General features: G+C 47.1%; 16 protein-coding genes across 23 annotated transcripts; 9 read left to right on the forward strand and 7 right to left on the reverse strand.

Moving 5' to 3' along the window:
* The first annotated feature begins 4,236 nt into the window (after positions 1 to 4,236).
* On the forward strand, positions 4,237 to 6,966 carry LOC120903950 (ornithine decarboxylase 2-like). Its single transcript, XM_040313635.1, has 2 exons — positions 4,237 to 6,295; positions 6,744 to 6,966. The coding sequence occupies exons 1-2, from the start codon at positions 5,055 to 5,057 to the stop codon at positions 6,850 to 6,852; spliced, it is 1,350 nt and encodes a 449-aa protein (XP_040169569.1). The 5' UTR covers positions 4,237 to 5,054; the 3' UTR covers positions 6,853 to 6,966.
* Positions 6,967 to 12,581: 5,615 nt separating this feature from the next.
* LOC120900892 (translation initiation factor IF-3) lies at positions 12,582 to 13,721 on the reverse strand. Its single transcript, XM_040308484.1, has 2 exons — positions 13,316 to 13,721; positions 12,582 to 13,241 (listed from the first exon to the last, which is right to left on the reverse strand). Exons 1-2 carry the CDS (start codon positions 13,642 to 13,644, stop codon positions 12,791 to 12,793), a joined length of 780 nt encoding a protein of 259 aa, XP_040164418.1. The 5' UTR covers positions 13,645 to 13,721; the 3' UTR covers positions 12,582 to 12,790.
* Positions 13,722 to 14,006: 285 nt separating this feature from the next.
* On the forward strand, positions 14,007 to 17,612 carry LOC120899670 (putative uncharacterized protein DDB_G0271606). Of its 2 annotated transcripts, none has more exons than XM_040305768.1 (3): positions 14,007 to 15,317; positions 15,871 to 16,014; positions 16,580 to 17,612. In XM_040305768.1, the coding sequence occupies exons 1-3, from the start codon at positions 14,381 to 14,383 to the stop codon at positions 16,816 to 16,818; spliced, it is 1,320 nt and encodes a 439-aa protein (XP_040161702.1). In that variant the 5' UTR covers positions 14,007 to 14,380; the 3' UTR covers positions 16,819 to 17,612. The 2 variants fall into 2 exon arrangements, with proteins under 2 accessions (XP_040161702.1, XP_040161703.1); XM_040305769.1 differs by having other exon boundaries at positions 16,585 to 16,749.
* Positions 17,613 to 17,723: 111 nt separating this feature from the next.
* On the reverse strand, positions 17,724 to 27,898 carry LOC120899669. Of its 2 annotated transcripts, none has more exons than XM_040305767.1 (8): positions 27,452 to 27,898; positions 26,889 to 27,102; positions 25,498 to 26,186; positions 22,655 to 25,018; positions 21,658 to 22,565; positions 19,913 to 20,956; positions 18,055 to 19,828; positions 17,724 to 17,992 (listed from the first exon to the last, which is right to left on the reverse strand). In XM_040305767.1, the coding sequence occupies exons 1-8, from the start codon at positions 27,590 to 27,592 to the stop codon at positions 17,969 to 17,971; spliced, it is 7,158 nt and encodes a 2,385-aa protein (XP_040161701.1). In that variant the 5' UTR covers positions 27,593 to 27,898; the 3' UTR covers positions 17,724 to 17,968. The 2 variants fall into 2 exon arrangements, with proteins under 2 accessions (XP_040161701.1, XP_040161700.1); XM_040305766.1 differs by having other exon boundaries at positions 25,384 to 26,186.
* Positions 27,899 to 28,677: 779 nt separating this feature from the next.
* LOC120905047 lies at positions 28,678 to 92,547 on the forward strand. Of its 6 annotated transcripts, XM_040315698.1 has the most exons (9): positions 28,678 to 28,980; positions 30,589 to 30,899; positions 31,726 to 32,000; positions 65,164 to 65,954; positions 67,243 to 67,435; positions 85,170 to 85,371; positions 87,145 to 87,509; positions 87,589 to 88,216; positions 88,293 to 92,547. In XM_040315698.1, the coding sequence occupies exons 3-9, from the start codon at positions 31,989 to 31,991 to the stop codon at positions 91,655 to 91,657; spliced, it is 5,556 nt and encodes a 1,851-aa protein (XP_040171632.1). In that variant the 5' UTR covers positions 28,678 to 28,980; positions 30,589 to 30,899; positions 31,726 to 31,988; the 3' UTR covers positions 91,658 to 92,547. The 6 variants fall into 6 exon arrangements, with proteins under 6 accessions (XP_040171632.1, XP_040171628.1, XP_040171630.1 ...); XM_040315694.1 differs by having other exon boundaries at positions 30,589 to 32,000; XM_040315696.1 differs by having other exon boundaries at positions 28,678 to 28,967; positions 30,589 to 32,000.
* Positions 84,919 to 86,773, reverse strand: LOC120905051. The gene is made up of 2 exons (XM_040315703.1): positions 85,866 to 86,773; positions 84,919 to 85,543 (listed from the first exon to the last, which is right to left on the reverse strand). Exons 1-2 carry the CDS (start codon positions 86,156 to 86,158, stop codon positions 85,423 to 85,425), a joined length of 414 nt encoding a protein of 137 aa, XP_040171637.1. The 5' UTR covers positions 86,159 to 86,773; the 3' UTR covers positions 84,919 to 85,422.
* A 681-nt stretch (positions 92,548 to 93,228) lies between the features above and the next one.
* Positions 93,229 to 94,524, forward strand: LOC120905049 (trypsin epsilon-like). The gene is made up of 2 exons (XM_040315700.1): positions 93,229 to 93,311; positions 93,372 to 94,524. Exons 1-2 carry the CDS (start codon positions 93,230 to 93,232, stop codon positions 94,133 to 94,135), a joined length of 846 nt encoding a protein of 281 aa, XP_040171634.1. The 5' UTR covers position 93,229; the 3' UTR covers positions 94,136 to 94,524.
* A 102-nt stretch (positions 94,525 to 94,626) lies between these two features.
* On the reverse strand, positions 94,627 to 104,619 carry LOC120905050. The gene is made up of 3 exons (XM_040315701.1): positions 103,499 to 104,619; positions 95,229 to 95,623; positions 94,627 to 95,093 (listed from the first exon to the last, which is right to left on the reverse strand). Exons 1-3 carry the CDS (start codon positions 103,581 to 103,583, stop codon positions 94,962 to 94,964), a joined length of 612 nt encoding a protein of 203 aa, XP_040171635.1. The 5' UTR covers positions 103,584 to 104,619; the 3' UTR covers positions 94,627 to 94,961.
* Positions 104,620 to 105,844: 1,225 nt separating this feature from the next.
* LOC120903768 (leucine-rich repeat neuronal protein 2) lies at positions 105,845 to 108,182 on the reverse strand. Its single transcript, XM_040313374.1, has one exon. The coding sequence runs from the start codon at positions 107,560 to 107,562 to the stop codon at positions 106,099 to 106,101; it is 1,464 nt and encodes a 487-aa protein (XP_040169308.1). The 5' UTR covers positions 107,563 to 108,182; the 3' UTR covers positions 105,845 to 106,098.
* A 3,691-nt stretch (positions 108,183 to 111,873) lies between these two features.
* LOC120902020 (general odorant-binding protein 69a-like) lies at positions 111,874 to 112,817 on the reverse strand. Its single transcript, XM_040310459.1, has 2 exons — positions 112,383 to 112,817; positions 111,874 to 112,300 (listed from the first exon to the last, which is right to left on the reverse strand). Exons 1-2 carry the CDS (start codon positions 112,434 to 112,436, stop codon positions 111,959 to 111,961), a joined length of 396 nt encoding a protein of 131 aa, XP_040166393.1. The 5' UTR covers positions 112,437 to 112,817; the 3' UTR covers positions 111,874 to 111,958.
* A 1,779-nt stretch (positions 112,818 to 114,596) lies between these two features.
* LOC120901744 (general odorant-binding protein 56d-like) lies at positions 114,597 to 115,469 on the forward strand. Its single transcript, XM_040309914.1, has 3 exons — positions 114,597 to 114,758; positions 114,845 to 114,982; positions 115,067 to 115,469. The coding sequence occupies exons 1-3, from the start codon at positions 114,684 to 114,686 to the stop codon at positions 115,325 to 115,327; spliced, it is 474 nt and encodes a 157-aa protein (XP_040165848.1). The 5' UTR covers positions 114,597 to 114,683; the 3' UTR covers positions 115,328 to 115,469.
* A 37,290-nt stretch (positions 115,470 to 152,759) lies between these two features.
* Positions 152,760 to 157,489, reverse strand: LOC120901255. The gene is made up of 7 exons (XM_040308956.1): positions 157,345 to 157,489; positions 156,918 to 157,261; positions 155,260 to 155,304; positions 153,804 to 153,968; positions 153,253 to 153,328; positions 153,036 to 153,179; positions 152,760 to 152,972 (listed from the first exon to the last, which is right to left on the reverse strand). The coding sequence occupies exons 1-7, from the start codon at positions 157,393 to 157,395 to the stop codon at positions 152,760 to 152,762; spliced, it is 1,038 nt and encodes a 345-aa protein (XP_040164890.1). The 5' UTR covers positions 157,396 to 157,489.
* Positions 157,490 to 160,296: 2,807 nt separating this feature from the next.
* Positions 160,297 to 160,972, forward strand: LOC120901817 (general odorant-binding protein 56d-like). The gene is made up of 2 exons (XM_040310111.1): positions 160,297 to 160,412; positions 160,478 to 160,972. Exons 1-2 carry the CDS (start codon positions 160,359 to 160,361, stop codon positions 160,829 to 160,831), a joined length of 408 nt encoding a protein of 135 aa, XP_040166045.1. The 5' UTR covers positions 160,297 to 160,358; the 3' UTR covers positions 160,832 to 160,972.
* A 202-nt stretch (positions 160,973 to 161,174) lies between these two features.
* LOC120903939 (general odorant-binding protein 56d-like) lies at positions 161,175 to 161,822 on the forward strand. The gene is made up of 3 exons (XM_040313617.1): positions 161,175 to 161,260; positions 161,329 to 161,445; positions 161,515 to 161,822. The coding sequence occupies exons 1-3, from the start codon at positions 161,204 to 161,206 to the stop codon at positions 161,740 to 161,742; spliced, it is 402 nt and encodes a 133-aa protein (XP_040169551.1). The 5' UTR covers positions 161,175 to 161,203; the 3' UTR covers positions 161,743 to 161,822.
* Positions 161,823 to 162,417: 595 nt separating this feature from the next.
* On the forward strand, positions 162,418 to 163,551 carry LOC120902847. The gene is made up of 4 exons (XM_040311888.1): positions 162,418 to 162,686; positions 162,765 to 162,881; positions 162,946 to 163,053; positions 163,133 to 163,551. Exons 1-4 carry the CDS (start codon positions 162,606 to 162,608, stop codon positions 163,253 to 163,255), a joined length of 429 nt encoding a protein of 142 aa, XP_040167822.1. The 5' UTR covers positions 162,418 to 162,605; the 3' UTR covers positions 163,256 to 163,551.
* A 417-nt stretch (positions 163,552 to 163,968) lies between these two features.
* LOC120902107 (general odorant-binding protein 56d-like) lies at positions 163,969 to 164,596 on the forward strand. Its single transcript, XM_040310615.1, has 2 exons — positions 163,969 to 164,045; positions 164,125 to 164,596. The coding sequence occupies exons 1-2, from the start codon at positions 163,995 to 163,997 to the stop codon at positions 164,476 to 164,478; spliced, it is 405 nt and encodes a 134-aa protein (XP_040166549.1). The 5' UTR covers positions 163,969 to 163,994; the 3' UTR covers positions 164,479 to 164,596.
* The last annotated feature ends 55,755 nt before the right edge of the window (positions 164,597 to 220,351 follow it).

A 220,351-nucleotide genomic window follows, 5' to 3' on the forward strand; every position in this document is an offset into this window, starting at 1 on the left:
GCTGGGATTAAAAGGGGCTATTTACTGTGCAAAGGATGCACGCACGACCAGCCGGAGCAAAGGTGAGATGGAATAAATGACACAAATGAAAGGTCAGTTGAAATAATGTAGATGAAACTAGATATTGCGTAGGTGATTACGAATCAAAACCTTTCACATTGCATACTTTTAGGGGAAGCCTTTAGTATTTCGTTCAACTAGTAAATGAGGGCAGCCTAAATGTATGCAATCGGCTTTTCTAAACAGCTTCCTTATGTTTCGTGTCTTTATAAATACGGGATTACAAACGTAATTATTTCCCGTTCCAATGCCGCTAAGCTTTACGAGTACTGTTGGGTGTGATCAAATAGAAATTTTAATGTCACACAAAACGATATTAAATTATGTTCCCAATAAATGGTAATTCAACTTCCCTGATAAACAGTCACCGGGATCGAGTGCCTCCCATTCGAACAGTAAATTGGAATTCAATGATTTGTTTCGCTCGCGTAAGTGAATACACATTACCAACACGACTGTGCCTATAATTAAATTGGCGCTGTAATTGCAATGTGCGTGTGCCTCCGTAATACCACGCAATAAATCGACCACGCCGCACCTAGCGCCAATATACCGATGGCGTCACGCAAATGTGTATGCTCGTTAAAGATTACATTAAATCAAACACTGGCCATCCTGTGAAGGCTGTGAAAATGTGGAGGAATGTGATTCCTGTTATTAGGATTTTCGCTGTAATGGGAATAATTATCGTGGTAATGTGAGAAATATCACATAAAAGCTCGCTCGGGATTTTGTTGAACTCATCAAACTAGCCACCAATCTGATAAACGGGAAGATTTCACTAATTACAGTTCCCTCAACCAAGTTCAACTCTATAGAGCTGATCCATTCTCAACAAACAAAAACGCAAACATGCTCGCAGTCTTCTTGAGCTTTCAAGCTTTTCTTTTACAACGTAAACGCCCGCTTATAGTGTTCCGTTGATTTAACGATTTCAATCACCCCTCACAAACTCTAATTGCTCCACTTTCCGGTGAATTTATTCCACCTTTTGCAAACCGTTTTTGCGAAATTGAATTCAGGCTTATCCTTGGCCCGCGACCGGGGCTGTTTCCGGTCGCGCACTTACAAGCGTCATCCAACCGGCAGCAGCACCAGCAGCAGCGGCAGGCTCGTTAAGCAATCAACCACTTATAAACGCTTCCGTCCCTTCGAGCCTCGGATGCTTTTCTTTGTGCTTTTCTTTTTTTTTCTTCAAGGGATGCTTCCCTCCCGTCGTAAGTCGGGAGTGAGTTTTCATTCCGTGCTTCCACCATTCGGTACATACTTTATTTGCTCGTTCATTTACACACTCACTTACTCACTGGGCGCCTCCTTCTCCATTGTTAATGAACCTGTACCTGTCAGAAGCAACTTCACTTTCATTGCCTTGTTGAGATGCCCCATCCGCTCGATCCGACCTACTTTGTGGAGTGAAAATTGCAATTGGAAGATTTCTGCTCACACAAGAAAAAAGTGTTCCTTGGGGCGTCAACGAACCATAGGCCCTGCAGGTTGAGATCGTTCTCTGCTTTAGTTTCAATTTAGCTGCCCTGATGCTGTCTTCAACCGATCATAACCATCCGTCCTAACCGTCCTGGTAAATCAAAACCACACTGGGCCACTGTGGGTCCGTTTCCCATTATGCACGCAATTTCCGGATGTTCTCCCACTTCCCTACTTGTGGTCGTCCGTTTGCCGTTGCCGGTTGGGATCGGTTCTAAATTGGATACGATGGGGATCGTTGTTGTGCGAAGAATATCATACCGTTCTTTCGCCTATGTCTCTCCCTCGGCGAATGCTTCCTTTATCCATTTATCTCCAAGGCGAACGGTTGGGAGAAGGTTGCTTGCTTGGTGAATCAACTTCAAGCCGTCTTTTCTTCATTTTGCGTTGCCCGACAATGTGTGCACTTGTCCTTCTTTTTCCTCCGGGATAATCCAGGAAACGTTAAACGCTCCTAACGCTCAGAAATCGGTTAAGGTGCACCAGAAAGGGAGATGTTTAAGAAGCGGTGTGTTTGTGCGGGAAAGGGAGAGGAATAAAATGAAAATACCAGCAGAATGGCGTAAGATAAGTAAAATAAATGTTTCGCTGACTTTTCCATTCGCCTTCGGGCGAGTTTGGCGAGTGAAGATGATCCGCGTGTTCCACGTTGGGTGGTGTGTTCCGGGGAGGATTTACTTTTCCATCTCACACTGTCCATTCCATTTCATTGCAACGCTTTCAATTCTGCTTTTTGTGCTGTGCTGTTACCTCGCCAAATGCTTTGGTTAGTGTTTTTATGTTACTGTCATTTTTTGTAGTTTGAATTCTTGCACCGTTTTCCACTCGCGCGCGTGCTGTGATGACAGTGTTGTCCGCCAACATCCAATTGCTGTGCAAATAGATGCAGATACAGAGCACTGTATTGAGGTTTTTTTTTATCAGTCCCCTAGGATGCGTTTGATGTCATTCGCATTCGATGGTTTTATTGAGGGATTTGAATCTTCGCTAGCAGAGGTGCATTGGAGCGCAATGACACGTTCCGTGCTCGTAAAAGCTTCGATTTAGTGACGGAGATTTATTGCAATACATTCAAAACGAGACAAAACTACATCTATTTTACTGAAATTGTGCTTTTGAAAGTACGCCACAAAGAAAAGAAGTAGTCTTTACACAACTTTTAAACCATTGATTTGGTCACTTTTCGCTCCAGTGGGCGAAATCAATCGAAAGTTCAACACCCCACCGGGACTCCCAAAGCTGTCCGAGGTTTTCCATTTTATTTGCCACTTTCTTTTCAACTGTGCACAATGCTTCCAATCTTCTCCTCTCTCCAGCGTTGAAGTCAACTCAATAGCGAGGGCTGGAATCGATCTGTACAACCGCGTGTATATACAACGCTGACCGGCGACCGGGTATAGCATATCGACTACAATTTAACAATTTCACCAAGTGGCACCACAGCAACACCGTGCACATGGTACTTCACTTTATCCGAACGCCAATCTTCTGGAACCCTGGAGCTGAACAGACGCGACTCCCGGTGGACGAAGACGACGACGGCACGCGGGGATGGGCGCATCGAAAAGAAAGCTGACACATTTTTCGACACAACAGCTATTGGCCAACAGGCCAGCGTACCGGTTCGCTTCGACGATGTGTTGACTTTACTCCCACCCTCAGCAGTTCTGGCTGCACCTCAGCACAGCAGGCACGGAACGAAAAGTCGAATGAAACATGACGGAAATAAATATATTCGTAAGAGGGTTGGAGCTGATCGTTCTACCTTCTTCCAGGAAGTTCTGTAACGATGTTCTTTCAAAAAGTGTTTAATGTGAGTGTGAGCAGCAGCGTTCTGTTTGACCGGAAACGGTAATGTACCAATATAAATCGTGTTCGGCGCTGACCGATACTCACAAGCATCAACAGTACATTAGTGTCATTCATTTGTCGTTCCCGGAGCGCAATGTTCTGTTTGAGATTTTTCCTTTGCTTCGCTTCGTTCTTTGAGCAAACAATCGCAGCAAAAGGGCGCAGCAGTAGATCGGTAATGGAATCAGGCCGGGGTTTAGTGGATCGTAATCTCTCGTAAACTGATAAAAGGGTTATGATTACATTACTCCTTCATATCCCCGTCGATTTCACTCAACGAAGCATGGTCGCTGGCACACATGAAGGTCATCCCCAACGGGAACCGGATGCTCCTTGCGGGAGGTAGCCTACCGCACTAATCGTATTTGTTTTCGACGCCACCCACAACAACAATAACACCATTATCAAACCTTATCCCAACACGGAAGGACTGTCAGAGGTAGATCCCTATCCATGTCTCGCCTTTCAACGCGCGGTGAGCGATGGAACGTGCGCGCGCGCACGCTTCGGATGATAATGTTGATGGTGGTTGATGGTAGACAACCGCGCCGACCCCTGGACTCACCGTGTCAGTTGGTCTGCCAGCGGACGATGTCCAGGGGAAACGATACACCCACTAGCGCACCTCGTGTAGTATTGTTTGTGCAAATGCATATTTTATTTAGTATTTACATTCATAAAGTTAGACAAACACACAACAGTAAGTAAACCAGTTAAGCAAAGACACAGCAGATGGTGTGCCAGACGTTGAAGATACGTGGTAGTAGGCAAAACAGCGGATGATACGACCATAATAACGGGCGGATTAGAAGACCCGGCCAGAGCGGAGCTCCCATTAGCCCCCCCAAGGTATGTGGTCGTCTTATCTCATCGAACCAGACAGTAAGTAGATTGTGCTTAAATGGGATTTAGAGCCGGCAGCGGAAGAGATTGAGCTCCGGCAAAGATTAAACAGCACTTTACGCTGCCGGGAGATGACACAAAGAGAGAATCCATAACAATCCGCTTATTTGTTTTGGTGGCGGGATGTTTTTTTTTTGTGGCTCTCAAGATACTAGGATATTTGTCTATTCTGGAGCGTTCATTCGATGTGCTTGAGTGAGTGTCATTTGCCGGTTCCCTGTGACTGATGAACGGCGACCGAGCTTTGGTAACATCGTTTCAGCGTGAGATCTTCACCAACAAACAGCGGGTGTTATCTCATCATTATCTATGTGGGTAAAATATCGACCCAGAACGCTACCTGCATAGCAACTTCACAACCAACTCCAACGATAACTTCTTTAGACGTGCGACCAGATGTGACAATTTCCAGAAGCATGTCATCAACCGATAGTGCATCCACTTGTCGCACCCAACCAGATTGATACCATTAATTCCCATTGAAGATTATCTTATCAGAGTCACTTTTTTCTCGCAATCCAAAGAACACATTTGTCTACTTGTCGGTGGAACAGCGGCCGAAAAAAAAACAACCGTTTAGCATACGTTCCGGCCGCCTTTCCACTTGATGATTGTTGTCTGCAGCTCCCCATCAAACGCGTGTCTCTTATCAAATCTGTCAACCAAGCCTGACGATTACACGGGAGCATTCTCCCTACATCCCGACTGTCCCATGCTCAGTAGACGACACGCGTTCGAAGTGATCACTGCCCACGATGGACACGCGCCAAGACACTCACCTAGCCAAGCTTAACAATGTGACAATACGCCCAGCCTCGGCGGGATCGCTTGAGGAGGAAATTAGTCGCATAATTGAGGATGAGCCCCGGGAACATCCGCTCCATCTGCTCGATCTCGACGATCTGGTAGGCAAACATCTCGTCTGGCTACGATCGATGGCACGCGTCACTCCTTTCTACGCCGTCAAGTGCAACGATGATCCGGCAATACTGGCCACGCTGGCCGCCCTCGGTACCGGGTTCGACTGTGCATCGCAGGCAGAAATGCGCACCATCCTAGCGCTCGGCGTAACGCCCGACCGTATCATCTTCGCGCATCCGATCAAATCCGTCCAAGCGCTTGCGTTTGCCAAAGCGCACGGCATCCGGCGCATGACGTTCGACAACGAGTGTGAGCTGGAGAAGGTGGCGCGCGAATACCCGGAGGCCGAGCTTGTGTTGCGCATACGGCACGATTCCGACCGGGTGCTGATTGCGCTGGGCAAGAAGTTTGGCTGCGATGCCCGGGGTGATGGACGCGTGCTGCTGGCACGCGCCAAGGCACTCGGCGTGACGGTGATCGGTGTTAGCTTTCACGTCGGTTGTGGCAGCTTAGATGCAGACTGTTTCTATCATGCGATAGCATCGGCTCGATCAGTGTTTGATTATGCGAAGGATGAGCTGGGCATGCGACTGTGGCTGCTGGATGTGGGTGGTGGATTCCCGGGAGACAACGACAAACCGATCGATCAGTACGCGGAAGCGGTATCGCGAGCGTTGCAAGAGTTCTTCCCACCCGAGCAAGACGAAGAGGTGTATGTCTTGGGTGAGCCGGGACGATTCTACGTCGGATCGGCCGCCACACTGCTCACGACGGTGCAGGGGAAAAAGATTGTGCGGGATGACGCTGGCCAGATACAGCAGATGATGTACTACATCAATGACGGCGTGTTTGGCACACTGTTCGATTGGCTGAGTCTGCGCGAGATCAAGGACCTAAAGCGAGCGGTGCCGTTGGTGCGGCGGGAGCGTGAGCACGAGCCTGCCTTTCCGACAACCATCTGGGGCCCCACCTGCGACTCGACGGACATTGTGTGTGAGGATGTGCCGTATCCGGAGCATCACATCGGTGACTACATCGTGTTTGAGAATCTCGGCGCGTACGGCATGACGTTTGCGACCAACTTCAACGGATTCCCCAAGCCGACGGTGCAAGTGTACGTGAAGGAGCACACTTGGTAAGTGGTTGATACGAGTGACAGTCCAACTCCATTAGAATAACGAGCTCCAATCTCTTATCAGAGGCCCACCGAAAGAAGAAAATTAATATTAATCGTGAGGTCATTGGTTGTTAGGAAGAAGTCGTAATTCGTTAGTTACATCGTTTTGTTGACAAGAGGCATGACCTTTTTGTTTGCTTGTTGACAAGATTAACAATTTTACTGCCAAACCCTTGCCGGTTGTTATTCGAAAGCGTGCACTTGTTTATACACAATCCCAAGTATGATTATCAATGTAAGGCTCTATTATTCATCTCCATGTTTTTGCCGCTCCTTCTCTACGAGAGCGGCCTCTTCCTATAGCTTTTGACCACAACGCCATTACATTTCCAGTTTGCTTTGAGTGGCAAAAAAACATTGCATTCCTCGGCACCTACAACATACCTCGCTTTACTCTTCTTTGCAGGAACATGCTGCACTCGATCGCCGGCACCGACTGGAGGCAGAAAACACTCACCTTTTTCGAGAGAGAGTGCCCTAGAAAGGGGCAGGAACAATCCAGCGACCAGCTTTAAATTGTATTGCATTGTGTGTTTGTGTTCTTTGAGCACGGGGTTTTAAATAAAACAACCTCCTAAGTGTACCAGTGCTAGCAAACGCTCCAAAATGGGGATTGCAAAACTAACTAACCTCGGATATTTTGCCATTACCTCGGTTGAGAAATTCCCCGCTGTCCGTACGAAATCGTTGGTTCGCTGGCAGAGTAGATAAATTTCAAGTGGCACTGTGGTGGTACCTTGGCCTCAGAGTGCTTTACAGAGAGAGAGGGCCTTTGAAAGTATGGAATGGTTTCATTTTTATGTTTACACCACAGCAGACCCTCTTGGTGAATCCTTTTTCCTGTCCAATTTTCTATTTCGACTAGCATCAAGTGTTTCGACCCACTACGAGACTCAAAAGACTGGCTCCGGAATGTACTCTTCAAGTGCACTTCTTCCTTTTTTATCATTTTACTTTCGCGCGCGCACCAACACAGCAAAAGGCATCATTTCTTCACTTTCTTTCAGTAACATAAAACCGAAACCTTCCGCTTCTAGCATTTTCCGGCAGAAAGGGGAACCGGTACTGGTACAGGCGGTGCAAAAGATGATCCCACTTTTATTACCCTGTGGGTGCAGCAATAATACAAAAAAGCTGTTGACGGTAAAATAAATTAGATTTGATGGAAATTTTCCGATCTCCTCGTCGGTGCGGATGGGTTGCGGTCTATATAGTATCCTTCCTTACCGGGCGTTGGGTGTCCATGAGCAATGTGCCCGACAGACGGTGTGTGCCCCGAACGAGAAGGTAATGCTTTAACCTGGCAAATCCAGAAGATGCTACACACGACGTGTATCCCCTATCGTGCCGGAAGGTAAATCCTTCCCTGTCCTGCAAGTGGGGGATGTATTTTGCTCACGTCATACCCACTCGCAGGCCGGTGAAACTTCCGGCAGGATCAACACTGCCGCTCCAGACGGCATGGAAGGTGTTTACGCGAATGCTTGCCAGTAAATCAGAGCCACAAATATAAGTGCTCCGAGGAGTGTGGTCGTAAAATATTGCAACCCACTGCCCCTTACACCGATAGCGTGTGAAATTTTCGTCGCCCAAGGATACAGGACAGGCACCATCACCACCACCACCACCAGAAGCGAGCGGACGAAGATGAACCGAACAACCTCAGATGTGCTAAATGAATGTGCTTTGGGGAATGCGAAGGAAGGAAGCAGAGCAGCGGGTGGCGTTTTTCCTCAACATCCTAATTAGATCCAACGGTACGGAAACTTTACCACCAGCAGTGCGTTTAAACAAGATCATCCCAAGCGGTAAGGAACCGCATAAAACGATAAAAAATATCTCGCACTTAGGAACAACTTTTCCGTCGTAAATTAAAAGTCCTCTCGGACCGGATTCCCTTCCCCTTCGCTTCCGAAAATACCTATTTTAACGCAATTTAAACCTATACACACACCCACCTTGTGTGCGCACATTACGCACATCAACCTTCCATCACCAGGGGCAACGCGGCGCGAAACGATGCCAACAGGCGTGGAACGGAAGTAAGCAAACAAAGGAACGTTTTTAAGCACCATGAAGGCTACATTTAGGCGCATCAGCGACGGTGCAGCGTCTCGTGCGCCGGATTTGGGCTACGGGCAGGTAGGCAGGTGCAGATCGTACCCATTATTTACGGCACAACTTGAGTGAAATTATGTGCTAATTAAACGTGATTCATTCCCGGTAGTAACGCGGACGACAGTGGAGTAGCGTACTGTGCGCCCTCGTACTGTGCGAATGCGGTGAAAGTAGCAACAATAGGCAGCGTTTTCTGTTGTGTCTCTATTTCTACTGCTGCTAGCTACAGATTCTGTGGCATTGTTGCCATATTGGATGGGTTTTTTTGGTTGTTCGTAAATGCTCTCGGATGGCGATTCTGGATAAGGCGTACCTTGTGGGGTCTATTCTACGGCCATTTCAGCAACACACAATGACGAGCTTTGTCTATTTGTTACCGAAGAGAATGGGCTTTTGTTGTAAATTCTTTGATGACTCAAACAACCCTCCAGGGAGTTTTAGTATCCGCTACTGTACTTCCAAGATTACATGAGTTAATTCCCTTCTCAACACCGGCTAATGGTGGCGACCTCAACCCAAGCCATCCGATATTTCAACGACATCATCATTCAAACTAAAGTGTGAAATGTCAGTACATAAAACGGAAAATAGCGCGGCCTTAATGTCCTTGTCACCAGACGCACCAGATGGCCATTCCACGATGGCTGTACGACCCATAAACAATCAATACACCCTCTGTCTCACCCACCTTCTTCAGAGAACCGGTAAACGAAGAGAGCAATAAAAAAGTTCAAACAAACTGCCCAAAAATGTTGGGCCACCCATCCATGTTTAGGCGGCGAGGATGTCCACGGAGACACCCCATGACACACTTCATTTACGATTCCGTGTGCGTACCGTTAACGACATGACGATATACGCACTTGTTCTTCTGGTCTGGTATTGACACTGTCAGAATGTTATCATTTAATTTTCATCGCATCCTGCCGCCGCCTTGTTGTTCGCCCTGTAAGTAGGGCGGGAGCTGCCGGGGACGGCAACACGCCGGCAACAAACTGCTCGACTCGAGACGTGTGTTTATTTTGTGTCCCACTAGAAGAACCGGAATCATCTTCAGTTACGACGCATGCCGGAAATATCGCTTGCCAAATAAATACCCAATCCCCAATGCATGCCAATGCCGAAGAATAACTCAATAAAAGTGAATGTTTCCTCGTTGTCTAATGGCCGGAGTAAACGAAGGCTGTTCCCCTTTCTCCCGTGCGCATAAAGTTTGATTTGTTTGACGAGAAGCTATTCCATTTCCAATCTGCACTCTGCCACCCGTTGCCATACAAGATCATTACGTGATGTTACGGGCGGGGCGGTTTTCCTGGAGTCTTAAAGTGTGAAGTGGTGCATAAAACAACGAAATGTGCTCAAGAAAAGTGACGCTACTAAACGGTCCTGACGGTCCTCAAGGTCTTAGAGATGATTCGTTTGACCGTTCAGAAGTGCTCCATCGTTAAAAGATGCCTCGTTCCTTAATAGATGTGGGTCCGAATAACAAACCCCCCAAAAAAAGCTTTCCCTCTCGCAAGGCGTACAATAAATCCGACTACACTGCCAACTGATCTGCCGCTCATAATTAATGTTAACCATCACCATCGAGGCAAAAGCAGAAACAAAAAGAAAGACAGCGGTAATGAAAAACCCACTCCCCGCATGGCGCATGACGTTGGAAATGGAAAAAGTTTATAAAGCGTAAAAGCAACAAATGGATTCTTTCCATTTCTCGGGCGTATTCCTCTATTCGCCACATTAGCATTTCACATTTTCCGGCCCTATTGCTGTGTGTTGCCATCAGGAATCGGAGCGAAGAATCAGAGCGGAACACACACACACGCACACAGTGGGGCATTTCTTTTTTGGCGGGGAAAGTGGGTAAGCAACAAGAACAGAGCGCGTCCTTAGCATTCAGCAACTTTTGCTACACGAAAATACTAAGAACGTCATCATTTTCTGCGCGCCCGTACCAGGAGCGGTGTTCTTCATCGGAACATCAACCATCTGTCGTCGCTGGCTGGTGGCTGGTGGCTGGGGGAGAGGATAAACGTTTCGTATAAAACTGCGTTTAGGTTTTAGATTTCTAAGACATAGTCCTGCCAAGGTTGGTGGTTTTGCAATTGAATATTTTAACTGTTGCCAGCCGTTGCTGGTGAAATTTTGCGCCAGCCAGTCCCAAGACTCCTTCATGCGGCAGAGGGCTAGACTGCTGGCGCTTAAATAAAAGCCGACCACATAAATGATAGCATTTTTTGTTGCAAGACGAGCTCTCTCTCTATGCTTTCAAGTGGAAGTATTTTAATCAAATATGCAGACAGAACTGGGGAAGTGTATTATGCGTGGATTCGCTCTTCCTTCACCCTTCACACTCCTCGGCGCTTGACTCGAAAAGGATGAACCGAGGGAGCAGGAATTAAATTAATTTCCAAGTACTTCCCCCGACTGATCGATTTACGGCTTTGGGAAAGGAATCGTTTAGTCGTTTGCATTATACGGCAAAGCCGACTAAGTCAATCAGCCGACCGTTTGGAGAAACGGATCGGCCTTTCGTATCGAATTAGAGTTCCGCACAAAAGGGGAGAAGAAAACAAAACACAAAAAATAAGCCGTATTAATCATTCCATTGACGAACGTGTGCTTTCACTGATTGTACACTACCAGCGAGAGAGGCTGCCGCGCTTAATCACCACATCCGGCCGTACGGCGGTGTTGGTGGAAAAACGTGACAAGCATCTTCAAACTGTTTCCGATAACACTTCACTTCGAAGCAGAACAATTTTAATGTACGCTGTCGTTCGACGCAAAAGGAAACCGGTCCTCCCACCGGAACAAGATGAATGACTCCGGCCGGACAACGAAAAGTTGCTGAAATGCTGACTGGAGCCCGTTTGGGGGTAATTTAATTTGAGTGTACCGAACAGAGAGTCAACCGGGAAGTCAGCATAAAATGTTTGTATTATTGCACAAACAACCACCACAATGGAAATGTCCTTTCGTTTGAGGGGGGCCGAAGAACCCGAAGATATCCCAGTCCGACACCGGTCAATAGAAGAATGGCCGCCAGCGCCACAATGCACATCCTAGGGCCGGTGCTTTTCGGACTGTTTAATTGACCCATAAAACATAGATTTTCTAATGCATAGAGAATGAACGTGCAGGCTTGCCCCGAACGGCTGTTGGCGTGCACTTCCCGGTACGACACACTCTGTTGCATCACAGCAAAAGGCACCCCGGAAATCCGGTTTTGCATTTTTTATGCTCACCATACACCGGGAGTGGCTTAACCACCATCAAAGTGAGCCGAGTGTGAGTGCACTTGCCGCATACAACTGCCAGGGCAGGCAGTAAAATTGCATCGAACAGCATTCGTGCAAATTCTGGGGTTAAAAAAAAGCCACCACCACCTTCAACCGAATGCATTAGAGTGGCTGTAGCCATTGTACGAATTGTATTGTCCCGATTGCCGGTGGTCCCGGTGGACCTTTTGAACCGTTATTGTGTTTGCAACCGGTTGTTCGTGATTATCCTGACACTCTCCTGCCTTTAGTGGCTTATTCTTGAAACACACACACACTTTAACCGGGCCCCAGTTAGTGTTTAAAACTGCGTCAGCCAACCGTAGTGGAATGCAGTTGATGGGAAAGGGATTAAAACAATCGCCAACATGACTGCATTTGCAACCGCATCAACCGTCATTAGTCGACCGATAGCCAGTGGGGATCGGTGTGTGTGGTGATAAATAATACCATTTGCAAAAATCTCATTCATTCGGTGATAACTGCCTGAGCTGCGGGTGAATGTGTTGCAGTGGTCAATGCGATTTATAGCCAATCCGATCCCCCATTCCCATTCCCCCATTGCATTACGATTGAAGTGCTATTGAATAATTTAATTGCGATGATACACTCTTCCTCGTAATGCGGGGAGCTTCTGTTTCTGATAGTGCGTGGTTTGAGGGCGCGCGTAAGCCAGTTTGATCCTAATTTTATCTCAAACTAATTGACTTTTTGCCGTGTGAGATTGAGTGTTTTTGGGGCAATTCGCAGGCTTATCGGTAACGACAGTAAGTAATCCCTTATTCCAATTCCCATTTTCACCCATCGGATTATTATTCAGCATGCGACGACACCAGTACCACAAGTTCACCTTGGATTTAGTCTATATTTGAGCTAGCTTTATGTCTTACCTTACTTTAAAAACCGTACGACCCGCTTGCCGGCCGGGTCATCGGTCACCCCTGAGTAGATAGGCCCAGAAAGCGTACTTCGCGAACAGTACTACGGCAACGCATCCTGTCACCGTGTACCGTTTCGTGACGGTTTGCGCTTCTCGATCCCTTCGCTGTGATTGTCACGCCGCCGAGCGGGTCTGAGTGTGTAGGCCACGAGCAGCTTGCGGTTCATTCAACCCGTTCGTTGTCTCCTTCACATCCAGCAGGCCTTTTTTACCGCCCACGGCACTACCGCCGGCAGTTGGCAGGATGTTAAACCGTAAGTCGTTGTCCCGCAGCCGTTTCTGCACAATCTTGCCCGTGTCCTTTATGCTCGCCTCGAAGCGCTGCGCAATGTCCTCCTGCTTGGCCTTGTTGCCTGCCCCGTCGCCCGTTACCACGATACGCACTTCGTACGATTTGCTGAGCCACTTCAGCACGTTCTGGATCTTCGAGGCGAGATCGTGCTCGGCGATGCGGGCACTGATCGTCAGCAGCTTGTCGCCCTTAACCGAGGCGTCCTGTTTGGATTTCTTCTTTTCCTCGCGGCGCTTTAGGTCTTCGTTTAGGTATTCCGAACCGGTCATCAGTCTGGGGAAAGGGAACATCATTTCGCTTTAGACAACAAACACAAGGGCGTATGGCTTTTGCGCATTTGCCTGTACCTGTACACCGGACGTTGCGTTTTCGTGTCAAGGTCAGTAATCTTTACCAGCTTCAAATTGCGTCGATTCGCTATCTTTCCGGCCTCATCTAAATTCACAATCGAGATGGATTCGTCCGCAGCGATGAGCGTTACTTTTGGTGATGTTTTTGCCTTTTTGTTGTGGTTCGCAGCACCGGCAACTGCTGGGTCCTGGGGTTTCGATGTTTTCGTTGAATAAAATGGCACATTCCCTGGGGAAACCAACGTGGCACGGTTCCAGCTAGCAGGTGGATGGGCCAAGGGAAGCCGCCGTAGCTGTGGAACCACTAGTCGGGTAATGAAATTCATTTTTTACTCGTTTTTTCGTCGTACAGAAAGAGAAGCGATGGAGATTTTTCGAAAGTGTCACAAAAACAGCTGATTTTGTTGTGATTTTGTACTGCATTTGATAAAGAAAATAACTACGTACGTAGTTTTATCAAGCAAGCAGATTTGATGGCGTCGCTTGATTTGATGGTGATCATTTTGAATATGCAATGAATTTTACAAAAGATCATTGAGTACTGATGGAATAGCTTGCATTTTGGCAATATTTACCATTTTTGCTGTATAAAATTAATGCAATCACATAAAATCATCCCCAAACAGAGGTGAGCAGCTGTCAAACGTGTGATTCCCATTTGACAGCTTACGTCATGTACGAGCCTGGCGTACGCGTACTGCTGGTTGCATTCTCGTTATTTCTCGTGAAGGTGCTAAAAGCATTTCCCGTGTTCGTTCCGCTAATTGTGATCGAAAAGTGAATCAACAGTTCCGAAACCGAGCGATAAGCAGCGGTTTCCGCGAAACGTGCCATTTGTACGAGCGCGTACACGTACTGCACTTCCGCGAGTGCACGCAATCGATCGCGAGTTCAACGAACGCGAAAACATTCATTCGCCCGCCCTCCCCCACTGCACACACGCACACAGCCACACACGCACCTTACTTGCGTGCACGGTGTCGGTGAGGTGAGGTGGGTCTTGCTCGGCTCCGTAAAACCGAGAGAAGGCAACAAAAAGCAAGAGTTTCATACGTAACCAAAATGGTGTTTGCCAGCTACAACAGTGCGTCGTACCTGCTGCCACTGGACAACGATCAGAGTGTGGCGTTCTATCGGAACGAGAACCGGCTCTTCCCGACCCCGATCGGACCAGCGCCGGGGGGTGTTGCACCCCCACCCGGAAGAAATAGCAGCAGCAACGCCGCGAACGACATGAGCATTACCGAAATGCTTACCGCTGCGTACCATCACGAGATGCAGCAGCAGCACCACCAGACCGTTGGCAGCGGTGCCGGCGGCGGCGGCGGTGGCGCTAGCGTTGGAAACATCGCCACGGGTGATTGCCCTTTCGGGCGAGTTCAATCACCAGCCGCGCAACATCAGCAGCCGTACCATCATCGTTTCGGTGGTTCCGTGGCCATGTGCGATGATTTCCAACCGGTCGGCTACCTGAACGGTTCGTCCAACGGTTACTATGGCTTTGTCCCGTCGCTCGCCGCTCCAACAGGTGGTAGCGGCGGTGGTGGTGGAGGTGTTGGTGGAGCGCGTGGACCCGAGCCGTGCAACAATAACAACGTGCTTCCGGATGCCGTCAACAACAATCGGTCGCAGCACCGCCCGGTAACAGCGGCAAATGTCAACGGTCACCTGTCGGCGATGCATTTCCATGACAACCGAAACCATATCAGCTGCAATGATGCCGGCGAGCAGAATAACAACAACAACAGTAATAATAATAACAACAACACCGGGGACGCTGCAGGGATGTTCCACGTGCAGCCCTTCCCGGCGCAACAGCTACTAGTGCGGAAGCGAAAGGAAGCGGCTAGTCAGCAGCATCAACAGCACGAGGACGAAGAAATGGACACCAATGGACAGCTGGCGGCGGGACAGCAGCACCCGAAGCGGCGAAAAACGAGCGACACGGAGCAAGGCTGGATGGAAGCGGTACCATTTCCGGGCAGCAACGGTGGAGGAGGTATGTAAATTGAGTTGTAATTGCAATGAGGTCATAAAGCTAAAATTAACGCACCATGATTCGTGTCCTCATCTTGCGTCCATTTCCAAAGGGAACATTTTTCATTTCCTATTTGAATTTTCACCTCATCATCGTTCTGTACAGTGTGCGCTGTAGGTGTATGTTTGAACTTAGAAGCAAATATCTTCTATTTAGGGTTCCAAAGATAAAGATAGGTCATTTGTAATTCACGTGAAGTGTAATAATCCTTCAATGTGTAACTTCTTCGGCAGATACCTTTGTTGCTAAGGCACATACTGTAACTTGTTCCAAATTTATTTCATCATTAGCGGGGTTGAAGGTATTTCTGACTTCGTTTTCTTTAAATATCTTGCGCCAAAGTGAGTGTGTGTGTGTGTTGCGTGGGTGTCTTTCTTAATCATCGCCAGATCACGGGCGCGTGTTGCTCATTCGCCACCTCGAAAACACATTGAATTGAATGGAAGATTTTAAAATATGGTCTCATCTTCTCCTTTTGCCCCTAAACAAACCACCCCCCGGTGGGTCTCCGTAGTACTGTACCAGCATCGGGCCGAGATCCACGAGCCGGCCATGGACGAGATGGAATGCCAGGATCATCCCCATCTTCCCGCTGCCGTTAATGGACTTCAAGGGGCGACCGCGACCGGACAACAGCACCAACTGCCAACAAGCAAGAGTAAATATTTCGACACTAGTCGCTGCATGATGTCGCACATGATCTAGTAGGCAGGACGACCAGTACGTACACCCGGACGACGGACGGACGCGACGGACGCGCACGGCTGGATGATCTCACATACCTTGCGAGCGAATGTTCACAATGTTGTATTCGATCTTGTTTATGTCAGTGTGTGTGTGCGTGTGTGTGTGTAACTTCTTCAAGGAGAGACAGAGATCAACAGGCACCGCGGACATGTTAATCAGATGACGCTGACCAGACAACACATCTTTACAAGCCCTCCTTTCCCCTCGTGTACCTTTGTTGACGTAACCCAAATCCATCTTTGGCTCACACGCATGCATTGTAGATTCATTTACAATAGCTCCCAATTTTCACTGTACGTTCGACCTCATTTGACATGATCGTTACGTGTAGCATCCTAACATTTCACTTAGTTATCTATCGTTTTTTTTCTTCTCTCTCTCTCTCACTCTCTTTTGTTGCCTGGAAATTCATTCCCATCCATATTGAAACGTCCACACACCGACATGCACACTCACACACAAACGCCAACGTTAAGTTCAGAGGAGGGACGAATTGTCGTTGACCAGCAGCAGCTGCACCGATGCTAGTAGGGACGCTCGTGGCACCATGACGGTACCGCTGCCCGGCCATCCATTTGTGCGGCTGCCGGTAGCTTCCAGTCTGCATCCGCCCACTGTGGGGCGGTTCGAGCATGGCAAGAGCGGCCAGGGCTGCGATCTGGACCTGTTTCACAGCTTGCACGGTACCGGTGGCGGGTTTTCGATAGGAAAGTGACCTTACCTACTACTACTACTACTGGTACTTATCTTGGGACGCGTTTGCACGGGACACGGTTGTTGCTTTTGATAAGGTTTACACACATTTTTAGCTGATTAAAACATGGAGGTAGAAGATTTCAAGTATCATCATCGTTCGTGGGAATTTCACGAGCCTTAGTGGCGCGGTGTGGCGCGGAGAGACCGAACTAATCCTTATCAAATCGTTTCCACTAATTGACTGTACTTTAACGTTTCTACGATGTACCTACAAAACGGAAGGAATGAAAATCCGTCCGTGTGAGTTTGCCTTTTTTTAATTGTAACTTTGATAGAGACTACTTAACGATTCTAGTGTGTAATGAGGGTCACATATGCGCATGCGCGCTTTTGAAAGTGTACTTAACGACTTAGGCTTAGTGGGAGATGGAGAAGGAGTTGGGCGTTGGGAGGAAACGATACTACTAACTCGGAAACGAACAGGAAGAAGGCACTCGGCAGTGCCTGTATTAGTAGTAGGGCCTCCGTGAAGAGGACGAGGAGGGATAGAAGTAAGATATTTTCCTAGTTTGCGTAGTACGTGTTTTAGGTTCACTAACAATTTGAATCAAAAAAAATTAGGGAGAACCAGAGGTTCTTTGCGGTAACTGAATAGCTCCCCAATTTTCGTAGATGAACTTTTGTGTGATATGTCCGGAAAACGAAGCGACTTTATTGCTAACGTGCACGTGTGGAACGTGACACACGCTCTCCCTTCCCTTTAGGCTCTATGTTATTCTTTGTTACAAAGAAAAATAAAGCACAAAACGACAACATCAGGCTTCTGCTTCTTGGGTAGATGAACAAGAATATTTGAGAAAACACGTGAAAGGACGTTTCGGATATTACTTCTCGAATGAAAAATAAACGTTACACCACACACCGTTGTGAGATAGTAGATGTGTGTTACATATATTAGGATTCGAATTAGTTGAATCTTTTCTAATCGGATTATAGACCGTAGTAGCAATACACGTTGCACGGTTCGATTGACGAGTAATGGTTATTAGCCGTATTCTTCATCACATTCAGAGAGATGTTGCTCGGTTACGCAAACCGACAGTCAAGCAGGAACACGATTCCATACAATCTAATCCCGTTTTTAATGCTTATTTTTTAGGAGTATTCTTTCAATAGTAGGATGAACGGTGTTCCTGAAATAAGTTATTTTTTTGTTTAAATACGTTGTTTTCGAATTTTAATTAAATTCTCTTACCTCGGTCTGTTCCAAATGCTCATCGGCAACCTCTTCCGACTGCCAATTGTTGTTGATGTTGTTGCCATTGTTTCCTCCCCCTCCGGGTGGGATGTTTCCATTAGTACTACTAGGCCCACCGTTCATGCCACCGTGTGTCTGTTGCTGCTGCTGCTGCTGCTGCATTCCACCCATCCTTGGTTGTGTTCGTCCCTCATCGCGGCCGTTCGCTCCAACCTGCTGTTCTTCCACTGCCGAAGTAGCCGGCTTCTTTTGCACCACAACGGTCCAGCGATCGTCAAAGTTGGTCCCACCGGTCGGATGCTCGATGGCAGCGGAGGAAGCTCCCCCGCTAGGGCCACCCGCTGCCATACTGTTGCCGGATGGATTTTCCATATCGCACACTTGATCCGCTTCGGCCAGATCGTACGTCGTCGACGAGTACACCACGTTGGACGAGCTCGAGCTGACCACTACGGCCGATTCCAGCGGACGTTGCTCTTCCCCGTTGAACGGGACAATCCCATTCCCATTCCCCCCAACATCACTGCCCGCTGAATTGCCCGCGGTGCCTCCCTCGTAACCGATCGCACCGTCAGGCGGTACCTCGTTCACGTAGGCCGCACTTTGCTGACCTCCCACCGACAGTGGCACGCCCGTGATTGCGTCCTCCTCCTCGTCCCCCTCCTCACCCTCCACGGCGGACGATCGGAGCAGAATGTTGTTCAGAAAGTTCTCCAAATTGGAGATAAACTCGTCCTTGTCCGTGCGATTCCAGCTTTCCAGGTGGCGCAAAAAGTCCTCCCGACTGAACACGTCCCCACCGGCACTGCCAGCACCGGCGGCACCGCTGCTCATGTCACCACCACCCGCTTGTGGATCATCGCCTTGGGCGGAGAGGAATGAGGCAGCGGCCAGCAACGATGCGGCCGGCGACTGTCCCGTCCGCGCATGGTGATGATGGTAATGGTGCTGATGGTGATGATGATGGTGATGTTGCTGGCCGGCGTCGCCACTGGGTTGGCCGTAATCCATCGACGCTCCACCGGTCGCATGGTTGCAGATGACACCCGCGATCTTAAACAGCACCGAATCGTTGATGTAATCGACCGAGTTGATCACGGACACAATGTCGCCCATAATGATGTTGATGATCTCCGAGTTGGCCACCGCCAAGGGGACAAGCTGCTCCTGGTTAAGCGGCCGAACGGCGGAAAGGCGACGGCCAGCCCCGGGCGGTGAGTTTGACGATGTGGAGGGCGCATTCGGTAAGGAGCCGCCTGCTAGTACCTCACCAGCGGACGTGGCCGGAAGGTTTCCTCCCGCCTGATCCGATCCTGCAGCAGGAATGTAATGATATTGCTGCTGTTGTTGTTGCTGCTGCTGCTGCTGCTGTTGACGAAGATTCGTATAGTTTTGGACCACCTCCAGCTCAACGGTAGACTCTTCGCTCCTTTGCTCCCGTGGTGGCGTGTTGCGCGGCTGCTCCGCATTGATGCTTTCCCCACCAACATTTACACCTTCCGGCATGTTGGCCAACCCGGACGAGGCGAGCAAATTGTTGCTTCCCACATTGTTCACGTGGTTTTCCTCCTGCAGCGTCGACTCAATGTAGCGATTGTACAGCTCCTGGATCGATTGCAGCGTGCGCTGGCGCAGCGGATCGGATGAAATGAGCTGCAGCTCCCGGAATAGCTGGATGAGAAAGTGGGGTCGCGATTCGTTGGCCGTAATGAGATTCTTCACCTCCTGGTAAACGTTTTCCTTCAGCGCTTCGAACAGTTTCGAGGTCGACCTGGAATGGGGCAAAAGGGGGAAACATGATTAAAATAAACCATAAAAACATAATCAATTAATCGAGCAATGAATCGCCACTCACTTTGAATCATGCTGATAGGTGCAGGTGGACGCCAGATTCATATCACCACCGCCGGACACGTAGCATCCGCTGCTGCCTTCCCCGCCGGCACCCGCATCCCGACAGGAGCGTAGCGAAAGCGGATACTTCTTGTGTCCGCTCGCTTTCGGGTGCGTTTTGTTCGCCAGCCCCAGATTGATCGGGTTCGTGTGAAACTGCAGCTCGCCGAGATCGAGCGAATTGGACTGGTTCAGGGGTGCATGGTGGGAGTGTGGTTGCTGCTGCTGCTGCTGCTGTTGGGGCGCAATTTGTTGCTGATGTGGAGATGGCTGATGCAGCAAAGCAGACGATGAATGTTGCGACTGGACCGACTGAGGCTGTACGCTCGGTTGGTGTGTGTGACCGTACGGATGCTGCGCTTGAACCGTTCCCACTGGCTGGCCGCGATGCTGCTGACGCCCGGGTAGGATCGGTTGCTGTGACGGGAACGTTTGCTGCGCAGCTCTTGCTCCGTGCATCGGCTGGCCGCCGACATTCGGCAGTGGAGCTTGTTGCTGCACCACCTGCTGCTGCTGCTGCTGATGATGATGGTCAACCATTTGCCCTGCACAGTCATCGGTAATCGAGCCGTCCTGATTCGGATGGTATCCGTGGGACATGGACGAGTCCAGCTCCTGGCACAAACCGGCACTGTTCGCCTGGTTCGCATTGCTCAGCGAGTTGTTGCGCGTGATGTTGAGCGACTGCTGGTACTTGTTGCTCTGGTTGTTCATGTACTGGTTCGACGCATTGCTGTTGTTGCGCTGCAGCTGATTGTTGATCGTATTGCAACCCGTTCCACCGCCAGCACTGCCGCCACTGAATCCAGCTCCTCCTCCTCCTCCACTGACAGTTCCGGACCCGGCACATCCAATCCCATTGCCTGCTCCTGCTCCGACAACAGCACTACTGCCACCGCCGCCACCACCACCACCACTACCACCGCCACCAGCACTGCCACTTTGGGAGCATGATTCCTCATTGCTTTTGCAGCTGTTGCTCGATAGAAGATTTTGTCTTGAGTAGCTGCAAGAAACGGTGGAAAATAAATGGATTAGCAAAGCGCCTTCTAAAGCAACAGAACCAACAAACACATACAAACAAGTGTTAGTACTATAGAAACCAAAACATCAGCTACAACGTGGTGTAAATATTCCAAAAGCTAATTAATCACAATTGACTGCACAAAATGACAAAACTCCACACAGGATTAGGACAGATGCAAAGGGGCACACACTGACAAAGAAGAAAGGACACACTAACTTACCATGGTTCGATTCAAAACAGTGCGTTAGTGGAACTAATTTCCGATTTCGCTAAATCTCTACTCTATCTAAAGCTAACGGCCACAACATTTCGACTGCTCCGAATGTGTTCGCTCGTACCAAGGGCAAAGAGTCATCAACAGCAACGAGTGAAGGAGTGTGTATAAGGATTGGCAGAAAGGAGGATGGCGTGGAGCGTTTGTGTGGGATAATGGACGGCCAGGGGAAAGCGACAGCGACAAAACAGAAAAAAAACCCACCACCCCGTTCGATGCTGCAAATTCAAACTAATATTCTACCTAATTTCCCTAACGACGTAATCTTAGGACAACAATTGCGCTACTCTACGACCTACGACGCTAATGAACAAGACTATACTAACAACATGTAATGGGTAAAAAGGGTAATGGTGGTACAACGAGTGCAAACTGCCGCGCCTTGTGCTTTGGGGGAGGTAGTTACCTTCGGAAGTTATCCCAATAGTTATTGGCCCTCACACCCGGCAGCACCTGGTTGTTGAGGGCTTGCGTTTGCTGCTGGGAGGAGGACTCTGGCTGCTGTTGCTGTTGCTGGCTGTACAGATTGTGATTGTTCTGCATGTTTGCGTTGGACAGGTTGTTGTTAACGGTGTTGTTGAGATTGTTGTAGTTTTGCCCGAAGCGCAACGACGACGACGAGTGCGGCTGATGGTGGTGAGGCTGCTGCTGCTGCTGCTGCTGGCCCATGGCCGGGGTCGGTGTAGCCGGCTGCGAGCTGCTGCTGCACAGATTGTTTATCATGTTCGGTGCGACCGATCCGGTGTTGCCGTACTCGTTCGCCAGCCCGACATCCGTGCTGGCAGCAACGCCTCCACCACCACCGCCGGACTGTTCATCGTACAGCGCGTTGTTAAGCGTGTTAATGTTAAGCGGACGTACACTGGAGCGCAACCGTCCCGCACTGGCACCGCTCGGTGGCAGTCCGGCCTGTCCGGCAAGGGGGTTAGTATTGTTACGCGGCAAGCATTGCGAGGCGTTGGGCACCAGCGGCTGTGGGGACATCATGGCGTGATTGGGCGGCATGGCAGCGTGCGGACTGTAGGGCGGCTGCTGGGTGAAGGGTGGCATGCTCTGCAGCATGGAGGATGGTGTGGGATGGTGAAGGGCATGGGGGTGATGGTAGGGAGAGGATTGCTGGTGGGACATCATCGGCTGTTCGGAGCGGGCCCGCGTGTACATGCTGCTTGCCGTGGTGGCCGCCGCATTCGACGCGTTCAACGAGCTGTTGTTCGGTGGCGTCGACTCGGCCCGAATCAACGTGGCCGCCATCGGTGGGCCGTGGGTTTCGTGCAGCAGCATGCTGCTGTTGGTGCCGAGAATGCGCTCCTGGAGCTGATTGGGAGAAACATTCAACATTAATCGTTGATACAAATAAAAATAAAAAACATTTTATTTAAAAAAGGAACATCTTTCCCACTTACCAACAAGACCGCATTGTTGAGATTGTTGATTTCACGCTGCTGAATCCACAGCAGCTGATTGCACTGCGTGATCGAGTTCATCAGCATCTGCTGCGTCTGCATGATGTGCTGAAAGACGATCGGATCGGGCGGTGTGTTCGGGGTGGCGGCGTGAGGAGGCAGCAAGTTGGCCGCTACCCCGTACGGACCGCCTCCCGTGCTCCAGCTGCTGCCGTACGCACCGACACCTACCCCAACGTACCCAGCGCCGGGCGCATGGTGCGAAAGGTCGTGCATTCCCGGCCCGTACGGATGCCCGTAATGGGGACTGTGGGGGCCCGTGTTCGAGCTGGACAATCCGCCCGCCCCGCCACTCGTCCCAAACACTGGCCACGGTGAAGAGCCACGATGATCTCGTGTTCCGGCGGCACCACCACCACTACCACCAACAGGCGCACCGTCCGCATCCAGCTCGCTGCGCTTCATTCGATACCGATCCGCCGCGGCATTGCGGTTGCAAATGTCCGGCATGGGCGGCGGGAAGCTGCGCGTACTGCTCGACTGGTAGCTGGCCGACTCGAGCTGCGCGTGAGCGAAGATATCCGACGTCACGCCCGAGTCGGCGGAGTTGGTTTTCGAATCGTTCGTCGCATTGCTGCCGGCCGTATTGTTCTGCAGCGAGCCGCTAATGGCCGACGGTGCCGGTGCGGGCGGAATGGTCGTGTGCGTGGACGGTGTGCCGCGGTGATGCGATCCCGCACCACCACTGCACGACTCCACCGAGGACGAAACCACCGACGATGGGCCGGCCGGTTTCGGGTCGTGGGCCGAAGTGGTCGGCTCATGCGCACCAACGCCTTCCGTTGCGGCCGAGCGCGACAGTTCCGTGTTTTTCTTGATGCTCTGCGTCATCTTTTCGATCCGCTCCAGCTCGCGCCTCTTCTGCTCCAGCTCGGCCTTCAGCTCCATCTGCTGGCGTTCCTTCGGGCCGGCCGGCACACGGCCGCTCGGCCCGGCCAGCGACACGAACGAGGCGACGTGGTTCGTCAGCTTCTCGGTCGACTGATGCTGGGCCTGCTGCTGCAGCTCCATCACATTGTTCCGGCGCTTGTGCAGATCGTTCCGGGCGTGCTTCAGGCGATCGCGCTCGGCCGCGATCGATTTCGCCTGCTCGCGCAAATCCTGCGTCATCGCATGCAGCGCTTCGACGCGTTTGTTTAGCTGCTCGCGCTCCTGGTTGGACAGCTCACTGCCGTCCGCCTCGTTCGGGATGGTGGTACCGTCCGGCAGCAGCGTTATCGGCGCCGAGCTCATCGAACGGGAACGACTTCTGCTAGAACGTGCGTGAGGTGGCTGTTGTTGCTGTTGCTGCATTGCAATCGCCGTAGCTCCCTCCTCTTCCTCATCATCGCCCTCTTCCTCGTCCTCGGGTGCATCCTCTTCGTCCTCCTCTTCCTCGTCGATCGACTCGTGGCCCGTTTTCATCTCGATCAGCTTCACCGTGTCCATCATCTCCTTCAATCGCCGCAGCTGCGACTTCATCGCGTTGATTTCATTGATCTTTTCGCTCAACATGTCGGCTGTGCCGTTCAACACCGAAGCTTCCTCTTCGTTCAGCTGTCCTTCGTCGTCTTCCTCGTCCACCGCAGCGGACGACGCCATATGCCCGTTGGCCCGTTGCTCTTCACCCAGCTGCCGGTGCGCTGGCACGGACATGCCCTCGACAGTGGCCACCGGGTTCAATCCACCGCTCGTACCTTCCATCGTGCTGCCGCCTCCGTTGAGGAAGATTTTCGTAGCATTCCTTGCGTCGGACGCCGGGGCCGGAGCGTGCGTCAGCTCGATCGGCACGTTCCGTGGTTCCGCGGGCACAGCGGCAGCCTCACCGTCAAACTGCCGGTTTGCGTCCATGTTCAGATTCTGCAGCTCCGACACGAGATTGTGCATCTGGCTCTTTTTATCGCGCAGTTCGGCAAACTTTTGCTGCAGTATCACCTGGTCCGCCATCACGTCCGCATCGTGCTCGGGTCCGAGCATGTTGCTCAGCTCCTGCTGGTTCTGTATAAAGGTGGAGAGGACGCGCATCCGCTCCATGATGCTGCCGATGCCGTCCTGCACCTGCTCGACCGTTTGGAACGATTCGATCGGTGGCGCTACGCTAGCTGAATGCATATGGCGAATCGATTCCATCTCTTGCAGCTGCTGCCGGGCCGCTTGCTGCAGGCGAAGCAGGTGTGCCTGCTGCTCCTTCAACGCCTGCATGTTTTTCGACTGCGTCTCCATGCGGTAGCGCAACTCGTCGCAGGACGCGGACGGTGGCACGGGCGTTGTCGATTGATTCGTGCTGATGCTTTGCACCGATTGGGGCCGAGGACCACCGTTCAGCTGAAAGGTTTGGCAAAAGAAGGATGCTATTAATGATGAAACTGTGGCTGTGTTATTTAGCGGTGCAACAGCGAACGAGATAAGTAAGGAAGATGAGAATTGTTACAGTAGATTCTCGAATGCAGAGAATACGTTTACCTTACGGGCTATTGCGGGATTAGACAAAGAGCTCATATTGCTTGGTCAAGCAACATAAACGTTGTTAAACAACATGCAAATAATTTTACATCAATTCAATCGTACTTTTGTACGGAACCAACAAAGAGTAGCTCAGTAATTAGTAGTTGCAGCACTCGACACACACGCAAAACAGAAAAACACGGCAGGACAAGCTGGAACAATGGGGGGGCAACAGATAAACGCACCTCCGTATCGGAGTGCTGCACGTCCTCCAGTGTGGCGGAGTTAATCGGCACAAAGTAACAACTCTCGTCTCCCATACTTCTCTGTCTCTGCTGCCGCCGGCCAACGCCACTCACGTTATCAATCTGCACCGATGAGATCAAATTGGTGGTAAGCTTGATGTACTCCTGGATCTGATTTAGCGTCTCCTCGACCGTAGCACCGGCAGTGTTGAATGGCAAGGTGGCGGACCCGTAGCGCGATCCGGAAGAAGTCGATGGCACGGCTGCAGTCGCTAGGTGCGGTTGATTATACTGCTGTTGATGCTGCTGCTGCTGCTGCTGCTGGTGATGGTTAGAATTTTTGTTCAAGTTCAGCTGATTCTGAGAGGCACCATCCGGTACGCGATAGCTTAGCGGCGAAGAAGTGGAGCGTGTCTGTCCGGCTTGTTGCTGCTGCTGATGTAGCTGCTGCTGTTGCTGTTGTTGAAGCAGTAGAAGTGGATTTAGGATGTGCTGCTGCTTCGGTATGACGCCCGTACTGGAAGCGCCACCGGAAGCGGAATGTCCAGCCGATGCGCCACTGTGCAGAAGATTGTTGACGCTGTGTGTGGAACCGATCGGGCCACCGCTACCACTCGCTGAGGCACCCTCGTTCAGGCGGAAGGTTTGCTGTAGCGCCGAGTTGGGAGTCGTTGGAATCACCACACCGACTGCCGTATTGTGCGGTTCGTTCTGTTCGCCGCTGGCACTTTCGTTCAGCAGATTGCGCCGCACGATCGGGCGCACCGGTATGTAGCGGCTGTTATCTTGCAGCGACAGATTATCTGCAACGAGAGCACATGTAACACAGGAGGTATAAATAGTTTTACTTCGAGGTTAAAAAATGGGGTGCGTTTTTACTAATTTATCTCCCAACAGTGATAACCGGGGTGGTGGTTGCGATAAGTGAAACGTTTCTGAATGGGCCGATTCAAATGCCGCGTAGCGGAGATACTAAATCTTTTTAACCACACTTACTCCCATCAGCCCCGTGGGGGCCTGAAGGCCATTGAGCGGGTGTGTTTCACAGTGCGGTGCGTTACTGTTACACACCTTGACGCAAGCAAATGACGCTAAATTTAGATCATAAACGCGGGGTTTTGCAGCGCACATTGAGCGTGTCTTGGACACGTTACGGAAATCCAAACGAAAAAGGGTAACAAGGTTTAGGAAGGGACAATTTCGTTCCACAAACAGCTTCCAGATCGATAAAACACAGACACACATACAGGTAGCATTCCGCAATCGACGATGAAGCTCGTACTCGTGTTTGCCATTCAATTTTGATGAGGATTATTTTTGTCTTGCTGTGACGCAGAGCAAGCGAATAGAATTTCCTCGACCCACTGCTACAAGCTACGATACCAAACATGGAAAAGATGTAGACAAGGTGTTGATGCACGTGGGCTAGAAGAGAGAGTCGGAGGGAAACCAGCAGCAACGGCCGGCCGGATAATTTCACCAAATCCAACGCATCCATTACTCACCGATTTCGTAACAGGTGCCCTCGCCTGGTGTCCGATTGTTGCGCGGTTTCAGCAGAACGTTCTGTCCCTGGGATTGCTGCTGCTGCTGCTGCTGCTGGCCGCTTGTCGGCGGGTGCTGGGCGCCACTGAAGTGCTGCTGTTGTGGCTGTTGTTGCGTATTGTTGTTCTGCACCACCGACGATGCGCCGGAGACGGTCGCCCAGTCGACGAGTACCTTGAGAAGGAAAAACACAGTCACTAAACCGATCCAACAGAGAAGCACGCTGCCGATGATCATCCGGCCGGGTCAAAGTCACGTCGTCGGTTGCGGACGATTTGCTGTAGCAGACTGGCAAGCCCGAGGACCCCGCTGCACGATCGTGCCCGTCGATGTGCTCTCGCGGGGCCATCCTCTCAGCTCAGGTGGGAGTTGCGCGAAAATCTGGCCTTTCCGTGCTATAATTAGCTCGGCGATGCTCTCGCCGAAATCTTTCACGGCACATACACACACACACCCTTGTCTATCAGGTCTGTGCGCACACGTGAAGCGTCTACCAGCCGCACCGAAAGCTGCTGCAACTTACATTCAGCTGCTGCTGGAGCTGGTCTCTCCGGGTCGGGGCGACGATTTCCTGCGGGACCGCATTCTTCTTCGACGCTTTCGATTTCGGTTTCGTGCCCGTCTGCCGGTTGTTGTTCTGATTGTTGCTCGAGCCCGGTGCCATTTTCGCGCAGGAAGTTCAGTCGCTGTGCTGTGGCAACAATTTTCACTCTGTCAGTGCACTCCAGGAGGACATGTTAGGAGCGGCCAGACGAATGCACCGCACGACACGTTGCACCTAGATGTGTTGGGGGTTAAAAGCACACAATGCTGCAGTAAAACACTGAAGCAAACGATACAGTGACAAATTTTCAATGATTTACGAGAGTTAACTTATGCAAAATGTAATAATTTAGAGCATTTCACTGCAGACAGGCGTTTTGTTTTCTCCAGACTGAAGAGATTTTGTGTATTTTTTCTGCGTGTGTGTGTGTGTGTGTGTTGACGTTTCTGGTTGATGGACGCGTTTGACACTAGCGCACAAGGTGCATACACTGTAGGTGTATGAGTGAGAACGAATTTTTGAATTTAAAATTGAAATGAACCATGTTTTGAATGAAAGTGAAAATTGTTGTTAAAAAATTTTTGGGGGCCTTTTTTTTATAGTCCATGCGTTTATGCAAATTGCAAATTTATTTTTACACTGTCTTGGAACTATGCCTTGGCAACGGCAGTAGTGAGAGGGCTTCTCATTACAGTGAGAGATGAAAGAAATTCTCATGCCTACGTTTCATCAGCTCATCACCATCGCTTTTCCAGCGATGGAATGAAAGTGTGGGAAAGAGTGGAGCTGATACTGAGCGAGCTGGTAGAACTCTCCACACGACTGAGAAGCCGTGAGATGGGAGTGAGTATAAGCCAGTGCTCTGTGCAAATGGAACTTTGCAGAACAAATGTGCTAAAAAGAAGGTAATGAGTGCATTTTTGATGTTGTACGAATAACAAAGCTTTTTATTTTAAGTTTGATAAGATTGTACTGCCATATGAAATTGTAGGGATAAACTTTTTTTTAAATATGTAAAATCGTTCAAAAAAAGTTGTTTATTGTCTATTTGTTGTTTCTGTTGGGTGAAATAAAAAAAAAAACACACACACAAGATTCCGATGAGATAGAGCCTCTCTCTCACTGTTTCGCACCGCCTCTCGCACAATCTCACACGCAAAGGTTTCGGGTAGATGCACGAGAGCCGGCCGTCGCTTTACTCTCGCAACACTCGAAGCGAACGGACGTGCCCGCTGGCGTGTGTTGCGTGTCGGCGCGTCTGAACCAAAAGATTTGGTTTTTTTGGGTGTTCGGTTTCTACGTAACGCAAACGTGACAACGTTCAATTACAAACTGACAAAAAGTAATTCAAAAAAAAAAATATCTACGATTTCATTTCGCTCATGAAACACAAGCGCACTATTTCGGGGGGGGGGCCGCGTTAGTGAATTACTCGACAAACGAAGTGTTTGTGTCTAATATCTCCCCGTGAGACAGCAGCAGCAAGAACGTTTCCGTAAGGCGAACGGGTAAGCGGAGCGACGCAGTGATGGTGGTGTGTTGAAAGGGGTGTAAAGGTGCAGGAGGAAGGTGGGACATTAGGCATTATAGAGGAAAAACAAGATCTCACTGTACCCACCCGCACGCCGTAGGAACTGTTTGTGTCTGTGTGTGTGCGTGCGTGCGTGCGTGTGTAACGTCATTTAACATAGAGCCACGAGAGAGGAAAACAAGTGAGAATAGGGAAAGTGAGAGTGAGCAAGAGAGAACGAAACCGAAGGCAGCAGACGACGAAATCAAACTGTGCGTTGGTGTGAGCGAGAGCGGGAAGGTGTGTAATAAAAGCATTATGTTGAACGCGCATAAATGCATATGTGAAGTGGAAGGGGCAAGGGCGGGGAAGGCGGATATGGTGTGCAGTTTTTCTCCTTCCTCCGCTGCTCTGTTGTTGCTGCTGCTCAATGCAATTTGTTCTTCATAGTTGTTTTTGTTTTTTTTTTGCTTCACAATGAGGAAGAAAAGAAGGATGGCATCCTGATTAATGAAGTGAAGTGTGATTATAGTGTCTGGTGGTAGTGGTGGTGGGGGAATCAATGAAAAAAAAAAACTATAGGGTGTTTCTTCTTGCTAATAACCTAATTTCAATGGCACGTTTGTGTTTCAGTTGTTCTCTTGAGGTTAGCGACAAGTTTTATCGTCGGTTTTGAATATGCTACTTTGATGAGACATGAGACAGGTCTCCGCCTTGGTGACGTGTGAGCAAAAACTCTCGTCACTCGTTCTCGCTCACTCTGCCTTGTGCACTTTACAGGAAGGGACAGGAAGGGTGGTGGGGGGATAAAGCGATAATCTCGCGATAAAGCAATTTAAGTGTGAATTATTTCCGACAACAATTTTGTGTTTGCTCTGTGTGTGCGCTCGCGCGCGTGTTTGTGTGTGTGTGTTTGTGTAATTGAATGGTTGTGTCGTCGGTCGTCGCCGAATAAATGAAACACACCGTTTTCTTTTGTTTGCCGTCGGATGTGTGTTCGAATGGCTTTTGAAGACACTTTTTGTCCAATCGAGTGTGTGTGTGTGTGTGTGTGTGTGAGTGAGAATGAGCAATAAACGATTGCACATACATTGTGTATGCGTGCTCTGCTCCCCTTTGATCGATCCCTCCTCGAATCGGTCGTTTGTCCGCTGCTTTAATATTCATTTTCATCCATGCAAACACACACACACACCTAGACGCACGCACACAAACACACGCACTAATACGAGCGCAAGCATACCATTGCTCGTGTCGCTCTCTAGGTAAAGGCGTATTTTTTTTTTGGTTTGTTGCCTCGGTAACGTCGAAATAGCAAAACAACGCACTAATTTTCAGTTGAAAACTATCGTCAGTCGGTGTGGCACTGGGTTTAATTAACGGTGTGATTGTGTTAATCGAAAAATGTGATTAAAATCTAGGCAAATAGGCAAATAGTTAACAAATAAATTATGGAGCAACAATAAGTACTTGAATTTAACAGTGTACCAGTATTTACGAGCTATTTTCATGCGCAATGGGAATTGAAGAAGTGAATGTATTTCTGTTTCATGAATTATTTTTAATTCCGTTTTTCTTCTGCTTCTTCTTTTCTTCTTCTGCTCAGAACCTTTCATCCTACCATCGCGTGTGACGTGTGCTGTTTATTATTGTGACAAGCGAATATTATTACTCTCGCAGGAGGGAATATAAAAAATACGCTTTTTTGGTGAAATAGAATCGAGCCGTAACATCGTAATATTTGCGTAGCTATATCTTTCTCCCATCTCCTGGAGCGGAATGGAATACGGCTAGTGTTAAATAATAGTTCTCGCCGTGTGTGCGTGTGTGTCTGTGCGAGAGTGTGTGTATATGCATGACGGCAAAGGTGTGTGCAGTGCGAATTGTGGAAAAGCAAATGAGATAAATCGGCCGAAAGTATGTTCAATCAAGCAATCGTTTAAATATCTCATTTGTGAGTGTCGCCGCCCTCTGTTTGCTAATGAGAATTCGGTTCTCTCCCGTCTCATGCCGTCTCGTGGGATTGTGGAAGCATTGAAGTAGGAGAAGAAGAAGAAGGAGTTAGAGTAGAGGGGCAGGCAGAAGGTGGTGATGGTGGCTGGTACCCGCATTTACAAAGCGCGAGTGCATTATTGCATTTCCCATCCAAAATAGTCGTGCCGAGGGTGAGAATCCCATCTCACGCACCGCTCTCCTCCTCTCACCGTGCAACCGGCTGTCAGATAATTGACAGATTCCTACGAATGTGTATGTTGTTGTTGCTTGGGTAACCGGACCCAACCAAAAAAAGAAAACAAAACGAATCGAGTAGTCGCATTTTAAACACGATAAAATTAAGCAAAGCAACCTCCCGAAAAAAAGCACACGAATCTTTCCGGCTGGCCGCGCTATTGGCCCCCCTTCCAGCGGGCCCTTTCCGCCCTTGTGTGCGCACGTAATAAAAGCCGGTTTTTTTTGTGTTGCGTCCCCAAAAGGAGAAACTCGTCGCGCTCCCCGAGCATCATCACACACGCGGTTCGGTCGGTCAGCTAATTCGCTCACCATTCGCCGTTCGGGCGAGTTATTCGCGCGAGCGTGCGGTCTCGTTCTCGGCCCATTCTCTCTCTCTCTCCCTCTCGCGCGCGCGTTCACGGTTGCCCCCGCGAGACGACGAATTACAGAGTTCGTTTAAGGTTTTTTTTAATCTTTGGTTGTTGTTTTTTTTGCCATTGTTGTTTCCTGCCAATGAATTTGCTTTCCGAAGCAAAAGGTGCAAAGACTAAGCGCGCGGAGTAGAGGTAAATCGCTGTGTCCGTTAAGAAAAAAAATAGCTGCCAAACGGAGCAGCGCCAGCCACCGCCGAGCCAACGGCCAGCAGCGGCAGCAGGCAACACATTCGTTCGCTCAGGTGGAACTAACATCATCAATATTGAAACACGGTGAACGCAATATCCGATAGCACAGCGCAATAGCAGCAACATCGGGAAGCAATTCCGCACAGCAGCATCATCATACTACGGCTCGATTATGGAGATCAAGGTGAGTTGTTTAAATGACAGCTTTGACATTTTTAAGGGCTCGCAGGAGAAAGAGAATCTGCGTGGTGGTGGGAGATTTACATTAACGCGCAGCGAAAGTGATAAGAGAGGGGCCGAGGGAGGAGTAGCGTTTTCCACGGAAGGGGTAATTTTCCGGGAAATGTGCAAAACAAACACAGCTTGGCAAAAAGTTTATCCTCTCCGGTGGCGCGGCGCTCCCGTGTTATGGTGGGGCATTATCGGTGAAGTTCGTTTTCGGTGGAAAACGTAATTATTAAATTAAATAAATTTTCCATTTTTGTGGAATTATAACTTGGATATCTTTTTTCTCTAATTTTATTATGCCTTAAGGCATTCTTTTTGCCAATTAAAATTGTTGGTTGTGATTGTAACGGAATAATAAGTATCGATTTGCTTGTAAAACATATTTCTAGAAAATGCTTAAACCTGCTCTGATGATAGGTTCAGTAAAGGCAAACAGCCCATCTCGCTTCCAAAAACTGCATAACGAGTGTTCAGCGGAAAATCAATCAATCCAATTGGCATACTTCACAAGAACGCACACACTGCACAGCCCATTGAACGTCCCCATCTTCTTCTCGGAATGTAAACCCCCAACACGTTCATGCGAATTGTTTCGCAACAAGCGAGTGCAGCGTCAATGCAGCTGGCTTGTCGCAGCTGCACTGATTTACCTCGCTACCCCAGGGTTCGGAAAGTCATATAGCATAATCTGCTGCGAACGAGCAGGATGCGCGAGAAAAACAAAGCGCGACAAACAGCGCAGCTTTGGGAAGATAATTTCATGTTAATTTCCTTCCCACTGTGTGTGTGTTAACCTGCTCTGTTCCTGCCGATGAGCTGTGTAACCCTTCGCACACAATCGCCCTCGGGGGGTGCACGGGTTTCGGCAGATAACGGGCTCGGGCTCTAATGTGTTTGCCCCGACAGGGCGTTATCAAAACTTTGTTGTGCGCTGTTCTGTGTGTGTGTTGATGTGGCGCTATTTTCTTCTTCGTCTGTTGCACTTCTTGTGTATTGTGAGCATTCACAGTGTGTGAGATGTCTATCACGCTTTTGTTCAGCTGTGTTTTTTCTTTCTTCTGTTTAACTCTACTTTCTTATCAACTTGTCGATTGCGGGTCGGTCATTGAAAGTTGAAGTTTCTGTACAGACCGCTTGTTGGTGGAAGAAGCAAACGAGTGCAGGTGCGGGAAGAAAATCTCACCACCAAAAAAAAAGTTTCAAAACAGCTGAAATGCTTCTTAGAAGGAGCTGTGTTGTATAAGCTCTGTTATAGAATGAGCCCGAACGCTCGCCCCGGTTTATGACGAAATAAAAATAGCAAATTGGAAAATGCCTACCTTATTATTAGGTCCCCCCTATTCGCCTAATGCCTTTCGTGTCTGTTTTTGTGGGGTGTGTATGGCTCGTAAAAAAGGTAATTTTAATTTCCAGGCTCAAAGACCGTCCCGCTCAAATATACACTTCACGATGATAATGATTTGACCAGAGCCAAACCAATAATATACACCAGGGTTTTACAATCCATCTTCCACCACTAGCACTAGCTGCTGCGGTGGTATCAGTATGAATGATTTATGCGTCGAGAATTTTTGTTATGTTTTACTATTGCTAAAACGTCACGCCATAAATAAGTCTTTCGTGTAGGCCGAATGCTTGATGGGATGGATAGTTTGATTAAAAGAAAACACAACCAATCTACGGGGTTTTTTGGTTTGTCCATGACAAACAGGTTCTTTCTTTTTCTGTTGGAAGAAGGTCTGCAAAGTGTGTTTACGGATTTCACATCCCGACAAAACTATATTTGAGAACTCCACTTTGCGGTACAATTTTAATGTTTCCAAATGTTTCGAACTTTCTTGAGCACTTTTTTGTTGGCTATAGAATGCATCGTAAATCATAAAATGACGTCACACTTGTACATCCCGGGAAGAGCCTAAAACTTTTGCTGTTGTTCGTTCGCGTCATTGACGAGTCCGACTGACTGATTGTTGCTCAGAAAACCACTCAAATCCGGCTAACAGATATGCTCCTTTTTGTCCTTTTCTCCTTCCATGTGGAAATTAGAGTTTAAATTCGCACATTGCATGTGTGTTGCGCGGTTTCGATGCCATTTTATTACCGTGCCCGAAACCCGTTCAAAATCGTGTGAGATGATGTGGCCCTGCTTGCCTGCCTCGTGCTGCTTCCTGTCAGCCCTTGCTCACTGCTCGAGTTGTTATTCGACTCTGTGTTTTTTCACATTCGGTCGTAAAATCTTTCTCTCTCTCCGTCTTCTGTGTGGATGGATAGAAGATTCTTGCTCCTCTTCCGGAGGGTGTCCAGGGTTATGACTGGATCCCCAAGTAGAGAACATAATGGATGCATGCACCACCGTCCGTCATCGACGATTGCGGAAAATAACGCAAAACTTGACGAGCGGCAGTGTGTTCTTGTTCTGTGTTCTTCGTGTTTGTGCGCATGTTGTTAGATGTTGGTGGCCTCGAATAGTTAGTCACATGTAGCTTAACGTGGTCGTCTTTTGTCACGGTTTAATATGTGTGAGTGTGTGTGAGCGTGTTGTCGCTTTATTGCTCCCAATCCAAGGGGGTGCCCTTTTTTGTACTTTGGTCTATGGGAGTGCTTGCTTTTTTCCTTCTCCAACAAGAGGATTAGGTGTCATAGAGCGCAATAGTTTCGTATGTTAAGTATGTACAGTTATGGTAAAAGCTGAAGATTCTTGAATGTTCTTAATATCCCGCAAGTTTGAATTAAGCAATAACTTTAACTGTTGTCAGCACGTTTTTCTGCAACTCTCTGATCCGGTGTTCCTTTTTTAGTAAAACCCGGTTTGTAAAGTTTTGTGATTTTATTGGAAGGGTAGCGTTGATGCTTCTTGTCATCAAAGTGCATGAGTCTTTATGAGGTGCAATTTTAGGAAGATGCATAACACCGTGTACACACTGTTATCTGTAACTAATGAAACATGAAGCTCGTCAATCCAGCGTTATTACCGTAATACATGCTCATAAAAGGCAAACCTCTACACCCCACAGTCCCCTTGGCTGCCATAAATCCAGTGTCCGTGACATCTCTTCCGTCCCATCCCGAGCAGCGAACAAGGACAGTAAATTTGCGCTGAGAAAAAATAAGCAAAGGAAACTATTTTTAACCCCTCACACTCAACTCTCTCTCTCTCTCTCTTGGTGCAGTTTGTGGAGTAGTAAAATCGATACCGTGCCTTCCCTTTGGCTTTGGCTCCATCGATATCCGTCAAACCCATGGCCAGTAATGGTCAGAGCTGGTGGACAAATGAATGATACTCCTGCGCCGGGTCCAAATGGTGTGCTTTATCATGTGCCTGCTTTCTATATCCTTTTTTGTATGAGTTATTGCTGCATGAGGAAAGCTGCATTCGCTACAATAAAAGGATATACGCTGGAACTAATTTACATTTTACAGTAGTTTGAAGGCAAAGCCATTTGCTAAAAGCAATTGCAATTTGTTTTAATCTTAGTTTTGAAAGTTATTTGAAAGCGGGCGACCAACTGTACCAAAACGGACTAGAATAATCCATCGATTGTTGTGGAATAAATGTTAAAAACATCAATGTTTCCTTCTAGGGAGCAACGCTAGCTCTTACGGTAGAAATAGGTCACTTTCGAGAGGCTCATTTCAACAATGTTCTCGAAACACGGGACTAATCGTGGATTTAATCACCCTTAGCGTTTCGATACTGTACATTACGTACCAATACTATAGTTGAGAGCATTCCTGCGATCGATGTATTTTGCTCGGGAGAAAGGTATTTAATTTTCATGTTTCCGGAGGTTGACCACAGGTTCGGTACACATGGGGAAAGCACACACACACAAAACTGCAAAACCACTCATACCAACAGGTGGATGTGTTGTGGGATGAGGTTGTGTTAGAGCGAAAAAAAAACACATTCCACATTTATTTTTCCACGAATCACGCTTCTATGTTCTGCTGTTCGTTCGCTCTTGTGACTGGAATGCATTGCTACATTATTAGAAATGAAAACAGTTTGGTTAGAATTGATGCAATCCGCTCGCCTCTGGATGCTGATTAAAAGCATTTCGACACAACACTCCCCTTTGCACATTGAAGTGACATTCGTTTGCTGCATCATCATCGCGTTTGCATTTTGCTGTCTGCGCTAATTGGTGCAAGTGATTACACGTGTCAGAATCAGATGAGATATTATTTGCCCAAATCCATACGAATCCTACGATACGAGAGAGGAATGGATGAGGGGAAGGGGAGCTTTTTGGTTCGATCGAAAATCAATGAAAAAAGGATGGTTGATTTTTCCCGAAAGTTTATCACACACAGGCACTAGATGGCAATCGGGGTTCTGCGGGGATGGGCTTTTAATTAGTCGTGAAAAAGGCGGGCTCTTTGATGTATGCACCGTGTATACACCGTTTCCTGGAATGTAAGCTGTGTGATCTGTTGTTGAATCTGAATGCAATGGTTGGGAAATTTGTAGAAAAGTGATGTGACTAATATAATGTTTCATAGAACGCACAATTCCGTTTCTACTGGTTTAGAATAAAGATACAAATGTACATGCGTATTAAACAATATGGAAATGCATTCGTAAGTTTTCCAGCGATGGAAAATGTAATTCTAAATGCTGTTAAAAACCCATCCAGTATGTTTCATCGATTTGCTGCGTCATAAAACGTGGAAGGAATGTGTGTCAATCGATATTTATATCGTTTTCCGGGAAAGTAGCTTCGTTCAACTTCAATATGAAATGTGTAGTAGTAATTGTTACTTCGTTCTTAGCTCGATGTGAAGAACAAACACCACTCTTTTGTTGGGGTGTTTTATCTGCTTGTGCTAGAGAAATTCCTGGAAAGATTCAATCTTGATAAGAATCGAACCGTCGACGGGTCGTGTAAAATCCATGCTTCTACGCATTGCACTATTGGCTGAACCATGCTGATGCATCGTTACAATCCAATACGGTTAAAGGCTGTAGCTTTAGCTCATGATTTCGTAGTTTGACCAGTTTTGTGAAACACCTTTCACACTTCCCAATAGTGATACTGTAAGATCCGTTTTTTTCGTACAATTCTTGTAAACCTTATCTCGCCTGCTGGAATGAGCCAACATTCCGCTGGATTGAATCTCGGTTTTTGCCCGTCTGCCGGTGCTTCTCAGCTCTTTTATCGTGTTCCTCCAATCGATGTGTACGACTCACGACTGCGACGTTTGATTGCAATTGAATTCAATATCGTCTGTGAAGGTTGCAGCGCAGCCGATGCATTGACTGCTTGCTGGGACATCCCAACCGTTTCAGAATCAGAAAAGAGCAGGCACAAAAACAACAACAACAACAACAACAACGGCTCTTCGTCTACCCCTTGTCCGTTTTCTAATCGGCACGACGATGGACGACGAATGGTGCGCCGAGTGTTTGGTTACGGTGGCGTACAAAAATCGGTGTGAAAATTGTGGACAAAAAGGGAAGCGGTCTGTAAGGGACCGCATGAGGGTAAGGAAGCAAGTAGAAGAAGGTTCTGTGGAGAAAAAAAGTATGAGAAAGGGAAAATAGAGAGAACCTTTTCGATTGAACGCAGCAGAAGGCCCGTATGCTGTGTGCGAGTGTGCCTTAATTGGTAATTGAATTCTTTCCATTTTTTCCCGGTCATATTCTAGGGTACCAGGCTTTATGATGTCGTGAATCAACTTTGAAGATAAACTTTTTGAGACGGTTGTGAAATGATCTTTAAAAATAGTTCCTCTTACTTATAGCATATGCTATTTTGGGGTGGAAAATTACGCTCCAGACGTTTCGTTGGCGAAAAATAATACGCAGTGGAACTATTTCCATATCATTACACAATAAAGGTTTAAAAAAGAATAATTTCTTAGTCGCATTATCTTATCCTAAAGCTCTTAGCAATGACGTCTTGTCGTCGCTACGTAAAATGCAACTCCATTCGTGCCGCGAGCACACACACACACACACACGTACTCGTTGTTTATCATCACTTTCTCTCTGCGCCGTAAATAATAATCTTTTCACCCCCCCTTCACCACCCCGTTGTGGAAAAGAAGTGCCTTGAGGCATCGCGTTCTCGTGGGGATTTTAATCTCATTTTCCTCCTTCCCGGTTTGCCACTTTGCGCGCGTTTATACCGCCCACTTGTTTGCTTCAGTTGACAGGCGTTGTAGCGTTGTTTTTGGCCTGCCATTTCGAATGGAAAATCGATCCCCAAGTGAGTGGCGCGGGGCGGTTAGTTTCCGTTTGTGTATGAAAATGCGCATTTTCCTTGCTTCTTTTATTTGAGCGCTCCCTGCTCCTCCTCCAGCCGGAAATGCGTCTTTGTTTGGCAATTGAAAACTGTTTGGCGCAGCGGTTAATAATACGAAGCAAATAATCAAAACCATGAAAAGTGATGTCAAAGGCAACAAAGTCGCAGCTATAAAACATCTCGCTATTCCGTCATCAGCCGTGTTTGTGTGTGTGTGTGTGTGTGTGTGTGTGTGTGTGTGTGTGTGTGTGTGTGTGTGTGTGTGTGTGTGTGTGTGTGTGTGTGTGTGTGTGTGTGTGTGTGTGTGTGTGTGTGTGTGTGTGTGTGTGTGTGTGTGTGTGTGTGTGTGTGTGTGTGTGTGTGTGTGTGTGTGTGTGTGTGTGTGTGTGTGTGTGTGTGTGTGTGTGTGTGTGTGTGTGTGTGTGTGTGTGTGTGTGTGTGTGTGTGTGTGTGTGTGTGTGTGTGTGTGTGTGTGTGTGTGTGTGTGTGTGTGTGTGTGTGTGTGTGTGTGTGTGTGTGTGTGTGTGTGTGTGTGTGTGTGTGTGTGTGTGTGTGTGTGTGTGTGTGTGTGTGTGTGTGTGTGTGTGTGTGTGTGTGTGTGTGTGTGTGTGTGTGTGTGTGTGTGTGTGTGTGTGTGTGTGTGTGTGTGTGTGTGTGTGTGTGTGTGTGTGTGTGTGTGTGTGTGTGTGTGTGTGTGTGTGTGTGTGTGTGTGTGTGTGTGTGTGTGTGTGTGTGTGTGTGTGTGTGTGTGTGTGTGTGTGTGTGTGTGTGTGTGTGTGTGTGTGTGTGTGTGTGTGTGTGTGTGTGTGTGTGTGTGTGTGTGTGTGTGTGTGTGTGTGTGTGTGTGTGTGTGTGTGTGCGTGGCTGTGTGTGTGAGAGAGTATTAGAGGACAGAAACGTATGTTTGAGCGTTCTCCGCTCGAATGACGAATGACGTGTACCTCCTCCATTCTATTGCTGCTGCTGCTGCTGCTGGCGATGGATGGTGGTAATTGTGGCGGAGTGTGTTTCACAATCTGGCGAGGTCAGGCGGAGAAGTACATTCTCATAAATTGATGCTGGTGCGGGCAAGAGGAGAGACCGTCCAATTTGATGATTGCCCACACTGACACCGATGGCCGGATGATGGCCGAGGGTGGTTGATGGTTTGAGGTGCTACCAGAGACACCCCATATTGGAATGAAAAGATTTCTCTCTCGCCAGATTTCAAATCAGCTCCGGGTTTAGCTCTCGAGACGACGGCCCACCGGATAGCTCTCCAATCGAACGCGGAGTTCCAACGGCTTTGATGGGCTTTTTGCTGAGAGAAAGAAGGTCACACACACACACACTAAATTGTTAGCTAAAACGGCAAATCCACTCCCAAGTGGGACCACTGGCGGTCACGGGATGATGATATCGGTGGTCGAAATTGCAGCGTGTCCTTTTAATCGCAACAGTTCAAGGGTTTTTGTTGCCGCACTTGGACAAGAGTGATGTTTAGAACACAACAATCGATTGGGCAAATTTGTTTCTTCTCTTAGTCCGCGCTCTTGGCTGAGGGGAAGAAGGGAATCAAAACGGAAACGACACACCATACGCCAAGCATACTTAGTAGCAATGAATGCGCATATTTGATTTGCAGAGTCATGAAACGATTGCGTGATATATACACATGCTCGGTTGTGTTTGGAGCGCGCGCGGGGCATCGCATGTGCTTCAGTTCCCACTGCATGCATTAAAGAGGAACAGAGCGTAATGCTTCTTTCATAATATACTATAGCGTGGTGAAGAATGAAGGTTAGCTCCTTTCCTTTTTATGAAGAAGGAACGATTAGGGTGAATTCGGAAAATGATTGTTTTATGATTCTTTTTGGACAAATATTTTGCCCAATTTCTTGCATTCTTTTCAGAAGTAACAGCGACACGATGATGTGTCCCTGCTGCTGTGCCTTCCCATTGAGCGGTTTTAATGCCGCTTAAAGCTACAAAACAAAGGCCCCCAGACCTGGTTGGCAATGCCAGCGAAGGGTCATTTCCAAAACGTTCCCTAAAGAAGGATAGATGACGCTCCCATGCGGCCGTCAAGGGAAGTAATTGGTGCGACAAGGACACAGCACCGGTCCAGGATCTGCTCTCCTTCTCTCTCTCTCTCTCCTGGGCCGGTGGAAAAGGGACAGCAGCAGCGGGAAAAGTTTTGCTTCTGCGCTCGCTTTTTCTTTTGTGCTTACGAGCAGCAGCAGCAGCCCGGTTCCGGTGGTATTTTGAAATGCGCTTCGTGCCTCTGCTTCTCTCTTCTCCCCCTTGTCGGTGTATGTGTCGGTATGTTCGGTAGTCAGCCCTGGTGCCGGGGCCTGCCGATAACTTCCGGCAGGCGACAGCAGTTGGTTCGGGGATTTTGTTGCGCTCGCAAATAAAGATGCGCTCTCCCTCTTGCTCTCGTTTGTGAGAAAGGGAACGAAAAACAACGCCCGAGAGCAGCAGCAGCAGCACGAGTTTGGATACATTTTTCCACTTTTGGAAAGATTTCCCTCACACATTTTCCCGAAGTGAGCGAGAGCGAGAAAGGGAGAGAGATATAGAAAGAGAGAGAAAAGAAGCGAGAGAGCATGCTCGCATTTTCCGATGTTGCGACAATCGCGAACACTCGATACCGTGCCGTGGTTTTTCCTGAACGAAACTAATTCCCGTACATCCCTTGCACAACAAAACAAAAGCGAGCGCATGGAAAGCTTCGATTCTCCCACACTCATGTTTTAGTCAAAGTCGGTTCTTCTGTTCCAAAGCAATGCCGCTCTACTCTACGACTAACGGGCGCGCACACATCCAATGGGGGGGATTGTGTGTGACAAAGTGGAAGGAACCGGCGGCCCCGGGTTTTTTACACGCGATATCGCCGCTCCTACTCGCGGGGGGAGGGGAGGAAGGGGGGCAATTCATCTCCACTCCCCAAGGTGGCGGAAAGTGAATCCTTAAACGGAGCCGAGCGAACTCGGCAGGAAAAAGAAATCAATAATGCAAACATTAAAGAGCTCATACGCGCTCGCTCGCTCGCTTGTTGAAAGGAATATATTTTAGGGGGATTTCGGTTTTTTTTCTCGTTCTGCACCTTTTTCAATGGGAAATAAAAGTCACACAAAAGAGGAGAGAGATAGAGAGTGAAAATAAAAAATAAAAATGTTAAGTGCGCAAAGCATGTATGCCTGTGCGATAGTTATTTAAATGGCTGCCGCCGTCAGCTCAAGAAGTAGGTTGTTTAATGGATTTGCTAACCACACAACATCATACAACAGCTACTGCTGGATTGAGAATTGCTGCAGAAAATTCACACCGAGCGACGAGGAGGGAGGAAGTGCCTTTTGAGCCTTTTCTGGTGCAGCTGTGCAAAAGGAGTTGCAAAAGGAAGAGAATGTAAAGCGGGCACAAAACGGCATTACAGATGAGGGTTTGTCGTTTTTGGTCGTGAAAAAAACCACGCTATTCCTATGATTTATTTAATTGAAACGGTCAACATTCGAAAAACACATCATGTTTAGCAGTTAAGCGGTAGCGTGTGTTGACTAATTGGGTTGGGTTGGGCCCAATTCTGAGCAAGGAATTATAAATTTCACGGCTCCGTGAGCACCGACAGCCGAACGAAAGAGAGTGGCACTTAATTTATGAAATTGTTGTAAGGCTTCTAAGCTTTTGCTTGTTTTATTCTGTTGTGGGGTTTGAAGTTGTTCAGGGAGACGTTTAACATTCTGTAGGAGTTTTGTACGATATTGTAAAACAATTTTGATGTCATTAGAGATATAAACGACACGAGAATGCATGGAATGACGTCATAACGGCGTGTGGTACTTGACATCACAAAACCAGTCTGCATATTGGGTATTTAGAATTAAGTGTAATAAAACCAAGTAAACTACGACAACAAATCTACATTCTAGGCTTCTGGTAGTCTATTTTGATGCATAAAATTAGTTATGAAGTTATGAGCAACTATTCCAATTTGGTGATTTCAAGTGGCACGGTAATTTAACATTTATATGTAGAGAACATCTGCCACCGGAGCTCGTTGGCGTTCCGAAAGCTGATAAAACCTATCACACAATACACAGCAATCAAACCACCACCACCACCACCCACAAAACAAATATATAAAGTATGCAAAAGGCACAAAATAGCGCACCGGTAAAATGGTACAAAGGCACTCTCATACATAAATCCATATCTCTCGCTCTCTGTGTTGTTGTGCGGGGCGGGCAGGAGGGGTGAGTGCGCTATGCTGCTGCCGAGTGCTTGCCACTTTCCACGGCGTGTTGTGGAGGGCCGGGAGGAGTCAGGAACAGGCTGCTCTGTGTGGTAAGGTGCGCAGAACTTGAACGGATGCTCTATTTTTTCCTCCTTGCCATTCCTCCCGCTCGTAAATGGTGGTATGTGTGTGTGTGGGTGTTTGCTTTTGTATTTCCCGTGCCCTTTTGCATGGCTCACTCCCCTTACAACCCACCGTTTGTTTGGGGGTCTCTCCGTTGTTTCGAATTTTCTAGTTTACTGTTTTTTTTCTTTCTGCAACCTCTTATTTGTTGCGCTTACTTGCTTCGCGGGGTGGTGGTGGTGGTGGTGCTGCTGCTGCTAAATGATAAACGGGAAAAGTTTTGCAAAACCATCGTTTTCGAAAAATGGTTCCAAACGCGCGCGCAAGAGAGTGAACCCCGTTCCGTTCTGTCGGGCGAAGAAAACTTGGCTGCTTTTTTTCCTACTTTTCCCCTTCGTTCCCGAGAACAACGCGCCAAACCACCCGGCCGTGCATATCCTTTTGCGGCCGAAGGTTCATTCAGCCGGTTTTAAGCGCTTCTAGGTTTTGTGTGTGCTCTCTCTCTCGCTCTCTTTCTTCCACACGCTATTTTAATGTTGGTCAAAGCATAAAACGCCACCAAACGACATAAAGGCGCGGCGCTTGTGCCTTCGGGCAGTACGGCGCAAGTACTTGGCTTCCCCCCTCCCCATGGGGAGGAGAAAGCAGGGCGGCAGGGAGCTAGGGAGGGAAGCCCATAACCCTTGTGGGGTGCTCGGGTGATAAAAGTTTTTTCGAAAATTGCTTTAATATTTTAATACAATCGATTTGTATGGACGAGCTATTTATTTCCCACTTTTGGCCTCTCGGCTGTTCTTGGCAAGGGTTTTTAAGGGGGTTTTCTTTACGTTGTGACATCGCGCACTGTTGATGTCGCAGTGTTTGCTTTTGTCTGGTTTGATGCATTGCACAAAGGAATGGCCAATGTGTGATTTCCTATGTTAGTTATAATTTTAAAGAGTAAATAATATAATAATCGATATTTTATTCTAAATAAAACATCAATAATTCAAACTAGTGTACTTCAAGTATTTTTTTGTGTATTTACATAGATTTTGTTTTTCACAAAACTGTCACAAGTATTTAGCCACATTATTTCGTGAATAATCAGCTTCCTTCCGCTACACAAATGACGATACACATTTGAAGGAAGTCGCTCACCAACACACACAAAAAGGACAACAGCGCGGGTCTTCCTGTCCTAGTTTTCCTGTCAAAAAGGGGAAAAATCGTTCCCGGTTACGGGTTCGATTTTGCGGGCCGCAATTGAAAATGGGGGGAAATTGTTAAACTTTTTGACATTGATTTGAGATTGTAAAAATGCGGCGATGCGCGTTAAGGTGTCGTAAAAAGTGTGTGTGTGTGTGTTGTAGGGCAATTGGGAGCATTAACAAACTTATTACCCTTCGCTTTACAATCCTTGACAAATGTGATGAAGATTGGACGGAGTTTGTGAATTTTTGAAACCATTTTTTCTACAAGATTTGTCTCCAGAAAAGTCTTTTCGAAGTGTTTAAACTTTTGTGAAGCGTGCAACAGTCGCGACAAACCTCTAGCCGAGCACACATACGCTTTAGTGCCTTCGGTGCCTTTTTTGGCACACATACACACGCATGCACACGCGCACAAACACATAGACACGTCTCTGTAGCACACACACAAACACAAAGACACAAATACATCATTGTGTCGTTCCAGCGAGGCTCTGGATTTGACGTAAAATGATATCGATTTTTCCGCTTTTTCACATTGCTGTGAAACTTTTACCATCGCCGTCGTCGTCGCTGTGCTTCTTCAGGCTGCTGCTGCTGCTGCTGCTGCTATGTCTCAACAGCCGAATCGAATAGTACGGTACAGTTCGACTAGAGTCGGTTCGCCTTTAGTGTGTTTGTTGCTCGTTTGCTATTCCACAAGTCACTTGTGCTTCTTTGGGAGTGTGCGAGAGGACGGTGGTGGTGGTGGTAGGACTCGGTAAAGCCAGCATTGGTAGCTCTCTTAGCCATTTTAGCCTCCCATTCAGCCCGTCCCCGCCGCCCGGTATTTCGCATCCTGATTTTGCACATTTTCCAGCACACAATTTTCCATCTGATTTCCCATCCTTGTTTGTCGGAGAGAGACTGTGCAGAGGATTCGTGAGGAGGAACTGGTGGCCACACGGGTGGTGGGAGGGGGACGGTACGGTTGCGGTTCGGTTCCAGTCAACTTCTGATGAAGGTTTCAGGCAAAGTTTTGATCAACATTTGCTAAAGGTTACAGGATAGGAGTGTTTGTGTAATGTACCTAAAAATAAACGCAAAACACGCCAGTGGAAAAACGTTGCACAATAATTGGCTTCGGTTTTATTACGGCGCTGGGCTTGGTAGGCGTGTACAATTTGCTCTTTTTAATTAACTATCATTTAGTAAAATTATTATAAAAATAAAATAATATAATAAATAGCCAAAACCAGAGAACCATATTGCATACTTCCCACAATAAGTCATCAATTTAAAGCTTTTTCCTTTGCCATTCTCAGCTGTAGCAACCGCAAAAGAGTTATTTAATGAAACGAGCGATTAATAACCAAGTTTCGATTAGTGTGAAACAAATTATGAAAGTTCATTCAATAATAACTGGAAATGTGTTTATTCTGCCTCTGCCACGCAAGCAAAAGAGAGACAGCGAAAGGAAGAAGGGCTTTGCCAATCCGGCTTGAACAAAGGGCTGTACAGGGGCCTGGGCATGTCCTGCAAAGGGACAGTAGTAGGGGCAAGGGCGGAAGTTTTCCATTACCCCGTCGGTGAATATAAATTCTGATTATATTCTCGCTTTTGTGGACGGCCAGCGCGTGAGCGAGAGGCACATTTTCGGTTTTTGCGGCCGTGGCTGCCGCGTGTACCCACCCGTGTCGTCCATCCTCCGGCTTCTGCTCTCGTTTCGGGCTTGATGCGCCGCTATCTTGCTCACTCTGAAGACATTCAGCATAACCTAATCTCACGCTCACCGTGTGGTTGGAAGCACACTGCCGAGAAGAGCCAGAAAGACGAGAGAGCGAGAGAGATGGACCATGATGCGAATTCATTTTCTCCTGCCCGTTGTTGTTTGTTCAGTTTTTCCACATCTCGTTAAACCTTGATTTTCCTTGCCGAGGAAGGAAGGAGGGCGAGCGATGGATTAAGGGGAGGCTTTTTTGCCACCCCAAATTGCGCCCCAGCGCCCCTCGGGTCAGCGCGAGGCACTGCGTGAAGATGGAAGATGTGTTTGTTTGGTTGTTTTTTTTTTGTGTGCGTGGCTCTCCTCTCTCTACCGCTGTCGCTTGGGTGGTGTGGTTATCGCTTTGCCTGAATCGGGAGTGGGTTTTTAGGGATAAAGCATATTTCCTCCTATTTGGTGGCTGTCCATTGCGGCGCGGAGGCCGGTTTAATGTTGAATTCTTCCTTTTTTGTTGACGATATTCATTACCAATGATTTACGTTGCATGTGTCTTTTGGTAACGTTTTTTTGATGGATGAATACTCGCACTAGAACGTGCGGTTAATGGTTGTTTGATCGTAAAGGCGTGAACGAGAAGCATATGTGTGTTATCCAATCAATTGCATTGATTTGGCATGAATCTGTGTGAACTTCACTTGGTTATTAAAATCCGCTTGTACGAACATGACTGTCGTTTTGTAGTACATTTTCTCGGTACTGGTCGATGGTCTTTTCTGGCAGAGTGCATTATTCCTGAGCTCTTTATTTGGAACTTGTAACAACAACACATGAAGGCGAGTGAAGAGCGGCCATTTCTAACGAACAGCATTTGCAATTTGCAAGCGATTGAGTGCGCAACATGGGGAGGCTTTTTCCGGCAAATAAAATCTATGCCGCCCTCCTGGTGGTACGTAGATAGCGAACGATAAGTTTCTTCATCTCGTCCAGAAGGTCCGTGTGCAGGGCAGCAAAAGTCGTCCCGCTCGTTCGGTCGGGTCCACACGCCAACGACACGATAGGTTTGAAGTAAAATAATGATATAAATACTGTGTACACTTAGCGATGGAATGGGGGGAGGACTGGGAAAGAAAGGACCTGGGTGGGTAGGTTAGGCGTCTCTAGTAGGCGGTCACAATTGTGTCCGACCAGCAGCGAGGTGCATATGTGTTGCAGTTGAGCGTCGGACGAGCGAAACATTCTAAATATATGCAACGAACGAGAACCGTTCAAGTGCACACGAAAACCGGTCAGCGTCGGTGTGCGCGCAGAGGGTGGCCAGGCGCGGGAAAGGAACAGGGAAAGGCTCGCCCTGGCTGTTCCCCTGTCCCCGGGTTCCATCATAAACCGATTGCTCATTTGCTTTCATCCCGCTGCTCGTTAGGGGGGTTCCAAGGAAGGGAGGGACCATCACGCTCTCGTCTCGGTATCGATCCGAGCGGGATTTGGGCGTGTTGTGGGATAGCAAAAACGGGCCGAGGGGATGCGCGCTGCACATGCTGCTGCACTGCTTTTGTCACTCGGTACGCTAGTGCATAGTTTGCACCACTGGCTGTATGTGTGTGTGTGTGTGTGTGTGTGTGTGTCCACCGTGAGTGTACATGAGGCAGATGAGACAGCTTCTTGGCTGCGAGACGAAAAATGGGAAACGAAATCGGTCCGGTCGAATAACGCCGGATAAAGATTGGCCTCGGACTCGTGTCCACACACCAGGGCCGGTTCCAATGTCTCTTCGAGCTGAACAAAGTATTGGTGATGTCAGCATTATAAATTGTATCTGCAAAATGACACAGCATTATGGGCATGAGCATTAATGAGTGTTGTAAATTTGTTTTTCAGTGACATTTTAGAGATTTATAAGCCTTGCAACTTATTATTAACTAAGCATTAACTAATTGCATTTTGAAAACATAGAAGAAGCTTTTGGGTTTTGTAACAATTAATACATTCATTACTTTGATTATTATTTAGTAATGAGTATAACTTTTATACTCTTAACTACACAATTGGAAATTCTGCGTCACAATCAGTTTTGTTTCTAGTTCTATAGCTGTTATGAATTTGAAAATGATGTATATGTTGTTCACAGTTCTTTTCAAATATCCCTTTTCTGCTTATATCTTCTCTTGGGCATATATCTTTACTCTAAAGGGAGAATGTTGCGTTGGGTTGGTTGGTAGCAACCAGCAGGAGTTAACAAAATACAGCTCTTGTCGTTGTATCAATACTGAAAAGCGTATTTTGTTTTAATTTGTCAAAAAACGATATGAATGAAACAGAAATTAAGCTCAATGTTTCCTTAAATTCATCACATTTCATGCTCACCGAAACGCCCCCGGACGTGGCTTAAAGGCAAATTGATTTTCAATGCAAATATAGCTGTGAAAGAAACCCCGCCCTAGCTCTGTCCCAGCTTGTTGCCTGCGCCGTTGAAAACGTTCCGTCGAAGTACACAAGCAGATACATGTTATTTTATTTCTCTCGTGTTCGTGTTTTTTTTGCCGCCCTTACCACTCGCAGCGTTTGGCAGATTTATGCAAATATTATTATATAGCAGTTCGGTATGTTGTGCTATGGTTTTTTGCATCGCTTTTCATTCTTTTCTGTTTTGATTTATTTTTTCTGTTAAATCTTTGTTGATTGATTGCGAAACGGAATGCTTATCGCCGGTGTAATTATGTGGGTGAGTGAGTGGTGATAGTAACATCTGTTAAATGTGAAAAGATTTTCATTTTGATTAAAGTTACATATAGCTTTTGATTATGTAAAAATGTATTTTATCAACGTTTAATTCGTATAATCAACGGGGATGGCGTTATAGAAAATTGTCCAACGCGTAGTCCATTTAATCGGGGTAATCAAAAGATGAAAAGGAAATGTCACGCACAATGAAAAGCCTGCGCCGACAGCCGGGGCTTTCAGGTCGAAATCAATAATACCTTACCGAGTAAAAGCGTGTGGATGGGAAGAGCGAAAAGACCTGGTCAGGATTTGGGTGTGCGTTTTCCCTTCCCTTGGTATGGCAGGAAGCACGAAGAGGCAAGAAGGCACACACTGTTCTGAAGAAACACGGCAACGGCAGAGAAACCATGACGATAAAGACGCAGACGTTCTGTGAAGGTAAAGCAGGGGCAGACACAGGGCAAGCACAAGACCCACCACGGGAGAGAAAGAGATATGCTATCCACTTCTCCGAGGTTTTTTGTCCGTGGGTTTTCATGTTTTTGTGGTGCATTGGCCATTGCCAAACCGGAAAACATGATGCGGAATGATGATGTCGAAGATGCACGCTGCGAAAGATCGCTTTTTAACTTATTTCTCCTATTGCTGCACCTCTCATCTCTCCGGTGCTTTGGTTTCCTTTCGGCATTCAGCAGCATCTCGGCACTGTAGCTTCTTGTGTTTGCTTCTGTGTGTACAGCAGGGATCTTCCCTTTTCCCGTCATCGTTTCATTTCTGTTGGCGTATGTTTTGTAGCGCATTGTTGCGTACCCGTCGTGTTGTGTGCTTTTACGGTAAATGTTGTACGTCTTTCAATGGTGGTGGCTTTAATTCATTCAATTTGGTGGAAACCGAAATTCCAGATAGCCCGGGATTGTGCTTGCTTTGCTTGCGCGAATGCGAAGCAAGTGTGCACGTTTGTTGGTTGGGCCTCGAAGGTAATGTTATAATTTCACCACAATGAGTCATAAGCCAGAAGAGAAGGTACAGGTAATGGATGGGACAGAATTGAATTGCAATAAACAAAAGTGTAATAAATCATCGTAACGAATAGTGTGCTGCCTTTTGCGCATGTTGCTTGTATTGGCTATTATCGTGGTGTAGATAGGAGCGGTCTCATGGCGCATTGTTTGAGCGTACGCTCTTCAGTAACACAGGTCGTCGGTTCGAATCTGATATGGGTGGATGTTTTTCATAAGCATTTATATCTTTACACTCATCTGGTAGGTTATATGGCTATGTTAGTATAATTCCAGTGAATGGATTCAACTCATGTAGAATAATAAAGTTTATCATATTTACCAATTTAACTATATTACAAAATAATCAGGTGAATAATCCATGTTCTTCTACATTACTAAATGTAGTGTGAAACAGTAAAACACTTTCATACAGTTTGTGATAATATTTATGAATTACGCGTTTGAAACAGAGCTTCTAAATCAATCTACAAAGAATAGCAAAACCAGTTAAGCATGAATCTCTCGAGCAGAAATAAAGCAACGCGAAAAAATAAACAAAAGTAGCAAAAGTGTATTTCAAGCCGCGTGGGTGGTGGTTGGGTTGCGCTTGTTGGCTGTGTTTTGGAACACAAAAAAAGGCAAGTGCTTTGGAAATATGTTGCCTCATGGTGAATGTTTTCTACCGTCATTATAGCGACGTGGTTGAGCATGAGAGAGAGAGAGACAGAGACGCGCACAGGCTAAAATGGATTGGATGGAAAGCTGTTAGGGACAAACGCACGAACGAATCGGAGATGCGTTGTATGAGAAGTACCTTACTTATGCTTTTGCTTAAATTAGTCACAAGTTTTTTGGATTGAATTTATTAGAAGAGTTGTATACACAATTCAATTGACTACATATTTTTACACAATATAGTTTAAAACACATTCACGGTACTAATAAGTGGATTTTTCAGTCGCTAAAGTTTAACACATTCCAAAGAACTTATCAATCCTTCCGGCAATTGCAAATTGCAAAGGAAAAGAGGGAAGAGGGGCTAGTAAATCGGAACCAGAAAGTGTCCATGTTTTGTATGTGGAAGCCTTCCCCACAGCCCTGGCTTCCTGAGCGTTTTCCCCGTTTTTCCTATTGCTGTATGTGTGTGTGTGTGTTTGATGCAGCTGTATGTGTGCTTTATTGTACGTGTGCTCGATTTCATAAGGCACACCACCATCAGGCTGCTCGACTTGTTTTTCGGTACCATGAAGGCGCAGCTGAGTGTGTGTGACGGAGCCAGGACTGAGGCCGGGACTGAGTAGGGGATGAAAGTTTAACTTGAGAGAAAATTGGAACTTCACCGACAAAACGCGGGGGTAAGGGTGGCTAGAAGAGTGTGTTGAGGTTAACGACGAGCAAAAGAGAGCTAGCAAGGGAGAGAGAGAGAGACAGTGAGTGAGTGTGCGAGAGACAGCGAAAGGGTGGAAGGTTGTAGATAATATTCGTTTCATATCTCGTCCACTCGTCAGCACCGGTGCAAAACCTCCCTTCGACCCATCATAGAACGGAATAGATTGTGAGGGGGAGGGGGGGGGAGCCTTTTATGAAGCGGAAGGGAAGAATTTTGAGTTGAGTTTGAGTTGTACAGCAGCAAGAGCGCACACACCACCTCCTTGTGCGCTGATCCGGCCGGCCCCGGTGTTGCTTTCTTCCCTAATCCCCGGGAACGATACTTGGACGGGGGGAGCCTCAAGGTAACACGATATTGAAAATGTTCCACCTCCGCACAGCAGCTTGGTGGTGTTCTCGCCGGGTTTTCATCCTGGTTTCGCTTCTGGATTTGCACAAATTTTGCAAAGCTCGTTTGTGTGCTTCCTTGGGGCACCATGTACGGGGCGTTTCCTTTGCTACTTTTCATGCTTTCAATGCTTTTTTTCTCTGCTGAACTCGGTTTGTTTAAGATTTTGATCAACCCCAAGGCGGCGGCACACTGTGGTTTTCAGTGCGTGCGTTTGCTGTGGTCAATTTATTTGATCATGAAAATGGATAATGATTTCGGTGTATTATGGATACAGTTTGGTTAAAATTTGATTGGATTTGAAATGGTACAACCCTGTCTATTAATTAAACCAATTACGAAGAATTTGATCTGACGATTCTTCTGAAAACTGAAACGATCTGAACCTAACAGCATAACATTTAGACCATAATCGCAAAATAATCATTTATGGTTTAGCCTAGCTTTAACCCAAAACGAATGCTTTTGACTGCTCCGTTTACCTTTCGATTAAAAGCTTCATCCGACTGGAATGTAGTATTCTGTTGTCAGGAACGGTTGAAAAAGGTAGAGCAAAATGGGTACCGAACGACTCCACAAAAAGGAGAGCAGGTGGATCCTGTTTAGACGTCATCTCGACGGCTTCTCAATCCCACGGCCCAGGCAACAGTCAGTCAGCACATAAGCGGCGAACGGAGGAAAGGTGCTGCCAGGGTGCTTTTAAACTTGTTTCCGAAACGGCTCTTGTTCGCGTTTCAACTTCGGAATGGATCCGAGCAAATTGGAGGGTGAGGCGCGCATATTTAAAGAAAGGTGCTTTCGGGAATTGTGACTGTTGTGTTGGAGTCGTTGGTAAGAATTTTTCAAATTTTATTGCTTTATTCTCTGCGCAGGTACAAGCAAACGCCGCAACGGGCCGATTTTTGACACTCGGTTGCTTTGGTGTATGAAATGTTGGGCTGATATTGAAATGTGATTTATGTTATGTCCTTGAAAAGCGGATTAAATAAGTCCAATATTATGAGTATTTTAATCCACGGCATGCTAAACTATGTTTGCCCTTTATGAACATGACAAATCTGGGACCTAGTGATTGACCCAGAATCACAATAAACCACATCCAAATCTAAACCCCCGAGTGTGTGGTGGCGATTGGTGGAAAATATTTACACTCGCTATCAAAATTTCGTTACCCCAGGGCCCCGGTCCTCATCGTGTGGTGGTCGTATTAATAACCTACTAACGAACAAGACAAACGACCGGCATGTACCTCTCCCGTTCCAGGGGTGAGATAAGATAAGACAGCTTCTCGCCGCGAGCTCTCCCTCTTCTGTGTGTCATCTCGCTTCACGTACCAGGCTGCTCTGTGTGGCGTTCTGCGGCGGTTATCTGCTTAGACTTATTGCACAAGTAGGTGTGTTGAGGGAGGAAACAACGCGAGGACAAGACGTGCGGCAACTTCTTACTCCGTTCGTCGGCCCCTGTTTCGTCGCACGTTCTCTCTCGTGTTTGTCAAATACATGTGTCAATTGGTTTGCTTTCGATGGCAAATGAAACCAAGCTGTTGAAGGCAAGTTTCGCTGCTGCTGCCGCCCTTTTCTTCCCAGTGTGTCAAGACCAAAAACGAAGCAAAAGAAAAACACGTGCTTTCGTCAAAGCTGTGTGCGTGTATGGTCGATCCGCATGTCGTTTTTTTTTTTGTTGTTGTTTTGCTGCGAGTGTATAGAGAGCACAGCGCGTCGTTGTAAAGCATCGAAGAAAATCGCTTCTGTCTTTGCTGCCGCTTCCAAAAATAAAACTCTCAAAACAACCGCGCGCGGGGTGTGTCACGCCGGCGGGGTGAAGCATAAGAAAGGAAGGAGAAACCGAGCGAGAGAGAGCTGAAGCGAGAATGGGAGGGCGAGAAACACATCAAACCCCGATGGTGGTGTGCTCTGTGTAGAGCGATTTGTGTGCGTTTTTAACGTTGCAGTTTATAATATTGGAGATCGTTTTGTGGCCATGTGGATCGCAGCAGATAAGTCTCTTAATGGGTTATTTAAATAAAAGCGACGGTGTGAAGATCGATCGCTGACAAGCAAATGACTTTTCGTTTACACTCGGTGCCGGTGCAGGATAGATTCTATCGAGATGTATTCGAACAAAGTGAAGCAGGAAATTTGAGTAAATTTACATCATCTACGAATTATTGTTTATTTATTTGCCTTATTGATCATTTATTTTATAAGTTGTTTATGTGTTTGTATGGCCTGTTACAATATTTTATATGACAACCAGCTATCTGTCAAAATGAAGCAAAAAAATATTTGCAATTAAAGCTGTCAACTGCTCGAAAAGTACTGTAATCGAGCTCGATTTGCCATTGCGATGTGTGTTTTTTGTGAATTTAATTGATTAAAAATACAACATGGCACTAACATTCAACGTTTTTTCTTATTTTTTTGCTCAAATTATTTTACCATACATAACTTAAGTTCTTCCCACTACGCCCCAAAACAAATATAAACCCGATACCTTAAAGATCGACGACGAAACCTTTTCGTGTGTGCAATTTTAATTTTGTGCCACATTTCAAAGCTGTCGTTTTCGTATTTTTTCTCTCTCCTCTCTCCTCCCCTTGTTTCGAGCAAGCCAGTAAGTTGCTGGGAAAATAGAGGGCGCCTGTGTGTGTGTTTGTGTGGTGGTAAAAATCTTATTGATGTCGTATTTCCGCTGCACTTCAATTATTCATATCTCTTCGCACCACCCTGGCCTCGAAGAGCAAAAAGAAGGGCCCCCATAGAGGAGGGCTGCAAAAGGAGTGTGTGGGGAAGTAGGTTACTATTTGCTGGACACAATGCGGCTGTCCCCGAACCTGCTGCTACTAGGTACTACTGCCGACCTGGGTCCGGTCCGACCAGTGTGTAGTGTGTATGGTGGTGCGAGGGCTCCGGAAATCGATTTAACGAACTGAACGAAAACCACCCTAGAGACCGATACGGGTGCGGGGCGATGAAGGGTAGCTTTCGTAGGGAGCACAGGGTTGGGGGATGAAAGCAAGCAATAGCTATGCCACACAGTTAACCGATAGATTCCGCGAAGGCAGCAAAGAGAAAGAGAGCGCGATAGAGACAGAAAGAAGAAGATAAGGCAGGGTAAAAAGTTTCCCAGCTTGACGATACTTTTGCAACTCCAGCTCGATGTAGAGTTTTAGTTGATAAGTTGACTGGAAGGTTGCAGAGAGATAAAGCTATGTTCACAGAAAGCATACATTTAAACATGTTTTGCTTTACATAAAATAGCAAAATAAAACAATTTTAGCTGTCTGATTTATTGTAAATAATATAAAATATAAATAGGGAAATAGGAAAACAATGTCAAGCACCATTTTTAGGCATTTAAATCCACTTCCATGCTTGATCGGGACAATTTAATTGTGTTTTCCATTTCCTGACACATATCAAGTAACTTCCCGCATACTTTTGTCGGTCAAGGTGGAGGAGCAGGAAGAGGAGCAGGCTTTCTGGGTGCTGAAGGGGCTCAGCAAAAGAGTATAGATCGTTACATAAAGCCACCCCTCCCCAACCACAACCCACCGCGCTCCCCGTGTCATAGCATAAACTGTTGAAACACGATAGAGATACGGTACCATCGGGGTGCGAAACGATACGCGCCGTGGTGCGATTTACCAACGAGCGAGCGAGCGAGCAGGAGAGCCGGCCAACACCGCTCTCAGGGAGTGTGCGACAGAGAGGCAACGGTTAAATAAGATTCAGCAGCAGCGGCAAAAGAAATGATGTTGAAATGTAGAGGGTTGATGGGGTGGTGGGTTGCGTAAGGTAGAAGGTAGGGGGGTGGTATTGAGCGGGGGGTGGAGGGTGGTTTGGTACGTGCTCTTCTTGCAAGCGCCCCTGTAAATGGGATCGGAGCGAGATGGGAAACAGCTGTGCAGTACACACGGGCAAGAGCGAGAGGATTTTCGCTGTGAGAGAAGAATTTGTGTTTGTGTGTCTGTGTGTGTATCTGCGTATGTATCTACCGTTGTGCAAGGCGCGCGCTATGTGTAGTGTGTTTTGGTTGGTTTTATGTATATTCCGCCCCTGTATGTATGCAGGCACACTTACCGGCCCACCGTCGCCCACCCGCCTGGGAAGATGCGAAGAACATTTGCGAGTCATTAGAGCGGGGAAATAATCATCTGAATGATGGATAAGAAAATGAGGCGATGAGGGACAGACGGAAGAGGAAGGCGGAGGTGGTCGTGCGGATTGTTTGTGCGAAAAGTGTGTGTGTGTGTGTGTGTGTGTAGGTCTTGCTTAATTTTTTTGACATTTCAATTCGATTCTTGCATCAATAATGAGTAGCACGGAGAGGAGACACGGTATTGATAATCGATGTGATATTAATTTAATTATTCATAGTTTATCTCTTCTCACTGGACAGTACAGAAACGAACCAACATTAAACTATGTAGTTTGTTGTATATTTGTTTCATTGGTTTTAATTATCTTTCCCCTTCTTTTCCCCACTCTCGTGGTTGTCGTTTGTACCTACCGCCAACGTGATGCTGTCACCTTGAACTTCTTTGTGCGCTGTGTGTGTGTGTGTGTGCGCTTGTGTCTGTGTTTGTCGTTCATTTTGTTTAAAAACCATTTGAGCTACTTCTCGGTTGCACTTGCCACCTTCTGCACCGGAGCAAGATTGCAATTTGTTTTTGTTTGATTTACGTTTCGCAAATCCATGCTGATGGAAGTTGTTTTTTTTTTATTTGTCACTAGGACGTGCGTGAAAGGGAGATATGAGGGGGCTTTGGCAGTGCCCGGAATAACAGTCCAGGACGGTGGTTGGACCTTGAGCAATTGAGAGCATCTGTAAATAAAATGGGGGAAAACGGGGAAAATGGATCGCCCAGCAATGTCGTTTCTGTGCTCTCCAACAAAAAAAAAGCATCCGCGCTGTCACGAGCGCCACCGTTCTTCTCCAGAGCAAATAATAGGAAGAAAAGCTCCATGTTCCGAAATCGAATCGAAATTGTGTGGAGCTGAATGGGAAGGAGCCGCGGCGAAGTGTTTGTGAATCATATATTATGTATGCACCGTGCATAGATGAAATTTACTCTTGCGCTACTCTAGCGCGCACGGTTTGGGGTCGTTTTGGATTTAGAGTTTTTGACACCCCTCCCCACGGACACACACACACAAACGTGCGCGGATATCACACCGAAGCGACGACCGATCACCTTGAAGGTGTGTGGAAGGCATTGTCACTGGGGGCAGCGAAAAGGGCAGCGTTGAATGCGTTTTCGACCATTCGGAATTGTTTTTTCGTTGTTCTGTTCTCTTTAGATGATGTTCGATGTTGTTCTTCTTTAATATGGTTGAAAACAACCTTCGGATTTGATGTTGTTATTGTTGTTGTTCGTGGTGGTGCTGCTGGTGGGTACTTCTGTGTTACAGTCACGGTATGTTCGACCTCGCATCGATTTTTTCCTTCTCTGTTTGTTAGTCTCTCCCTCTCGCGTTGTTTCGTCATTCGGTTGGTTGTTTTTTCTTCTCTCTGCTCACAGTTTTGGCAACAATTCTAGGTGGGTTTCCTTTGGCAAAGAAAGGCGATTTTGATGCATTGGAATTTTGCCCTCCTTACTTTACTCAAAGGGGAGCACGAAGAAAAGCATTTAATGTAATGTAAAGTACAATGTTAAACTATATTATTATATTCTTACGGGTTAGATACATAATAATTGTGTTACAGCAAGAATAAAACTGGCATAAAATATGAAATGAATTACTATTATAATGCAATTCCTTCAAGAAGTAAACGGTCGCTCTCATGCTCGTGGAGCGCACGCGGCAAATGGCGTTGTTGTTCGGTGTTTTGCCTATGAATATTCATTACGCAAGTAGCACGTATGCACACACACACACACACACATGGTAGGCTACTTTTTATGCCTTCAAAGCGAACCCTGTACCAAAGGCAAATCAATCTCTAATAGGCAACGGGCACGGGCGTGTGCACATTACTTGCCGTGGGATTACACGTAATACTTAACCATGCAAAGTAGTCTTTCTACCTCTTGCTGTGTTGCATTACGAGCGAGTGTGTATTTTTGGCAATGCTATTAATAAAGTGACAATTTAATAAAAGAACTGAAAACTTCATCAGAAAAAAAAACTATTAAAAAACGATCTTAAATTATTTGAAATGTTAGTTTATCTTGCAACCATTCTTGCCACCTCTCCCAGTAATGCTATTTTTGCAATCGTGCGTCTTCTAATCATTTAAAGTCCTTACTGAAAACCTTGAATGCGACACTCTTATACACACACATACACATCGTCGACCGTTGTATGAAATGTACAGCAAAACATTAACCTCCAAACCAGTACCAAACGTGGCAATGTCCACTTCTCCACCAAGAGAGCCGTTGCGGTGTGCCGTTCGGGGTTCAGGGACCTTGGAGAGCAGTGAGGTGTGGTGTGTTGGCATCCCACACACACAATCCCCCCCCGGCCATCCCAGACGCGGTCGCTCGCAAGTCGATCTATCAGGCCTGTCCGGAATCAACCCCGAAAGGGGGGGGGGCACACGAAATTAAACAACGGACAGATAAAACACAAAAATAAGATCGCAACCTCTACCAACTCTGGGTTGCGTGAGGAAGGAGGAGGGTAGCAGCTAGCGAGCAGATTCTCGTATTTCGTCTTACGCGCGAATATGTTACACGAATTAAGCGTAAGCGATTGTATTGGAGATCGTATGGGAATAGAGCGATGAGAAGGGGGGAAACGCTTGGTGCGACGACACGTACACAACTAACTCGTGATATTTTTGCTCACAACAATCGTAGCTCTTTGTTCTAGGCCCTTGAAGGAAGTAAAGGTCTATTTTTGGTAGAAAAATAAATAAATAAATAAATAAATAAATAATAAAATATAAAATATTTAGAAAAGATGAAGATATCATCTTAAATTTCAAAAGCCTACAATTTTGTTCAAATGTATTGCTTGTTTGTTTCATAACACTACACTAACCACTTGTACAAATGTACACGCCTGTATAAATACACTATTGCTGTTAGCGCCCTCTTTCGCAAACTATGTGCAACTGCCTGCTCATGTTGGTTTGAGAGAATTAATCGATTTGCTTATAATTAGCTCGAAAACAGGTTGTTTTGTCCCATAAATGTATAAAAAATAAAGAAAAGTAGTTGATATATAAATCGAAAGGTTTTGTGCTCAATTTGTGTTACCTTTATATTCACTATCGAGAGTTTAAAATAACAGACATCTTGTTGAGCGGCCCCCGTCGTCTCTCGTTCCAAGCATATGTGGTCGCGCGGGGTGGGCAAGGCAAGAAGAAGGTCCACGTTTTTCACGTTAGTCCGTTGTGTGTGCATGTTTCTATGTGTCTGTGTGTGTATCCATGTGTGTTGTAAGCACATTCGTCAGCGCTCGTTGCATGATAACAGACGCTTTGTGCAACTCTCGCTGCAACTAACCCCCTCCCTCTCCGAGCAAAAGCGACTCTAATGCTTCCCCAATTTCCTTCCCTAATTCTACATCATGTGGCATTGAAAAAATGAATAAAAAAACACTCACACACACACAGAGGGTCCTGCCTTTGCCTTTGGGGTTGTGCAAATCAAGTGCACATCGTGAATGGTGTAGCCAAAAGAGAGAGGGGGGGGGGCGGACTGCCGGGGGTCGATCTGTCGAGTGTGTTCGCGCTACCATCCTGAGCTGCTGCATCCATTTGACGTTCCCGTTTGACACGGACAGCGCTCCGAGCGAAGCGGGAGGGGGGAGGGGTGTTTGTATGTGAGCGGCTAAAACGAACATGCTTACACCCCCTTCCCCCCAACCCTACCGGACGCGGGTCAGTGTGGAGCTGGAAGAGTGGCGAGTTGAATTAGTTTCAGATCAAGATCGAAGTACGCTGTTGAGTGGAGGGGGAAGGGAGAAGCGTGGAGAGGAGGGTTGTTGCATTACCCGAACCTCGTGGTAGTGTAGAGTAAGGTTTGATTGCGTTATGCTCTCTGTTATTATGCTTCTCTCTCTCTCTCTCTTTCTCTATATCGATCTCTCTCTCACTCTCTATCTAAACTTTCAACACAACCCGCACCCATTATCACTTCATCCAAGCGCCCTTTTCCACTTCCCCCCCAACTCACCCTCTCCACTACCCAGTACCGTGTTGTAGAAGAGGGTGGGGTGGTGTACTCCTTCTGCCCCAGTGCTGCTTGCGTGTGCACGGAATATATTTATCGGGCCGCGCGTGTGTGTGTGTGCTGTGGTTTTGTACGATTAGTTTTATTTTTATAGATGAGTAAATCGCGCGCGCGGCTACGGAAACCGACGAAATCGGTCATTCAAAAGTGTCAAATTGGTCGTTTTTGTTCTGTTTTTTTTCTCATTTTGCCTTTCGAATGGTTAAGTTTGATTGTTAGTGGATGCTTCCGAAGTGTTATGTGGCTATGTGGTGTGTGTTGTTTCGTTAATTTATCACTCATCAGTGCAACTCCTCTCTGTGTGCTGTTCGCAGCTTGTAATGCCTTTTGGTGCTTACGTAATGCACAAAACGTGACAGCTTCTCGCTGCATGCATCTCCGATGCTTTCTTCTTACGTTGCAACGAAGAACAGTGACTAGAAATAAAGAAAGTTGGATTTTTTTTATCAAACACATTTTTTGCTGTAGAAAACGGAATGTTAATTCCATGGCGATCAATAATAGCTCCATGCAAGATGCCTCCAGGGCACGGAGAAAGTGAAGCGAATGAGAATGCCGTTCATCTGACATCCCCTTGTGTGTGTGTGAGTGTTTCGGAACGTTCACTTTTGAAGCTTGGATATTTTTAATTCGATTTATCTTTCTTTCCCAAAATCTCAAGAAAATCCATTCGTGACGCTTTGTATTTTTATTTTTGCATTTGCACGGGAGGTGGCCATTTTGCAATCCCTTTCTAAGCGTGTTTAGGCAAGGTGTGTTTGTGAGGGTTGTTCAAGGAATAGTTCTGCCAAGCCATTCAGTTCCAACTGTGCATGCACGAAGCCTGTTGGAATATTATTTCATAAAACAATTGTGTGTTTGCCCTATCAAATCGTGCATAACTCAAAATCACCGACGTCGTTACTTCGCGCTGCTTCCAAAATGCCATTAAAAGTACATTACTGTTGGCACACACTACTACTTACCACCTCACCAACGGCTAGTGGACCAAAAAAGAAACAAAACCTTCATTAACCAACCTGCCGCTGCCTGCAATTGTTCCAATAAGAATTGTGCATCATTTTTCATTTGACAAGTTGTGTGCACACACAGACACACACAGACATGTACGCGGCATTTTAACTGACCAGGAAAAAGGTGGCCAAAATGCGTGCTGGGAGGAGATATCTGCTCTACGCCAGGGCGCTGCTTATTTTCATTCGTAAATGAATATTCACTGCAACCGGCAGCCGCGCGCGTCGTTCGTGTGTCCGCGTGCGCGCCTCTTCTGTGGTCTTGCCATCCCTCCCCCCACTCCGCCCCGCAAATCGCCAACAAGTCTGCTTCTCGTTCTATCTCATTTCCACTTCACGCGTTATTCACGTTCGCGCTCAAATGAAGGGTGGTTAAGCATATGGGGGATGATGATGATGATGGGTTGGATGGAGCGTGTGTGTTGAGGGGGTTGGAATTGTTGTTTTGTTGTTTCTCTCCATACCGGCCACGACCGCGCTTTGTGCGAGAGAGAGTGAGAGAGAGAGAGCGTGAGAGTAGAAGGGGTAGTGAAGAAACATCGTCAGGGTCGCGCTTTGCGTCTCTCTTCCCTCCAATACTCTCCTCACCCGTTACACGACGCTTCTGGTTCCGTTTCGTTCCGTTCCGTTTCCTTTCCTTTGGAGTGATGCGACGCAGCAGGAGGGGGGTTGGTGCGATGCTAACTCTGCCGGGTTGGGGCGTGGAGCGGAGGGGGAGGAGGGGTGAGTATGTTACTTGAGCGCAGAGCCGTCTCCGGTTACACACCTTGAGGGGGTCACTTTCGAGACCGGGCCGGAGCGAAAAGAGAGCGAAAGGAACGCGCAGCGCCTGAGCAGTGGCACATATGTGTTTTTGTGGGAGTTCGGTTGGGTGGGGTGGGGGGTGCGTAGGGGGGTTTTGGATTTATATCGATGACGGTGCAGTGCTGGGGTTTTGGCGTTTTTTTGTTGTTGTTTAGTGTGTCGATTTTTTATCTCCTCACTGTGTCTAACTAATAACTTAACGCTCAAGGGATGAGAAGATTACATGAAATAGATCGAGCAGCAGCAACTCGGCCTTTGTGCGATTGAAGCGTAGCGCCGGACACAAGGTGTGCAATGGAGGGAAAGATGGAACGAATAGAAGAAAAAAAAAAACCCGTCACCCGTCACATTAAGTGCGGATTTCACTTAATGCATCACTCACATGATTAATGCATCAGATGAGCTTATTTCATCCTCCCCCTGGGGCGCGCTGATTAATCCAATACTGGCATACCTGTTTAACAATCTAAGCTGCGATAAAACTTTTTTTTCTAATTCAGAGAAACTTTAGCAAAAACTGTTTTATTGCTGCTGTGATCGTATTGTTGGAGAGCTATTTAATTGATAAATATTTATTCATAACCAACAGTAGGGGGAAAGATAAATCGAAACGACTTTTTTTTTGTTATTCCGCATTTACGTGAAATCGTAAATCATCAACGCAAACTCAATCACGACGCCATCACAATCATTAACGCTCCTCACGACAAAGAGAGGGCACAAATGTGGCATAACGGCTATTTAGCAGCATATTCACACACACACACACACACGCACAAATACAGATGTGTATCACATGAACATATACTGTATAAAGTGTGCAGTTTTTGTTTTTGTTTGGTGTAGTTGGAGTGTTTCTTTGTTGTCGTGTTTTTTTTGCGTTTTCGTTTGCTTCTCAACGGTGCTGCTAACGCAACCCTCTCCGGCATCGGTGGCTAATAGGAGAAGAGCTAATTGGCGCTAAGAGGAATCAAAAGCCTGGTTTTTTGTTTTCGAGCAACGGGGTGGAAGGGGCGTGTGTGGGGTTTGCATTTTATTTACTGCAATTGGCGAACACCGTTTACAACAAAAGCGGACGGAAGTGTACACCGCCAAGGATTACGATGCGCGCGAGCGCGTGTAGGCAAGGTTTCACCGGATATTCCTTCTGTGCCGTTGCTAGAATTTGTGTGTTAAACCTTGCTATGCATATAACCAGCGTTGTTCGTCCACTCTACTTTACTGTTTGTTGGTTTGCATCGCATCATGCTCTTGTAAATGTGCACGAATTATAATTATTCTGAATATACATTGAGGGAGCATTTTTTCCCAGGGCATTTGTCTAAATCCTGATAAACGATCCAGCAAAGGCGCTGCTGAGCGTGTTGTGCATTTGTCTGAATTCAAAGTCATTCTCTCTTACCTCTTCTTACCGATCCAGCGCATAGTCTATTTATTCAATATTAATTTATGCGACATCCGCTCGATCGATTGGTCTCGGTGATCGATGGATTGAAATTTGTCCAGCATAACTGATTTGCTGTCTGCCTGCCGGGCCTACCCGCTTAGTCTTCTGGTCGATCTTTAACGATCGTGCGTTTGGCTGTCCCCGCTGGCGACATAATGGATGGTTACAAATCATTTTCTTACCCATTAAGGCACACACGTGGGGAATCTGTGTGGAAGTAGAGACTTGCAGGTACGATCGTCGAGGATTTCGTCATTAGCTTTACCGATCGCTGTGTATTCGCGGGTTCCATGGTGTGTCTCGTTTCGTGACAAACGAATGAAAAGGCCTTTAGACGTGTCTGCAGATGGACTCTACAGACCAACCTGGGAAGGATAACCAACCTCGGCTCAGGAGGGATAGCAAAAAAAAAAAACAAAGAACTTCTTCTCTTCTACCCATTTATGAGCTAAGTAATGGATTTTTATGGGGCGTGTTACATTATTGGTGGTTCGCCACTTACCCTCTCTCGCTGGACTGGCTGGTTTGGTCGGCGGGTCTTGGAGTTCTTGGATGATGAGGCGAAAACAACATAGATAGGGAGATAAAAGAGCATGTAATGGAGTTTTGAAATATGTCGGGTATTTAGGTAATGATTTCTGTAGGTACACCTGATGTAGTTTAGGGTTCTAATGTAATGCGGTGGTGTATGAAAACGGGTTTGGTTGATGCTGGAGGCTTTGAAGTGGACTTTCCAGCTGCGTACTGAATTGAACGTACTGATGGATCTTACTATCCTTGTTTGATTGGGTATGATAATAACTTGGAGATAACCGGCGCCTAAGCATGAGCTGTGAGGACCTATTAGATATGATGAGATGTAAAACTTTTAAGACAATCAGACATCTTACCTGAGTAGACTATGTTTTGATGTGGATTGGAAAGATCTTCCTACAATTTACCTGAAACATTCGCGGGTAGTGATATTGTAATTGTGTTTTTAGGTATAAAACCGACACTTTTCACTGTGAAGTTGGTCAGTCTTTCTCGGTATATCTTTGGGAGAACTGTGACCGCGCTTCGTCTGTGACAGGCACACGGTCACAATCATGAAGAAACTCGCAACCTTCCTGCTCGTAGCTGTCTGGTGCGGTTTGATCAAACTATCTGCAACCCAAGAAGATACCTCGGCAACGCGCCAAAACCGTGAATTGGAGACAGCACTGCAAGATCTGTTCGAAGAGAGCGACTTTCAACATGGTGTGGAGGAAGGTCGACATCTCATCGCTCAGAAGCGAGAGGAGCGCAAGGTGCTGAAGGAGCTGTACTATTTAGTGAAAGTGCTGCAAGCTTTTCGGCGTCCGAATGCGTACGGCAGTACCGTGTTCAAGAGTGTGATCGATCGTATTACGAGCAAGGAATTGGTCGAACTGCTGGAACGAAAACTTCGACGAGAGAAGGGATTCGAAGTGATATCGCGCATCGGAATGAATGGAACTGTTGTTCCCGATCCGCTACAGTTTCAGCTGGCCAATGATTACCGAGTACTTGCGCCCGTTCTCGTGCGCACACTGCGCCGCGTGCTGAGCTTGAAGAATGTGCCGGAAGGTCTGCAAGTCGACGAGAAGAATAACTTCCTGTACGAGCTACAATGGGACGTGCAGAACGAGTGGATGAGTTTGCGGGAGGCTGCAAACAATTTGCAAGGTGATGGAGTGGGTCTGGTCCAACCGGTGGTACTGCACCCGAATACAGAGTACCTGGGAACGGCTGTGGTTCCCGACGTGGAGTACGAAAAACCGATTCCAGTTGTTCCTGAAGACCAGAATGTTGAGTTTGTTGATACTGGCGCCGATGATTGGACAAAAAACCCGATCGCCGGTGGGTATCAGTGGGCTAGAGATGTTGCTGCCACACCCGAGGAACTTGAAAATCTTTCGTGGGAAATTGAGGAAAGACGAAACTCGCCCAGACATCCAGATCCACCACCACAGCCTCCGGTGGTGATCATCCAGCAATCTACAACGAAAATCTCGGAAAAACCGGCGCCAGTTCTTCCTGCAAGACCGCTACCACCTAAGGTGCGTCCGTTTCCGGTGGTTGTGAGTGCGCCGGCTCCTGCACTGGCAACTCAACTGTCCGCTGAGGTGGATCGTGTCACGCGTGAGCTGATTGCCGTTGAGCTGGACAAATTTCTGCTGCAGGTGGAAGACCTGTCCGGCGTGGATGGATTTGCGAAAGAGTTCGATCGGTCGGATCGTGCCCGGATGGTGGGTTGGGTGAAGCAGTTCTACGCTCCGACGGTTGGGCTGGATCAGCGCGAGTTTGTGCGGGCATTGCGACGGTTGCTGAAGACGAAGCAGCTACGGCGCGGCCGGCCCGATGTGTTGGATGCGCTCGATTATCTGCAGAAACAGTTGGAGCGAGAGCGGAGGGACGGATCGAGCGAAGATTTCTTGATAGACGAACGAATTGGTTTAGAATAAAGAGCGACATTGGGGTCGACATTGTGTTTATTGATATTGGAGGTTTAATAAATGGTTGAAAAGAGTAACCACACATGTATTCTGACTTATAGTTGTTTTTTGAATAAGTTTGTTGTTTGCAATTGAGCTGTTTTCATTTGGAAAATATATGCTAGATCTTAAGATCTTCATGTGTCGCACGTTTCTAAAACATTTCTTCTTCTTCTTCCTGCTTCTTTTCTCTTCAGGTCGTTGGTGGACCTTGCGGCTACCATGGCTCGTACACGTTCTTCAAGGGCGTTAAAATATCGTTCGGCCACAAGGGAGCGCACGATACGGGCGCGAGCTCGGTAGCCAGCCAGCCAGCGTCCTCCGCTCCGGGCAGCGGAAGTGTTGGTGGTGGTCCGTTACACAGCACTGCCAACGCAGCTACTACCCCAGCTGCTACCTCCTCCACGGGCAACAGCAGTAGTACGAGCAATGGCCACGACCGGCGACGTCCTTCCGTCGACATTCCCAGCGAAGGCATCGCTGACTCACCTGGTTCCGTCTCCACACCGCCACCAGCCACCAGCCGATCGCCGGGCAAGGGGGGCGAGACGGCGGGAGAGGAACAGGATGAGCGGATGAAGGACCGCAGCAGCAACAACGGTGGTCACAACACTGCCCAGTGCAATCAAACCAATGCCAATAGTAGTGCTGCGCCGATGAATGGCGGCAGCAGCAGCAGCAGCAGCACCAGTAGTAGTAGTGGTAGTGGTAATAGTGGTAGCAACAGTACTAGTAATAGCAATAGTGATAGTAACGGTAACAGCGGTAGCTCTAGTGCCAACGGTGGCAGCAGCAGTGGTAAGAGTCAAAATGGCAACCAACCGAAGCCAAAACAAACGCAACGAAAATGTGTCAGCGAAAATGGCAACAGTGGTGCGGGTACGGGGGCGAGTGGTGTCGGTGGTAGCAGTACTGCCAGCAGCAACGGTACCAGCACCAGAGCCGGCATCAACAACAACCTATCCCGACTAGCGTCCCTCGACCGAGAGTAAGTATTTCGATTGATTGAGCAAGATAGGGTTCGTTGTTTAATATTGTTCAAGTTTTGGATTAGAATTAGTTGATATTTTATGATTTTGTTGTGTAATCTTTCCTTGAATATGTGTAAGTCATTTGCTACTGCATTTTATGTACGTATTTTTAATCCTTTTTAACCTTTCTACATACATTAGAAAGCGTGTAACGATGATGTTAATCCATCGAGCAATCGAAACTATGCTAATGGCAACCTCCCCGTTCACCTGTTGTGATCTACTCGATTGTATCTTAAATTGAGTGTTTTGGGGTCCAAATCGTTGTCGTTGTCGTGCAAAATTCGAGTTTAATTTCATCGTGTCTCCCCTGTTTAACATATCTCTCGATAGCCATCAAGCAGTGAATTCTTTAAATAAATTCCGGGTTTCGTTTTCCATCCTTCCCGTTGCCTTTGTTGTTTTTTGTCGACCTGAACTTTATGCGTTTGGGTGTGTGCTAGTGGAGTTCTTCCCGCATTCTCTCGCTAGGTGAGTGTTTCAACAACACACCACCACCTCCCTTATGCTTGTTTGTTTGATTTTGTGCTGACCGAGGCGTGGATTGGAGAACGACGACTCTCTGCGCGCGGCTCGTTAGTGTTCCGTTTTATTGATTTGTGTGTTTCGTGCACACGCTGCTGTTGCTGTTGCTCATTCATTTGTTTGTGTGTGAGCGCGCATGTGTGCGCCTGTGTGTATGTGTACACGTTCTTTTACACAGTGGCTGTGGTTGCCATAGCGTTAGAAGCAGTGGAAACCGTGTGCCCTATATATCTTTGTGTGAACAAAGTAACAAAGATATGAAGGCGGCTGCAAGGTTCTGCGAAGGGTTCATGGTACATACATGTGTGTGGCGAATTATGAAAGAGTGTTCTGGGAACAATATTGCTTTATTTGCTATTTTAAAATGCTATCAAGCCATCTAGTTAAGCTCCATAGTTGTTAAATTAAAAAGCATTTATTTGATTTGGCGTGAAAATGTTTGGGTGAAATTAAAATGCAGCTCGAAGAAATAAAATGAGGATGAGAGCGAAACTTTCAACAGTGCGAACCGGATCGCGACCGTTAGGATTTTGCATTTGATTAAGCAACATTCAACAACCAAATAATCGCGTAGATCCCAATGTCCCAATATGGCAGAGAATGGATGGCAAAGAACCAACTCCCTCAGCTCTCAGAGCGCGCGCGCTCTCTCTTTCCAACCCATCGTCGTTTATTAATATTTACGCTTTTTGTCTCTCTCCCTCTCTCTCTGTTTTGCAGCCATCACTACCGACCGCTGGTGCTGGCACTGGGCGACTGCATTCCGGTCCGGCCGTGGTCCGACTCGCCGATCGCGTGCCTAGCCGAGCTGCGGATGGTCTGGCGGGATCGGAACGAGCAGTGCCTGCTGATAGCCCTCCGGCTGTACTTTTTGCCGGAAAACACACCGTCGGGCCGCAACTGCCATGGCGAGGTAAGTGTTTCAATGTTTCTCTGTAGGTGTGTCTGTGTGTGTTTTGTGAGCACAGAGGAGCCAAGCGTGACCATGAAATATTGCTTAATCGTTGCTGTTGCCTGGCCCCTTGCGGCGGCGTCGTCGTCGTCGTTTGTTGCAAAGTAAAATGTTTAAGTGATCGATTAGAAATCTTTCAACTAAAACTACAGAAAACGGAATTAACCTTCAGCTGACATGTTTACAATAGGTGCATTTTAAATAAACAATCTAATTACAGCTGTTGATGCTAGCCGTCCTGCAATGATTGGACGTTTTATTACATGGCAGCTCAAACCTCCTCGGCACTTGACATTGTTCCATGCCCTCCGTCCGTGGTATGTGTATGACAGACAACCATAACGAAATTTAAATGATGTGTCACCGATGTCAGAGTTGTTGTGCAAGCCGACAAAAATGAAAACCATTTCCCAAAACCAGTTCGAAGGGAAAGGGAGAGGGGAGGAAGGAGCGTTTGTGTCGTGTTCAATTTCAAACCCAATTCTCATTCATATCTCTAATGCTCTGAAACAGCATGTGTGCTTCAAATGTTGGCTGCCCAACTTATCTCCTCCGCTGGTGTGTTTTAGTCATACTTTTTTCCTGCTTCATTCGTTTCGTTCGAGATAACGAATAACAAACGAGAAGCTATGTAGGGCAATTGTTTGCCATTTAGGGGGAATGAATAAAATAAAATGTGAAAAAAACATTATTCTTTGAAAAATATTATAAATGAAAATTTGATTAATATAAATTTTGGTAGAAAATTAATCACCATATGTGTCAGCACGGTACTTTACAATGATTTAGTCCATGTGAAACTGCTCTCTGCTGCCCTGGTGTGGACGTTTCGTGATGATGATTTTCTTCTCAACGTTTTTTTTTTTTTCTCATTTTCTCATTGCCCATCCTTCAAATGCCCATTGCTCTGCCCCATTAGCGAACCCCGACATGAACCCGTTTAATGTACTCCGGTGCCCTCTCGGAGCTGCAGTCGGCATAGAAGCATAAAAATTTATGCTTCCATTCAGCCGACCACATGTGCATATGCTTGCACCACACATTTTCCACCTCAACAGCCCTCCGCCAGCGTGTGCTACTGATCCGAGTTCGCTTTTTTGCTGTTGTACAATATGTAGTGTAGAATGGTATTTTTTATTCCGTTTAATTTTTTATTTTATTACCACACATTACACCATCGCTCGTCACTTCGTTATCAATGTGTGTGGGGGGGGGGGGGGGGAGTGTTGCTGATGTTCATTCGGGCGGAGAAGGGCAACAGCAGTAGCAGCAGCAGCCGTGACTCTTTCTCAGTTTGGCCGTGTCAATTGCAGTTAACCTTAACGCACACACGGTGTGCAGTTCAGGCGTGTACATGAGAGTGTTTCCGCACCTGCCTACCTCTCCATTCCCCCCTTTGAGGCTTATTTCTGGTGGTGGTGGTGGTGGAGTACACTGGTAGAGCGAGCGTTTGTTTCGATGTAAATGGGCTACAAGATGGGGCAGCAGAAGGGTTGATAAGTGACGCGCAGCGCAAAGCTGATGTAATAGAGAGGAAGTATCCGTAGCAGCCACACAGTGCTCGTCGCAAAAGGATTGTTAATGAGCGTGTAGCTGACAATATGCCATCCTCCCCAACCTCTGTCCCTCTGTGTGTGAAGTGGATTTAGGTGGGCGATAAGATTTGCTGCTGAGAAAAGAGAAGAAAAAAGAGCTTTACAAATCGACACGCAAATCGATTTGTTTGAGCGGAGGAATGGTACAGTACAAATACCGATAAATTAGGCGTTAGGTGAATCGTTGAACTGACAATTTAATCTAGAAAGTGTCGTCCCACGTTGCACTTTTTGCATTGCTCATTCTCGAGTGCATCATGCAGCATTAGCTACACTTTTGCGCGATTTTTGATTTGACACAACACGAGACACGACGACTAGTGTGTATTTAGATAAGATTGTATCCTCTCTCTCTTTCCAATGAGCACTGGGCCCGGAGGGGTACTGCCGGGGAAGATAACATACACCCCAACCGGGAGGGGGGTTGGGGGAAGTAGGCAGAAGTAATTATTTGCCTTGTCCCGCCGTACCACCCGAACGAACAAACTTGTACGAGATAAGCATATTAAGTGTGCGAAAGTGTGTGTATGTGTGTGCGTTTTTCCCTCCCTATTATCAGTTGAAAAGAAGGAGAGGGTGCAGAAGGGGGTGCAATGAATATTTTGATTTGTTGTCAGCATTACATCAGCAGCACCCGGGGATCGTTATGGGCGAATTAAAGGAGAAAGGAAAACGGTGCGCCCTGGCTTGACGATTAAAATGGGTTTGAAAAAAAAAAGCATTTATTTTGCTCGTTAGTTTTGAGTTGTGAAAGTGAGCGAAGGTTGATTGATTGTGTAGCCACAGTTTAAAGCGAAGAGTTTGTTAGATATTATCACAGATTTGCTTTTAAAATTCAAATGTTTGTTTTAAGTTTCGTTAGCCTATTTTACACGTGCCTTGTTGGATGTCTCTCGAAGTCTAGATCATCTGCCCCAAACAAAAAGCGCACGAGGTGAACGCGAGGTTTTCCTTCCTTTGTTTGCGCTCGTTCAATACAATTCAGCTGCTGGGTTTTGCTGCGTTAGAAGAAATAGAGAGAAGAAAGAAAAAAAGCTGTGCACATTTTTCCGCCACTGCCGCCGCTGTTGTGTCGGCTGTTGTTGGTTGTGCTTCGCATTGAAAACGACGGTTGGAAGCTGGCTTCTCTGCCATTCGCACATTTCCAGACCTCCAGAGCTTCCATAGTAGCTCCAGTTTCTCCACCTCTTGCCGCTCTTGCGTACGTGCCCGATTGGCGGGTACGTGAGCGAAAGGCAAAGTGAACACTGCCGCGAGAAACCCAACCAACGGGCGCGCACACACACACACAAAGTCCCGGGCCAATAACAAGAATAGGAAAAAGCTTGTTGAAGGAATGAACGTATCCAAGCGGTGTCCTACAACACCACCCCTAAAGCCACCACCAGGGGAGGGTTTGCCACGGGTGGAGAAGAGTGACGCAAATGATGTCATTTCGGTTCTAATCTCTCTCCTGCTCGCTATTGCCTATATTCTGTCACTTGCTTTTCCGTCGCGAGCCTTGACTTTTTTGGATGGAAGCTGATGCCTTTTTGGGTGTGTGTGTGTGCTAGTGATGGGTAAAGTTGGCAAAAATCCGAAGTCGACTCCGATCCGACTCCGATAAATTCGGAATCGACTCCGGAAGGTAGGTCCGCGCTGCAATATCCGGAGTCGTTCGGAATCGTCCGAAAAGGCCCGGTGTCGTCCGGAATCGCCCGGAGTCGTTTGGAGTCGTCCGGAGTCGCTGGGAGTCCGAGTCGTTCGGAGTCGTCGGAGTCGTCGGAGTCGTTCGGAGTCGTTCGGAGTCGTTCGGAGTCGTTCGGAGTCGTTCGGAGTCGTCCGGAGTCGTCTGGGGTCGTCTGGAGTCGCCCGGAGTCGCCCGGAGTCGCCCGGAGTCGCCCGGAGTCGCCCGGAGTCGCCCGGAGTCGCCCGGAATCGGAGTCGTCCGGAGTCGTCGGAGTCATCGGAGTCGTTCGGAGACGTCCGGAGTCGCCCGGAGTCGCCCGGATCGGAGTCGTTCGGAGTCGTTCGGAGTTGTTCGACTCCAGACGACTCCGACTCCGATGACTCCAGACGACTCCGACCGACTCTGAACGACTCCGGTGACTCCGGACGACTCCGGACGATTCCGGAAGACTCCGGACGATTCTGGAAGACTCCGGACGATTCCGGAAGACTCCGGACGACTCTGGACGACTCCGACGACTTCGGACGACTCCGACTCCGGGCGGATCTAGTGGTTCCATTTTGCCGGAGTCGGAATCGAACTAACAATAGTCGGAGTCGGAGTCGTGGGTGCGCTCCATACAGCACATCACTAGTGTGTGCTCCATCTCGTGCGCCACGTGAAATGTTTCACCAAATGGGGCCCCTTCATCATCCTCCAACCCTCGAAAATGTATGTAAATCTCCTAAGAGTGCACAAAGATAAAGGGACCATCGCATTATAATGGGGTGTGGGACAGGTGTTGTGTGTTGCGAGCGGAAAGTAAAAACGGAAGGATTAATTTCACACGTTTTTCTGTGCATTATTAAACAGCGCTTAACTTGCAATAAGTTTACATAAATTACATTTCATTCAAGAAATCGTACATAACACAGTACATAGTAAAACAATTAGCTTATCTATTTCACTAATTATTTGCACTACTGTGTTGATTGTTTGGTACAGGGGGTGTTGCACTAACGCAACTCAAATCGAGAATTGATTGTTTATTGTCACCTTCACCAGTTTTTTTTGCCTCCTTCTGCCGCTGCCTACCTACTTACTTACTTACTTATCCGGCGCTACAACCGCTTTGCGGTCTTGGCCTGCCTCAGGAGTGTCCGAAACCGCTCACGGTCTCGCGCCTTCGTCTGCCAGTCCGTTATCCCGGCCTTAATGGCGGACGCCTCCACGCCATCTTGCCACCTCAATTTGGGCCTACCACGCCTCCTCTGTCCTTGTGGACGGCCTAAAAAGACTTTACGGGCTGGGTCGTCCGTTTCCATGCGTACAACATGGCCAGCCCACCGGAGCCTGGCGAGCTTAATACGCTGTACGACAGTGAGGTCGCCGTACATCTCGTATAGCTCGTCATTATAGCGGCTCCTCCATTGTCCTTCCACACATACGGGGCCAAGTATCCTTCTGAGCATCTTCCTCTCGAACGCGGCTAAGAGGGCTTCGTCAGATTTGGACAGTGTCCATGTCTCAGAGGCGTATGTGAGTACTGGTACTATATAGGTACTATATAGTCCCAGCTTCGTCCGTCGCGACAGGTTCTTTGAGGTGAACTGCTTTTTCAGGCTGTAGAATGACCGGTTGGCAGCCAGCATCCTTGCGCGCAACTCAGCTTCCATGCTATTGTCGTTGCTGACCTTTGACCCAAGATAGGTGAATTCTGGGACGACTTCAAAAGTGCGTTCACCTATCTGTACATCACGCCTACGTAGATTTGGATTATTTATTGGTAGGTCCGCTGATGTTGCCACCATCAGTTTGGTCTTTGCCTCGTTTATCTGCAATCCGAGGTTCTCTGCCGCCTGCTCAATCCCTTGGTAGGCTTCTGCTACATAGGAGCTGCCTACCTAGAGCGTACTTTTTTCGAAGGTTCTTGGGTCACGGCTGTTATTGCTCAACTCTGAGCATTAGCCGTTAGACAAAAAAATACAACTCACATACTTTACATTACCGCACGCCACCACCACTCCCCCAGGGGATCGCTACCCTCCTATCTGCTCTATCTGCTGCACACACACACACATTATGCTGTGTTGTCGTCCCATGTCGTCGAGCCACATCATCCGGTTGAATTGGTCGATGTTGGATGAGGAGAGCAGATCGTTTCGATAAACTACCCCCCTTGTTGGAAGCGCTAAGGGACGGGAGGGAGAAGAGGGGTTTGTTCGTTTACAGCAAAACGAAGAAAGAAAGAAAGAAAAAAAGAGCTCAAACCTGCTGGCGGGGCTCACCGCGGGGGTATATGATTACTGCCAGCGAGCAATGAATGAGCAGGAGAGAGCGAGCGCGCACTCACAGCGCTGAGCGAACGAAACGGAGAGAGAGCGAAACGTGCTTTAACCCAGTGAGGGAAATAAGCATAAACCGACGTCCCGTCGTACGCGCAAGGGTCTGGGTGTCGTGTGGGCAAGAGGCAAAGGGAATCACTCGCTCTCTCTTTAGCACGAATGCGTCTCTCTTTCTCTCTCGCACACGCCGCACAGTGCAATGTTGTGTTGAATTGTGTTTTATTTGTAAAAAGGGGCATATCGTGGGCAGATGAATGGCGAACCGTTTTTTTGATACAAGTGCTCTGCCCCTGGGTCGCCGCTGTGATGATGTGGGGTTCGGTTCTGGGGAGGGTGGGGGGGGCGGAAGGGCGTTGAGGGCATGAAGCAGGAGAGGAGGGGGGATGTGAAGTACGAAAGGAATGTGATATCTCTGTTGGAGATGGATGGGGGGGGGATGGCTGGTGGTATGGTTGGTGGGGCGCGTGTGGCATACTTCCAATCAGTTATCGGACCATTTGTTTAGTACGCTTTAATGAAATTGTTCACTTCTTAAAGGAGGCGTGTTGCATTTACATTGATTGTTGAAATATAGCGTGTTTTCTATGGAATTTGATTATTGAAACTATTCATTTGTATTGTGTTGAGTGACGTTTGTGTAAATTATATAAACTAAAATACATCAAGTTTCTATTACTTAATTACACAATTAACAATAAGCACTACAACTTATTGTAGCTAAACTATATACAGTGTCAAACAAATTGCTTTCATATTCAATTCTGTTGACTTCACTTGTCTTTTGTCCTTCTCTTGCACACAGCTCCAATTTGCTGTGAGTTATTGCAATCGAAGTGAAAGTGATTTTGTGGCACTATTTAACGCGACCGAACCTTTTTAATAACAACCACAAAGAGCAAATAATGAAATGTATGTTTCTGTCCCCCCCCCCCCCCCCCCTTTTTTTACACACTGATGTAGAGTGCGAGCGAGGTCATGTGGCTACGCTGTGCGTAAATGATAGGGCGTTCAGGAGGTTATGTTGTACCTTGCGTTTAATGTGTGTGTGTGTGTGTCGTGCATTTTCACTGGTCAGGGTGTTGTTTTCATACAATATTCATAACGAACGGGGTATATACAAAAAAAAAGTCGTATGTCAGATTGCAATTAAACTGCTCATGGAACATTCTTCCCCACGTGGTGGCGGCGCAGCGTTGTCAGTGGAGAGCAACCCCAATTTGAAGTATGTTGAAATTATTATATTGGTTTAATTATTTGTATTGTTGTATTATTTATTGTAATGTCAACTAAAGAAAAGTAAAATCATGTTGCATTTTATAAAAAAAAACACTCGTTTTTATTTTGCGAGTTGAGCAGCACTGGTTTTAAAGCCATTCTCAATCCGCTGCTCACCAGCAGAGGCAGCAAGAGAGTGCGAGATTGCGTGCGATGATGATGAGTGAAAGTGAGAGCGAAGCAGGATGTAGATCATCGCCACAGCACCGCAGCAGCAGCATCTGCAACAGACGCGCACACACGCCGCCGCTGCTCATTGATGAGTGTTCGATAAGATCGACAACAAAAACACACACACGCACACACCTATACCTGTGAGTGGCGTCGTTGAAGCAAATGCAACCCACTTTCTCGTAAGCGCAGCATAGCATCATAGCACAAACCGCCGCCGCAACACTTACTACTTCCCGGTTTCCTCCGGGGGGAGGCAGACAAAAATCAACTTGGAAGCACCCAACTTTTGGACCGCAGCAAATTTCTCACCTGCCTGGCGATTAATGAGATTGTGCGAATTTCGTCCACTGCTGCGCGCGCTCTTTTACTCTTTTTTTTGTGCTCTCTGTTCGTTGATGAAGTTCAAGTTGTTGAAGTTGTTGTTGAGGTCGAAATAAAGTTCGATTTTAGGCAGCGTGTGAGTGTGTGTGTGGTGGTTTGCCATATTTGGGAAAGGACGGACGGATGCCACCCGACTGCGTGGTGCTTGTTGTTGCTGCTGACAGCATGAGGTCAGGGCGGACAGGGGAAGTTGATAAATTTTCATAATTGAAATACCCTGCGAAGGTTGTGCCCTTGTCAGAGATATGTTGTTTGTCTGAATGTTGAAGAGTTGCCTATACGTTTCCTATACGTTTCCTATACGTTTCCTATACGTTTTATATAAAATGGGTTAATAATATTAATATCGAATTTCACACTTATTTTGAACTTATTGTATAAAATAATACTTAAGAAAATTTTCAATTTATATTAATATTGTTCAATTATTGCAACAGACAAAAGTCATTCTTCGTTGCACTTTGTTCTTGCCTTCTTTAAACCAAACACTGGCTGCCCTCACAACCATTAATTCTATAACCGTGTGTTGCTTTGTATTACGAGTGTTTACCATTTTGAAACAACATTTCGTGCCGTTATCTGGCAAGTGTGCAATAGGAGAAGGTGGTGTGTGTCAGGAAAAGGAAGCGATAAGCGTAAAAGTTTTCGCTGACTTGCGGAGACTAGAAATAAAATACTGCTGCCGCCCTTTCTTCTCGTTGTTGTGCCTTTCGCCTTGGGCTCCTCTGAAGTTCGTCTGCTTTGCCATCAGTTTTTTTGTTGTGTGTTTCGATTTGATTTTACTTTTCTCTTCTCCTCTCAGCCATTGGCGTGACTGGTCAGGTCGCTGGGTGTGTTGTAAAAACCGTCAAACCGCCAAATGCTTATGCCCATCGCGCATTTCCTAATCACTCTCGCTGCTGCTCGCTTCCTTTCGAGCGCTCGCGAGCCCGAGTAGAGAAGCATCGATGAATAATAAAACAAAACAAAAAAGGCAGCCCTGTCCGCTTGTACTTTTTCGTTGGTCGGAAATGGTGTTTTGCACGCTGTTGTTGACGGGGAGAAGCCAGGTTGTAATCGGCGCGAGTCACGGCGGGGAGGGCATGCGACTAGAGAACAAAAAACGCATAGATCCGTAGACCGCATCGATTAGAGAGCGCCCCAGGAGGAGGGTGGGAGATGTGCAATGCAATGCTCACCATTGCCACCGCTTCCACCACCACCACGAAGTTTTGTTGCTGCACGGTTGTGCCTCTTTCTCGCCCTCCGGCACTGGGTCTCCGGGGTCTCTCGTAATGCCGCGTCCCCGGCTCTTGGTGTGCATTGGCAGGGCCTGACCGCGACCGCGAGGGGGGTCTCTCGTTCTTCCACGGTGAAGGCCACGAAGCCAGCTCAACAAAGCTCACCCCAACCTGTGTGAAGCGAGAGAGCGAGAGAGAAGGAATGAAAAATAAAACACACGAAATAACATGAGCCACACCAACTTCCTCCAGTCCAGCTCGCCTCCAGTCCCCTTCCTCTGCCTGCTGCTGACGTTTGGTTCGGGTGTTCCGAAATATGTTCCGTCTTCGCTCCGGCCACCGGGCCCGGAGAGCGCGGAAACGGGGTCAGGGACAGTGGCAAGCGCAAGGGAAGGTGGTGGTAATGCTGGCCATGGTATGGGATGGCACAAAGGAGGAGGAAGGGGGAGGGTCAAGAAAACTAATTTATTGCGTTCTTTCCTCTTCTCTCGCCCTGTGCTGTGTGTGTTTGGCGTTTGTGTGCTTGTTGAGTGGGATAATTTTTCTATCTGCGCGGTGTTCCGTTCTCTCTGTTTCGCCTCCAGTACCCTAAATCGCGTTGCATTCCATCAGACTATAGAGAGTGAGCGAGTCGAGGGATTGGGGTGTCGCGCAGCACAAGGAATAAGGGGGAAAGAGAGCGAGCGAGCCCTTCTTAAAGACGACATTAAACCAGTGACAGTAAAGATTTTGTGTTTTTCTTTGTTGCCTTTTTGCCTTTCCTCAAACAATTTTCCTTTTCGATGAATCGTATCGCTTTTTTTCTCTCTCGGGGGTTTTGAAAAGGCAAACGTACACGAGAGAGAGGTTCTGTTTTTTATCAGACCTTTATTACCGTGACAAAACATATGGATGCGGTAAATGTGAAGGATTTGTTTCTTTAAATAGTAATAACACGTTTGTTGCGCTTGTTGCATGGGTTGAAACATGAAGTTTAATATTTAAAAATTTATATTCAATACAGTTCATATGCTTTTATACATCGTTCGTCTTTGTGCAGCACTGCAAATGAAGAGGGAAGGGAAATAATAATAACAGGAAATGCAACGCAACAACAAAAAAGAAAACACAAGTTGAACAAAATACTCCAATGCCATTGTCATTTGCCTGCTGCTGCGTTATTTGTCTTCCCCTCGTGCCATGATGTGTGTGTGTGTGTGTTGTGTGCATTTACCCTTTAATATGTGACTACAAAGACTCTGCAAGGGGGAAGAGTTGTGTGTATGTGTTTTTTTTTGCATAATTCTATGTTTACTTACTCATTTAGACTGCTCGTCGTTTGTTTGTTTTATTGGAGGTTTGAATAGAAAGGTAAAGCGGTAAGGCGAAAGTAAAGTAAAAAATCAACAATAATACATGAATCAGGTCTATAATTAGATGTATAAACGAGCACTTTTTGCTTAATATATTTAATATTGCTTGTAATGTAACTTGATTACCTTTATCCGATAACGTCTGATGCAATTAACATGCATTTAATGTTGAAGAAAGTAACATAACACAAAAAGGGGAAAAACTGTATCCATTCCCTGCTGATAAGAATGCAAAGCACACGCAAACGTGAATAATACTGTGCCGACATTGGCCATAAACAAACAAACCAAAAGAAAAACCGGAAAATGGTAGCGCACGCACGAGTGCGAAATGGTGGTGATGGTTTGGTGGATAAAAGACGGAGGCAACGTTCCAGTTTCCTTCTTGCGACAAATAGGAATCGTATCAAGATAGGGAGAGAGAGAGAGACAGGGGGAGTGCCCCCCTTCAACTGACGCAGATGGCTGTGGTGGTGGCCCTTTTGGTCTCGGATGGACTGGACTTCTCCTTTCCCGCGCTACTGCTGCTGCTGGTTTATTAAAATGGGGTCAAGGCGCATAAATTTATACTACAACGCCGCTCCAACGCTTGCCCCTTCCCATTGTCGGGAGTTTGCGCGGCCAAATCGACGCCGTCATCGATTTATATTTGCATTATTAATTATGCTAAAATTTGGTGGACGAATGTTTATTCCTCCGTGTTTTGCTGTACATCGGAAATAGGAAGTTAGAACATTTATTCATTTAATGTGGTGTAACTACTCCAAAACTCTGTGCTTTAAAAAACAAAGGTTTGTGTTACTTACCGTTACGCGGTTTGACGGTGCAGCATTCTCTCCAGACCAGACCTCGCCGCCCCTTTTGACTCTGTACAGCATTGCGCGTCGCCCGCTTGTACGGTTTCACTTGTTACGGGGGGCGCTTGCTCTGTGTAACCCAAGACGCACGCTGCGTCTTTCCTCCTCCTCTCCACCACCTCCCTGACCTCTGCGTTTGGTTTTAGTGAAGCCAGAAAATGAAAAGAAAAACTTTTTCTCACTCTGCCGACACTCACCCTCCACTCGTCCCGTTTGGCATCCCAGTTGGCCGCTCCAACCGCTCCGGGAAGCCTCCGACCGCGCTCCGCTCGGCTCACTCTTTTCGCTTTCCATCGAAACTGGTTTTTTAATTGTGCTGTGTGTGTGTGTGTGTGTGTGTGGGTATGGTGCAATCATAGCAGAGTGGCAGCAACATAAAGCAAAGTTTTGCAGCTCTTTCACTCGCTCTCTCTCTCTCTCTCTCTCTCTGGTCGATAGTTTGATGATTGCTGGTTTGTGGATGTGTGACTGATGGTCCATCCGGATGATGCGCATGGTGTGATGTGCTGGGGCCATTTCATTTTGGGTTCGTTTTTATTTAGCACAAACATCACGTCCCTACAATAGGTCATAGGGAGAAAAAGAGAAAAATAGAGCGGGAGATAACAAACAATCAGAATGCAATTAGAAAAACGTACCTTTAATTTGTTAAATTGATTTGCGCAGCCGGAGAAAGTTCGCTTAAAGTTCTAACGCTCATAGTAATGGTTTTCTGTGCCAAACAACTAATTATTTCAACATACAAACTCTGTGTGGTATGTTTGGAACCGCACCGATTGGAACCAATGGCTTGGAATGGTTGCAATGTTTTATCCCCCTTCCAATCCCAATGCTTTAATTTGTTTAACCTTTGCACTCGCGCTTTTTTTGCGTGTTCTATTGCGTGCCGGTAACAGGCAAAAAAAAAAATCCAAGCACCAACTCTGGTGGTACTCTGACATTTTGATTGATGTTTGACATTTCCGATGACAGGCACAAGTGGAATGGCTGCGTTTTCGGCATGCGAGTGCGCGATGATGCGAAAGCAATAATTATACAGGATATGGTTATGGGTAAATGGGTTTTTTGCTGGGCGCTTGTTGTTGTTGTTTGCTTGGCTGTTTTGCAAAAATTGCACAGTGTTTTATGTTGTATTATTTTGCACATCATTTGGCCTTCATTTTCTTGTACATTTTTATACCAATCTGCATTCATATGTCTTATAAAATCTGTATGCAATTTAAATACGTTTAAAAAAAGGACCGTAAAAGTAAGGCGACTGATGCTAAAGCACCCCAGATAAGCACCGGTCCATGCATCGAACCAAGCAGCCTACAACAACACAACAGCACAAAAAGATCCCTATCTCTCTCTCACACACACACACACTCCCTCTCTGTCTCTCAGGCTGTAAAATAGCGAACGAATGTTTGATGAATGATTTGATCATTATCGCGCTCTTTGCATTCTGGCCATTATCCCTCCCACTTAACGAAAAGGGGGGGAGGGGGGGGGCGGACTGGGGTGGGGGAGTGGGTATAGCGATTGCAAATATGATTACTCGCGACTTCCTCTCCCCGTGCGGTAAATAGTAGTGCACCTTAAGAGGCATCGAAACCTCGAGCGAACATGCTCTTGCCATGCTGCAATGCGCATCGCCCATGCTTTTCACGATTGACTTATGCGCGTGAGACTTTATGCATGTTGCGCTTTGCATAGTATACATTCTGTAGCGTCACTTTCTTCGTACCATTAGCACAATACAAAGAAGAAAGAAGAAAAAAATCGGACGTAAAACACACTCTTCTCAACGGGCCCGAATCGGTGTTAAAAATAAAACACACATACACACAATGGGCCACCACACACACAACCACCCCACCCAGCCTGCTCGCTGCAATTGATACGCGGATGCAAATGCGTATGGTTCTTTGTGTCCTCTCTGCTGCAACTGCTGCAACACAAACATAATTTGTTTCCCTAGCTCTATCGCTAGCTTTTGTTGTGGAGTGATTTTAAAAACGATCATTTAGCCTAGCCATTGACCGCGCGTCATCTTCGAGAGGATGTAAATGAAGCTGATATTTGTAGCGCATGTTTTCACTGGTCGATGTTTTTGAAAAACAAAAAGAAGTTTGTTTGTGTTTTGCTTTCCTTTTCCACTCAAAGGGTTTTTGTATTTTTGTACGACAAAATTCAAAGAGAAGTCCGTCCGGGCTGTTATATGCGGCATTGGGAATAGTTTGCATGTGAAATAACAAAAAAAAAAAAACATTTTCCACTTATTCTCGAACCTACTTGGCTTTGGAGCAAGTTTCAGACTTTATGAATATTTTGCATCATCGTTGCTGTGTGTGCGCTGTGCACTCTTGCACTCTTATCTCATCTCCCGTGTATCTTTCTCCCCCGTATACAGATGCGTGTGTTGTGTGCACTGTTTGTTGCACTGTCGATGGCAACAGGGAACAACAACAACAACAAAAAAGTTGCGTTTTGTCTTTTGCCTTTACAGTTTTTTTTCGGATTCTAGCAGCAGCACCAGCCGCCCCAGATGTCGTCCTCGAAACGCAAAAAATAAAACCGCCAAGCAAACGAGAAGAGATGTGTGTGTGTGTGTGGTGTGTTTGGCTTGCGGAGGTCGATAACCGGTTCCTCCTCACCACCAGACACGACACTTTCATGTTGCAGACACACACACACACACACACACACTTGTCTCTCTGAGGCGGGTGACCGAAATGCTCCTGTGGCCACACACCCCGCGCGCCGCCACCGCCCCGTGATGATGTTTGCAATTTTCTCCTTTATCTGATATCTGGCGGCTGGCTGCATTTTGATATGCGATTATGGCGTGTTATGTTGGTTTAGGAAGCATAAAACAAGACGCTTTTATTGGCACACCATAATGAGCTGCACAGTAGTAGCAGCAGCGGCCGGCGTATCATAATTTGTGTGATTTTTTGTTTGTGTTTAGTTTTAATTTATGACTTACTTCTAATTGTTGTCGCCTGTTGATGAAGATTGCGACTAAACATACACAACCACACACAAAGAGTGTTGTAATCTTTAATCACGTGTTTCACTGATAAGAGATTTGTGTGTTGTGTGGGGCTCTGTAGGGGAGAGAGGTTAGGTTGCACTGGCCTCTCTCAACAAACAACGCGCACACTCTCAACGCCACGCCAATAAAGGACGGGCAAAATGCAATTAGAAGCGATAAATGATCTTTCCGAGTTGATTATTATTCGCCGTGTTTTTATGAGCTTGATAACGGCTGAATAATCGGTACGGTGCGCTTAACTCACTTACTCTAACACACCCAGATGATGGTGTGCTGTAACGTACAGTAAAAATCGAAATATCGATCGCCTTCGCTTCCGAATAGGCGCTCTACTGGCTGGTTGGCTGGGGTTGGCTGGCGTTTGTCAATTTTCCCTCGGCCAGCCGGGGCGCGCTGCCAGTGAAATTGAATGGACGGTGAGAGGAATATCTAGGTTTTCCCTTTCGGCCGTCTTGTGTGTTTTTTGTGCCCGTTGTCCTCAACATTCATCACTCCGCCGCCGCCGCCAACCGATCATCCACGTTCGAGTTAAAGCTCTTTGCTTCACCTCGCCCGCGTTGTTTGGTCTATTTTCAGTATTTTCCTTTCCTCGCTTCCTCTACTGTGCCCTTCCGCGTCCCTATTACTACCGCCCCATGCTGTGTTTAGCACATTTTCTCGACCCGTCCCCCTACCGTTCCCCGTTTAGTCATAGTCCTAGGGCCAGATATATTCTTCCGCACACGCACGCCGCCCTGCCCTCCTCATATTCCAGTTTGTGTCTGTGTGTGTTCTGTGTGAGTGCTGTCTATTTTTCCAAGCGCAATAAAATGCAACGAAAAACAGTTCGAAAAAGAAGTTAGAGTCTGTGCGAATTCCTCCCTCCCTCTCTATGTGTCTCTCTCTGGGTTCTCCTTAGCGCACTCGGAAAAGCCGAAGGTGAATAGTTCGTGAAATCGAGACGATGTTTGTAGCTGCTGTTACTGCTACCCCTTCTTCTTTCACCCACTCCTGTCAGCCGTACTCTCGGAGTAGATTAAGCCGGACCGGTGAAGAATTTTATGGCTTTTTCTCGGGGTCTCTGGTTTGAGGGTGTTTCTTTTTTTTACGGAAGGGCTGTGCTATGGACTCTGTTGTGCCGAAGGAAGGAGAGAGTTATTGAATTTCGGACAAGCGGTGGGGATGAAAAGCACAAACTAAGCAAATAAAGAGATTGCATCGGTGTGGATGAATGTGCCAAAAATGGAAATGGGGGAAAAAATGCAATAATAAACATTCTATTCAAAAAGATAAACATAATAATAGATGTGTGTGATTTGATTAACATAAATCTTTTTTTTTCTGCATCGAAGATAGTGTTTATAAATAATTCAATTTATGTATTTCAATATTGATTTATTATTGATTTTAATACTTTATCAAACATTTCTTTTTATTAAAAATAGTAAAGCTCGTCATTCGGTTGCTAGAATCTCCTTCTTTAATATTATGTACTTTTCCACTGTTTTCTTTGTGTTCCTTTAATGACCATCGAATAGTTTCTCCTTCTAAACGATTTGGCAAAGTGCGAATACGTTGTTTGAGGTTTGTTTTTCCTCCCACGCCCACCGACGGCCTCATTCTCGCTCTCTCTCACTCTCTCTCATGTCGATCAAAAGTATTCCGGCTCGCACAAAATTGTTGATCAATGCCAACGCGCGCCTCGGCTCGACCGCTGCTTCGCTGGCGTTTGCTTGTGCTCTTGAGAGAGTCGGGGTCTGTCTGTCTTCACACAAATTTTGGCATTACCGTTGGCCAACAGCCGCCCACACGTTCTCAGCTTTTATTATATATTTCCTCTGCCCTGTTGTGGTGTGTTGTGCCCTGTGCTGCCACCGTTTCCCTCACCTGCTAGAGGATTGTATTTCGGGTTTCACTCTCTTATGGGTTTTTTGTTTTGTTTTTTGGAAAAAAGTGTGTCAAAATCAACTCTATGTGTGTGTTTGCCTCTCTTCTTTGATTGTTGTGTTTGCCTAACTTTTTAACACCTCACCGATGGGGGCGAGGGGGAGCAGCCCTTCCGCTCGCTGCTGGAATATTGACGCAGACATTGACAGTTTGGGGGGAAAATATTGCGTGCGCACGTCGAACCCATGCTACATATACATATAATCCACCCCCCCCCCCCCTCCCCCCCACACAACACCATCGCAACCGAAGGAGTCACTGAACTCAAATACAAGGGGTGTGAGGACGGGTGTTGGAGGAAGGGTGGTGGTCGACTGTGTTTCTGTGACTGTGTGTATGCTAATTGATGCGGATTTTCGCAGTTTGTACCATCTTTTATTTACGCTTTTTGTTGTTGTTGTCATTGCTACTCCTCCGCCCGTTCGGCTCCAAGGGCTTTAAAGCACTTTTGAAAAGGACGCAAATGATAATCAAATAGAAAAATTAATTCAATCCATCAGTGGGTGGCGGTGATACGTTTTATCTTTAAATTGAATTTGCGTTGGTTTGATAGGAAATGGAAGAAAAGAGAGAACGCGCGTATCAAATCATCTTCCGATAAAATTGATAAGCAAAATGTTGTGTTATCGTACAACTTCATATCATGCTGCTGCGCCTGTGTGTAACCATATGTTTGTATATGTGCGTGTGTGTGTGTGTGTGTGGTGTTCTAAGTTTGCCTATATTTCTCACAAACCTCTTCCATATCGCGCACAGTGTCCCACAGTGCGTGTATTCGCCCGGCATGTGGCCAACATATATTGGCCATCCCGAAATGTGTGTGTGTGTTGTGTGATATTAGTGATTTGTGCATCGATAGCCGGCCAGTTCGCGGGTTCGTTCGGGAACACTGGTGCTAGTGGCGTGGTGGTGTAGCGTCGCGGTACTGTGTGCACTAATGTCTATAATTAGATGAATTTATTTTTATTTAACTCACTCTTCACTCTGTAGTGAGAAATTAAACAACCCAAGAAGGGGGTGGGGTGGAGGATGGTGTCCGAGCTCGAAGCAAAGACGGTGGATCAGAGACAGTGGCTTCTTCTCGGGGCACACAATTCAGCAAAGCCGGAGTCGCTCTCGCTTTCTCTTGAGAGCGAGCACACATTTAGCTCGATTCGCTTGATTGTTCCACTAATGGGATCGTTTCTTTGTGCGCGCGGCATCGTTTAGTTTTATTTTGTTGCGTTTGTTTAGCTTGCTTTTCCATAAACAACACCCTCTTGGTTAGCACGCACATTTTTATAGCTATTAATTGCAAGAACGAATCATTTGGGCATTTTTTTTAATGAAAAAATGCATTTATTTCGGGGAGATTGGACAAAAAGCTTATTTTAATTAATTTTGTGAAAAAATGATACATAAGATTCCTACTCGAATAAATTTTCTTGCTCTGTGTGTAGGGGTAGCTCAGTTATGCTCAAAATGAAACTGTGTCTTGGCTGTGTGCGCATTACAGCGCGTTCCACTACTCGCCGCTAGATGGCGTTGTAACCCGAACGCCGGAGCTCTGAGTAGCTGAGCTACACATAAATGAGCTATTTTGTAAATGCATTGAATATTTCGTTCGAATGCATTAAATCTTCACACGGCACTGTCAATTTCGGCAGAATTTATTTAATAAAATATAAAACAATGTTGAGCTGTTATATAAAAATCTCATCAAAGGTTAAAAGCTACTATAATCATCTGTAAGAATCAGGTGCAGTGTAAATGCAATGTTTGCTCTCTCTCTTCGAAAGTCGCCCACCGTAAAGCTAGTGTTAAGCGAGATGGCCTTTTAATCAATCGTGTGTAATAATAGTAATTCCATTTTTTCCCCCTTTTTCCATTTTGCTCTCTCCAGGATGAGGTGCTGGCGATCTCGGACAAGGTGATACTGCGGGCCGAGGATCTGCTGAACTGGATCGACACCGAGCAGGAGTGGAGCTGGGGCCTGCTCACGCTGTACGACGAGCAGAGTGCCAAGGATTGCCTCGGGATGACGCGACACCTCAGCAAGAACTCATCGCTGGACTTTGGCGATGTGGACAAGGAGAAGCATTCAGGTTAGCATTTGCAGAAGGAGGAGGAGGTGATGGAGGAGATCCGCACGCTCTCTAGATCTCATTATCGCTTCCGAAGTGGTGGTGCTCGATCGCCGCCGCCGTATCGTTGGTGGACTCGTACGCGTTTTCCAGCAGCTCGCAGCACACTTTTTCGCGGTGATGGCAATCGCGGCTAGCAAGCAAACGAAACGGACAGAGGAACACACATCAGTAAAGAGGAGGGATGAAGAAGAAGAAGAAGCAGCACAAAGGGTGTATAAATGTAGCACAAATCAATTAGACGATGGTGCGTGCGTTTCGGAAAGATAGCGCAGAACACACCGCCACCGTCAGTGTCTTTCGGGGTGGAATTTCACTCACTCTCTCCCGGCGGAACGCGTCGAAAGTTTTGTTGTTTTTATGGACGACCCACGGGGGCTATAAATATAGGGGCGCTGGTTGATTCGAAGCCGAGCGTCCCGGAGAACCGTTCTGCACAGGGTAGTACTACTCACTTGGATAGATAGAAGATGTTGCGCGGTACGCGACACCGATACCGCAGCATGCACTCGCACCGCTTGCGCAGCAGAATGTCCTCCTGGATGATCGTGCTGACCTCGTACAGGTTGGGACCGATCTTGCGCTCACCGACCGATTTGTAGAAGGTGCGGTGCCGTGGAAAGGGCAGCTTTATCCCGGCATAGATCATACTGGCGTCCACTCCGACACTTTCTTCCAGCTGCCTATCCGCGAACAGGACAAACAGCGCCACTCCCACCAGGACACACAGTCCTCGCACGCAAGCCATGGGGGAAAATCGGGAAAATCTCTTTTTTGGGGGGAGAGACACGCACACGCACCGCGCCGGTACTGTTTTGTTGTACGCGCGCACACAAACTGACGACGGGCGTGAATTCGCGCATCCAGCGGTCTATGAAGCGGTGTAGCGTTAGACGACGACGATGACGACGATGGGGTTGTTTTTTTTTTTCGGCGGGGTCATATGTGTGTGTGCGCGCAGTTTGCCGAAAACGCCAACGCCAGTGTTGCTCGAATTCCGCGGCCCTCGTGCGCGTTCGTGTGGTGGTGCGATCGGTGTTGTATTGCCGCTTCAAGCAGGGTGGGTGGGTGCTGCGTTTGAATGTGTGTATTGTGTTTGAATGTAGCGGAAGGGGGGCTGTGTACGGCAAGCTAGAAGCTAGAATTTAATGCACAACACGAGCACTAACGTTACTTGCTAACAGAATCCTATCTTTCCGGAATGTGTGCCCCGAAGCAACTTCTTCACCAACAATGAAATGTGATTTCAACCTCACACCGTCATCTTTGCGTGCTGCGAAACTGAGCCAATGTGTGTAGCCGTAACTGCGCCTAGACAAGGCCGCGCACGCCCAACACCAAGACGCTCTATCTCTCCCCCACTCTCCTGGAACGGTAGGCGTTGATCGCGCAAACACACCGTGTGTTTGTGTGTGTGTTGGTGCGGTTGACGGAATGCTTGATCAGCGAATTTTATGCCGGGCCTCTGTGTGTTGCGGACAGCGGAGACGGGTGTTTATTTTACTGCTGGTGTGAAGTATACAGTGTTGATGATGATGATGGCGTGATAGGCCCCGGCTCTGATCGCGCTTGGAACGGGAGAAAGATGAGCGACGACACTGCGAACTGCCAAATTTAACGTCTTCAACACGGGAGGGGAGGCCGCGATAGACAGTATTTTGCCAACGGCAGTGGATGATGGACGAATCACTAACCTTGAGCTGTGTGTTTGTCTCGTCCCGGCTTTCCAAACAGGTGAAAACATTGTAACGAAGGTGGCAGTGCTGAGCTTTTCGCGCTACTGCCGCTACCGGTCGATGCTGAAGCGGCTCGAGGGCGTGCAGGACGCGTGGCTGCGCAGCACGCTGGTGGCCAATCTGAGCGGGTTCGTGGCGCCCGTCCCGAACATGCGCATCATGTTCTGCAAGGAAACGTTCGACTATCCCGAGCTGGAGACGCACGAGCTGCTGTGCAATCATCTCGCGCCCAAGCTGAAGGGCCGGCCGCGCGGCAAGCGGAAGAAGACGCTGTCCGACTCGTCGCAGTACACGAAGAAGGAGGGCTGCTCGGACGAGAGCGAGTCGAACGAGTCGGACATTTCCGATTACTCCTACAGCAAGGTAATGGAGGTGGCGCGGTAAAAGGGCCCCCAAAAGATTTTATTTTATTTGAAATGTTTAAAACTTCTATTTCTTTTAGGTATCTCCTGGCAAGAAGGTGATCGATCTCCACCCAACGCCACGGTACAACCCGCGCCCGTCGCGTGGCTCCTCCCAAACGAAGCAGGAACCGATCAGTGTCGTCATTTCCGCCTCGGCCGGCACGGTCAAGCCGAGCGCGGGCAGCAACCATCTGTCCCAGCGCAATCGCTCCAAATCCACCTCCAAGGCGCCAAAACCGTCGTCCAAAAAGTCGTCGAAATCGAAACCGGGCCGCAAGCCGGGCCGTGGCAGCAGCAACAACAACAACAACAACGGGGGCGGCAAGAAGTCGTCCTCCTCTTCCTCCAACTCGTCGCTGGCGGCTGCGGGCGGTGCCGGCGAGTCGGAGGAGGACGAGGAGGAGCCGGACGAGGATGGGGAGGAGGATGGTGGTGGGTCGTCGTCGACGCGCGGCGCCTCGAAGGATCGCGACCGCGAGGAGGACGCGGACGAAGACGAGGAGGAGATGGACTACGAGGAGGACGAGGAGGAGGAGGACGATAATCTGTTCCGGGTGAACGATCGGATGGGCTCGGCGGAGCGGGAGTTCCTGCAGCGGTTGCAGGAGTTCCTCGATCCACGGGCGCTCCAGTACGCGGACAGTCAGGCCGCAACGCTGAAAAATGGTACGGAAAAGCGTAACCCGTGCATTTTCTGGTACTAATTGCAATTGTTTTTTTTGTGTTTTCCCCCGTTTTCCAGTGAGCTTGTACGCGGTGTACGTGAAGGTGCAAAAGATCGGTGGCTACAGTGCGGTCACCGACAAGGAGGTGTGGAACCAGCTGCTGCAAGGCACGGGCGCGGAGAATGGCGTGCTGAGCCGGAGAAAGTACGAGAAGATTGTGCTGCCGTTCGAGAAGCATCTGCGCGAGCTGGCTGGCGATCAAGAGTCGGACGTGAAGCGCGACACGGCCCTGCTGCTGCTTGGGGACGATGAGCTGGACGCCAAGCTGCGGCTGTTGCGCGATGTGAAGGTGGAAAAGCGTGATCCGGACAGCAAACCGCACGAGCTGGCCGAGAGCAACGGGTCCGCCGGGCTGGACTATACGGTGAAGCGGGAGCTGGTGGAAAAGGAGGATAGCGCATACGGTGGCGGCGGCAAGTGTGCGGTGAAGGAGGATAGCAATGGAGCCGGCGGTGGCAGTCCGAACGGTGGCGTGCATCTCGGCATGTCGCCGGTGTCTGTGCCGCTGACCGTTATCGTTCGGCCGAATTTGGACGAGAAGGATCAAAAGTCGTCCCAGATACAGATCAAGCAGCCGCACACGACGATCACAGTGCACCAGACCACGATCCATCCGCACAGCGCCAATCACCATCACGCCGGCCAGCCGAACAGCAACCACCATCAGCCGATCAGTGACCAAAGCCCGCAGCACATCACGAACCAGATCCAGATCACGAATCAGATTCAGATCCAGCAGATCACGGTACAGTCGAACGATAAGAATGGATCGGGCGGCGGTGGCGGCGCTGGTGGTGGTGGGGTAGGATCGGGCGCTGGCAGTCCGAACGAATCGACGGGCCAGTTCAAGTACAGCTTCAAGCAGGACAAATCCGGCCAGGAGCTCAACATTGAGCCGGCCGCAACGACGCCCAAGTCCGCGTCGGCGACGATCGCTTCCGGTGCAGGGTCGCCGTCGGAGGGGGCCTCCTCGCTGAGCCTGTTCCCGTTGAACCGGCAGGGCACGGATCCGGACCTCACGATCAAGGAAGTGTCGGTGTGTCCGACCAGCGGTACGCTCTCGATCACGTCCAGTGCGTGTGTGCCGACGACGCCGTCCAAGACGAGCTCGCTGCGCCACGTGCGCATGAAGAACGATCGCAAGGGCGCCGGGGGGATGATGATGGAGGCGGGCGGCTTCATGGGTGCTAGTCAGAAGGAGAACATTCCCTTGCTGGGTGGAGGCGTTGGCTCGGCAAGCTTGTTCGGCGGTCAGAGTCTAACAACGATCACTCCGATCCCGGCGAACATGATGATGGCGGGCGCATTCCTTGGCCACGGTGGCCCTGTGCCGGTTGGAGCGGGTGGATCCATTTCCACGGGAAGGTCGGCGCTGGATCAAGATCACAGCGGCAAGCAGCAACCGATGACTGCACCGGTCGCCACGGAAGTCATCGATCTCGTCGACAGTGACAACGAAAACGACAGCTCACCACCGGCCGGCGCGTCGTCCGCGAATCGGAAGCAGGCGGGACAGGCGATGCGACCCATTCCCTCGCTGCTGCCACCGATGAAGAAGCGCAAGCTGGACATCCTGCGCGAGGGCGGCCTCGAGGTGACGCCGATCTCGAACGGTGCCAGCATTTTCTCCAGCCTCGGCAAGAGCCCCGGTCCGCCGAACCCGATGCGCATCAACATAACGGCGGAGCTGAACACGACGCCCCAGCGGCCCGAGCCGCCGAAGCGCAGCGACCACGCGCCCCGCAAATGCATTCCCACGCCGCTCGAGTTCCAGACGCACTGCATGTACACACGCACGGGCAAGATATTCGGCGACCCGAAGGAGCTGGTGCCTCCCCGGGTGCCTGCCCCCGCGCCGGATCTGCTCGATCTGACTGGCCCGCGACCGGTCGGGCTGATGATGGGCGCGATGGACAGTGCGGCAAACCTTTCCAACAAAGGACAGCAGCCGCCGATGCCCGTGATGGATTTCTCTAGCAACGCGCGGCACACCAATCGTACGGGGCCAGCGTCCCGGACGGCGCCCAGCCTGCAGATAACGCTCGTACCCGGGCCGACAAACAGCCACGGCTCGAGCGGTGGTATCGGTGGCGTTGCTCCTGGCATGGGTGGTGGACTGCCACCGATGATGACGCCGTTGAATATTCCAGTTCCAGTGCCAAGTCAGCAGGTGGCCGCCGCCGCAGCAGCAGCAGCAGCAGTGACCTCATCCACCGGTGCGATGGGACACAAACCGAAATCGAAAGCGTACGAAATAGTGCCATTAAGAGACGGTGGTGCTGGCGGTGCGGCGGCACCGATGAAAGAACCGAGCCCGAAGGTCACGATCGGTCCCTCTTCCGCGTCCTCCTCGTCGTCCGGTTCGACCAACGGTACCATCATTCCGCCACCGCCACCACCGACCGGACAGCTCGCCGGACTGATGGGACCGGGCACGTCGCCGAACAATCTGCTCGAAACGCTCGCCAACCTGCAGAAGGTGAACCCGGACCTGATGGCCAGAATACTGTCCTCGTCCGGCATCTCCAAATCCTCCATTCCCGGGCTGACGCAGCTGCTAGGCACGCTGGCCGACCAGTCGCCGCTCGCTCCACCGGCGGCCAAGAAGACGCAGCGGCGCAGATCCAACTCACAGGCTGCAGCGGCGGCCGCTGCCGCTGCTGCGGCTACCTCGTCCAGCCCCATACCTACCGCCCCTTCGCCCGGCCTACCGCCCGGAAGCATACCGCCTCCGGCCGGTGCCAGCAGCAGTATTCCGTCGCCGAACGCCACCACCTCCATGCCACCGTTCCCGATGCCGCCGGGCAGTTTGGGCCTGGTACCGCCCTCGATGCTGCACTCGTCGAACTCGCCGTCCCCGCAGCACCATCCCCCGCAGGCGGACTCGCCCACGTCCGCCAACCATCCGCTTAGCCAGCAGATCAAGCTGCTGCAGCAGGTGCAGCTACAGCAGCAGCAAAAATTCCTCCAACAGAAAGCCTCCGAGGAGCAGCAAAAGCTGCACATGTTGGCCCAGTTCTCTCAGAAACAGCAGCAGCACCAGCAACCGCAGTCCTCTCCCAGCCAGGGATCGCCAGTGTCGCCGGTGTCCACGGTCGGGGCCGGCTCGCCATTGCCCGGCACGCCACCGCTCGCGATGCCACCGTCGCCCGTGTCGGTGCCACGCATTCCCGTTGTGCCACCGCCGTCGGCAGCTGCGGCGGCCGCCGCCGTACTGTCGGGGCTACCGCCCGGAGCAGGCGCACCCTTCCCGCCACCGTTCGATCCGATCTACCTGCAGCTGTACGCGAACCCGGGCCTCTACCTGCAGAGCCTGCCGCCGGAGCAGCTGCTGCAGCTGTACAAAAACCTTCCGCAGGGCATTCCAATCACCAAGAGCTAGTCGGTCGGGGCGTCGACCGAGTCGTGCGGCATAGAGCGGGTCGCGCCGGCTCAACCCCGGTGAACAGTAGTGGAAGAGAAGGAAGAGTAAAGAAACATCCCGTTTTGCCCATTTTGTGTTCCTTAGAAGATTGAGCATGCGGAAGCGGAAGCAGTAGTAGTACGCTTCCGCAGTGATGATTGTTTTCGTATGTGTGTGTCTGTGCGTGTGCGCGAAGTGTGTGTCTGTGTGTATGTGTGTCCCTCTGCCGCGACTAGATGTATCCCCCCCCCTCCCCACGCAATGATTGTTTATTCTTTTGTTTTTAAGTTTTCACTATGCCTCTTGAAGGATATAGACCTAGGCCACGTGGTTTCGTTTGAATTATTTGTTATTTAGGTAAAATTAGTAAGAAAAATGGTTAATTTTTGAAATCACGCTATGATCACGATAATGAAGAACGAGAAATTCCCGTTCTCCCAAGTGCAGGAGAAAGAACGGGGGAATTGCATTCTCTTTTGTACACACTGTAACAAATCAAAGCTAGTAGGAGTAATAACACCGCATAACATTGAGCGCGTACTGTAGCGAAATATTCATAATTACTGAGCAAATTGAAAGTGGTCAAGTGAAAAAACAAAACTAGAGAAAGGGAATTTCGTTTGCTTGCTACTACTAGTGGAGGCGTGCGCTAATTAAGTAGAATTAAATGGAAATATGTACACGATGGTACCCGAAGCCGGCAACCGCGAGTGGCTGTAAATGTAAGCAAATGCAGCCAAGTGTGTTTGGGTGCAAAACACTAACAAAACATGATACGAAATGAAGAAAAACAAAAAACAAAACGATTTAAATTGTATATGAACCAACCGGAGAACGAAGGCGCCAGAATACGATTGAGAAATGAAGAAGCACGTGTTGCAGCTTTTCCGCATCCGTTTGTCATATTGTACGAGTGGATGAAGCGAGTGAGGAGGATGCGATGATAGTAGGACGCAAAACAACAGGCCATACATGCATACTATGCGAATAATAGTACTCTTTCTCTTCAACCGCTGCCCCTATTTCCATGTCCATACATTACGCCACAACACAAATACAAACGCCACAACAAGTAGTAGTAAAGCCTGTAGAGCGGGCGTTTGTGGAATAATTGAAATACTACGCAAGAAGCTATTTTCTTCAACTCTTTGGTGTGTGTGTGTGTGTGTATAGAAAGCAAGACAAAAAGCATCCTTTAAACGCGATGGTCACAGGAAAACATGCGTGTGTGTGTGTGTTTGTGGTGGTACAATAAACCGAATGCGAACTAGAAGATATTTGTTAAAAACACACACGATCGTACGATACCACAGTAAAAAAGCAGCAAATGATATCCTGCGCAAGGTGAGAACCGTGTGCAGCGAGAAAAAGGGCAAATAATAAAAAAAAAACCCGTAATAAGCAAACACATAACAAAGGTGAGAGTGTTAATTAATGGATGTTGTTTCTTGTTTTGTTGATAAAATGTTGAGAAAACGGTTTAATTAGTTTTTCCCTGCACCTTCTCACTTTTATAAAGCGGTCAAATAACAGGGGCCCGAGTTCTTTGAAATGTTTCAGCTCAAAATGTGTTCAACGTTGACCGCGCTTGCACTAGCTTTAGTTGGGGAAATTGTGCTGGTGAAGGCTATATGTACACGAGCGCTTCCCGCTTCTTTCTCAGCTTCTACTAACCCGAACTTTTCCTTTGCAGACATCAAACCGGACGTAGCCAACGGTGGCGATGTAACGGAAAACAGTTTTCCCTACATGGTGCAGATCCAACAGTTTATGGTGGTTAGCTACGTGCATCACTGTGGCGGTACGCTGGTAACGTCCCGCTGCATCCTTACCGCGGCACACTGTGCGGTGGAGTCGCTGAAGCTACGCGCGATCGCCGGTACGGTGTGGCGCGATTCCGAAACCCTGGGCCAGCGGAGACCGATCGTGCGGCTGCTGGCGCACGAAAGCTACGTCCAGGACGGTACAACGCAACCGTACGATATCGCGCTGGCGCTGGTGGAGGAACCGTTCGATGTGGATGGTCGGGCGATAGCGGTCATTGCACTGATGCCGGACTATTACGACCCGCCCGGGGTGATGGATGTGCTCGGGTTCGGCAAGATCGATCATGATGACACGCTGCCCGATCGGTTGCGGGTGGTCGAGTGCAGGCTGCATGACGTCGAGGACTGCCAGAAGCATCCGTCCGAAGGGACGCTGTGCGTGGGGAATCCGGGTGCGACCGCCTGTCAGGGTGATTCCGGTGGGCCCGTCGTCGGACGGATCGATGGGTCGGATTGGTTGGTCGGGGTGGTATCGTTCGGTATGAAATCGTGCGGCACCGGACCGATCATCTGTACCGATGTGCACTTGTACAGGGAGTGGATCGGGCAGAGAGTGTTTGATTTAAGCGTGTGGAGCGAGGAGAACGAAGCCGACACAATGATTGATGTGTATGTTCAGCATTACTTATAAATACATTTATTGGTACAATCTGCTGGCGGTGACGGTTCGGCGGCCCCTTCACAAACACAAACCCTCTGCTGCTCAGTGGAGCGACAACTACACCACGGCTGCGCGTGTAATTGTTAATTGTAAAACAAGCAATTCGACAGCACCACAAAACACAACACTCGAATCGATTTAAATTGCCGACGATTCGGCACAATACAAACGGGCCTACCAAAGGACATCGGGACCATTTTCAGCGGAATGTCCTTTTTACACACGCCGTGGAAGAGGACATCACCCGGTAACGTAATTAACCGCATCGTAAATGCCTCACCGAGCAGCTGCGTGATATAAATTAAATAAAGGAGCAAAGGTGGGTCATACGACCTCCTCCCCCCCTTCCAACCACAGAACAGCTGAAAGTTCAAACAGATATTTGATCGGGTCGGTCGAACCACTGCTGCTGCTCTTTTTTCAATTACACACCTAACCTAACCTAGAATCTAAATAGTTGCACGTTGCAATGTGCCAATGTCCCAGTATGCGCGATTTATGTTTGAGGTTGATTACCGCGCTGCGGTATAAAATATTGACCGAACGGCAACAGCACCACCTCGACAAAAAGGGCGCGCGTGTTTGTGTGTGGGAAAATTAATGTTTTACCACCATGTAGGAAATTAACAACGAAAAAATTGTCAAAAATACACACAAAAAAGAGAGATTCCGTCAGTGGGAGGGAGCCCCACAGAGAGCGCACTTCGGTAACCACCGCAGTCGGGGTGCATATTTATCAACATTATTGTAGGCACTTTTTTCCCATGGTGTTTTTTTGTTCTTCCCTTATTCCGCTTCAGATGAATGAATATCGCGGTGGGCTTTTGGTGGATCGTTGCATCGTCCCGTCCGGATCGGTTTTGATGGTGCCCACCGTCCCCATGCCGGCCATCTGCTCACCCAGCTTGCTGTTGGAGGCTGCAGTCGTCTGTGGAGGGAGGCAAAAACCCCGATACCGGTGTCCACGTTAATTAGGTTAATTATTTGGAATACAATTTATCACCACCAGTTGTTCCCTCCATTCGTTCAACGGCGCACGTTGGCCACACACACACATACATACCTGCCCGTAGAGTGCGATTGGGGTGCTTGTGGTGATGATGCCCGTCCCCATGCCAGCACCGATGCCATTATTCTTCGGCGTGTCGGGGACAACAGCGGCCGTGACGGCGGTGGTCGGTGTTGTTGCGCCGTTGCCCGCACCGGAAGAGTGATGGACGCGTGTCAGCGTAAACTTTTGCTGCTCGTACGTGCGCCGCATCGCGAGTGCCCGATTGCGCTGCCAGCGGAGATAGACGAAGGTGGCCAGCCCGATGGCGAGCAGCGTCACGAGCAGGATCAGCAGGATCAGGTTGTTGTTGGTGGTGAGCAGAAAGACGGGCAGGCAGCCGGCCAGCAGCAGCAGGATGATGGCGAGCGCGAAGAAGATGCCCGCCTTGTAGCAGCCGTAGTGTTTCTCTGCCGGGTGGAACGAAATTAGGTCACTCGGTGTGTTGGTGTGTGTGTGTGTTGGGAAATATGGGAAAAAAGGGAAGCATAACCATTTAGCGCCACAGCAAATAACCGTTGCGCGTAACGACTTTATTACTTTGTGCAAGTTTCTGACTGACAGTTGTCACGCATCACGGGTCGATAAAGCACGGGGACGGGGAGTCGTACGTGAGTAAATGTGCAAACAAGAGGAGGAAGTGCCTATTCTCATAATCGAATTAATATGATACGTTACACTTCAGCCATTCTTTATTAAACTTAACATTCCTGAAACACATCCTATCTATTTACATTGCCGATCACATTCCCGGATAATCGTAGTCCTGGTTTTCCGACCGCTCCAAAATGTCCAGCTGCGCCTGTACGTAATCGAGCGTCTCCAGCAGCTCGAACCGGCCCTCGTACAGCTGCTTCTCCGTCAGCAGCGTTTGCACTGCCTCTATAAAGTATCGCTGATCAAGGCCAACCGAGGCATTGTAGCGCTGCTTGACGACGTCGATCATACGCGATCGATCGGATGCATCAAACTCAGCCGCGATCCCAGCAACGCCCGACAGCTCTTCGATGATCTCGAGGAACTTGTCCAGCTCGCTGGCGATGAGGTTGGCGATGGCATCGGAAATCTGGAGCGGTGCTGAAGCAGCTGCTGTACCGTTGTCGATGAGATCTTCCGCTGAGGAATGTGAAATACTTCTACCCATAGCTTCATTGTCGGTTGTATTAGCTTCTTGAAATCCTTTCTCAGTGGTTGAAGATTCTTCTGTAGAAGTTTCACCCTCTTCTGTGTAATCTGAACCATCGAGGATCTCATTTCTTTCTTGAGTTTCTTGATATATTTCATCGTAATCTTCGGTGGCAAAATCAAACTCTTCAAGAATTGTGTCTACATCACTGTCTTCTGTCGAATATTCAAACACCACTTCATGTTCTTCCACACCTTCAATTGCATTTGGATCTTCGATTGAGTTGTAATCTTCACTTACCAACTCATACACATCCAAACTTCTTGCTATCGCACCATCGTCTGGGAAATATTCCACCACCTCTTTAGCTGTTTCGATCGCATTCCTCTCCACTTCCTTCATGTCTTTTTCGAGCTCGTTTATAAGATCGTTATTAGCATCCTCGGGCAACGATGGTTTCAGGTTCCAAAACCGCCGTAACGTACGCACTAGCACCGGTGCAAGCAATCTGTAATCGTTCGCCAGCTGTACCTGCATCGCGCTGGCAACGGTCCCATCCGTACCGATGCTGTAGATCTCCTCAAAGCCTTTCTCTCGGCGAAGTTTACGCTCCAACTTGTCGAGAAGTTCCGTGTTGGTAACGCGCTCAATGACACGCTTGAATGCGGGACTTCCGAAAGCCCACGGGCGTCGAAAGGCACGAAGAACCTTGCCGATATAATAAAGCTCAAGAAGCACTTTCCGTTCTTCACGTTTCTCTGTGATCGTTCTTGCTTCATCGTCATCCTCGGCCACTCCGTACCAATCACTTTGAAGATCACTTTCACTTGCATCAATCGCTTGGATGAGCACTTCTCGTTTGCGGCGCGAAATAACGTATCCTTCAACAAGACAATGCACCAACACAAGCCAGGACAACAGGAAGAGGTTCGATCTTTTCATTGTGATGGTCAAAGGGGAACTGATGTTCAGAGAGCTCATAATGTGTTTATGACATTTCTAACCACAAGTCGAAGAGCGACAGGTAACAGAGTTGAGGTAGCGAGAACGCCTTGACGATTCTTTACCTTTATCTACCCATGAATACCTGCAAGTATTCTCATTACCTAGAAAATGGTTACAAGAAAAAATCATACCCTGAAGTTTGAAACGTTTTTTCCTTTCTTTATTAAAATATATTCCTATATGTACATCTTTCTAACAGCGACAAAGCAAACTCACGTTGCAAATGCCTTTCCCACCAACGTTCCTACCCACTTCCAAAAGTTTCGCTTCACATTTGGGAATGGCTCCAACGGTACGCGTCCTACCGTATCCTCTACAGCTTTAGGAATCTGCTTTGCTTTCACTTTTTAAATCTTCCTCAACTTCAGCACCCTGTGTTACGCTATCCTCGCTATCTACGTCCACGTTCTCGATCCTCGGCGTATCCTCCACGGCAGCATCATTCACTTCAGAATTGCCATCATCGCTATCTGCGTCCAAGTTCTCGATCCTCGGCGTATCCTCCGCGGCAGTACCATTCACTTCAGAATTGCTATCATCGTTATTCGCGTCCACGTTCTCGATCCTCAGCGTATTCTCCGCGGTGCCACCATTCACTCCATAATGGCGTGCGAAATAGTCATCCTCCTGTAGGACGTTCGTCGCATCGCGTGCTTGAGTTTGCTGTACCTCCAGCTGTGACTGCAGGAACTCGAGCGCAGCCAGTAGATCGACACTTCCACGCGTGAGCTCCTTGGTGTTGAGCAGCTTAAACACCGCCTTCACTAGATCGAGCTGATTCAGCCCGACGGTAGGCGAGAAGCCCTGATTAATCCATCCGATCATGCGCGTACGATCGACACGATCAAACTCCTCCGCAACGCCATCCACGCCCGATAATTCCTCCACGAGCAGCAGGAACTTGTCCAGCTCGATGGCGATCAACTCGCGGGCTGCCCGTTCGATCTGATCGTTCAGTTGCGCTGCTGATGGCGATGACTCGGACACTGTCGTCGACGTTTGCTGGATGATGACGACCGGTACTTGTGGCTGCTGTTGCTGGTGCTGGGGCCGTCTACGGTTGGTGGGGCGGTTGGTGTTTCGACGTCCTTCGTCAAGATCCTCCGAGCCGGGTGCCTTTTCGTACTGAGCCTCGTCGAAAGTGTACGGTGACGGTTCGGTTTGGTTTGGAATGTCTTCCGAGGGCGTTTCTAATTCAGCACCGAGCCAAGGCACTTCCGCCACCGGTGTAGTGACTTCTTCCTGGTTGTCTACAAGAGCTTCAAACACCATATCGTCGGGAATCTCTACCAAGGCTTCCGGAGCAATCGTATCTGTTAGTTCCGTGTTATCATCTAACGAGGCGGTTGGGTTCTCATCCACGGGCTCCTCGAAATTTTCTTCCGGATTGTTGTCCACAAACTGACTCACGACCATGTCCTCGGGAATATCTTCGGCAGGGATTGGGTTACTTTTCCCATCAATGTCTTCGTCGACCTCACTGTTCACAAACTGATCCACGACCATATCCTCCGGAATATCTACAGGGGTTGGGTCATCTCCCTCGGTAACCAACGGGGCAAGCGTACCTTCCTCGGAAAGAGAAACTTCCACTTCCTCAACTGAATGCGGCTTTATATGCTCATCAACACCACTCAACGATTCAAACACCATATCCTCTGGAATCTCAACGTGCTGCTCGGCTTTCTCCTCCACAACTTCCGGCTCAAGCTCCACCACAGGATCATCCACCAGCAGCACCGCGTCATTCTTATCGTCGATCAAATTGACCGGTTCATCGTCATCTAGCGCTTGGATGCTGCTTTCGGTGTCATCCACTTCATTCACATCATCCCCATCCGTTGCTCCATACACACTGGCCCACAGAGACGAGGATGGTTTGTAGCCCGGGAACATGTTGTAGTACGCTTCGGAGTTGAACGTGTGCGGCCGTGGACCCCACTGTATGTTGTTCTGCTCCCAGCTTGGTTCCTTCACATCCGCCCACTGGTACTCTTGGTGCAGATCGTTCTCACTCTCATCTACCGGTACGATCGGTGGCGGATGGACGACATCGAGCTCGGTGGGTTCGTAATCTACCGGATCCTTGGGGACAGTCGCATGCTTCTCGACAACGGGGACTCCATCCCCTTCCAAGCTGTTTACCGCTTGCTGCAAACTCTTCCACTCTCGCTGCTGATCGAGCAGCAGTTCCCCGATGACGTCTTCCTTATCGCTTATTTTCAAGCCATGCTTCAAGCTCAACAATTTCCGCAGCGTTCGCACAATGATAGGGGACAGCAGCCGATAATCGTTCGCCAGCTGGACCTGCAACGGATCGGGAACGGTTCCAGCGGCTCCGATGCGGAAGATTTCCTCAAACCCATTCTCCCGGCGTAGCTGTTGCTCCAACTGATCAAGCAGCTCCTTGTTCGTAATACGTTCGATAACACGCTTCAGTGCCGGACTTCCGAAAGCCCACGGGCGTCGATAGGCACGAAGAACCTTGCCGAGATAGTACAGCTCAAGCAGCACCTTCCGCTCCTCTTTCTTTAGTGGGAACGTTCTTGCTTCATCTTCGTCCTCCGATGCCACCTCATACCAGGCACTGTGTACATCACTTTCACTTGCATTAATCGGTTCGATGAGCACTTCTCGTTTGTGGCGCGAAATAACGTATCCTTTGGAATGGGAACAGATAAACAAACACCACAGCACGACGGTGAAAAGCCTCATCGTGAAGCAAACGGCATGAAGGAGGCTTGCCAACAAACTAAAATAGATGTCTTTTTAAAGGCTCTATTTTATAGGGAATATGGGGGAATTTGGAAGCCTGTTGCTTGAAGGAGTTACCTGTGGAAATGTTCCTTCTCTTTCGCTTCAAGATGCTTTCAGCTCTGTGTTGATCAAACGGGTAAACAATGTGCAGAAAAATCCCAAAACATTGCCATGGACAGGGTAACGCCTTTCGTCTAAAGAAAGTGGTTTTTGTCTGGTTAAAACCCACAAAATTATGAGTACCTGATGGCTCGTTCTTTTCCCAAGTTTCTGCATTTTTTTCAGAGACCGAAGTTGAAGCTTCTCCCTATTGGGGTATTATTTCCAAGTTCTATAGGCTGATTACACTCTTTCGGTTTAGGTAAAGAGCAATGTATTCGCATGGAAATTTTCAATCAGGCAACTCTTCACATCATACCCACCAGAAACAAAGCGAACTCTAAAATTCAAAAAGAACAGGCTGCACGGGCGCATTAATTAAGCTCTCAACGGTTGCATTTTCCTTTCCCATTTCGCCACGGATGCGTCGGATGTGCCGGTGCTCAAACTCAAACATTATCGAATCGGTCCAATTTTCATCCTCTTTGCTCGTGAGTTGAGTTGAATAGAAAGGGAGCAGACAAAAGAAAAAAAGACACAGATTCATTGCCTTAACGGCCAGTAACAGTCACCAGGTTGGACAGACACACACACACACACAGTGGACTAATTAAAACCTATATTTTCTGCTGACCGAATTCAACCGAAAGGACGACCGAACGAACGTGGCGGATTCATCCCGTAATCAAGTGGGGAGTGAGACCTGGCGGGAAGGAGTGGTTGAAAGGGGGGGGGGGTCTAAATTACAGGACTCAGGACTCAGGTTTTACCCTCCCGCAGGGGTGTTTGCATGCCATGGAGTATCCGGAGCATTCACACGTAGACAGAGAGACAGAGACTGCGAGGCTATCTTCAGCTGGGTGACATCCGGTCAGCGAAACGACGGAAAGAGCTGGCAGGAATACGGTGAGAAGCGGTATCCGGTACACGAAATTTATTCTTTTCAATATCATCCAACAACCCAGTAATAGCCAGCAAGCGCTAACAGTAGCAGCAGCAGCACCAGCTGGACGACGGATGGACGGACCAGCATTCATTTGGTACGATTTTGTAACATGTTTCGACAAATGTTCCGCGCCACCTAGGGAGAAGAATCTTTGTTGGCGCCGGGGATGTCCGAACGCAAAAAGCTGCCCTTTTCGCAAGGGGGAGGTTAAAGTTCGCTCCAATCTGAGGGTTGGGTGAGCTAGCCAGAATCAACGACAGCACAGACACGGCGGAGCATTGCCTTAAAGGGTCGTCGGTTTTTATTGCAACTCTGGGCGGGCGGTGGTGGTCATCATGTGGCGTACACCCACCCCCTCCCCTCTGCACCACCAAAAAAAAAGGGACGAACTTTTAATTACAATCCGGCCCCGTACAAAAGGCGCCCGTGGACGAATTCCGCCGGAAGGACGAAGCCAAACGCCATTGTCGCCAGTTGTGTCACGCTTGTGTCGTGTACGGCTTTTGAAGACAAACGGCAAGTGTGGTGCCGTGTGTCGGGGAGAAGAAGTCAAAGGATAAGTGAAAGGTTAATTTGCACAGAGGGAGAAGAAGAAGAAAAAGACGAAAAAGTGCTGCCCTTTTCCCTGAATTCGTTTGTCGCCATTGGTCATTTTCGGTGTCTGGTCCGGGCGTCTGTCTGGAAGTTATCAGCCACGAGGAGGTGTGCGAGGTACAAAGGAAAAGCAATGCTGTACAACTGTTGATATGTTCGTTTCGTCGGCCTGGACATCACTCATCAGTGATCACCGATTAGGCCGGGGGGAAGGGGGGGATTAATTAGCGTGCAGTGGGTGAGAGCATTTGAAACCTGGAAGACTAATGGAGTTTTTTCCAGCATCCAAAACTTAATTAGACTTTGAAATAATAGTTCCTATTTCCTAAAACAAAACACATCGAAAGGAATGGATCGATACATAGAAAGCGGCTCGCTGCACCGATCGGCTAATTAAGCAACATAACGCAACCTGTCCATAAACGTCCCCAAGGCAATCCCTCCTGGTCGTAGTAGGCCGGACCATGGAGCACCATTGCTCGGTTGGGAAGTCGGGAAATTTCGATTTAACGCTCGCTTGCTTGCGTCGTCCGGGGCAACCGGCGATGGTGCAATGTCGCGAATTTGCATTCACAACTCCCAGCTCGCAATGTTCTCCTCCTCCTCCTCCTCCTCCCGCTCTTTGTTAGGGCAGTATAGTGCAGGAGAAAATCGTCATCATAACAGCAACAGTCGTTAGACTGACCGACTTACTCCGACGGTGGTGTGTGCATCGGTATTAATTTCGTACACAGCGCGGCAACACATGTCCGTAATGTAACCCTCCCAACCCCCTATTCCTCACCCCCCCCCCCCCCCCTTTACAAGGCCACAGTCTTGTAGTAGTAGTGGTAGTTTTGCCACGACCTAACATCTCGGTCATCGCTCCTCCGTTCTGCCGGAAGCTGCAACATCGCGGCAACAAACATGAAACCGCCGGGCGCCCAAACAAGCCCACCCAATTCTCGGACGGTTTCGGTGGACGAGTGGACGCAGGAATGGAATTTATTGGATAACGAGTATCGCGCGGTTGGACGACGGGTTAGTAGTTTAACAAGTTTCTAATCAGCCCTAGCCCGGGTTGGGACGGGTCAGGTTGTCGTTTGGGGACGGGGTGGAGGTTGGTACGATTGAGCAAAGGTTCTCGATGTGCACGATCCAGCGCTACCGTAAGGCACGGGGACGAGGGGTTTTATTTCGTGGAATAATTCCATGCCGCCGGAAGGTATATTTTTGCAATAAAAATTGAGGGAAGATCAAGACATCAAATTAATGTTCAAAGTTACTCATTTCTGAGTTGTGTCGTAGATGTTGTACAGTCATCTTCAAAGGGGGTCATATTTTTACTTCCGTCACGTTTTATATAAACCCTCTATTCAGCCTTCACCGTGTTCAAGTTTTATGCCCCAACCATTCAAACTCCGGTGAGAGCTTTTCTTTGCAGGGCAATAAAACAACCGTCATCATCATCATCATCAAACCGTGTGCCGTGTCCAGTGTCAGGCACTGTGTTCAATTGCACCAGATGACGACGACGACGACGACGGGGTGCAACAATTTGCTACACGCTACGCGAACGATAATCTTCATCCCAGCAGGCGGGATGAACTTGTCCCCCCCGCACATTGATCGAAGTCATCGATGAGGAGGATGTAAAACTCGTCGCAAGTACTGGCCTCGCGCGCGCGCTTGTATGTCATGTTGCCCCTGGAAACAGCTCCCCCGACTCTCAGTTTGACACGTACGATAAGCGAACGGACTGCAGCAGTACTGTGTTACCTGTTACGTGGGTATTGCTGTCCGGTCCGGTGGAACTTCCGCTTCCGTGGCCAGCAAACGAACAACAGGACGCTGGACAGGGCATTTTGTAATTGGTTCGGTGAGCAGTGAGCACGAAGATATAGCAGTTGTAGTACTACGTTGGCAAAAAAAAAAAACAACCAAAACTGCTTGCTGCACTTGGTGGATGGCTAAAAGCTTGCTTGGTGTAACTTTTCCCCTGGTAGTAGTAGTTGGCCGTCGGTTGTTCTGTTGCTGATGTTCACAATTAGATGCGCCATGCGCATTAGCTCTGTCGCACCATTCGAAAGGCGTCTCATCTAAGGGGATCTGCCGTAGCGTATCGTTCAACTTCTCCAACGGCTCATCACTGAACGCCAAAAGCACCAAACTCCAGGCCAATTCCAATTAGTCTGGTACACGTTTACACACTGGCCGCACTCGGTGTGCACTCGGAGGCATTTCAAACACACGCACACACACAGGGTGACTCCCCAATTACATATCACACTCACTGAGGATCGCTGCGGATGACCCAAAACACTCGAACTCGGGGAAGATTACGGCTGTGATGGCACTGACAAACCTTCAACCGTCTGTCACATTGTTGTCACCGTGGATACATGCGCACTCTCCGGGGTTCGCTGCCTACTTTACCACTCCGCTAAACTTGAACGCAAATTTGCAAACTTCAAGAAAGTGAACCACCCCAAAAACGTAGCTGACACCACGACAGAGTGGCCTCGGCGGTTTCGATGACGACGATCCCCGGTAACGGTTGTTTTGACGCTTGTTTCGCTTGTGTTTTTTGGTGAGCGCGCGAGGGAGGGGTTGAATGCGTCGTCCGTGGAGCCCCTGTTCCCACCCGAAATTAAAAGCCAACCTTTCCGTGTTGCTGGTCTAGTGTGAGGAAGGTAATTCGTGGCTAATCAGCACGCTGGGTTGTGTATGTGCAATGTAGGCCACCGTGGTAGCTGAGATTTGGCCACCGTAGGAAGGTGTGTAAGCACGCGTATGTAACCCTAAACTCGATCGTGCCACCAAACGGCTACGGAGCGACCGACACGCGCGCTCGTACCGATCGTACGTTTTCGAGCAACCGAGCAGAACTGGAGAAGGCGCGCGCGTGTGTTCTCTTTGTGCGGCGTTAGATAATTCCCCCCCCTGTTTTCGCGATCCCGCTGGAAGAGTTGCCCCAAGATCTGAGCGCTCCCGCAGCTCGCTCACTCTCCGACGGGGCAGGTTTGTTGTTTTGATTTGCTGGAAAGGGAGGTCTTTCTGTAGCGGCCGGCATCTTCAACACACACACAGATACACCCATCTTGGGGTCTCTCTCTCTCCCTCTCTGTCTCGGGAGATGAAAGCCGCGACGTCTCTTCGGCCGGGAGAGTGGCGACGTCTTTGGAGAAGATGCCCAGAAGATATCCACGATCTAACAGCTGACAAGCAAATGAGCTCTTGTTTGGGGGATCGGCCAGTGTACGCTCTCCCGATGTGGTTGAGTTCCCTAGGAGCCGAGGTTGAGTTTGTTGTTGACGTGGGCAAAATTCCAACGCTAGAAGACTCGAAGATCTCTTCTCTCGCCGTTCCTCCCATCCCTTTCGGAGTAACTTTCCCCCTCCGAAAGTGGGCCAACGAAGGGCTCGGGAAGACAGGTGCTGCTTTGCCACCCATAGGGGAAAAAGAAAACCAACTAAACACAAACCACAGAATGTAGGTGAAAAAGTTGTTGGTAGTCGAAATGTAAGCCTTCGCTCTGGGCGACCGACAGTTCGAGGGTCAAGGCGAGCGAATTGGGCAGGCCAAAACAAAACGCCAACGTCCCGGAATGATGTTGATGGGCTGGGTGCAGGTGCCAACGGTAAGCACGAGTACGTTCATTGCCCGTACAGTAACATCCCTAGAGGCATGGTGGGATGGAAAATGTTTGTGTTTAACGTTTCTTTCTGCACAGGAAACCAAGAAGGGTTGTTATGTAAATATTTTGCAAGAGTTTTTTTTGTTGCAATTAATTTTTGTGGATTTGCGTGCATCAACTTTAACTCCATCCAATCCAGCGAGCTTGAAAGGTCTGTGGGAAACGCAATCGCTGAGCTTTAAATTGTAATTTTATTTCCCTTTCTCTGGCTTTAACTTTTACGACTATGAAGTAAAGCCTACTCACTGTCACATTGAATTGTGATTGTGTCTTGTGAGGCACCGTTTTGGAGTTGGCATTCACTTACGAGCGCTGGAAAAGAGAGGCGAATTTCCTGCAAGAAGAAGTTATCTCTGCTTTCATAAAGTTTAGTTTGTGATATTATTCAACACACTCACAAAGCTTAATGAGCGATGAATAGAAGCGAATTACTAAAAACAGATACGGTTTATTGAAATTGAAGGTTGCTTACGTCTACCAGGCTCTTAAACAATTAACGCGCATTCACTCACACGTACACACAAATGCTCGAAACGGTTCCTAAAACAGCTTAGCTTATCTTTTTCCACTACTACGATTGCGTCTTAAATCAAACTATTCCCTATGTCATTGTTATGTACAGATCACTGGCTAACTACTAACACACTCAGCTTCCAGCATCCAGCATCGTCATCAACACCGCCTACAAGATCTCTGCCCGGTTCGGTTCGATCGTAACGCGCGCATACGGACTGTTCGCCCCAACCGTGCGCAGCTGTACGTGCGGCTTGGGTCTTATAGCCCGCACGATCAGGAAGATACCGATCGACACCAGAATAATTAGTAGAATCGCCAGCAGCACATTGAACACCGTGTAGATCCAGAACTGTTCCGCACGGCACTGGAACTGGTGTGGATCGATCGTACCGAAGCGCTTGTCACGCAACGCATTCGGCTTCACGCACACGCCGAGCGTCATCAGGTTGGGCAGCTCGCGCAACCAACGCAACTGACAGTCGCAACGAAGCGGCGCACCACGGATGTCTAGTAGGCGCAGATTCTCGAACGCAAACTGTAGCGTCGAGTTGAGCGTACGTATGTTGGTGCCCTTGAGGATGAGTCGCTTCAGTTCCGTGTCCGTCTCGTTGCGAATGACGTTTTGGCCGAAGACGTGCGGATGGATGGTGGAGAGGTTGCGTGATCCTTGCAGATTGAGCATGGATAGCCGGGGCAGCCCGTACAGTGCGTACTCTTCCAGGGTGTAAAGAATGGGCATGTCCTGCAGGATGAGTGATTCGAGGTGCAGCAGATGGGGAAGGAACTTTGCCGGGAGACTGCGGATCGGTGTGCCGCTGATGTCCAGGTAGGCAAGCTGTTTGGGAAGCTTGCTGAGCTGCTGCAGCCGGTTGTAGCCAAGCAGAGCCCGCTCGAGCCCGACACCGCTCGAGAGGTTTATGTCGGTCAGGTTACAGCGCTCCATTTCCAGCACGGCCAGTCGGTTGGTGACACCGAGCCGAAGGTACAGGTCCGCCTCGGTACGATTGAAGAACGCTCCCAGCGAGTTGTTGGACAGTTTCAGCTGGCTCAGGTGCAGTGCGTTCGAGAATGCGTTCACCTCGATCTTGGCGATAAGGTTCGAGCTCAAATCGATCAGCTTGAGGTTTGGCAGGCCCGCCAACGCGTCCGTGCCGAGCATCTCGATGCGATTGCTGCTTAGATCGAGCTCCTCCAGCAGCGACACATTGCCGAACACCTTATCGGGGATGGTCGTTATCTGGTTGTGGCCCAGGTTCAGATAACGCAGCTGCTCGCCGGCGAGGCGCGGCACGACCGTCAGTGCGTTACGCGATAGGTCCAGCCGGACTGTGCCCTGGGGCAGCTGTTCGGACGATTCCTGCCAAAAGCCATCCCCAAGCTGATGCTTCCGGCAGTCAATCTGAACCTCGGGCAGTCCGGTAGGGGAGTTATGCACATCACAATCGCAATACTGATCATCGTCCAGGTCGGTGGGGTCTTGGAGGGGTTTCTTAAAGTGACAAAGATGCGAAACGACTACCCGCACGTCCGCCGGAGCGTCTGTGGCCGGTGCGACTTCATCCTCCTCAGCACGTAACACTTGCAGACAGCAGCCCACAAGCACGAACAGCAGCAGTGCGGTTCGGTTCATTTTCACCCAACGAACGAACGAACACTTTCTGTTTCTCAGATCTAATCTTCCGTGGTTGGAGACGAGTTTTTCATTAAAATTATCACAGCACAAATCAAATATTTGACTACAGTGTGGTGGTGGCGGTGGTGTCTTGCAAACCACAGCACAGGTTGTACGTGTGACGGCCGCACTTTTTAATCGAAAATAATTAGTATTCACAGACACACACAGACGCACAAACACAATGATGATTTGCTCTGTGTTTTTATCACAGACTTTGCACACACTGGAGTTGGCGTTTCACTTGCGCTTCAATAGGTAGAAATCGATGCAGTTCCCTTGGCGTTGATTAAAATCAGCCCAAAGTTCACCAACGTCAACCGCACACTGACCCGAACACTGTGCCGAAGGTCTTACTGTACCACCCTACTCCATCAAACCCTTAGATCTTATATCGCATATATTTAAAGAAAAAAAGCTGTTCTTTGCCAGCCACTGTGGTTCCTGTGTATCGTGTGCGTTATCTTTCGTGTTAATAGTACAAAACCGAAAAAAGGGCCAAGATGTGGAATGAAGCAAACGGAGCGACACTCAACAGTGTTGCAACGGCCTCGGTGTGATATCGGCAACTGATTAGGGTGCCGTGGCCGTTCCTGCAAACCTTATTACGGGCTGGTTCTTATCAGCAGTCGCCAGTTGCTGGTGTTGGTGCTTGTTTGAGTAATCGGCGTGGAGGCGGGGGGAAGGCCATGCAGAAAGGAGGATTTTGAAAAATGCAACTGATTCATGCGGACATCCGGGGGAACGTTCCGAGAAGCAGGCAGTTACGGAAGGTGACAGATGTATGTGTCGGTGATTATTTGCACCTTTTGGGACGCTTGGTAGTCGGTTGGGACGTTATCCAATGCCTTAAACCGTTAGCAAAATTCGATAAAATTAATGCTCGAGAACGATCCGGGAGTGTGGGGCTCGTGACTTTGATACGAATCTTATCGGCGGGCCGAGAAGTGGCTAAGGTGTGTTTGCTTTGTATTTTGGGGGGCAGCTGGTAACTTTGAACTGTAGTTCGTGAATGGTGAATATTCATGCTCGATGGTATCGTTGGATATGTAACAGAATTACTGATAAGCTTTTTTTTCTCAAAATAGAGATTAAATAATTGATATGGACGTAACACAATAGCTAGATCTAGTGCACAATCCAATTAATGACTTTGAAAAAAGAAAATTGCTCGCATAAGAGTGCGACAATCACACTATGTGGATAATTAATTTCTCTCCTTAGTAGTTGCAACAACTCCCATTCCGCTGAGATGGTTGGCACAAATCCTCAGTACACACGTGAACAATGTATTTTCTTCCTTCTTCTCTTCCTCTGTTAGCCTGCTCGTGACCTTTTTGTCATTTGCCATATCCTTGGAACGCCTTGCTCTGGGCCCCGGGACCAGACAAAAGCTGTCAATCTGGCTGCACAAAAACGTGACGCATGTTATCTCGCAGCGTGTCGCATATCACCCGGGTCGCACCCGGGTAGATCTGATGCGATTGATGTGAATATTGCTGCCCTGTTTGCTGGGCGAAATGGATTTATTCGTTCGCCCTTTTGTCTCCGCTCGGACCCGTCGGATGGATGGGTTTTAATAGGTTACATAAATAATGCTGGAAGAATCCTGCAACGCCTCTCTTATCAGTCCGTAATGGGGGTTGTTGGGGGATGGAAGATACAGAGGTGGAGATCACTATTGAACGGGAAAACATGTCATTTGTTACGGTAACATTGTTACACGGCAGTGCTGGCGTAAGCCGAGCCACGCAAAGACTAGCCGACATTGGCAATGGAGGTTTCCTTCTCGATCTCTGATTTTCAGTTGCGTGAGGAAGATGGATGAAGTTTGCTCTGCGATGGATCGTCTGGAGGTTCATTTTTCTCACCCATCACCCCGTTGGTGAATGGATGGATTGACTGGAAAGGCTTCAGACCAGCACATGTACTGGGAAAATGTGAAGCAGTGTGGGGAAAACACACACACAGTCATTGTTCCCTTTTGCTTGTTCGTCCAGGTGTTGCTCGCTTTCATACCGACCGGGCAGTCAAAGTGACATGAAATTGTATCCCATCCTGTGATGATTGGCTTCCCGGAATGGTCCAGGACTATCGGAAGGGCCTGCTGGTAACAAACAGTAACAGGAGCAGTAAGTTCTTTGGGGTTAAAATCCAATTATTAATTATATACATGCGTAATGGGAATACATTTGGATCATGTGGACGCTTTGAATGTAAAAGGGCAGAGCAAAAGGGACGATGTGTGCAATAAACTTTAATTGAGGTGGGTGTGTTGAAAGTCTGAGAACGGGAGTCGGGTAAATTGTACGCTTTAAATGCTCTTTAATTGATTCGCATTCGATTTCGCTTGTATTAATTAGGATAATTTAATGTGGGAGGATGCAGCGCGGCTGTTTGTTTATCTGTTCCTGGGTAATTATTTGTTGATAGTAAGGCATATTATACAAATCATAGGTTATTCATCTTTGTCCGCAAATAATAAGACATTTGAGGTAAAGGAGAGGAATTGAACTGTCTGCCAGAGAAGGAAGATACTCTCAGGGCGGGCATAATGCAGAGCTATCAAACAGGCAATTCGTCTGTTGCAAAGGCTTCACGCAAGAACAAACTTTCCCCTTTTTGCTATCTTCAACTAGCGCGCTTCCAGCAAGTGAACGCAAGAGCGACTTTTGCAGTACACCATCCACACCGACGATCACAAAAAATAAACAAAAAAAACAATAACATCCTAGACGAACCCTTCTCTTGACGCTATTGTCAGCCCCAAAACCGAGGCTGAGTGTGAGACAGTTTGCTAGTTTGCCAGCACTTGATGATGCCCTTCGCACTGACGGGGTAATTTTGACAGCCTTTTGAAGATGTGCAACCATGCGAAACACAATGCAAATAGTGCAGCTCGGGCTTGGGTCGTTCGGGCTTGGGAGCGTAGTTCGCTCCTTGCATTCAACAAGAGCGTGCCCGCGCAAATTGGCTTAGGATGGAAGGATGACACGAAAAAATATCCTTTTCTTCTCTGTCCGCGTCCCGGGATAGGAAAGCATGCGCCCAGCCAGTATGGAACAATGGACGTCCGGTATTGGATGAGGCGAGAACGAATTCGGTTCGTTACCGAATATTTGGGAAAGGGGAAAGTTTATGCTTTAAAACTCGCCGAACGCCACGGAACGGAAGCTCGCAGCAAACGGATGCAACACGGGTGCACCGTGTCTTGGGGGTATTTTTCTGAAGGACGATATTGCTCCGTCTTTTCATTGTACGGACGGAGCTGGACGGCATTGGCAGTAGTGGAAATGCGAAAGGCAATCGGAATCGAAAAACGAAGTTGTGCCTTTGCGTTTGCCGAGACTTGAAAGCGGATGTGCTTGAAAATTTAATTAGATGTTGATAGTGAAAACAGGGACAAAAAAGGGGGAGATTTTGGATTTCTTTAAAGTTATCTGAAATTGGATTTAAAATTTTGGACCTAAAATGAACGAGTTTTGATTTACATTTGCTTGAAAAAATGCTTTCGTGAGGCAGATTGCCTAATTATAGGCGCATTTTAAAAATATCGTAAATATGTTACATTTTCTGGTAGTTTTCGTTTTGTTTTGAAAGTACAAAATAGCAGCTACATCTGCATTCGGGAGAGCAGACTGGTACACAAACACACTCACACCATCCCAGTAAATGTACCGCGTGTACAGGTGATAAATGGTACACTGCAATGGTTGCACATTTCTTAACGCCTTTGCACCATTGCCGGTGTGTCAGTGGAAGGCGAGCAAAAGTCATAGCAGCTGCCGCTCATAATCCTACTGCATAATCAGCATCGGTACGGTAGCAATGGGGCTGACTTGCAGCAGCACAACAACCAGCCAGAGCGTGCTGCATCCTTCAGCCCTTTGCCAGTCCATATGGCAGAGCTATCCACTGCCCGGCTGCATGCGGAGAAGATGATAAACGAAGCAGCTTTGTGCGCTGGCTGTTTGTGGAATGTCTTGTGCGAGATGGGTTTTGACAGAGCATTTCACAATAAGAGTCAGTCTAATGATGCTGTGCGCCTGTATCTATGTGTTGAGGATGTTGGATGTGTTTGTGATAAAGAAATGCAAGTTATGCACAGTAAAGAGCGTCTTCGGTGCCTAATGATGTGTAATACGGTTTTTGGATAACAGTCGGGTCTCTGAAACGGGTTGTTGAAAGCATCTTTTATCACAGAACGAGTAAGCTGCAGAATGGAGTAATCAAAACAGCTCTATTAGAATGTAACTATAAAATGTTTATTTTCTCGTGACTCTATCGCATTGAGGAGCTTTTGATTTGACTATACTATCAAGCCGAGCCTCGCTTCGATCGTTTACGTAGTTACTTAGAGGTTCTGATAGTGATCGTGATAGCACGCGTACGCATTGAACGCCGTCTCGCAGGCATCCTCCTTCTGCTCGCCACACTTTTCCAGCATCTCGTCAATCTTGGCCCGGTCGTAATCCTTCTCCAGCGCCGTGGCAATCGCTTCCAGCTGCAGCTTACCCTCCGCATCCATAAAGTTCTCCTTCTCGAAGAAACATTTCATGAAACATTTCGCGGTCCGGTCGTTCGCGGTAAGATCGCCATCGCGCAGCTTGGTCAGCGATTCAGCCCCAATGCCTGTCTCGGCCATACACTCCAGCGCGAAAATGCTTACCATCTTCTGCTGGCGCAAGGTGAATGCCTGTGATTGATGGAGGAAAACGTTGGTACATGAAGCGTCCGCGTTGACTAAGCGGTTGAAATATTTCACCGCGTGTACTTACATGCACCGATGCTACTAGGAGGAAGAAGGAAGCGACACAGAAAAAGGACTTCATTGCGGTGTTGATGCTGTAGGGTGAACGGTGGGTGAGAGAAGATTTCGGTTGAGCTGGTGCTAAGCGCTGGTACACTTCTGATAGCCCACTGACCTAATCCAATGCATTATATACTAGCAAATCCCACCCTTTTCTGGGTGGAGTTTTCCCTTCATCTCGCTGCAAACCCGATGCGAAAGATAGCTCAAACGGCTGATTCGTGTACGAGCGTTCTACATGTGTTTTGTGAGCTTTTAGCAGTTCAAGTTCAAGTTAGCTTTGTTCGTGGCGCTCCACTCTTTGCTATCTCGGAATCATTAATTACTGCAGCAAAGGCAGCAGCAGCAGCAACGAGCAGAGCTAATGCACATTCCCGCTGCAGCAAAGCTACACGTAGCACAATGCAACCACACGGTAGGCAAAATTTTCCACCCAATGCAAAGGGCACCAATTCTAATTTCGTATGCAGCACACTCACCTTCCACGTGTGCAACAACATCGTGGGGGAAAGCCTTTAAGGTCCGATCGGCCCTGGCCGTGAAGTCGAGCAGGCGGTGGCAAACGCTACATAATTGAACGGATCGGTACGGATCGGTTGTAACGACTGGCCAACTCTTTACCGGAAGGTTCATCAGTAGGTCGGGATGGGTCGGCATTGCATTTGCCGCCTGCCAGTTCAATAATTTGTCCCGCAGCAAGGTGGGTGCAAATTGCATTCAAAATTTAGCAACCACTACAGGATGCGGCACGGTGATGGCTCTTGCATGTTAGCTTTAATTTATGGCTTTAATCATTGCAAATGGAGAACGGTCGCTCTTGCATTGGGAGACCGGGTACAATATTTTTGTTTTCCACTTCCACGTAAGAGGAGTTTGCAAACTGGTCGATGCTTGTATGCCAAGTTGTTGTTATCGTAATGCTACAACTTCACTCAATCACGTTTCACTACAACGGGCGGTTGGGAAAAACCGGAAAGTTTTCTTTGCCGAGAAGCACATTTTCCAGCGCTCGAGATGTTCGACACGTGACACGGGCCCACATACTCACACACAGGGCGAAACACGATAGTTTTGCATCTTGCGCTGATGATGATCGGGATCGAATCCGGGGTGTGTAAAAGTGCAGCTGTGTTTGTTGGTGCTTACCGCCCTGCCGGGTGCAGTGTTATCGAATGCTTTCTCGTTCGTCTTTCGGCCGTTCTTTGCCCGCTCATGTGTGCACCATGTGTGGCATAATATTATTGTTGTGGTTCCTTTGTCCAAGGGCATGGTTGAGCTGCGTATGCTTATTAGCGAACTTTACGCTCGAGGGAGAGTATTCGGGGAACGGGAGGGTTGAGAGGAGAGAACTCTCAAAACTTTACCATTTACTCTTTGTGGTGAAGTTGTTTCTATGGCAAAGGAAATTAGTTGTGGTTATAATCAACCCTTTGATGACATTTTATTTATTCCGGGTGGGTGTTCAATTTGTTTAATGTTTATTTTATGATTTGTACATTTGTCTCGGATTACATGCAATCTGTTAATTTGTTCCATGTAGCTAATTTTACGATATATTGTATACATTTGATATTATATTCATTTTATAAAAGTTTAGATTCGATAAAAAAATCCCCTAAACAAGTTAAAAAGTCAATAAAGCCATTCAGATTGCATAATTTGTGGCGTTTGAACGTCAAAGCATTTGTCTTTGATTCTGTAAACTACCATGGAACTTAAATGCCATAAGCTTGGACATTCGTGTTTCTCCTCAAAGGGTTTAAATCGAAGTAAAGCTACAAAGGAAAAAAGGTCCCACACCGGAGGCAACCTCGAACGGGCACGCGAAATTATGACGAGCGCCAGAAGCGCACCGGCAAAAACTAAAGCAAAACCCCCTTGGGGAGGGAAAACATTTCACTTACCTTGCTTACTTGGCCGGGCGGGGGGGTTCTCGGGCGCCAAGGGCACGCCTTCGCAGGGCCAGCGGAAGAACTCAATGAATCAGCATGAAAATTGAATTGTTTACATTAAGCGCGCCGACGGTCCCTCACGACCCAGCGGGCCCCGTACTGAAGGGGGGCAGGAATGCAGATGTATGTGCATGTGTGTGTGCATGCATCTTGGTAAGGGTGTGTGGCCCAGCAGCAGCAGGGCGCTATAAGTACCGTTGACCGCACGGTGAATGGAGGCGAACCGCGTAAGTGAGCGCTTGCTACGGGCAATTAAATCAGTCAGAGCACGAGCATAAACCACACACCGGTGGGAACAGCATACACCTAAGATCACAATGAAGTGCAGCGAAACGATCGTAACCTTTGCCGTGGTGCTGACGCTGCTTGCGTGTACCGTGACCGGTGCAAAGGTGAGATTTGCCACTGGGAGGAGAGTGCAGTGATCGAAGAATTTTAAATTGTACTCTTCCCTTTCGTTTTTCCCTCCCCCCTGCAGGGTGCCCGGTTGGAGGCTGAGCACGTCCGGCGCATCCATCAGAATGCACGCGAGTGCGTGAAGGAAACGGGCATACTGCCCAAGAACGCGTTCCGCGTGCTGAGCGGAGACTTTTCCGTCGACACGATGAAGGCGAAGGTAAGGAGCGTTGTGCATGCAAGCGAGGGCGCCGGCAAGGCAAGGCTTAGTAATGTATTCTAATTTGGTTTGGTGATGGTTTAGTGCTTTGTGAAATGCTTCCTGGATAAGGCCGGCTTCATCGATGACGATGGGGTGATCCAGCAGGACGTGATTCGCGAAAAGCTGACCGTCGGCATTGAGGCGGGCAAAGTGAACGAGCTGATCAAAAAGTGTTCGGTGGAGGGTACGGACGCGTGCGACACGGCCTACCAAATGTACAAGTGCTTCTTCAGCAATCACAAGGTGCCGAAGGAACTGTTCCAGATGCGCAAGGGCATCGGGCGAAGGAACATGCAGCAGTGAGGAGCGGGAAAAATGGGGGATGGAATAGTATTTGAAGACTGATTGTAGGTAGATAAGTAAGTTGAAAATATTAGGTAAGCAATGGAAAGAGATTTATAGAATAAAGTTGATATCTTTGGTGTTAAATGCGCCTGAAAGTATGCAACATGCGTTACAAAACGTGCTTTTTTGAATAAAGATACTTCCAGAGACATATTAAGTAATTCAAACAAATTCAATGTAAGTTTATCACTACCAATGAATGCATTTGCAGATTGCAAACCAACCCCACAATCACCATTGCTCGTGGAAAGCTCGTACCCGTCAGGCACACTTAAACAAAGCAATCCCAGGTGGCCTTATCTGTAATCGATATCCCTTCTATGCAGGAAAAGCATTGTGAATTGCCGTGGAAAACTATCATTATGCACCTGGCCATTTCGTTGAGGTGTAATCGCGCGATAAAATGTGACGAGAATGCAACTTCCAGGGCACACTCTTCTCTTCGTGTACTTTGGAGCTTTTTTCCGCTGTTGATATCATTCGGAAACGTTGCCTGAGTGATTTTGTTTGTTTCCTCCAACGTGCTGCAACTCATTGGCAACCAGCAGTGGCATCGGATTGCAATGGTTTTGATAAGGCGCTCTCCGAGCTGTTGAACCGGAATAACAACTATTGCATTCTAAATCTGCTTGCCGTGAACGATCCCTGCTTCCCGAAAAAAGCTCGCTTATATTTTTGTCCCCAACTGTTCCAGTTTTTGTTGTTTGTATTTGCTTCATTTCCAGTAGTTTCCGGTGGTTTGTGGAAGACGCAAAAAAGAAAGGAGTAAAATTACGTTCACACCTTCCCGTTTGGTGTGGCAAATGAAATGGGAAGTCGATGCTTTTGGAGTGCGATATCGATAAGCCGGTTTGCTCTCGGTGCAGGCAGTGCAGGCGGAAAAAGTAAGCAATAGAGCAGTGAGAAAATAGACTGATAACGGGTGAAAAACGTGACATTAGCCAGACGGCTTGCAGTGGTTGCAGTGGTGTAGCATCATGATGATGATGATGATGATGATGCAGATGTATGGTTTGTTATTTTTTCACTCCGCAAGCGATGCACACTCCCTTGTGTGACCCGGGCCGCAGGTTGAGGTTTGTTCATTTTTTGTTCTGTATGTTCAGTCATTGTGCTCGACACAGAAAAAAGTTTTCCTCCCTGAAAAGCTGCATTGTTTGCAGTCGTGTCAGACGAGGGGCAAAAGGGAGACCTTTTCTGTATCCTTTCGCTGTGGCACCGAGCGAAACGCAAGAAGCATATGCAAATGCAGTCACAATACGACACTAACTGTCTATTTTCGCATGTGAATGCGATCGGGATGCGAAAATTGGCTTCTGGAAGGACGGGAAAAACAGCCCTCCTCGGTTTGCAGCAAAAAAAAAAGACAATTCAACCTCCATATGTGAAGGAGACTAAAAACTTCTTCCAACAGGGTTTCTTCTCCAAGACAAACAGGTCGTGCAAGATGACAGCCGACGTGGAAACGAAGCAGAGCGACAAAGAAGTCGAAGAAACGCAAAACCGAGAATGAATAGTTTCGGTAAAACGTGACTTCCTGTCGACCTTGTGGAAGAGGAGGGAAAGAAGAAGAAAAGAAGTAGTAAGAGAATGATGCAACTGCATTTAAACTTCCTTCGGGCTTGGGTAGGGAATATTGGTGAGTGATTTCGTGATGTGTGTGCGAGACGAGGGCGCATACAAGGCGTACTAAAAGTTTCGGTCCCTGCTGCACAGGATGTCAAAGTGACAGCTGTCAAAATAGTGCATACCGTGTGGTGTGTTATTGAATTTTCGGTAGTAAAAGGAAAGCGAAGCTTGTTTTACTGCTGTTTACAAACTCTTGGTATTCTGTAGTAATGGACAGTTTAGAATATTGATTTAAAACTTCAATGTTATGGTACACAGTGCGATGCTCCGGCGGAAAAAAGCGACTCGTTTTGCCATTGTGCCGTAGAATTGCGGAGCATTATCGAAGACATTCGCTCCCCTAGACACATATGTTTGGCGTAGATCCAACCACGGGGAATGGAGCCAATAGCGCCAATATCGATGGAGAAGTACGAACGTCAAGCCTATTGGCAGTGCCATTGCACGGCCAGACACCTGATGGTCCAGAAGGCGAGGCTCCATTTGATCGAGTAACGTCAAGTAGGCGTTGTACGATTCTTCCCCGATGCCCAAGGTAAGGAATGGAATCCATCTACTTCTCCAGCACGGTTCAGGCTGCTTTAGTAGCGCCGAAGGGTGAAAAGCAAACCTGCACACGGTTTCCGGCAACATGGAAACAGCTTTTCCGGAAATTGAACCAAGAAGAGGCCCGTTTGGAGGGAAGGTGTACTACTGGAGCGGTAACTGCTCCCCAGCTCCCCGAAAGAAGGCCTAAAAGGAGGGGAAAACAAAATCGAAAAAAAGCCTGCGAACGATACGCTGCTCCTCCAAACAAACTCTTCTGTGTACGTGTGTACGAGTGTGTATGTGTGTGATTGGTAGGGAAAGAAATCGCGCGGGGCAGGCCGGACGAAGCGAAACGAGACGCATCCGTCCAGACAGGAAATGAAAGTTGAAATGAAAAGCGGAAAGCTCGATGACAGGAAGCGCCATGAACATCTGCAATTTATTCAAATTTTATTGCCACTGCCTCTCACTGCCGCCTTTTGCCCGTTACGTCCCGCGTTTTCGGGGGTCGCTTGTTTTTCTTCCCCACGGAGGTTCGCGTATTAGCTTTCCCCGGGTTTCCCGAGCCTGCGGTTGGGACGTGTTTCCTCCGGGCTGCTTGTTTTACTTTTGGGGTTGGGCCGACCAAAACCAGCAGTGGGTTGAGGGGAGGTTTGGCCTTTTGTGTGTACGTTTGCCAACGAGGATTGTGAGGTGGAAGGTCTCCGCATATGTGTGTGTGTGTGTGTATTTTTTTATGATTATTTTCCTTTTTACCCATCTCGCGCACCGTTACTCTTTCGTTTGATTTTGATGTTTTGAGGTTTTTTTGGTATAATGTTTCTTGCCTTCCCTTGAGTTTCCCCTTTCCACGAAAAAAGCCAACAACAAACGGGGTGGGTGTAAACGAAGCTTTATCGGACCATTTTTCCCGAGCCCTCCCTCCATGGCTGCAACAAAATCAACGCTACTCGGGGCGAGTGTTCTTTTTTTTTCCTTTTTTTTGCTTGTTGTTTATTTGTTTGGCCTTATGAGTGGATTTGTTTTGCCCTTCAACTGAAAAAAGGCATACAAAAGTGGGGAGCGTTAGTGCTGGAAATGCTATGCTCCCAACTCGCTCCCAACGCCCCAAAGTCAAACGTCACGTAGATCGTGTGTTCGTTCAGTGCTGCAGGGTCCATATGCGGGCGTTTTGTTCAAATTGCGCATTGCAAGTTTTATGGGCCATGAGTGGGTCGGTTGTCTGTTTTCTTTCGGTGGCGTTTTTTTTTCGGGGGGGCCTATTTACTACTACTTTGCGAAAAAATGGTGGCGTTTCCCGGATAGGAAGTTAGAGAGACGATTAAATACTCATTCGTGACAGGATCGCGACTGGTGGTGATGTTAGAGGGCCAATTATGACGTTTTGGTAGGCAAGAATCAATTGCAACGATCACTAACTACCGTTGCGTGTCTTGTTGTGGTTTGAAATGGATGTCCAAGTCGTAGCGTTTCGATATTTCTGGCGATACACAGTCATCGATGATGCGACCAGAATGGCATCATACACACAAGCATATTTATTTTTATTGAGTACATAAACAAGTCCCATCGTAGTCCCACAGCAACTCAATTGCAAGGGTGTTAAACTACTACTGCTACTAGCATATGTTGCTTGCATGTTGATTATCCTGCCCGTTCATATGAAGAAGTCAACTCACTGCCAGCCAACCTCGTAAACGCATTCTTTTGCAGTCGATTAAAATGGAAATTGTCCATCATTACGGGGCGTAAAAGATGGGTTCAGTGTTTTGACCACGGTAAGCAGTACACAACACCCAATCCCGTGCTCCTGTACCACTCAAGTATTCTGGGCACAGTTCGACGGGCCCGCTTGGTATTCGTAATCGAAATCATAACCATCGTCGTCGTCATCTTTCGCTCTGGTCACCCTTCTGGCGCCGTCGTCGTCATGATCACGGTCGTTATTATAGTTCAGCCACCGTCCTGCTGCGATAAGAAGCAGAACGTGTGCTCGAATGGGAACGGGGAGCAAAAACGAAAGAAAACTCCACTTCCAGTGCATCGTCGGCGATATGATTGTCATGTCCGGTGCACGTTCGGCGATTGGTTTTCGTGTGTTTTCGACCATAAACTTTGCCATAAATATGTTGCGAAGAGGGATTGAGAAGTTTGCGCACGCCTGAAGGTAGGCAATGTGGGTGGGAAGGTGCAGGGGGACGAAGGGAGTACTAAAGTTGTACTGTAGTTGTTGCTGTTGCTGGCCAAAGTTGCACGGTTTGCAGTGGACAAGCAATTGATATGGATGAAGTGACTTTTTGACTGTAATGGTGAGCAATAAGGCTGGGTGGGGGTTAGTGCTTGATGGGGAGAAATGTCATCAGTTTCAACAAAGCGTCTCAGAGTGCATGAACATGACAATGTATAAAAAACGTACATTGATTGAAATTGAAAAAAAAAGAAAATAATTCAAAGCATTGATTGAAATGAAGTTACAAAACAATTAAAACTGCTCTGTATCTATATTTCTTATTTCTGAGGAGGACGTTATAGGACGAATGTTGAGGAGCTCTAGTGGGGTTGCGCTAGTGACTCATCCACCATACCCAAGTGTAGCAAAACAGTACACGAGCCGAGGGAATCTTTGCTTACACTTTTCTCACTCTTCGCAGACACTGCGAGAGAAAATAAAACCTTTACCAAATGCACAAAAACCCTCCCAGCCTCATGCATTATCCGAAAAGATCCACACAAAACCTGCCCCCCCCCCCCCCCTTACGTTACTTGCAGCACACGGCGACGACTGTGGCCATAAACTCCCCAGGCAGCGGCGCGCCAACATTCTAGATCGGTAATGGAAAAATCTTACGTGACCGGAATGGAAGTGGTCACACGCCGCTGTTCGTCAGTTGACTGTTTTAATATTTACTCACAGGACGCGTTCTACTTTCCCGATTCTTGGAATTGGATTCGCTCACCATGGTGAAAACGGGGAGGGCGAAAAGTTGGGATGGAAAAACACAAACACGCTGAAAGCTCCCTGTCGAGAGTCAAATTTATGAACTGTTCTGTGGAGCAGTGGCGTCTCGATGGCGCGCCGTGTGCACTGCGCGAGGTGTGGAAAGGTATAAAAAAGTCACTTTGCGAGTTATTATAAAACTTGATGACACGTTGGTCATACGGTGAGTGGGTGGAGGTGGGTTGGTGAATTGTTGATTTTTGAAAAAGCAAAGTGTAAAAAACCGAACGACTTCTTTCCCACCGGACGTGATACTTTTGCCCATGCGGGATTTGGTACAAAACCCCAAAACTGTCTTGACCATCCCCAATGGGAAAATCCACGCTCCACGCTGTACCGCGCTGGAGTTGCAGTGCCAATTTTTCAATTATCTGATCACACCAACTCACTTTCATTTCTTGAGGTGACTTTATCGCGATATCGGTCTTGCCTTCGAAAAAGAACTGCTAGAATGTTGGAAAACAGTTTTCCCCGATGGCAATGGTGGTGGATTGATATTTTTACGCTTTTCGTGTCAGCGAATTTTCACGTTCGACGACACGCCTTCGGTAGAACGTGAGCTGATCGGTGGGAAAGAAATACACTCACACAAATAAGTACACAAACATACACACATACACGCACGAACAGCAAATACACTTTCAATAACAATAATTTAATTTAACCGTGCTATTTGCTGAATATTAATCTGGCTCCGTTCCGGAGAAATTGTTGCACGTTGCCGGTCGGGGTTTATTTTATCGGCACTCTGTCCGTGTGTGTGTGTGTTTGTGCGTATCTGTCGGAGAAATTGGGAAAAGGATGGAGTGAGAACGTATCACTGGCAGCACTTTCGAAACACACGCGCAGTCTTCGTTCAGCATTCATCAGCAGTACACGGACGGAGGCTAATCAAGTGAATGTGAATAAATTTCATGCTGTTCGACTCCGGAACGGCATGTTTTCGGTCCAAGTCCATAACCGAAGTACCGAAGGCATTTAACAATATTGTACGGTAGGGTTTGATATGGCTGGACAAAATTGTAGCTGAAGATTGATGGTTTGAGCTTAATTCGTTGGGATGTCGTTTTTGTCAAGCAAATTGCATAGTTTTAGGCGGTTAAAGGTACAAATAGTCCTAAAAGCATGCATTTGTCCCGAAAGTTACGCAAACAGTTTAACAAAACATTTCTTTGAGAATGATTTTTTGTCCATTTCATTTCTCATAGTGTATAAGAAGGAAAACCATTGATTAAGAATTACTTTCATTTCAATATTGATATTCTTGTTCAATGGAATCAAACGTCCGTATGACTAATTTGGTCGGTATTTCCACGTTTCCATCATAAGTCTAGGAAAACAGGAGCAAAACACGGCCTCTCCAAGCCAAGTATTAGCATTCCAATAGAGAGTGGTACAAGCGAAACAAGCAACCCGAATAAAAGCGACCCCGTGAGTGGTTAATTGTACTTGATTAAGTGGTACCGGGCTAATGTTTTGGCTTAACGAGTAGCTGCATTGGACGCCCGGAACCTGGCTCCGGAAGCGGAAAGGAAGAAAAACAAGGATTTTCCGCGCTCGCGACTAATGATTTAACGACGTGCGGCGGATGGCAAGGTAAACATAGCGATGGGTTTGGTGACACGAGAATTGTACATTAAATTGTAATTTGCAACGTGTGAGTGTGTGTGTGTGTGAGAGAGCACTCCCCAGGGGTATGGGGTGGTAAAGAAAACGTTTCATTTAGCTCAATTTGTGCCGTGCCAAATTCGGAATCCCTGAGTGGCGAGATTTTAATGGCATTTCAGTTTTTCACACTCCATTTCGAAAATCAGGCATAAAGAGGAAAAAATCAGAAACACAGTAGAGGGAAAACGGTACAAATATCCCGGATGCATCGGTCAAGCGAAGAGTGTTTGGCTAAATAGCGTCTAGATCTGTTTTGCTTTTGGATGCTTCCGCCGAATTTGTGGCTGAAAGCAGAAACAAGCTGGCTGCTGCATTCGTATCTATTTATTTGGTGCATATTTTTTTGTGGCGGACGCCAGCTTATGCCGTGCTAGATTATGATACATTAGCGCAAGCAAGATAGGGACGAGCGAGCAGCGAGCGTAAAAAAGAATATAGCATCGATGATTTATTCGCACCGTGCACCGTGCCAGAGCGTTGGTGTTGGACGCACATTAGTTGCCATTAAAGTTACATTTGCAGCAGCCGCAGCACAGTTAATGGCGAGACTGTCGAAGTGGAATGCTAATGGGACGCCGGTTGATCGCGACCGGGGACGGGGAGAAATGCTAATTGGTGAAATAGGAGCAAAAGCATTCACTCGCTTGCAGTCCATAAATTGCTTAATAATGCAAACATGTTTTATAAAACACGCAAGCAATAAGCCAAACCAAGTATGCAGAGAAACCCTGCTTTCCTTCGCGCTCGCAGCAGAATGTCATCCATTTTCATAATGGATAACGAATGGCCAATATCTTTCCGCGAGGGTTGTAAGAATAGCGCGTGCAACGTTAAGCTTTGGCACAGCGAATCTGACAGCAATTTCGGAGCAAAACATGACGCCATGTCGGCTGCAGCCACATAATGTAGCAACGAGTGCATCGTACTATGCGCGATGAAAGATCGATTTGGAACAGTTGCAGCATTTGGAAGATGCACTGCAAGGACCTCGCGAGACTTATGTAGCCATGCTTGTGAAAGAAAGAGCAAGTGACTAAAAGCATGTTTCTTTCAGTTTCCATGAAGAAAATGTGAATAAAAAGAAAGGTTTAACCTGCGTTTGTAGCATTAGAGTGATTTTGTCGAGCATATTGCATACATTCGGGCGTTTTCATAAAAAGGCGCTTCACATAGATCACAGCTTGCATAACTTCTTTTACAAGACAATCACACTTGGGTTAGAAGAATGCCATATTTATTTCAAATCTACAAACAACCCTACTTACGTCACTTAAAACTGTTGGAGGAGAAAATATAGTGGCGCGTGCATGAATTCGGAAACACTTACCGCGTGCTGTCGACGTCCCAGGCCGAAACTGCAAAATGAATGGCTTTATCATCGTGCGTTCTTTTTGTGCTTTATAACATTCTGTCCCCCGCGATGTCTTCATTCCTCGGCACATTCCGGGAGGTACGGGCGAAAACGAATTGTATTAACGAGCGAAGAAATCACAATTTCATGCATTGTGAATGTCTCGCCATGACACAAAAAACCCCTTACACTGTTTCGTGGAAAGGTTATGAAGTGTCACAACAATTCATCGGGTGGCTGGTAATATTTCTAAGTGTGTAGCCCGTTGGGTCGTTGTAGTTGAAAGTCATCCCGGACACGAACCAGACCAGTGACACAACAAAGCTGGTAGGTGTGGGGGACAAAGAAAACTCCACCCTACATGCAGCAAGGCGATCCAATATTGCTTCAAAATATATTTATGACGCACTGGGTGTTGTGCACGCCAAGCTGTTCAGCCCTTTCTATTTTGCCGTTCGATGTTAGCGAACTTTCGCGACGAAAAAGATCATGCGACTCGTGTGGGAAGGTCGTCGGGCGTCGGGTAATGGGATACTATTTATGCCTGGGAGGAAGATAACCCTCCCATTTTGGCCAAGAGCAAAGCTCAGGCCGAAAGCTTTTGGGTTTGCGTAAATTTGTCCGATGCACGTGTTTGAATTGTTTGGAAAATATTGCTTTTGAAAAACAAGCATCGGAGCTTTCTTTCCATTTTCGTTCCGACTAAAGTTGAAATATTAGTCCGGAGGTAGAATTGTTTATTTCCTTGCTATATCAACTCGGAGTAGTGCCTTCTGAGCACCCCGTAGTCCGTGTGTTTGGATTTGTGATACTTTCCGCTACGGGTTTTCATCTTTCGAAAAGTGTGTGCAAACAACTTTGCCAGCTTGCGTTGCCATTCACCGGGGCAGAGAGATTAGCTTTCATCCGTTTGGAGGTAGGTCGTACGGATGCCGGTTCTTGAGTAGTTCGTACCGTCTGGTGGTGTTTGTGCTCGTGCAGTGATTACAATATTTGATTTCCGTTGGGAAAACTCTAATGTCTGTGAGGGTAACCTGGCAAGACGGGGTATGTTGTTTGGTTTGCAGTTATGATACAGATCGGTGTGTACCGCTATGTATGGAAGCTAGTTGCTGTTTGTATATGAAAAAGATAGCCCCATTTGCTTTAAGTTAGATAATATGCGATAGAAATAGAGGACGCGTGGCCAAGAGGGTTGTTGTTTTTAAAATCGAACAGCAAGGTAAATAAGGTATCGTTTACATGCATAAACAAACGCACACTAACCTACGGAATAAGTAGATTAGACTTTAGAGAGCAGTTGATTAGATTTACATCTTTCAGAACAAGAAATTGAAAGCCCTTGTAAACATGTTCTGAGTAGAAAAATGAGAGAAAAGAGTTTGTCTAACCAACAGTATCTTCAAAATTGTTATCTCAATGAACGTTCTTTGTTCAATAATGTATCAATAAAGGTAAAGCAAGAGGTAATTCAGCGAATAAAGGTGCTTTTCGTACACAGATTGCATACAGCTAGGCGTTATTGTAATTATTACTACGTCATGATTGCCTCAAAGTATGCAATCTGCTCGACATTTCATCAGAAACACTTGCAAAAAATGATCCTGTTGTCATTTTTTTATGTTTTTAACGCTATTCAGGGTTTGAATAAATCGAACGGACTCAATAGTGTCTGGTTTTGTCCCAAGAGATGCATTATGATTCTCAGTTGACTTACCCCGGAAACGGTCTGAAAGGCCTACATCTGTCGTAGAAAAAGGACGGTGCTGTGCCACTTAATGCGATAAACCAGAGTGCAATGGCCAACCGCAGGCAATCTTGTGTTGCAGTCGGGGACAAGGTGGCAACGACACCCGGGACACTGCGGCATGCAGAGTGTCATGAATCATGCGGCCAGAAAGACAGAGGTTTACCAGAACCATCCTGCCCATGCCATGTCTCGGTGCAGCAGTTTTGCGCTTGTTGCCCGGGCAAGAGGGGTTTGAAGGCATGGGCGCATGTATCGTATATATATTGAAATTTTTACTCGTTCACCTGCAACATAACCTATTTTACGTGGTGCAGGTGCCAGGAACAGGTCCCTGTTTTTATTCCTTTGCCGTTGCAAAAGGCGGCGTAGGGCTAGCGTTTGTCGAGTCGAGTAGATAGGGCTTATGGTGCTGTGCTGGAAACAGGAACAACCGTAAAGGACTGACAAGGCTTACAAGTGGAGCGCAAAGTGCAAACTGTAACAGAGAGAGAGGCGAGAAAATATAGTTTCATAAATAAGTTTTATAATTTTATCGTTTAAGTTTATCGTATAAATTCTAGCGATCCGATACCGGAATAGGAAACGGTAGATGAGGACTCCCTCGAGAGTGTGTTCCTACATGAGATGACTATTTCTGTGGTCGTGTTGTGCCGCTTGAGGAGCTACCTGCAAGCCATTCAATGAAGATCTGTAAAATTTCAAACCAAGTTGAATGAAATGAAAATCCATCTCTAAGGAGTGAGAATCAAACGAACTTTACGATAACATGTCGTGTTCTTTGCCCCGAATTGATGAATTGCGTTCAACTCTCCAGATAATTCGAGCATCAAGTTGATAAAACCACATTCAAATTGTAAACCCGCGCATCGTTGTTCACCTTCATTGCCACCATTGTGTGTGAGTGTGTTTGGTGGTGCGTCCATTGACCCGCATAAGAATGCGCATTTCAAGATGGGTACGTCAATAAAAAAAAAGATCCACCGAGTACAGCAACCGACATCATCTTACGTCGGGTGGCACCCCCATTTGTGATCCATTACCGAAGGCAGTCAGGCGCGAAGATGACTCACTTCCGATGCCATCTTCCCCTGCCGTCTTTGGTTTTCGACGCCGGTCGCAATTTAATTGGCACGGGGAAGGATTTTCGAAGTGCGAAACGCACAATCACGAACGAGGAAATGGGGTCGATTTTTCGGATTCCACCGACAAATCAGCATCAAAGGCAAGCGGTCTCGCCCCACGACCCTCCACGCATTAGCACAGCCCGCAGGAATGCTACCAACGCAGCAGCAAGGTTGATAAATTTCCCTATTTACAGTGCTGCTGCTTCTGCTGTGGGTGGTTCACGTTGGGTGCGAAAAGGCGACTACCGACTCCCGGCCACTTTCCACTTTCAGCACTTTCAGGTCCAAAAACACTCATTGTTTACATCTTCCGGAAAGTTTGCGATTCATTAAATTTTCACTTCTGATGAATTGCAAATACTCATTAAAATCGGAGTCTTTTGTTTTGCTGTCAGTGTCACTTTGGCGTAGTTCCGGGAGGATGGAAAGGGCGGCGCGTGGGACGCGTGTTGAGATTCGGCGACGGACATTCTGGGGTTCTCCTTGGCTTGGCTAGAAATGGGGGAGAATGCCATTCGTCACGGATTTACGCCGATGATGGATGCGCGCGTCTAGGGTCTAGTACTGAAATGGGAAGGTTTTGGTTTTGCTTTGATCGATGCTAGGTACTAGTCAAGTACAAGTGTTTAGTTTGTGCGCGGGATTGGGGGTTTGTAGTTGGTGTTTCATTTGATACTTGTTGACATTTAACAAATTGCAAATTGATAGTAAATAAGGAAAGCTATAACTCTTGGAATTATCGTATTAAAATAATGTTTTGAAGGAATTGCCCCCAAAAGTATGCACACTGCCCAGCATGTAACGCTTATTGAGCTAACCGTTTCGATACGACTTTCGAAACATTCGATTGTCATCCACCTTGAACCAAAGTGTCGCAATTTTAAATTGCTTCTTCCTTCCCGGTATTATGCGCTATTTGTTATACTTTCAACTGTCATCCTTGTGCCCACCTCAAAACTACGTGCTGCGAATCGACAAAACCAGGAATCTTCCCTCCTTCCCGGGAGGTCTCGAGCAATTGAAGGCATCGCATTACTATCACTTCCGCTTCCGGGGGGTTTTACCTGCAGCACGCAGGAAGTTGGCGCGACACGCAATAAACCTCAATTCGATGGCGAATTTATGCTTATCATGTTGTTCCACCGTCCCTGCCGCCCAGTTCCTGGCGAGGTGACGCGCCGAGAGACATTGAGTTAGATTAATGAAGTGAGGATGGCGTCGCTCGGCGTAGTGTCGTATTTTTACACGTTATCTGGGTGACGATGGAAAGAATAAAAAAAAAAAAACACGGTACACGGTGAAATATGCGATCCACTTTGGCTTTTCCGCCATTTGCACTCGCGCTGCTTATATCAGAGCAGTGTGGAGGTACTGTGGTGGTGGTAGCGCAAACTGCAGATTACAATACAAGATCATAACCGTGATATGTCTTCCTCATTACCGCCGATGCGGGGTCTCGTCCTCGCAGCTCACGTCAGCACAATGTCCTTCCTTTGTGTCTTCCTGTCGGTGTCGAGCGGGAATGGGGACCGCCAGACCGTTATTTACGCCGTATTATTTCATCAGGATTTTGTTTATCTTTCCGGTTGGTGCGTAATGTGGCGCCGAACGCAATGGATAGAGGTTGCTGGCCTCAGTGTCTTTTTTCTCTTTCCATCGCACACAGTTCTTCTCGCTCGCATGTCCTTTCCAACAAATGATGTCTTGTTTCGCGCACTCTTGTCGCTCTTGTCAGTGCTGGATTGTTTTTCGCGTTGTGTAGGCAATTTGTATGAGGGTAGGCTTAGATTTTATTTCACCGTTTCGCCTGCTTAAAAAGCTTCCAACCGCGAGCACGAGGCGGCCGCCCGGGTGGGTTCGCGTTAAGGCTCGAGTTCGGTTTCCTCCCTGCTAGCCTCCTCCACCGGAACGTTCGTCGAAAAATGCGAAGCCAATTAACGGACGGAAGTTGCTGATTATGTTATGCGCTTGTTATGGGTTTGTTCTAAGGTGCGGGAGTGGACGGGTCGATCCGAACCGAGCCGCACACCACGTGGGCAAGTTTAATGGCTTAGCTGACGCACGCTACAAATTGAGCAAAGTTTCTTTTAGTAGCTTTTGGGTTCCGAGAGCAAAGCAGGTCGGTGCGGTGGACGCTGTTCTCAAGATTGGTTCCTTTGTTTTGGTTCGATTAGGTTGGAAAATGGGTTCTTTGAACTGGTTCCATAAACATAAGCTTTGGGATAAAAACATGAACAACACAGTGGAAAAACTTCCAAAAGTGGTTAATTGTAGAGTTTTTTCTGAAAAATGTCGATTATGTAAAGGAAAACATACGAGGAATGCCTGAAGCAAATAAAGTTTTCTAGCTGATTGTATACGTTCTTAGTAGCGTGAATATTTGCCCCGTAAGGTATGCAATCGTATTACCTAATGTAATTAATATGGTGTTTATAAGCTTTTTTACACAGTTTGTCTCCTTTTATTAGTGATTTATTGCGTTTCAGAGTAATTCAAAAGTTTTCCCTTAACATAAAATGAATATATATTGCCATGCCATAAATCTTGCTGTTCAGGTTACTATTTCTGGACAGAAGTATTGCAATGTGTCACCATGATGGACATTCGATTATTGTAAACAAACTTTCAAATTATCTTCTCCCGCCCCGTAATGAACTTGTTTCAATGTCCCGTAATGAAGTGGCACCTGTGGACGGGATTTTAATTTGATAATCAATGATAAACCGAACTCAACGGGTGGCCCAATCTCCGGAACTAACCAGCAAATGCTGAAGGGCTGATCTCCATTCCGCTCGCTCCCTGATTCCAAGTGATTGTAATATTGTAATTTTCCAGGGGAAGTAATTTTTCAGCACGTTACTCACACACAAACAGTGGAAGGACCGGTTTGGAGAAAAAAAAACTCATCCAAAAGCTACCCAACTGTGATAATGATCACATTACCCCTAAATCAATCACTCCCGCGGTGGCAGGTTACGAGCGCTTTCCTTAAAGTTAAATTGGAATCTCACCGATTTTTCGTCGTTGTTTGCTGTGTGTGTGTGTGTCCCTGTGTTCGTATGATTGTTCCGGTACATCGAAAGGACACATTCACAAGGGGTAAACTGAAGCGAGCGTAGAAGGAGATGGTCATGGTAATGCATCGTCAAAACTATTTCATTCATCCCATCCAATTAATTTCCCCCATTAATTGTCGATACAAATTGTGGCGCATTAATCTTGTAGGGTGGCAGTGCCGTAGCCGATGTATGCTCACACTCACAGCGACCAAACCCGCCAGGACCCCATGCTGGGTGAAATTATTGCAGGTTTTGGAACAGGTTTCGAGATTAGCGAATGAGTGGAAAGGATTTTAAAGTCAAGGAAACACTAGGAGGCACCCCTTATTCCTTGGTGGGTAAATAAAGAGGAACAGCAGCAGGAAAAGGGGTAGAAGAGTTGATCAAACACACACGCACACACGTGGCATGGCGGTGTAATCATAGTAAACACACGCTACCTACCATCGTCCATGTTTGTTGACGGAAAGGACCGGCCCCGTTCGTTCGAAAGAGGGGTTGTTTAAAGGTTTGGATCAGGAAATCAAAAACATTTCTTAAGTTGTTCTTCAAATAGAGTTGCCCTCCCGTGTGCCCACCGAAGCGCATGCACTGTTGAATACTGTATGAGCACTTGTCGTCATTCCCGAAGGGTCAGAGGACGTATTGCGCAGCAAACAGAGCTCCTCTACTTGCGTCACGTTAAACGTGGAACAACAAGAAGCTAGCTGCAACACACGCTGTAAAAGGAAAGGAAGATTTGGCTGTGTTGTAAAATAAATACACGCTCTTGCAGGCTCACACTTTTGCGTCCGCAGGGAAAGCAGGAAATAAGAATGAAAAAAAAAACCTATACACAGTTGAGGGAAAACGCTCAATAGAGTGAATCAACAATGGAATTAATGAGAGTGCACGCACCATAAAAGTAAACGAAACGAACGCGGAGGGGGGAGCACTACGAGAGCTGGCCACTGGCATGGTACAACCCATCAAACATTTTCCCTTTTCTATCAAGCGCTCCGGAGCGATAAAAACTTTTTCCCGGGAATTGAATTCTGAAGTGGAGTGAAGGATATATTTTTGTTGTTGTTCGCCGCTTTCTAAATTATTCCGATTGCAAAGGCACATTTGCTCTTTTTGTACCGCGCTCTTCCTCGCTTTCACTCTCATTTCTGTTGATTATTTGACCAACCGTTTTAGGGAGGATTTAACGCAACATGAACATGTACATTGGGGGCAGGGAAGTTCCAAACGGCGGTGGGTTTTTCTTTTGGGCGGTTTGGTTAATCCCCATTTGGCTGTATTGTTTTACGGTTGAATATTCCGTCCACTTAACACATCGCTTGGGAAATGAGCAGCGGAAAATGGTGTAAAAGGACATAAAACGCAACCTTCACATTACCGTTCCATCGGTGCAGGGTTGGTGGGATTTAGCTCGGGAAATCTGTAGGTCCAATAAAGCATGAATATTTAATGAAAATTATACCAAACAGCATTCTTCCATTGTAGCAGAGTATGAAACAAATCAGACAACCTCAGAGGTTTCTTTCGTCTACCTTCCTCCATTTTTTTCAAGAAACCCTGCAAGCCCATTTGAAATTCCCCCGTCTTGGCGTGCGTAAAGCAAATGGAGAGAAAAATTAAATTTACTTTTTTGAAGATAATTTTCCCCGCCACCGTACCATCCGTACGGCGATCCATTGAAGCGCTTTGGTTGGCTATTGTGTGCGATGATGCCTGCCAAATGTTTGCGATAAGCGTTTAAAGCAATTACATTATGGTGCGACCCTGCTCTATCCACCCGAATCGGTGGCGCTGCATCACACCAGCCACACAAAATGAGCGTTTGTATGATTAAAGGTACACATCGAGGTTTTTCCCTATCACTATCGTAATGTCATGAGCTGGGAGGGAGTGTGAGTGGACTGAGCACTTCCTCAGCATCAAACGGCATCGGCAAGCGCACGCGGCGCAAGCGGCGCCGAAATGGAAGACAAACACGGCAGTTTCTGGTCCGCTGTATCTGGTTCGGGCTGGGCGGCGGCTCGGGCGCCGTTTTGTTTGTTTCACTTTAGTAAAATCAATATTTACCTTGCTCTTCTTGTTCTAGGAGCGAAAAATTTACATTATTCATTAGGGAGCCGCTGAAAAGCCTGCGACTGGTCGGGGCTGTGGGGGGGGATGGATGGATGTGTTAGCTATCTCCTCAGCCACCTGAGCAATAGGAGGAGTTGGACTAGGAATTCCGAATCCAATTCCAGTAGGAATGGCGCTTGGCACGCCGGTGAAGGACATGTGTATACGACTGATTTGTTTCTTGGCTGATTTAATTGGAAATTTTAATCGTCCATCAGTAGGGGTTTTGTGCTAGGAGAGGCGCTTGGGGAGAAATGATGTTTGCTTGAGGTGGGTGTTTGGAACGGAATGGTTTCCGTGTGTAAGCGCGTGTGAGTAGTTGATCTGGGAAACGGAACCAATTTGTGTAGTAATTAAATCGGACTGTTGAACACAGAATGAGTGTTTGTGGTGTGTTACAAAGGAAAGTGGGCGAATTCATCTGTGAGAGAGATTTGATCTGAAAGACTCAATGATGCAAGGAATCTAAATTCTACTGAAATAATCATTCAAACGACATTGAGGTTTGATTGTATACAGAAACATATTTGGAGAACCAAATTCCATCGAACTCGATTTTGTTTCTATTTTCGGAACGACATTTCCAGCACTAAAGTTCCATCTTGAAGTTGTGATTTGCATGCGAATCACTTTTACTTGCCATCCTCTCTGCCCTCTCGGATAACAAGAGTTATGATTAGCTTTCCCTTCCCACCAACAAATCGTAACGCCATCTGTTTTCGGGCCGGACACGCTCGAACGACGCTTGGCAGAATCCTTCCCAAATTTGCCCACTTTCGGCCCCGGTCGAGTGGCAGAAAAATTTTCCCCAAAAACTGGTGGACCAGCAGACCCTTTGTTCCCCATTTAGCCCGCTCGAGTGGCGCCTCTCTCGTGCTGGACGAGTGAAAGGAAAAGTGGTTGTGAAGAGAGAGAGAGAAAAAAACCCCAACTCTGAAGTGGGCAAATCCAATTTGATTTATTGGGAAAACATCGATTCGGTCGCCGAGCTTTTACATTTCAATAAATTCTTCGTCAAGAAAAACTCGCAGCACGCGGGCGCGCGCGCGTCACACCAGGCCCGAGAGCCCGATCCAATCATTTCGGTTGGTTAGGTCCGAGTGGCCCAAAAGTTTGCTTCCACAGGCTGCCGCTGGGTGATGGATGCTGCAGCTGTGTCGTACATGCGATGCGAAACGTCTCGTGGCTTGCGTTGTGGTTGGCAATTTGCGACGCGGCAGCGGCATCTTTCATCAATCTCTTTGGTTTGGCGGTTGCCGTTTTTTGAAAGGAAAAACATTTTTCCAGCAATTTTCCAGTGTTGATGGAGTTGTTTCCCTCCCCCTCTTTCGTTGGGACTGTGGCTTTGCGTGGTCGCTGCTGTTATTATTTGGTCGTTTTTCCTCGCTCCCTTGCCTTTGGCTGAGGGGTAAGATTCTAGGAATCGTGTCCGTTTAGCTGTAAGGAAGAGGATCGGCCCACGTCCAGGGCCGCTTTGAAAGCGATTCCATCTGGAGCATTAAATAATGTATGCTTATTTACTTACACATTCACTGGCGGTGGTTTCGAGTGCACGGAGTGGTCGATTGGAAGTGGCCATTTTTCTGAGAAGCTGGGAATCAGAGTGGGAAGAAAGCGACACACACAAAAAAGGAACTAAAAACCCCAACAGTTTGGCTTACATCTGCAGTAAAGGGCGAAGGGAAGCCCACCCGATAAGCTGTGAGTCTGTGATGAGGGAAAAACTTTCCAGCACACAACTCGAAACTGGATCGAATGTGTTCCTCTCGGCCGTTTTACGATCGACCATAACCTGATCCAGAGAAGACGTACGGACCTGGCGTACGGTTTAATCCTTCCTTGCTCGTATGGTAAATAAAGCGAGCGATTGGAAAATGTACTTGAAGAGGAAAAAGTAAAGGAAAAAACATAGTGGTTGAAGTGCTGGGCCGGCAGGAAATCATGCAATCAGATAGATTTGTTTTGATAGATCTCGTGGGCAGTCGGGATTTTAGTGAGTGGGCGTTCGGTTCGCTTTGAGGGCTTTGAATGTGTAGGAGCTTTCCTTGCGTACGGTGCGACGTGCGCAAAAAAAGCTTTTTCATGGCGAATGGTTTTTTGAAATGGAATATTTGCATGCTCTAATCGAATCATCGGCTATAATTACATGGGTCGTTTTTTTGGTGTAGTGCTTTAATTTCAATCATGTATACACAATTACTGGAAGAGGTAATGTTGCTAATTAATCTAATTAATGCTGTGAATTTTGTAATTCGAATCGTCAAACGAACAGTAAAATGGAATACACCATGACTCCTACAACGCCAACAGCCTATCGAAACTAGTCCAAAGCGCCTTCCCTTAGCAAAGGTTTATCTTAAAAAATGCCTTCAAATACCTTTTTTTTAGCTTTAATAATCATACATAATAAACACTTTCGCTCATACTTACGGCCTGCAGCTGCTCGCGGAAAATACATTTTCATCCTATCGTTGCACAGAATCGAACACTTTTAACATTCCTCGCCTGTGGGAAACTTTTCTCCAGACCGAAACAAGAAAAGACACGAAACAGAGAATGGCAAAAGAAAAACTTAAGCACACAAAACTACCGATGGGCAACAATTTCTTACACACAACGGGAATCCCCGCGCGTTGTCCTCGAGCCTTTTGCCCTTGAATGTCTGTGCAATATTGAAAAGTTTGTTCCCCCCTCCCTGGTCTCCCTGCTGGAACCCTGCACCTTCGTATAGGCCCTTACTGGAGGAGTCATTTTCCCTTTGAAGACAACCGTGCACCGTAGCCCAGAGAGATTGGCTGCATAAAAGTGGCTTCACGTTCACGGTGGAGCAAAAAAAAAAAGGGGAAATCTCCGTGCCTGACACCGGCAGCAGTAGCACGCGATACCGGAAGCTTGAAGTCTGTTGCAGGGGCTCCCGTATGGCCAGCGCTGTCGTTGAAAGAAAGAGAAAAGAAAACGGGAACGTAAAAAGGAAACCGAAAGCGAAAACCTTCCGGACAGCCCGGAGCGGATGGGAAGTTAAGTGAAGCAGATGGTCGTTTGGATGGCCAAGACTGTGAGAGAGAGAGAGAGAGAGAGAGAGAGAGAGAGAAGAGAGAAAGTATCCAGGATGCAAATAGTGGTGCATAAAAAAGGTGTTAAGAATGGAACTGAGGATAGCGTGGAATGGGCACACCCGGGTTACAACCAAACCGAAGGAGTCTTTGCCTTCCGCGATTCTACCAGTGCCATAAGAAAAACTAAAGCGAAATGCATAATTCAAAAGTTTTCCTACATTTCCTCTTTACACGTGCGCTCCGCTTGCTTCGGGGACGATTTTCTTGCAGCACAAAGGAAGAAGAGGTTGGAAAAAGCTTGGATGCGCAGCTCGCTGGATGCAACACTGGCCGGGGAGTTCGGATTCCCTTCCGCTCTCCCATCGTCGGGTAAAAGCGAAAACTTTGATGGAATTTGTACACAGCTGCGTTTTTGTTGATGTTTGGCGCGTTACGGTTCCCGGTTTCACTTATCTTTTGCGCGCTATTGAGTAAGGCAATTTCCATCATTTGCTGCACTAAATGGGGATGAAAGTTTCGGGCGGCAGCGCGGGCTGGATGGTTACTTTATCGATACAAAACACACTAATGAAGTTTCTGTCAATTGCTCCAAATGAAGTTTGCCATCCATTGGCGGTGGGGTTGGGAGACGGTGTGGAAAGAGCTCCTAAGAGATTGGTCCCCGTTGATTCATCGAGGAAAATTGAGGTAAGACACCAATGAAATCAATTGAAAGGTAGTAATGAAGACAGTGACGTCAAGTTTCACGTTAAAAGCTCTATAATCTTATTGGAATGAATCTGTTTGGAAATTGCATACTTTTAAGGGCTTACATTATAGTTTTGTTGATAAAAAGTTGCGATTTGATCTTTGATTGGCATTATTTTTACATAAAAATGACATCGCTCCATTATGTTATGTTGGTGTTTAGCTCCTCAACTCAGAAGACGTGCAGATTTTTAGGCTTTTTTCGTTTAAAGTTCCTCACAGAGTATGCTAATGCCACAGAATGCTCATCACGTCCGCTCAAGTGGTAAGGTAATAAAAATGATAATTAATCGAGAGTGCTGCAGTAATTTAACGAAATCACGCGGCCCAATTGATGGATTGGGTGATGAAGTATTTATTTATTCATCCAGGCAAAGCGTTTAGCCATAAACGCGCACTGACCACCGCCAATCGCAAACAAAATTGCGAAGGCTCGCGGCAGAGGCGTCGGCCCAGCCAGCTGGATCGATCGACATCCTTACGGCCAAAACCTGCCCTTTTACTTCCGCGAAATACCCCTGGCTCAGTATGCATTAATTGCTCATTTCAAGACGCTTTCGTTTTGCATTCGTGGCGCGAGCTAATTTATTACCGAGCCATTCCCGGCTGAGCGCCGCAGATTGACTTATCGCGCCCGGCCCGCACACGCGGCCATGCGTGGGTCGTTAATTTTACCATTTATTGTTTCATATTTGGAACAAATGACTCCATTACAGGACATATGGTGCTGGTGCTGGAGCAGTATTCCCATTATTATTTCAAATGGCGATCGTGACGCGTTTTGTTTGCACACTCCCCACAGTTCTTCTGCGAGTTTGTGTGGATGGATGGAAATTGTGTGGCCACAACATTGACACGCCATTCGGGGTGCGATGTGGGAAAGAAATCACGCATAATAAACCCATTGAGGGAGGCGTCTTTGAAGGATTAAAGCTTCCCGCTCAAAAGGAGTGTGGAAAGGGTCTCTATAGGTACGTGTATGTGTTCCTTGGCTACGTTTAATGATGGTCAAAACGGCGGTAAAGAGCGAAAAGAATGTGGGCAAAAAAGCGTGGGCAATTATTTATGCATTCCATGACCATTCCAAGAGCCCATTCTGTGGTCGGCTTTTTTGCTATAATTAACATACTCGAGGGGAGGGTTTATTTAAATTGGACCCCGGATTGATGTGAGGCGAAGAGCCGTCTTTATTTGCCTGGTGACCGGCCGGGTTATGACGTCCGAAAGCTCTTGAAAGTAAGCAGACCGACCGTGTTGCAGTGGGCTGCAATGCTATCTACGTCTGCGGATAATGTAGACGTCCTGTTGGAATGCGGGAAAAACCTTTACCTTTACCGGCGCTCAAGTGGCAGGACGATACGCTTGTTCGCCACTTAAGTGCCTGCTAGAACTGAAAACGATGACGACGCACGAACCGGTACACCTTTGGGGATGGTTTTGTGCAGTGTAGTGCTCAGTTTTTGTCCACCTTTCCACCAAGATCGGTATATTTATGACGTGCAGGGAGGTCAGGTTCAATTTTTCAACTTCTTACACACACGCTTGGCCCGCCACGCTATCGGACAGGAAATAGCATAAGGTGTTTATATGCACGTTATGCCGGGAAACATTTCATTGTGGGTGAATTGTGCGCGCGTGAAGCCACAAACGCATCACTAAGTGGTCAGAGCTGGAGGGAGCAAAGGGTGCTTTACGAGTTTATTTTTCCGTTTCTTCACTCGTTGCGCGTACGTGGCAAGCAAAACAAGGAATTGTTTTACTCGTCGCTGGTGGAGACGAACGTCCGAAACCACCTCTGCGCCCCATGACAGTAAAATGAGAGTAATTTATGTATTTGTTTTCGGGCCGCCCGGACGCCCTGGCAAACGGATACTCCGATCGGAAATGGAACGGACGCCTCGGCCAAGCCAAACCCAGGAGTCGCGAGCTCCCATAGGAAGCGTAGCTCATTTTTAGTCGTCGACGAAATCGACAACGAACCAGACCGACCGATTCCTTTAACCCGCACCGGCAGGACCCAAACCGTGCCATAAATAATCGTCGTTCGGAGGCCTTGGCAGTAACGTGGACGCTTCCTTCCTTCCCGTGGCAAGGCGTGGAAATTGGAACAGCAAGGGTGGCAAAGTATGAGCGCGCCACTTCCGGGTTTGTGGTCGGCTGATGGTGATGGGGAGTGTGAATGGATTTCTTTGCCAACCTTTTCTCCTTATACTTTTTCCCATTTTTTTTATTTATTGTCCCCGACACGGGGGCTAATTCTTGTCGAAAATATACCGCATTGCCCGTAATCAGTCCAGACGGCGTCTACGGCGAGAGCACACGCTGTCTGTGCGGTAGACTGTGTGTGGTTTTCTGTTGTTTGTGATTGTAATGTGAGCGGAAAAGGATGGAAAGAATGATTGGTGTTCGGTGGGCCCCGAAACTATGAGCCACTTAGACAACACACAAACACACAAGGATGGAGAAAAGTGCGAAAGCGAAAACCGCAATGAAGCATAAACGCAAGGTGAAGTGACACCTTCGAAAGAGGGGAGAGAAAACGTTTGGGAAACGAAAGACAAATAGAGCCTGCCTGCTGGGAAGCTTATTAATTCTTGTGCGAAATGAGTGAGCAAGCACAAACACAAAATGGAGTCTCAAGAATAGAATGGCCGTTAAGTGGGGTTTCTTTTTTTTCTGGACGAATAAAATACTCTTTTTTGTGTTTGTCTCCCTATTTTGAACGTGTTTGCGTTCGTCGTTGGCTACCCCGGACGCGACGTTTACGAGTCAGCTTATTTGCTTATGGTTGCTGGAAATAAAAATAAAGTTTTTATTCGCATGCAAAGGGGAGAGTGTTGTTTTGCTGCCTTCAAATAAACGCACCTTTTTTATCAGAAAGTCACAAAAAATGACCGAAAAAAAACAACACAAAAATACTTCCATTAAACTCTTCGATAAGATCTGGCTGGCTTTTGTGCTTGGCTGTGGGTTGGCAGTGTGTGAGAAGATTAGAAGCTACCGGAGTGCCTTTGTCCGACCGGGTGCCGCTGTAAAGATTGTTAGTTTGTTAAAACCCTTATTCCCTGGCCCCACAAAACTTCGAACAAGAGCCTCGAGAAGGACACGGGGGCCGCATTCAAATGCAAAACGATTTGTAAAAACGATTGTCAACGGAAGCTCCGAAGCACGTCCATTATTGACTACTGAATGGGGCTACAAAACTTGCTCCAGCGGTGCGAGGCTGTACTGGCCACCGTAGGAACCTAGAACCGAGTGTGTGTGGTGGAAATTCTTGGTGTGGGGTTTGGTTTTGGCTTGCTAAGGTCGGGACGGGAAAGGCAGCAAAAGATTCTTTAAGCTGTACAGCATATCCCTGCCGTTTGGGGAGGGTGCCGGAGATGCCTAACTAAATATTTACCAACTCGATTCCTTTCAGAAGAGGGCATTGCAAGTAGCAATAGGGAAGGGTAAGTCCGTGGCAGTTCGCATGAAGGTTAAATGGAAGTAAAACGATTCTGGCAAGGTGTTTTTCCCCACTGGCCCGGGGAGGTGGAGACGATGTAATGTAAAGAAGATATGAGAGAGACAGAGCGAGACACAAACACACACACAAGCTCGGAAAACGGATGCTGGAATGGTCCTTTAGTTTGTTGGAATTCGAAGAAAAAAAAAGGAAAGAAAACACTAAAAAACACACACTTACACACCGAGCGCAGCACAGTTACAAATTGCTTGCAGCGTTTATCCTTTCTCATTTGCCTAGCCTTTATCGGTCTGGACGGGGTCCGTTTCCGTTTTTCCTGTTCGAGTGAGGAGCAGAGCAAAATACACCCATGGGAGGCGTTTTTCCTTCTTCTTGGGTCGCTCGCCCCGTTCCTTTGTTTGTGAGGGTGAGCAGCAGTGAAAGGGTTGCCACTTCCTACCACCACTCGGCAAACAGAACGAATGTAGTGAATAGTTGTTTTTCCTCGTTTTCTACGGAACGGCAGCTGGAAACGAAACACACATTCGATTTGTTAAATAATTTCTCCTGTTTGCACCGGTGTGAGTGGGTGAAACGTGTTTAAAAATTCAACAGTAAACTACATTTCATGCTAAAAAGCGCTCTGGTGTGAGGCGAGAGGTCCTTGAAAACAAGATTTGTTTCACTTGCCCGACTTTTGGAAACCTTTTCCGTCTGTTTTTCCTCTACTGCCTAGCTAAAATAGGTGACGGTCGCCATGTTGCATCCAGTTTTGACGTCTGTCAGCGAGAGTGTTTAAATTTCATCTGAGCTGCTTTCAACAGTGCGGCAGCGGCTATGCTTTCGTATGGTGGAAGCTCATAGAAGCCTCCGAATGTGCCACTGTGCCATCGGTTACCCTTTTTTTGGGTGATGTGGCCTTGTATCATTCTAGAACATTCAAACACAGAATAAAAAAAATACACCGAAGGCTTTCTAGGTCGGCCTCGCCGTATTTGCGACGCACGTGTCATCATCGTGCCTTTGTTTGTACAAACTTTTAATGTCACAAACGCATCAGAAACGAGAAGTCGGTGTTCTCTGCCGTTGTGCCTAAATAAATAGATAATGCTGTTAATCATTTGTTGACACACTTGAACAGCGCTACCGTTCCGAAGCATTCAGCATTCAGCATTCCAGGATGAGCTCTATTGAATCGTGGCTCTATTCTGGGAACATCTTCTAGAGACTGGGCAAAGAACTGCATCAAAAATGCTACAAGGACATGGACAGCGTTGTAGTTGAGCCACGCAAATGACAGGTTGAGGTGGTGTCTCAATTATGCGTCGTTCCAGCGTTCTTGAGACGATCTTTAATGTTTGCAGTCGCGCAGGAATGTTCGTAAAGTGGTCTATTGAAGGCAAAAAGTTTTCTGCGTTTTACCGGCGGAGTCTTTTCGGATGTATAATTTACAGAAGTCGCGCTGTGTGCTATTGGAGCGCCCGACTAAGATCCCTTGAGGTGTGTTGAAGAGGTTCTACTTTGAGTCAGACGACATCTTCCACGAATGTGACATTTATACTTGCGTGTGTGTGTGTGCGTGTGTCTTGGAGTACTTTGGATGATATTGCTTCGAATGATAGTTGGCAGGTGTGGTAGGGAAAATTCAATAAAACCTCATATGAGCTCTGGAAAATAGCTTCGGTAATGCGTGGGTGTTGGAAAGGACTCGTTTACCCTGTTTTGTCACCGTGTTGAGGAAGGACGAAATAGACAGAGAACTCTCGCGAGTAATCTTCAGAGCTGGTATAGCGTCTGGAAGCTGTTGTGAAACAAATAAATAACTCGCTGCACCCTTGTAGGGCGGTTTTATTTCTGCTACATTTCCATTCGCTTTGTGTGTCGTCAACGGCGTTGTTGTGGAAGTTAACTCGCAGACAGATTTCAAATTACGCGTATGACTTAAAGGTAAGATGTAAGTGGAACGACTGCCGCACCGTGTGGCGAAAGGTCATGTCGACAGACAGTGATGGGCGGCGGTATGAGATCTTCTATGCGGTGTTGTAAGCCTGCCCCGGTGTTCTGACTCGAGTCCCGTTGACATAGTGTTATTATTTACGGGTAATTTATGGCATCGGTGGGATTTCCCGCCAGCGTATGCATTATCACAAAAGCCGCGCCTGGCTTCGCGGACGCAGAGGCAACGGCTCACTGGCAGACTCGCGCTGGGTACGCGGAACGATTGGTGTTATTTCACCCGTGCGGGAAGATTCATGTGAGTTTCAGCGCGTCTCAAAAGTGAGATTGAATTGAGTCGGCTGAAAGCACCTCAAGAGCATTCGCTACGCTGTGGCGGCTTTGGAGACATGAAAGTTTAATGAAGCACAAAGGCATATGACGACGATGAGCATGCGGAGCAGATCGAAACAATTGTATTTGGCTTAAAATATGATGTCACTTGAGGACTGCTTTTCTGCGACACATCTGTCAGCATTTTGATGTGTTCTGGTGAGGTTTGAAATTAATTTGTTTGCCAGGAAGCTGTCGTCTGAAAGAGATTTAGCTTTAAAACAGTAAGTTGGAAAGATTTTTAAGAAAAGTTGAGAAACAATGCAAATTTTCATGCGTAAAGGTCGTTTTTGTACTGCGTATTGCATACTTTCAGGAGCTTTTAAGTGAACCCTATGAAAGCAAAACATATCCCCTAGGTATACTTACTAATCGAGAGGTCACTGACACCAGTTCACCCATATCGAACGACCCCTCTTAAAGGTAGTAGTGATATCCGACCGATATCAACGACTGAATGCAGTTTTATGCTTCCATTGATGGTTATTTACGTTGTTTATGCTACATGCTTGACAAAATGATGAAGCACCTTTCGATGGGTCGCCACTGTCGCAGCGCCAACATCCCCAAAACGTTCGAAGCTCGATGGCATATGATGATGGTTGGCAATTTGTCATGGCGCGTTGTTTCACGTCCCCGAGAGTTTGACGCTTCGCCTGGCGAAAATGAGCAACCAATGAGGAACCAACGTCCCGAGCTGAATCGAAGATCCTGTCGGCATGTGGCTGAGGCGAAGTTCTTCTCCACTTCATCGAAAAGCCGATTTGTGCCCGTGAGACATCCCTGCCTGCCAAAGAAACTTGTCTCTCGGTACGATTGGCTCGATAAAGTTTTCCTCCGATGCGCCCTTTGCCCTACATTGCCTTCCCGCAGACTCCCGAGTCTTGGAAAAGTGAGAAAAAGGCTTAAATCACTTTACCGTCATCATCATCTACATCGTCATCGATATTGACTGAAACCAGAGGGGAGTAAGAGAGGATGCTGGAAGGTCCAAAGCGAGAAAGAGAAAGGATTTCAGTCTCGCCGTTGTTTGTGTTTTGTTTTGCTGTTTTTTTTTTGTTTTGTTTTCGCATCGTCCTCTGTCAGCTTCCGGTTTCCGTTCCGACAACCCTTGGGGCACGGGGGACCGAAACCAATTGAAGACGATCCGGAAGAGTGACTCTCGAACGGGCCCGAAAAGACCGCCCGCCACCATCTACCATCTGCAGCCGCTGACAGCCGCGACCGTTTGCTGCATTGGGAGTTTGCCGCTGCCAAACCTTTCCAAACCGTCCGGAGCCAAACAACGCCGAAGAATGGGAAAAGATATTTCACTGCTCCAGCCCTTCCTGGTTCGGTTTTCCGTTTTGCTATTTTCCTTCAATTCCCTTGTTGCAACCTCGACGGCGGACGCAAGTTTCCGGCTTTTCTTGCTATTGAAAACACAGAAAAATTGTCAGATTTTCTCTGTATCTTTCGCCGCGTTCCTTGGGGCACTTGGCTCGCAACCCGGTGGGGTGTATTAAAAAGTTTAGCGACCTGTCAAAATTGTTCGCTGTAATGAAAAGTATTAGAATTTATTGGTTTTTATTGTTATTGTTATTATTGGCGTGGTGCGTTCGCTTCCGGTTGTGAGTTTTCATCTCTCGTTTTCCTCCACTCCCAGGGGTGATCTTTGGAAGTATTGGTTTATGTTTATGTATGCTGGAACGTGAAAATCAGGGGAACTTTGCTTTTTATCGATTCGCTATTTTCTGTCTTTTGAACAGTTATGGATTTTTTCACTTTACGTTGCATTCATGTTTTGATTGAAATAAGGTGTACGAAGAAGGATAGATTTTTTTATATTATGCAAGATATAAATATTTCAATTGTAGCGGGAAACTCTGCAACATTAACGAATTCGGGGTGCATAAACCTTGTCTCAATGGCGAAAAGGAATGAAAAACAATACTATATTTTATAAAAAATATGAATTGGGATCAGAAATGTTGTTTTGTTCTGAACAAAGTTTAACACAATACAAAAATAAACCAATAAAGGACAGAAATGTCCGCTAAATTCAACAAACATCAAGGCTTTGTTTGGTACAACAACTCCCAATAACAGTCCACACAGTTTTGGTGTGGAGATGAAAAATTGCTCCCCTAAAAAGAAAAAGAAACACTGAACAGAATGAGGAAAAGTAGACCGAAGCGAAGGGTCTGGCCAAGTATTGAAAGTTGGTTATCCCTACGAATTATGCCGGAAGTCTCGCCTATCAGCGGGAAGAAATCGAGGGCAACTGTAGCTGCATGCAGCAAGAAGTACTGCGCTGATGAGTTTTGTAATTTTCGTCCAAGGAAAAAAAGATTACGGTTCCCTCTCTCGACTCAACATCTTCCCTCACTAACACACATCTGCCCACGAAACAAAGACTGTGTTGATGGGTTCGGAATCATAATTTGATTGGACGAAAGTTCAACGGTTGGGGCTGGGGTCGGGAAAGGTTTTTGGCCTGATGAGTTATTGCGACGGGTTTGGGCGATTCAGCTGCAAGATCTGATTGTAATGGTAGTAAGTCACTGCATGCTACGAACAACGAAGTGTTTGCTGTGGGAGCAACAGCAGCACGTCATGTTTGGCTAGCAGGTCCCAAAGAAAAGTAAAACTCATTTGAAGGGAAACTCGTTCCTATTGCTGTTTGCCATGAGGGGGTCAAACTTGGTCGAGAGTATTTTGGGAGGTAGTCAGACAAAGACGAACTTCATCATAACCCCTTGCCCACACTACACGAATACACATCAGCCGGCGTTAATGATCACATTCATTGATTATTAGTGGCGATTGTTTTCTGGCGGCTGAAGTGTTTATGTATATATTGTATGAAAGCATACCTTGTAAATAATATCAATAATTGTGAGTGTCTTGTAATACGAGAAGATGGGTATTATCGATCAACAAAGAGAATTTTGTATAACAAACGCCGTAAGTTATGCAAAACGCATCACAAATTGGTTTATTTGGAGCTCGTTGCTCAGTGTTGTCCCTATTGTCGGCTCTTTATTTCAAATTCCATATCTGCACGAGGTGCCTGGTATACCTGCCCACTGAAGTGCGTGTGGAATTTGATTTTGCGTGTGGAATTTTATTTGTGAAATATTCGAGAAACCCTTGAGTGTCGTAGGGAAAGTTTTCTACCGTGGTACCTTTTGCCTGACACGCACATCGTTGTACGCATGAATGAGTAATAATAATGCGCTACAACCCGAGGCTACTACTTCTTTCCATACAAGAATTCCACTGCCCCCATTCAACATGAAGACGTTCGCCCGAGATGTTTAATGCATTATCCAAACGACGACAGACAAACGAGTCCAAGGGTCGTTTTTCCTCTAGTTTCACCGGTACAGGGAAGAGATCCATCCCAAAGGATGAATCGATCAGGGGCGTTCTGACGTGCCGTTAAATTTCAATAGGGGAAGTGTTGTGAACAGTAAGCAACGTCGTGTGTACTGCTTTTGAAAGCAATCTACCACCGCACGGGGTAGAGAAGGTAGAAAGGCCCCATTCATAAAAACGATAGCGAAGTAAAAATGGCTTCTTCGCCTCTTAAAGGATTGACAGGTCTGGTGGTGCCCTGGTCCTGGAAGCTGATAGTGAAGGGTGAAAAGTTTTTTTTGTTGCTTTGCTTCACTTCAGCATCCTGCACGCGACTCGTACGCATACGTACATCAGGTGTTTTGCGGCTCTAATGCGATTATGATGAGATTTAATGATGATGATCGAATTTGAGAGGTTTTGGTGAGTTTTCTCAACCACCCTCGGTGAAATGGAACACATCCTCCCGACAGCGTTTTGGGGAAAAATTGCAATCGAACGCAGTTTTCGGCGCTCGGAATTGGCTTCTTTGTGGCGCAGTTTTCTGGGGACGCAGGTATCGCCCGAGGGGTTGAAATTGATTTTTCTTCGTTAAACGAAACGAGACGAGCAGCTTCCGGTGATAGCTCGATCCGGTGGAATTCGATCCAAAATAATGGGAAAGGGAGCACAAGGTACCGTTCAGATACAGAAATGTGTTGAAAGTATAAACCGGTATGCTTTTGAGGATGATAATTTTCTCCCCTTCGCTTTGCTGGAGAAGTCGAATCGATCCCTTTATTCAATGTGATAAGGCTAGAAGAGTTTGTGATAAAATTTTGAAAAATGAATTCATTCGTCTCGGAGAGGCTTCGTATTGGTGGTGCGTATCAGTTTCATCTTTTCCGCCTTCTTTAACAGCATGTTCTTGCAGGGGAAAAGGAAAGAACAAGTTTACGGGAAAATTGATGAAGGCAGCCGGTCGGTCAGGTCGGTTCCGAGTATTGATGTTGCTCTATTTGTTTTAACCTGGTTCCGGAAGATGGATAGCTTTCCCGGGAGCACCGAGCCTACCTGTAATAGAACGCCGTTCCTTTTTTGTAGCTGATTTCTATAGCAGGACACAAGTGAAGATGAAGTGTGGAAGAAAAAAGAAGGAAAGAAAATCAATTCAATAGTACAATTGTGCGCGAAGACACATAGGGATATTTTAGGTGCCAATATGGCGGAAAGTGGATATCATGAGAAGAGAAACCAATTTATAGGTTTGTGAGGATATAGCACAGATTTCTCGGAAGAAGCACCAACAATTGTGTATTTTTTCCTTATCGCGCTAAATTACGCCTCAAAAGTTATCTTCCGGGAAAGCAACCCTGCAATTGCTTGACTGAACGAGGAACACATTCTCGTTAAATAGAACAATTATGAGAGTTCCAGAACACGCAGAGCGATGCGTGTGGCGTATGTTAAGGTGTTTTAGTTGGGTAAACTTTGTCGTCTACATCTTGGAGTCTACTCCAGGAGTTTTCCCCGTCAAATCCAATCGAAAGTAAAAGCAACATGTCCTACCTCCCATTCTCCTCATGCATTGAATGAATGACGGAGCCATCAATCTGTCCGAGCCAGCCGAATGTGTCACGCATTTGTCGTGTTTGTTTTGCGTCACATTGGAGGTGGTGATTCATTTTCACCTCATTCATCGTGCATGGGGAAGGTTTCTTCCGGGAGCGATCTTGGCATCATCCAATGACGATATCAAACTCATCTGCTACGCACTACCTTTCTAAACGAGGCCTTCATTTTTCCTCCTGCGCTGCTAATCAACAAAAAGTACTTCCACACAACGCAGGCCACAACACCCATCAGCCTCCCGCAACCATACAACACCCGTTGATCCCGTTTGAATCATGGTGCACATTCATGGGGCTCCCCCAAATGCAGCCATAACGAACTTTCATTATCCGTAACATGAATTAGCTTTTATAAGGGCCCGCGCGTGGTACACCCGGTCGGTTCGTTTTCGGGCAAGGAGTTTTAGAATTTTATGACTTCCATTAGATAAATGGTTCCATAATAAAGTTTCAATTAAAATTATTCTCTCCCTTTCCCCGGGTGTGTTCGTTGGTCTTTTACACGCGTGAACAGATAGGCTTCTTCCCTCGGTTCGGTGGGCATGAAGCTTACGGTTGCCGGGTAAGTCTCACCTTCCGGCACGAGGATAACTTCTTGTTGGAGTCTTTTGTTCGGACGTGGAACTTAAGTAAAAGATTTGCGGGCAGGAAAACTATGCCGTTTACAATCCTTATCCCTTTCGGTTGAGCGTAGGGCACTGACCGTGCGAACAAGGATGCGAATGTATCCGTAGTAATTCCAACTCGCCCTCTGAATTGTCTTATTAAAGAACGCTAAAGGACTCCCTCGAGGGAACGGTAATGTTTTATGGACTTTCGTTAGTGTTCTTTTCCGGAAAAAACACTCAAGAACGATGACATCAAGTGTCTACCTTCGTACAGTGCTATTGTGTCTGCAGGCGAAGGAGATCCAAAAAAAGCTCCACAACATTCCGATTGTTGCGGCTTTCGGTGAAGAAATCTGACCTTTGAAAAGTGATCCAGCTATAAATTATGACTCCCGGGGAAAGTTTCGCCATGGTAGAATGGGCGCCCCCCCAGAACAGCAACGGGAAGTAATTTGTGTGCTAGAAGCCGAACGGGGACCGAACAATGCCCCCAAAACCGGACCCTCTAACCAGAAGGACATCTTCTGGTTGCGGCCATAAATAGTATCGGATTACGGAATTGTGTTTTGGGAAGATTTTTGGAGAGGTTTTTCCGCCGTCCCCATTGTACTCGGTAAATCTTTTTAATGGTTGCTGATGAAATATGAACCAGATTGTGAGGTTGGTTGCTGATTTGATTTACTTGTGCATCTGCGTATCAAGCACTAAGACTTTTGATTGTAAACATAATATTCAATCTTGTAGTCGGTGCCCACAGTAGCGAATTAGATTGCGTCCCAATGTCCAAGAATGGTTGGAAAGGGGAATACATTTCGAAAGCAAATTTGGAACAACGTGCTGCTTCCGGACGACCGGACGTGGTGTATATAATTTTATTTGTTTTATTTGTTGGTCCCACCGGAGCAGTGCTTCTCCCCTCCGGGCGGGAAAGGACCCCATTAAGCCGGTGATCCAGCCATTACGAGAACTCGGAAGCCCGTTATCAGATAGCCAAAACGTCACCCGTCGCTGGGAGACAACCTCCGAAAACGTGTCCGAAACGGGAAGTTTTATTGCCCATGTGTACGTCATAACAATCAGTTTGAACTGGGGATGGGCTGGAAGGGGGTGCATTTTACGACGGTGGCCATTACGATGCGTCCCATCGTCTTCCACCTTTAGTACACTATTGAATGTGATGACAAATACGGTGCGGTTTTTATCGACTTCCGGGGGACTCCCGGAGATGGGAGAAGTTGGTCAACTGGAGAAGCACAACAGTGACAGTGTTTGTGGTGTATCGAAGGCAACGGTGCAGCCGAAAAGTTGTGCTGCTCTGCCATGGGCGGAAAACTTGTCACCCAGCCGGTTGTTCAACAGGATGTGCCAAATTATGGGCCACACAAAATATTGTGAACACAAAATTGACTAATTCACCAGAAAGTGCTCCCATGGTACAATGGGAGGGCGGTTGATATGCAGCATCAACAAAGTGAAGTTGACTCTCCATTGTAGCGACTCTCGGAGCACCCAACACTCGGAGAGCAGCAACATAGAAAGACAAAAAAACGACGAAGGTCCCTGCGGGCGTACACACGACGTGATGCTCCGCCAACGACAATAAATCTGTAATTGAACTACTTTTGGGTGTTTTTCCGGGGCTTGTTTGAGCACCGGTTTGGCAACTGGTTCCGGCTTTTCTGGTTCCTTGCTCTGGGTACCGAAAATCCTGGTAGACGCGCCATGATGGTAAACAAACCCACAAGGCCACACAAGGAGACGGTTTGCACGAAAAGTGCAAACATAAACATATTAAATTTGAATAAATTTTTGGGCTTTTGCCGGCGGCGGTAAAAAAAAACCTTGACGGTGACTCTTCCGGGTACTGAAGACGACAACATGGGCGAATTAGAAACGATGGAGGCATTCGATAATTTGCCCCAAATGGTTGGGGCTTGGTGTGTGGAAGTGAGTTTTGAGGGATTTTATAAGGGTCAAAGAAAATGATGGAACAAGAGGGGGAGGGGGGGAGGGGGGGCAGCAGTTTTGGGGAGCAAAACTTTTAATTCGATTTCGCTTCCTGGCAGAGACTCATTGGGCGGACAAAGAGGAGCCGTTTCGCTGCTTTGTGTGCTCCATTCCTCCCTTAAGCAGCGTCATCTTCTCTGTGCGCGAGAGTTCATATCCTTCGAGGAAGAGATAAGCTTAACAAACACAAAGGCGAATTGATGCCGCTGGCGAAAATGAGAATTTATGCTGCTTCTTTGTATGGAGCCTTTTCCCCTTCATCCCCAAACTTCCTCGCGAGCACTCCCTCCACCCACCCGTTTGAGGTGCAAATTGTGGGTTCTCAAACGCGGCGCGAGCAGCTTCGGCGTGTTGCAACTTTCGCGTAACTCCGTTACGGGGCCAAAACTTGCTCCGGGAATGTTGTGCCAGCGAGTTTGGCACTGCTTTCGCAACAGGCCATCGCTCCAGCCTTGAACTCCAAGGGGATGTGAAGAGTGAGAGAGAGAGAGAGAGCATCGGGAGGGAGGAGCGATTAATTTGACATCATTTGTTTGCGGTACTGTGATATATTGTTTATTACATTCGGCAGCAGCGCAAGGAAGCGACGGGAAAAACACCCTTTTTCCGAACCCCTTGACTCCCTCTCTTGCTTCTCCTTCTCATCCCACGTTCGATGTCTTATCGTACTTTTTCACGGAACTCATTAGAACTTTCGCGAAACGAAACGCGAAATGGTGTGCGAAGTGGGTAAATGAGTGTGTACATGGTTTCCTAATTCTTTCTCGTTTTTGTTCGCTGGTTGTGCAATACGTTCATTGCTTGGGGAGTGGGGAAGAGCGGGACTGTTTTCCCGATTGTTTCCTGGGAAAGCTCGATGCTGGCAGCGTTTGTGATACTTGCAGTGAAGTTTGTAAATTATTATCACTGTTCGATGGAATGGGAACGGAAAAGCAAAGGTTTGATGAAGGTAAAGGACATGAGGAATAGCATGTTGATTCAACTGATTAAGCTGTTTGTTACTTTCGCTTACGGGTGGGAAGCATCTTGTATTCATTGCATTGAATACATTGAATGGGGAAAAGTATGCTTTTGGATGGATTAAATGAGATAAAACAATTCACCAAAAAATGGCTTTTCCAAAGAAGTTTGTAAAAAAAGCTAAAATACCTTTCCTTTGAATGGGAATTAGAATGATATGACTGAAGTGAACCTCATTAGCTTGTTGCTAAAATAATCAAAAGAGTTTGTAAACTTCTATAATCCTACGCACGGCTAAATGCTTACCTTCTCTGCCTTGTTCATTAAGGGACCGATCGTTGCAGGGAAAATGGCACCGAAATATAGCTGGCAACGAATTATTTAATAGGATTAACAAATAAACCTCTGCCGATTCCTGGGGATGCGTGCCCTACCCGTACCTTTCGTACCGAAATTAATTTTATCTGGAGAACAGTTTGAAGGTCGACCCGTTTGAAACTTACGCACGCGACTTCAAACGGGGCCGTTCAACCGTGGTTTGGGGACGCCGTCCCAGGTGCAATTTCGAATTCAGCGTACACGGCAAAGCCGCAACGTTTTCCCGTAAGGTCCTGTCTTAATTATGATCTAATCCAGAAGTGCAAAACTTTTCCCTCGTTGCTCGGTGTGAATCTGTGTCGGTTTGTTTTTTAGTAGCACGTGAGTTTTTTGTGTGTGAAGTCTCGTTCAAGGTTAGATGAGTTTGGGTAGTCCCGAGTTCGTGATGGCGTTTCTATGTACCACACTGTCAGGTTCGCGCCCGACGATGAACGTGAGCGTGAGATTTGGGAATGCTTTCCACTGGGAGCTGCCCCCAACGCCGATCCAGGATGATGATGTCGTCGTACGTTGGAGCATCCCATTGACAGCTCTTGTCAGTGCGGACAGAACAGTTGATGATAAGACTGAAAAGAGATTGCTTTGCAGAGAGCTAGGAGGATTTATTTGAGTCAATAACAGGGATTACGTTATTCTTCTGAGCTGTGCAGAAATTCGCCTGAAAGTATGCAACTCGCATAGCAAAATGATCATATAAACATTTTGAAAAGGTATGAAATTTGTTTTTTTCTTCATCAAAGGTACATGGGTTGTTGTTAAAAGAGTTATTCGTTCATCTCGTTTCTTTATTATACTATAGCCGGGAGACATGTGAAATGTGCCTTCGCAAAAGGTGTATGAGGGCACGACTCACGTTTAAATCTCTCATGTGGGACTGTGCGAGAAACATGACGAGCTTTAATTAAACGAAACCTTTTTACGAACTGAAACCTTTTCCGCTTATCCTCATCAACATGCAGGGGAAATTAAGAATGCAATTTTAATAAACCTCCCCACCTAAGTGACGATGTCCACGTGATGGTGGGTAGTGTACTGGAATGGGATGTGTGTAAGAAGAATGTTGTTCGTGGCACAAACAGGCGGACGGTTCCAACATGAACTAATAAAAGTTTTACGCGCTGTTACATGCGTTGGGGCGTTGGTTTAAAAGTCGATTTGTTCTCGCTCGGAGTGTCGCTAACGTTTATGAAGCGCTTGGGAAGGGACAGAAGGCACCGTTTTCACCCATTGTTGGCTTTAAAAATCCATCCTCTACCAGCAACTTTGGATGCATGTTTATCTTATTTACGGCATTTTTACATCGACGTTAAGAAGCTACATTTTGCTCCCAGGGTCGCATCATGTTTGGGATTTATTTGTACTCCTACCCGCCGTTCGATAGGATTTATGAGCGATAACTATAAAATGAGTGACAAATTTGGCCGCCTAGTAGGTTTGCAAAGAAGCATGTCTTGGGCTGAGCGAAAAATTGAGCTGAGAAAATCAGTCGAATGTTTGTTCGGTTCCTAGAACGTGCTCATAAATCGAACCAGTGGCCGTGAAATTAATCCTGGAAGGACTGACGCATGGATATTGTCTTAAGAAAAGGTGGTAAAAATTTATCACTTTGTTTCCATGTTTGGGATAAGCAGTGAATGGAGTATTTTGGCACTGTTTGCTGTCAAACGATGGAGTGCGCTAAGCACAAGGCTCGGGATCTAGTTTGGGATAGAATCATTGGCCGAATTTTACGATCGAGGCAGAGCGAAGGGATACGGAAAATAGGCCATCGCTTCCGGGAAAGCCATTGAAAAGTGCGTCGTCAGCCATTAATCGAAACGTGCCTTGCAGTACTAAAGTTTAGAAGGTTAATTGAAAAATTCAACCCAAGTAAACGAAAGAGACTCATTTCCGGTAAGAGAATCCAGATTTATGGGCTTTACATTGATGTGTTTGTTGTAGTGTATACCGAATGTTGAGACAAGAGCTTTAAAATTGGTGGTTATAATTGAATCAACAGTTTATAACTGCTCTAAACCTGTCTTTAACAGCTATATCCAGCGTCAAGGAAGTAAAATGTAAATTAGAATCTTTAATGATAAACAAAGAGATTTATTTCAAACAACTCTTTCCCGGTTTTGCGTATAAAACCCTTGTTTTATGATACCTATTCTCATCAAACACGCGATTTATATTACTTGATTGACAGGTTGACTCATTAGCGTATGCTAATCAACGCGTCGTTAGCTATTTTCTCATTCGCTAAACTGTTCACAGACAATAATAGCTATTATCAAACAAAACAAAACTAAATCACCTTCAATCACTATTCGATGAGTGTGATGGAACTGCAGCCTACAGACATACAAATTGCCTTCTTTTTAGAACAAAGCACTTTGAATCATTGATGAGAACTACCCGCACGCAAAGGCACACTTTTTACTCCCTTCACTGAATAATCTCCAGACGAGCATTTAATCTAGCTCATTATCGCTTCCCATTCTCGCCGGCCAAGTCTTGTTCAGCTCACCGGTACAAAGCGACATTCAAACACGTAAACACTTGCAATTCCACACAACGCACTGGCCGTTCTGACAGCTGGTGGCGGGAATTTATTGAACAGATCACACTCATATGTTGCACTTGCTGGAGCCACACGTGGCCGCTATCACATCAGCTTCCGGTAGGTTGGGAGGTGGGCACGCACGAACTTAAAACAGTCCGGCTTTGTTCTGGAAGTAGCACTCGGTCACTTTGTATGCCGTCTCGCAAGCGTCCGCCTCCTGAAAGTTGCAGTTTTTGACGAGCGATTCAATGCGCTCGCGGGGCATAAACTTGGACAGCTGCTCGGTGATGGTTTCCTCCTGCAGCTGGCCGTCCTTGTTCATGAAGCCCGTTTTCTCGAAGAAACATTTCACCAAGCACTGTGCGGGATGGTTGGTTTTGTTAGTTGGCTGGAACGTACGTTTGAGAGTGCAAGCTCATACCTTAATCTTGCTGCCATTCGTGTCCAGCTCCTTTGCCGAGAGGGCAGCCAGCGAGTCCAGCTTGAGTCCACTCTCGATCAAGCATTCCAGCGCAAATGCTTCGCCGTTGGCAATTTTGCTCACATCTTCCAGATCCGGTGGAGGCTTGAATTGAAAGGTAATACGTACGATTTTAAATAAATACACTGTCTCTCGGTACAATCAGAAGGGAACTTACTGCTGCTGCTCCATCGACCAGTGCATCCAAGCAAATCGCACTTAACACAATGGCAAACACTAAGAACTTCATTCTATCACACCTGTTGCGGGAGTATCGTTCGAGAACGCGTGTCTCGCATCGTTTTATACCTTACCGCCCGCTAGAGAACCTTGACGAGAGAGGTTCGATTTTTCTTTCTCACCAAACAACAATAGCAACAATGGAACGAAGTTCCGATTCCAGTGCTAAGTTATCTTCAACCCCTCCTACTGCGGTGACCGGCAATGATAGCAGTACGAGATGGAGAGTAACCTTCCGATCTGGTGAGTGATCCGTGAGTAGGGGGTAGGCATCATCATTTGCATTGGAATTATGATAGACTTTATGGAGAAACAAAAGGTTCTTTCCCTCCAGATGTTGAAAGGGGGGCATGTAAACCGGATTGATGAATCATAGAATGGAAATAAATATTTTAATTTTATCGCTCAGTGCGCTGGGTGCCTAGTGAGTGAAGTCACGTCCGGAACTGGACTATTTTTCAATGGTGAATTGCAGCAGTGATTGTGATGGGGGTTGAAGTGGTGGGAAAAAGTTTACTTTGTGGTTGAGATGGATGTTGGATGTTATCTGTGTAGTTTATCAAATTATATCGCAGAATTTCCAGTCCAATTGAGCTTTGAGCGAACTGTCGGTATGACAGGCAGTAAACAATACCAAAAACAAATGAATTTGTTCTTCAAAATTGTCAGAACTCCAGTTGTTTTTCCTGGAAATAAGGTAGCACATAAAAGTATACATTTCCTGACTTAAATTTAAAACGATTTTGTTGAATCAATCCAATTCAAACATTATCCTGCGGGAGTACAGCGTCCTGAACAACGTTGGTTATCCTATCCGGTATAACTTCCGACAAATCCATTCCCTCCAATGAGAGCTTACACAAACACGAGATGCATCACCAACGCAGCACCAGCGGGAGAGTTGAAACGGTTTACCTTCCCAGCCGATAGGTCGAAGGGCAAAAGGTGACGATTAGATGGACGCTCGGCTGACGTCCATTTCGGAAATTAGTTCCCGCTGCCATTCTAATCTCTAGCATCTAGCGAGTGGTTTCATCTTGGTAGTTACAATATTTACCCAACTCCTGAACGCTGGTTGCGAAAATAGGTTGAGAACGGTTTGCATACGATGTTGAGTGAAGCTGTCGCTGAATACATCATCCCCGGGAGAGTAGATGGAGAATTTCTACACCTCGGCTTCTTTGCATTCACGAGCGTCTTCTTGGACCATCTTGCGCTGTAAAGTATGACGTACGGTGAAAGGATGTAAAGGAAACCCCGGAAACGCTTAGTTTGTGAGTGTTCCAGTGTGTTGACTTTTCCGCTCCTCCTCGACCTCGATGGATGATCGGAATCGTACCGTGGGACCGAAACTTTGATATGTTATTTCCTTCCAGTTATCAACGTCCATCAACATGCACCCGATTCTGATTATCCACCAGAGGTCGCACCGTACCACTGGGTGACACGACACTGAAGCGTTTTATCTTGATGAAATATATACATATTGCGACAAGTCGTTGAGCCTCTAATGGAAATCCAGCCCGATCCGGAGCCATCCGAAAAGTAACGTAAGCCTACGCACGGTAACATGTTGCTGTTGCGAGCTGGCAAACACGGAATCGGTTAAGGCCGCTGACGAAGGGACAGGAAAATGGCATAATTAATCAATTCAGGCGAAGGTAAATTAAACGAAACACGACAAGTCTAATTCAATCTGGTCTTTCCGGTTCGGACCGTCGTTGGGCGAGGGGGGGAGGGACTCGGTTAGAGGCCGACCCGACCAAGACTCATCAAATGGTTACTTGTATCTTCATCATCATGCGTGTGTGGCAGTTGGAGCCGGATGGGCTTGGGTGAGCCGGTCGACAAGTAGACACATCGGTCTGCCACAGCTGGTACCATCCATGGTGGTCGTTTGAGGTTATGTTTACGAGAATGTGTCCAGCGGTTGGGTTCGACTCACCGGTGCACACCGGTGAGGGTGGCCCGTTCGTCGCGACACGACTCACTGGGTCGTTTAAGGGTCGTATTCAGAGATCGGGTTGAATGGGTGCAATGGGTATGGGCGGTTCGATCGTTTTCCGCTCGACGGTGGCGACATCTGATGACAAATGATGTGCCATTTACAAATTGATTCGGAATGGAATTAATTTTGCAATTTTCGAAGCAACCGTCCGACGGGCTTTCTGAACGTGATAGCGTGTCGGTGGTGATCGATTAGCACGGTAGCGTATTTGATGTAACACTGAAGGTAAAGGTCTGCCGAGCGGGAGCCCTGATAATAGAGCAAATAGCCAACGGGTGGGATCGGTTGATTAAGGTTCGGTTTTGTATGTATATTTTCGAAACCGGAAGCTGAGGATGGAAAGGGTGGATGTATAAGGTCAGACTAGTTGGTTACTGCTTTCCGGAAGCTCAGATTAGGACGAGTCCAGCTGTTAAACGGGTAAAGATAGCCGTAACTGGACACTGTGCTCAAGCAGTGAATGAAATGGATAAATTTTCATTAGAATTAATCGCCTATGAATTCATAGTACATTGTACGCAAGTGATTGAAATACTAAATTTGCCACTTTACATAAAAAAAGTCTTAGTACACAAATAATTCTTCTTTTTTCCGGATGCATCATAATCAATTCCCTTTGTGTGAACCATCTCCAAAAATCACCAATCACAAAATCACATTCACAGATCAATATGCAGCACAGATGGTGGCCAATGCTAGTTTTCTGTATGGACAGCCTGTCGGAGTTCGTATGGAAAGTGGACATCAGGCTTGTTCAGCTGTCAGGTATCCGTCAGGTAAAAGAAGAAGAACATGTATTCAAAAGCCCCATTCCTCGTGAGAGAACAACACTGCGGCGAACTAACAACACAGCTACACACATACCCGGTTGGTTGATTAGTTTCTTATCGGTGCGGATATCACGACAACAATGTTGAAATGTTCTGGCCCTGATTGATGGGAAGGCTTCTCCGTAGGGGTGTTTTGCCTTTTTTCCTTCCTTTCCGGTTTGCAGAAATGGGATTTCGGTTTGGGTAGTCGGTTGTTGATGGTTCTCGTTCCATCCAAGTTGAAAGGCAAATTTAAAAGACCCCCAAAAAAGATCCCCAAAATGTAAAACATGAAATGATGCTCGGCAATGTGACACCGGGCAAGAACACAGAAGGAATGACTTCTGATGGTAGCCTACCGAATGCCACTTTGATTGAACGAATTGACAGTTTTGTTTTTTTCATTTCGGTAATGCTAATTAAGGCAATCGATACGGGAGAAAGGAAAGCGAAGGATGGTAAGCTTGTTTAGCAATTTGTGGTTGGAAGTGAAGTTTGGAGACTTTTCATTAGCAAAACCGATGCGAAACATGTGTCACTTCAATTGGTTCCCAGATTCTATTGGTTGGGTTTGATGATGAGATCTTCCATCAAACCTTCATTTCCTGCCAGATACTTTGACTGTTTGAAGCAATTTGCAGTTGTCATCTTGTGCTCCTTTTTAGAAGTATACCACACAGCATGTCTTCAAATATCACAAAAGGGGAGTTGAGTTTAATAAATAATTTAAAAACAGAATTTAAGCAATGAAAACGAGAAAATCCCGGAGTACGTCCTAGGTCGGTTTAGACGACAGCACCCTTAGCGGCGTAGATGCACTGGTACGCCTTGAAGGCCGTCTCGCACGGGTTGGCCTCCTTGTGGTTGCACTTCTTCACCAGACCCTCCACCTTTGCCCGGTCGTGGTCAACCGACAGCTTCTCGATGACGGTCTTCTCATCAATTTCGCCCTTGTCCGTCATGAAGCCGGCCTTCTCGAGGAAGCACTTGGCGAAGCACTTGGTCTTGTCGTCAGCGCCGGCAAAATCGCCCCCCTTCAGCTTGGCCGCCGTCTCCGGCGGGACACCGGTCGTCTTGACGCACTCGGCCGCGTATCCTTCGGCCTTCTTTTTCTGGTCAATCGTGAGGGCCTACAGGAGTGCAAGAAGGCGGAATGAGTATTGGGCTAGTGCACGCTTGCTTCCAGTTTTTGGAGCCTTCGTGAGCTACTTACGAAAGTGCCAGCGATCAGGGCAACAACGGCAATGGCGACGAAGGTCTTCATGATGGCGGTGGAGGCGTGTGGAAGTTGCAATTCCAGAGGACTTGAGTCGGAGCTTATCAGACGATTGCTGGTAGATGACTGATGCTGGAACGAAGATTTATCGTCGCTTTATATAGTACCTCGCGCTGTTCGAGATGTGAATGATTTAATGCGCTTTGCCAAAGGTTCTAGCGCTTGACGTGCTCAAGGAGCCCAGCCACTCGTCAAGGTGGCCCACCCCAGCCGGGCGGCCAGTGTCGGGCTAACGGACCGCGGATAAGTCAGTCAACCTCCGACCACTCCGCCACCAAGCTGAGCTGTCAACGCAAAGCGAAGTTGATGCACTTCCCCACACCTTCGCAAGTGCATAGTGCACGCCGGATAAACGGAAGTGCAGCATCGGGGCAAGCAAAAAGTGGTAATAAGTCAACACGAAACGTTTCTAGACCGCTCGGAAGCTACATTGTAAGTAGTTGTAGATAGGAAAAAACGAGCCAGAAAGAGAGAGAGAGAGAGACAGTGGGGCAAAAAAAAAATAGATAATTAACTTGCCAAAGTACAAACCCGTGTACAACCGCAGACAAACGGACAACGGACCTTGAACTTGAACTAGTAAAAACTGTACAGCCTTTGCGGCGCGGGCGCTGGTCACGCGGGTCGCGTGATTGACGCGGTTTGCCGCGAAATTCACTTTTATCGTGGGCTGGTTGTTGAAAACGGCGCCTGCTCGTAGCAGGGGGTGATGGTGGTACCAGTTTTTTCTAATAACTCTACCCACAACGAGTGATCGCTGTAAAGGGCAATTACTAGCGGTGGTCGTTTGCGAAGGGCTGTTGCTGAAACCTACGCCCCGTACGGAAAGCAATAGATTGGGACGGAAATAGATGAGGCGTGAAAAAGATTGATGCATGTTGAAAGGAATTGAGCTTGGATGAGTTGCAGATGAACGAGCAGAAGTGGATAAAAATGGCAGGCAAAACAAACAATTAACTTTTTGAATATTCTGTAATGGGAAATCTTCACGATTTATTGTTATTTAACACTATGGTTTGCTTAGGAAAGCTAAAACACTACAAAGAAAAGGTTACGACTGGAAATAATTAGCTAAAAGCGAATATATACTGTCCATCCATGAAAAACAATAACCTCCCATACAAAAGGGAACAACAAATGGCATTCGAAACACACTACATCGTCCACCACAAGCACCACTGGCGGCAATTGGCGCCCAGGGAAAACCGACCAGTTTTAATTAGGGTAAGCACAATTGAAAAACATACTTACCCTCCCCAAAACAACCAATGCTTGTTTATCACGAAACCTTTTCGAAATTGTGCGGTCTAACCCCGGGCGTTATTAGCCCATTTGGTCAAATAAAGTCGTGAAAACCCACCCACCAATAACCACGAACGCAACCCTTCGCAGTGGGGTACATCAATTATTGTCGCGCTGGATAATCACACAAATTATGCACAACAATAAATGGCACCTGCTGGGCGCTAGTGCTGTGTACCACCGGCGGTTGCTGGTCTCCAGCTTGGAACTCCCCCGAGAACTGATCGATTGTTCGCGGAAGCGTGAAAATGAATTCTAAATCGTTAAAAATCCTAGTCACGGCACCAACCGGTCACTCGGCCACGGCTCGAAATTGAATGTCAATTGGTGCGGTTCAATGTCAGACATCAGATGCTCGGCTTCCCAAGGAGCGATAAAGTTTGCCTGATGGCATTCCCAAATTCAACAAAAACGCTCGCACATGCCACATATGTGGGTCAGCTCGTGATCGTGTTCCGCTCTATTCCCATCGGCTGCATCTGTCCATCACAATAATTTGAACCGGAACCGGGCAGGGGGAATGCAAATTTTCCATCAAACGTTCTCTCAATTAGCTTCCGGCATAGTATATTACACACACACACGCTTGTTCTGGGAATAGCACTGGCTGATGATCATTTGAAACCATCTGGTGGTGTGACTCCACTCAGCACGCATTCCGTTTCGTGTGTGGCGCTTCTGTCGGAAAAGTGCATGACGAGTGGAATTATATTTTCATTACTCGCTCGTTTCTTTTTTTTCTACGTTCCTTACGACTACATTAGCCAAGACCGAAAGGCAGGTCTGTGAGGGTTATCTTTGAAAAGTGTATTTAATTCTATTTTAATCTTCCACCCCTTCTCGCACACGCTCTGTGAACCGGTTTGGTGGTGCTGGAGGACTGCATGACGAACGGGGTATAATTATAGCGCAATGGAAGCGTTTATCGGTTGCTAATCGTTCATCAACGATGTGGCTTTCCACGAATGGGAAGCGAACGTAGAATACGTTCTGTTGCAATGGAGCGCACAGGGAAATGGTAAAACGCGCTTTCACTGATGGCATACTGATGAGAAAGAAGGGTATGAGTGTAGCAATGGGTGGTGTGCGAAAATTGGTCGTTTTGCGTACATTTTCGAGAGAATGGAAACAGTGAAAGCTCTTTTCTCGACATCCCTTGGGGACTATTATGCTTAATTGTAGTACATTTCAGCTGCAGCTTGTGGGGAGGCAATCATCAAAAAGGGCAATTGGATTTGACTGTGAATCTTCGATCGAAAGGACTGAATTGCGTATTTATAGAACCCGAAAATGGAACATAATGTCAAGAGAACATCCTTCAATGCGATAAGCTTACCAACATTTTGTTGAGATGTCTATAACCTACCTTTTTCATTAGTACTAAATCCATGGGTTGAAGTTCGTTGCACTTAACACTTTATCTATACTCGAGTAATAATTGCTTCTGTCAGTGATAGCAATAAATGTTCATTAAACTTTCCGTACTAATAACGCCATCATCAACCGGTCTCCTTAGCCCGAACTGCTTCAGACAGTGCGTCGGTGCGTGCTTATCAAACTTTTATGACAGTATAAAAACGCAACGAAGCGTCCCACAATGCATCAGTTTCCAAACTTCCAGAAGTTAAAGCACAAACCCACACGCCACTATGAAAACCATCGCCTGTCTAGTGTTGGCCAGTGCCTTCATTGCCTGTGCCGTGGTAAGTGTCACCAGCTGTAATCGCTTCAAGTGACATCTTGAGCTACAAAACTAAACATATTGTAGGCCACGATTTCGGAGGAGCAGCGAGAGGCCGCCCGGCAGCTGGCGGGCAAGTGTATGCAGCAGACGGGCGCGTCCGAAGATGACGTGAACCGGCTGCGCTCGGGTGACACCGAGGGTGCCGATCGCAACACGCGCTGCTTCGTGCAGTGCTTCTTCCAGGGCGCCGGGTTCGTCGACCAGGACGGCAGTGTGCAGACGGACGAGCTGACCCAGAAGTTGGCCAGCGAGTACGGGCAGGAGAAGGCCGACGAGCTGGTGGCGCGCTGTCGCAACAACGACGGACCGGATGCCTGCGAACGGTCGTTCCGGCTGCTGCAGTGCTACATGGAGAACCGTGCATCGCTGATGTTCTAAGAGCTGACGCTTTCTTCGATTCCTACCCCTTGAATGAATGGTCTTTCGCTATCTATCCCCAATATCTCCCGCTCTGAATCGCTACGCTCCGTTTACACGGTTAAAGCGAAGCTAATAAAAATGAAATCTTGCACCTTGAAACGACGGAGAAAGTTTATTGCGTGTGTTTGTGTGTATGTTTTCCGAAGCTCTGGCGAAGCTCTGGAGCATGTCTCGGAAGGCAACTTTGAAGTTGGAACCGTGGGATCAGGGCAGGTTTTTGGTTGTTTTTCTTCACACTCGAAAATGGGCACCCGAAATGTCTTGCGATGCCCTCGAAAGCAGGCCCAGCATCTTATGCTTCAGTTTTAATTTGACTATCGAAAGGTGAATATGGGCCGATTGGATCTGGTGTGTTTACTGGCGATCGTGCTGTTGGTGCATTCGTGCGTAAGTATTGTTTGGAGTTTTTCTTGGACCTGTACGATGGTAAAGCCTTTTGTTTTCCTTCTCTACAGAATGGACAGGACATCTTGGGATCATACTTCAGGTGTCGCAATGAGTTTGAAATCGAACCGAGCGTGTTTGAATCGTTGCGTGCAGGGAACTTCTCCGTGAGGAACTCTCTCGTGGAGGTAAGGCATTCTAGGATAACTCTTCACATAACGACTTCTTGATATGTTTCACGTTGTATTTCCGAACAGTGCTTTGGCGAGTGTTTTGTGAAACGAGCCGGATTTATGAACGACAACTTCACTTTCAACCGGGACACGATCATGCGCTTCACGAATCGCTTCGTCTCGAAGGAGATCTCCGAGAAGGTCTACAACATCTGCACCGATAATGTGACACCGACGTACTGCGTCACTGCGTTCGACGTGTACCAATGCATCTACGAGAATGTGTACAAGAGCTGGGACAGCCGAAAATAGGCTGTGGATGAGTGGTGTGTGTGTGTGTGTGGTGCAAAAATGATGATCTGAATAAACCTGTTTTCTGTACAGGAAGTGTGTTCGGTCTGTTGTTCTGAGTATGGTGGTACGAAGAAAAGAACGAAATGTTTGATTTGATTACATTTGTCTCACACACGCTCACAATAATCAGAAAGCGCTACATCTTACCGTACCGGTGGAGTAAATATATTCCGGACACCCAAAGTTATCGCACCGTCAATCCGTCCGTTCGGGGGCATGAACGACCCATCGATCGACGGTATCGGGAGCATCGGTAGAACCGTTATGTTTCCTACATTTCGCGCCCGATCCATACCAAACACTCCCCGCTCCGACCGGGAACTCTCAATCTCCATCAAGTCGGATGCAAAAAAGGCGTGGATAGAGAGAGAGAGCAAGAGAGAGGGAGAGAGAGTTATAGAGAAAGAAAATAAACCGGTAGTCAAGGGGCGCCCCGAAACAGATCTTCTCACGCACATGTTTTGCCCGTCCTCGTACGTTCGTCGCTCCTCAATGATATATTTGTAACGATCACCCACCATCACACTTGGGTGAAAGAATGGAGGTCGAAAGAAAAGAAAGCACAACACACGGCGCGGTGTGCGTCTTGTGAAGAAGACTTCCTGCGGTTTCGGTTCCAGTCTGCGTTGGACCACCGATCGCTAGACAACGGATTGCATACGGGCGCGTGCGTGCGACACTCAAACGGCAACAAGCGTCAAACCCCGAACAGCAACAACAAGGTTAGCGGGTCAAGTGCGGGTACTGGCGACGACGACGACGACGACGTACGGTGTGACAAATTGCGCGGCTTGTTTGCGTTGTGGAGAAAGTGCTAAGTGATGGGAGCGTTCGAGAGCGGGTTGGGTCTGTTGGGTTGGGTAGCGTTCGGAATGGTTCTGCTGCTAGCTGGAAGAGGCTGTGTAAGTGGAATGGAGCATGGAGTGTTCTATTTGGTTATCGTGAACTGATCATGTTTTCTGGGGTTGTGATGTTTGCAGCATGCACAAGACTTCAAAGGCGCGATAGATCACTGCACGAAAGACTTCGAGATGGATATGGACATTGTGGTGTCGCTTAAGTACGGTGACTTTACTGAGCGGGATCCACTGATTGAGGTAGGTGTATGGTCTAGGGATCTTCGTCGATACATCGTTTTCAACATTCTGTCTGTTATTCCAGTGCTTTACCGAGTGTCTGATGAAGAAGTCAGGCTTCATGTACGACGACTACACCTACAACAAAACGCTGATTATTGGTTTCGCCGGTCGGTACCTAGAACCGGAGGGGGTACGTTATAAACAGCTTACTCATTTCCCTCCCAAAGTGGGTGAATCTCTAAATTTTTTTTCAATTCCCCCGAAACTAGGCCCAGGCAGTGTACGATAACTGCATCGATCGGTTCGGCCAAACGGTGTGCGTGACGGGGTTCGAGATGTACCAGTGCATCCACGAAACGGCCGTTTCGGAGTGGGTCTCGAGCAACTTCTAGACTGACCGTAACGCGAACCGGAAGATCACGGCCATGGTCAATGTTCCGCCTGCCAGTGTGCGCTGTGCTCGAGTGGCTGCACCGCCACTGGACGCATCTGATTACCGTGTGCGTGTGTGTATAGTAATGGCTTGTCGTGTTGCTGTTTTTTTTTTTGTAGCTTAAGACCTGAGTTCGCACACCATTGTGCCGCATCTTGACCTCCCCCCGCTAGCTTTAAGTGCAACGTGAAACCAAAAAAGAATGACTTTTGACTATTTCAACGTTAAATAAAGACGGATCATCGCCGTCCTGAAGTGTAATTGACGTGACATGGTTTTCTGCCACCGTTCAGTCTTATTTTTCAGAGGAGGAGCTGATCGTCTTACCACCGCATGAGGCGGTTAGCGCTATCTACGTCATGGAGTCGTTGGAATGGAGTCATGTTTTGGGGGAAACAGATGTATCTAAACACCGAAAACGAATCTAACAACAGCGAACCGCGACGATCATCACCATGCAGGGATCTTGATGAAATACACCGAATGTAGTTGAAGGTCGTGCTGCTGACGGCCGATCTGATGCGCAGATAGTAATTATTTGCCCATCATTTCGATGCGTATGGTTGTGGGCTACGCTTCGAGAACGAATTTTTGTGGTGTTTGTGTTGGGGTGGGACAGCCACGGCAGTTGGCTGGCCTATAAAAGGGGTATTGAGGTTCTTTGGCAGGCATTAGTTTGTTTTAGACTTTTCGTGAAGATGAAGCTACTGTTCGCTACCGTTCTGCTTGCCGTCTGCGCTGCAGCTCAGGTAGGCTAGACGATCGCGAAGTTGGGTTTTGGAGCTGCCACTTACTCTGGAATTGAATTTCCCCCTCTTTCCGCTACAGCCACTCACAGACGACCAGATGAAGAAGGCGGAAGGGTTCGCGCTCGGCTGTCTGGAGCAGCACAAGGGCCTCAACAAGGAGCATCTGGTGCTGCTGCGCGACGGTGACTTCTCCAAGGTGGACGCCGACACGAAGTGTTTCCTGCGCTGCTTCCTGCAGCAGGCCAACTTTATGGATGCGGCCGGCAAGCTCCAGAACGACTACGCCATCGAGCGGCTCTCGCTGAACCGCGAAAAGTCGAAGGTGGAGGCGCTGGTGAAGAAGTGCAGTGCCGGCGTCGAGGTGGAGGACAGCTGCGAGACGGCATTTCGGGCTGTGGAGTGCTACCATCGCGAGAAGGCTTCGCTGCTGTGATATCGATGGCGCAAAAACGACCGCCAGCTAACGACGGCCGACGGCTGAACGATGCGTCGTGGCCAGTCGTGGTCCCGTTTTGTGAATGTGATTAAATGTGGTTTTTTGTAAAACAAAACAAACTCCCCGTTGTGATTGTTGCTGGGGAGGAGGGTATTGGAGCGTAGAGTCAACCGGAAGGATGCGCAATGTCTCCAGGGCATGTGCTGTGCTGTGCTGTGTCGCATTATACCGCAAACATCCGGCCGTAAATGAGCGTTTGGAGAGAGCGTAGACATTCTGTTTGCAAACTGTAGCCATTTCCGTTGACCGATTCTATTCTGCGCCACGGCAAAAGCTCCAGGAAATGCCTCCCAGCTGTGGTGCTTATGTTGGTCAAGATGACTTTCCTGTGCTGTGTGTTCGTTTGAGGGGGAGCAGAGCGATGTACCGAGGAGAATGGGGAACCCGGCGTCTTGGAAACAATCAGCACAAATACCATTTGCTCACCAGTCTCTGCCCTCAGCCGGGGGCGGCACACGCCAACATCAAAGAGGCATTCCGGAGCGCATTAGGTTACGCAGCGGAAAATGATGAACTGTTCCGCTGAGGGATTTCTTTGTCCGTGTCCTTGTAGCTGGAGGCTCCTCGTTTGACCGCAGACCCTGTGAGCCATTCAGCAAACAAATGTACACAAACGGAGTGGCGACACGCAACGGGATAAAAAGAATGACAAACTTAAGTAAGTTATCAATTACTGGGTAAAGATTTCCTTGTGCATTACGACCGGGAAAACCTTTTTTCCGTTGAAGGCCTTTCTTTGTTGGGGGGCAATGCTTCTTTGAGTGGCTTGCATGTCTTGTTTTGCTTGTCCTGTGGGCTACAAAGAAAGCACTTCGGTGCGAGATATGGTTGTCATTTTTCTTACGCCTACTTTCCGAGCACGACTTTGTTCCGGGGTGACAGCGTGCTATTTTGCAATGTCGTCACGGCACCAGACACTGCTAGATAATCTGGCAATCTGGCAGTTTAGTGGAAAGTTCCTTGGGATGTCCCGTCATTGCAGGAGGAGGTGCGAAGATTCTTTGAGTTTGTGACGAGAAACACACTGAAATGAACAATGGGCATTCAATTATTCGCTCACGGTGGACGTTGAGTGTGTATGGGTTTTTTTACACCCTCAAGTATGGATTGTAAATGATGTTTCCTTTACTTGCGAGTCCTCCCGTGACGCATCTTGTAGAGTAATGAGCGTAATGATGATGATGTGTTTTGTTGCGTCCTTCAAGTGCTCTGGCAAAAATCGATTAACGAAGTAGGGTTTTGCGCGTTTGTTTGGGAAATGTGGTGACACATTACCTTTGTCCATTTCTTTGCACATTGTTTCGAGAAGGTGTGTGCTGCACACAAAACCTTAAGCGAAAGAAATGAACCTATAAATCAGCCACCAAGCGAACCGTGCCAAAGAAATGGGCAGAAAATATTCGCATGGCTGACAAGCGTTAGCATAGTAATTGGATAGTTCCGCCCGTCTCGGTGCACACGGTAAGATAAACGCCCCGAAAAATAATCCCCAGAAACAAATTAAAACGGCAGCCAGCTCGGAGAGGTCGGTGTGCGGGGGCTTGTGTGTATCCCTTTGCTGACTGACCGGCACAACGCCTAATAGATGCTCCACGGACGAGGATGCACGGCTGCAGGCCAACTAATGTCGGGCCTGTCGTCTTGAGGGAGTTGTCATCGGGCGAAAGTAATTTCACGGTCAGCAATTTTCTAATCTATTTACCTCCACCATGCTCGTTGCAAGGTGGTGTGAGAGGATGAAAAGTGGTTGTTGTTGTTTGCATGCTTCTTTTTATAGTGTTTTTTCCCGTGGCTCATGGACACTAAGAGGCCGCAATGTAGCAATACATCACAAATCAAGTTGGCAATCGTTTCCTTTGGGAAGTTGCTATCAAAAAGTCAAAGCATTTTTAGCACTTGCACTCCAACAGATTTGGCCAAGCAAGAAAACAATCCCTCAATAATCGTCCAACATTTATGGGATATTACAGTGTCTAAAGATAATACTGATTGGCTTGGGCACCGCATGATCCATTCAAGAGGTACACGAATAATCAAAACCATTTTGGTTCCACCTCGCAAAGCTTAACCTTGAATCAGCTGTTGAAGTCAGTGCATCTCGATTGCGAAACGGTATCAACATCGTTATGCAAGTCTTTGGCCACCCGTGCAAGTGCACTTAAGCTTCTCTTGTAGTCTCCGCTTCCACCCACGGGGGAAGCACCGAGCACAAGAGAATCAAGAAATCCCATCGCTGCAGCACAGCTGACTCAAGTCTCAAGATCCGGTTGGATTATGAAGATGAAGCCGAGCGGGTGACTACCGTACGGCAGGACGGCACGGTCCCGACATGTCATCAGGACCAATTCGGAGTCATCCCGGTTCGCCCATTCTTGGAGATGCATCGTCAGTGCAAATAAATCACACTCCCAACCAGCCATCCGCCGACCTAGAGAGACGTGAAAAGACGCCTTTTACGGGAAAGCGTCGAAAACCCGATGAGCAGAGATGCGGACATTTTGGGATCTTCAGCTCAGTACTTTATTAAATTTTGATAAATCGATTGTGCAGCAGCACCGTACGGCAAGCGGGAAGCAGCAGCACGAGTATCGGTGTTGTAAATCTGATTTACAAGAGCCCTGCAGTATCCGGGAATGCCGCAATCAAGGCAACATTTGAGCATTACAGCTCAATCCAATGTTCCACTGTTCGGTGCAGCGACATAGAGGAAGAGGGAGCAGAACGAGAGTGGTGGCTTAAATCTTAACCGATATGTTGCCGATGTGGGTGAACCGTTTTTTGTGTTGCATGGTAACATCGTTCTATCGGGACAGATTGAAATTGCACAAATTGTCGGTTGGCAAGGGGTTTGCTAGGGCGGAGGTGGTTGAAATTGGAACAAATCACCAATATCGACAGCTGATATGGTTAGTACCGCAGTAGCAGTGGTAGTAGCAGCAGTAGTCAGTCGGGTTGGGTGGTTCGGGGTGGTTCGATATTGCAGATATCAGGTTATTAGGGTGAAAGTCAAATGGTGTTGGGATGGATTCACTTCTCGCCCTCCCAACTAGAGCTTTGATCCGAATTGCAGTCATGTGAAGCAGTACTCGGTTCGGTTTTGTATCGAGCAATTTAAAATGGCAATTTTCGTTGGGCTGGGCTTTCGATGAGTTCGATGAGGTTTGCCAGGAACGATTATGATTCTGTTTCATTTGACACCTTGATTGGTTTTTGAGGAACAAACAAATGCACATCGTGTGGATTGAGTAATGTGCAGAAAATTGATTACTGTTTGATTACAATTACAGCTGGCAGCGTTTTAGAAGAACGAATTAAAAGACATATAAGGTAACGGCTGTATACAAACATAATGCATAACAATATATATATCAAAAAGAAAACCCATCAAAACCATGGACAATATCCAATTTTACGTTAAAATATGATTCCTTATCGTTTTTCATGGAGCATTAAGAGTCTTCCCGTTTCGTCCAGTTTTAATCTTAACATACAATTGCAACCCAAACGACCTACCGACTCGGTGTTTTATTACAAAAGTTTAACCTTTACACCTGCATCTGCACCGAAATGCTGTCGCTTTTATAACCTTACTCCAATGCGCTTGGCAAAACAAGCAACTGGACGTCTCTTGGCCAACGCTCCTCCCCGCATAATACAGTAGGCTGGCCAGGGAAGTTTTTAATTGATTTCCTGTTTTTCCATGATATGTTACCGGCAAGGCGAGCGTGTTTTTTCCCTGTTGTCCAGTACAGCTCTGTTTCGTGGAAGTTGTTTCGGAACGGAGCAACTGTATCTCTCGGTTGGATGAAAATTGAGCCCGATTTTAGAACGCCCGGCCGGGGCAAAGGTTTTGGTGCAGCTTTTGCTTGGGATTTTGCAGATGAACTTTCGAATGGAGAGCTTATGTGAGCCAGGTTGTGTGCGTGTGTGTGTGTGCGTTTGTGAGACCTCGCTAACAAGCTCGAATTGTTGTCCTCGAGTTTAGTTTCATTTTATTATCAGCCAGTACCGTTCCCTCTGTACAAGTTTGGCCAATGGGTGGGAAAGTCCAACGAGATCCAAAGGGACGAAGGAAATAAAAACAACATTCCTAGCTGTGGGAGGAACAGTGGAAAGTGCATTTTTGAGGTTTTGAGCAGATCTAATTCTATTCCTTTGCCGTGAGTGAAATGTGTTACTAATTTCTGCAACACAATCCTCCCAGCCATGGTATCCGATAGCAACTACTGGTGTGGGACGGACGGACAGGAGCTATGAATGTAAAATTGGCCAAAATTTCTCCCATTCTCGGCGGTTGCATTCTGGAGGCTTCCCAGATGGGAGGGATTTTAGTGGTGGCAGAACTTTGGCCGGACCTTTTTCCAGGATCGTCCGAGAGTTTGTTCTTGACATCTCCCGATACAACGCAATAATGAGACCGGAGAAACCGGTTGGGCTTTGATACGGTTTGGGCTTTGCGCTGTGTCGCAATGAGTTGAGCGGAGTCGTTTTTGAGGGTTTTGTGTCTGGAAAGTTATTTTTGCACGAATCCGTACAGCTACTCGGACCGTTGGTTGTTTTTGAATGGGTAGAGAATGGGTTTGAGATTATGCTAGAAAGTTCTTACACAAACGTTTCTATGTTACAAACACACATTGAGAGCGTTTTTAAAACTGAATTCCTGTAATGGAGCCGAGGATAATACATTTCACGCCTCTACTTTCGTCTGGCAGAGTGTTTCAAAGCTATCCATATGGTTCACATTAATAATTGTTGCGTTTTGATGGTAAGCCTTCGGTCGTCTTCCGATGCCTTACAATAGTCTTTTGCTTCAGATTAAAACCCTGCCCGGCGCGCTTGCCTTTGCGAGTGTTCACGCACTTTCCACACGCCACTGGATGATCATAAATCATTCGAACGTGCGGCGAAGAAGGAGTAGTAGCAGTAGAGCACCAGGACAGATCTACGATTCTTTTCATTCCGGATCTGGTAAGCGTGATGCTGGGGAAGGGCACGGAAAGCAAGTGCGAAATTGAATCCATTGTCTGGCGTGTCCAGGTCTCGCTGGCAGTGTCGCTCGTGGCGGAAGAAATCAGAAATAATCGTACCACATTCAAGACACCGCACCGACATGGAGCCTAGAAACAGTGCATGTAGGTTCGTTGGTTCTTGTGGAAAAACAAACGAGCACGACACGTTCGGAGACGATTTTTCTGTGTGGTCCTTTCCCCATAGCTCCGTAGGACGTGAAAGTGGTTCTTCCATTAGCGAGAAAACACCGCGAGCGACATCGGCAAGGGATGGAGGGGCAAAGGAGTCTAGTGGTGGTGACAGTCACATGTGACGCGCTCAGTTCACCCTGAAAGAAGCTGTCATTTATCTTAAATTGTGCACAAAATTAGTTGCTCTTTCACTTTCGTCCTTTGGCGGGAAGTTTTCCGGAACGAAGCAACTCCAAGCCAAACGTTTTCGGGTTTTGGGAGTTTTCTCTTTCTCCCGGTTCTTTTCCCTAGAGGGGCTGGAAAATCTGGCCGCAGTTCGAGAAGGGTGAAGAGAAATCAATTTACTTTATGAAACCGCGTAGAGGGTGAGTGCGAGTAACGGTAGCGCAAGTTCCTTAGGGAGCTCTGCTAGGAGTGAGTAAGGGCTGCGGCTCCTTTGGTCCACTTTTTTGGGAAATCTCGAGAAAATCCGAGCGTTGCGCTAACGGTCTTTTGTTCGATTTGCTTTTCTACCGGCCCTACAGAAACTCCTACAAAATAGCTTCCCTTTCGCACATCCAGCCAGAGATGAAGTGTCGGCCGTGATCAGCGAATTCATTTGTCGCATTTTTCAATCACTTAACAACATGCCACCAAGCCCACAGCAGCTATGGAGGGATGAATGGACGGGTCTGTTCGATTCATCAACTTCCACCAAAACGACAAACACGGCACGGTAAATGGCCACTTGATTGAACTTTTCGGGCAAACTCAACAACATCGCTTTTTCGATTGGGATTGATTACTTTGGAAGTCATTCAGCAAGTTGTACGAAGGCGTTGCGGTCAACTGTCCCTCCTCGGACAGCCAGTGGGTAGTTGTGGTGGACAGAGTTCGCCCTTTGGCCGACCAAACATAAACACGCATCAAAACAACGACCTGCAGACGGATTCAAAACGATACTGAGAAGTGAAATTGAAACCCGACCAGACGTCCTCGTATTGAACGATGCTTTTTTTCACAGTGGTTTGAAGGATGTACTCAACGACGGGGGAAAAATGCATCGCATAGTCGGTGCATACGTCACCGGACACGTATTGTGATGTTTGGTAGGACAACAACGCTCGTTTGATCGGAAAACAGTGGGTGATGCCAATCCAAGTACGTTCGCTTAGCACACATTTTGGGTGGGTTGTATCGTTACTCGTGCTGGTCGTTCGAGAGCTTCAGGAATTAAATTACTCTGCAGGCTTCTGGGACGATCGCTGGATGGACTTCATGTGGCGAGGCTATGTACGTGTGCCTTTTTAACTGCGAAAAGTCAATGCTCTGCTCAATCGCTTTTAAGAATTCCGTTGAAGCTACGGAAACGGTTGAAAGTCTGACAGGGCCACAATCTTCCCGAAATACCTATAAAATAGATTAGGAGAACATCCGTTCCAATGAACTGTTTAGCTTCCATCGTCCATCGTTTATTCATTATCGATTGTTAATGGGTTAGTTTGTGAGGGCTTCTAGTTTAGCTCCTTTCTTTCATTGGTTTCAACTTGATCCATGGATTTCACGGTGATTATAATATTGTTATAATCCATAACAAATGGCCGATGAACACAACCTGATGGAAAAGTCGTTTTATACGAAATTTCAGAAGAACTATGCCCAGGTGACAAATTTGCTGAACAGACTTTGAATGCTTATATGTTATCGTATATTCCATAGCTTTGATCCAGTTGAAACCGTCTTCTGCAGAGCGCCTACAACCATGCAATCTCAAATTTTAATCTGTTTTAAAGCGCTTAATATCTACTTCCATTCCACTATTAATAAGGTTGTCTACTTGGCAGAACCCAATGGAACCTTTTGAAAGAGTTTGTATTGCTTTTGTTGTTTGCTGGCTGAGTTATTGGGAAGTCAAAGTTCATTTTTCACTGTACAACCCTACGCACCCCTCCTCCCCCCTCCCCCATGAACAGAATGAAAAACTCAACGCCCAATTTTCCATCCATCACAAATGTTGTTATGCGGTACCGGCGTTCCTTGAGCGTAGGATTTTCTATCGGATCCTTTATTTGTAGGCATCTTTGAGTGAGAATCTCAAAACCCCCGGAAGCTCTAACGCCGGACTAAACAATCCCGATGACCGACGCTCGACAGCGGAGGGCGGCTGTTTTGTAAACTTTGCTGTTCTGTTCCATCCAATAGCTAACGGCAGAGTGGGAGGTGGAAAATATTTGTATCATTCCGGGAAAATGGCTCCTCTCCCTTCGTTTTCTTGTAGCTTCACAGCGCGACTTTCAATTTTACGCCTCCGAGACAGCCCGCTGGAGCTTGCCAATGAGCGATGGAAACAGTTTGGTCCGCCATCCACCCACTCCACGCCAAAAGCGTCAGGCTGTCAGACAGACGGATGAATACGGAAACCGGGATGGAAGGAAGTTAAGTTAATTATCAGATGATAAATTAATGAAAATATAGCACCGGCGGGTAGCCACCAAAATGAAAACCCTGGAGAAAGTCTGGCAGGTGCTGGGGTGGTGAGGGGTGCGTAGTTGCGAGAAGAAATGTCAGGATAATGTCCCCCAATCCCGATCCCGAAACAACGCGGAAGTGGGCTCCTGTATATACATATTTTTCTTTAGCGCCATTTCCCCGAAGAGAACGATTTGCTGCTCAAAAGTGGCGTCTTTATGTTGTTGGCCGCGGTTCAACGGCACACTTTTCTGTAGCGATAATTATGTGCCTGGTCGTCAGTGGAAGGAGAAGAGCCAGTGAGGGTGGTCGCTGGTTGTAATGAAAGGGAATTCCTTGGCGCTGAAAAGTTCCACAAACCTGCGTGAAGGTGGCGGGTGGCGGACAATTCAAATTACCAGACAGGGCTACCGCTTTCGTTTCGTGAGCTCGTTCTTTTTCCCTTTTTTTCATTTGCCCCAAAAAAAGCGGTATCGCGTCACAGCCCAGCACAGAATGTTGTATTTTGCTACGGGTTTTTTTTTATCAACACACTCCAGACACGCGAAATATGGCCGCCCCGCCGATGGAGTCGCGTGGTTGTAATAGTGGAATTTATTTCGTTGCAGTTCATTAAAATTCTGCACCGTGGAATATGTAACGCTGTTGCTTACTGCGCTGCGCTGGGTTGGTGGGTGTTTATTTTGTTGTTGGTTTTTGCTGCTCGTTGTAGCTGATAGGAAAGGTAAGTGCATTCTTTGTGTGTACCCGTTGGGAAGGGAGCTCGAAGGGAGAAGGGTAGCTACAAATGCTGCTAATAAGCAGCCGGAAATAGCTCATAGAGGATCACGGTGTGATGGATTTATTTAAAAAACGGAAGGTAAGCTTAATAATGAAGGAAAATTTGAGCTATTGATGAAACAAGTTAATAGCAAGAAATGATGGCTTTTTTAGACAGCTTGCTAGTTATTTTGTGTAACGTAAATTGCATACTTTTGGGATGTTTACAAAACTGTTTCATTATTTTTGAATCCAACATCCTAATGATGCCATTTCTTGAACCAGAAATTGAATAAAACATTTTTTTCCGAACCCTTCAATAGCATCTCTACCGAGTTTTCAACAATTCTCACATAAAATGCGTCCTTTTTCATGGCGCAACACCCCATAAAGAACCTAGTCGAAATGGTCTAATAGTTTCCAATACAGACCGGCAATCAAGAACACACAACAAAGCACCTGCCATTTCCCTTTGCAAGTCGATCGTATTCCACTTATTGGCTGGTTTAAAATAAACATTGCATATCTCACAAAACATACACCGTTGCAGCATACGAATTCGTTCCCCCAGTCGGTGCCGGAATCATAGGTTTCGATTACCATTCTTTCGTTTCGAGCGTTCACTGCTGCGAACAAAAATCCCACTGCTTTCAAAGAAATCGAACCAACCTGCTCCCAACATCAACGGCAAGAAACAACAATCCATCTCCACAACTGCGCCAAAAAGGAAGGGACATGGTACGGTAGAACCTGCAACTATTCGAACACTGCACCACTTTCACCCTGCAGAGAGAGAGTGAGCTGTGACTCGGTTTCGGTGCGAATCGATTGAATCTCCGAGTCCGGGTTTTCACACCGAATGCAAACCTCCCCCACGTCCGTAATGTGTCGTTTGCAGGCTTGAGATTGTTACTCGGTCGGGAAAAGGTGAAGGAAAACGGTCGGTCGGTCGGTCGGTTGGTCTGTCTGTGCCATTCCATTCGAAACACCCCGGTTACGGTATGCTGAGAATGGAAATCAATCCCTCACGTGCCTGTGCAGCCGGTTCGGTACAGGACTTTAAAACGAATGCCCCGGCGGAGGTGATGAGGAGGATCATTTGTCGTACGCAGCAGGATTTCGACGCTTCCTGTGTGTACGTTGACTTTGGGTGCATTTTCAACACACGCACCCACACTAACCGGGGCAGCTATTCTAACGAGTAGAGAGTGAATGTCCCGAGACCCCTTTGCGCTCGGCAACAACCAACAGCGGGGTTGAACATTCTATTGCGATGTGCAGTGGCAGGCCGGCATTAGAGGAAGGCAAATACGGATCGGTTTGAAAACACGTCCTAAACAACACTCGTGTCCTTTAACGAGTGTACTGATGTGTACACATACACATACACAGAGAGGCTTCCTCGTTCGCACTCTGTTTCGCTCTTTAAACAGTAGCGGGTCACTTCCTCTACGGTGGCACGAGTGTGTGGCATTGACGATTTCTTTCCTCCTGTCACGGAGTTTCTTTTCCGGGATTTTTTCTTCGTCGCCTTTAAATTCGTATCCCTGTCCCCTTTCGCTACCCCACCCCGAACGTTGAAGTTGATTAAAATATGCATCTTTCATGATATTTACATTGGGCTCAGGTACTCGAGCGGGCAGCGGCACGTAGCACTTTTCAACGAGCTTCCCGGGGATGTAGGGGGGGGGGGTTTCGGGAAGCATTTTTACGTACGTCCTGAGGTTCGCTTCGGCAATTACTCCTTGCACTTTTGCAACCTGCGCGGTGCACGGGACACGATGGGTGAAGAATGCGACGCAAACGAACGACGGTGCTATTGCGTTCTGCGTTCGGGATTCGTCGTTCGTTTGCGTCCCTTCTTCGGTTGTTCACTTCCTCCATTCCCAACACAGCTCAACACTTTGCGCTTGGCAAATGCGGACTCATTTGTATTGCTAATGGGTTTGAGAGGTTGCCCCGTACGTGCGGTTGACGTTAGCAAAGGCCGTCGATGTAAGGGAGTTTATTATACGCGCAACCCTTGACTGCTGGTAGATTTACAGTAATAAAAACGAGTTTTCTAGGCTAGATTGAGGTGGAGAAAACTATGTTTAAAGATTTGTTTGAAATTGTTCACTTGAAGACGGGTTTAAATGCTGATTTTGTTATACGCTTTGCCTAACTTCAGGCGCTTAAAGGTGATAACAATGGTTTTTTTTGCTTTTTTGGTCCTTGCTTACGCGTGCTACCCTTTCTTTCCATTTCGGATGGAAGTTTCCATGATTCATCCTGCAGAGAACTCAAGGGTAGAGCGCTGTCATATGAATAATGCACCCCGTTTGATGCGAAAAAGGGGTTCATTCTCCCCGAAATTCCAAAACCAAATGCTAGCAAGTGTGTGTGTGTGTGTGCGTGATGGTAAAATATCACCATGATTATTTGCTGAATATTATAGAACTCGGTGTGCAGTGCTCGGGTCCTCAACATCGAGGAAGAGGAACAAATAGGCCCATTCCGGTGCGTGTGCGGAATACGTCATCCTTATTTCGCACGAAGAAGCCTCCACTTTGGTGGTTTGCATTGAAATTGCCGCCATGGTTCGCACGTGCACGATGTCGCCAGATGCATTGCTTTGTTCTGGGCTGCGGTGGGAGTAGCTGTGAGTTTCGTTACCGTAAAATACATCATTTGAGGGCTATTTGCTTTGAATTGGCAAGTCACCTTCGCCTCCTGGTCCCACTGGGCAAAGGGTTGTACAGCAATGCAGCGTGAAAATGAAAATTGGAGTATCACCGAAGTAGATTGCAATCGAAATATATAAGGGACTTGGTGCTTTTTATATCATGATCCTTCCTCTCAAAAGACCACCTGCCGAGAGTGTACCCCTTTGCGCTGCTGCAGGTAGGCGGGGAAATCGTCTCCTTTGCTACCTATCGCTCGATCATAAATTGGACCACGTGACCGACGGCACTGTCGGGTGTGCCGCTGTGTTGCAAGATTTATGAAGGGGGCCCGAGGTGATAGACCTGGAATGCATCACTTGCAGGGCATTGTTTTGCTTCTTGCTTTGGTGTTTGGTGTGGAGCAGCTGGGACACACGATGACAAAATCCCTCCAGAGCGCGCACGAACAATGCCTACCCCTTTTGCCATGTGTTTGCACAACCGATGAGCTCTTGAAAGTGAAACGAATGGAGAATGGTTTGTAAAAAGAGAGTGAGAAAAAAACGAGCGGACTCTCTACCAAGGACACATCACGGAACACATTTTGAGTGGCTCTTTACAAGGACGCCTTTTGAATGCGCCATCCGTAACGATCCGTGTGCCAGTGGCGGCAGTGGCGTTGAAGGGTTGACGAAGCGGCTCCGTGCGTTATTACGCATGAAAAGGATTTCGATGCGTGATGCGTATTGCGATTAGCGAGCCCTCGCCATCCGGCAGTACAAAATGGCCCCGCACTTTTCACTTTGATGTCGTGGCGTGGATGTGCGAAGCCGAGGCAGGGGCACAAGGAAATAAAGGATTAGCGGGAATCGAAGCAGAGAGTGAAAAATCACGAGCACCACGGCACGCACACGCATTACTATCAATGAAGAGCAAACCAAAAAGCAAAAAAATAAAGGGTTACACACTTTGGCGGCTTTAACGAGCGACTGAAATCTCAGAATCGGCCCGTGCGATAGGTTTGAATGCTGGGGATATTCCAATTAGGCAGCGAAGCAAAACGGATTCTTTCGTTAGGAAGGAAAAAAAACTCTAAATCGGTATTTTTTCCGGCACTGTAAAGTGGCGGGAGTGAATCCTTTCGCCTCGTCGCATTCATTAAAGTGGCATTGTGTCATCAGAGTGTGTGTGTGTGTGTGTGGCTGAAAGGGTTGGTTGCTTTTTATTCGTTTCGTTTGATTTTTGCAATGCATTCCGCGTAATTAAACTGCAGTCATTTCACGTTGTGAGCAGGGGGATGCTTTTGGCGTTCGATTGTTGAGTTTACAATTACGCTGGATTGTTATTTCGTCCTCATTAGCATTATGCCAACGGTGCGGATATAATGAGATCAGGAATTAGGACTGCGTAACACAACGGATCAATGTTGACGAGCTCTGGTACACTGGGGGTTTATATTTTTCTAGTTACATATCATAAAAGAGTTGAATGTTGTACTAACTGTTTGCACATTACTACATCTGATATTGAAAAGAAAGAAATGTGGTGCATGCTGCATACTTTCAGGCGTTTTATAGCTGTAAAGTTCTATAAAATGAAATCGTTGAAAAAAATCTGCCAAAATTTTGCTCTAAACATAGCTCCAACTGGAGCAAACTTCGTCGAATCAAAGCTCTCGGTGCCTTTTTACAGCGTAGCATCGTCCAATCAAATTGTCGCCCCAAGTGGCACAGGAAGCTCCGATCCAACTAGCGTTATTTTGACAGCTCAAAAAGCGATCCGATTTATCAACCTTTTTTCGTACAAGCTGTGATGTAGCGTTGGCTCTGTTTTTTTGTATTCACCTCGTACCGCTGCTTGGACGCAAAGTTCCGAAATCAAAATTTGTTTTGCTTAGAACTTCATTCCTGCTATTGTAAATGTAAATAGGAAAAACAAAAATGAATCGAGCAACTGTGAATGGAAGTCGAGCAGCAAAAAAGAAGCATTCCGAACGCATAACGAAACCGGTAGTGCTCGTTATTTTTAACACTGCCTTTTACTCAAAACAACAAGAAAGCAGCTTGCAACGTATCGAAAATCTGGAAAAACATTCTTTTTTCCCTGTCACTCTGTCTCGCTCGCTCTCGCTTTTCCAAACCGAAACAAAACCCGTTGATGCGAATGTTATCCTTATCCCTGTCGTATCTTGCTGGCTGGTGGTAGCATGTAACATGGGGTATGATGGGCCGCCCCGAAATGGCGAGAGTTTAGAGAGACCCGTGATGGCGCGGTTATTTTGTTTGACTTTTTTACGGGCCTTTCCTTTTATTCTGACAAACCTCATAGGGCCTTCGACATGTGCCCCGGGGAGGCGGGGGGCCGGTTGCGATCAACCCGTTGCAATTCACCCGTTAACAGCCCGTCAGCTTGTGGATGGGGCGTTTTGTGGATGTAAAGAGGAGCGAAATAAAAACACACGGTAAACCCAAAAACCGGGTGAATCGTCAGCCATCATCAGCCGCGTTGGTAAGCATCAAATTTATCCAATTTATTTTTATCTCCTACAAGGCCCACGCGTTTTTGTTGTTGTTGTTGCGCCCACAGCGTGAGGAAGTCCCGGGGTTGATTTTTCCTGGTCGCTCGTCTCTTTCTTTTTTTATTTTGTGTAAAGGAGCAGCAGCATCAGTAAAGGATAATCTCGCTTGTGGCTAACAGCTTCAAAGCGAGGGGAAAAAATCAAACATTCTTTTGACGCAAAAAGGCGAAACTCGTATGTAACAAGTAAGGGCTTTTTATTTTTCTGGTTATAACCTCATTGAAGGCTAGAAAACAGAAAGAAAAAAATCAACAACAAACGAATGGTTCCCTTTCCAGTGAAGGGAAAATGTATGAAATTGACGCAGAAAGTTCCGAAAGCGAAACGGACACCGGGCGGCGGTCGACCTTCTCGATTGGTTTGATTTATGAAACTGATATGTATTTTCTGCTGGCTTCATCAACGCAACCGTAAGGGCCTGTTTTCGTGCTGTAGGGTTGCTTCAAAAAAAGAGGGGCCACCATATCACCGGGCCTAGGCAAGATAAATTCGCCCACGAAAGGGGAACAACCTTATTCGTCGACGTGTTATTGTAACACCAGGGGGGGAGCGCAATGGATCTTGGAAGGCTCGCTTAAACCGAAGGCAGATGCCTCGGAAGCTGTCTTGCGTACAGGCAAAAAAGTGGGGGGTGCAAAAACAGTGTGCTTGTTGTTGCAGCAGGGGCACGATGAGAATGAAAATCATATTATGTCTTCATTAAAGCGAATCAAAATAGCGTTCCCCATCGCATCGTAAATAATAATAGATGCACTAATATAAAAAGCGCAGATGGAGGGCGGTATGGTCATATGGTGGTGAGTAATGCTGACTTGTTACGCCAGCCATATTGGATGATGAAAAGAAGGCTCCCCAATGGTGTGTGCGTGTGTTATTTGGCCGACAAAATTGAGCGAAACGAGCGATTCGAACCGGGTGGAGGTAGTAGATGCAATCGAACGGAAAAGGACGACTTTTGACGTTGTTAGCTGAGAGGTTGGTTTTGTTTTAGATTATAGGATGGCGGACAAGTAGTGATAACAATAACATGCTGTAGTAGTTTCATTTGATTGTGTTTGGAAACAGTACAGAGTTACTGTTAGGCATACTGTTAGGCGTTTTGTGAGATTTTAGATTTAGGGTCTACTAGACTAAAAACGTTACCAGCTAGCATTACGGTTCTATATCATTTTTGGTGTTAAAGCTTTTTCCAACTTGTTTTTTTTTTGCTGTTTTGCTCATTTTAATCATTCATAGCCATCATAAAAAGCATTTCCATTACCTTGGCGTTGGAATGTTTTGATAGATTTCCACCTTTTTCATAGCAGGCAGTCAAAACCCCCATCCATCCAGCATCGTTTGCGGCTTGTTAGAGGCTCTTTACTCTAACATGAAAACTCAACCAACCAAAGTCAATCAAATTACTGGTATGACACATACACACATACATGGACGGATGCGATACGTGGAGGCTGGTTAGTTGGTGCGGTTTTTGCGTGAAACCTCGTCCCATTTTTACTGCTCGCAATCGCTCGACTCTCGACTTGAAAGCATATAATCAAATCATGATGAATTTACGTCAATGGAAAGCTATAATGCAAAAAAGTTGGGAAAATACAGATATAAATAAAGAACGAGAGATAACACAAGTGCAGACAGGAGAGAGAGCGAGAGAGAAAACACGCCATTGCCAGGATATTCATAATTTTCTCTTCCGCCAATCTAACGGTTTTTAATTTGCTAATGAATCGGTTTTGAGTCACACAAAGGCGGATCATGCAAGCCCATGATAGGATGCTGATGATGTATTTTTTTACACTTTTGCTGCACCTTTCATTCCGTGTTTGTAGCTGTATTTCATGCCGCACACAGCGAGTTGTGCGTGGGAGCAAAGCAGGGCTCGGAAAGGCGAGAGCAAAACGCACAGGTAAGGGATTCACCATTAATGTCTGTCTGGCTGATGGAAAAACATCCTTACAAAGCGATGCACAACTCGACCGGCTTCGATGGGTTTCACTGTTTTCGCTGTTTTGCCCCTCCGCCAAAAGAACCATCCACGGTGAGGGGGGGGAGTTACTGTTCATTCATTCGGTTGATTTAAAATAAATTCAAAAGATCGTCCCACTCATCCGAGCTCTTTGAAGCAGGCGGAAACTAAAATGCAGCCAAAGGAGATTGTTTGAAACGGAACAAAAATAAACTCACCGTTACCTCTCTCCGCTTGACAGCTACCTCTCTTTTCCTACTTTGGCCTTCAAGAAAGGTGCAACGACGCAGTTGAGCACTTCCAATGGGGCAGGATGAAAAATTAATTGGATGGATTTGCACGACGCAATGAGGATTATGAGTATTACGGTTTTATTTCGTTACCTCTTAGTGGGTTAGTGTTGTGTTTTTTGTACTCTCTTTTTGTGTAGGTTGAAGTCTGAAATTACTGTCTTGTTCAATTGCAGTGCAAAAAGCGGTGCAACAAGATTGCCTCTGTACCGTCGCATCCGAGTGGAAAAATGAGAAAATAGACTGGTAAAACGATTAAGGGAGTATTTACTTTACTGATGTTATTCTTGCGCTGGCGGTTACGGATAGGTGCTAATTAAGTGGATGGAAATGAAATGCAACCTGAAAAAACACTTTTTAATAGCGAATTAGTAGTGGTAGGAAATTATTAAAAATAATTATTGGAAAAAGCATAGATTATTTGAAAGAACTTTTGAGATCCCATTTGAATATAAAGCTCTCATTAAAGTTTCGAATGTAGTAAAGCCATTTTAGAGCAAAACACCTACTGCCCTAGTAACACAGTAGTGTGATACAGGTTTGGAGCTGTTTTCCTAATGAGAAATAAACCACTTTCTCCCGGGCACGAGACTATCTCGTCTCGTTCGCAAAGTTAATTAGCCACAGCACCGTCAAAGACGACCACAAACGAGCACCAACCAACCAGGCGTCTCCATCGGTTTCGGCTGCCGGCCAAAAACGGGGAAGCGAAAACTACACTCATGGCCCGCACACGCTTGCAGCTTTCGTGCCACACGCAGCTCACAGGAAGAGAGCCACAGAAAGTCACGCTGTAAGCTAAAGTGTGCCTAAAGCGCGTGTGTCTCGAAAAAGTGGGTCGAATCTGTGGGTCGTTTTTCCGTTCGACGGTAGGAATATTGTACGTGCTGGCAGCACTGAGGCTAGTGTGCCTAGCAGTGTCTGTAAAGATTGAAACAGTAGTTTGCGTGTGTGTGTGTGTGTGTGAGAGAAGCGCTTGTACATTATCAGTAAATTAATCACGAAGCAACAGTCGGGCTTTTTCCGCGTGGAGCCGTGAGCTATAAGGATAAGACTCGCGTAGGAAAGGCATCAAGAAGCTAAGCAAGATTTCCTTTTCGAGTCGTTTGGCCATCTAGCTTGTGGGTAAATCCAAAGAGGGAGAGTACTGGAGCGGGGAAGGAAAACGAAACATTAAAGGAAATAGCGTAAAGCGGCCATTTACTGGAAGGATTGGCGGGAAGCGCAAAGGGTCTGGCTGGCCGCTGGCAGTCATAAATATTTCAAAACGCAACCCGGTGCCTCCCGGTAAGGAAAGATAATTAAAATCACTTAATTAAAGATAAAGATGCCGCCCGGTAGCTCCTGCGGGAATGTCCTTTGCGCGCTCGGAGCGAGAACTGCGTTACAACATTTACAAACGGTGGCTGGACGCGGCAAGGCAAAGGGTGTCAAGGATGTCGCACTGCAGCAAAGCACTAGATAAAGCCAAAAAAGAGGGTCGAGAGCACAAGCGTTGTGGCGTGGTACAAATTTCACGCCAACAACAGCAACAACAAAAAAGCGCTCGATTTTGGGTCCACCGGTGGTCGGGTGTGGGTGGTCTTTCCCGAATTAGAATGTGTCATGCACGTAGCACTTCTTCATCATCTGCTCCGGATCCTGGTGTCGTGTATGAGTAGCGAGAATGCTCCCCCGTACAGAGTGGCACCATTGTTCGCCCTGGCTGGGTGAAGTGGAGAGAAAATTTGTCACATATTTCGTACCACACCGTACGCAAGCTGGCCGCAGAAACATGGGAAGGTATTTTATCCGGGCACACATTCTTGCTCCTGCAAGGAAGCGCCGGTGAATGACAATCGTGGAAAATTTCTTTTGTTGTTACAGCGAGCGCGTCCTGTGTGTGTGTGTATTGTGGAGCATATTTTATGCTAATATTCACGCTAAAGCTGCCAGCGTAATGTGTGATGCAAATTTCCCACATCGAACACATCGAATAGATCCAGCGAAGGATGGTGCTGGCTGATGATCGTTGGGGTGTTGTTGTGTTGCAATAGGTGGCAAGAAGGGGCAGAAAAAAGCGACACGAGTATTCTATAAAAGAGAAGGAATTTGCTGGAAAATGCAAAGAACCGGTAAACTATCTTCCGTTTTGCCAGGCAGCAACGCTGACACGCGAGAGCGAAGGGATGATAATAGAAAACGATTCTCTCCATTGCAATGATCAATCGAACGCTTGGCAGCATAGTTGTGCTGGGAGTGGAAGCCGAGAGCGATACAGCGATGCACAAAAATGGTGAAAAGTGTTTGTTGGCTATTGTTGTACGGTGTTGTCGGGGTGCAGGAAAACGAAGAGAGGGCGAAGGGTCTGTGTTTTGTTGCTGTGCAACGTTGGCTTCGGAGCAAAATGTCATACATCATCGATGATGGTAGGCCATAGCCGCTACTTGTTGTTTTACGAAGCGCAAGTTACACGCGGTGGGAAAGAGAGAAACAGCTATGGGAAAGATTCCGTTTGAAAAGCGGAAAGAAACCGTTTGAAAAGCAGAAAAGTAGGACATACGAGAAATGAAACAAGAAAAATAAGAAAATAATGATAAAAAAGAACTATACACGAATTAAATTAATAACATCACACAACAACGCCTCGAAGTATGCAATCTGCATGACTTGTCATCGTAATACGTATTTTTATTCAATAATTTTACCATTTTCCATTCGTTTTCCGGTCGATGATCTATTTCATGTTAATATTGTACGAATAAAACACCTCCGTATGTGAGCCGTAAGTGTGACGTCGTTTTATATCCACCCGAGAATCAATATGATCAAAACAAAGTCATTTTTGGTGGTTTATGGCGGGCCAAATAAAGCGTATTACCGTGCGCCGTCTTCAATCTTCTTACCCAAATCACCAAAACACACACACAGACACACACACACGCATAAAGACGAAACAAATATGATGATTTCACCGGGTGCTTTGCTCGAGGTGCTCGGAAAAGCTCACGAAAACAGCAAAGCGCTGCTCGGAAAAATGGATGGAAAACAGTCGAAATTTAATTTCCCATCTCGTTCCGCTGGTGTCCGTGTCTTTCCGTGACGGTTCGGAGTGTTTTCTTTCCTTCTTCTTTTCACCGCCACCACCACCACCACAACTACCAAAACATCGCATAAAGTGAGCACGTAGCGAGGCGAAACATTTTCGTGTCACATTTGCATGCAGTAATATAAATATTCTTGTTGCTGTTATTTGCCCATTCTGCGTTTGTTCCGTTTGGCAGCTGCCGGGAGCCGGGGGAATGTGCCGTGTGAGAGCACCTGCATGCATCGGTATCGACCAAATAAAGTGCCATCGCGGTGCGGGGCCGTGCATTGCCCGCCAGCTCCGGGGTCGTCTCCAGCAGGCCGGAAAGCGAAATTTACTGCCAGCGACGCTTTCGGGTGAAGCAATCGTCTTCACCGACAGGCACAAATGCCATTATTTGGCGGTGGAATTTATTAGTGAAATCAATCGTCTTTCGGCGTTTTTATATGCGCATTAAAGGCGATGTGTTTTTCCCGTTCCCATTGGCCGATTGTTTGTGTGCGAGGTGGTTTTTTTATCCGTCCGGTGGGGGTTCAGCCGCTTAAATGCTTCCCTTTAGCTCGGTACGATTCAGAGCATAAAAAATCAATTTAAGAAATACGGAACTTACTCACCTTTTTGGTTCTGTTTTCTGTAAAGGCAAATGTTTACGTTTCGTTTTCCATTCATGTCGAATCGAACGGAAGCTACGGAAGGAAGAAAGTGGAACGAACAAGTGTCACATGCAGAAGATGTAAACGTAGGCTATGGAAAATGCTAAGCAATGTTTAAAAAAAAAACCCTTAACTGCCAAGCAAGCCCCCCAGCAAGACGTTTGTGATGTGTGCATAACGTAAGGCGATTTCACAAGCAAAGTAGTCAATAATTAAACGAAAGTTCCTGAAAGTATGCAACCTGCAGCACATTTTATTCCCATTGAGCATTGAAGGGTTCGTACTACGGATTATGTCATACATGGATTTGGAACCATCGAAACGGTTGCTCGAAGGCGACGCATTTAATGTGTACTTATTTCGTCATTTTGCCAGCCATTCAGTAGCATTCCACGCTGCTTAGTCACAACAAATCCCTCCCTACCTGCTGCCCTTGGCAACCCTCTCACGCGCGGGCTGGGCCAAAACGCATGTAAGCCAGCTCACTTCCCGATATTATTTCCCGTTTTATTGCACCTCCACGCATGTTGATGATGACTATAAAATCGTGCAGTTTAATGCGCCAACTTGATGTAGTATTTATCCCTACCGTCCATGCGAGGGACGATATTTCGGTCTTGCCGTTTGAGTCGTGCAATATTTAGCTCTTTTCTCCTTACCACAACGATCCAGGGAAGAAGTGTTTCTCCCCTTCTAAACGGTATCGTTGCTAGCCGCTATTTGGTGCATGAGGCTCATTTGAAGCGGTAAATCGGTAACCTTCTTCTTGTTCTAGTGTGGCCCGAACGTGCATGCCGGATTCACCTAGTTTTCGGACTACAACTCGTGATGGTGAGCTCTAATTTTTCGCCCTTCCAGTTTCTTCCGCCTCGGATGATGATACTTTGGCTTCATAAATATTCTAGCTAGCTGCTGCTTACCTCGACCGAGGCTCCCTGCCCGGGAACTGCTCACTGCTCCCGGGAATCCAATCTAAGGGAGATGTTACAGCAGTGATACAGGAAGCTAAATGCGGCTTACCGTGTGGTTTGGGGCCTTTCCACCGTGCGCATTACGGTTACAACTCTCGGGTCATCATCCGGATTCCGGTGAGGTTGCTGCAGAAATAGGACCGTTTTTTTTTGTGTTGCTGCTACTGTTGTTGTAACTGCTTCCCTCTTTCTCTCCCAGTAGCCAGATTCAACTTTGTGATGCTTCGCATCGTTTCCCTCCCGAAAAAAAAGGGAATAGCAAAACGGGTGTTTCATCCGGAAGCCACAATACTAAAACCGTGCAAAAGACACACCGCAGCGGCCGAAACGAGTTAGTTCCGTTTTGTTCCGTGAGGTAACGCGAGGGGTGTTTGGGGAAGGAGGCGAATTTCGGGGTGAGGGTTTTTGCATCTTGTAGCTAGTGTTGCTAGTGGTGCCACGGCTGGAGCAGATGGGTCATAGTTTCCAACTCGCAGTGTGCTATTTGCACTGCAGATGGTTCGCTCTTGCCTTCCGGGCACCACACGCTCGCGCCCCGAAGCTCCCGCCACCCCGTTCTGTACATTCTTTGGGGCTTCGGTGAAATGCGAACACCGATTTTCGGCACACAAAGCACGAAACTGTGCCACATGTAAGCATCATACATTCATCACGATTTGAGGTTAGGCGACAAAACAGAGCGCAGCGCAACAGTTTTGCGCGCGCACCCTCGAACAAAAGTGTAAGCAGCAGCAGCAGCAGCGGCAGGAGCGGCGTTGCGTTTCCCCCTCTGTTTGCAAGCTTGTAAGTTTACGCTAGCGTTATTGCTAGAAACGCTCATAATCCTCAAAAACTTGCCATTTCGGTGGTTTTGTGTTTCGAGGGAGGATTTCGGGGGGAAGCACATACGCACAGATGGCATCGTTCCCGGCGCGGTTTCCATGCTTGTGTCATGTGTGAAATGGGGAAAAGTTTCGGGTTCACGGGGTTGAAAGTGCATCATGTTGTTGTTATGTTGCTGGCAGCACTATCGTTGAAAGAAATGAGAAGCGGTTGTTTGCAAACTAGAACTATATTATTCTGATGAATGCTTTAGTGCTTGATAATGGGAAACAGTTACAGCACGATTGTATGGAATGTTATGGAAAGGATATTTAAATACATAGAAATTGGAAGCTTAAATGATCATAGACTACAAAGTATGTTTTTTTCCGAAGAATGCAACGATGAACGTAATGTTTGTGATTGCTCGTGATCTGGCTAAATGCTCCCCACCTAACCCAAATATCCCTTAAGGACTCAATTTGTTCTTTGTTGTGGTCTCTTGGTAGTTATGCTGTCCTCTTGGTACACTTCAACACTGATGATGTAATATCCTTTGGCACTAATTTTCCCCTTTCTAGCGGTAAAACGGTGATGAAAACAAACTTCACGGTGAAAGTTTCTTCTCTTTGAACTTTGACGATCGAACCACTACGGAGCGGCGTGCTACGTGCGGTGCATTTCGAAGTAAGTTTCTTTTTTCTTTACCTTTTCCCTTCTCGGAAGCGTCCCTTCAAGGAAATCGAAATTAGGTTGATTAAACGGAGAGGAAAAAGAAAGCTGCTCTCGAACGGGTTCTCGGGATTCATTTCCGTGGGAACAAATTCTTGAACCAACATATTAGGTCAACGTTTCCGCATGCCACGATCGGAGTGTGTGTGCTAGATAAAAAGCTTTCTCGGTGGTACAACTTGTAGCAAAGAAAATGCTGTAGAAAACTAATTTGATCACAGAATTAAATTCAATAAAAAAAAAAAATAAAGTTAGTTTTGTTGTGTTTTCGATTAGTTTTCTTTGCGCAATGTGGAATGCTCCATCAACCATCGGAAAGGTAAACTATTTGTTAGTAACCCATTCGAATAGATGTCAAAAGGTGAATTTGCTTTTATCGTAATAGGTAATTTCCTGTTTTGATTCAAGGTTCACATATTTTCTTTATGTTGACTCAAATTTCACCCCAAATCAACCAACTGTAGCAGCAGAACACGAAAGCTTTAGATTTTTTTCCCTCTTTGTTTTTAGTGTGTTGCAGTCACCTACGTAACAAGCGCAAAGCGCGTAAGCTGCAAGGGACAAAAGGGAAATTTCGAAGCGATCTGGAAACTTTGTAAAGCAACAACCCCTCTTTAGGGAGCAGAAGTTCTTCCGCTTGATGTTTTGCCGCTCGTATCCCGCGTCTGGCGTTGGTCTTTTGATAAATTAAGCTTTTGGCGGTGAAGCAAGCGATCCGTGCCCATTCTATTGCTTTGATGTTTTCTACTTTCTGCTGGAGCAATGGGAGGAAAACAGGGAATAGGAACGAAGGTTTTAGCGAAACCTTTTCCATCGATTCTGGATCGATTGGAAACTGTACAGCACGTGGGAAACGGGAAACGGTAAAAATGCTGCAAAACACAACCGAGTCCCAGTCAGTGAGCGTGAAGTAATTTTAATGAGTTTTCACGCTCGCGATTTTTACAGAAACCTTTTGCCGAATCAAGTCCCCCGATCCCAAAGGCACACGATCGTTTGTTGTGTGTTCTTTGATTCGCAATCCGCTTCCCAGGGGTTTTTGGGTATGGCGGAGCCGAATGGTCGGTGTTTTCCCCCCTTAACTGGAGGTAACAAACCCCGTCATAGGTCATTTGCAGTGGCAAGCTAAATGCTTGTTGAATCGCGATTGATTAATTTCGACCCGAGGTGGTCTAATTTTACCTTCGGATTGAAGTTGATTGGTTGAAGGGCAATTTTTAACGCTGTTCAGAGCGCCGGGACGAAGTTTTGTTGCGTGAAACAAAGAAAGCTCTTCTGGAGCAGCAGTAATTACCCTTCCAGTTGATAAGGTACGATTGATTGATTGTTGTTAGTAAAGATGTATTGATATATTATACTAAATGAATACAAATAGAGAGCTCTCAATATTCGGTAAATTTGTGAAACGCCTAAAGCTATGCAACCGGAATGACAAATTACCTTTTTACAGTACTATTAATATCCATATTGATTTGTTTGCATTTACACATAGGATATAATGAAATCAGCTGTTTAAAATGACTTTCAAACGCCCAAATAATGATGTTTGCACAGATGCTATTAATTATGCTTTTTCATAACAACTTTCAAAACTCATCATCATACCATTTTTCATAGATTTGTTATGAAATCTCACAGCTCAGATTCTCAGCTGCTTATCCACATCGCAAATGAATGCAATCCAAGAAGTTGCTTCCTTCTACTCTCACGTACACCCCAAGGGAATTGTGCCCGGCTCGTGCATACAAGGATTTCCGTGCAAGGTGTAGGTTATAAATATTTATTAAATCAGATAATCTTCCCCGAAGCATCCCACCACAACCGCCAGGCTAGATACCTAGCTGTAGATTAGGTGTATCTTCTCCTCTGCCAACGCACAGGGCTCTAGATTCTTCCGGTCTTAGGTGGAGAAAACCGCGAAAGTTGCGTTGATTATGAAGCCGATGCCTCGATGAGCTCGGGTGAAAGATCGAAAGTCAAAGATTAAATGTTTGGATTTTTGCCACTGGGAGGTCGCCGAAGGTTGAATGATACGCCTAGACTTTGTTGGCTTGGTGGGAAATTTCCTACCAACTGCTCCTGTAGGGAAGTCTGTGCAACATAATAGGTAAGAAACTCGTAGACCAACCCACGGGTTGAATGTACTCTTGATGCAGACATCAATGCTCCGGTACGGTACGCACTACACGGTTGGAATTCATCCCCCAGCGGAGTCACTAGAATCTGTCACAGATAGCGCTGAAGACGCCCGGGAGCAGCAGCTTTCCCATTCCATTCCGGTAGCATTTTGTGGTTTTGCTTGCGCTGTAGTCCTGGCCCGATTTCCAAGTTGGGTTGTGTACGGTGGTTTATACTTCACCCTCGACGAGCTCGAAGCCGAGGCCCCTTCGTCGTTCACCACAAACCGGACGCACTGAGGATGCTACCTTAACACACGGTTAACCTACGGAACGTGTGTTTCTGTTTGCTCCGTCCCCTTCGAAAGCGACGGTTGCGCTTACGATTTTGCGTGCGATTTAGACAAAGTATTATGTTCATTATACTTTTATGCTCCACGACATCTCCAGGACAGGACGTGAGAATGGAAGAGGATAGAGCGTTTCCTCGATTTCCATTAAGGAATATCTTTTCTTCCCCCTTGATGGTATATAGGAAGAGAAGCGGACCTGGCGAGACGAGTGTCATGTTGTTGGTTTTATACTGCTTTGGGGCACATTACAACCTTCCACAGCGTTTCGCAGCGAACTTCGGTCTACCCCCGAGGAGTTATTTTTACATTCTGCCGCTTCTACTTCCGCGTTTCGCAGCCAGGCTTTTCACCTAATGGCACGTAAGGCCACCGGGGCGGGTAGACATGGAACGCTGTGTGGCTTGCTCGACTCACGGGCACTTTGGTACATGCATAAATGTAACGGTTTGTTGTATCTTCCTGCCCACCCGCTATTTCCTTACCACTTGCCTTAGATTTCCCGGCCGATTCCGTCTCCCCGAGCCAGCTCCATCTCCATCATGCGTTTTATTTTTTGCTTGTTTTGCCACGAACAAGACACGCAAGACACGCAGTGGGGAAAAGATTTTCCAGCCTTTGTCTAGGCCGCAGCAAGGATATGATTTCATTCAACCGCTGAATGTGTCTCGTTTCTTCGCCTAGCCGGTGGAAAGTTTACCTCAGGACAGCTTTAAGTGGTCCTACTCAAGCTGCATGTGGCAGATATTGTAAGAAACGCCACACACGAGTGTCATCCCCTTTAAATCCAAACGCAGCAGAGAATGGTCTACGGCACAGAAGGGATGGAAATGAAACTGAGCCGCGAGTGAAACATGCCAAATGAGCCACTAAAGCGAAAGCATTAGTAACGCTCCACACCGGAATTGGATGTGCTCTTGGTGGAAGCATTCTTTCCGCAGTGAAGTAATCTGCTTCCGGTTACATAATTAAGTGCAAGTAGTTCCGCTTTTCAGTTTCCCTAAGGACATGCATTAAGAGCAACTGCAAGAGCTACAAGCTGCTGGATGTATCATGAAGCCAAGTGACAAAGGTGAAAGTGCAGAACGTTGAAAAAAAACATGAAATAAGCATCGCTATATCATTATAAATATTTGTGATTCGATGCAGGGGTTATATCGTTGCCAAATGTAACGAGATAACGTGGTAGTGTTGGAATAACTCAATTTTGTAATACAAATTGCATACATCTTGGCGTATTGACTTTAATGCAATATCAATGACTGACATTGCTCTTTTTACGCGGCAATAAGATTTATCTATCATGTTCCGGAAGCTCTGCTCCGTTTCATAATGCATTGGAGTAATGCCGACGACTACAGAGATCAATCAGTCAGCATAAATACTCTCGCTGTGGGAGGAAGCATCGGTAGCAAAAGTGACCATCAAGAACCTCCAGGGAATCAATCACTATCCTTCGCTTGCTGTGCCGGAAAGAGCAACCGCAAACCGAAGCAGAACCACCGATGGTAAAGGATTAAAAAACCGACAACCATCAGCGGAATGGGAGGTCCAACGAATCTTGGAAAGCAAACACAACCCCCGGCACAGTCCGGACGATCCGGAAACGATGACGGATTTATGCACACTCTCTTGAGGAGCTCATAGAAGAAGAACAAAAAAAAAACGGAAGAATCCGCCTCGGGTGGTGCAATTTTTATAATTCCTCGCGCTGGCTGCACATCCTTAGTTTTTCGTTCCGATATTCTTTCACTTCCGGAAGTCGATGCAACGTTCGCTACGGTATCTTGGTGCTTTTTTCTTGCTGCCTGAGATAAAATTCTTCGCTTCGGTTTTTGCTTGCCTTTTTGTGCGCCTTGCTGGAGCATCCTTTTGCCTTATTTCGAAAGAACTCAAACCGCCACAGCGCAGCGTGGAGGATGGAAGAATTTATTGAGCTGTAGCCGTAATCAATAACACACTTTCCGTTATTAGAAACTGAGCAATCCGAACGGCAAAAGATGATGGCGTACGATGGGGACGGTACGAGCGTTCATGTGGCGGGGTTGGGAGCTTTTTTTTACGAGAATCTTCATTGTACCGCGCAAGGCGTAGAACGTGGCGTTTTTGTGAAGTTTAAAATTCAATTTGCGATATTGTCGTCACGCCGTTATCGACTTGCACTATCTACATGTGAGCCAGGAAATGGGCAAACGAAGGAGCAATTTTGGTGAAAATGCAAATATTCTCCCGAAGGTAAGGGCAGCACTCGCAGCATCGAATTGGTGCTTAAAAATGGCGAAGTGGATGTGAATGGTGAGTTTGAAGATGATGATAACTTAAAGTGAAGTAGACTATTGAATTGAAGTGCTGTTCAGTGCTGTTATACATTCTCGCGTTCTCAATAGCCCAATAAAATCTAATGATCTCGTTAATAAATTGAAAAACCACATTAAAATGAGGCTATTTTAAGGCATTTGCTTTGCGAGTTGCATACTTTTAAGCAAATTCATGCGATCAGTGTATGCAATGCGCTAAGCAAAAGCTCTCCGTATAACTAATTGAAATAACATCTACGCAACAAATCGATTCGACGATGTAACACTGGAGGATGTGACACTGTATGGGCTTCTCCTTCCTCGAATCAAGTCCACCGGGCACACCCAATTACGTCAACATGTTGCCTATTCAGCAATCTTTTCCCTCAACCCACCGCACAACACATTGCCGGGTACAGATTGGATACATTTATTTCACTCGCATACGACATGACGACCAGGACGACAACGACGGCTCATTCTTCATCGCACGCCTTGTCACTTGGTTTTTCCAGCTCATTTTGTTGGAGCCTTTTTCGAGCTGCGACAGATAAAATGCGGCTGCCCCGAGGGTGGCTGGTGTGGGTGTGTGTGTGTGTGCCAGCGGAAAGCTAATCAGAACGGTCTGAACACTGTCCAAAGCCGGAGCAAAGCCTCCCCGAGGGGCGAATGGATGATGAGTCCCCTGATACGAATCCGTATGTCATTCAGCTTGGATGACTTTTGGACGGTTGTTGGGACGGTGCCGCAAACAAGATGATGTACGCAATGTGGCACAAAATGGAACACCAGTAAGGGCTGTGTGTGAGAGAGAGAGAGGATGTAAGATTTTGCTTATCGCAAATACTAATAACAACGCAGTGGACCGTTGGATACTTGCTGACTAACAGACAACGACCTTTGTGCAGGTTGGTTGAAAGACTAGAAAAATGCATGTACAGAATGTTTCATAAAACGATGCAACGGTCGCAGGGAACGCTACAAAAGCTCTAAAACGTTGGAGCGTGTGTATGTTACTTAGGAGGGGGCTCGTTGGCACTTTTGAATAGATGAGATATAAACAAAAAACGACCTCCGCACGATAGATGAGCAACATTCTCGTAATCACAATAACAACGAGCCAGATATGTAGAGCAAACGAGTCAACCGAGACCGGAAGGATACCTTCCACCACGGGAGCAAGTCATGTTCATATGGGAGTCATCACACCGTTGCGAAAACCCTTGAAGGTTAATGTCATTTAGTCCTTCATCTGGCTCCCACTTCCACGCTGGTATGAGAATAAACATCATATTCTTGGTTAGAATCTTTTCCCTCTCTCTCTCTCTCTCTCTCTCGTGTCTGTTCCTCCGTCTAGAGAACATTTTTCGGAAGTAGCTCCACCAACAAGCAACCATTGCCAGTCATTTGGTATGCGTGGATGAAGTTGCTACATTTTCCGAGCCCGGGCGTGAATTGGATTAGCACACGACAACACTGCGCAGGGTCTTAGTTTAGGAAGTCCTCGATGAAGTCTGCACAAAAAGAACTCAAGCCAGACCTCCTTCCAACAAAAGAAGGCCACATAAGACAGAATATTGTTTCTGGAGGGATGGTCCCAACGAGCCGTTGTATGCTGTTATCACCTCGAATAAGCAACTCCCTGCTTACAGCTCCCATATTCTTCCTCCATCAAAACAAAAAAAAAAAGTCCCAGCCAAAGGTGGTCGTATAAGAGTGGCATAAAAAATGATTACATCATTAGCGCCCGGGGTCCCGGGGGTGGATGTGGAGGTTGATGCCACTTTTGAAGACGCGCGACGCACAGCAAATGGCAAAATTTTGCAACCACGGCACTGGGAAGGAGCGAAACGGAACTCGGCTGATCTGGTTTCAGCGCTCCGTAAAGTCGGTGTGCTGGAAGCTTGTAATCTATCAAAGCTTCTTTGAGGGAGGGGGCGCTACAGTACCCAGACCCTTGTCCCGTTACGGCTCGCCGTTTAGATGTAAGCAACATCGTATCAGCCGCGATTACGCGTTGATGGTGATGATGATGATGGAGCTGATTATGATCGGGTGTGGATTACGTGACGGTGATAACAAGCGTACGTATCCTGCCCGCAAACATGCTCGGCTGGTGGGGTTTGCGGTGGGAGCAGGGTTGCGCGTGGGCTGCGAGGATCGTTGTATGATCGATGGCTGCATTCGGTACGCGGAACAGATGCTTAACGGGCAGAGCATCAACGTGTTTGTAGATGCTGAATAATGTATTTTTTGTGTCGGAAGGAATGTATCAAAATCAATATTGGATTTGTGCAGCAATTGGCTTTTGTTTAGTGCTTTCTAAGGGGCGAAATCTTTGTTCAGGGTTGTAGAAATACAACCAAAGCTTAATAAAGGAGACTTTGCTGCATACATTGCATATCTCACGGCGCTTTCAAACGAAATGTGAATTTCTATGGCCATGGGAGACATATTGTAGCTCAAATATTTAAAATAATATTGAAATTGCTTTTCAAAAGCCTTCTGACCGAATTATTATTCAATAAATATCAATTTACCATTTCTAACCTTGAAGCATATTCCCTCGAACGTGTTCTACCATCGAAAGCATCACAATGCATCCCGCATCTAAATTTAAAATCGCTTCAACATCGCTAACTCGCTCGATGTACGAGTATTGTATTTTCATTTGCTCTTTTTTCCAGTCCACTCCACCTCCACCTCCCCAGCTCTGCTAAACAACCAAAAAAACAAAAGCGACCCACTGCAATCGAAAAGTGTTGCTCCAGTCACTCGGAAACTATTGCACATAAATGAAAACCTTGTTATCCGTCATTGAAAGCGATGCAAAGCACTCGAGGGTAAAACGGCAACGGCAAACTGGGGGACGCGTGGGGCAAAATGTGTTAGAATTTCACCAGCACAAGGCAGAAGTGGACCTTTCAAACTACACGCTGTTTGCGGCTGTTGTTTTCTCGTCGTCGTCCACTGGGAAGCGAGCGAGCGAGACAGTCCTTGGCGGCACGAGCCTAACACACACGGGGGAAGCGCACCGAAACAGCAATCATGTTTCGATTGGACATGTCGATGAGCTTAAATGGCTTGGCTGATCGTGCCCGGATAGCGAAAAGGCCGTGGATAGGCCGTGGGGCGGGCGGCATCTTTCGCGCGCGCAATGCATTGCGCTTTTCCGCGAGTCAACACGCACACACACACACACACGCGCGCTGAAACGGAGAAGGATCAATAACATTTCAATTTCAAACTAAATCAAGCTTCCCGCACCGCCCCAAACGAATGGCCGCCAAAAAGGGAAAGAGGATTCCATGGGAGGGAGCACCCGCCGATGCCAAATGCATTAGAAATTTGCGTTGTTCGCGCTTGACTGGCGGTGGCGGGATGGCAGCCAACGCGAGCGCGAGCCAGTCGGATGGAAAATATTCGACACTCGAACACGAGTTGAACATTATCTATTTATTATTGGCCGCGGGCAAACGGGCATGAATTATCGAGCGTTGTGTAGCCATCGTTTCGCTGGCCGTTTGGCTGGCCTGGCTTGACCGTTCCGTTTGTTTGTGCCTGCCGTCCTATTATTGGTCGAGTTTAGAGTCGGTTGCACATGGAAAAATTCGGTGGAAATTTCGTGGTATGACTGTTGGGAAATGCACAAATAATTGTCGATCGTAGGCAGGGGGAAATGGTACGCCAATTCGCTGAAGCACTTAGTTCATTTTACATCGATGACACCTGCTAGCGTAGCAATTGAGACTTTTTATTCCTTCTAATTAGGTTGATAGAGTTTTGTAGCGTGTTTTAAGCAACATTCAATTTTCCATTGTGAGTTGTGATGCTTCATTAAAAAGGATAACTATAGATCATAAACAGCCACTAAATAAAAATTAAATGTTTTTTTTTTAGTATTTCTCGATAATCTATTATCCGCCTTAAGGTATGCAATTTTTCACACAATACACTTAGCTGTAAGTTTGAAACAGATTTAAAGTAATAAAAACATATATTACCGTATTTAGGACCAGGAATTGCTGATAACAGGATAACTGTGACAAAACAGGTAAGGGTTGTCACTAAATAATAAGTTGAGCTAAACGTTAATGCAGATAGCTTTCCCGAAGTTTTTGCTCGGGTGTGTTAAATAGAGTGTCGCAAATGAGCCTTTTAATGGTAATAATGGCTTATTGTGTTCCATTGTAAGGGACATTTCAGCACTGCTACAAAGTGTTACTTTCTAGCTTTGTTGTTGTATCCCTGGATTGCGTCCATTACTGTAAAAACTATGCGCACTTACCTCTAGCTCACCAGGAAGCCTTACACAGCCTCTCGGGAGAAAAACGACAATACAAATGTAAATTTCACTGCCCGTTCCGTTCGTTTGCATAAAGTTTAATAAGCTGCTAATAATCTGTGCATATGAAGTACGAAAGCGACAAAACACCCCAACGTTGAAACTATGCAGAACAGACCGGCACCTCTCGCTTTGACCTGTGTGGTGGAAAATGTGTCACCAATGCTCGTTAAAAACGGTAACAAACGCTCCTGCAGGTCGGCCCACTCGCCGGCCCGTACCGGTCATCAAAGAAATAGTTTTCATTTAAGTCAGTCCACCCAATCCCAGTCATTAGATGGGAGGAAACTTTTACCTCCCCAATGAAGCTCTCGTTTACGATTACAAGATGATTAAAATTCTGCCTTAATTGTTTTCCCGTGTACCGGGGTGTGCCCATCTCGAAGCATAACAGCGCACCTCAGCGCTATCGACCTAGTTTTTCTACGGCTTAACAATTGTCCTTAGAAGTAGAAGGCATACGAAAGGAAATTAAGCGGAGCAAATCCCTCCCCCAGCCAAGACAGCCAAGCAGAGGATTCGGTGGTTGATTTTGTCTTTCGCCAGGACCGGCCTGAGTCAGCAGGCTTTTCTTTTACCTCTGTTGGGGGCAGGAGGGCACGTAGGGCAGGTAGGAAATTGAATTCTTTTATTTCACTTTTAATTAGCGGTGAATAAGTGGAGGTATAAGTTTGGGGCCTCTTGCCATTGTGCCATCTATAGATGCAGAGTTATTTGACTGAAGAGTGTTTCATTACGAAAACACGATTTTAATGTTCATGGTGAATGTTGCATTATTTCAGTATTTTACTGTCAATGTTATCATGTTTATAATTTTATTCCTAAAGATACTACAGTTATTTATGCAAACATATTTTAAACGTAAGCCAGATGATCTCTCAAACTCAACAAAAAAAAACTCAAAACAAATGTATGATTATCGCAAGGAAAAGAAAGCAATCCCACTCACTTTTGCGTTTGTCCACTCGAGGTTGTCATCGAATGTTCCCAAAGCCCAGCGTGACCGCTCTTCCACGTGTCCGCTTAGTTTGAAGAGGATTCAAAGTTGTAGCCTCTTCAAACAGGCTTAAAATAGAACGCTTCTGGCGGAGAAATGGAAAACATACATTTTGACGTGGGTTTGCTGCACGTCAAAGGAGTAATTTGGCGCTGGTGGCCCAACTGTGATATTTGAGCGTTAAATCTGTGTCCCTTTTTTGGAAATAAAAATACCAAGCACAGAGATTCCGTGCGTTGGAGAGTTGGAATTAAAAATTCATCGTCACCTTTTCTGACCCACGGCCCACGGTTTGGTCGTTCGCAGCTCGCGTTCGCGGTTCGGAGCGGAAATGAAACTCTAAGAAGTGTTCCGAAATCGTTCATCGTTAAGTCCTTCTCGTAAGGATGGCGCTACGATTTTTTGATGGTAAATTCCCTCCAAGCGGAAACTCGTCAAATGCCAGGATGCGCGGCGTACATCGCTCCCGGTTGATGAACGCCAAAGGACCGACCGTGCCGGAACGCACCGACCGGATAAGTCGCGAGAGTAAGTGCGCGCTCGTGCAAATTGGCGTGCACCGGAAATGGACACGGAAGATGAATAATGATAATGAAGAAGAACACTTAACGCGGCTAACGACGGGTGAGAGCGCGGCTTCGGTGGGTGGAGTTGGGACAGGCGAAATTGCCTGGGATCATTTTTCTCCCACTTCTCGGCAGCACTCATCGTCCCACTCACTCCCTGCAGGCGCGCCCGATGGTCCGGCTCCTTGTTTCGTCCATTTTGCAAAAGAGCGGAAACGTTTTCGATTAACGCCGATGCCGCTCGAGACGGATGGCACTCGACGCGTCGGAAGTAGGTTACGTGTAGCTGCACGGCTGCGAAACATTCGCCGCACTTGTTGCCCACCGATCGAACGCTCTCGCCGGCCCGATCGTACGGAGCATGCTTGGGAGCTGGCTTTCACACGACGCACCGGAAGCCTCTTGACGTTGAAGTGTCGGGCTTCCGTCATTAAAATTCAACCGACTTAAGCACCACCAGTCCCCACCCCCTGTTGCATTCATCGGTAAACGGTGGGTATCGTTAATTATATGCAGCTTTTCGGAGTGACGGTGGCATGGAAAATGTGTCAAATGCAGTAATTGTGTGGGAGAGCAAAAGAAAAACCTATCAACATTATGTGTACAATGTTGCAGATTTGATGCAAGGACAGAGCGATGTGAGAGTGATATTCTGCAACATTCAAACGGCGTGATATGTAGCATTTCTACTTGAACTCTTTTGCATTGTGCAATGCATGACGTTACAGGAATCTGTTTGCAACGGCTGTATGATGATCCATCTGATCCATGAAAGGACAATAGTCGGAAAATATATCTTCGGTGGAATTTATTATGCGCAATTGATCAACTGAGTGTAATACAAACTTGTTCTATTGTTTAACGTTTCTAGCTTCAGCCGTACCAGCACGATGCCGGTTAGTTATCGAAGTTTTAATTCAAACTACTCGGAAAGGGAGGACATAGAAAAATGGAAAATTGGAGCATACATCAACTGAACAACTAGGTTAGTGATGTGGCCGTGGTATTTATGAGTTTCATTTCAAAGTATTTTTTATGCTTTGGGCCCTTCCAAAACAACAGTACCCAGGATACATTTTTCTTTCAAAAGACCTAACAAGCTTTGCAAATTATCGAACCAAGTTCATTTGCATAGTTTCAGGCGTTTAATCCAGAAGTTTTTCTATGAAGGTCGAACTCGATCCTTGTTATTTAAAAACAATAAAACCTTGTATTATGGCTTCTTATTAACGCCTTGATAACTAAAATATGTCAAATGGGAACGAAATGTGTCAAAACTATACATAGGCCAAACGAAAGACAAGCACACAGCAGTGGTCTATACAAAACACGAAATTTGTTCCTAGTAAAACGACAAACTCATTTTACTGGCAGGCTGTTTTTCCTCGCGCTAGTGTGAAACAACAACAACAGGCCCGACATCCCGGAAGTTGCACCGGCGGTCATTCCAAAATTCATCCATCCCAGCTCAGCTCAGCTTTATGTTTTGTGGCACAGGGATGCTTCCAAAAGCACAAAACAAAACAAAAAATCATCAACGAACGCGCGCGCCACCCACCGTATTCAACAATTTATTTTAATTGAAAAAGTTAGCTTTTATCGTCAGTTTTTAGTGGTGGCCATGGTTCAACATTGCCCGTACCACGGCTTTGAAGTCGGAGGAGCGCGGACGGTTTGGTGTGCTCGAGTAACAAAACCGCGCGCTCGCTCACCGTCAGTCAATGGCGCTGGGGAAGGAATCCGGATCCGCTTGCTGTATCCGAATGGTTTTAGACCGGTTTCATAATCGTCATTCGTTGCGCTTTTCCTGCTCGCGCTTTTACAGAAGAGGATCTACTTTGCTGCTGGCAAGGGAAGGAAGAGATGGTGGCGCTAAACTTTCCTTCCTTCCCCGGGGGGGATTCCTTTTAATGGACTATTTCGCTTTGCTCCTAGACACACATACACACACCCAGACAAAAGCCGAACCGTATCGTCATTCGTACTTAAGCTCGGTGCAGTAATCTTCAGGGAACTGGATGCAATTTAGCTCATATTTTCTTTATTCCAACGGGAATGTCCACTCCGGCGCAAGGCAACATGCGAAGGATGAGCCATCCCGTCGGATGGCTATGTCTGTGTCAGAAAAGGGAAAGCGAGAAGAGAACTCGTTGCTCATTTCGATCACTCAGCAAGTACCGCTGACTGGGGCCACATACACATACACCCACTGGCACAAGCACTTTTCCGTCTACGCGAAAATGTTTCACCAAGCGCACTTTCTCATTGGTTTTACGATTTTACGAGAGAGATCGTAAAAAATCATGCCAGCCATTTGATTTTTCCGGCTGTGATACTTGGCTGTGCACTGGGAGGAATATGGCAACACGGCATTGCAAAATGTTTTAATGTGTCTGATTACACTCCCGGCTGGGCTGGGGGAGATGGGAGCTTGGCAACAGGAAACATCAACCGTCCGGAATGTCTGTCGCCCTGCCCGCCATTGGGCAATCGGCAGTAATGAAGGGATATCGCGTTGAAAGCTTGAAATCGTTTGCAGTGGTGTGATGTGTCAATGCCGATTTTCCGGCAGCTAAATCTGAGATTAAAAGCGAAACTTCCGGGCTGTGCTGTGGTCGTTGGCAAGCGGAAGCATTTAAAATAATGTTTGCTCACCGTTTAAACGGCTTACCGGGTTTCAGTATGATCAAGTTTTGATATTTTGTCTACTTTGTAGTTTGTGAATAACATTGTTTAAAAGGTCATAGCATAATATTGTTCATGTAGGTGTTGGAAAGACATTCAAATGAAATGCGTGACCGAATTCAATCAAACTCATTAAGAAACTGTTACAGCGCCTAGCACCATAAGAGTAAATAAACGTTCATCTTTAACCATTAGACACACGCCAAGCACACGTTTTATTGGTTCCAGGAACTGACCGCTGTGCGTCATTTGAAAGCCAACACGCTTGGCATGTCATTTGGCCGGCCGAACACTGCAACCTTCCACTCCCCGCCGATAATTCCAACAATCCTGCCAACTCTTGACGGCATCCCTCAGAAGCGGGACGGTTTAATTTGCAATTAACACTAACTAATTAGAGCTGTCGATCGGTACGGTACGGCATCCTGGCATGCTGACCAGGTGTGTGTGTATGCTGCGTACCTTTTGTATGATTCGTACGTTTGACGTACCGAGCGCCGGAAGCGTACCCGATTATCGTTGTTTCGATTGCTTACAGTTATTTATTTTATTTGCAGAATTCTCCGCAGCTCGTTAAGACGGCAATGGACAGGAAGGCAGTTATCTCCATTGCTCAGGAGACTCGTTCGGGCTTGCACAAGGCCTATCGGTAACGAAGCGTTAAGCTTCCGAGGAAATAACTTCAAGAAAGGTTCCGATGCCTCTTCGACCGGCATACCGGTGTTCTGGAACGTCTTTATCCCTGGCGTAAGTCTCAACCTCACCTCCCCCAAAGCTGCCGGGCATTAGTAAAGAACACAATTTCTCTAAAGTTAATAATCGCCCGGAATTAACAGCTGGTCCGAGAGGTGCCGGGACACTGATGGAGTTTATTTTCTGTGCAGATTGCCTCTGTCCAGTCACTTTACTTGTCCGGACTGTACTTGGGATATTGAACAGCTCGCTTGGTCACTTTACGCTGGAGAAAAGGGATCCAATCGCCCTTTCGCAAACGCTATTATCAGTAATCGAAATCTTTGCGTCCATCCAAACGGCCGACGGAGGGGCACCTTGCTCCTTGCTGGGAGTTTGTGCAAAGAAGTAATTCTGAAGCGTGAGGATGAGATAAGGATTCCATTCGGTGACCTGGAATTGGAAACGGTAAAAGTCACCTCGGTATGCAGCGGCTCTGCTGCTGTGTTTTGGCTTTGGGTGGTTTCGGTGTAGGGACGGATTAATTTTCGATAAATTTCCCCCAGCGTTATCATGCCAACGGTATCGTCCCGCTTTCCCACAATGAGACTAAAACTTATGGCTAAGCTGCAGCACGGAACATCCCTTAGCTGGGATGGAACTGTCCCTTCGGGGTGTTTTTCACTTGTCCATTCCCAACCCAACACACATGTGCCCAACTTTTTCCAACTCACGAACGATCCCAGATGGTCCCAAGGTACAACAAAAAGGGACAACATGCGCACACACACGCACAGATTGGTGGTAGGTGATTGCAATTAACAGCAATTACACATGTGCGTTTATTTATTGCTTTCGCCGCTTCGGTAAACAAACCCGGATAAATCGAGATCGTCGTCGTCCCCGACGTCGCAGAACGGCTTTGTGGACGCATTTTCATCACTCCCACATTCTGCCAATAAAACTATCGATCGCTGATGGCATTAGGCACCATCGGTTCCGGATGACGAGCCGGTGCCGAGGCACTTGCGTACCAATCCAGACGCAGTTCGGAGTGAAATTAATCGAATCGTATTAAAGCCTTGGAACCGAACAGCCTTGGCTGGGCATTCGAAACATGTGTTCGGGCCGATAAAACCCTCGGCCACGCTCGATACGCATCAATTAAGGGCGGTCGTAATGGTTTATCTCCTATTCTACCACGAGGGACGGTCTCGTAGGGCGACCGACACTTCCCCGTATCCTTGAATTAAGAAGCCGAATTAATGGTATGGAAATGAATACGTATCGTTTTGGGGGGAAATCGCACACAAACGCACACACAAGCGATCGTTGTGCAATTGAAATAAATGCTTAAAGTTGCTCCTGATTAGAGTGAATTATGATTTTTTGAACAAACATGCGAGTACGAGTGTGTGTGACCGGTGGCGATGAAGGAGGATTAATTTATTACGCGCAAGGTAATTTGCCAACGCAAACGAACGAGCGGCATCAATTTGAAGTTGCAATAATCGAAATGGATCAGATTTCATTTGCAACGTTCATTAGGATAAAGTGATTCGCTTGGTTTGTGTTGGGGTTGGTTGTAATGGTTGTGTCAATATTTCAGTGCATGTAATAGATTCTGCTACAGATGAGTGACAATGTATGCTTTTTGTGTTATAATAAATCATTCAATCAAGACACTAGCCTTATGGACATATGTTATGCTAGGCTAAATTTGATTAGTAAAAATGTATGCAATAATATTTCTTGTATCGTGCCTTTGTAATAATTTAAACGCTCTTCTCTTTTCAGCTTTAATGCACCATGCTCACTTCCATCTTATCATCAATCATACCTCAACCCCGCCTAGAAAGAAGCGCATGAAAAGCAGTTTAAAATAATGCAAACTCTAGCCATCAGCAGGTTTTGCTGTGTGTATGTGTTTCTGTTTGGTTTCGTTTCGTTCGGGCGCGTCTCGGAACTTCCGCTCACATAACGACTTCCGTGCAGACGATGGATGCTCTCCAGTAGTGTTCCGGATGGGAGTTGTGCACGATGGCAAATGGCAAAACAACAGACCTGTAGGTAGCTTCGGTAAGGGATTTTCTTAATTTTATATCAACCTCATCCGCTCTCCGGCGCCTTCGGACGTTTTACGGGTGTATTTCTAGGATCAACAGTCACGTGCGACAACGAGCGGTGTAGCTCCTTTTCTCCCCCTCACAAACAACATGGCGTCTTTTGGCTCGCCAGCCTTCCGTCTTGAGCGTTGCTGAAGAATGGTACGGTTCAAAGAGGAATCGAAGCATATTTTATTTATAGATCTCATATGCTACCAAATTCATTTCCAAGCAGTTTTTTTCTCCCCCGTTGCACAATGGGCTTTCAACTGCCCGGTCGAGGGAAGCAACTGTAACAGATCGGTTTCACGTGCCAGCCGTGGCGTTTTTTTTCCTTTCTTTCTTGGCTATCTTTTTATTCCGATACTCGCCACCATATTTATGGCACTCGTACGGCACACTCAAGACACTGTCGGCCCATTCCCATGTTTGGCGCATCTTCCCCCGAAAGCCCATTTGTCCATTCGATGGGTTGTCGATCGGGTCCGGAAGTATATAGACGAGGCTCGTTGTCTTGTGATGTTGTTTGTGCAAAGTAGACACGTACGTATTGTTTCGAAACGATTGTGTTGCGGCACTGGACGAGAGGTCAAATCGTTCGATAGGAACAGTGGGTTGCAGTATGGGTGAGGCTTATTTTTTTCGCCAATTTTGTACCACAGAAATAACAAGCAGTCGTATTTTGTGATGTTTTATGTTGCTTTTGCATTTTAGTGTGTGTGTGGCAAAGGCGAAATGAAATGAAAAAGGCGTGTATTTTGGTGAGGCACGCCTAAATGTATGCAATGCAAAAATATAACAAAGCGCATAACTTTCTGTCCAGGGCTGAGCAACTCTTGTAAATTTGTAGGAGTTATATAAAAACTGTTTTATTTAACGATAAAAAATGCTTTTGTTTTACCATACAGGTTTCCATTTTGCTCTACCTGCGTGAAATGCGTAAAACCCAACCGTTTCACCTGATTAAAATTCTGATGCAAACTTAACCCTCCCAAATGAAACCTTCGCAATGGGAATAGCGTAAATTTTCCCTCTTAAAAGACGTACAGAAAAAAAAAAACTTGATTGTTTTCCACCACTCGTTCCTTCATTCTTCCACAGCATAGCAACTGGTCGACCAGGGCCTGCCGCTTTCAGTGGTTTTCCCCTAGTTATGCTAAAGCCATCGTTAAATCCAAACATCACTGTTGCTATTTCCCCCATGTTAATATTTATTAGTTCATTTGTTGTGCATATTTTATTGCACCGCTGTGCAGTTTTTATTTATTTATTGAACCCAACCGCTCGGCCGACCCGTTCTTGAGCGAGCGAAGGTAAAATAAAATAAAAGTGTACACTGAAACATATTCATGCGATCGGTGCATGTTCGATTATCTTCCCTTTTTTGTTTTTTTTCCCCTTTCTGTTTGTTTGTATTTTTTCCTTCACATTCTCGGTCTGTGTAACCTGCACGTACAGCAAAATGAATATCTTTCCCAGGGAAAAGCGGAATGGGTTTCCCTTCCCTCCTGCGTATTGGATAGGCCTTTCCACATATGGCACACGGAAAACGGGAAGGGTGTTCGAGGATTTTCAGGTGAAAAATCAGGTTGGCGTGTAACTGGTTGAGAGGCAAGAAGTGATACGGGAAGCACCAGGACCAGGGGAAACAAGTACAGATTCATGCCAGCTGGATTTATCCATCGTACAACAAAATAGTACAGGTCATCGGGTTTATTTGCTTTCTTTCTCATTGCAATTGCACGTGCACGGAAACAAATAAAAAAATCCGCACACGGAAGCACTCAAAGCACTCCCAAAAGAAAACACGCAACCTCAATCGATAATTCACAGCGGGTTTCCTTCATTGAGCTGGGTTGGTGTGTGTGTGTGTGCTCGCGTGTTCCCGGTAGCGTCCGGCAGTCATTTGCTTGTCCACTGCAATCCCGTTTTCGCTCTGCAGCAATCCGTCGAATGCGTGTTAAGCGACGTGCTACACGTGTTGCACAAGCCGCTGGACGGTGCAACCGTGGCTCGTACACACCTCTCGGATCGGGCGGTTTCTACCACTCGGGATTGGAGGACTTCAGCTGCTGCTGCTACTGGGATGAATGTTTTATGAGGCACTAGCGCCAGCATGGGAAAAGCTGCCACTTCCGGTGGCACAAGCGACACGGGAGCCTGCATCCAGCGAAGAGTTTGGAAGACCTGTGCTTGCCCGTTGCAACTAAATCCCCGGAAGAGGATTTGCGAAGTTTCATGATCAACAGTTCGATACAGGGACCTCCAGTCCTTTCCTGCACCGGCTGCCCCCGATTGGATAAGTTTACAGCAGCTCTGCAGTTTATCGTAAGCGGGACCATCCCTGCAGAGCCATTGCAGCGGGTGTGTGTGTTTGTGTGTATGGATTTGATTCTGTAACTCTTGCAAAACCCACGCCGGGATCGATTTATGAGAGCAAAAGCCCATTCTGCCCCGGAGCCTTTCGGGGCAGTGCGGATTAACCCGGCACGCACACGGCCAGGCGAGTGTGAGAAAGATTTGTTATCCTGGACGGAGCTCGATGGTGGAGGGGTGTGCGCGGGTGGCTTTAAAAGTTTTGCGTTTTCAGCAAAAGTGGTTTTAGAATCGCATTCATATTTGATAAACCCTCCTACTTTGGCCCGGGAGCCGTGTGAACTGGGGATTGTATCGATTGGGGATTTAAAAGATGGATTTTAGATAAACAGGGAATTATTGGGCTGGAGGATTTGTTTCAGAGCAAATGAGGGAGAAAGAGAGGGAGAACTTTCACACGAGCGGGGTATTACGATTGTTGAACAACTTTTCGAGGTTAAAAGTGATGCTGCAATGGATGAAGAACAGCATAGGAGCAGCGATAAGCTGTCGGTTGTTTCATGGAACTATAATTAACAAGTTGCTTGATTATCTGCTTAATACGATTCGTTGATCCTTTGTTTTAATAGGGCTCGGCTGGGGATGGTTGTTGAATAATAGATTTGTTTTGCAAATAATGCTATGAAATAATACGCAAAGACATAAAGCGACCGAAAAAGAGAAACAATTTCGAATGCGCCTAAAAGTCCACTATCTGCACGACATGGTTGCGCGAAACGTTTTGTTGACATGGCCAGCGCGTCATCAAACACGTAAACAAACAAAGCAAGGATCATTTGTGAATTAATGCTCATGATTTATGGATCAGATAATATTGAGCTGAATATAATGCTTCGTTCGCCTCGCTAAAAGCTTTTCTGCTTACTTGACAAAGCGCGATACGCTTCTCCGCCCACTCCTTCCAGGCAGAGAAAAAAAGGCAAAAAGTGCCCCCACGCACAGACGCGACAAAAATCGACGCTTCCAATCCAATTCCGGCTTAATTAGAACTGATTCCAATCGGTAATTTATCGCCTTCACATCCCTTTCCTTCGCACCGTTTCGATTAACCTTCGTTAGCGACCGCAAATCGATGTTTCGGGCGGTAGAGCTTTCTATCTTCCGCGCTCCTTCTCCTTGGCAGGAAATTATTTTTCCTCAAGAGATAGTAGAAACGGAACAACAAAATACAGAAGAAAAGCACCGCTAGTGGAAGTCCAAACCGCTTTAGGACGCTTTGATCGGAAAGGACAGCTTTGGCCGACAAGCCTCCGAAAGGAAGTGCTCTCTCTCCCACACAGTACAGAATAAATAAACGAAATTTATTAAACCCATTCCGTTGGGCAATAAAATAAGGATAACAAGCTGATAAAGTGCGACCGCAGGAAGGACGACGCGGTAGAAAGAACCTTCAACCTACCTAGACATCCGTAGCTACTGGGAAGGAATTCGAAACGATCGAAGCCATCGACCGACCGACCGACCGACCGACCGTCTCACAGTGGCCCAATTTTCGACGGTCAATTATTCGATCAACCGGTAGCTCTCGTGGGATGACGCAAAAGGACATGCCGCTTCCTTCGCCTCTTGCTGGCAAACGTTCTCATAATTATTTTTTATGTAATTCTTTCACTACACAAAGCCCCCGACTCGTATCCCTCTTTTTCCCCGGGGTTGGTGCGATCGGAGTTGCCTTTCGTACCACAAATCGCGTCCTGCTGTGTCGGTTTGGATCGCTTTCAGCGTCCTCTATTAGTCAATTTGGCCGACGATAATGATGATCCCGGGTGCTCTCCTTGTTGTTGTCCTTTCTATCTGTCTCCGAGTGCGGCAATTCCGATGTCCCGAAAAAATAAAACGGGAGAAGTGGCACTATTGGGCGGTTCCATTTCATCTTTCGCTCTAAATCACTTCACCAAAAGGATGAACCGAAACCGAAACCACGGGACCTGAGACCGAGACCGAGCCTGCACTTTGTCAAGCGAGACAAACAAAACGGAGCGCAGCGAAAAGGGACACGACACGCCGGAGCTAGACAATTGTGAAGGACTCCTTTATCGGGAGGATTCTTTCTGTAGTTTTTTCCCTTTGGCCCGAGAACTTCTAAAAGAATCGATGCATTCTTTCGGCTTTGCGGGATCTGGCGGTTCTGGTTTTCTTTCTTCCGATCCGATGCTCAACTACGATGCCCGGCTGTTTTCAAGAACTCTATCAATCGCTGACTGTCGCCCGGAAAATAGAAACCGACATGTCCTTAGAGTCAAATTCGAATTTCAAAACTCTCCGAAACGTATCCCGGTGGCTCGTACAATAGCGAAACAATTAGTCTCCGGACCGATTTGTCTGGTTTGCTGTGAAGAATGAAAGCAGCACACCGAACACCGAGTTATCCAGTGCATTCGGTGACTTTTTAGATCTTGAAGGAGGCGGACCCTTTCGGATGCCGCTACCGATCACAGGCCGGGCGGAAGGATACTTCTAATGGTCCGCGAAACCGGGCCGACAAAAAGCAGGGCCGACGTGAAAGATACCGCTCCTAACCGGGTAAGGCGAACAATAGAGCACTAGGTTTCGGGGTTCGAAGCCTGTCAGTTGTCGGTTTATGAATTGGCTTGGCGTTTCGTTCCGGGATATAGTGTCAATATTTGTGCGGCAGGCCGGCGGTTGACACTCTCTGTTTGCGGCACAGCACTGACAGCGTGACGAATTAATTTGCGCAAACCAAAACGAGTGCGAGTGAAGTGGGAATGCTTTGCGAGGAGGAGCTTCAATTGCTGGGAATTCACAGCTAAAAAGCGAGGTGTTGCATGGGAGTGTGAAGAATGCGGCTTCTTTTGATAGCTGGTAAGATTTGGATAGCAAAAATATGTGAAAATCGAGAAACTATTGTACTGGTTTGCTTGTTATCGTTTTCAAGGCAATGTTGTTGCTAATTCTACATTCTTAACATATGCCTTCCATGTGTCGTTAAAATATGGTTATTATATCTAACAATCTAGGCTTCTCAGTAACCTACTTGAGGCTAGAAGATAAAGATTCCAATACCTGAAAGACATCTAATCCTTCAATTTGTCGAATTGGTGTTGAAAAAGACTTCGTTCTAATCACTTACTCAATATAACCACTCTCATCCCAACACCATGCTGTGCTCACCACCAAAAGCAGTCACCAGTTTGACACCTTCTCCTCCAAGCAGGCCAATCAACCCCACAGAAGCTCACTCCATCATTCGATCAAGATCTATCTCCCCAGGAAACGACATAGAAGCCTAACTGGGACTGCTTAGAGCTTTCCGCGACCATAACTCTTCCACCAACACGCAGTTGACACGCCACAAACTGCCAGTCCATCTGTGTCTCATAAACCGGACACTCCGAAAAAAAAAAACAGGTCTCCCCCGGTGTGTCAAAATAAGCTTCCGCAGCCACGCTTCGACTCCTTGGTATCTTGGCATCTCTGGAGGGACGGTGTGGTGACCACCAAACTGCCAAAGCATCACAGCAGTCACCAGACCGTAATTACATCGTTTCTGCTCGCATGGTAGCTTAATAAAGCGGTTTTTCGGCTTGCCTGTTGCAGCCTGTATGTGTGCTTCGGTGAAGTCTTCTGGATTGTTGGAAGAATCGAACATCCCAATCTTCCCAATCGAACTTCCCAGCATCGCGATCGATCGGATATCACCAGCAACCATCAGACCGCGCGGCTGGTGGAATCTTCCGAGTGGCTGAGATAAACCTTGCTCGGCCATCGCCACCCCACAGGTCAGTTGTGTGCGAAGCGACCTCTACAGCCTCCCCCTTCCCCCCCTCACCGTCGGTGGGGTATAAATCATACGCAACCAACATATTTCATCCGCTACGGCCGGTGCGCTCAGCGGGTACCATTTCCCTACGATTATTCCGAATAAATAATCAACCCGATGACAGGCGGGATGAAGGCTCGCTGGCTGCTCGATCAGCAAGCGTCCCGAGCAAGCGTCGTACGCACCACTGAATCGCCCATTCATGTAGTTTGGCGGTGGCGTAAAGGTAAAGCCAACTACGAGAAGCTCTGCTCGGCGCACGGCGGGATGTCAAACCGGCAGCCGAGCCGAGCAGACTGAGCCAGAGATTGCAAGATCCGTTTGAACTCTTCTTTGTTCGGGACTCTATCTCTCTCTCTCTCTATCGCTCTATCTCTCATTCTCGTTCCAGACATTCAGTTCCGTTCGTTTCACACCCCTCTTAGAACCCGCGGTTTCCCGCAGGTTCGATCCCAACCGCCTTCCATCGATTAAAGTCCCGCAGAGGGCCATAGTGGGCAACCCCTTTCGGTGGTAATATCTAAATTTGAAATTCTTTCAAAACATCCATAAAACGGCAGGATACAAATTGATTAATTTAAATTCCACCGTTTCCACGCCATTCGCTGGCTAGAGAACGGGCCGTGTACTCCGTGGAGAGAATTCGCCGTCCATTCGCGCTGTTCAGAGATCTACAGATTCAGCCGGAGGTAGGTTCCAGAACCGTCGCGCGGGTGGAAGAATTAGACCGCCGATGCAGGTGACCCACGGACCTCCTGGGGGGACTGACGGACGCTTCGGGATGACAATGCAGATGCAGACGCTTCTCATTACGCTTGGCACGAAGGGGTGAACTTCTCGAGTCGCAGGCAGTAGCATTCAGTAGTTGCCGCTTTTATACCCCTTTTCGCTCCAGACAAATGGAGAGTGATTGGTCCACAGGATGGGAAGAGGACATCATCTGCATTCGTGTTCGGGCGGGTTCGGGAAGCGTCACCGGCGACGGGCACGGATCTCCCCGAGGAGTAAGGGTGAAAAAGGGTTCTAATGGAGCGGATTCTATTGAATGGAAGTTGAATGTAATTGGATTATAGCAGGCGGGCACAGCGAGTGGGCCGAAGCACAGCGAATACGGTGTGGGCGAGGAACGGTTTTAGGAGTCGTGCAGTAATTAATCAAAGTACGGTCATTGTAGGGCCGAGTCTCCTTACAAAACCAAATAAGTGTGGAGGGTTTCGCTGCAGCCGGCTAACATCGGCATAGGCCGACCACTCTCCCAGGAAACGGAACCGACTGGAGCGGGCAGACAGGCGATGATTGTGATTACAGTTTACAGTTAATTTTAACTGTTATAGTGCTGGAACTGCGGAGGTGGAGGAAGTTGTAATGATGCAGTAGATACACATACCCGGTTATCTCCATTGTCAGACGGAGGCCGGCCGTGCACTAAACACCGAACGACGAACCCTTTCAATGGCTGGTAATCCCCAAGTCAGCAGCTTGTTAGCATTTCCTGACAGACAAAACTGGGCAAAAAGTCATCCCGGGCAGGACGCAAAACGTTACGTCAGCACCTCGTTTACTCATTCATTTCATGGTCTGCTTGTGTGTGTGAGTGTGTTTGTGTATGCTCAGCAGTTAATTATCCTTTCCGGGTTTTGAGGAATGCTAGTCAGCAGCCACAGGGAACGACCGGGCTTTGCGACGTCATAACCGTAAATTTCGTCCAAGCCCAAAAAACCCTTCCCCTTCTTTGCATTCCCCCCCTTACTTCTACATCATAAAAGAAAGGACCTCAAGAAAAGGACATTCGATTCGCCACCACACACAAAAAAGGGGTTCCAAGCCTACCGAAGTTATTATGGGGGCGGCGCATTGTAATCGTCATTGTTGACGGGACATATTTTCCTATGTTTCACCGGGGGCTTTTCCCCTATCAGTCTCTCTTTCTCTCTCTCTCCTACGCCCAATGGTTTGCTTCGTTCGGTGGAAAGATTTTCTTTTCTACAAGGTCCAGGTTAAGCCAGTTAATTAATAAGATATTTTTAATTAATACCTCAGTTCATTATGGCACCCCGTCGGCGGTGGACCTTGTGTTGTGTTTTCTGCCCTTTCCCTCGCTCAAAAACATAACCCTCAAAAAGGTGCACCAACAGGACATACCGGACCGGGGCGGGATAAGAGAGTTTCGGGAAGGGTAAATTATTTTATTATATTTCGGTGGCGGCTTGTTCGCCTTCACGCGCGCTGCCGCTCGCTCGGAGACTAATAAAAATGTTACCACCCGCTTTTACATGTTAACAATCTTCCACGAGTTACGGCGGCAGGCAATGCTTTCCGTGCTGGCTCATTTACCATGCCCTGCTCCAGCTACCGGAAGCCAATTGTTGCTACCGAAGTGAGCGGCCCTTCTCCCACGGCCAGGGACAAGCCCATATGGAGCGAGTTTAAAAATAGTTAGCAGCGACGTCCGGAGAGTGTGTTTTGTTATCGAAAGGATTCCATCAGACAGAGAGAGAGGACTCGCGACGAGAGGACGAAACGAACGTACAATGCGCGCGCTGTGCATTGCCATGTCGACTGGTTAATTGTCCCCATCGTAGGCAATGGGCAAGTCCTTTTCGATTTAATTTCACCCCTTTTTTTCTACCGTCGAATGCGTTGTTTTCTGCATTACCGTTTGCTCCTATTGCTCCTTCACTCCACGTTCAGTGCCAGGCCGTGCAGTTGGCTGAAGTGGGGTATGATGAAAAATAATGAAAAGCCTGTCACTCGCTTCGGTGCATTTTATTATGCACGCTCGCTCATTACAGGAAATAAAACTTGCACCAGAAGCCACCGCGGGACCGGCCGGTGTGCATCTGTGCGCGTGTGTGTTGGTACAGGCGATTGTGCAGCTGGTGGTCGTATGGATGCAACCGCATTCCTTGCATGGCATCGAATCGGCGCACGGTGGGTGTTCGCCTGGCCCAGCGGTGGTCAGAAACGATGCGTCGGCGCGGCTGGAGCTGGCATGGATTAGAGAGATAAATAAAGCGAACCATCAAAATCGCACTACGATTATTTAGGAATTATGGGAATGTGTGTTGTGGCGCAAATTTATGTGACAAGGCCGAAGGAAGCGCTGGAGGCCATCTAATAAAGTCTGACCATCTTGTTTGAATTTATTGCTATAAAAATAACTGCTGAAACTCTATAATACTTTTCCACGAAACATTGTGCAGAAACCTGAGTGAGGGCTCAAGAATGAAGAGGAAAAATCTCGCTTGTCACGGAACCCTCCGAACGTTCAGCGGAGAATTACGCATTCACGATGCAAAAAAAAAACAGCAAAGAATGGCATGGAAATTATTCCAACACTCACTCCTCCCACAACCGTCGAGCGAAAGTCCATCCTGCCCTGACGCTTTATGACCCTTTGGTCGGGGCATTTTTCTGTAACGTTATTCAACGCCAACGAATCGGAAGCGTTCGAAGCTCGCGCACAGCCCTTTTCACAAAACCCAGAGTCCTTGATGGCGTTCGAGTGTCCGCGTTTGTGTCCTTCGCGAACGAATGCGAAATAAAAATAGCCCCCCCCCCCTCCCTTCCATTGGCCTGGATGCAATTTCCAGCGCACCCACCGGATGCACTTCGACTCAAACAGCATCGTCACCGGTGGACATTTGCGGTGGAAGGTATGAGCGCGCACACACACGTAGACGGCCAGTCGATGTGCCATTTCGCGTGCTGCCCGGAAGAACTCGAAAATAGCTGAACCACCCATTTGCCAAAGCAAAACCTAACCTACCCAAAAACACTCGCGTGCGTTCGGTTGCGGTTGCCGCGCGGAAACTGGGTACCGCACGGTGGGAAAGGTGAAGAGCGAAAGCAATTTCATTTAATTTAATTACACCATGGACATTAATTTTCATATTAAATTAGTTACATTATTTAAACAATTTATTTTACTGCACTGGCGGTCGTCCTTTTTTGCTTCGTACTGACGATTTTGGGTAATGTTTGCTTCTACCTCACGGACCGTTCCGAGACAACCTCATCTTTAACGAGCACGAGACGAAGGTTGTGCAATCTTAAGCACTCTTTTTTCTATCGAGATGAAAAACTAATCTCATTACTACTTCAGTTTTTCCTCCGTTAAAGGCAGCATTTAAAGCAAAGATCGAAACAGGACCTTCTGCCTTTCCGAAGGTCAACATACAGAGCGAGTTCTGTCCGGTGGTCAACGAGAGAGAACCGGTCATGAATAATTCCTGCTCGCTTTTCCAGGATGTGACCCCAAGCGTCCCCCACCACAACCGTCTCCTGAACGGTTTAAAGCCCCGTGAAAGGTAAGTCCCCGCATTCTCCAGCGACCAGCCTTTCTGCCGGCGGTTTTGTTTACTTATTCATTCCCGACTAACTGGGCAGCGGCAGTGTTTTCGACCCTCGGGGCCGAATGGAATTAAAAATTGGTCACCATTCCAATGAATCCTCGATTAAGCGTAAACGAAACCGAGGCCGAGGTGTTACCGATGAAAAGTGTCCTTTCCGGGGCTTCAGGAGAAATATTTTATGAATATGAGGGCAATATACTCTTTGTTAGTTCGGGGCTCCCGTTCCCGGCTGCAAAGCTAGCCCGTTCCCCGGACTGTCCCGTGCAGATACGACGTCCTGTGCCTGCAGATGAGTTTGAATTTGCTACTGACTTTCAGGACATTTCTCCCAATTCTTCCCCTGTGCTGTAACGGAGCGGCGAGGAGGCAATGTAAAAACCCAAAAATAAAACCATTTCCCCTTTTGGTTTTTGTTGGGCAGAACCAAACCAAAGCCATCGGTGCCATCGTGCCCATACTAATGGACGAGGGGCGACGGGGCGAAGAGTCGTGGCGCGCGGGGTACACTGTGTTCGGTGCCCACGAATTTGTAAATGTCACCGAGGCGAGCGGCTGAATTATTAATGCAGGTTAAGCATGGGCCATAAACAGCTTTACGGGGTGGAAAAATTAATTTTCCACCCGCCCTGCGGCCGACCGTTTCGGTAAGAGAGCAAAAGAGCGATGGCAGGAGGGGTATACTCGAATGTTTCTGTGCCCGTCTGCATGTGCAACTGTCAACTGCACTGCAACTGCACTGCGATGGAAATTGCGATGCAAACAATGCAACAGCTTCCCCTCGCTTTTCTCGGGGTTTTGGGGTTTTGAAAAGGTCCGATGGCGGGAGGAGAAGAGCGAAAGGAAATGCGTTCGCAGCGCTTCTGTGTCGACCTTCGAAATATTTTATTAGGCAAGTCGTTAAAGCAGCCTTTTATTGTGTTTGGTTAAGATGTTGAACCGATGAGGTTGCCTGAATGGTTGGTTCGGAACAGCCCAAATGCAGGATTTGTTAATGGAGCGGCGAGGTAAGGGTTTGAAAGCAAATAAAACGAGTCATTTACACTGGTTGTGCATGTTTATGGCATATGGGTGGAATGTTTGTTGCTTGTTGGTGAAATGAATTGCTTTAACATCCTTATAAAAATTCTGTACACTGATGAGTTTGAGGTACATTTTCTCCATCATCAGGCATCTACAAATCAGTTATTAGTGAGTGTTTATCTACTAACTGTAATACTGTTTAAAAATAAATTCATCATTATTCATACTGATTATCACTTAAAAGAGTCGTATACATCTTAAAAATGATGATTGCAATAACGTTTGCATAGATATAGGCGTTTAGTCTTCCCGAGCATATTCAAGTCAACACATCGAATGATTGAACAAAGTCTGCAACATCAATTCCTCGACACAATGTATTTCTACACGTTTGTTAACAACATCTGCAACGATGTTGCAGAAGCTATGCGCTACCGTCAGCACCTCAGATCGCCGTAAAGAAACAAATGTCCGGCAAGGCTGCAGCATCGCATCCATTCCCAAAAATGCAACCAACCAACCAGACGGTAAAGCCCAGGCCCGGTGCCCATAACCATCCAACCTCGAAACAGATGTCCCTACACGGTGTGTTTGTGGATGTTGTGTTAAAATTTTATAACACTGCAGCCTAAACCCCTATCGCTATCGCTGGCAGGACGGGTCCAATAATTCTCGCCCGCCTGTACCGCAGCAGCAGACAGGAGACAAAGTTCGGATCAGATAACTCCCAAACCGAGTGCTCAAATTCTCAATTTTCTCATCCCATTTTTCTCGCAAAACCTTGCCAAAATATGGACAAGCAAAGGCCATTTTTGTGTGAACAACGTCCCCCATACCACAGAACCCGAGTGACCGAACGACCGGTCGTAAGTTAGCACTTACAAGTGCAGGGACATGTGTTTATGATTTGTAAATGACTCCCACTGATCCGACCGGTCCGAGACCTAATCGCTGGGCGGGGAAGCCGTTCCCGCACGGGCGTAAAGCTCCATGAATCCTTCAAAACGCCTTCCGAAGGATATAAAAACTATAACCCGAAACTGACTTGCAAACCCGCACACACACAGCCACGCGCAAGGGCTGACGGTGCAGTTTTTCACAGTGGCGTGAGATTATGACCAACGTTCTACGGGGGAAAACGGTCCCGACCGATTCGGTTTGTATTCTCCCAGGGCGCTGAGCGAATGAATCAAAACGGTATGATTGTGCAATCACGAAAAAGACGCTTACTTGCAGTCGGTGCGGAAGGGTCCGAGGACGGCAAGGAGGTAGTTATGCAACGCGTTACGTAAACAATGGACAGGCGGAACCGAAAGGGAAGCACATTTTTCATTCATTTCCTACCGGCCAAAACACAGCCCACCGTGTTGTATGGGGTGGGACTATACTGTGGTCAAGGCATTGGACATTATGGATTGCTGGGCGAGCTTGTATGTGTGTGTGTGTGTGTGTGTGTATTTGTACAGTTTCGGATGACCGATTGACCGGCTGGCAGGAGCGGTACGGAGCAGAAGGACCAAAGATTATGGTTACGATTTTAGGAAATCACAAACGAGCCGATGTTACGCCACATGGTACGGTCGTTACGGTGGAATGGTCAGTTTTGTGTCCTATCTTGGGTAAATGCGAAACGCACACCCTCTCTCCCGAAAGCCTAAGCTACGGATAGAGCGTAAAGGGTTTCCGGAACCATTTGTGATCCTTTTGATCTCATTTGAAAAGATTTCCGATGAACTCGACTCGAAACCTCGTTTTCTTATTTGATGTTGCACAGCTCAGCACGGAATGGACAACTCGAAACGCCTGAAAGTATGCAATGCACAACACAAAATCAACTTGGAAACCCCTGCTTGTTTAGAACTGACTCATCGGCATAGAACGAAACGCTTGAATGGTTATGTGTTATGGTTTATTGTCCTGCTTAAAAACAACAGTTATTGCCCCGGAGGCGAGGCAAAAGGAAGGACTATTTTCACATAATTAAGAAGCGTCGACTTCCTGGTATCGTTTTCTGCAACCAAGATTGTTGCGGTTTTGCGCAAAGATGGCCACACAAGGGAGGGGCTGCTACACAAAACACAAACACACCGGAAGTAGTAAAGTCGTGGCTATTGCTTTTGTTTTTCCTTCCCCCATCCTTCCAAAAACCGCACACGCTTCCACCCACTCGGTTTGTTATCGCAAGCGGTAAGGATTAGTTCCGGTGGCAGATAACGTCAAAGCCATTGACTGTTGATGAATCTGTCCCCGTGAACGCGTACCGCAGGCGGAGATTGAGATGGACATTCTTCACGTTCCACTCGACCAGATTGCGACTGGTAGCTAATGACCAACTGGCTGAGTGGTGAGCGGGGTGGGGTTGACAAGCAAACAAAAGTGGTAGATAAAAACAACGAAACAGTAATTTTCCACACACCAACAGAAGTGGAGAGCAAAACAAAAAGGATGCTCCAGAGAAGAAGAGTTCGTCTCGGCACGAGGCTGATGCTTCTGTCATTTGTCACGCTCGTGCTGGCGTGGTCCGTTGGTAGAGCAATCACAAGATAAGCAAGTGAAGGGACAGCAAACCATGACGGAAACCATTGGATCAGTCCAAAATTAGCCACCGAAACGTCGCCGTTCGTGTGTGTGTGTATAATAGCTGCACAACGTCGCAACCCGGCTGAAGGGACACTTTTAAATAATCCTCCCGCTAGCGCTTCCCAGCTGGCACTGGCACTTGACTTTTTGGGCTAAGAACGACTATCCTCTAATTTATACCCACCATCACACGGCGTTGGTCGGGATGCTAAATTGCGCGGTCCGCTGCTGGCACATGCAAGATAACGTGCGGATATGCGGATAATTGGCCGAAATCGCAAGGATCACCCGCACCGATAAGCCACCCTGGGAAACCTTGGGTGGTACGAGCTGCAGGCAAGTGCTCGTAAAATAAACGTACCCCTTGTGCACCCTTGTGAAGGAGCTGGGAGGCAGCGGCAGTGATTTTTCGTCCAAAAGTCACGTCCGAGCCATTTGTCTAATTTTTCAGCTCCGTCAAACAGACCGACCGACGTTCAATTTACCGAGGGGGGGCCTGGGGATGGTTTCCTGTTGTGCAAACCTGAGTACGGAAGCTCTCAGTACCTTCTCTCAGTCCGGTAGTGTCCGAACTTGTGTAGAATGGGACAATCTTCCGACACAATCTTGTGGATAGTTTAGGACCTCTCTGGACGCTCTCGATCCTGCCAGTTGTGTAGGATCATCATGTTTTGAGTGGGGAAAGAATAGCTCCATTCTGATATTTCGAGCACCGATCAGCGGACTTCACACCTGATGCTGGGCAGTGCATGATGAAAACCAGAGATTCTGGAGCGTTAATTAGATTTACGTACAAGTACAAGGCTTATATGATACCTTTTTTGTATCATCTAACACCTCGCACCCCGCCATTATCCCTAGCAAGATCGCAGGCCTCGGGCTCAACGGATTCGTTTGTTTGTTGGATAAAATTACGAAACACTTAACCCACTTGTGGCCAGCAATAAATTACACACGCGGCCTGGTCCTGGAATGTATCCTCCCGGCACGGAGGATTTCCCAACCCCATCCTCTCCAGCGATCTTTGACGTGACGTCTGGGTGGGTGGTGCGACTGCTGTTGTTGCGACCCCGTTTCTGTTGGGCCGTAAATAATGCTGTCATCGAAGGTAACAGCATTTGGGGGCAGGAGATGTACACGTACTCTGTCCGGGTGAGCCTTGGCGGGGTGGCGTTAGGTGACAATTTATGGTCAGCCATTAATTTTACCCGTGGAACCCGCGTGAACCCTTTCGATTTCAATCGAGAAGGAAATTGTTTTACCTTTGCCCGTGTTTAAGGATCGAAATGGGGGAGATCGGCTGAGAATGACCGCCCGCGCTCAGGTCAATATCTTTCTTATCAGCAGTGTGTGTGTGAGTTTGTGTGTTTGTGTTGTTGGAAAGTGTTTTTACTTGGCGTTGCGGAATTGAGTTGCAAACAGTGGCAGCAGCAATCTGACCATGCCCGGTAGCTCGACGCTCTTTATGGCACCCATCCATCCCCGGGCCCGGGCTTCATAAATAACGTTCTGTTTAAAATTACCTTTTTTCTTCCATCGGAACCTTCAGAGGATGCTTTACCCGGGGGCGGTTCGCTTAAAGCAATTCGCCCCCAGGGATGGATTATCCCAGCGAGCGGAGCCTGACTTTTCTGACTTTTACGATTTAAATAGCAACTTTCGTCTTAAAATGCAGCCCCGAACCTCGGAGTCCTTACGCTTCCTTCTGTGTGCCTTCTGTGGGTTGTGATTTTTATTACACGGCCCTATAATCAGAAAACACAAATGCCATTTTTGAACAGCGAGTGAGTGAGTGTAGAAAAACGGTTAGCCTAAAATGATGGGCTTCTGTTGCTCCACGGCCGCTTTTACAGCTTCGGGTCCTTTCCGATGTCACCGAATTATGGGTGATAAAATGCAGTCAATGCTGCACACACACACACACACACAAACCGCTGTACACTTTCTACAGTGTTTGTATTTTCTTTCGGTTTTGTCGCATGCTTTATCGCTTTCTAGGGCTACTGGCAACTGTTTATGGGCGGCTATTTAGGCTGTTTCGGAAACCGATCAGCCCGAAAGGTGTCATGGAAACCGTTCTCTTATTTATGCCTCACTTGTACGGGACCTCGGGCGCATAAAATAATTCATCAAAGTATATTTTCCACCCATAAAACGCAACGACAAAGTCCTGGGCCGGCAATTGCACGCATCACAATATTTATTACGCAGTCACACATGCAAATGCGCGTTGCGCTCCAGGAATTTGGGAATCTTTTCTCGTTTGACGCTTTTCTAAAAGAGTGGAATGGAGTTTTCTAGCAGCTCATAAGCACTTCTCGAACGAACAGAAAAAGTAAAGACACATACCACTTCGTCGCAAGAATGTCTCGCGCACACACACACACACGCGGAGAAAGCCACTCTTTGTCGGGCCGGACGGGGGAAAGGAAGGGAAAGTACGGGACGCATCTGTACGAGGTTAATCGAATTCTAATTTGTAAAATATGTCTGTCGGAGTCGGCGGCGACACATGGATGACTTCCGAAGAGTTCGCCTCCTTTCGCCAAAGGAGAGAAAAATTGTGAACGGAATTTGAAATTTGCTTCCCTTCCCTGCCATTGGCCCTCCTTTCCTCTCGCCCGGATGAGTGTGTCACCCGGATGGGAAATCTGACGTTCCTCGAAAATCGATAAAACCGTTTCGCTTCGGTAGCTCGTATTCCGAATCTAATTAGAAACGTCTTCCGATTGTCTCTCTTTCTCGTTGGCTTTCTTTCCCTATTTTTTCTCCCTTCCCCACAGCACTGTTCTATCTTGTCCTATCTGCATATCTGCTAGAGGGAAGGGATGCACGGCAGGGGAAAGGAGAGCAGAATATCGAATCTTAAATGCCCCCGGAATCCAGTCCCGCCGAGCTGACGGGTGTTGTCGGGGTGTCGAATTTCAAACGGATTTGCTTCCGAAATGCCGAACCGCGATCGTGCACCCGTGGGGGAGGTGAATGGCCCTGCTCGAGAACCGTTTCTTTTCGCTTTTTTTTTCTTGTTTGTCTCACACCGGCAGGGGCTTCAACTAATCACACGCACGCCGAATAAAGGGGGAGCAGCGAGGGATTAATTTCCACCGAAAGGAAAAAGTCCTCACGTGAGCACGATGCCCTTTAATGTATGGAAAATTTCTCTTTCAAATTTTGAAGAATTTCCCTGTCCTCTATCCCCCTCTGCACAGTGCCGTCGGAGAGCGATTGACCTTTCGGGACGGGAGCTGTTTGTTTTTCCTCCACGGTTTGCGGTGCTCACATTCAGAAACGTTAATTAAAGACACGTGGCTGTATGACGTGGTGACGGCTGGTGGTGGTGGTGGATGTTGGCTGGAATTTGCCTCCGCGGTCTCAGGATCGGTTTCAACACGCGGGTAGAGTTTCGACCGCCCAACAAAACTGGCCGCAATACAGTGTTTGTTTTTAAAATGT

Source organism: Anopheles arabiensis, chromosome 3 (genome assembly GCF_016920715.1).
Source record: "Anopheles arabiensis isolate DONGOLA chromosome 3, AaraD3, whole genome shotgun sequence".
Lineage (NCBI taxonomy): Eukaryota > Metazoa > Arthropoda > Insecta > Diptera > Culicidae > Anopheles > Anopheles arabiensis.

Excerpts from the sequence above, each read along its gene's own strand:
- LOC120905051 (XM_040315703.1), bottom strand. The coding sequence starts at position 86,158 with ATGGCTTGCGTGCGAGGACTGTGTGTCCTGGTGGGAGTGGCGCTGTTT. Across the intron at positions 85,544-85,865 it reads AACATCTTCTATCTATCCAA|CCGCGATTGCCATCACCGCG; the intron begins GTGAGTAGTACT and ends TTTGCTTGCTAG.
- LOC120899670 (XM_040305768.1), top strand. The coding sequence starts at position 14,381 with ATGGTGTTTGCCAGCTACAACAGTGCGTCGTACCTGCTGCCACTGGAC. Across the intron at positions 15,318-15,870 it reads GGGCAGCAACGGTGGAGGAG|TACTGTACCAGCATCGGGCC; the intron begins GTATGTAAATTG and ends GGGTCTCCGTAG. Across the intron at positions 16,015-16,579 it reads CCAACTGCCAACAAGCAAGA|TTCAGAGGAGGGACGAATTG; the intron begins GTAAATATTTCG and ends GCCAACGTTAAG.
- LOC120905047 (XM_040315694.1), top strand. Across the intron at positions 85,372-87,144 it reads GGACAAGGAGAAGCATTCAG|GTGAAAACATTGTAACGAAG; the intron begins GTTAGCATTTGC and ends CTTTCCAAACAG. Across the intron at positions 87,510-87,588 it reads CCGATTACTCCTACAGCAAG|GTATCTCCTGGCAAGAAGGT; the intron begins GTAATGGAGGTG and ends TATTTCTTTTAG.
- LOC120901255 (XM_040308956.1), bottom strand. The coding sequence starts at position 157,395 with ATGAAGACCTTCGTCGCCATTGCCGTTGTTGCCCTGATCGCTGGCACT. Across the intron at positions 153,329-153,803 it reads TTTCCCACCACTTCAACCCC|TAGAATGAAGTTCTTAGTGT; the intron begins CATCACAATCAC and ends CAACAGGTGTGA. Across the intron at positions 152,973-153,035 it reads CGAATGGCAGCAAGATTAAG|TGCTTGGTGAAATGTTTCTT; the intron begins GTATGAGCTTGC and ends CATCCCGCACAG.
- LOC120903939 (XM_040313617.1), top strand. The coding sequence starts at position 161,204 with ATGGGCCGATTGGATCTGGTGTGTTTACTGGCGATCGTGCTGTTGGTG. Across the intron at positions 161,261-161,328 it reads TGCTGTTGGTGCATTCGTGC|AATGGACAGGACATCTTGGG; the intron begins GTAAGTATTGTT and ends CCTTCTCTACAG. Across the intron at positions 161,446-161,514 it reads TGAGGAACTCTCTCGTGGAG|TGCTTTGGCGAGTGTTTTGT; the intron begins GTAAGGCATTCT and ends ATTTCCGAACAG.
- LOC120900892 (XM_040308484.1), bottom strand. The coding sequence starts at position 13,644 with ATGAATTTCATTACCCGACTAGTGGTTCCACAGCTACGGCGGCTTCCC. Across the intron at positions 13,242-13,315 it reads ACGCAACGTCCGGTGTACAG|ACTGATGACCGGTTCGGAAT; the intron begins GTACAGGCAAAT and ends CCCTTTCCCCAG.
- LOC120903768 (XM_040313374.1), bottom strand. The coding sequence starts at position 107,562 with ATGAACCGAACCGCACTGCTGCTGTTCGTGCTTGTGGGCTGCTGTCTG.
- LOC120902107 (XM_040310615.1), top strand. The coding sequence starts at position 163,995 with ATGAAGCTACTGTTCGCTACCGTTCTGCTTGCCGTCTGCGCTGCAGCT. Across the intron at positions 164,046-164,124 it reads CCGTCTGCGCTGCAGCTCAG|CCACTCACAGACGACCAGAT; the intron begins GTAGGCTAGACG and ends TTTCCGCTACAG.
- LOC120899669 (XM_040305766.1), bottom strand. The coding sequence starts at position 27,592 with ATGGCACCGGGCTCGAGCAACAATCAGAACAACAACCGGCAGACGGGC. Across the intron at positions 20,957-21,657 it reads TATTGGGATAACTTCCGAAG|CTACTCAAGACAAAATCTTC; the intron begins GTAACTACCTCC and ends CGTTTCTTGCAG. Across the intron at positions 17,993-18,054 it reads AGCATTTGGAACAGACCGAG|GAACACCGTTCATCCTACTA; the intron begins GTAAGAGAATTT and ends AACTTATTTCAG.
- LOC120901817 (XM_040310111.1), top strand. The coding sequence starts at position 160,359 with ATGAAAACCATCGCCTGTCTAGTGTTGGCCAGTGCCTTCATTGCCTGT. Across the intron at positions 160,413-160,477 it reads CCTTCATTGCCTGTGCCGTG|GCCACGATTTCGGAGGAGCA; the intron begins GTAAGTGTCACC and ends AACATATTGTAG.
- LOC120905050 (XM_040315701.1), bottom strand. The coding sequence starts at position 103,583 with ATGCCCTGTCCAGCGTCCTGTTGTTCGTTTGCTGGCCACGGAAGCGGA. Across the intron at positions 95,624-103,498 it reads CAGCAATACCCACGTAACAG|AGAAACACTACGGCTGCTAC; the intron begins GTAACACAGTAC and ends TCCACCCGGCAG. Across the intron at positions 95,094-95,228 it reads CAATCGCACTCTACGGGCAG|ACGACTGCAGCCTCCAACAG; the intron begins GTATGTATGTGT and ends CTCCCTCCACAG.
- LOC120903950 (XM_040313635.1), top strand. The coding sequence starts at position 5,055 with ATGGACACGCGCCAAGACACTCACCTAGCCAAGCTTAACAATGTGACA. Across the intron at positions 6,296-6,743 it reads TACGTGAAGGAGCACACTTG|GAACATGCTGCACTCGATCG; the intron begins GTAAGTGGTTGA and ends TCTTCTTTGCAG.
- LOC120902020 (XM_040310459.1), bottom strand. The coding sequence starts at position 112,436 with ATGAAGTCCTTTTTCTGTGTCGCTTCCTTCTTCCTCCTAGTAGCATCG. Across the intron at positions 112,301-112,382 it reads TCCTAGTAGCATCGGTGCAT|GCATTCACCTTGCGCCAGCA; the intron begins GTAAGTACACGC and ends CATCAATCACAG.
- LOC120905049 (XM_040315700.1), top strand. The coding sequence starts at position 93,230 with ATGTTTCAGCTCAAAATGTGTTCAACGTTGACCGCGCTTGCACTAGCT. Across the intron at positions 93,312-93,371 it reads TGTGCTGGTGAAGGCTATAT|ACATCAAACCGGACGTAGCC; the intron begins GTACACGAGCGC and ends TTTCCTTTGCAG.
- LOC120902847 (XM_040311888.1), top strand. The coding sequence starts at position 162,606 with ATGGGAGCGTTCGAGAGCGGGTTGGGTCTGTTGGGTTGGGTAGCGTTC. Across the intron at positions 162,882-162,945 it reads AGCGGGATCCACTGATTGAG|TGCTTTACCGAGTGTCTGAT; the intron begins GTAGGTGTATGG and ends CTGTTATTCCAG. Across the intron at positions 163,054-163,132 it reads GGTACCTAGAACCGGAGGGG|GCCCAGGCAGTGTACGATAA; the intron begins GTACGTTATAAA and ends CCCCGAAACTAG.
- LOC120901744 (XM_040309914.1), top strand. The coding sequence starts at position 114,684 with ATGAAGTGCAGCGAAACGATCGTAACCTTTGCCGTGGTGCTGACGCTG. Across the intron at positions 114,759-114,844 it reads GTACCGTGACCGGTGCAAAG|GGTGCCCGGTTGGAGGCTGA; the intron begins GTGAGATTTGCC and ends TCCCCCCTGCAG. Across the intron at positions 114,983-115,066 it reads TCGACACGATGAAGGCGAAG|TGCTTTGTGAAATGCTTCCT; the intron begins GTAAGGAGCGTT and ends GTGATGGTTTAG.